The 278,569-nt window shown below is 36.7% G+C and overlaps 38 protein-coding genes and 1 long non-coding RNA gene across 66 annotated transcripts; 22 read left to right on the top strand and 17 right to left on the bottom strand.

The window, feature by feature from the left end:
* The first annotated feature begins 1,408 nt into the window (after window positions 1–1,408).
* LOC120003107 lies at window positions 1,409–2,427 on the top strand. Its single transcript, XR_005469264.1, has 2 exons — window positions 1,409–1,541; window positions 1,960–2,427. It is a non-coding gene; the product is annotated as an uncharacterized LOC120003107 (long non-coding RNA).
* A 371-nt stretch (window positions 2,428–2,798) lies between these two features.
* On the top strand, window positions 2,799–4,054 carry LOC120002752 (hyphally regulated cell wall protein 3-like). Its single transcript, XM_038851544.1, has 2 exons — window positions 2,799–3,007; window positions 3,089–4,054. The coding sequence occupies exons 1-2, from the start codon at window positions 2,881–2,883 to the stop codon at window positions 3,850–3,852; spliced, it is 891 nt and encodes a 296-aa protein (XP_038707472.1). The 5' UTR covers window positions 2,799–2,880; the 3' UTR covers window positions 3,853–4,054.
* Window positions 4,055–8,103: 4,049 nt separating this feature from the next.
* LOC120002931 (ABC transporter G family member 21-like) lies at window positions 8,104–11,691 on the bottom strand. Its single transcript, XM_038851788.1, has 5 exons — window positions 11,476–11,691; window positions 10,355–11,153; window positions 9,572–9,769; window positions 9,297–9,475; window positions 8,104–9,195 (listed from the first exon to the last, which is right to left on the bottom strand). The coding sequence occupies exons 1-5, from the start codon at window positions 11,644–11,646 to the stop codon at window positions 8,542–8,544; spliced, it is 2,001 nt and encodes a 666-aa protein (XP_038707716.1). The 5' UTR covers window positions 11,647–11,691; the 3' UTR covers window positions 8,104–8,541.
* An 11,391-nt stretch (window positions 11,692–23,082) lies between these two features.
* LOC120002766 (protein MIZU-KUSSEI 1) lies at window positions 23,083–26,098 on the top strand. 3 transcript variants are annotated; one of them, XM_038851572.1, is made up of 3 exons: window positions 23,083–23,283; window positions 24,317–24,679; window positions 24,769–26,098. In XM_038851572.1, the coding sequence occupies exon 3, from the start codon at window positions 25,203–25,205 to the stop codon at window positions 25,992–25,994; it is 792 nt and encodes a 263-aa protein (XP_038707500.1). In that variant the 5' UTR covers window positions 23,083–23,283; window positions 24,317–24,679; window positions 24,769–25,202; the 3' UTR covers window positions 25,995–26,098. The 3 variants fall into 3 exon arrangements, with proteins under 3 accessions (XP_038707500.1, XP_038707499.1, XP_038707501.1); XM_038851571.1 differs by lacking the exon at window positions 23,083–23,283 and adding an exon at window positions 23,556–24,222; XM_038851573.1 differs by lacking the exon at window positions 23,083–23,283 and adding an exon at window positions 23,556–24,222 and having other exon boundaries at window positions 24,311–24,679.
* A 10,867-nt stretch (window positions 26,099–36,965) lies between these two features.
* LOC120001890 (piriformospora indica-insensitive protein 2-like) lies at window positions 36,966–39,202 on the bottom strand. The gene is made up of 2 exons (XM_038850404.1): window positions 38,539–39,202; window positions 36,966–38,295 (listed from the first exon to the last, which is right to left on the bottom strand). The coding sequence occupies exons 1-2, from the start codon at window positions 38,758–38,760 to the stop codon at window positions 37,081–37,083; spliced, it is 1,437 nt and encodes a 478-aa protein (XP_038706332.1). The 5' UTR covers window positions 38,761–39,202; the 3' UTR covers window positions 36,966–37,080.
* Window positions 39,203–40,947: 1,745 nt separating this feature from the next.
* On the bottom strand, window positions 40,948–48,463 carry LOC120001935 (protein CROWDED NUCLEI 1-like). Of its 3 annotated transcripts, none has more exons than XM_038850460.1 (8): window positions 48,004–48,463; window positions 47,698–47,901; window positions 47,082–47,335; window positions 46,701–46,971; window positions 46,525–46,608; window positions 43,285–45,404; window positions 41,695–41,908; window positions 40,948–41,588 (listed from the first exon to the last, which is right to left on the bottom strand). In XM_038850460.1, the coding sequence occupies exons 1-8, from the start codon at window positions 48,313–48,315 to the stop codon at window positions 41,379–41,381; spliced, it is 3,669 nt and encodes a 1,222-aa protein (XP_038706388.1). In that variant the 5' UTR covers window positions 48,316–48,463; the 3' UTR covers window positions 40,948–41,378. The 3 variants fall into 3 exon arrangements, with proteins under 3 accessions (XP_038706388.1, XP_038706386.1, XP_038706387.1); XM_038850458.1 differs by having other exon boundaries at window positions 47,692–47,901; window positions 48,004–48,462; XM_038850459.1 differs by having other exon boundaries at window positions 41,695–41,902; window positions 47,692–47,901; window positions 48,004–48,460.
* A 1,163-nt stretch (window positions 48,464–49,626) lies between these two features.
* On the top strand, window positions 49,627–54,383 carry LOC120002674 (protein decapping 5-like). Its single transcript, XM_038851436.1, has 8 exons — window positions 49,627–49,987; window positions 50,805–50,905; window positions 51,588–51,659; window positions 51,747–52,718; window positions 53,373–53,438; window positions 53,630–53,830; window positions 53,932–54,042; window positions 54,122–54,383. Exons 1-8 carry the CDS (start codon window positions 49,819–49,821, stop codon window positions 54,257–54,259), a joined length of 1,830 nt encoding a protein of 609 aa, XP_038707364.1. The 5' UTR covers window positions 49,627–49,818; the 3' UTR covers window positions 54,260–54,383.
* A 1,107-nt stretch (window positions 54,384–55,490) lies between these two features.
* Window positions 55,491–60,185, top strand: LOC120001735. Its single transcript, XM_038850181.1, has 11 exons — window positions 55,491–55,744; window positions 55,850–55,939; window positions 56,186–56,365; window positions 56,930–57,018; window positions 57,462–57,550; window positions 57,659–57,762; window positions 57,843–57,942; window positions 58,021–58,096; window positions 58,220–58,334; window positions 58,755–59,286; window positions 59,870–60,185. The coding sequence occupies exons 1-10, from the start codon at window positions 55,567–55,569 to the stop codon at window positions 59,099–59,101; spliced, it is 1,368 nt and encodes a 455-aa protein (XP_038706109.1). The 5' UTR covers window positions 55,491–55,566; the 3' UTR covers window positions 59,102–59,286; window positions 59,870–60,185.
* A 316-nt stretch (window positions 60,186–60,501) lies between these two features.
* LOC120001238 (protein CHUP1, chloroplastic) lies at window positions 60,502–67,077 on the top strand. Of its 4 annotated transcripts, none has more exons than XM_038849460.1 (10): window positions 60,502–60,610; window positions 62,012–62,231; window positions 62,452–62,543; window positions 62,684–63,436; window positions 63,922–65,277; window positions 65,385–65,516; window positions 65,856–66,037; window positions 66,171–66,282; window positions 66,521–66,664; window positions 66,824–67,077. In XM_038849460.1, the coding sequence occupies exons 2-10, from the start codon at window positions 62,132–62,134 to the stop codon at window positions 66,920–66,922; spliced, it is 2,970 nt and encodes a 989-aa protein (XP_038705388.1). In that variant the 5' UTR covers window positions 60,502–60,610; window positions 62,012–62,131; the 3' UTR covers window positions 66,923–67,077. The 4 variants fall into 4 exon arrangements, with proteins under 4 accessions (XP_038705388.1, XP_038705387.1, XP_038705385.1 ...); XM_038849459.1 differs by having other exon boundaries at window positions 60,594–60,610; window positions 61,983–62,231; XM_038849457.1 differs by lacking the exon at window positions 60,502–60,610 and adding an exon at window positions 60,815–61,562 and having other exon boundaries at window positions 61,813–62,231.
* Window positions 67,078–102,210: 35,133 nt separating this feature from the next.
* Window positions 102,211–103,473, bottom strand: LOC120002513 (transcription factor TCP12-like). The gene has a single exon (XM_038851281.1). It carries the CDS (start codon window positions 103,471–103,473, stop codon window positions 102,211–102,213), a length of 1,263 nt encoding a protein of 420 aa, XP_038707209.1.
* A 2,640-nt stretch (window positions 103,474–106,113) lies between these two features.
* On the top strand, window positions 106,114–107,748 carry LOC120001997 (aspartyl protease family protein 2). The gene has a single exon (XM_038850528.1). It carries the CDS (start codon window positions 106,287–106,289, stop codon window positions 107,634–107,636), a length of 1,350 nt encoding a protein of 449 aa, XP_038706456.1. The 5' UTR covers window positions 106,114–106,286; the 3' UTR covers window positions 107,637–107,748.
* Window positions 107,749–112,633: 4,885 nt separating this feature from the next.
* LOC120001999 (transcription factor bHLH30-like) lies at window positions 112,634–114,510 on the top strand. Its single transcript, XM_038850530.1, has 2 exons — window positions 112,634–113,326; window positions 113,810–114,510. Exons 1-2 carry the CDS (start codon window positions 112,817–112,819, stop codon window positions 114,254–114,256), a joined length of 957 nt encoding a protein of 318 aa, XP_038706458.1. The 5' UTR covers window positions 112,634–112,816; the 3' UTR covers window positions 114,257–114,510.
* A 2,598-nt stretch (window positions 114,511–117,108) lies between these two features.
* Window positions 117,109–122,126, top strand: LOC120001996. 3 transcript variants are annotated; one of them, XM_038850527.1, is made up of 14 exons: window positions 117,109–117,439; window positions 117,891–117,981; window positions 118,103–118,187; window positions 118,484–118,553; window positions 119,059–119,128; window positions 119,442–119,511; window positions 119,882–119,927; window positions 120,025–120,274; window positions 120,368–120,573; window positions 120,652–120,726; window positions 120,985–121,045; window positions 121,261–121,341; window positions 121,450–121,529; window positions 121,700–122,126. In XM_038850527.1, exons 1-14 carry the CDS (start codon window positions 117,297–117,299, stop codon window positions 121,701–121,703), a joined length of 1,332 nt encoding a protein of 443 aa, XP_038706455.1. In that variant the 5' UTR covers window positions 117,109–117,296; the 3' UTR covers window positions 121,704–122,126. The 3 variants fall into 3 exon arrangements, 2 of the variants coding, with proteins under 2 accessions (XP_038706455.1, XP_038706453.1); XM_038850525.1 differs by having other exon boundaries at window positions 117,111–117,439; window positions 121,842–122,126; XR_005469080.1 differs by having other exon boundaries at window positions 121,261–121,529.
* Window positions 122,127–122,143: 17 nt separating this feature from the next.
* LOC120001998 (leucoanthocyanidin reductase-like) lies at window positions 122,144–124,073 on the bottom strand. The gene is made up of 5 exons (XM_038850529.1): window positions 123,758–124,073; window positions 123,536–123,676; window positions 123,212–123,449; window positions 122,706–122,909; window positions 122,144–122,604 (listed from the first exon to the last, which is right to left on the bottom strand). The coding sequence occupies exons 1-5, from the start codon at window positions 123,962–123,964 to the stop codon at window positions 122,342–122,344; spliced, it is 1,053 nt and encodes a 350-aa protein (XP_038706457.1). The 5' UTR covers window positions 123,965–124,073; the 3' UTR covers window positions 122,144–122,341.
* Window positions 124,074–134,131: 10,058 nt separating this feature from the next.
* LOC120003064 lies at window positions 134,132–134,684 on the bottom strand. Its single transcript, XM_038851963.1, has one exon. The coding sequence runs from the start codon at window positions 134,560–134,562 to the stop codon at window positions 134,416–134,418; it is 147 nt and encodes a 48-aa protein (XP_038707891.1). The 5' UTR covers window positions 134,563–134,684; the 3' UTR covers window positions 134,132–134,415.
* Window positions 134,685–135,829: 1,145 nt separating this feature from the next.
* LOC120003062 (serine/threonine-protein kinase STN7, chloroplastic-like) lies at window positions 135,830–140,132 on the bottom strand. Of its 10 annotated transcripts, XM_038851962.1 has the most exons (8): window positions 139,540–140,132; window positions 139,359–139,445; window positions 138,566–138,628; window positions 138,052–138,191; window positions 137,865–137,955; window positions 137,447–137,553; window positions 137,289–137,345; window positions 135,830–136,320 (listed from the first exon to the last, which is right to left on the bottom strand). In XM_038851962.1, the coding sequence occupies exons 1-5, from the start codon at window positions 139,726–139,728 to the stop codon at window positions 137,931–137,933; spliced, it is 504 nt and encodes a 167-aa protein (XP_038707890.1). In that variant the 5' UTR covers window positions 139,729–140,132; the 3' UTR covers window positions 135,830–136,320; window positions 137,289–137,345; window positions 137,447–137,553; window positions 137,865–137,930. The 10 variants fall into 10 exon arrangements, 2 of the variants coding, with proteins under 2 accessions (XP_038707890.1, XP_038707889.1); XR_005469244.1 differs by lacking the exon at window positions 135,830–136,320 and adding an exon at window positions 138,793–138,932 and having other exon boundaries at window positions 137,145–137,345; window positions 138,562–138,695; window positions 139,359–140,132; XR_005469243.1 differs by lacking the exon at window positions 135,830–136,320 and adding an exon at window positions 138,793–138,932 and having other exon boundaries at window positions 137,145–137,345; window positions 138,566–138,695; window positions 139,359–140,132.
* A 1,766-nt stretch (window positions 140,133–141,898) lies between these two features.
* Window positions 141,899–143,644, bottom strand: LOC120003061 (probable galacturonosyltransferase-like 3). The gene has a single exon (XM_038851960.1). The coding sequence runs from the start codon at window positions 143,488–143,490 to the stop codon at window positions 142,342–142,344; it is 1,149 nt and encodes a 382-aa protein (XP_038707888.1). The 5' UTR covers window positions 143,491–143,644; the 3' UTR covers window positions 141,899–142,341.
* Window positions 143,645–146,083: 2,439 nt separating this feature from the next.
* LOC120003060 (receptor-like protein 4) lies at window positions 146,084–152,631 on the top strand. Its single transcript, XM_038851959.1, has 9 exons — window positions 146,084–146,363; window positions 146,450–147,493; window positions 147,640–147,787; window positions 148,085–148,156; window positions 149,040–149,108; window positions 150,159–150,230; window positions 151,259–151,336; window positions 151,649–151,854; window positions 152,011–152,631. The coding sequence occupies exons 1-9, from the start codon at window positions 146,291–146,293 to the stop codon at window positions 152,115–152,117; spliced, it is 1,869 nt and encodes a 622-aa protein (XP_038707887.1). The 5' UTR covers window positions 146,084–146,290; the 3' UTR covers window positions 152,118–152,631.
* A 10,029-nt stretch (window positions 152,632–162,660) lies between these two features.
* Window positions 162,661–164,116, top strand: LOC120002812 (AP2/ERF and B3 domain-containing transcription factor RAV1-like). Its single transcript, XM_038851644.1, has one exon. It carries the CDS (start codon window positions 162,781–162,783, stop codon window positions 163,849–163,851), a length of 1,071 nt encoding a protein of 356 aa, XP_038707572.1. The 5' UTR covers window positions 162,661–162,780; the 3' UTR covers window positions 163,852–164,116.
* A 1,245-nt stretch (window positions 164,117–165,361) lies between these two features.
* LOC120001349 (methionine aminopeptidase 1B, chloroplastic-like) lies at window positions 165,362–172,884 on the top strand. Of its 3 annotated transcripts, XM_038849622.1 has the most exons (12): window positions 165,362–165,545; window positions 165,725–165,806; window positions 166,415–166,652; window positions 167,087–167,248; window positions 167,329–167,370; window positions 168,980–169,051; window positions 169,659–169,738; window positions 170,127–170,224; window positions 170,864–170,911; window positions 171,805–171,943; window positions 172,456–172,481; window positions 172,603–172,884. In XM_038849622.1, the coding sequence occupies exons 1-12, from the start codon at window positions 165,398–165,400 to the stop codon at window positions 172,653–172,655; spliced, it is 1,188 nt and encodes a 395-aa protein (XP_038705550.1). In that variant the 5' UTR covers window positions 165,362–165,397; the 3' UTR covers window positions 172,656–172,884. The 3 variants fall into 3 exon arrangements, with proteins under 3 accessions (XP_038705550.1, XP_038705553.1, XP_038705551.1); XM_038849623.1 differs by lacking the exons at window positions 172,456–172,481; window positions 172,603–172,884 and having other exon boundaries at window positions 165,364–165,545; window positions 171,805–172,287; XM_038849625.1 differs by lacking the exons at window positions 170,127–170,224; window positions 172,456–172,481; window positions 172,603–172,884 and having other exon boundaries at window positions 171,805–171,942.
* Window positions 172,885–174,829: 1,945 nt separating this feature from the next.
* Window positions 174,830–175,932, top strand: LOC120001774 (allene oxide cyclase, chloroplastic-like). Its single transcript, XM_038850232.1, has 2 exons — window positions 174,830–175,124; window positions 175,205–175,932. The coding sequence occupies exons 1-2, from the start codon at window positions 174,902–174,904 to the stop codon at window positions 175,726–175,728; spliced, it is 747 nt and encodes a 248-aa protein (XP_038706160.1). The 5' UTR covers window positions 174,830–174,901; the 3' UTR covers window positions 175,729–175,932.
* Window positions 175,933–178,165: 2,233 nt separating this feature from the next.
* On the bottom strand, window positions 178,166–179,096 carry LOC120002512 (zinc finger protein WIP6-like). Its single transcript, XM_038851280.1, has 2 exons — window positions 178,737–179,096; window positions 178,166–178,654 (listed from the first exon to the last, which is right to left on the bottom strand). Exons 1-2 carry the CDS (start codon window positions 179,094–179,096, stop codon window positions 178,166–178,168), a joined length of 849 nt encoding a protein of 282 aa, XP_038707208.1.
* Window positions 179,097–184,461: 5,365 nt separating this feature from the next.
* LOC120001645 (transcription factor HHO3-like) lies at window positions 184,462–186,772 on the top strand. The gene is made up of 5 exons (XM_038850059.1): window positions 184,462–185,001; window positions 185,125–185,393; window positions 185,468–185,762; window positions 185,859–185,935; window positions 186,166–186,772. The coding sequence occupies exons 1-5, from the start codon at window positions 184,878–184,880 to the stop codon at window positions 186,400–186,402; spliced, it is 1,002 nt and encodes a 333-aa protein (XP_038705987.1). The 5' UTR covers window positions 184,462–184,877; the 3' UTR covers window positions 186,403–186,772.
* A 3,261-nt stretch (window positions 186,773–190,033) lies between these two features.
* On the top strand, window positions 190,034–200,639 carry LOC120002282 (mediator of RNA polymerase II transcription subunit 25). Its single transcript, XM_038850973.1, has 15 exons — window positions 190,034–190,404; window positions 190,904–190,934; window positions 193,031–193,094; window positions 193,291–193,421; window positions 193,676–193,867; window positions 193,967–194,032; window positions 194,410–194,620; window positions 195,794–195,861; window positions 195,980–196,822; window positions 198,364–198,417; window positions 198,563–198,591; window positions 198,850–198,918; window positions 199,016–199,100; window positions 199,595–199,681; window positions 200,030–200,639. Exons 1-15 carry the CDS (start codon window positions 190,304–190,306, stop codon window positions 200,396–200,398), a joined length of 2,400 nt encoding a protein of 799 aa, XP_038706901.1. The 5' UTR covers window positions 190,034–190,303; the 3' UTR covers window positions 200,399–200,639.
* A 337-nt stretch (window positions 200,640–200,976) lies between these two features.
* On the top strand, window positions 200,977–203,648 carry LOC120002284 (ATP-dependent Clp protease adapter protein CLPS1, chloroplastic-like). Of its 2 annotated transcripts, none has more exons than XM_038850978.1 (4): window positions 200,977–201,530; window positions 201,713–201,822; window positions 202,738–202,888; window positions 203,213–203,648. In XM_038850978.1, the coding sequence occupies exons 2-4, from the start codon at window positions 201,759–201,761 to the stop codon at window positions 203,472–203,474; spliced, it is 477 nt and encodes a 158-aa protein (XP_038706906.1). In that variant the 5' UTR covers window positions 200,977–201,530; window positions 201,713–201,758; the 3' UTR covers window positions 203,475–203,648. The 2 variants fall into 2 exon arrangements, with proteins under 2 accessions (XP_038706906.1, XP_038706905.1); XM_038850977.1 differs by having other exon boundaries at window positions 200,978–201,574.
* Window positions 203,649–203,719: 71 nt separating this feature from the next.
* On the bottom strand, window positions 203,720–209,709 carry LOC120002283 (GDT1-like protein 4). Of its 4 annotated transcripts, none has more exons than XR_005469144.1 (13): window positions 209,243–209,332; window positions 208,337–208,396; window positions 208,191–208,238; window positions 206,300–206,388; window positions 206,160–206,196; window positions 206,032–206,079; window positions 205,270–205,338; window positions 205,142–205,186; window positions 204,982–205,043; window positions 204,776–204,848; window positions 204,583–204,674; window positions 204,155–204,301; window positions 203,720–204,029 (listed from the first exon to the last, which is right to left on the bottom strand). XR_005469144.1 is itself a non-coding variant. In XM_038850976.1 (13 exons), the coding sequence occupies exons 1-12, from the start codon at window positions 209,461–209,463 to the stop codon at window positions 204,603–204,605; spliced, it is 690 nt and encodes a 229-aa protein (XP_038706904.1). In that variant the 5' UTR covers window positions 209,464–209,709; the 3' UTR covers window positions 203,720–204,029; window positions 204,583–204,602. The 4 variants fall into 4 exon arrangements, 2 of the variants coding, with proteins under 2 accessions (XP_038706904.1, XP_038706903.1); XR_005469145.1 differs by having other exon boundaries at window positions 204,155–204,297; XM_038850976.1 differs by lacking the exon at window positions 204,155–204,301 and adding an exon at window positions 209,446–209,709 and having other exon boundaries at window positions 209,243–209,311.
* Window positions 209,710–214,249: 4,540 nt separating this feature from the next.
* Window positions 214,250–216,227, top strand: LOC120003137 (protein ASPARTIC PROTEASE IN GUARD CELL 1). The gene has a single exon (XM_038852053.1). It carries the CDS (start codon window positions 214,666–214,668, stop codon window positions 216,136–216,138), a length of 1,473 nt encoding a protein of 490 aa, XP_038707981.1. The 5' UTR covers window positions 214,250–214,665; the 3' UTR covers window positions 216,139–216,227.
* Window positions 216,228–218,107: 1,880 nt separating this feature from the next.
* Window positions 218,108–224,205, top strand: LOC120002878 (CTL-like protein DDB_G0274487). 2 transcript variants are annotated; one of them, XM_038851732.1, is made up of 8 exons: window positions 218,108–218,717; window positions 219,298–219,380; window positions 219,465–219,758; window positions 220,920–221,103; window positions 221,227–221,451; window positions 221,536–221,652; window positions 222,879–223,112; window positions 223,740–224,205. In XM_038851732.1, exons 1-8 carry the CDS (start codon window positions 218,649–218,651, stop codon window positions 223,953–223,955), a joined length of 1,422 nt encoding a protein of 473 aa, XP_038707660.1. In that variant the 5' UTR covers window positions 218,108–218,648; the 3' UTR covers window positions 223,956–224,205. The 2 variants fall into 2 exon arrangements, with proteins under 2 accessions (XP_038707660.1, XP_038707659.1); XM_038851731.1 differs by having other exon boundaries at window positions 218,109–218,717; window positions 219,298–219,758.
* Window positions 224,206–225,466: 1,261 nt separating this feature from the next.
* On the top strand, window positions 225,467–230,341 carry LOC120001651 (transcription factor HBP-1b(c38)). Of its 2 annotated transcripts, none has more exons than XM_038850068.1 (11): window positions 225,467–225,775; window positions 225,948–226,051; window positions 226,138–226,211; window positions 226,322–226,519; window positions 227,123–227,200; window positions 227,294–227,353; window positions 228,285–228,362; window positions 228,489–228,546; window positions 229,143–229,414; window positions 229,536–229,781; window positions 229,911–230,341. In XM_038850068.1, the coding sequence occupies exons 1-11, from the start codon at window positions 225,702–225,704 to the stop codon at window positions 230,055–230,057; spliced, it is 1,389 nt and encodes a 462-aa protein (XP_038705996.1). In that variant the 5' UTR covers window positions 225,467–225,701; the 3' UTR covers window positions 230,058–230,341. The 2 variants fall into 2 exon arrangements, with proteins under 2 accessions (XP_038705996.1, XP_038705995.1); XM_038850067.1 differs by having other exon boundaries at window positions 227,123–227,203.
* Window positions 230,342–232,960: 2,619 nt separating this feature from the next.
* Window positions 232,961–234,289, top strand: LOC120002165 (probable carboxylesterase 6). Its single transcript, XM_038850775.1, has one exon. It carries the CDS (start codon window positions 233,102–233,104, stop codon window positions 234,110–234,112), a length of 1,011 nt encoding a protein of 336 aa, XP_038706703.1. The 5' UTR covers window positions 232,961–233,101; the 3' UTR covers window positions 234,113–234,289.
* Window positions 234,290–234,422: 133 nt separating this feature from the next.
* Window positions 234,423–243,240, bottom strand: LOC120002164 (serine/threonine-protein phosphatase 2A 65 kDa regulatory subunit A beta isoform-like). 2 transcript variants are annotated; one of them, XM_038850773.1, is made up of 13 exons: window positions 243,088–243,240; window positions 242,050–242,468; window positions 241,353–241,599; window positions 239,455–239,567; window positions 238,314–238,393; window positions 237,882–238,023; window positions 237,668–237,748; window positions 236,804–236,908; window positions 236,226–236,408; window positions 235,607–235,699; window positions 235,124–235,263; window positions 234,932–234,998; window positions 234,423–234,825 (listed from the first exon to the last, which is right to left on the bottom strand). In XM_038850773.1, the coding sequence occupies exons 2-13, from the start codon at window positions 242,440–242,442 to the stop codon at window positions 234,706–234,708; spliced, it is 1,764 nt and encodes a 587-aa protein (XP_038706701.1). In that variant the 5' UTR covers window positions 242,443–242,468; window positions 243,088–243,240; the 3' UTR covers window positions 234,423–234,705. The 2 variants fall into 2 exon arrangements, with proteins under 2 accessions (XP_038706701.1, XP_038706702.1); XM_038850774.1 differs by lacking the exon at window positions 234,932–234,998.
* Window positions 243,241–243,392: 152 nt separating this feature from the next.
* Window positions 243,393–245,654, top strand: LOC120002166 (homologous-pairing protein 2 homolog). The gene is made up of 6 exons (XM_038850776.1): window positions 243,393–243,595; window positions 243,764–243,789; window positions 244,287–244,554; window positions 244,727–244,797; window positions 244,907–245,095; window positions 245,178–245,654. Exons 1-6 carry the CDS (start codon window positions 243,568–243,570, stop codon window positions 245,274–245,276), a joined length of 681 nt encoding a protein of 226 aa, XP_038706704.1. The 5' UTR covers window positions 243,393–243,567; the 3' UTR covers window positions 245,277–245,654.
* Window positions 245,655–246,324: 670 nt separating this feature from the next.
* LOC120003109 lies at window positions 246,325–249,206 on the bottom strand. Its single transcript, XM_038852027.1, has 5 exons — window positions 248,825–249,206; window positions 248,637–248,740; window positions 248,373–248,544; window positions 247,393–247,515; window positions 246,325–247,297 (listed from the first exon to the last, which is right to left on the bottom strand). Exons 1-5 carry the CDS (start codon window positions 249,008–249,010, stop codon window positions 246,524–246,526), a joined length of 1,359 nt encoding a protein of 452 aa, XP_038707955.1. The 5' UTR covers window positions 249,011–249,206; the 3' UTR covers window positions 246,325–246,523.
* A 1,038-nt stretch (window positions 249,207–250,244) lies between these two features.
* LOC120001224 (heavy metal-associated isoprenylated plant protein 25-like) lies at window positions 250,245–251,312 on the bottom strand. Its single transcript, XM_038849447.1, has 3 exons — window positions 250,873–251,312; window positions 250,666–250,747; window positions 250,245–250,581 (listed from the first exon to the last, which is right to left on the bottom strand). The coding sequence occupies exons 1-3, from the start codon at window positions 250,930–250,932 to the stop codon at window positions 250,421–250,423; spliced, it is 303 nt and encodes a 100-aa protein (XP_038705375.1). The 5' UTR covers window positions 250,933–251,312; the 3' UTR covers window positions 250,245–250,420.
* Window positions 251,313–251,457: 145 nt separating this feature from the next.
* LOC120001223 lies at window positions 251,458–252,992 on the bottom strand. The gene is made up of 3 exons (XM_038849446.1): window positions 252,599–252,992; window positions 252,411–252,492; window positions 251,458–251,738 (listed from the first exon to the last, which is right to left on the bottom strand). Exons 1-3 carry the CDS (start codon window positions 252,713–252,715, stop codon window positions 251,605–251,607), a joined length of 333 nt encoding a protein of 110 aa, XP_038705374.1. The 5' UTR covers window positions 252,716–252,992; the 3' UTR covers window positions 251,458–251,604.
* Window positions 252,993–253,402: 410 nt separating this feature from the next.
* On the bottom strand, window positions 253,403–258,075 carry LOC120002371. Its single transcript, XM_038851106.1, has 6 exons — window positions 257,690–258,075; window positions 256,175–256,251; window positions 255,897–256,019; window positions 255,082–255,816; window positions 254,693–254,909; window positions 253,403–254,251 (listed from the first exon to the last, which is right to left on the bottom strand). Exons 1-6 carry the CDS (start codon window positions 257,979–257,981, stop codon window positions 253,752–253,754), a joined length of 1,944 nt encoding a protein of 647 aa, XP_038707034.1. The 5' UTR covers window positions 257,982–258,075; the 3' UTR covers window positions 253,403–253,751.
* Window positions 258,076–261,031: 2,956 nt separating this feature from the next.
* On the top strand, window positions 261,032–265,783 carry LOC120002902 (dihydrolipoyllysine-residue acetyltransferase component 4 of pyruvate dehydrogenase complex, chloroplastic-like). The gene is made up of 6 exons (XM_038851759.1): window positions 261,032–262,187; window positions 262,284–262,475; window positions 262,610–262,697; window positions 262,795–262,865; window positions 262,977–263,060; window positions 265,323–265,783. The coding sequence occupies exons 1-6, from the start codon at window positions 261,429–261,431 to the stop codon at window positions 265,425–265,427; spliced, it is 1,299 nt and encodes a 432-aa protein (XP_038707687.1). The 5' UTR covers window positions 261,032–261,428; the 3' UTR covers window positions 265,428–265,783.
* Window positions 265,784–265,814: 31 nt separating this feature from the next.
* Window positions 265,815–269,242, bottom strand: LOC120002903 (ACD11 homolog protein-like). Its single transcript, XM_038851760.1, has 4 exons — window positions 268,764–269,242; window positions 267,844–268,016; window positions 266,596–266,741; window positions 265,815–266,067 (listed from the first exon to the last, which is right to left on the bottom strand). The coding sequence occupies exons 1-4, from the start codon at window positions 268,980–268,982 to the stop codon at window positions 265,961–265,963; spliced, it is 645 nt and encodes a 214-aa protein (XP_038707688.1). The 5' UTR covers window positions 268,983–269,242; the 3' UTR covers window positions 265,815–265,960.
* A 484-nt stretch (window positions 269,243–269,726) lies between these two features.
* On the bottom strand, window positions 269,727–273,143 carry LOC120001690 (protein NRT1/ PTR FAMILY 3.1-like). Its single transcript, XM_038850112.1, has 4 exons — window positions 273,012–273,143; window positions 272,683–272,900; window positions 272,014–272,570; window positions 269,727–270,807 (listed from the first exon to the last, which is right to left on the bottom strand). Exons 1-4 carry the CDS (start codon window positions 273,124–273,126, stop codon window positions 269,925–269,927), a joined length of 1,773 nt encoding a protein of 590 aa, XP_038706040.1. The 5' UTR covers window positions 273,127–273,143; the 3' UTR covers window positions 269,727–269,924.
* Window positions 273,144–278,569: the final 5,426 nt, after the last annotated feature.

Here is a 278,569-nt window from a genome sequence, read left to right as displayed (position 1 = left end):
TGGACATTTAAGTTAAAGAAAAAAATATTTTGTCATATAAATATCTCTTTTAAAAATTACATAATCTCACATTTGCCCTTTTTTTTAATAGGCATGAATCTAAAAAATACCAAGATCTAACACACCTACTATCCATCTCCACCACCGCCACCATCGTCCTCCACCACCATCGCACCTCCACATTCATCTTCTTCATTTTCTTATTCTTATTCTTCTTATTTTTATTAGTGTCCATCTTCATCTTGTTAGATCTGATATGTAATATGAGATCTGAGATCATAATCGAAGTTCAGAAATGAGATCATACAGATTTGAGATTCTTTAAAATAATTTATTTTATTTAAATTGCACTACAACAAATTAGCTCTTTAGCTGCGGTCAAAACCGCTGGACAAAATTTTACCTGCGGTACGTAAACCGCGGGGGGAGTAGGCGTCACAAAGACAATACCTGCGATTTATATGACCACAGGAAAATGAAAAAATGAACGCAAGACTAGTCGCTCAAATACACGCGGGTTGCAACCGCGGCTATAAATATAAAATTTCGCAGTTACATGTGCCCTTAGATGCATGCTCATATTCAATAATGCACAGGTATAATATTGATTTAACTGTAGGTGTAAGTTGTCATTTTTATTTTGCATCAATTTCATCCATCTGGCAAACTTCAAAGAAATTTAAGATAAAATAATTTCTATTTTGAAAATTTTCCACCGACTCAATCTCCTAAACAGTGCATACCTAACTATATACCGAAAGGAATTTAATCAAGATAAAAAAACATAGCGATTCAATGAATAGGAATCAAGTAGCAAATTCAATGAAGCGATATTTAACACACAACGAAAAATATCACAAAACATATACAGAACAAAGTATCGGGCACCAGATACCAATAAATGAGTAATCACTACATGCCATAAGAGGAAATCAAAATTCACAACACCACAACTAAGTTCCAAACGAATCTAATCAGAGACAATAGAAAACTAATAATTCTTAATGTAGATGACATTAAGAAATTTAGTGAGCAAACAAATACTCTTGCAGATGGCTCGGGAGAAAACCAAAATGATGATGATGACCATAGTAAGACCGGCTTCAGACGTAAGACAAATGACACCTCCATCTCCAAAATCTGCCATCGCGAACAACTGTGGCAATGGGAAGCAGACAGTTACCAACAATAGTCTAGGTGGGTCGGTCCAAATAGCGAATAACAAAGGCAAGGGGAATCAAAACGTTACAAATAACGGTAACGGTAGTCAAAAGCCGACAACAACGGTAATGGATCACAAACCATTACAAATAACGGTAACCGTGCAGCCTGATGTATCCAGTGATAGAAAATATATATAAATAACATAAATAAATAATAAAGTAGGGAGACCACAAGAGATAAAGTGATTCAATCTCATAAACCCTTTACACTAGATTTGCATCCGCTAAGATCTCATTTGGTTCTGTTACTTACTGTCAATAACACTGCTTCTGGATCTGCCAAAATAAATCCTTAGATTCTGCATGTGCGAGCGCATGGTATCATCATTGTGTTCTACATTTGTTAAGATATTTAGTTGTTATTTGTTTTAATAAGTTCAGTTTTTCTTAAGAAGTATGCTTGTTTTTATCTATTCCTTAGGAGTATGCCAGATTGTTAGTAATGGGATTGCAATGATGCTTTATTTTCTGCAGTTCGATCGATCGATTGTATTTCTATTTAAGCTAGAGTTGAAGTCAATAAAGGATATCATATGAATTTCTCACATATTATTCAGCAAATATACATTTCAGATTCCGACAACATTCTTGTTCACCTATTTCGTGTGTCATCTTTCATTAGATGATTCATTTGTTTCACATACTTGAATGTAAAGAAATATTAGGATCCTTTATTTTGTCTTTGGTGAATAACGATGAGCGTACATCTGTATTTGTTTTGTTTTCTGATCACTAGATGACCAATAGTTCAAATCTTTTGGGATCCTAGTAAAGCGAAGTTCGAATCCGGACCCAACCCAGAACCTCAATCTGGGCTCTCTATAGCCGTGGTTGTGGACGGCAAAATGACGCTTCTCGTCGGCGATTTGACCAAGGAAGCTTACTCGAAGAGCAAAGCGAAAAGGCCGGAGATAGATCAAGGTACTGTTCTACCGACTTCTACGAGGAGAACATTAATGAATTCTTAACCTATTAAACGGTGTCGTTTTCGAATGTGCTTACTGCTTAGTGGTCAACCTACTTAATGTTCTTATAAAAAAAAAAAAAATACCTACTTAATGTGCTATCTAAGAACAACCACAATGGTTGTAATTTGCTTGGGCAAATATAATGTATCCAGCTACTACACCTCTCCGTATGTCCCCCCATCTCTCTTTCTCATAAAGAATATTATATGAAACGAAGCACGCTTTTCTTTCTTCTCGATCATGACATGCATGCCGTGTAAAAACTTTTCATTTTTCTTTGCCGTGTAAAAACTTGTGGAAAAACAAAGACAAACTTTGCTGTTTACGCGGAAAAATCAGGAGTGAAGGAGAAGAAATGTTGAGGATTAACGCTTCTTCGAAACTGCTTGGAAGATTCAAACTTAGGCAGAGGCCATGCATAATGCATTAACACTAAATGAGTAGTATAGTGTGTTACATGTGCCAAGCCCAAAAGACCCCTGCCCCATGTCACACTCATCCACGAAGACCTGTATTTTATTATCCGCCGCGTTCGAAGTCAATCTTGCCCCAAGATTTAAGTCAAGAATACAAGTATAATTAAGGGGACTGACTCACAAGGCTCGATCAAGTCTTCAACTCATTATGAGGTTGGAAGTTTAACACAATAATCATAATACATTTGAATTTTGATCAGCCAGGCAGAGAAAATGTTGAAGATTAAGTCTTTTTCTAATTCCCTCATCATTTATTTCTTCTTTTTGATTATTACAGTCCTCCTCTCCATCCCCCATGGTGTCTCGTCCCGACTACTATCAACAAATTTCCCTCAAGACTGTAAGTAATCTCTCTCATCCTCTACATTCAATTCAAAATAATATAATATCATATTTAAGATAAATGCTATTGCATTTGCAGATGGTTGGGCAGGAAACCAAAATGAAGATGATGGCCATAGTAAAACCGATAAACAACGCAGCTACTCAGATCACGACGGTTCTGCAACCGGAGGAGACACTCCGCCTTCAGGCGTACCACGATTCACACCTCCATCTCCAAACTCCGCCGTCACACATCGCGAGGTGAGCAACACTGTCAATGGGACGCAGTCAGTTACCAGCAATGGTTCTGGTTTGTCTTTCCAAGTTGCGAATAACACAGGCAACGGGAATCAAAACGTTACAAATAGCGGTAACGGCAGTCAAGAAGCTTACAACAACGGCAATGGATCACAAACTGTTACTCACGACGGTTCTGCTCAATCTCCAAGCTCCGCCGTGACATATCAGTCGGCGAACAACACTGGCAATGGGGAGCAGACAGTTAACGACAATAGTCCTGGTGGGTCGGTCCAAATTGCGAATAACAATGGTAACGGGACTCAAAAGGTTACAAATAGCGGTAACGGTAATCAAAATGCTGTCAACAACGGTGATGGATCACAAACTGTTACTAACAGCGGTGATGGATCACAACAGGCTTCCAACAACGGTGGTGGAACTCAAACCGTTGTCAACAATGGTGGCAATGGAAATCAAAATGCTACTAATAATGGTGGGAATCAAAAACTTATAAATAATGGTTGTAGCGGGAATCAAAGTGCTTCCAGTAGTGGTGCCGGGAGTCGAGCTGTTAGTGTAATGACTTGTAATAATGAAACTATCCGCCATAATGGACCTTGATCGAGTTGGCTCGACTGGTTGTTCATGGCTCGTTTTTATGATTTCCTGCTGCAATTGAAATGTTAGTTTGGGTGTTTCTGAATCAATTACATATGAATTGAAATTGTAATCGATGTTCTACGTAAGTGAAAAAATGATGTTCTGGTTTGGCACATTGAGGTTCTGTATGTTGGCAATGTCTAGTGATTGTTGTTGCTTTTAACTTGGTGTTATAATGCCTAGTGTGTAAGCTATGTATGAATATTTTGTATCTCCTAAGTCCTAAATATCCAAATGAATTTTTGCAGAGCTTCTCTTATATGGATATTGGTAAACTTTAAAATTTAGCCTCTCATCTAAGCCATTGAATTTGATTAACGGTTGATGTCAAATATGATAAAATAAAAATTTTTTATTTTAATAGATCCATTCTAATTTGTTTTGGTCCATAAAATCTATAAATTTGTAAGATATATTCCATTGAGAATAAATAATTTAAAATATCTTTTTTAATGATGAAAATACTATCAACCCTCAAAACAATTTCTGTCTATTTGGCAGAGCAGGTGACTCAACGTGTCCGCTTAACGAAGTCTGGGAGCTTATTTGATCAGCGGATTACATAAAGGCGTGAGACCCATGCAAAAGGCATGGGACCCACGCCTTTATGTTACTTTTTATTTCTTTTAAAATTTTTTAATTGTGGGTTCCATGCCTTTTTGCACGAGACCCGCGCCTTTATAAACCTTTATGTATTTAAATATTATATATATATATTAAACATATTAATAAATTTATATATATTTATATTAATTTTAAATTTATTTATAGTGACATCAAATGTGGGTCTTATTTTTTCAATTAATATTTATTAATTAATAATTAAAATTCATTATAAAATTTTAATATGAAAATATTTATTAATTAATACTTAAATTTAATTTTAATTAAGAATTATATTTATTAGATTTATATTAACATAAAATTTAAAAAATCTAATATTATAATATTTTATTTCAACAGGTTTCAGCTAGCATCAACTTTTACTTCACCAAACACCTCATAACATATTTCACAGCTTTAAGCTCAGCATATTTCCCACAACATTTCCGTTTACATTAAAAATCTAACTTTCCACTCTACCAAACACAGCCTTTGTTTTGCTTGCATTGCATAGATATACACATTAATGCAAAGATGAGTCAACTCGAAAGTCTAATCACCAAAAGTAATTTATTTCAGGGGCTTCTATATACAGACGGGTGCCGGGGCTCTGCTGTAATAAAATTACAGCAGGCCCCGCTGTAATGACAGTTTGGGATAAAAAAAAATTTTATTTTATTTTGAAAAAATTATAGATGTGTAGTTTATGGTCTAACGAATCCAACGGTATATTTTTTATTCAAAACAAAAATCATATGCTACATGAAAAATGCTTAACAATTTTAGACCGTCGGATATAAACTCAAAACATTCGGTGTCTGGATCACGATGAATTTGATTTTTGTTTCGAACAAAAAATATACCGTTAGATTCGTTAGATCATAAATTACATATCTATAATTTTTTCAAAATAAAATAAAATTTTTTTTTGTCTAAAAATGTCATTACAGCAGGGCCTGCTGTAATTTTATTACAGCAAAGCCCTGCCACCCATATACAGACACATTAATTACTAAATAAAGACCCATTTATTTTTTATTGTTTTTTAATTAAGTCACATCATTGCTTTCTTTTCCCATTTGCTGGACCATTTTAATGTGCAACTTTTGATTTTTGTTCCAACATTTACATTTAATAATCTGCTTTACAAAAATTCATGTGAATGATTGAAAGTGGAGCTCCTATAATTTCCACGTGGGTGTCCCCTAAGTCTATATATGTTTAAATTAATTATGAAAATAAAAGTAAATATACTTTCGGTTATTAGACTTTGGAGCGAATTATCTTCAACAGCAACCAATCAATCATTCTTCACCAAAATTTTCAGATAAAAAAACAAGGATAGAAACAAATGGCAAACATATCTTCCACTTATTTTATTGTCACATGATTCTTCTGCTTGATCATAAGCCCACTCTTTTACCAACCCCTCATGAGAATAGCTAAAGTATCATTTAAAGGCTTTGGAGAGGCCTGAAGTGATAGAAAATCTCAATAATAAATGGGATCACAGTCATCCCAGTAAATGAGATGACGCTCTTTGGTTCAATCATCGGATTTTGTGGGTCTCTATACTTACATCAATCAAGAGACATGATCATTTATTAGGATGATTGGGATCCATATAGAGGTTTATAATTTGCTTTGTTTTCTGGATTATTAATTGTTGATGAAAAGCATATATGAGAAGATGAAAGAAGCTTCATCTTCTCATTTGGCTATATTTTGTGATACAAGTGAAGTTAAAGGTATGACACTTGACATCTAAACTTGTCACTTAATAGGCATGTTATTACATAAAGCAAATTTCAACAAGAAGCAGAACAACTACACCCATCCATATGATTCAAACAAACCATAGTAATATATATATATTAGTTCTTGATGGCACATCTAGCTGCTTTTTCATCCCATATCTTTTCTGCTTTGGTTATTTGTTAGTGCTTCCCTGCAGGCTTGCCTCGCTTTCCCTGTATATGCATACATGTAAACTAAGTCAATTTAAAGAATGACACAAACTTGAAGCAAATAGTATTAATCATACAGTTAAGGTTCAAGCCACATATACTTTCACTGAATTGGTCACTTAAGTATATCCGAATAGCTAGGGCGTAAATACCTTCTTCTTAGCTTCCTGAGGATTTTGTGAACCCTTCTTTGGAGCTGGCTTGGAACCTCCTGATTTGGAGGCACCATCACTAGCAGCAGCAGCCTTGGCAGGCTCTTTCTTGACCTGCCCAAATAGTTGAGTCCCCACTCCAGGTTTCTCCGCCTTCATTGATGCCATAGCCTTCAATAAGAAGCTAGAAATTTAATTCTGTTCTAGATTGCTGGTGTCTTTGATGCACTGTCTTCATACAAGAACAGTCTATTTATAGCAGAGTTGTGCAACTGTCAGTAGGGAATTAGGACAAAACTTAAAGATAAAAAGTTTATCATAGTGATGCAGCATATGGTGTTGGCAGAATGGCAGTTGATTAGAATGGAATAACTGATCACTTGGAGAGAACAACTTACAGGTTGTAGCATCAGATACTTTGCGTAGGATTGATTTATATTATCAATAACCAAATTAAAGGATATACGTACTGATGCGTGATGCCATATATGCATGATGAATGCTTGGCTTCAACCTCAAGAGCTACCAAATGAAATCCGTCCATGATTCGGATTTGACATGATTAGATTGTTTCAATTAAGCATCACCAATCAATTGAAATTTACATTAATCTAGCATCCTAGATATCCTGCTTAAGATTGAAGATTGATTAAGACTATCATGCGGAGAGATCCTGGATTCTGGAATTCAAAAAGGTGAAAAAATTTTCCAATCATATATGAAGGGATTGATGCCCAAGTTTTGGTACTATTAGCACAATGCAGCAAGCATCAAACGGGCCTAAATTTCGGGCTTTGCCCTTCCAAGTCCTAGCCCAGTCCAGTCCATCTAGCCGAAAAGACAATTTTATCACTAGGTGGGAGCAGTTTTATCATAAGCCCAAGGGCTTTTTAGACAATATCCTCTCTAGGTTCCAAACTTCCATCCTAAAAAAAACTATTTCTCAACTTTACAACTTTTCAGACCTAAAAAACCTATTTCTCAATTTTGGGGTTTAGTTTTTGATAATCAATCTCTTTCATGGCTGCCAAGAAGATCAAGGTTGATATCCCTGAAGAATTGTTGATTGAAATTGTTTCGTGGTTCCTATGATTTCGCTTATGCGATTTAGGTGTGTCTACAAAACTTGGTTTGGTCTTTTCAAAAACCCAGACTTCAGCACCCATCATTATCTCAGAAAAAAAAAAATCAATCTTAGACTATCCATAGCAACATCTGTAAAGTGATTGTCCTCCAAATTTGGAGTTTTATTTTGTCTTTTGGTGAAAAAAACCCCACATCAATTACTGTAAAAAAGACTGTACATGTTTGGTATTGTACAATAAAATGGGACACTACGGGTATGATTTTAGCATACCAAAGTCTTTTTTTGGATTAAAAAAAATACTACATGTTTCTGTGACCTCTCTCTCTCACCATATTCTCAAGAACCAACTCATAGTCAAGTATTTCATAGTCATACAACACAAAAATCACAAAATAGCCATATAATTCAACCACCACAAAATAACCACACAAATCAACCATCATATTTATAGTCACATAACCTAACAATCATTGGTGGCCACACAATTCAACTACTGCTACATTGTGGAGTTGCTTCGATTTATCTTCAGACACTTAAAAGTCTTCAATGGATTACTTGTTGTGATCCTTGAAAGAACGACGGGGCCGGAGAAAAGTGATGGACTGGTGCATTTATGGTGTTGTCTTTGATTTTCTTCTACTAGAATGTCTGGGATGCAAGTATTTTTTACTAGTTCAATTGATCCGAACTCTTCAGCTGATATGAATTACACCTCTTAAATGTAACAGAAGTTGGTTTTACGAAAATCCGGTCTGGTAAAATTTGCTTCTATTTGGCTACATGAGCCAACCAACCTACACCCTCTTGAATCACATTTACATGTGGGATTAATAGAATTCAATCAGTGATGTTTCCCCAATCTTATTAGAGCTACATAAGCCAAAAGTCTATATCCCACCAACATAATCAACAGAGCAAACACATCCATCCATTTACCATCAAGACCCAGATACTTGATTGCTGGAAAATCCATTACTCTGCAATGCATCCTCAGTCCACAATCATAAACCTCATCTGCTGAGTACTGTACTCCAATCAGAAGCTTATAGCAATAGTGACTAAATGAGATGTACTTCAACCAAGATATGAAGGGTGGAATGTGTTGGATGTAGTATCCTCCGGCGAGTAAGAACACAAGCATTGTCACAGATGCTAATGCCGTCGCCTGCTTTGCTTCCATCAGAATTGCCCCTAGTGCCAGGCCAAGCCCTTGAGAGACTAGCACATTGAAAAGAACGATTAAGAGGGTTAGTATAAATGTGACTAATGAAGGCTTGAGACCACCCATCCAGTAGGAGATTGTAACAAAGACTGTTGGAAGAACGAGCTCCATCGGTAAGTCACCGGCAGTTCTGGCAAAGTAGTATGAGGATAGACGATACATGCCCGAGGAACGTTCTTTTATTAGCATCGGGCGTTCTTGAGGGAACGCAAATATGGCGTTGAACATTGGATAGAAGCCCCAAAAGATTGAGAAAAAGAAAACAAGTCCAACCTGTTCAAAATTTTGGACATCAATTAGTATCAGACTAACTCTATAAGATGTACAATTTGAAGCAAACAGATGAGATAAGGGAGAATGCAGGGTCATTATACCTGATCTTGAATGTGGGAGGTATCAGAATGCCACCATAGAAGGCCTGACAGGATTGAAACAGACAACACTTGAAAAATTCGGAGACCCGAATAGGATTCATGTTTCCTCTCTCGTAAACCCCTTCTCAGCAGCACCTTGAACTGCAACCACCAGCTGCTAGTCCATTGATTCTCCCTGACTGCATACAACTCAAACCCAATCGATCAGTTCAAAATCTTTAAAACTATGCATTGCGCGGCAGAAAATTGTCTAGCTTGAGAGATATTTCACTTACATCTTACTGATGATGTTCCTGACTTGGAATGAATTGGATCCTGAGAAGTTCTTTGAATCTCAGCCTTCAATAGAGGATAGAGATTCTTCTTGTAAGATGATACCAATGACTGTTTGATTAAATTTTGATCATCATGATGATCTGATCTGCCATTAGCAGTTAAATCTAGTTGGTCATCCTGTTTGTCTGGTGCTATGCCTGCATTACACAAAACTTCTCAGTGACTATCTAAATCAATGGTGAATCATTCTAGAATGGCAAAAGCAAACCAAAAGATGGTAATTAGAGATGTATGGTATGAAATTCTCAGCAATCCCTATCGATTAAAGGCAAAGATACTCCTTTAGTCATTCAATAATCTCTGTTTATCTTTTTGACTTAATAACTCGTGATCTGTAAAAAGTTTCTCCAATTGAATGGTTAGAAGCAGGTGGGTCTAGTTGTGAGGTTGACAAAACATAGAAGCCTGGTTAACTTTGCATGCAGGACATGCTCTTACATCAATTAGAAAACATGAACAAACCAACTTTGTCAGCAATATTATATATATCTCGTGATCCACTTGACTTTACTCTCTCCAAATCAACAATATTGTAAAGTTAAGGCTATTAGAATTTCCTGATTAATTAACTAATCAAATCATTTCATTTCATTTCCTCATTTCACCAACCAACCAAACAACATCAAATTTCATTTTCCACCTTTTCCAACAACGTCATGGAAAAAAAAATATCCCAGAAACAAACAGATAATCGTAGAGAGGTGTAGATGATATTTACGTACCATTAGCTAGATCAAGCAGAAAATCAGCAGGGTTCATGAAATTGAACCCGGGTTCGAACCCAATGGAGCAGAAATAGTCCATGACCTGTCCCGCATAACCGCTATAAATGGGGCACCCGTCCGTTAGCAAAACCACCTTGTCAAACATCCTATATAACCTACTCGAAGGTTGATGGATCGTAACGACCACCGTCCTACCTCCCCTTACAAGGCCTCTCAGAGTGGCCACAATGCGTTGGGCTGTGGTGGAGTCCAGCCCAGAAGTGGGCTCGTCGAGCAACAGCAAACTCGGGTTCACCAGCATCTCCTGCCCAACACTAACCCGTTTACGTTCCCCGCCCGAGATTCCACGAAGCAGGGGCCCACCAACCACACTATTACGACACCGTGTTAGGCCGAGTTGCATAATGATCGACTCAGCTTGCTGAATTTTTTCTTCTCTACTGAGTTCCTTCGGGAGTCGTAAAAAGGCGGCGTAAGTTAGCGTCTCTAGCACTGTCAGATGGGGATATAACACGTCATCTTGGGTCACAAAACCCGTTTTCCGCTTCATGGAGCTGGAAAACGGTTGTCCATTATACGTTATCCGACCCGATACCTTTCCGGGTAGCCGACTCGCGATTGCAGTTAGGAGAGTAGTCTTTCCACTACCGGATGGGCCCAGCATCGCTAGTAGCTCACCGGGTAGTACAATTCCACTGACCCCATTTAGTATTGTGCGGGTCGGTTTTGGCTCTTGCGAAGCGAAGCACCCGCCTTTCCCGGGTGCCAAATTGACACTATACGTGACATCTTCAAACTACAAAATCCAAAATGTATATTATAAGTTGAATTAATTACTCAGCAATCATACTCATCCCAGTATTTTTTATCTTAACTATCTCAAATATTGAGATGGATGCACACATTTTATATGCATCATGTGAGACATGTGAAGCCCACAATTTCATATGAATCATGTGCGTTCATCACAACACTTAAGATAGATGAGACACAAAAACATTATTGAGATTCTTAACATTTTCGTTAATTAAGGGCAAACAATGTCGTGATATTTTAGGACCACTGAATATTTGAAATTAAACTAAGTATAAGCTATAAAGATGGCGAGAAAAGAGTACCTTGAGAGTCACAGGGTGTAAGGATTCACCAAGAATGGAGAATCTTGCGGCCTGTTGTTTGTGGGCTGGATCTTCCGAGCATGGGCTGACATTACTAGAGGAACTGGAAGGGATTGTGTTAGCAGGATTATTGCTGCCGGGAATAGTACTGGTTTCTTGCTGAGGGGGCATTATATCAGCTATGCAAATGAATACTAGTGGAGAAGAAGAGGAGGAGGAAGAAGAAGAAGAAGAGAGGGAGTAGTAGTAATGGTCACATGCAAGAAGAAGAGATGAATACTTGACTTTATATAAAGGGAGAGGAAAGGCACGAGAAGTGGGTCTTGGTTGTGATCCATGATATGTGTCTGTAAGTATAGTAGTATTACTGTTGGAACTTATTACCACAAATCTATATGAAGTATATGCCGATCTAGGGGAGATGTATTTAGTGATTATTGATCAAATAATAATTATGTCTTCTTTTTTTTTTTCCCTATCTATGTCTACGTGTTGGAATAGCAGTCACTAGGATATCTTGTTGTTCCACGTGGATTTGAAGAGTTTAATTTGGTAAGAAATATAATAAATCATGTGACTTTACTTCCATATTAGCAGATTATAATTTATATATATATATATATATATATATATATGCATATGTGAATGTCATTTCAAGTATTTTTTGGGTTCTATGAGAAATTTATTTCTCGTCGGTAACAAAGACTATTTCAACATCTCTTTCATTGGGTTTTATTTTTTACTCTTTTTTTCTTTCTTGTGCAAATGAAACCCGATTCTGTAAATTGATTATATTGTGCCCATGATTATTCATAATATTATTAGTTACTGTCAAAAATAGAAAAGGGAAAACAAAAAGAAAAAGAAGAAAGAGAAGTACGTGTTAGGTATGTTAAATTCAACAATTAAAGTAATTTTTGTTGAAATTAGTTACGTAAACTACACGTTAAGCTCTTCCGATTGTCCAATTACTATTTAAGGTTACACAATTGGTTAATGAACAATGCAACCATACCACTTATCCATACGCACCTAATTAATAGTGGAACTTATTTATTAAATATGCATGTTCATATAAAACTTACGAACTTGTTAAGAAATTCATCACAAACACTACAAATCAATATTGTTTGCTTTAGACTTGAGCTCGCAGAGCTTTGTGCGATCCATGAACAGGCGACTCATCAAACTAAACTCAACCTTCTTTTGAAGGAATTCCAAATGACTACCATAACATATTAACACCGATTCCTTTTGTTTCATGAGCGAAAAATTCCTTATGTGAGAGATAATGAATATTTATTTATAAATCGTTCGATTGAGTTTTGCCAATTTAACGTGAGATTTTTAGTCTTGACAAAACTAGCATGTTTTTAGATGACCATCCAATAGGGTATTTGAGATAGATGCAATTTGAATACCAAAAATATTATGCTCCAATTATATAAACAAATTAAACATGTATGTGCAAAAAAAGGTAGAATATACGTGTTTTAATGATGATATCAACTTTAATAATGTTTCAATAGATTAATTAATTAAGAAGCCACACACAAATATGTTTAGGTAAGAGGGTATTTTTCATCCCTCAACTATTGATCATGTTTCATTTTTGTCCCTTAACTTTTTTTTCTCCCCTTTTCGTCCCCCAATTATTGGAAAGTTCCCCGTTTGTCCCTCGAATAAATCCGACAACGGAAAAATCCAACATAACATCGTATTGTTCTTCATATCAGATTTCTCCGACGTGTCATATATATAGCTGCCACATAAGCATTTTTCGACCACAATCTTACTTGAAGGACGAAAATGGTACTTTCCAATAGTTGAGGAACAAAAATGGGATAAGAAAAGCTTAGGAACGAAAATAAAACTCGTCTCATAATTGAGGGACGAAAAGTACATTTTTGCCAATATGTTTATTCTATAGGTGTTGGACAGAAATGGAAATATATAGCATCTGCTTTTGCATTACCAAACATAAATTTGAAGTGTGACACATGCATGCATTTCTATATATAGAATATAAAACCTAGACCATTAATGTTGCCACCATGCCGTCATCTACAATACAAATGGAACTTCTTTCAAAGTCATCATATATAAACAAGCACTTAGATTCTCTAGTAGAAAAAAATGTCTTGTCAATTTTTCTTCCCATTAATTGAATGCTACGAAGCTTTTACTGTGTAAACACAATAAATGAGATTTTGCAGACATAGTTCGGCACCATGAATATCAGCCAAGTGTCCAATGCCTTCTTTTACTCTTTTATTCCTTTCCACTACTCGGAGATAATGCATCTTTTAGTGCGCTTTTCTTTTCTCTAAATCTTTCTTTTTTGGGTTTTTAATTAACTTTTTTGAGAAATAATACGTGAGATGTGATGCAAAAACATGATGTGATGGATTTAGTTTAAGAGATCCTTTACTGAAGTTGGAATTTTGTCAGATTAATTGCATTGAATATTGTTTACTGCATGCAACAAATATATATCGACCACGGACGAACATGATCTTTTGAATTAACTGTCCCTTTTACATGTTTTTACAAAACATATGTTAAAAAGTAACTATATTTTTCTTAAAAAACTATAAATTTCTCAAAAAATTTGATTTTTCTTCTAACGGAAAAAGGCTTAATCTTTTTGGTTGCTCGTCAAACTAGCTGCTAGCCATCCAAATAGTAGTACTGTGAAGTCTAATAAAGCCCTTGTTAACATTATACAATATATATATATACACTAACTAAAAAACATCGTTTGAGTTAAGCATATGTGTACCCAAGATTTAATTTTACTAAAAAACATATTTTCCAACGATAATTCAAAAAGAAAAACTAAGGAAAAAGAAAGAGAGAGTTGCTTTCATTATCCAATTACAGGAAATTTTTTATATTTTTCCAAAAGAAGCAAGTGAAAACTAAAGACAGATAAAGCTAGTCGATGTCTATCCAAAATCGGTGTGTGTATATATATATATATATCGCAATTGTGTTTCCACGTCCCAATTCAAACCAATCAAGAAAGGTGTAAAAATTCAGGAACAATATCTTGTTCAAAATCACAATTGATCCATTCTATAAACTCCATCTGTTATAGGTTAATAGGCATGCATGGATTCGTGGAGAAAAGCGTAAGAAAGGAAATAGACAAAGCAACCTTTCTTTTTCTTTATTGCATGATCAGCTGAACGTTATTTTCTCCAAACAGTTTGTTCTTTCTCCAAGATTTGAAAATTAAAAAAGCTCTTAAACACTTAACAGTCGTGCACGGTACCTTAAAGTTATGATGTATTAGACGACCAACCCATATCGAATATCAAAGAAGGGGAAACATGTGGAAAACACACCTGAGACAGCCACCAGAAAATGCACTATATATATTAAGAGGCCATTTTTGATGAAAATCTGCATTTGATCAGGCCACTAGCACCAAGTACGTACTACGACCAAATACCAATTCATTCCTTCATAATTCTCTCCTTTGAATCTTGCCTTTTTTTTGGTTGAGACCAACGACAAGAAAGGACAATAAGTGATACAAAACTTAGTAGCACCTATAATTGAATGCACACACAAGCTATCAATATCGTACCAAACATGTGCCAAGTGGTTTAAATAATTGAAAATTATTAGGGTTCTTACAAGCAAATATGTTTTGAGAAGATATTCATATATAAGATTTCCTCGTACGACATGTCATATGTTGATAATATTGTGTATGAAGACCAACATAATGATGTTAATTCATAGCTAGGTCGATAGTGACAATTCATGGGTGGTTGGAATGAAAACAGTTAGTTTACAATTTAAATGTAGAAAACTTTCCAAATTACCAGTTTATTGATATCTCCATATTGGTTTTCATACACCACATCATCGTATGACATGACGAGAGAGTATTAGGGTTTCGTATCGTATCCAAATTATAATAACAAAGGTTAATTACTCATGTCATATTAATTATAAGTAGACATGCATGCATGGCTACCACCTCGTAATTCAAAATTATATGATATAGATTATAGAAAGGGAAGAAAATCAAGTTGCTCAGTGACGTAACCAGGAGGACAGCATACGTGGACAGGATATATACGACAAAAGGACAAATTAAGATTGTGTGAGTCGTACGGGCCTAAAATACCATTAATTAATGTGAGGGTGTAAGAGCACTAGGAGAAGAGAATCACCATGCATCCACTAGTGTCTAGTGCAAATTGGCCACCTCCATTAACAAGCAGGATGCCAAACAATGCATTTTATATGTAGTTCGAAAGGGAAGCATCCCCGTAACTATGTATCGATCTTGTTGTGTTTGAGATTCAAGGTATCTTTCCAAGCATCTTATAGAATCATGTCCAAGTTCCATCAATATACACCCACAATTTAAGCGCACTACTACAACATATAATGCATATGTAATGACTGCCTTAGTGCACTAAATAAGGATGGAAAATGTGTATTCAAATTAATATATATATTCACTTATATTATATATAAGGAGGATTAATATATATATGTGTGTGTAAATATTCACTTTTATTTTATTCAAGGGCAATGTATGTCCACAAAAGGCAAAAAGTCTAAACCAAAAGACAAGGAGACATGGGAATAATCGCATTTTTATGTCCGGACCTAAACCTTGGCCAGGATCAATTCGTTAGATGATGACAATATGCACTACTTTTAGACAGTAATATATATATATATATATACTGCAATTAATATGCAGATGTCTTGCCGTTAATTATAGGGGTTTTGTTCGTTATGAATTATGATCTAATGCTTGATTTTCACATTTGGTTGGTAAGAAGTTTCAATCCTTTCAACCTAATTAACTATTTGATGGAGGAAAAGAGGGCATATTTGTAAGCCTAAACATTAGTTTAATTATGCATTAAAACAGGGATTTAACGACTTAAAGTGTTCATTAAGCAAAAGGTTTTGATTATGCATTAGTTTAAATTATACTTCCTATTCTATCATTAAAAAAATCACACCATAAGGTATATGTATATTAAAAAATTAATTAAATGAATGATAAATGTCCTCCAAGTCGGAAGGTTGAAATATTAGTTGGTCCTTTCAGATATAGAAAAGAAGTTTTTTTTTTTGTTTGAATACAGAGGAAGGGGATGGAGGAGACTCGATGAAATACTACACAAATAAGTGTCATTACAAACAGGGAAAATATTGTGTAGTTTTTTTTTTTTAAAATGGAAAGCCACGTGTTCTATGATCTTACATTCGATTTCTATTTACACGTTACTCATTCCTTTCTCTCACGTTTACCTGTTTAATTTAGAATTACAAGTTCAAGAATAAATAATTTATCAAATGAGAACTAAAAGAGCCACTAGGTAGACATGTCAATGAACCAGCATGGAATGAAACTATTTTTCTTTGCCCAAGAAGGATCATATAATTATGAACTACGAATTAATTGGATATTTGCATGGGGTTAGTCCAAATTGGTATTATTATATGATTTTGCACAAATTATGGAGGCAAACAAGTGCAATGTTCTCCATATGCATCCTATATATCAATGACACATCGATCTATGATATGTTCATATCATGATAATGTTTTACCTTTTTTTAATAATTACTTACTTTGGAGTTGACCTAGCCCTTCTTAATTAATCTCAAAATTATAACTTGCTTTCGGTGTCTTTTATAAGGTCAAATTGACTGTAGTGATTTGCTTTGCAATGCACAATTTGATGAGATAAAGTTGGATTTTCAATCGAAAGCAACTAAGGTTAATAAGGGAAAAAAAAATTACCATTAATGATCACGTTCAATTTACATAGAGATTTTGACTGATTGGATGGCCCCCTATGTGTCGACGGTTTGATCATAATTAATCGGCGGGGTGGTGGTCATTATCATGCATCGATCACTCGTGATCCTTAATATATATATATATTGTGTGTGTATATTATATAGTATGTAGATATGAATATATGAGTTTGGTCTATCTCACTAAACAAATTCATTATTTATTAATGCCCAAATAATTAATTAGAGTCAAAAGGCATGACTAATGTTTTCACTAGTATGATATCTAAATAGCACATGATTGTGCCTTTTCTTATTGATCGATAAGCAGCCTATATATCGTATTATACATTAATGCACCTTTAATCCAAATTAATTGTATAATTAGTTTTAAATGACATGGAGAAGTCAGCGAAATAATAAGTATAAAAGCTGACTCTAGGACTATGTAGTAATAAATTATATTTATTATGTCAAGAATTTGAAATAACAAAATTATTATTGAGGAATGACTCCAACTTCACTTGTTTCCATCCGTAAAAAAGAAAAGGCACCATCAATTCAATTTCCAATAATATCTACTGCTAGGAACAGACCAGCTTCAAACATATATATATATATATATAAGAATTCTCACATAAGGGTTAAGGGTATAATGTAAGAGTGTAAAATAAGGGTGTATGTCTATTGGTGTGGATGAATGAGATGACAAGTGAGGTACACTGCTTTGAGTCACACATATTTGAAATCAATGGTTTAAAACATACATCCGTATTTTACACTCTTACATTAAATCCTTATGTGAGAATTCTTATATCTATATATGTATGTATTATTACCACTCTCTGGATCTAGGTTTTTTGGCCATCCAACTTTATATCAAAACCAATTATATATATATACAAACCAATACTGTGTGTCATCTCAAATTTCAACGACTAAAATCGATCTCTATCTTCCACCAATTTGGCTCAATCTCAACCTTTCTTTAGAGCAATAATAATATTAGTTCTAGTTGGCATGCGCATGACTAGCTAGCTATTACATCACTCAATCGGTAACCAATATGTCAAAACACGTACTCCATGAATATATATTTATCATACACATATATAGGCTATATATATATATATATATATATGCACAGACGTAGACTTTGAAGTCGATGGTCTGCACTAATTGATGTGTAATAGGTTAATAGCTAGTATCTAGGGATACGACACTTTAGAGTTGATTAGTTTGAAGTGAATAACCAAAGCATGCATGCCTATCCACAGCAAAAGCTTTTACCAATTGAACTCAGTCACACCCCTAAACTTGTTCCATCATGATATATCATGTTCTCAAGCATGCAGCGAACGTGAAATTAGGGATTTTGATACTTTTATATTCCTCGAGAGAGAGACGTAACAAACAAACACAAAGTGTTTGCTTTATATATCATATGTTTTTTATTAACTGTGAAAGTAATATGTTAGAGCATCCACAATGGGAAGAATTTGAAGTACTTGAGATAATACTTTCTTGATAAGTTAAGTGCTAGATGTTCACAATGGGTATAATGGAGTGTATTTCAAGTACTTGAAATGTTACTTTTTTGATAAATATAGTGCTACATACACACAATGGGTGAAAAATTACACTTGAAAATTTAGTTGTGGAAAAAGGATACTTGAGAGTTGGAGTATGTATATAGTTGATGAATAGTGAAGAGAGAGGTGATGAATAGTGAAGAGAGAGGTGATGAAAATGAAGAGAGAGATGATAAAAAGGAAGAAAGAGAAGATGAAAAGAAGAGAGAGATATGAAAAAGAAGAGAGAGATGATAAAAAGGAAGAGAGAGAAAATAGAGAAAGTGAGTATGAAGTGTTGGAATGTATGGAGTGTTGATGAATAATGTATATTGTGGGATTCACTCATCCAATTAAATTGTGCCACGTAGGATAGATGAGAAGAGAAAGAATGATTTTGAAGTGCTGGATATTTGGTGCATCACTGTGGATGCTCTTAGGCAGGATATGTATTGTCATTGTGTTCAATCATGCGTCCACACCTGAATATGTATATATATATGGGTAATTCTCTTATGAGGTCATAAAATGAGGTCGTAACTTTTAGGGATCAAAACATTTTTTTTAAAAATTAGAAAAAAAATATATTTATATTTTGATTGGTTTTACGAACCCAACGGCATATTTTTTGTTCGAAACAAAAAATCAAATTCAACATGAAAAGTGTATGATAATTCTATATCGTTAGATATAAAACAAAAGACATTTCATACACTTTTTCAGGTTGCATTTGATTTTTGTTTCGAACAAAAAATATATCGTTGGATTCGTAAGACCGATCAAAACACAAATATATATTTTTTCAGATTTTTGAGAAATGTTTTGAACCTTAAAAGTGAATCTTAAAAATTAGGACCTCATTTTAGAATCTCATGAGAGAATTCCTTTATATATATATATATATATATATATATATATATATATATATATAGTTTAATGTTTTCCCAATTAAAATATATATATAATATTATATATAAACCCAACTTCTTAGTTGATGGAAGTCAGAATCCAAAGAAAGAAAATGGATATCTGACTTTCCCACTCATCAAAACCATCTTCAGACAGTCCAATACGAGCTTAGAGCTGCACATGCTTCACCATGAATTGCTATTGAATATATATCGAACTTGAATAATTGATTCTTGTCAAAGAAAGCTAGACAGCACCCATAAGAGAGAGGAAGAAAAAGCCTTGCGGAATCTACAAATTACATCACAAGATTTTTGGCAGACATGTTGATTGTACATCACTTTCCATGCATAAAAGGAAAGCCAATTATGCATGTCAAAGGGCATATAATTAATCTGACTTTAAAATCAATTTATTAGCCAATTAAAAGTACCAAGTAACTAAGTGATCAATAATACAATATAACAACAAACTTAAATTACATTCGTAAAATCTTTATATTTATATGTCCAAATTTAATGGATCAAGGCCTACGTCCAGTGCACATGTACCGGAAAATTAACCGGTGCATCAAACCATTATTTTTTTAATAAAAGTATAATACATTCAAAATGTAAATAATTTTAACCATTGGATTTTAAATTTATTATCTCATAAAAAAAATTTTTGTTACCAAACTCTTATCCTAGTACTGCTCACATTTGGTAAAAAACATTAGTAATTCTCAATCCATAATATTTATCTACCATTAGTTTTCCCTAGCTTTAAGCATTGAATTAAAAAAATTTCAATATTACAGTAATAAATGTGCAGCACAATTTCCCAACACTACCAATACCCAATGAGGGTACCTGCAGTGAAACTGCCTGAAATGGGCAGATCGGCCTGATAAGTCTAGACGTCGATGGCCCAGTTGACAAAGAATCAAAGCCCAAATATGATGGCCCAGTTGATGAAGAATCAAAGCCCAAAATTGCCATATTAATAAGCCCAACTGCAACCTCAGCAATTCAGCATAAGCCTTAGGCCCCCAACTCGGCTCTTCCTTAGTCCCTTCAAGATGAAGACTGATTGGGGTGGGGCTCAAAGAACCCGATTGATTGTCGCAGAAGGTTGGAGAAGACGATGAACGCAGTGGAGACTCTAGTCCCGGACTGTCGAACCCTAGACCGGAAGAAGAATATTGAGTAATGGGAGTATGGGACAGTGGCGCCGCCTCCAACGTCAAGACTAGGAGTGCATTGTTCGTGTTAAAGGGTAAATTGATGTTGTTGGTCATTATCTCTGTCTCTGTCTCTCAAATTGCACAAGATAGCCTTCTAATTCACTGAAAATTAATAGTGATGTCCTTATTAGGTTAGGGGTATAACAATTTGTGCTTTCGTTTTATTAATTTTGATGTAACTTTAATTGCATTACCTTTCCGGTCTACTTAATTTCGAAGACTTAGCTGATCAATTGGTTATCATTGTTTAAAGCTGGTGATCAATGGTGTTGTGAAGGAGCTAGCATGAATTTAATTGTCATATCATTTCTGGCTAGAAGGGAAATTAATTTTCCATGTCAAATCGAGCTTTGCTGTGTGTGAATTCTAGAACTGTACATATTTAATTACAGATTTTGGGTTTCTGAATTTCAGGGGAAAGCTTTGAGGAGTGTGCTGCCAGAGAATTGAAGGAGGAAACGGGCTTGGACATTGGGGAAACTGAGTTCTTGATGGCCACCATCCGTATTCTCGGAGGCACCAAAACCTTCACATTGCGTTACCATCTTTCTGCGGGGAGTTTTGGTGGATCCAGATCAAGTGCCTCGAACTCTTGAGCCTGAGAAGTGCTACGGATGGGATTGGCATGACTGGGCGGACCTCCCCAAGCCATTGTTTTGGCCATTGGTGAAAATGGTGAATAGTGGCTCTCATCCCTTCCCAACCCACTAGCTTTTGGCAGGGTTATTTTTCCTACTTTCAGTATGCTTAATTATGTTATATGTTGTGCTTTCTCTTAATATTGTTTTTCCAGTAAATACAGATTTACAGAAGTAATTAGGATATGACATTCCCCTGCCTCAACCCATGGGCTTTTGATCTGCTAATACATTGTGCCTGTTAGCCAATGTAATTCGTTAGCATTTGCATTTAGTATGAACTACAAACATAAATGGTTGTATTGACATGTTTGAACGATGAAGGAAACATACTGTATGATGTTTTTTTTTCACTTTGCTGCTACCTTTCAGTCTTCTTGATAATCAAAAAAATACCTAGTCTTTGGCACTGTTGTATCTGCTGCTGCCAAACTTTGTGCATATCACTATATGTGACTCTATAGCAGTATGGTCCTTTAACCGTAACCTGCATAAACCACCATTTGTATTACCGTTTATGGCGTCACTGCCACCAGTTTTGCTGAATTTTCACTTTTCAGGGTGTTTCTTAAACTCTTTAGCACTTCATCTAGCCATTAATTTACCATCCCTTAGATTGCAAGAGTGTGCTTACTCACCATGGATTACTTGAACTACCATAAATAAGAATTTTTGAAAATCTGATGGGCATATGATATGCTATCTTCATCTCTCTTCTTTTTTTTTTCTGTAATGTGACATTCTGAAATATGATGCTCTCAAAAATTGTATATTTGTCGTCTCTTCGTAACATTTCCATGATTATAAAATTGGATGAAGAGAGTGAGACTTGAGGAGCTTTGACACTGCTATATATTATGGTATGCTGAAGTTGGAAATTGGTTAATAACAGGATCTTCCAGTGATTCCTTTTTTGGCGTTGAGAAAACAAGTTAACAAGTTGGTGAATTCCTTGGCACCATGCACATATGGGGTCGTGAAAACATATTTAGGTAGGTATCAATGGATTTCTTCTAATTAGTTACATGTGCTTTTTTTGGCATTGCTGAGGTTAATGGCTAACATGGGCAAATTACTAAGTTGTCTTGTGTTGCACCAAGGGAAATCATAAAGAATTCAACTTTATTCTTCTAAAGTGGTTGTTGGGGACCTCAACTGACCAACGTTGTTTCTCCATATTCGCTGTGAATTTTCCACTTGCTTTTGAGGCATTTCAAATGGAATTAAACTAATAGTGGTTTCAAACAGCAGTAATTTGTAGGGATCTATATTTCTGGTCCTTGTATTCCTGATAAATATTTCTGAAATTCTAGCTATGAAATGTATGAGGTGCTAAATTATTAATCTTTTGACAGAAAAGTCTTGAATTTGGGGGAATTACCGCTTATTATTACTTTCACTACAGCCCTTTCATGAGCATTACCAATTACCATGTTCAGTTACTTGAGAGCGGCATTGACTTTGATTCTTGTATTCTAATGAAGCATCCCAGGTTGTCATCTATCAGTGCATCAACATCCTTTGTTCATTGATATTATAGTTTCTAGCCTTCTTATTTTTTTTCAAAACTTGAACTAGTTTCCCTGAATCATTGGCTGAAGCTGTTTGGTGATATCAGAAGTTTCATCATCTTTGTCTTCATGAACAACAGATTGATGTTATAGATGGCTCTGCTGATCAAAGTATATCCAGGGGCGGCCCTGGGGTGGGGCGACACGGGCAGTCGCCCCGGGCCTCCAAATCCTCAGGGCCCCAAATTTTTGAAAAAAATATTGATTTTATATTAATCTAAACACAAAAAACCAATTAAAAACTAACAATTCTTCATATATTTCAACTAAAAAACTAATAAAAGAAAATTTTTTTATTTTAAAATAAATAAAAAAGAAAACATGGGCCCCTTTTGTAGAGCTTGCCCGGGGCCCCTGTAAACTCAGGTACGCCACTGAGTATATCACTTAACTCTTTAAATCTGCTCGTACCATTATTTTGGGATTCAACTTTTATGAAAATATTTTGGAATTTGTATAAACTGTGATTCTGTGAATAATTGTGCCTGTTTTATCATTTGGGACGCATTCTTATACTGCTTAGGTTCTCAGTGGTTCTTAAGACATTCTATTTTTCTGTTATGTGGCTCTTTTGTAGTCTTGTACCACTCATTCTACGTTACGCCCTTATGGGGTTGCTTTGTATTCTGGCCTTTGATCACAAGTTATTATAGGTTTTTTACTTTAAGAGTTTCAACACCATTTCTGTACTTTATAGTAATTGCCGAAGATATCTTTGGAAATGATATATTAAATATTTTTGTTATAAGTGGGTACTCCGTTAATCTAATTCTGTTTTAGTTTTTGTTATGGTTGTTGCCTTGTTGGTTCTGGATGACCAGGGTTAGTTGACCTGTGGCCTTGGTTGGTCCCATGAAAGGAACCCTATAATGTTTGTCGTTCAGATTTGGTGCATATGAAGCGATCGATGGACCCATCATGCTCATCAAAATTCTGTACTAGTATTTTCCTAGGGATCTACCACGCCCAAAATTTCAACATAGCTGGATAATTATTGAAGCTACCCTGTGTAGCACATACTTGCAGTGGGTCTGCTTTTATTGGCTCAATGTATGATTGGATTACTTTTTTTGACATTGATATTACTTGTTTGTGGGAATTGTAATCATCATATGAGTTAGTTCTAAATTCGTCTTAGTGCCAGGTGCTGGATTCTTGTTGGGCCGTCCATAGACCAGAGCATGGGAACAAATCTGAATTTGTTTTGCAGATTGTATGAAGGGTAGAGGGTGTCAGTCATATTTACAACTGCTTAAATCTCACAGGCTAAAGGGAACTTTGGGATCCAGAGAACCTTCTGAATTATTCTCTCCACCCAAAAAGATAAAATATCAGTAGAGACTAGAGAGTAGTTTTAGGATGCAAAACACTATGGTGGCTCATGGGTTTGTTTGGATGGTTGCTTTGGCAGCTTTGGTGGGAGTTTAAAGAAGCATGAAATGACTTGGTGCAGCTTGGATTAGTCCTTGGTTGGTGTGGCTCAACTTGTTCTTTTACTGTTTCCAAGGTTAAGTCAGATTACTCTCTCCCTTTCTTTTTTTTTCTGGAACTCTCTCTCTCTCTCTCTCTAAACTACCTAACCCTCCTTATTTTCAGCTTACTTGGCCCGCGTTCGCTGTCACTTAGATAAAGAAATGGCACAACCTTTGTCTCCTTAGATTCTGTTTTAATCTCCATTATCATCCCGAATCTCTTCTATTGTCCATGTCCATGTCCATGTCCATCTACTGCTCTTGATTCAGTTTCTCTCTCCATAAGGTCTCTCAAGTTCTTGTTTTCTTGATAACGGGTTGGTGGGGCTGCTCAACTTCTTTTTGTCAGCATTTTCTGGCTAACTAGCCCCACAAGGCTGACAAAAAGGGGGACAGGACCCAAACAATACATTTTTAGTCACTGACTTGAGTACTATATAGAAGCAAACACAATCAAACTCGTGCAATCCCATTTCTTCACCACTTTCTCTGCTTAAGTACCCAAGCCTTTCTATAAAAGATTTGCATCTCTTTTTGTTTCTTATTTCAATTTCCCAGATGAAGACAATCATGGCTAAGACCCCGCATGACTCTTCTTTCTCTTTCTCTAGTAGATACTTCAACTGGAGGAAGAAAGTTGAGGATGAAGATGAGATGGAAGAGAACTTGACTTTCAGCTCCTCTTCACATTTCTCTTATGAGGATGACAGAGCAGATGAGTTTAGTATTCCAATGGCCACTAACATTCCTTCAGTACCAGCACCAAAGAAAAAACACCAACTCCTGACAGTTTCTAAGCTCCGATGGGCTCTTAATATCTTCAGCAGGAGCCGATCAGCCAGTCGATCCAGTGTAGGCACTCGAATGATTGGCACCCTTTTCGGGTATCGACGAGGTCATGTCCATCTTGCTTTTCAAGAGAATCCAAGGCTACCTCCAGCATTCTTGATTGAAATTGCAACACCAACTAGTGTACTTGTTAGAGAAATGGCCTCTGGGTTGGTGAGAATCGCATTGGAGTGCGAAAAGAAGTTGGAAAAGAAAGGATTGAAGCTGCTGGAGGAGCCAATCTGGAGGACTTACTGCAATGGCAAGAAATGTGGGTACGCGACCAGGCGCGAATGCGGGGCTACAGAGTGGAAGGTGTTGAAAGCAGTGGAGCCAATTTCAATGGGTGCCGGTGTTATACCAGGAAAAGAAGGGGATGGAGTAGGGTGTGAAGGGGAGGTCATGTACATGAGAGCCAGGTTTGAGAGAGTTGTTGGTTCTAAAGATTCAGAGGCCTTTTACATGATGAATCCTGATGGGTCTGGAGGTCCTGAACTTAGTGTTTATTTGCTTAGAGTTTAAAGCTTATGCTTTTCATTAATGTTTTTGGTGTTACTTTTTTTTAGCAAATGAATGGACTTAAGGGTCTAATTTCTCCCCTGTTTTTGAGTAATCAAGTTCCTTCATTTGGTGACTACTGGACTAGTTTAATCTCTTATATCATGCTTTGTTATGAAACGACAAGGGTAGAGAGAGCATGGTAGATGGTTAGTGGTGATGGTCGTAGTAGTTATACCGCTTGTATAGGTTCTTATCTCTTCTTTTCTTGTCGGGTGGAAGCAGAAACGGTTATGATAGGGATCCCAACGACTCGTATTTCAATTGTCTCAGTTGTCGAGTTGTAAGCACAAAATTTCATGTACGTTGTGTGAAACATACGGAATTCGCGAATTCATTTGAATCTTGTGCATCCAATGTTCTCAGCTGTTGGGATGTTTTTTATTTTCGAAGCAGAAATATTCAAATCAAATTCCCATGAAGTTTGCATTGCATTTCAAATTCTAATGGAAGAAATTATCACCACTATTGTCTGCACGTACATTTGATGCATTTTTCTTCGTCTCTTTCAATTGGGTTTATGTGGCTCTGTTGGTTTATGTTGTGTTACATGGATGAATCAAAAATAGGGGGTGTTCATCGGCCGGATCCCGAGTTATCGAACCGAGTTTGACCCTGACCCGAGATTTTTCAAGAATTAAGTCTTCAAATTTTGCTTAGAAAACAAGAAAATAAAATGATGAATATGGAAAAGAGGAGTCCGGGATTTGTGGCTCTGCTGGTTTATGTTGTGTTACACGGATAAATCAAGGATCCGTGATATTTGACGAATTGGGATAATGAGAGACAGAGGACACGTACATCATTATTGAACAACAATGGGTGAACCGACCGAACATGGTGGGTATGAATTATGAAATTAGTGGGTCAACACGTGGCCTTGACATTCATTACAACATGCTTGAAATGGAAGCGTGTTTGGAGAGCTCCGCAATGATGTGGGAATGCTTTCCATTTGTGTGGGAAATTCAATCCCAACAACGTTAAACATATTTTCTACTTCGAGTCACAAACTCGTATGAATTTATTTTTTTATGGACTATCGTTATTAATTTTTAGATTTAAAAATACATCTTTATTTACTTTAGATGTGGGAAATTGATCTTGACCATTTGGAATACTAGTATGAACACAATTGTCTTGCCGCTAAGATTGTTTGGTAAGCCACATAATTTGACATAATTCGAAAATACAATATAATTAGTCCCTAACTTTTTTTAGTACAAAAAAAAATCATTTATTTTTATGTGAGATATGTATAGTCCTACTTTTTCCACCATTTTTTTTCCTCTTAAGTTTCTTTGTTTTAGACTTTATTAAAAAATTTAAATTTTTTATTAAGTAAGTAAATAAAAAAAACTACATTGTATTATCATCTCTTTTTATATCGTAATACAAGTAATGATAATTTTATATCATAATATAATTAAATCTATTTTTTTTAAACCCAATACAAGCACAGCTAAGTGTCTAGAACCCCCACTTTTAGAGTGTGTTTGGATTGAGGGATTTGGAGGGAAGGGAAAGGAAGGGAAATAGAGTTTCCTTCCAATTCCCTTGTTTGGATAGTTTATTAAAAATTTAGTGGAGGGATTTGAGGGGATTTAGGAGGAATATTTCATTAAATTTTTGCTAAAATTATTTCTCTCCAAAATGGAGTCATTTGGAGGGAAGAGATTACTAATTAAGTCATTTGTAAGTTAAATATCTATTTTACCCTTATACATAATATTTTAACATAAAAATAAAAATAAATTAGTAAATTAAACAAATTTTCTTTCCCTCTTTTTTTTTATCTATCCAAACATGGGAGAGGGAAAAATAGTCCCCCTTCCCCTCCCTTCCATTCTCTCCCCCTCCCCTCCCTTCTCTTCCCTCCCTCCAAATCCCTCTATCCAAACACACTCTTAAAGGAGATTTTGCTCATCTTTAATGAAATAGTAAGACATAATGGGTAAATCTTATTACTTGCAAGACATAATTGCAACTTACTAAATTGACATTTAAGAATTAAAAAGTGAGTTAATCAAAATATCTAACAATTTATGCATAGCTAAAAACAAATTGGTTCTTGGGTTTTTTTCCCTTTTAAGAGAAAAAAAAAAGAAAAAAGAAAAGAAGAAGAAGAATTCAAAGATTGTGAGTTAATCAAATCAAGAAGCTGTGGGAAATTCTAGGAAGAAAGGTTTTCCTCCATTCAATAAAACAATTTCATATTGGTTTTTGAAATTACCAAAGATTGTTTGTTTTCAAGAGAAAATGCTTGAGTACGTTCAAATGGTCTTATTTGGTGTTACGCGATCGAATATTTTGAATAGAGAGAGAGAGACTCATTTCTCATTGAGCCAAGTTTATTCATGTAAAGTGGTGTATTTTCCAATGTTTTCAATCATTTTGGGCTTCAAACTTTTTGTTCATCAGAGCCTATTTAAGCCCATGAGACAGAGGAGACAGTGGGCCATACTTAAAATCTAAGCAACGGGTAGACTTTGGCCCACCAAACCCGAAGGTTGCATTTTAGGCCCAAAATAAATTTTGTGAAGAGTTTTCAGGGCATTTGGGCCCAAAAAGTAGTTTTTTTTTTAAAGGAAAAATGATATAAACATACATGATATGATATGGTATCATACAAATTTGTCAATAAATATGTTATTTCTTAGTTTATTAAATGGAGAATTGGCAAAGAAAATGTGAAATTCCGTACAAGCACATGTTTATTATATTTAAAAAATAAAAGTAGTTAGGAGATTGACTTGAGGAATTGGAGATGGTCAAAAGAGTGACAAAATATGCGGCAAATGAAAGCCTTGGATTATATAATATCCATGGTATTAAAATAGAAGGGTTTGGTGAGGAATTGCACATGATTGTTTAATAATTTATTTCTACTAAATTCACGCCTCTATTTCCATGCCTGATTTGACAACTTTATTTTATTTTTAACAAATATATATATATACTAAAATTCTACCTAAATTAAACTGTGAATCTATGTTTTTATTATTCATTTAAAATATGTGGGACCCAAAATTATAAGCTCCATTTATCATTTAATTCGTCCACAACCGTGTTCCGCATAGAAGAATCAAAGAAATAAATAAATAAATGAAGTCCATGGCCAACAATCAAAGTCGATCCAAATTGTTGCCCCTTTTTCTGAATGGTCACATTCAAAGTCAACAATGGACAAAGCAGCTCATTTTGACGGAAATCTGATATGAATAAGGTCTGCTTTTGCAATGTAAAGGTCAATATATAATCATATACAAACTTATATGCTAATATAATCTCATCAATAATTCAATAAAGCCTTTTAACCTAGAGCTACAAAAGTATATATATATAACTTCAAAAAATGAATACACCCTGTGTGTCAATAAATAATTAAATCTTCACTGTACAAATTATGAAAAGAAATAATCATCTTCTCATGACCCATCCATCTCTTGATGCTCCACATAGATCCGACCCAAAAAGATAATAAAGAGAAAAAAAAAAGTATCACGGATATGCCGTCAAATTTTGAGGAGTAGAGTCGACAACCGAATTGTGCGTCTTAGACGGAGCTGAAGGTGGTGTAGGGACTCCTTTAGGGAAGAAGTTGAAGAGCTGATCTTGATACCGAAAACCCGCCACGCGAGGCCCTACAATCATCGTCGCACCAGGCCTTGTCGCTGCGCAAGGACCGACAAGGAGGAGAATGAGGAGGAGGAGGTGGAGGTGGATAGGGATAGAAGAAATTGAAGCCATTATTAATTGTAGGAGAATGTTAAGCAGTTGGTGTAGGAAAATAGGGTTTAAGAAATATGTATATGATTGATTTAGTTATAGGGAGAGAGAGAGTTAGGTTTGTAACGATAATATATACAGCCAGTCTGGTGTTAGTAGAGAAGAAAGTTTGGCCAAAAAGGAGGCAAGTTGTAGGAAAAGTAAGGAGTAGTGACGAACACGCTAAAGACTAAATATATTCTCTTTCCCAAAATGGTCAACGGTTGGAATGTTATTTATACCAATATTTGGACATTTTCATTGCCGGCTCCGACTTCCTTGCGTTTTTTTCTTTTTTTTTGATGGATGAGAATTACCCTAGTTATTATCTTTCGGGTGTGCACTGAGTATCAACAACCACAATGGTAAAATTTTGTTTGATCAATAAAAATGTATTGAATTTTGTCTTTTTTTGTTGATGTGACTGTATTGGAAAACGTGTTTTGCTGATATAGTTGTATTGAGATTTCGTGTTTTGATGTAGTTTTGTTGGGGACAATATGGAGACATTGAATGTTGTTGGCATCCATGTTGAGTGGGAATGGATAATGTATAGGAATTTTTGTTTTACTGATGTGGTTGTATTAGGATATATGTTTTGTTGATGTGATTGTATTGGGATACGTGTTTGGCTTGACTTTTTGTGTAATAAGGGCACTTGCAATGGTAAAGTGTTATTGGACCAACAAAGATGTTGTCTTTTGCTGATGTGGTTGTATTGTAAAATGTGTTTTGCTTGTGTGGTTGTATTGGGATAAGTGTTTTGCTGATGTGGATGTATTGGTTTTTGGTGTTTTGGTGTAGTTTTGTTGTGGATAATATGAAGAAATGGAATGTTGTTGGCCTCCATATTGGGTGGGAAGAGAAATTGTATAGAAATTTGTGTTTTGTTGATGTGGTTGTATTGGAAGATGTGTTTTGCTGATGTGACGGTATTAGAATACGTGTTTGACTTGACTTTTTGTGTAATAGAGGTGGGGACCGGGTCAACATTTTTATTGGCCCAACAAATCTTAAACCATTGCAGTTGTCCTAAGAGGTGAGATTTTTGTTGGCCAAACAAAAATATACCTTTGCATTTGCTCTAATATCGTGAGCCCGCAAAATAGCTCAAAAGTTAAGTACAATATAGGATAATTTCATGTATGAATTCGGTAAGAATCGAATTCACAAACTGCAAAGAGTGAATGCTCTCTTCAGCTGTCCTAATCAGTTAGGTTAAGAGTTGATTCCTTCCAACTTTGTTAGTTTGCTTGATATATATTAATTCTCTCTTAATTAAGAGTCAACTACAAACATAGTATAAAAAAATGGGACAATCACTATCGTTAATTTAATGGGTTCTGTAATTGGACTAAAAAGCCGGCAAATTAAACTTGTCAAATGTTATTGCGATGATTTATTTATCTGTGGTCGCACGCAGCGAATTTGGGAGTTTATAGTCGGCAAGCATTAGACTTTTATCAAGAAAATTAAGGTGCCTAAGTTTTGAGATAATCTCCTGTCAACTTCATGTAGAAATGGAAAATAATGTATGGAGAAGTTTGGAAGTGTTATGGATCCTAGCAATTGGGATCCCAATAATTGAGATGCATGCACAGGATTCCAACATACTATATAAGCTAAATTAGTGGGAAAAATGAATCCACCTTCCAAAAATTTTGAACTTAGGTTTCATCATGGTTAAGTCCACAAACCATGCATACTAGATAAGCTAATTATTTTTCCTTCCTTAATTATATATATATAGGAATTCTCCTATAAATACACAAAATAAGGATATAAAATAAGTACACATGTTTTTACCATTGATTTAAAACATATAGGACCCAAAACAGTGGACCCCATTAGTCATTTCACTTAAATCAATGGTAAAAAAACTGTACTTATTTTATGTCCTTACTTTGTGTACTTATAGGAGAATTCCTATATATATATAATATCTGGTTAATTAGCAATTGCACCATGCATTTAGACAATTTAAAGAAGAATGAATTATATGGTGCTTCAAGTGGAAGGGGGCCGGAGATCTTTTGCGTGCCAAGGGTACGTAGTCCAGTAAGAAAACAAAAACAGGTTTTCATGGGGTCCCAGTGCCAGTCCCAGTCCCACTATTATACACAAACTCAAGTGAGTCGTAGATGATCAATAAGGTTTTAACAGCTTAGCATTTGGCCAAACTCAACTCATTTCAGCAACACTACATGCCACGTTTTGATTTATCAAGAGAGAGTTTGATAGAATTCATTATTATATGGTGCTTGAAGTGGAAGTGGAAGTGGAAGTGGCCGGAGGGAGATCTTTTGCGTGCGATTGAAGGTACCTAGTCCAGTAAGAAAACAAAACAGGTTTTCATGGGGTCCCACTCCCACTATTATATACAAACTCATCATGATATATATGTATAATACAACATTCAATCTGACATTGATTGGTAGACTAATATTTAAGGCATCAATCCTAAACTAAATTAAGAAACAAACTCTAATTAATTGATTTAAATAAGGATTCTTAAACTAATGAGGAATTTCCCCTTATTTTAATGTGACTCTAAGGGTGCGTTTGGTATGGGGGTAAAAATTTAGAGGTATAATTTGTTACCCATGTAAATGTTACAAGGGTAATAACAATTATGAAGAATAAGTGTTACTCTTGTTTGGTAAAGAAGGGTAAAATTTACCCAAGTATTCATTACTCTTGTTTGTTACGACTATACATTACTGGTGTAATACCATTACTCTTGTTTGTTATTATTGTAATGAACCAAACTAGAAAAAAGTGAGATTATGTTTTTTATTGTTACGACTATCATGTACCAAAATTTTAAAAATATAGATACATATGCATATATATACACACACAGCTAGACATATATATATATAACAACAATCGTTAACAATTTCAACAAAATAATTTGATAACAGTTAAATCCATGACAAAGACGTAACACAAGAGTAGGGATCACCATTTGACCCGCGGGCATAGGTCCGAGCCCGACCCTACCCAACCCCTTTGGCGGGCATGGGCTCCATTTTTTGGGTTAGCCCAACCCGAAACCCGACACCTCGGGCCAATTTTGGGCCAGCCCGAGCCCAACCCAAGCCCGATATTATTTATATATATATATATATATATATATATATAATATGCATATATTTATATTTATATAAAATATGTACACAGACAGTGCATATGCATAGATATATGTATATGTGTGTGTATATATATATATATATGTATATATATGTGTGTGTATGTATATGTGTGTGTGTGTATATATATATATATATATATATGTATGTATGTATGTATGTATGTATGTATGTATATATATACACAGACAGTGCATATGTATATATATATGTGTGTATGTATATGTGTGTGTATATATATATATATATATATATATATATATGTATATAATATATATACATAGACAGTGCATATGTATATATATGTGTATATATATAAATATATATATACACAGACGGTGCATATGTGTGTGTATATATATGTGTCTGGGTATATGTGTGTATATATATATATATATATATATATATGTATATATAACTTATGGGCTTTTAGAATTTTTGATTTAAAGGGGTAATAGGTTGGAGTCAAACTTCTCATTACTTTTTATTACCCAGGTCCCCCACTAATAAACTTTATGTGTAAAAAATAAGCTCAATTACTAAAATTTATTACAGGATTAAAAGTTATACTGACATAACAAACACAAGTAAACTTAAAATTTAATTAACCTTGTAACTATTACACCCCATTACCCTCGTACCAAACGCACCATAACTCTAAATTAAGAAATTGAATAACATTAATATACAATCAAATCCTTAATCTTTGTTAAGAACTTTGGGTTTTCGTTTCTTTTAAGAACACTTCGTAACTTACTTATGAAAACACTAAAAAATGTATGAAAACTAAATTCAAAGCACAACATGTAAGAGTACTTGCATCAGTATCGTTCTGTAAAATGATGCGAGTAGCTAAATTAAAGATCCAAAACATCATATTTTGCTAATAATTCTCTGCATCAGAATTTGCTATGGATATGAAAAATATAGACTTTTTCAAGAGAGTCGCTTTTTCTAAATATTCATTATCGCAACATTAAAAATAAAATATAATATTAGAATATTAGAATATACTTACTATATAATTTCTCCTTCAGTCTCTCTCGTCTCTCCAAAAAAGTGGTAGGCAAGCCATTTTAAAATTCTTTATTGTTTTAATGTTGTAGAGATTTATCTAGGAAATAATGATGATTAACATTATTTGCATCCCAAAATTTGTTAAGTACACTCTATTCTCATTACACCCCACTTAAGAATATAAAATTATGTAGTGCACCCCTTTTTTAATTTTTTAATAAAATACCAAATATGCCCCAATCCCAATCCCAAACCCTAAATCTACAACTCAACCATGGTTGCACCTCACAGCATCGCCTCCACCATCTCCAACAACAACAACTCGCTAATGAAAGCTTTCTTGGATAAACAATCAAACAACTCGCTAATTAAAGTAACAAATTTAACACAAGATCAGCTAAGACAATGAGACCAAAAAGCTTTCTTGCTTCTGCTCAGGTCCTGCACCACCGAATAACTTTCCATTTTTGGCCACAATCGACGGCAGAGGCTTGAAGACCCTCATAGCCGTTGGATCGAAGTCTGTCGCCAACATCCCCACTGTCGCACCGTCGGACTGGGAGTGGGCTTTTTGGCGAACAAAAGAATAAACAACAACCTGGGAAGAGGATATTTTCAAGTGGCGATACAATTGTAAGATCTTCAGTAGCGGTGGTGATGGATCTTCGCCGGTGGTTGTGATTACGAACACCGGACGGAGTAAGTCGCTAGTGACACTTGCTCCCAAATTGGGAATCTAGAGTTTCAGGGAAGAAGAAACATAATTGGGATTGAAAAATTATAAGGATTCTAGGGTGTTTTGAGAGTGGACTTTTTGATGAGAAATTGGGGTGTATTTAATAACTGGTGATGTGTAAATATTCCTACGTTGTTGTTGAATAAAGATGTTGTAAATTATAAGGCAATAGTGTTCGAGTATCTAACATACAAAATCTATTAAGAGACTATGATGGGACTACTTTTAAGACTACATACATACTTGGTCAGTTCCGCGAAATCGGGTGTGAAAAATAGTGGCCATGAATGTCCACCTCACGATGTATGACCATTTAAACATTAGAACGTACCGTTGTTGGACATGTGTCAAGTCATGGGTTGTTGGATTGGACTATTCTTCATCTCCCAAAAGTCAATGCGATCATTGTTAACGAGTGGGACCCAATTGATTTAGTCCAGATCCGTGGTTATTGTTGCTTCAGGTCCTATTTGTTTTTTTATTACGGCGACTTGAAAAAAAAATATATATAATTTAAGGTCTTGTTTGATATCCCTTCTAAAGATTATGAAAATAAAAACTAATATATATATATATATATATATATATATATATATATATATATATATATTTATATATATAAAATATAAAAATTTGTTGCGTACCTAAAATAGAAGTGAAATCATAAATTTGATTCAAGATGAGATCGTAATGCGAGAGATCATGAAGCTCTGCTCTTGATTCAAATATGAGTAGGGATCACCCAATGGCCCATGGACCCTCACAAATGGGCTATGTAACAAATAAGTTCTTCAAGTTCCAAACGTAACAATTAGGTTATTCGTCTTTGTAGATTGTAACTCGATCAGATTTGGGGCAAATCCAATTAGTCAATTTGTTGACCTGTCACGTTAACCAAAAATCAAATAATTAATAGATGAGCTGGCATATTGACCAAAACCCAGTAACCACAAGAAGGTTTGGCTTGAAGAAACGACTATGCGCCACCACTTGGCGACAGAGGGGGAAGGTTCAGTTGGTGAAGAAATTGATAGGATGAAGTCCTTGATGAGGAGCTGCTGAGGAGTAGACCATCGGTCGTACCATATAAGGTAAATGTTGATTGGAGAGGAAGAAAGGACGGGACCCATGTGGTATCTGAGGTCGACGAGGTTGGAGGAGCCGTCGAACTTCTTGTTGGAGGAGAGGGTTCTGGGCGGGAATTTTGGATTGAAGAAAGATTCAGGTTTTATGTTAAAGGTATGAGTTTTATTGGAGGAGATAGTTGTAGAAGAGGAGCTGGAGCTTATAATAAACGTCACAAGGAGTATTGATAGAAAATGAGGAACCAACATTGTGGCGGTAGAGGGTGGTGGTACTGGTGGTGATGGTGGTGGAGGGAGAGGGAGAGAGGGGAGTATATATAAAGGGAGGGTGGGGGAGATGGGCTGGAGACGGTTGTTAAGTATTGACGTCGGCTGCGCCGGTTTCGATGGGACTTCAATGGGCATGGCCTTGGTGGTAGAGGTGGCGCCTGTGTTGGGGAACAAGAAGCTTCTAAGGTTTTCTCAGATTCCATTCAGAGACCAATAGTTAAAGAAAATTTTCACATATGCAAATGTCAATTAAAAAAGGATTTTTAAAAACTTTTTGATGCCACGTCAGATGATTTTGACGGTATATGTTAGGTTAATGTGACAAGTCAGCAAATTAACTGATCGAATTTACCCCAAATCTGATCGAGTTACAGTCTACAAATGCCAATGACCGAATTGTAACGTTTGGAACGTGAGGGACTGAATCGTTACACAATCCATCTGTGAGAGATCAAAAGTATTCTTTACCCCATTAATAATATGTCAAATTTATCACTACCACTCAAACTTGTACATGACTGAAATAATCTATCAACTTTCAATGACCCAAGAATAAATGATAAATCTATCCCAAAAAGTAGAAACCCAGACAGGTGGGCAGCCTGCAAGGTTTAATACTCCTCTTTAAAACTCTAGGCACTTCCTTTTCAATGTATTCAAAATTTCATAACTGCGTTGCATTTATAACCCAACTGATCAAAACTCTCGCTAGCAAAAATTCTCAGCATTTATTGTTTAGTTGGGGTTTCTTTCTCAAATCTGTTCACCATTCACCAGAGGTCCAGAACTGAAAGGAAGGACACAATTGGTGGCCTAGGTTGAGACACAAAACAACAGTGTTACCAATCTCAATGTTTTTTTTCCCCAATAATTCTAAATGCTTAGCATTTTTGCCCACAAAAACTTCTATGCAATTTGAGTCTCACAATATATATTAAGAAAATTATTATACATAAACCACAAAATTAAACTTATTACAAAGCAAAGCTGTTAGATTCGTGTTAGGTGAGCCCTTTTTTTTTTCAAAGTAGGAGAAAATTCATCATCAACAGTTGTACTAGAGAAACCCACCAAAACCCATCAACAGCAAAGCTTGAGAATCCCAAAGAAGTAATGAAATGGGAATTTTGGTTCAAGTTGCTATCACCCAACTTGGAATTCAAATTGGGTTCAATCAGAGTGACTTCTTGCTTGCATGGTTTTACTCCATAAGGAGCATCACTTGTTGACATTAACCAACCCGGACAGCAAAGATTTGGGTTGCTCCGCGCCCCGAACCGACGACCCATTTTCCTGTAAAACTCTTGAGAGAATTTGAGTTCCCCTGTGAGATTGTTTCCACCAACATAGAGTGCACCAACACAAGGCAGACTTGCTAGCTTTGGTGAGAGACTGCCTGTAAGATTGTTGTCACTAAGACCCAAAAACCTCAGCCTCTTCAATTGAACAAAAGACATAGGTATTTCACCAAACAAACCCATATTTGAGAGGTCCAAAATGACCAAACTTTGTAGTTTATGCCATTCTATACTCTTAAGGTCTCCCCCTATTGAATTGCCAGATAACACCATCTCTTCTAAGGAATACATGTCTTGAAGTGACTTGGTCAACCCACCTGAAAACTTATTGTTTCTAATATCCAACAGTGTCAAATTCTTTAGATATCCAATCCCATTTGGCAGCTGCCCTTCTAATTGATTGTTACTCAAATCAAGCTTCAAGAGTGAGGTCAACCCTTCAATAGTCAATGGCAAAAGACCAGACAGTAAATTCCTACTCAAATCAAGAATCAGTAGGTCATTTAACTGACCAAAACTATCTGGTATTCTACCATTGAACCAGTTACCAGCAAGTACTAAGCTCTTCAAGCTGGTTAATTGTCCAATATTTCCCGGTATTTCGCCGGTTAAGCCGTTCTCTAATAGCACCAGAGAATGAAGGTTAATGAGGCTGCCAAAGCTAATAGGAACTTGTCCAATTAAACCCGGGTTTGATCGAAATTCCAGTGACTCCAAATTGTCAGCAAGTTTAGACCAATCTGTGCTAGGGAGGGTAACTGGGTGCTGGTGGGGTGAAAAGAAGCAATTGTAAAAGGAGAGTGATCTTAGATGCTTAAGCTCAAACAATTGTGGTCTGAATTCCACATTTGGGGCACAACTAAGAGAGTTGTCATGGATTGGTCCAATGCTCAAGCTAGTTACATACCAAAATCCATCAAAGATGTCACAAGAGATCCCCTGAAAAAGGTAAATTAAAACAACATTCATCAACCACACTTGTAGAATCTAGTCATTTAGACCAATATTGTTGAATGTGTATATTTGTTTCTCTAATGCTCATTGATTGTTTTCTTTTTTACTTTTGAGTAAAGAAACTGAACTGGACAAGACAAAATTCCAAGTAAACAGTAGAACGTAGGAGGTCATGTGGAGGACACACCCACTAGGCAATGAAACAGTTGTTAGGGTAAAAAGGAATACCTGAATAGGAGTCCAACCACAAGGATCTGGATAGAGATCTGAGCCATTCCACAAATTACCCACAAAACCCTGTATCGCAGAATAAAGAGCTGCTTGCTCTGCTTTCTCCATTGGAGCTCCATCATCACCACTGTCTGCTTCCCCAGTGCACAATCCACTCAAACTCAACATGCACAGCACCAGAATAACATGACTTCTGCTTCTTCTGATTAGATTCTTCATGGGTAATTTATCAAATCTTTTAACTTTTCAAGACTAAGAAGAACCAAAAGCACTCAACAGATTTAAGTAGAAACAGAGAGAAAACAGAGCATGTGAGGGTGAAGCTTGGCCTGAACTTGGATAACCATTTTTCTGGTGGTTCTTCTGAATCTCCAGTGAAGTTAACAAGAACCCAAAAGAAGTATAAAACTAAGGAATCAAACCCAAATAGTTTAGGTGCAAGGATCTTGAGAAGATGACAACAAGGTACCCTCTTGGAGGGCAGTGGTAGAGAGTATTTTGAGAGAAAGAGCCAAATACGAGTTGAATTAGAAAGAGAAACGAAGAGGAAAAGAGGAAGGGGAAGCAAAGTCCAGAACTTGCTTCCTTGTGTTTATAGGGAAAGCTAAGGAAGTATATTGCAGAGAGAATACAAGATCCAAGCACACTTACCAACGCATGAGCAAAGTAATAATAGTAATGACAATAAACAAGATCAGGCAAGGACTAGCAACTGAAAGGGTCTTAATTAGTGAAAGCGAAAGGAAACGTAGTGTCTTTATAGGCCTACTCTTTTGTGCTTGTTCCATCATATTATCAATAATAACTATTATTCCTTTTAATAAATTGGGTTACCATGTGTAGTTAAAGATTGGGTAGTTGGAGGATTTTAAAGTGTGGTTAAGAACATAGTAGAACTGGTTATTGATAGGGTTTAGGGTTTGAAGTATGGGGGACCATTGATGGAGAAGAGGTGCATGGAAATGCATGAAAGACAAAGTTGGGGTTTCAACTCTCTTGCCTTTGCCGTGTCTCTTTTTGAGCTATTGGGTTCTTAACTGTTTTGAGAGAGACATACTAAAAGGCTAAGGACTATTGAGGAGTGGGCTTAAAGTTGGTTTTAGCATTCATGGATTGGTAGCTGTAAGCCTGTAATTCGACAAAGACAAAAAGTGAAATTTTTTTTACTGACATGAGAAACAGAGGAAGAGTAAATTTTGCACCCACTTTTTCTTTTCTATAATAATTTTACTAATCTCAGTGTCACATATCAATCAAATATGAGATTGTCACATAGTGTCATTTTATGACGGTTCTAAGTTTTCAATTATTCGGAAGATCCTAGCCTAACCCTATTGATTTTTTTTTCTTGAAAGGTCCCAACCCTATTGATTTGTTTACATAGTTTCCAGAAAATTTACATGAAAAAAGGGTACCCATAAAACCATATTATCATGGAGATGAATGGAATGGAATAGCCCATGTTTTTCCTTTTGGTTATGTTTCTCTAGGGCACATTCTTCAGTAATTGTAGCTTTACAAAGGCAAGCGACAAGTCCATTTATTTGATTTTCCTACTAGGATAGCCCATTTATGAAAAACCAAGGTGCAAAAAGCAGCTATAATTGGTGATTTTGGAGGCGCACTGTGGTGCCAAACTGTCAAGGACGGACCACAATGCGAAGGATAAGAGGCTATGTGGGGCTAGCCCCTATCTGCCGCTTAATTGTTTTGGCAGGGCTATTAGTGGCTGATAAGTCCCTTTTCTGTCCATGCTTTTACAGTGTGGTTGCACCGCTTTAGAGGTAACAAGGGTTTGAGGGAGAGAGTTCGAGAGAGATTCTCAGGACACTTACAATTGTGTTATTTTGTCTGGGTCAACAAATATGTATGAGGTTTTGTGTTTTGTTGATCTGGTTGTATTGAGTTTTGTGTTTTGCTGACGAGGCTATATTGGGAGATGTGTTTTATATTGAAAGATTGTGTTTTGATGTAGTTTTATTGGGGAGAACATGGAGGGCATGAGAATTTGTTGGCCACCATGTTGGGTGAGAAGGAAAATGTATAGAAATTTGTGTTTTGTTGATGTGGTTATATTAGGGGATGTGTTTTGTTGATGTGGTTGTATTGAGAGATATGTTTAACTTGACTTTTTATGTAATAGAAGTGGGACCCAATATAAAATTTTGTTGACCCAGCAAATTATGACTACTACAATTGCTCTCACAACACAGAGCATGTAAACTCTTTTCTTTTTTTAAATACAAGATAAGGAATAGGGAGGCTCGACCTTGAAACATCTATGAAATACCATACACATGAATACCATCTAAGCTACTCGTGATTCTTGGGAATGTAAATGTCCTATTGGAAAAAATTTATATATGCTTTAGGCTTCTAGCATAAAATCAAATAACCTAGTTGCAATTCTCTAAAATTAGTTCATTCCAGAGGATCAATATATATGACAGAAAACTATCCACATTATTATCTGAACAATCAGAATTCCAAACGCCCACTGAAGCGCCATTAGGCCATATAAACCTGCAGAAATCTATAACCCAGCAATGTAACCCCTCAAAAAGTGTTACTAGAATTGCACCATCAATTTTACAATAAGTCAGTCACATGGTGCAGTCATCCTGATCTACATGCATCCAAGTCTAGAGCCGATGGCATTCAATGCCACAAACCACCATCAGCCTTGCATTACTTCCCCCGAAAATTTAAGCAGAATAACCCAAAAGGGAAAACAAGAAGAGCCAAGACTTTTCACCAGCTCTAAAGGTCACATTAACAAGCGTGGATTACCGTTGTGAGGTGGCTGAGCTAGCTCAACCAAACAAAATAGGCATCCATTATGTTGATAAGAACCTCCAGATCTTCTTTCTTATCGACTCTTCACCAGGATGATTTGATAGTTCATCGTCATAATCCTCATCAGCCTCATGAACCATACTTCCATTTTCATCTTCACTGCCATATTCTGAGGTACCATTAACCTCCTCACTCAACTGTTTTTCGATAAACTTTCCCGCGTTCTCATTTACATCGTCTGTCGTCTTAAACTGTAAAACAAAAATGTGTGAGGAAATGATTGTTAAAACAGTAAATAAATGCAGCAATAATAATAAAAGACTTGCCCAACATCGGCAAGGGGGAATATGATCTTACCCTAACAACCCTGTCCTTCTGGAACTCCATACTTTCCAAAGTTGTAACCTGCACCAGAGTAGATTTGCCATGGTCATCAGCAGCTTTCGGATGTAGCACAAAGGCGGTTTCAGAATCTGCTGCAACTTTTGTGGCACCACCAACATTATCCCCCTCCAACCCAGACTTCGTATCTGCTGGGGCTTGCGATGTGGTGGCTGAGCCTGCACTGATTCTTGTTGAGATGAACATTGTTAGAAACATTTGAATGATTAATATAAACTACCAATTTAATCATGGGAGTTAGAATTAAGCAATTGAAGCATATAGCACAGTTACCAAAGCAAATGTCTAAAACACATGAATTAACCTATTAAAGCTAAAACTAATTTCCAAATCCCAAAAGTAACAATTGATAATGTTAAACTAATGGTTACAAAATAGAAATAAAAATCCCACACTACTTAGATAGGAAAGTAATTTATTTTCCAGACTACAGAGCTGTTGATGCAGAAATTTCTTTGATTTCATGGTCAACAGTTTGCTTCTCAAATTTCCATTTAATTTAGTTTGCGAATATCTGGAAAAATTGGTAATGATCCTTAAACCTCAATCTTACTGATCGTATCACTTAAGTTGAGACACATGTGGCTTAAATTCCATACAGGTTCACTCTTCATACAGTGGACTTCGAGACCAGAAATGGGCAGTCAACCTCGATCATAATCTGCACTAAAGATTGATTGAACATGATTTTGAGCCTTTTCTTAAGGATAGTTTTCAAAGGAAAAAACTAAGAGGTAGATGATTGGATATTTGCAAATTAAGAGATAAGAGTATATAAGTCAACTAATAAGGAATCTACACAAAAAGGAATAACTTTCCACGGAGCAAATTTGGAAACAACAAGTCCCAACTAATGTAGCTTCTTCCCTTGTAAGACACGAAAGAGAATTTTGACTTTGACAACCATAAAAAGAGAAGAATCAATGTGGTAAACAGATGCTTTAAATGCAAATAAGATGGAGAAACGGTGATAACACAACTCTTAATAGCAAAAGGATTACTGAGCCTTGAGTTATTAATAGCCCTAGAGGATGAATTGTGTGATTGCTAATTCAGAACAAGAAGAATAAATGGCTCAAAAGCATTTGCAATGGTGCCAACCACGGAAAAACATAGTCTACAGTTTCCTGTCTGTTACTTCACCGTATTTTGGAAAGAACGCAAGGAAAGGGGAAAAAATAGCCTTTGTGGGAGAAGAAACTTCTTTTGATATCTTCAAGATAGATGAAATTCACTCTTTCTACTTCGTTCAGTGGCTATTGTAAGATGAATGAAAATCAGTTTTTCACATAAGCCCTGGTGGATGGCCTTTAGGACTGCATTTGGGTAGTATCCCCCTAGATGCCCTAAATTCAGTTTCCACTTTCCACGGTCCCAAAACAAAAGGCAACCTTGAAAAACAATCCCAACCTTTCCCCAAAAAGTCTTCCTATGAAAAGGCTTTTGACACAATCATGCCTGAACTATAAATATATTTCAGCTAAAACTCTCTCAATTAGCTGCCACCAGACCAAGTGACATCTCACACAGATAACTAGAACTTACGTCTTATGTCGCCTGAGATTGTAGCGCTTTTCTCCAACAGCTTGGATTGTTGAAGCCACTGTTTGTCGCCTCTTCCTGCGCCCACCAGCTGTGGTACTGTCAGAATGTCCTTCACTATCACCGATATCCTGTCTTATCTCATTGGTTTTAGAAGTGTGTGTTCCCTTTCTCTTCCTTACATTGCCAGCTGCTTTCCCAGTACGGGTGGAAATACCATAATTATCGTTTGCATCAAGCTTGCTATCATTCGGCTGCAAACTTGCATCCGCTTCCACTTCCCCGGGACTTCCACCAAGGAACACTTTAGCATCTTCAACCACCGCCTCCACGGAGTGTGTTCGATGCAATCCAGACTTGCGCCTCCCACGTTTAGGCCTAACACTCTTCAGCTCCAATTGCACAGAATCTTCTGGAAAATCTTGTGCTTTACTGTCTATATAGCTATCATCTCCAACAGACACTGAACAACCATCACTTGCCTCTCTAAAAGGGTTATCATATTGGAGCCGTTGGACATCAATGGCCTTCTTAGCCTTCCCAAGGGATTGTAGCCATTCATCTTCTGGAGCACCAGACCTCGTTGACACATCATTTACACACACACTAGACCCCTCAGCTTTTTTGTCCACATCATCCCTGATAGCTAACAGAGACGAATCCTCTCCCAATATTGAACCACAGACAGGCTCAACCTTTTTTGTTGGGGATATACTAAATATTTTTGAAGTGCACTTGTGGAGCCAAGACATGCTTCTCCCTGGCTCTCCATCAGATTTGTGGATAGCTTTAACATCAGAAGCAGCTTTGTCACCTTGAGAATTCCCCATAAATTTATTATCAAGCCTAGTTAAAAAAAGAGCATCTCTCTCTTCCATATCAGGTAGTTCGAGATCAGGAAGTACAAATTTCCTCGTGATTTCTCCACAACTCTTGCAATTACTATGCTTCTCAACAGAAGCAATGAAGATATTTCTTTCCTCCTTAAACTGCTCTCGCCAATACTGGATCTTCTGGCTAAGCTTAACCAGTTCATCAATGTCCTTGTGTAGTCCAAGTTCCTTTCCTTTTAGCAACTCCTTGTTCATTGCAATTTCTTGCTTTTCCCTTTCTATTCCACACCTTTCAGATTCAATGTCTTCCAGTTTCCTCTCAGCAACATCCTTCAAGCAATGAATATTGTTAAGTTCTTTCTCCCTTTCCTTCTCAAATGCTCCATCCTTTACCTGCAGAACTTTTTCCATTTCCTCCATCCTATTCATCATATCAATCTCAAGTTCCCTTTTCCGAGATTCAAAATCGTGAAGCATTTGACAATGATCATTTTGCGCCTTTTCAGACAAAATCCATCGCTCATTTTTAAGTGTTTCTTCTAACAATTCTTTCTTCTGCCTAACAGCTTCGAATTCTCGCTGAATAGTCTCCCGAGTTTCATTTTCCAATTGTTTCAACCTTTGCTCTTCAAAAGATTGCATTTTTTTAAAATTTTCTTTGTCTTCTACAATTTTCCTAAGCTCTTTGGTAACATTAGCTCTTTTCTCATCAAGCTCTTCCCACTGTCTCTCAAACTTCTCCCTTTCCTGTTTCAAATCTTCTCTTTCCTTCAAAAGCAACTCCCCTTGAAGTCTGCACTTCTCCAGTTCCTGTTTCAGTTCTAATTGCAAATGGAAGTATTCAGACCTCTCCTTTTCACTTATCTCAAGCATTTCGTTCTCCATAACAATCTGCTGCTCCTGCTGTGCAATATCAACCCTTATCTTCTCACACTCATCTTTGACAATCTGCACGCTTTGTTTATCATCAAGCAATTCTTGCCTTTCTAACTCCAACTTTTTCTGCTCAGCCTTCATAGACTTTTCTTTCTCCTTTACAATTATCATCCTCTGTTCGAAGTCCCTCTCGTTCACCTTCATTCTCTCTGACTTCATATCCAGAGCATGCACCTGTTTTGCAATCCTTTCTTCCTTATGTTTAATTTCAGCTTCCCGTGACTTCACTTCATCTACTCTGCTTCTTAGTTCCTCATCAAGAGCTTTCCTCCTTTCTTCAAAATCTGACTCAACCCCCCGCATTTTAGCATCAAGGCTAGTCCTATGTTCATCACGGATATTCTGTATCTCCATCTGTTAAAATATCCACAGAAACACATTATGTCGGTAATATTAAACAAAAAACTAAAATTCATCCAAGTTCAGTATGAAGAGGTGAACACCATAACAATCACTCCATATGCAACTGATCCCAGAAGACATATTAGATAATAGCCACCGCAACTAATATACGAGGTACCCCCGAATTACACCTATAACCCATCCCCAACAAACACAAACACAAACAGAGGTAAGAAAAGTTGAAATATAACTTGGAAATATAGATAGGACAATTTCTAAACAATCTTCCTGAGTGCTCATAATAACCAACTCTTTTAAAAACGCTTCAACACCAGATAAATTGAAATGCTATTTGACTTCAAGCTACGACATAAGAATGCCCCTCAAATGAGTCAAACCTATCAATAAATAATACAAACTTTATACCCTATTTTAGAAAATCACAACTTCAGCCTGCATCACTTAAGAAAATAAAAATCTTTAACTGTTGAAGAAAAACAAAACAAAACAAAAATAAATGCAAAGGGATCCCAGAATATTTTAAGCACACCATAGGAAGCTGTTAATATAAGTTGATCAGCCATTCAACCTACAAGTTAACTTGTTGGGTTGAGGCATTTCAAATCCTTTTTACATATTCTAACACTTCCCCTCACGTGTGGACTGGGTAATTCGATGGCCCAACACATGCACAACAAACGAGACCCAATACTAGGGCTACTCTCACAAAGGCTCACACTTGGGGCAACAATAAATTGGAAGTTTAATTTGCGGAAGCTAAGGTTCAAACCCAAGACTTCCCGCTCTGATACCATGTTAATATTAGTAAATCTATCATTCAAACAAATAAGTTAACTTGTTGGGTTGGGGCATTTCACATCCATTATACATATTCTAACAGCAACCATTGCTAAGAAACGGCTAACACATGTATCTTATACAGTATAGTTGGAAGAAAACAATTCACGAACAACACATATATGGGGTATGCCACATGTAATGTGCCATGATCCCAAAATTTATTTAAAATACAGTGAAAGCTATACAAAATCAATTCTCTATGTTGAGAAACAAAATAAAGAGTCATACATAATTAAAAAAGAAGAAAATTGAGGGTTTGGACTGGACTCACTCTTTCTCTAGCACTAAGCTTTTCTTCCAATGCAATCAGTTCCTTCTCTTTCATTTCTAAACTGCTTTTTATAGAATCAGCTTTCTGAAACAATACAACAGAGGTTAAGAATTACACACAAAATTCAACGGCAGACTTAAACTCAGATATGTGGCTCAGAGACCCAAGAAACCGACCTTCTCTTCTGCAGCTAAATCTGAGAGTCTAATATTTAAATCATCTTCTGTCCCTTTTATCTTTGAGCTGGATACATCAATCTTCTTTTGTCGTTCTTCAACGTTTGTCTCTTTCTGCTTAAGAGACCTCTCAATTTCATCTACACGTTCCTCTCTCTGGTTAAGGGCTCTTCTAAGATCAGAGAACCTCTCTTCTCCTTGTCGTAATCTACTCTCCCATTCTCGTAGGTCCTCCCTCTGCTTATAAAAAGATGCTTCATGTGCTTCTCTCCTAAGAGCAATGCAGTTGTATTTTATTTAAATATCGATTGCACACTATAGAAAATGTAAGAACGTGAAAGCATCAAAGAGACGTTATAAAATTTTAAGCAAAAATCATACTCAGTACTTAAAGAGAGGCGCTCGCTATGAAGCAAACTTTCCCGATTCTCCAACTCCTGCAATTTCATCTCCAACCCTGAACTCTTTCTGTTCACCTCGGCAATCTTGGCTTCGGCAGCAAACATTTTTTCTTTCACCTCAACAGATTTCTCTTCTATTGCACGAACCAAGGTATTAGCATCGGCCAACTTTGTCTCAGCATCAAGCTTGATCTTGTTATGTTCATGTTGCACATCATGCAAAGCCTTTTCAAGCTGCAACAATCAGATGCACGATGTCAAGAAAAATTAAAAATTTCCAATCACAATGCTACCTAAGAAAACATAAGGGGAACTTCAAAAGTAACAGAAGACTTAGAAAAGGTAAATATATGACAAATGCTACACTTGACAGACATTCGAAAGATGGAGTGAGATATACACCTGTTATCCATATCAGACTCCTTAAATATAGGCTAAACATCAACAGAGATTGATTGTCTTAAATTCTTAAAAAATGTCATTTAAATGATTTCACAGTCACTTATAGAATAATTATCATAACAATAAGCCAAACAAAACAGAAGTTCAATTCAAAATTATTTAAGTGAGAAAATAAATAAATAGCATACATCTACCACACAATGCTTCTCAGCTCCCAAGGCTCTATTTAGATTTTCCACCCGCTGCTCAGATTCAGACAATTCAATTAAATGAGCCGTCTGTTCGCGCTTGAGGATCTCATGAGCTTCCGCCAGTGCCTGCCTTAGCTCTTCATACTTTGAAGTCCACTCCTTTTTCTCGATGAGGAGAAGCCCCATATTATATTGATAATCAAAAACCTGTACCAATAAAATAGTTTCTCAAATAGTACAAGACAGATGCCGAAAATCCGGTTGCAAAAAAGTTCCTGAAAAACCTGAAGAAATCAAACCTCAACCAACCTCTCTTTCAAGCTTCGAAGCCTTTTCAAGGAGTGCCTCGCGGTCCCTCCTCTCCATGGCCGCTTCATCCAAGAGACCCACCTCCTTAAACTTCCTCCAATCCTCCACGTTTTCAGCGTCCAACCCTATCACTGCGTCGTTTTCGCTCAGTGAACCCACCGGTGAAGGCGGTGGTAGCGGAGGGTCGACGAAAGCCACCGCTCTGCCTTTCCCAACATTCTTGGGATTTGTAACCCTCCCAAAGCCGCCGCTTGTTCGGGCCTCACTCCGCGGCGTCTGCGGCTGCCACGCCTTTCTCTGTGGAGTGAACATGGCGCAATAATTTGAAGCAAATCAAGGAAAATAAACCGAATTCCTTGAAATCACAAACCCTAATTCGAAAGTACTCGGAAAATCTACGTAGTAGCTAGGATTTGATTTTCGCTTTCCTTGGTTGATGCTGCTAGTGCGATATTAGGATTTGATTTTACGCTTATACCCGTACTTCTTTTGTCGTGTAGTGTGCGGTATGTAAGGCAGTTAAAGCCTTGCAGGATTATTCTAATTTTTTATTATTCATTAACCAATTATTTTTAGTTGCCCCAAAAATTTCATACTTAAACAACAAATTATACAAAATACATTTTAATTATGTATATTTATTTTTATTAGAAGTAATAAATTTCATAAATTTGGTGAAAACTGAAAAAGACACAACCCATAACTCTTTCTTTTTTATCAAGACAAAGTGTCCACTAAGTACAAAAAAAATTTAAATTTATGATTGCTGAAAAATATGAATGAATTGATTTAAACAAAAATAAGTAATTTGTGAGTATTGCATCATCGTGTTTCATGTCAAAAAAGATGCATAAGTATAAGAGACAAAATATTATGAATTTTCTTCCACAATCATAAATTTAGTGTAAATAAAATCATCCACCCTATTTAGAATTTACCAATGATAATGTTGGCCTTGATGATAAAGTGCATACTAGTTATGCATTTTCTATCAGGGTTCAATCCTCTCCGAAGACATGAGTTCACTCATCAATTTTTCATAAATTTATTTGAGTAGTTTGTGATATGTAAATCTCATGTTTTCACCCAGCATACCCAAAATAATGACTGCGAATCCCATTGTGAAAAAAAAAAAAACGCTCTATCTAATACTTGCCAACTTTAGAAGATTTTCGTGTGATGCCGTGATGGTCCACAAATTTCAATTGACTAGTATAGATAGAGTTGTCCTATTTTTAATAGGAGATATAACTAACAAATATAAAATGGTGTATTATTTTCTTTAATATTTAGCAAGGAAAAGAAAAATAAAAGTATAAAAGCACCGGCTTTTGAGACAAAAAAATCCTGAAATTCTTACTTAAAAGACCAAAGAGTCCAAACCTGATGATGTGGCTACACTTTATTATAAGTATAAATACAATATACGATATATCATTAAATCAAGCCTTTGAAAATATAGGTGTCAAGAGGCTCTACGTAGTAAGCATAAATCAAGGCCATATAAGGACAGACTAAGCCCACACATCTCCTTATAAATATTTAGTAAAGGTGAGATTACAACACAAGACCTCTATCTTTAGTCAGCGACATACAAAATTATTGTCACTCAATAATGACTCATTTGCACACTTAGGCAGAAATACAAGATCTTTCATTCCGCAAACAGAAACCGATGATCACAACCCCCTACCCCAAATTTCCTAAACCCTAATTTCTGATTTTCTCTTTATCCTTTGACTTCAAGATTCTCTCTTTGGCGAGTTACAAACACATGCATGTACGTCGTCTGTGAATAGAGTGAAGAGATCGACTATGGCTACTGAGAATCCTAGTTCCGGTCCGGGTTCCGCAACAAGATCGAGTTCGGCGGCGGATTCTTACATTGGGAGCTTGATAAGCTTGACATCGAAGAGCGAGATCAGATATGAGGGTGTGCTTTATAATATCAACACCGAGGAGTCCAGCATTGGATTGAGAAACGGTATCGTTTTTCTTATACAGTCCAACATCATTCTTGTTATATTTTTTTGTTTCTTAATTTTGGTGGTTTTTTTCTGTGGGCTTAGCTCGTTATTTTGATGGGTTTGTGGATCTAGAGGTGTGGCTTTTAGATTTACTGTTACCTCACTGTGCTTTCTTTTTCTTAATTTCACTGTTGAAAGATCGTTGAATTCATGGTTTTTATTTATTTAATTAGCTGTACATATTTTAACTAATGTATATTAACCACGAATTAGTTTGCAAAAAAAGTCATGATTTGCTCCTTTGACTTGTTTTGTAATGAATTTTCTGAAGTTCATACACACTTGGGTGCTTAAATCACTTGTATTATCCTTTACTTGACTTGTTAACTTGGGTTTGTAAATTGAATTGCATATGTAATTTACCCTTTACTTTTTACTCCCTCATTTTGAGTATATGTTAGTGGGATGTATACACAAGGTATGCTCGAGGCCTTCATGCTTTCCCTATTCTTTTCGCTTGAAATTGATTAGTTAGAATCTCAATTGACATTTCATTCTGAAGATTTCCAAGATTTATGGTATTGTGGAATTTTTGACCTTAGTTTTAAGTTCTTAACTTACTTTGTTGTTTCATTGATTTCTTTTAAAGTTTTAATAATTTATTTTTTGGTAAGCACTTCATTTCTTATACGGTTGAATCTAGGTTGGAGATAATGTGGACTATATAGTGAATATTGATTTTGGATATAAGATTTCCTGTTTTTTACCGTTGTTACAATTTCATACTATTTTGAATTTTATGTCTGGTGCTCATTAGTAGTTTTATTATGGTAGTGAGATCATTTGGAACCGAGGGAAGGAAAAAGGACGGTCCACAGGTCCCGCCAAGTGACAAAGTTTATGAATACATATTGTTCCGTGGAAGTGACATCAAGGTATTTTATAAGCAGACATTTAGGATTTTTAACTGTTTCAGGAGTTGGCATCTGACAAGCGTTATGGTAGTTTTTGTCTGATGATTATTATCGGAAACAAACGGACAAAGCATAATGTATTCCATCCAGTGATGGTTAATATTTCAAAGCTTATGAGCAAGTGTTGGACAAGGAAATCTCCGTTATGATAGTTCTCATCTGATGATTATTATGTGTGACACAGGCAAAATCATATTCATCATACATAATAAATAGGTTACTACAAAAATAAAAAAGAGAAAAAGAGATTGAGAAGTTGGTTGTTTTAATCGAGTATGAGCTGGAGGTTATTATGTTGACATTTCTATTCAAATACAATGTATTTTTTAAGTTGTTTAATTATTGTGTTTTGAATGAAAAATGTATGATCTGCAAAGTGGTCATATATGCATAAACTAAACAGTTTGCTAATTTTTCTAGCATTATTATGTAGCTTATCAGCTTAGTCACTGAATGCACGGCGTGTTAGTGATTTTTTTTTTTTGAGTATTTAGTGCTCATAATGTTTAGATGTTGTTACTTGCAAAAGGAGCATGGTTTATTTTTTTGATGGTCATGTTCATAAATAGTTGTAGCTTCAATCGACAGAGCAACATGTTGTATTTAACAACCCTTGCCATCCTGTATTTGATTGCCTTTGCAGGATTTACAGGTGAAATCTTCTCCACCTGTTCAACCTACAACATCTATAAACAATGATCCAGCTATCATTCAGGTAACTAGAAGGAAGAGATATTTTAGTTGCATGATGCATCAAATCAAGTTATTGTCACTATGAATTAATTTTAAACCTCTTGTGCAGTCTCACTATCCTCGCCCAACATCTACAAGCGTGCCCTCTGCTGTTAGTGGGTCTTTGACCGATCTTAATGCACATAATCAACAAGTGGGACTACCAGGTACAAATTTCCAAGGTGGGCTGCCTTTATATCAACCTGGAGGGAATTTAGGTACATGGGGAGCCTCTCCTTCTCCTGCAAGTGCAACTGCTGGTGGGCTTGCCATGCCAATGTATTGGCAAGGGTATTATGGTCCTCCAAATGGGCTTCCACATTTGCACCAACAATCTATGCTACGACCTCCACCAGGACTGTCAATGCCTCCATCAATGCAACAGCCAATGCAATATCCGAATTTTAATACTTCTTTACCCACTGGAGTGCAAAACTTGCCAGTCTCAAATGTACACGCTTCAAAGTTGCAGGAAGTTTCTTCTCCTTTAATATCAACCAGCACAAGTTCCCTTAATTTGTTACCCACTTCCTTGCCTCCATCAGCTTTGCCGTCAACTTTACCTCCGGTACCATCTGCTACATTAGCATCTGAAACATTGCCGAGTTTGATGCCTAATAAGGCTCCTAATTCTGCCCTTCCTGCAGTCACACTAAGTGGAAGCTTACCATCGCAATCAATTTTGACAACTTCTGGTCCAGAATTAAATGCCGTCATGCCTCCCATCTCTAATAAGGCTAATCAAGTTACTGTTTCAACTTTGCCATATCAAGGCTCTTCCCAACCTATGTCTTCTATTGTTGGGATGTCTAATTCTATTCGCGCAGATACACCAACACCTGTGTTGATAACCCCAGGTCAACTTTTGCAATCTCGGTCTACTTCTGCACCTGCTTTATCTCAATCTGTGCAAGCAGTGCATAAAGATGTGGAAGTGGTTCAAGTGTCCTCATCATCACCATCAGAAACACCAGCACCTGTTGTGGCAGAACCTCAGCCTCCTATACTGCCTCTGCCACCAGCACAGCGGGCTAGTCAGAAGGTGCTCCCAGCATACACGTGTGCATATTGACATAACAGTTACCGTACAAGACATTCTTCATATGTGTATTGATGTGTTTGTAGGCTTTGCACAAGCGGTTACATGCACATTGATTGTGCATTGTTTGCAAGGTTAATTTTAAAATGCTCATCAGACATTGTTTTTTCAAATACTTACATGCAGTATTGTGAATGCTGTCAGTGATGACACCTGATATGCTGTCAATGTTGTCTACTTGTTGCTTAGCGGGATTGTAGAATGCTCCCTGTGAATAAATAATGATGTTCAGTTAAGGATTTGTATCTCGAGGGACTATCTTTTGGATTTTGTGGTCCCTGTACTTCTAACTGGCCCCCTTCAGTTTAGTGACCTTTGTTTGCATCAAAGAATTGTATGTTTCATTATTCCTTTTGTCTCAAATGATGGTTTTACTGTTAAGGAAATTGCTAAGGTCTGCAATCTTGCTTTTTAAGCTGGAGAATCATATGATTCATTGAATTCATTCTTTCAGGTGGGCAATAGACAAAGTGTTTTCTGCATTAGTTTAGGGAATGCAGTTTTGTGAGAGCCTTGTGCACAGTGTGTGTTTGCCTCTTTTATGGATCTTTTTAGAATATATTTTTTAAAGCTCTTTTCCTCTTATCTTTTCTCCAGCTGAATGGGGATCCTTTCCAAAATCGTCATGGTTACAGAGGGCGTGAACGAGGAAGAGGAACTGGGGTAAGTAGGATATTGTGTAATTTTATAATAATATGGAATTGATGGTGTAAATTTGTCTTTCTCGTGAGTTCTATATGAATGCTGAGAAAGTTTTCCGTTGACAAATTTTGTTTAGCACAATTATTTTCTGTTTGATGCAAACGATATTTAATAGGGGAGTTGACTAGTATACAATGATCATTTGTGTGCAGAGCTCGCGTCATGTCACAACATTCACTGAGGATTTTGATTTCACTGCAATGAATGAGAAATTCAAGAAGGATGAGGTATGGGGTCATCTTGGTAAGAGTAATAAATCGCCGTCAATGGACATAGGAGAAGATAAAAGAATTAGTTATGAAAATGATCCTCAGGACGAAGCAGATGGTGAAATACCTAAGACTGTGCTCAAGGTGATGTTATCTTGTTCACTCTTCTGTACTGTGGTAGAGATAAATTTCTGTTTCTTTCCCTTCCCTACTTAGTTGTTCTTAATTTTCTTTTTTTTCCACAGCCTGTTTATAATAAGGATGACTTCTTTGATTCTCTCTCAAGCAATGCACTTGATCGTGACACACAAAATGGAAGAATCAGATTCTCCGAGCAAATGAAGTTAGACAAAGAGGTTTTTTGTCTTTTTGGTTTTTCAGTTCCACAAGGTGGGGTAACTTTATTGATAATCATCGTCTGCTCTATGGATGCAGACTTTTGGCGACTTTTCAATGAATCGCGGTGGCCGTGGGCCTCTGCGTGGTGGCCGTTCTCGTGGATCATACTATGGAAGAGGCTATGGCTATATTGGAAGGGGTCGAGGTAGGGCCATGCCAAGTCGCGCGTCCTAGGTGGTGCAGTTATTTTGAAATGGATCTTAAGCGTGGCTGGCCACCCCTTTGCTGCAGATTTAGACTATAAGCTGTAGCTTTTCAGCTTTTTACTTCCGACTGTCCGGAAAATAAGGGTATCAAATCTTTAAGTCTTTACTTTTTTATAGCATGGAATGCATATTTTGGCTTTTCTGCCGGTAGATGTTCCAATTTTTAGAGTGATGAGTGATTTCGGTAACTATGGAGACCAGCAAAGGGTGATTGTACCTGTAGGCTGTAGCTGCTGCCATCTGAGTTATGAGGATGTGATGAATACCCGTCAGTCGTCACACGGGATGGAGGCTTAAGTTTAGCGTTACAAGTTTGGGTCTAACTCATTGAAAACTCATTTTAACAATATGAGATTTTTCTTCCCTTAAAAGGTAAACTCTAAACCCATCATCTTTTGATGTGAGATTTTCATCAATCATTTTCCTTTGGGAGCATGCACTACCTCGTGCATGACACTGGCTATATCATTTACTTTTTAATGACCTTATTTTTCTCTGTTTTTATGACATTTTTTCTTTTTTCTAATCTGCTCACAATGGACACGGTCCACTGTTTGCTAACCCAACTCCACAAAAGAATGAGTTATGGGGTAGACGCGCCTACGATAGTGCCCGTCTCCGAACCTGGACTCTCAATGAGAACATTAATGATGAAAATCTTGAACTTAACATAATTAAGAACAATAAAGTTGAGAGAAATCTCTTAGTTTTGAAAACAAGTATCGATTTTGTTTAATTTCTTTGATTGTTAAAAATAAATATAACTATATCAGCTTATATAGGCAAAGCAAATAATTCAAAATCTACTCAAACTATATAAAAAACTACATAGAAAACTACTTTATACCTTAATGGAAACTTAACTCCTTAGATATACTAATTAAAAGAAAATATCAATAAAAACATAAATATTAAACAAATATTAATTTGAAGTAAATACTAATAATGTAGGAAATTAAACTAACTAGGACTTGTCTTTTCTTGGTTCTCATCAAGACGATTGAGCATTGTGCTAGGAAGGTTGGGCTGAATTCAGGTTACATGTCTGGTTTGGAATTAAGGGGAAATTTTGTACATTGTCAAAGTATTTGATGAGATATTTTTGAGAGTGTCTGGTAATAACCACCGTCTTTGTATTTTTTTTTCCTTTGTTTTTCAGTTTTTTATTAGTTAATTTTTTTAAAAAAATCCTTGAGTTCAGACGAAGTATAGCGGGCACATTGATCGTATCAACAATCCCCAAAGCCGACACCAACTCCTGAGTAGCTCCATGAAATGTCATCTTCTTCATCGGCACCCAATTCTTCTCTCTTCTCCGTAGCCACGCACGGTACCCTCCTTCTCCGATGCCGTACGATCTCCGGATTCTCTTTTGGCCCCAATGCGACCGAGGATCACAACAGTTGGGCCTTTTCCGAAGCTTCTCTTCGGAGCAACCAAAGAGAGAAGAAAGGTAGTCCTGTTTATATCTTTTTTCCCCCAACTGTCGGTTATTGGATTATAGTACTTAATCTGTATATTGTACTCAAATTGGACCTGAAAATTTTTTCTCTGACAGTAGGGTTATCTACATTTGTGGTTGGGGGCATTGGGATTTCGATGGCTGTTCTACTTGCAGCAATTGCCTACTTCTCGCTATCAACGAAAGGTCATTCGATATTTTATCGCTCATAAATTCTTAATCGTTTTTCGTGAGTCAATTTTCCATTATATATTTGGCAGTGAAGGTCAATGTTCTTTGTTACTCATTTGAGCAATTATTGGTGCTCCACTAATGTTGTGTATCTGACTAGTGAATAATGTGCTATTTTATTCTTAAATATCTTTTAGTTTCATGGGGGTGACATCTACTGGATTGGAATTTAAGCATCATGCACTGGTTTTCTACTTTCAGGTTTTAGGCTTCGTTTTGGTAGCCCATTGAATAGTTTGTATCAAGTATTAAGTACAGACAAAGACAAATCTAGCCAGATAGAAACAAATGATTCTTGTGCGTCCGATGCATACACATCGGTGCCTCAGGCAAGGCCCGAGCCCATACATGAATTTACTGGAGAAACTGCTGCATCTTCAGGTATGCTCAATCCTAGTTCTCTTGCAATGCCTCTTTAGTTTATACCTTTTAGTTAAATTTGGCAATGATCTTTGGGATAGTTGTTGATTTAATTAGTATTATTTGAGTCCAGTCATTTGGTTTACTGTACAATTATGAGACCAATGCTCAATTTGCACCTTGAAGATGCGTATGTATAACTGATAAGTGGAAGTGAATGGATGTCCACCAAGTAAATATCGATGTTATATGGAATGATTTGTTTCTTGAACTACAACTTCCATGGTTGTACAGAGCTACACTTACAAGCAAAGTAAAGTACGTTTCAATTTAGAAATTGGCATCATTGACTCAGTGTCATCATCAAAGCTCCTCTTTTTGGCATTTATTTGCTAATTGGACATAAAATTTCAAAATTAATATTTGAAGCGCGCATATGCATGGGAGAAAATAAGCATATTAAACCGCTGCCTATGGTTAACCCATCCAGCTTTCAATCTTTTTCCTACACAAGAAAGTCTATGTAGTAAATCTATGCTCTTGTCTTCTTGATATTGGTCAATCCGACAAGTAATTTTACTTTAGTGTTCACGGAGAAGCTTGAACGTGTTGGATTGTCAGTTGCTGTGGATTCCACCCAACAGGAGGCTCTGTCCTTGTTGAAGAAATTGAAGGTTTGGCTTTTAAAAGTTTACTCTATTTTGCAAGAAATTTGTAATGAACATGTTGATGTTCTCGATACAACCTCAAACCCCATAACAGTATTGGTCCTTTCTGTGATTTTTATTTTCTTTCTTACAACAATTCCTAATTGATCCTACCATCCTGTTGTTTATGACTACTGTATGCATTTTAAAGAAATTTTTCTTGGTTTTCCTGTGGTGCCTTTATTGATATTTTTTTTTCTGTTCAAAATAATAATAAACAGTTTAATGGCACTATGCCTTAGAATTCTACTGCTTTGTCTCATCTTTTCATAATAAAATGATAATTAAAAAAATAACGGAAAATAAAGAGAAAGAAAAAGAAGATTATTTAGCCACAATATATACTGATGTTAATGGATTTTTGGTCCAATTCTGAGCATGAATACCTGAACTGTGATTGAGCTGTACAGATCATTGAGGATGATGTAAGAGCTGATGAATTATGTACTAGAAGGGAATATGCAAGATGGCTAGTACGTATAAACTCCCTGTTGGAAAGGTGTTAAGAGTTCTATGCACCTGATTTGAAGATAACTTGACTTTAATTATTCATGTGCCATAATTTCTTAGATGGTCTTGCTTAATGGTCTTCTTGCTTCATATATAGGAATCCAAAACATAAAATTGTCCCATCTGTATTACTCTCTGGGTCCGTAACTACTGCATTTGATGATATGGGTATCGATGACCCTGATTTTGAATCTATCCAGGGTAAGAACTGATCCTCATTTATGTGCTGTCAAGAATGTTCTTTTGATGTATATGAACTGACTTTAGCTTCTGGATTGCAGCTTTAGCAGAGGCTGGTGTCATTCCTAGTAAGTTATCAAAGAATGGTTCTGGTTTCGACAGTTCAGAAGGGCAAGGGTGCTCCTGTTTTTACCCTGGAAGGTATGACACACCAAGCAACTAGAATTTTGCTACATCTTTATAGCTTTTTTGACTTCATAAAATATCTATTGGGTGTAGGTATATCTCTCGACAGGATCTGATTAGCTGGAAAGCCCAATTGGAGTATGAATTTGTGTCAGGATTGAAGGAACAGGTATCATGAATCTGAAATATGTTATCGTATTCTATTGAGTCTGCAATCAACTAGAAAGATAGTTTAAACCAATTGTTTGTCAGTCTGTCATAGTTTTTAAAACCTGACATATGTGCAGTCCAGATATCAAGAACAAAAGTGTGTTACATGGATATGAAGGAGATTAGACTGGATGCAATGTCAGGGCTTTTTATGGACATGTTGGCTGAGGATATGAGCATAATCAGAAAAGTTTTTGGTAGCATAACTCCCTTTCTTTAACCCCATTTGCTATTATGTTACAGTTCTTTGCTGATTAAATAAATTAGTAGATATTGTAGGTGCTGTAAAACATATTATTTAGTGCCTGCAATCATATTTTTGCGTGTGTGTGCGCATAAAATCGAAGATAGGTGTTCTTTGATCTCAAGAAGACGTATGAACACTTTCACTTATCAATACCTTAAAATATTTAATATTAGAATTTAGGAATAAAACTGTGTTTACTGCCAGCAAACCCCATGGCTTTTTTTTTGGGGTGCCATGTGCATATGTGAGCCCATGATTTAAAGGCAAAAATAAAGTAGTTTTCATAGTCACACCATTATGAAAATATAGAAAAATGCAGTTCATACCTTAAACAGGTTGATCGACCCATGCTGAAAAGATACTTTTTCAGGAAAGAGCAGGTGGTTTCAACCATTCAGACCTTCGACAAAAGCACAAGCAGCTGTAGCATTGACAAGTGGGAGGATGTCAGACGCTGCTCATGCAGAATTATTAAGACTAGAAGCAGAGCTGTATTCAAGGCAAGCTGAGATGGAAGAGATCAGGACTGAGTTACTTGACAGAGGAGATGTAGAGGCTTTTTGGGACGAGAAGCTACAAGAGGTAAAAATCCATGGTTCTGAGGTTGAGAAGATTTATCTTGCTGCTGTTCATGATTTGGAGCAGGAGAAAATTGTCCAAGATAAGATTTTTGCTGAGTACTTAAAGGAGAATGCAGCCATGGACTGTCAGAGGTAGCTGCTTCTCCGTCTGAAAGAGGAGGTTGATGAGATGTCAAAAAGGCTTTCCTTGGAGAGGGCCATCTATGTGTTGGAGAAGTGTCATTTACTAGAGATGCTCACTGAATTGCAGACCAAGCAGGAAGGACTGCTTGATGCAAAATCTATATTGGAAGCTGAGAATGAAGCACTTCAGATTCTAAGGTAAACAATACACTTAAATCTTTGAGCAAAATTACATAGAGCAAAGTTAATCACTTGAACAGACGTATCATTGTTAATTGTGTAGCTATCGAAATTTTCCTTGTCCTTGTGCTTTTAGATTTAAGTTTATTTTGCTCTTATGTGATGCCATTTGTAAAGGACTGTATTTGTGTTCCATACCATGGCGTTTGTTTATAGGAGTAAGCAGTAAGTGAGAGTCATTCTCATCGAACATAGAAGAGGTAACAATGACGTGTGCCTTTACCTTTTCTACAACCATTGTATGCTTGGTTCTTGATCTTAATTGTGCCAGTTTGTTCGTGTGACAGTGGTAACAAAGTTTGCAAGAAAGGACACCAATACTTGTGGCCTTTCCTTAAAAATTGTTAACAAAGTTATAAAATCAAAGTTTATTCCTTTTCCTTTAACAATTTAATGGAACAGTTTACCAATAGCTTTAACATGTGTTTTATGTTTTTCTGGAGGGAATGCAGATGGTTATACTTCAGGACATTGCTTCCGTTAAATAAGTAAATGCTGGAATGTTACTTAATTGGGGGTTCCCTTTGTCATATGATTGCAGATCTTGGGTGGAGGATGAAGCAAGGAAAAGCCAAGCCTGTGCTAAGATTCTTGAGGAGGTTAGACGTAGATGGGAGTGGGATGATCAATCTTGAATATTTGATCCCGACGACAGAGCTAATCCGGTGATTGCTTCGGAAAGATTTAGTGTGGGCTGTATAAGATATTTTATTTATTTAGTTTTGCCATACGATAAATTTCAACTCCGAATGCTTGTTGATATCGGGATGGTGATTTTTAGGCTTGTGGTAAATTTGTGTTTGCATGTTTTCTCATATGTAAATAAACCAAGCAGCTGCAGAGCTGTTGTATGTGCATCCATTTTTCATTGAGCTTGTGCTGGCGAGTGACAATTAGAAACCATTTTTCTGTGTCATAAACTGGAGTGGGATTGGAGAGTAAGTTTGGAGGCTTGTAACAAGTAAATCGGACAAAATTTGTGTGTTTAGACTCAGATTTCGGGCGTATAATTTATGTTCAGTTTAATCCGGGTCTAATAAATTCAATCATTCGGACCGAACAAAGTTTTGCTAGCCCTATTTACATGTTTTTCACCCACATTGCCTATACAAAATAAAAGATGGATAAAACAGTAACTTCGTTGTGGGTACTTCGGACCAAGCACCATCGCATTCAAAAAAGTACTAGCTTTTGGCGCTGCAAATCTCCGGCCGTAGTTGCACACAAGATGTTGCGGTTCCTCTCCAAGCAGCCACATCGAGAGTATAGTTTTCGCCGTCAGGTATGCTCCACGCGGGTTTCTATTTACTTCTTAATATAATTTTGGTTTTATCTGCAATTTCAATTATTTACTCTGCAGCATCTCTGTAAATGGAGGTCTTAGATTCAATGATGTATTACGCGCCTCGTGTTTGTGTGATTATTATTGATTTCATTGTTTTGGTTTTCGGTCGCATCACGACGAACGCTAAGAAAATGAAGTCCCTTTTAAGAGAGCCCTTCTGAACCACTGGATGCTGTGGATAATAGTTTGGCTGCTATGGTAGTAGTGGAGCCCAATACCATTTTATGGTGTTAGTTTTGTTATTAAAAAAAAACTGAATCTATTCAACATTGAAAAGTTTACCCCAGCAAATTTCCCGGCCAATCAGTGAAGTCCGAATGTTCCATCCATTTTGTCTGTACCCACCTGCCATTTCTCCTCTTAGATAGATTGTTAGTGGTTCAACTTTCATTTTGTTTTAGGGTTTACTCCTAGTGATAATCTAAGTTAGCTCTTTCAATTGTATAGACTAACCATATCATAGCTTCCCATATATCTGCCATCCAGAAACCTCCAAGCAGAGTGGCAGGATGGTGGACCCAAAAGCATAAGAGAACTAAACTCTCGGAGAAAAGCCAAAAAGGGCTTATATGTGAATTGGCCGTCAATCACACAAAAAGCTTCGGCTTATCTACATTTGCTTGGCTATTTTTTGCACCTGTGCTTCTGTCCATTAAGCAAGTGGCTGGGAATTAAATTTTAGGCTTACCTTTTAAGCAAACTCATCTACCTTTCTTATCTTGTTTTATGGGTAGTTGGGTTATCCACCCTTTTGACTTACAATTTACTTAGCTAAAATGGGCAGATAATAGCTTATTTATGGGGCGGTGTAATGGTGTATATTATTTGTCCTCTTAAGTCTTGACCCATGATGGATATGGTCATTAAAGAGACGAAAAAAGGTGCTAAGGTACTTTCGGTCTTTTGCTCAAATTTACTGTGTCAAAAGTCCATTTCAGTTTCTTTGTTTTTGTCTTTGCTTGAAGTTCATATAACTGTAAGCCGAGAGTGGTAAGATGCAGGATACATCCATAAGTAAATTGTAGAGTCCTTTCTGGCGCAAAACGGGCCACTAGTTATTGGTGGTTGCTGTAGCTCTTAGCATGAGAGTTTGTGCTGGAATTCATAATTTCATATTATCATGAATTTGTTTGTTTCAGACCAAATATTCCTTGAAAGGTGTATAAACCAGATAAGATGGTCTTGCTGACTATGAGAAAATGTATATAGTTGGATGTGGCAATAAATTGGGATATAACTGCAAATTTTCCAACCTGGTCTTTCTTAGAGTTGCACCAGGATTGCCTTGCTCAGTTTTACACAATTACAGATTCTGGGTACCTGCCGTTGCATTTCCAGGACCCAGATGGATTGAACCCTCAGTTATGGGGGAAGGTAGAAACGGATGGATATTGTTTTGGAACTAGGCTGTGGATATAGTGGGCTGGAGGCAAAAGAATTCCAGTCAGCAATACATACATGATTCTAAGGTTAGGTTTCCTGGTTGCTGCTTCAATTGCAGCTTTTGTAGTTAAGCAGCAGAACGTCAAGGGTTCAAGGTTATCTACCAAGCCTACAGGTACCTAATTCTGTTTGCTCTTTTGTCGTCACTTTTTATTATTATTATTTTGATTTCCCTAGTTCTATTAGAAACAAGCTACAACTTTCTTCATTGGTTTCAGCTTTTTGGGAAAAAACTGGCATACCTTTATGTCAATTTGCTAAGCAGAATATGAACATTCCATCTTGCTATTGTCTTTGTCACTTAATTCCTTTGTACTGTTGAAACTGAAATCCAGAAAATGGTGAAGCACGCTTGCAACAGCATCATCTTGAACGGGAAGATAAAGAGCAGTTCACATGTTCTGATAAATGTATCAAAGAGAACGACGTGAGTATATATGACACCGTCAATAATTTTAGCATTTCCTTTTGCTATCTGTTGTAGTGGGCAATCTTTCGTATATTTCATAGATATCATAGACTATCCTTTATTTTCCACTTATTAGTGAAGTGTCTTATGTACTGTAGGGCATGGAAGAAGAGGAGGAAGAAGAGGTGAAACTGATCAGTAGCGTATTCAACCGGACTTATAGTGATCCACTTTTTACTGACGATGATGATATGCTACCTGAATTCGAAGATCTTTTATCTGGAGAAATTGAATATCCACTACCCAGTGATAAGTTCAATAATTTGGAGAAAGACAAAGTTTATGAAACTGAAATGGCTAACAATGCAAGTGAACTGGAGAGATTGCAGAACCTTGTAAAAGAATTGGAGGAGAGGGAGGTGAAGCTTGAAGGTGAACTGCTCGAGTACTATGGATTGAAAGAACAGGAGTCTGATATTGCCGAGTTGCAGAGGCAGGTCAAGATCAAGACAGTGGAGATTGACATGCTGAATATTACCATAAACTCCTTGCAGGCTGAGAGGAAGAAGCTTCAAGAAGAGATTGCTCAAGGAGCCTCTGCCAGGAAGGAGCTGGAAGTGGCAAGGAGCAAGATCAAGGAGCTTCAGAGACAAATTCAGCTTGATGCTAATCAGACTAAAGGCCAGCTATTGTTGCTCAAACAACAAGTTTCAAGTTTGCAGACGAAAGAAGAAGAAACCATCAAGAAAGATGCTGAGATTGAAAAGAAGCTGAAGGCTGTGAAGGAGTTAGAGGTTGAAGTGGTGGAGCTTAAAAGGAAAAATAAAGAGCTGCAACACGAAAAGAGGGAGTTGACCATCAAACTGGATGCTGCTGAATCTAAAATAGCAACCCTCGCCAATATGACAGAGGTAAAAGCTGGACTTACTTCTGTAGATATTTCTGTGAGTTTTCTTCTCCTTAAATTGAGGAGAGGTCTAGTGTCGTCATTTAACTCGCTCTCTAGTCTCTTTGCCATGCATTTTTTGTTTTTCTATGTACGGTTTTGTACAATACAAGAAATGCTCCCATGTTTTTGTTAGAATGAGTACAACAGCTGCATACTCATGAAGCCACCGGGGAAAACTATCAAGATCCTTTTAAGACAGAAAAACACTTTATGAATTTTATTTTGTGGCGACCACCTGTTTTATGTGCTTGCTGTATTGCTCAAGTAGCATGTTTCTGCATCATGAATCTTTGTAAGGCGGGATTTTTAAAAGAAATAATTTGGTGTGACTCTTAAATAGTGAAGTGATTATGAAATTTCATTCAACAAGTTTGTAAATTTTTAGGGGGCTAGAGTGCACTTATGCTTATTATTGTTCTCACTTTGCCTTAAATTGGATTGTGACAGACTGAAATGGTTGCTAAAGCTAGAGAAGAGGTTAATAATTTAAGGCATGCAAATGAAGACCTGTTAAAGCAAGTGGAAGGACTTCAAATGAACAGGTTCAGTGAAGTTGAAGAGCTAGTATACCTTCGTTGGGTCAATGCATGCTTGAGGTTTGAATCCCGGAACAACCAAACACCTGCTGGAAAAATTTCAGCCCGTGATCTCAACAAAAGTCGAAGCCCCAGATCCCAAGAGAGGGCTAAACAGCTCATGTTAGAGTATGCAGGATCAGAACGTGGGCAGGGAGACACGGATCTTGAAAGCAACTTCTCTCACCCATCCTCTCCGGGAAGTGAGGATTTTGACAATGCTTCGATTGATAGTTCCACTAGTAGATACAGTAGTCTCAGTAAGAAGCCTAGTTTAATCCAAAAGCTGAAGAAATGGGGCAGAAGCAAAGACGATTCCAGTGCCCTTTCATCTCCGGCCAGATCCTTTTCTGGAGGTTCTCCTAGCAGGACAAGCATAAGCCATAGGCCTAGGGGTCCATTAGAAGCCTTGATGCTAAGGAATACGAGTGATAGCGTAGGCATCACTTCTTTTGGGATCATGGAGCAAGATCCAACTGATTCTCCTGAAACGCCAAATCTTCCACCTATTAGGACACAAGTCTCACCTGGTGACTCACTGAATTCTGTTGCATCATCATTCAAACTGATGTCTAAATCAGTTGAAGGTGTTCTTGATGAAAAATATCCTGCATACAAAGACCGGCATAAGTTGGCCTTAGAGAGGGAGAAGCAGATAAAAGAAAAATCTGACCAAGCACGAGCAGCAAGGTTTGGTGACAATGCAAACTTCGAGTCTAGAGCAAAGTCAGACAGAGAGAAACCCATAACTTTGCCACCTAAACTTGCACTGATAAAAGAGAAGGCAGTTGTTTCTGGTGATTCAGGTGACCAATCTAGTGATGGGAAGGCTGTTGATTCTCAATCGATAAGCAAGATGAAACTTGCCTACATAGAGAAGAGGCCTCCTAGGGTCCCTAGGCCACCTCCGAATGCATCTGGAGATGCTTCTATTGGCTCAAATACCACCAATCCTTCAAGTGGGGCGCCACAGGCTCCACCCCCACCACCGCCACCACCACTTGGTGGGCCACCCCGTCCACCTCCTCCTCCTGGAAGCCTACTGAAAGGTGCAGGAAGTGGTGATAAAGTTCACCGCTCGCCTGAACTTGTTGAATTCTATCAGTCACTAATGAAACGTGAAGCCAAGAAGGATGCACCATCTTTGACTACTTCAACATCAAATGTTTCAGACATCAGGAGCAACATGATTGGGGAGATTGAGAACAGATCATCATTCCTCTTAGCTGTGCGTTAACATTTCTATTATTTCACTCCTTATGCTTACATTGGACGTACTTTGTAGGCGTTTATGACAGTAATCTAACAAATAGAAACTGGATGGACTTTGTGTAGGTGAAAGCTGATGTGGAAAGTCAAGGTGACTTTGTCCAGTCATTGGCTACTGAAGTTCGAGCTGCTTCCTTCACCAAAATAGAGGATCTAGTTGCTTTTGTAAGCTGGCTGGATGAGGAACTCTCTTTCTTGGTATGTAACTAAAATCTTCTCAAGTAGAAGACATACTCATGGTTCAAACTTGCCTTTCTACATAATCAAATGATCTAACTGGAAATTAAGAAAAATGGTCACCCTTAACAAAACCATGATGATTACCTTGTTGTTAACTGTCTTGTAATAACTCCAACCAGTGTACTTGAAATCTCACCTCACTCTAAGCTCCATTTAACTAATTCTATGGGAGCATATGTACAACACTTCATTAGCTATATAATTTTGCCTAGGGACTTTTTTAGTTGCTTGATATTTTTCTTCATTTCCTTAATAACTAATTCTAATTGGCTATCCTATTTGTCTGCATGTGATTAGGTCGATGAAAGGGCAGTTCTAAAACACTTTGATTGGCCTGAAGGAAAAGCTGATGCATTAAGAGAGGCAGCTTTTGAATATCAGGATTTGATGAAACTGGAGAAGCAAGTTTCGTCCTTTGTTGATGATCCCAATCTCCCATGTGAAGCTGCTTTGAAAAAGATGTACAAATTGCTCGAAAAGTATGTTCATTTTTCTCAGTCTCATGCAAGCTTAAGACTAGTATCTTTTGCACTTGTAGTTTGATGAACTCGCCAAAGCGTTAATTTTATTTAGTAGCTTGATTTGTTGCCTTATATTTCTCTCTTTGGCCAGAGTTGAACAGAGTGTCTATGCACTTTTACGTACAAGGGATATGGCTGTTTCACGTTATCGGGAGTTTGGGATCCCTGTTGATTGGTTATCAGATTCAGGCGTAGTTGGCAAGGTATGCTTCAAACCTTGAATAACCAGCCCTGTGGGACATTGGAATTACACTTTGAAAATTTGCAAGCAATTGTCGCAATGTCATAACAAGTTCCATCATGTTTGTGAAATCGGGGCAGTGATATTAGTCCTACCAAATGCCTCAGTAAAATGATTGGTCTATCTGATGTATAAAAATAAAAAAGGGAGAAACAGTGTATTCCGCTGTGAAGTGATCATATAACAATTTTGCGTTGCAGATCAAACTGTCATCAGTGCAACTGGCAAGGAAGTACATGAAACGTGTAGCATCGGAGCTTGATGCAGTGGATGGGCATGAAAAGGAACCCGACAGAGAGTTTTTGGTTCTGCAAGGAGTGCGCTTTGCTTTTCGCGTTCATCAGGTACATTACTACATTAGTCCTATATATATATATATATATATATATATATATATATATATTTATGTTGAAACCTCATGTGAGAAACAAAAGTGATGAAGTTCACTTTCATAAAAATATGGCCTTGCGAATCCTCAATAACATGGAATGAATGAATTTCAGTTTGCGGGAGGGTTTGACGCAGAAAGCATGAAGGCCTTTGAAGAACTAAGGAGTCGAGTTGGTTCACAAACAGGAGAAGACAATAAGCAGGAAGCATGAGTAATTTTGTGCACTTATATTTTTTCAATGTTTTTTATACCGTATTTTGTGTTCATACTTACATGATGCAAAATATGATATGATTGGGTATTGTACAATGGCAGTGGAGTTAAATCTTCTGTGAAAAAAATAAGAGGAAAAGGAGTTATAATACAGCTTAAATAACTGTGTATAGAAATAAACATGCGTCTCTTTACTTTTGGACAACAGTAGAGGACCAGACAGATACAACGAAATAAATTCAAGTAAAAGAACAATCAACCTAGGGTGAAAAATTACTACTTTTCCTGGTACACTCTCATAGAAGATCCTGCAGAAGATTGTATGTATCATACCCTTTAATGGTTGGTCAGGTTGCATACTTGCATGTCTAAGATTTTGAGGTTCAGGATTCTATTTTCATGGAAGGTTAGGATTTGGGTAGTTTTTATCCGTTGTAATAGTCTTCATACCCCTCATATATGACCTAGCGTCTGTGTGGTTTATGGGCTTTTAAAAACAAAAAAGGTAAAAAGAAACATATAAAACATACAAAAAACAAAGAAAGTAACAAATTGAAGGCATCACACTGACCATTTATCAACCTGAGGACTCATCATCAATGAATGGTGTCATTGGTGTGCAAAGCCAAAAAAACAAGTGAAATCCAATCAATGGTGCAATAGATTAGGCAAGAGGGGGGCGAGGCGCCGCCCGAGACGATAACGCGGATCAAGCTCAGGTTGCAGTTGTAGTTGTAGTTGATCCGGCGAACGTTTTGATGGCGTGAATGGCGGTGGCGCTTCTGTGATGGAGTGAAGTCAAATTCACTGGCTAAAATTTCCGTATTTTGTTGTTGTCGGTAAGTCGGTTTACTCCTCGGCCCTCTTATTTACGTCGGTCCCTGGGTTTTACGAGTTGGGTTTGCTTTGATCGTCTTGGTTCAACAATCCCAATTGAAAACTCGAAAGGAGTTGAAAAATAGAAACTCAAAAGGAATAGAAAATTCAATCGATTTTAATTTCGCTGAAGAATCGATTCGACATAGTTCCTACATCACGGGTTCACGATGGTATTGTGATTTTGCCTCTTAATTTCTATGTTAATATTCAACCTTTTGTTTCATCTGCTTGGCCGTCGATTCCCCTTTATGTTTCGATTATCATAGTTGAATGTTACGTCTGGGATGCTTAGGGTTTCAATTTAAACGAGGATTTTATTGTCTGTTAGTTCAATCTGTTGAACCAACAGTTGATCTTGGGGATTTAACGTTCATGTTGTTCTGGATTTTATTTGCGTGGAATCCAAAAGATAATCGAAATAAGGATATTGAAGTCCTGGGATGTAGAAACCCCATGATTGGAAAAGGAAATAGCTGGTTGTACTTATTTTAAGTTAGAACCAAGATTAAGCAAAATCGCCTCTTTTTTTGTTTTTCATATGCTGAAATTTGACGTTTGATCTAGGTTCTGTTGGACCTATGGTCCTATATGTCTAATTTTGATGATATTAAATCATTTATAAATGATAATGAAACATTAAAGCAATATTTGATTTATATGAATTGAATTTAAATGACTATATATTTTTGAGATAGTGCTGGAAATTAAGGTTTGAAAACAAACATACATGAACTAAGTTAGAGCATTAATTTTCCAATTATCATATCTTAACCAACTTAGGTCGAAATGACTTGAAACTTGAACCACATGCACATGAAGGCTTAATATATGTTCTAGGACTATAATCATGAGAAATTAAGTGCATCACATATATATTTGGTCATATGCTTAAATTCCGCCAAAACTAGGTTTTACCTAATTTTGTGCATATGTGTTCTTTGTGAACGTGGTGAACCAAATAAACTCCGATTTAAATGAAATTTCGTGTGCATCTTAGTTTCATCACTATGAACATATTTGATTTAGTAAAGTTCAAGAGAAAAGGCCATTTACACTGAGTTAGCAAAATGACTTTGAATTTACACTTAGAATTTATCGGTTTCACTATTAGTGATCAAATTGCTTGGTTGAGTGACCAAACGATTTCCGATTGTTATGAAATTTTACATGGACATTCTAATACATATAAAATGATTTATCATGCAGTAATATGAATTTTCTGGGTTGTTTTTCTAATATAATTAACCTATGCGCTCTATATGAAGCTCTTTGAGCTTACATGCAATTGGGGAGTTCTACCTCCTATTTCCTTGTAGGTTAATCATCATTGTGGTCTCATATGGCTCAGAATTCAGTATGTTCAAGAGTGGTCGAAGTCCAGTTTCTAAGAATGAGCTTGGAGCTCTAGGAAACTATGAAAAATCCTATATTTGCCAACTTTCCACTAAGGCACTTAATCAAGTTGAATGAATCAAACATTGAGGCTATTGGTTGTGGTCTTCATGGAGATACAACTCTTTTCAATCATATGAGACAAACCTTGTCCTCTCTATCATTAGTGATATATTCTTGTTTGACATTTTCACTCAAGACATGTGCTACCAAGAAAGTTAGGTTGGTGCAATCAAACAAGATCCTTGACATTTTCACTCAAGACATGTGCTACCAAGAAAGTTATGTTGGTGCAATCAAACAAGATCCTTGACATTTTCACTCAAGACATGTGCTACCAAGAAAGTTATGTTGGTGCAATCAAACAAGATCCTTGACTAAGGGATCACTTTTGAAGTCTTTAATTCAAAATGAAGGGACAAGATGACATAGTACAATCTACATCCATGGTTGATAATTAAAGAGAGTTTGAATGGTCAAGATTTGAAGACATACATTGATCAAATGGTTGTGCATAAGACAACTTTCTTGCTTGCAATTTTTGACTTAAAAAAAGGAGCATGTGCAACGTCTATATGCTCTATGGTGGAGATTTGTTTGCTCAAATCATCAATGACCAAGATTAGGAGCTGCAATGGATGGTAGAGATCAACTCTTGAAGTTTGATCCAATGGCTGCAAGCATAGGAGAGAATTGCCTTTAAAAGAGGATCTTCCCTTTCATACAACTTGGAGAAGCATTTACAATCAAGAGAGAACTTTGTTCAAAGCTTTCAAGCATTCAAGCATCCATTGTCTACTAAAATCCCAGCTTCTTCTTGAGCCACTACTCAAGGCCTTCTCACCATTTTGCTGCTGCAAAGAGAGGGTGCTTTCACTTAAGCTCAAGGTGTTATTTCTCCCAAAATCACCTCACCTTACCTACTTGAAAATCCTACCCGTGAGTGTGTGATTGTTGTTATTGAAAGTTCTTCACTTAAATAGCTTAGTGCTAGTTGTGAGAACCTTGGCTAAAAAACCCATTGAGAAAGTCCCTTTGTTAGGGCATATTACAAACATTGAAGTTTGAGGGAGTTCTTAGAAACCCTTGGTTGTAAAGTTTGAAGATTGTCTTGAAATCTTCAGTTTCAAGGGTGACCTAAAAACCCTTGTGAGTTTTGTGGAGCTCTTGAGAAAACCACATCCTTAGTGGAGGTTGAAAATCCTAGGTTGGTGAACCTAGGTAGTAGACGTAGGAGAAGGGTCTCCGAACTACTATAAATCGTTGTGTCAATTTTTGTTCATTGCATTGTTTGCATGTTGATTGACTAAGTGTTTAATTGTTTCCTAAACTATTTTGGTCATTGCAAGACCATGCATTAAAACTGATTTTCTGCCCTTGTGTGTTGATAATTTGCTTGAGGTTGATAATTGCATTAGTGGAGGTTTCTTTGTTAATTGTCATTAATTTGTTTAAATTGAAAAAGGGATTCCAATTGGAATTTGGGGACACAATTCACCCCCCCTCTTGTGTTAAACTCGATCCGTCAATTGGTATCAGAGCAGGTTAGCTAAAACTAGGAGTTATATCCTATTTGGCATATTTATGGCAAATATTAATTCTTATGGTGAGGCCGAAGGCCTATCCATGAATAGACCACCATTTTTCAATGGCTTGCAATACGGTTTTTGGAAAAATAGGATGAAAATTTTTATAAATTCCATTGATTATGATTTGTGGGAAGTTGTAGAGAATGGTCCTTATGTTCCTAGGAAACTTTTGGGTGATGAGATGGTAGATAAGGAAAAGAGTGAGTTTACTAAGGAAGATAAGAGATTACTTAGCCTAAATAATAAGGCAATCAACATTTTGCACATTGCACTTATTAGGAGTGAATTTGATTACATAGCTCAATGTAAGAGTGCAAAGGAGATTTGGGATATGTTAGAGTTGAAGCATGAAGGAACAAGTCAAGTGAAGGACTCTAAGATAAACATGCTAGTCACCGAGTTTGAGACCTTTAGAATGAAGAAGGGTGAGAGCATTAGGGAGATGTTTTCTAGACTTACTTGCATATGTAATGAATTAGAAGCTTTGAACAAACCATATGAGGAAGTTGATAAGGTCCAAAAGATCCTTAGGAGTTTACCTAGGATTTGGAAAGATAAGGTAGTAGCCATTAAAGAGGCTAAAGACCTTAGGAAGCTTAAGATAGAGGAATTAATAGGAAGTCTAATGACACATGAGTTGGAGATGTCAAGATTAGATGAGGAAGATGCACCACCTAAGAAAAATGGCTTAGCTCTTAGGATCAATAGTGACACTAGTTCGGATTCTAGTGATGATGATAGTGAAATAGGGGCAGCCCTATTAGCTAAGCATTTCAAGAAGTTCTTGAAGATGAACAAACGTGGAGGATTCAAGAATAGAAAGGCTTTTAAAGAAAAGAGAGAGGAGATAGAGAAAGAAAAGAGTACTTGCTTTAAGTGTGGCAAAGTAGGTCACTTTATGGCCGATTGCCCTAAGCTTCAAAAGAAGAAGCATAAGGAATATAGAGAGAAAGAGAAGAAGAAGGACAAAGGGAAGAAGGAGAAGAAGGCATTCAAGGCCACTTGGGATGATTCTTCATCATCATCTTCAAGTGATAGTGAAGAGGAACTCCAAGCCAACTTGTGTCTCATGGCAAATGAGGAAGAGGAAGTGTCCTCATCAAATTCGGATGAGATGGTAACATCTTCTAAACCTTCTTATGATGAGCTCTCTTGTGTTTATGATGAACTTTATATTGCTTATGAGAAATTGATGCATAAACACAAGCATGCTAAGAAAGAAGTTAGTAGACTTTCTAAAGTAGAAAAAATGCATCTAAATGAGTGTTGTGATTTGAAATCTAAATATGATGATGTATGTTTTTCACTTGATGCATTAGTTCAAGAAAATGAGGATTTAAAAAATCAATTGAAAACATGTGTTAATTCTAGTAACATTGCATCATCTAGCAATTCACATGACTTAGATGCTTTGCATGCTAGGATTCATGAGCTAGAAGGTGAGTTGGATACATGGGATGATCATGAGTGCATTATTATGCCTAACTCTTCTTCTCTACAAAAAGAGCTTGATATGGCCAATGAGAAATACAATATGCTTGAAAAACAATTTTCAAAATTTTCTATGAGTTCTTCTAAATTGGATGAACTTCTTGCATCTCAAAGACATTATCTTGACAAGAGTGGATTAGGATATGATCCTATGAAACTTAAGGACACCCTAGAGGCTAAGGAGGTCACGGTCAATGTGAACAAAAATGGTACCTACCCCAAGGGTAAGGCTAATGTTCCTAAGGGAACTACACCTAGGAAGAGAAAAATTTATGTGAAGAAGGTTTGGGTGCCTAAAGGGTTGAATGACTTTGAAAAGAAAGCATATGTGATGAGAACTTTCAAAATTGATGCATATGCATTTATTGCTACTAACCCCAAAGGATCCAAAGTTTGGATACCTAAGGTATATTAAACATGTGTTTATCTAGGTGTGCTTAAAATCCAAATCCGAATCATGCAAATGGTATTTGGATAGTGGTTGTTCTAGACACATGACGGGAGATGCTTCATTATTCACATCATTTGAAGCAAATAAGAATGGAGGATTTGTGACCTTTGGAGACAAGGTCAAAGGTAAGATCCTAGGCTTGGGATCCATAGGTAACTCTTCTTTCTCCCTTAGTGAAGTAAGATTGGTTGAAAATTTATCTTTTAATTTATTGAGTGTTAGTCATTTAGCCGATAAAGGCTTTGATATTCTTTTCAAAAATGATAAATGTTATGTGTTTGATGTTTATGGTAATGTTGTGAAATTAGGAAGTAGAAGTGGTGATATGTATGTAATGCATTTTGATGCTATGAAAAATTCTAAAATATCTTGCTTGCTTGCTAAGAATGATGATGCTTTGCATTGGCATAGAAGATTAGGTCATATCGGAATGTCTACATTGAAAAAGTTGTGTGCCAATGAACTTATTAGAGGATTGCCTAAGTTAAATTTCAATGTTGAGCATGTTTGTGATGTTTGTGTTAGGGGTAAACAAACTAAAGAGTCTTTTAAGCCTAAACTTGATATTAGTACTTCTAGGCCTCTAGAATTGTTACATATGGATTTATTTGGTCCTAGTAGAGTTAGGAGTCTAGGTGGAAAATACTATGCATTTGTTATTGTGGATGATTATACTAGATTTACATGGTGTTTGTTTCTTGTGCATAAAAGTGATGCATTGCATGCTTTTGAAAACTTACTTAGAAGATTGCAAAATGAGCATAACTTAAAAGTTTCAAAAATTAGAAGTGACCATGGAGGTGAATTTGAAAATGCTAATTTTGATTCTTTGTGTGCTTCTTTTGGTATTAAACACGAGTTTAGTGCTCCTAGGACACCTCAACAAAATGGGGTTGTAGAAAGGAAGAATAGAACTTTACAAGAACTAGGAAGAACCATGCTTTTAGAATATAATCTTCCTAAATATTTTTGGGCCGAAGCTACTAGTAATGCATGTTATGTGAGTAATAGACTTAGCATTAGAAAAGGATTAAAGAAAACTCCTTATGAACTCTTGTATGGCAAGAAACCTAAAGTAGATTATTTTAAGGTTTTTGGTGCTAAATGTTTTATTTTAAATACCAAAGACAATTTGGATAAATTTGATGCAAAGAGTGACATTGGAATATTTTTAGGATATTCATCATCATCTAAAGCATATAGAGTATTTAACTCTAGAACTAAAATTGTGGAAGAAAGTGTAAATGTTAAATTCGATGATATGACCACACTTGCTCCAAATGTGCGTGTAGAAAATGATTTTTCAGATTTGGAACATCCTTTGAAGCACAAAAATGAAGGTACACATGGAGTACAATTGCTAGAAGAAAATGAAGATGATGTCCCTTTGGTGGAGAACTTAAGGGAGATAAATATCTCAAATGAAGAAACACCACCAAATGAAGAAAGTGAAGGTGAACCCGAGGGAAATGAAGAACCAAAAGAAGCTGAAAATGCTATGGAACAACCGGGTGTTCACAAATACAAGGTGATGAAGTCTCATCCAAAAGAACTAATTATTGGAGACTTGCATCAAGGAAGGCAACTAAGAGCCAAAAGGGACTCTACGGTCAATTCTAATCCTTTAAACTCTTTTGCCATGCTTTCTTTAGTAGAGCCTAAAAATGTACGTGATGCTTTGCATGATGATGATTGGGTGTATGCCATGCAAGAGGAGTTAGAACAATTTGAGAGAAGTAAGGTTTGGACTCTTTGTCCTAAACCTAAAGACCACACCATTATAGGAACAAAATGGGTCTATAGGAATAAGATGGATGAAAATGGTAATGTAACTAGGAACAAAGCTAGATTAGTGGCCCAAGGATATTGCCAAGAAGAGGGCATTGACTTTGATGAAACCTTTGCACCGGTTGCAAGGTTAGAGGCTATTAGATTATTGCTTGCATTTGCATGTTACAAAAATATCAAACTTTTTCAAATGGATGTGAAAAGTGCATTTTTAAATGGTGTGATAAATGAGGAAGTTTATGTTAAACAACCTCCCGGATTTGAAAGTAAGAAATTTCCAAACCATGTTTACAAACTAGACAAGGCTTTATATGGTTTAAAACAAGCTCCTAGAGCTTGGTATGAAAGATTGTCTAAGTTCTTGCTTGAAAATGGTTTTCAATGTGGTAGTATTGATGATACTTTGTTTATTAAATACAAAGGTCTTGATATGCTAATTGTGCAAATATATGTTGATGATATTGTGTTTGGTGCTACATTAGAATCTATGTGTGAAGATTTTGCATTATGCATGAAGAATGAATTTGAAATGAGTATGATGGGTGAATTGACTTACTTTCTAGGTTTACAAATTAAACAAACCCCACTTGGCACTCACATTAGTCAAACTAAGTATACAAATGAGATATTAAAAAGGTTTGGCATGAATATTTCTAAAGGTTCATCCACACCTATGGGAGTGGGAACCAAATTAGAACCCGACCTAGATGGTAATGATGTTGATCAAAAGAGATATAGGTCAATGATTGGTAGTTTACTTTACTTGACCGCATCTAGGCCCGATATTATGTTTAGTGTTTGCATGTGTGCAAGATTTCAATCTAATCCTAAGCAAACACATCTCATGGCCATAAAGAAGATTCTTAGGTACTTAAAGGACACACCTTCCCTAGGGTTGTGGTATGATAAGAAATCTTCATTTGACTTGCATTCATTTGTAGATGCCGACTTTGCGGGTTGCAAAATAAATAGGAAAAGTACTAGTGGTACTTGTCAATACCTAGGAAATATGCTCATATCTTGGTTCTCCAAGAAGCAAACATGTGTTGCTTTGAGCACTACCGAAGCCGAATATATGGCTATTGGTAGTTGTACTTGCCAATTGCTTTGGATTAAACAACAAATGCTTGATTTTAATATGGAATTTTCAAACATTCCAATTCTTTGTGATAACATAAGTGCCATACATTTGTCTAAGAATCCTAGATATCATGGTAAAGCTAAGCATATAGACATTAGACATCATTTCATTAGAGATCATGTTGCTAAAAAGAACATTGTGCTTGAACATGTAGAAGGGGAACATAATATTGCCGATTTGTTCACTAAACCTTTAGCTAAAGATAGATTCATAAAACTAAGAAATGCATTGAGTTTGTGTGAAGCACCTTGAGAGCATATTTCTTGAATGCATATCCTTGTTTGATTGATATCCCAAGATTGAACTTGAATGCTTATTATATTTTCTTGGTGATATGTGCTTATAAGCTAAATGTATAAATTGGTATGCATGATTGAAGGGGGAGTAACCTAGTGTCATTAGGAGGCCATGGGTCACTTAGTGTGATAGGCTCCAAATTAGGTCACTTAGGTTCTATTAGTTCAATTGGTGTGTTGCCATGACTATTTGTTGATGAGAACTAGTTTTGATATTATTTGAAGTATGTTTATGGTCTTAAATCACTTTTGTGATAAAATCTCAAAAATGCTTATAAATCTTTTCCAAAACTTGCATCAACCCCTTAGTTCTCCACTTTTTGAATTATTACAAAAAGGGGGAGAGACATGATGATAAATTGCATTAAAATCATTTGCCAAAATGCATATATAGGCATAACTTAAGGGGGAGTGTATATGCCATGATTGGGAGAGAATAGATGTTAAAGTAAGGGGGAGCTAAGCTTACTTAACTAAAGTTGTATATGAGTTTCAAAATTGTTTTAAATTGATATCATTAAACTTTTTAATGCACTTTGAATTGATATTAAATTCAATTACAATCAAATAGACATTTATATCATGCATGTTTTGTAATCATCAAAAAGGGGGAGATTGTTGGACCTATGGTCCTATATGTCTAATTTTGATGATATTAAATCATTTATAAATGATAATGAAACATTAAAGCAATATTTGATTTATATGAATTGAATTTAAATGACTATATATTTTTGAGATAGTGCTGGAAATTAAGGTTTGAAAACAAACATACATGAACTAAGTTAGAGCATTAATTTTCCAATTATCATATCTTAACCAACTTAGGTCGAAATGACTTGAAACTTGAACCACATGCACATGAAGGCTTAATATATGTTCTAGGACTATAATCATGAGAAATTAAGTGCATCACATATATATTTGGTCATATGCTTAAATTCCGCCAAAACTAGGTTTTACCTAATTTTGTGCATATGTGTTCTTTGTGAACGTGGTGAACCAAATAAACTCCGATTTAAATGAAATTTCGTGTGCATCTTAGTTTCATCACTATGAACATATTTGATTTAGTAAAGTTCAAGAGAAAAGGCCATTTACACTGAGTTAGCAAAATGACTTTGAATTTACACTTAGAATTTATCGGTTTCACTATTAGTGATCAAATTGCTTGGTTGAGTGACCAAACGATTTCCGATTGTTATGAAATTTTACATGGACATTCTAATACATATAAAATGATTTATCATGCAGTAATATGAATTTTCTGGGTTGTTTTTCTAATATAATTAACCTATGCGCTCTATATGAAGCTCTTTGAGCTTACATGCAATTGGGGAGTTCTACCTCCTATTTCCTTGTAGGTTAATCATCATTGTGGTCTCATATGGCTCAGAATTCAGTATGTTCAAGAGTGGTCGAAGTCCAGTTTCTAAGAATGAGCTTGGAGCTCTAGGAAACTATGAAAAATCCTATATTTGCCAACTTTCCACTAAGGCACTTAATCAAGTTGAATGAATCAAACATTGAGGCTATTGGTTGTGGTCTTCATGGAGATACAACTCTTTTCAATCATATGAGACAAACTTTGTCCTCTCTATCATTAGTGATATATTCTTGTTTGACATTTTCACTCAAGACATGTGCTACCAAGAAAGTTAGGTTGGTGCAATCAAACAAGATCCTTGACATTTTCACTCAAGACATGTGCTACCAAGAAAGTTATGTTGGTGCAATCAAACAAGATCCTTGACATTTTCACTCAAGACATGTGCTACCAAGAAAGTTATGTTGGTGCAATCAAACAAGATCCTTGACTAAGGGATCACTTTTGAAGTCTTTGATTCAAAATGAAGGGACAAGATGACATAGTACAATCTACATCCATGGTTGATAATTAAAGAGAGTTTGAATGGTCAAGATTTGAAGACATACATTGATCAAATGGTTGTGCATAAGACAACTTTCTTGCTTGCAATTTTTGACTTAAAAAAAGGAGCATGTGCAACGTCTATATGCTCTATGGTGGAGATTTGTTTGCTCAAATCATCAATGACCAAGATTAGGAGCTGCAATGGATGGTAGAGATCAACTCTTGAAGTTTGATCCAATGGCTGCAAGCATAGGAGAGAATTGCCTTTAAAAGAGGATCTTCCCTTTCATACAACTTGGAGAAGCATTTACAATCAAGAGAGAACTTTGTTCAAAGCTTTCAAGCATTCAAGCATCCATTGTCTACTAAAATCCCAGCTTCTTCTTGAGCCACTACTCAAGGCCTTCTCACCATTTTGCTGCTGCAAAGAGAGGGTGCTTTCACTTAAGCTCAAGGTGTTATTTCTCCCAAAATCACCTCACCTTACCTACTTGAAAATCCTACCCGTGAGTGTGTGATTGTTGTTATTGAAAGTTCTTCACTTAAATAGCTTAGTGCTAGTTGTGAGAACCTTGGCTAAAAAACCCATTGAGAAAGTCCCTTTGTTAGGGCATATTACAAACATTGAAGTTTGAGGGAGTTCTTAGAAACCCTTGGTTGTAAAGTTTGAAGATTGTCTTGAAATCTTCAGTTTCAAGGGTGACCTAAAAACCCTTGTGAGTTTTGTGGAGCTCTTGAGAAAACCACATCCTTAGTGGAGGTTGAAAATCCTAGGTTGGTGAACCTAGGTAGTAGACGTAGGAGAAGGGTCTCCGAACTACTATAAATCGTTGTGTCAATTTTTGTTCATTGCATTGTTTGCATGTTGATTGACTAAGTGTTTAATTGTTTCCTAAACTATTTTGGTCATTGCAAGACCATGCATTAAAACTGATTTTCTGCCCTTGTGTGTTGATAATTTGCTTGAGGTTGATAATTGCATTAGTGGAGGTTTCTTTGTTAATTGTCATTAATTTGTTTAAATTGAAAAAGGGATTCCAATTGGAATTTGGGGACACAATTCACCCCCCCTCTTGTGTTAAACTCGATCCGTCAATTGGTATCAGAGCAGGTTAGCTAAAACTAGGAGTTATATCCTATTTGGCATATTTATGGCAAATATTAATTCTTATGGTGAGGCCGAAGGCCTATCCATGAATAGACCACCATTTTTCAATGGCTTGCAATACGGTTTTTGGAAAAATAGGATGAAAATTTTTATAAATTCCATTGATTATGATTTGTGGGAAGTTGTAGAGAATGGTCCTTATGTTCCTAGGAAACTTTTGGGTGATGAGATGGTAGATAAGGAAAAGAGTGAGTTTACTAAGGAAGATAAGAGATTACTTAGCCTAAATAATAAGGCAATCAACATTTTGCACATTGCACTTATTAGGAGTGAATTTGATTACATAGCTCAATGTAAGAGTGCAAAGGAGATTTGGGATATGTTAGAGTTGAAGCATGAAGGAACAAGTCAAGTGAAGGACTCTAAGATAAACATGCTAGTCACCGAGTTTGAGACCTTTAGAATGAAGAAGGGTGAGAGCATTAGGGAGATGTTTTCTAGACTTACTTGCATATGTAATGAATTAGAAGCTTTGAACAAACCATATGAGGAAGTTGATAAGGTCCAAAAGATCCTTAGGAGTTTACCTAGGATTTGGAAAGATAAGGTAGTAGCCATTAAAGAGGCTAAAGACCTTAGGAAGCTTAAGATAGAGGAATTAATAGGAAGTCTAATGACACATGAGTTGGAGATGTCAAGATTAGATGAGGAAGATGCACCACCTAAGAAAAATGGCTTAGCTCTTAGGATCAATAGTGACACTAGTTCGGATTCTAGTGATGATGATAGTGAAATAGGGGCAGCCCTATTAGCTAAGCATTTCAAGAAGTTCTTGAAGATGAACAAACGTGGAGGATTCAAGAATAGAAAGGCTTTTAAAGAAAAGAGAGAGGAGATAGAGAAAGAAAAGAGTACTTGCTTTAAGTGTGGCAAAGTAGGTCACTTTATGGCCGATTGCCCTAAGCTTCAAAAGAAGAAGCATAAGGAATATAGAGAGAAAGAGAAGAAGAAGGACAAAGGGAAGAAGGAGAAGAAGGCATTCAAGGCCACTTGGGATGATTCTTCATCATCATCTTCAAGTGATAGTGAAGAGGAACTCCAAGCCAACTTGTGTCTCATGGCAAATGAGGAAGAGGAAGTGTCCTCATCAAATTCGGATGAGATGGTAACATCTTCTAAACCTTCTTATGATGAGCTCTCTTGTGTTTATGATGAACTTTATATTGCTTATGAGAAATTGATGCATAAACACAAGCATGCTAAGAAAGAAGTTAGTAGACTTTCTAAAGTAGAAAAAATGCATCTAAATGAGTGTTGTGATTTGAAATCTAAATATGATGATGTATGTTTTTCACTTGATGCATTAGTTCAAGAAAATGAGGATTTAAAAAATCAATTGAAAACATGTGTTAATTCTAGTAACATTGCATCATCTAGCAATTCACATGACTTAGATGCTTTGCATGCTAGGATTCATGAGCTAGAAGGTGAGTTGGATACATGGGATGATCATGAGTGCATTATTATGCCTAACTCTTCTTCTCTACAAAAAGAGCTTGATATGGCCAATGAGAAATACAATATGCTTGAAAAACAATTTTCAAAATTTTCTATGAGTTCTTCTAAATTGGATGAACTTCTTGCATCTCAAAGACATTATCTTGACAAGAGTGGATTAGGATATGATCCTATGAAACTTAAGGACACCCTAGAGGCTAAGGAGGTCACGGTCAATGTGAACAAAAATGGTACCTACCCCAAGGGTAAGGCTAATGTTCCTAAGGGAACTACACCTAGGAAGAGAAAAATTTATGTGAAGAAGGTTTGGGTGCCTAAAGGGTTGAATGACTTTGAAAAGAAAGCATATGTGATGAGAACTTTCAAAATTGATGCATATGCCTTTATTGCTACTAACCCCAAAGGATCCAAAGTTTGGATACCTAAGGTATATTAAACATGTGTTTATCTAGGTGTGCTTAAAATCCAAATCCGAATCATGCAAATGGTATTTGGATAGTGGTTGTTCTAGACACATGACGGGAGATGCTTCATTATTCACATCATTTGAAGCAAATAAGAATGGAGGATTTGTGACCTTTGGAGACAAGGTCAAAGGTAAGATCCTAGGCTTGGGATCCATAGGTAACTCTTCTTTCTCCCTTAGTGAAGTAAGATTGGTTGAAAATTTATCTTTTAATTTATTGAGTGTTAGTCATTTAGCCGATAAAGGCTTTGATATTCTTTTCAAAAATGATAAATGTTATGTGTTTGATGTTTATGGTAATGTTGTGAAATTAGGAAGTAGAAGTGGTGATATGTATGTAATGCATTTTGATGCTATGAAAAATTCTAAAATATCTTGCTTGCTTGCTAAGAATGATGATGCTTTGCATTGGCATAGAAGATTAGGTCATATCGGAATGTCTACATTGAAAAAGTTGTGTGCCAATGAACTTATTAGAGGATTGCCTAAGTTAAATTTCAATGTTGAGCATGTTTGTGATGTTTGTGTTAGGGGTAAACAAACTAAAGAGTCTTTTAAGCCTAAACTTGATATTAGTACTTCTAGGCCTCTAGAATTGTTACATATGGATTTATTTGGTCCTAGTAGAGTTAGGAGTCTAGGTGGAAAATACTATGCATTTGTTATTGTGGATGATTATACTAGATTTACATGGTGTTTGTTTCTTGTGCATAAAAGTGATGCATTGCATGCTTTTGAAAACTTACTTAGAAGATTGCAAAATGAGCATAACTTAAAAGTTTCAAAAATTAGAAGTGACCATGGAGGTGAATTTGAAAATGCTAATTTTGATTCTTTGTGTGCTTCTTTTGGTATTAAACACGAGTTTAGTGCTCCTAGGACACCTCAACAAAATGGGGTTGTAGAAAGGAAGAATAGAACTTTACAAGAACTAGGAAGAACCATGCTTTTAGAATATAATCTTCCTAAATATTTTTGGGCCGAAGCTACTAGTAATGCATGTTATGTGAGTAATAGACTTAGCATTAGAAAAGGATTAAAGAAAACTCCTTATGAACTCTTGTATGGCAAGAAACCTAAAGTAGATTATTTTAAGGTTTTTGGTGCTAAATGTTTTATTTTAAATACCAAAGACAATTTGGATAAATTTGATGCAAAGAGTGACATTGGAATATTTTTAGGATATTCATCATCATCTAAAGCATATAGAGTATTTAACTCTAGAACTAAAATTGTGGAAGAAAGTGTAAATGTTAAATTCGATGATATGACCACACTTGCTCCAAATGTGCGTGTAGAAAATGATTTTTCAGATTTGGAACATCCTTTGAAGCACAAAAATGAAGGTACACATGGAGTACAATTGCTAGAAGAAAATGAAGATGATGTCCCTTTGGTGGAGAACTTAAGGGAGATAAATATCTCAAATAAAGAAACACCACCAAATGAAGAAAGTGAAGGTGAACCCGAGGGAAATGAAGAACCAAAAGAAGCTGAAAATGCTATGGAACAACCGGGTGTTCACAAATACAAGGTGATGAAGTCTCATCCAAAAGAACTAATTATTGGAGACTTGCATCAAGGAAGGCAACTAAGAGCCAAAAGGGACTCTACGGTCAATTCTAATCCTTTAAACTCTTTTGCCATGCTTTCTTTAGTAGAGCCTAAAAATGTACGTGATGCTTTGCATGATGATGATTGGGTGTATGCCATGCAAGAGGAGTTAGAACAATTTGAGAGAAGTAAGGTTTGGACTCTTTGTCCTAAACCTAAAGACCACACCATTATAGGAACAAAATGGGTCTATAGGAATAAGATGGATGAAAATGGTAATGTAACTAGGAACAAAGCTAGATTAGTGGCCCAAGGATATTGCCAAGAAGAGGGCATTGACTTTGATGAAACCTTTGCACCGGTTGCAAGGTTAGAGGCTATTAGATTATTGCTTGCATTTGCATGTTACAAAAATATCAAACTTTTTCAAATGGATGTGAAAAGTGCATTTTTAAATGGTGTGATAAATGAGGAAGTTTATGTTAAACAACCTCCCGGATTTGAAAGTAAGAAATTTCCAAACCATGTTTACAAACTAGACAAGGCTTTATATGGTTTAAAACAAGCTCCTAGAGCTTGGTATGAAAGATTGTCTAAGTTCTTGCTTGAAAATGGTTTTCAATGTGGTAGTATTGATGATACTTTGTTTATTAAATACAAAGGTCTTGATATGCTAATTGTGCAAATATATGTTGATGATATTGTGTTTGGTGCTACATTAGAATCTATGTGTGAAGATTTTGCATTATGCATGAAGAATGAATTTGAAATGAGTATGATGGGTGAATTGACTTACTTTCTAGGTTTACAAATTAAACAAACCCCACTTGGCACTCACATTAGTCAAACTAAGTATACAAATGAGATATTAAAAAGGTTTGGCATGAATATTTCTAAAGGTTCATCCACACCTATGGGAGTGGGAACCAAATTAGAACCCGACCTAGATGGTAATGATGTTGATCAAAAGAGATATAGGTCAATGATTGGTAGTTTACTTTACTTGACCGCATCTAGGCCCGATATTATGTTTAGTGTTTGCATGTGTGCAAGATTTCAATCTAATCCTAAGCAAACACATCTCATGGCCATAAAGAAGATTCTTAGGTACTTAAAGGACACACCTTCCCTAGGGTTGTGGTATGATAAGAAATCTTCATTTGACTTGCATTCATTTGTAGATGCCGACTTTGCGGGTTGCAAAATAAATAGGAAAAGTACTAGTGGTACTTGTCAATACCTAGGAAATATGCTCATATCTTGGTTCTCCAAGAAGCAAACATGTGTTGCTTTGAGCACTACCGAAGCCGAATATATGGCTATTGGTAGTTGTACTTGCCAATTGCTTTGGATTAAACAACAAATGCTTGATTTTAATATGGAATTTTCAAACATTCCAATTCTTTGTGATAACATAAGTGCCATACATTTGTCTAAGAATCCTAGATATCATGGTAAAGCTAAGCATATAGACATTAGACATCATTTCATTAGAGATCATGTTGCTAAAAAGAACATTGTGCTTGAACATGTAGAAGGGGAACATAATATTGCCGATTTGTTCACTAAACCTTTAGCTAAAGATAGATTCATAAAACTAAGAAATGCATTGAGTTTGTGTGAAGCACCTTGAGAGCATATTTCTTGAATGCATATCCTTGTTTGATTGATATCCCAAGATTGAACTTGAATGCTTATTATATTTTCTTGGTGATATGTGCTTATAAGCTAAATGTATAAATTGGTATGCATGATTGAAGGGGGAGTAACCTAGTGTCATTAGGAGGCCATGGGTCACTTAGTGTGATAGGCTCCAAATTAGGTCACTTAGGTTCTATTAGTTCAATTGGTGTGTTGCCATGACTATTTGTTGATGAGAACTAGTTTTGATATTATTTGAAGTATGTTTATGGTCTTAAATCACTTTTGTGATAAAATCTCAAAAATGCTTATAAATCTTTTCCAAAACTTGCATCAACCCCTTAGTTCTCCACTTTTTGAATTATTACAAAAAGGGGGAGAGACATGATGATAAATTGCATTAAAATCATTTGCCAAAATGCATATATAGGCATAACTTAAGGGGGAGTGTATATGCCATGATTGGGAGAGAATAGATGTTAAAGTAAGGGGGAGCTAAGCTTACTTAACTAAAGTTGTATATGAGTTTCAAAATTGTTTTAAATTGATATCATTAAACTTTTTAATGCACTTTGAATTGATATTAAATTCAATTACAATCAAATAGACATTTATATCATGCATGTTTTGTAATCATCAAAAAGGGGGAGATTGTTGGACCTATGGTCCTATATGTCTAATTTTGATGATATTAAATCATTTATAAATGATAATGAAACATTAAAGCAATATTTGATTTATATGAATTGAATTTAAATGACTATATATTTTTGAGATAGTGCTGGAAATTAAGGTTTGAAAACAAACATACATGAACTAAGTTAGAGCATTAATTTTCCAATTATCATATCTTAACCAACTTAGGTCGAAATGACTTGAAACTTGAACCACATGCACATGAAGGCTTAATATATGTTCTAGGACTATAATCATGAGAAATTAAGTGCATCACATATATATTTGGTCATATGCTTAAATTCCGCCAAAACTAGGTTTTACCTAATTTTGTGCATATGTGTTCTTTGTGAACGTGGTGAACCAAATAAACTCCGATTTAAATGAAATTTCGTGTGCATCTTAGTTTCATCACTATGAACATATTTGATTTAGTAAAGTTCAAGAGAAAAGGCCATTTACACTGAGTTAGCAAAATGACTTTGAATTTACACTTAGAATTTATCGGTTTCACTATTAGTGATCAAATTGCTTGGTTGAGTGACCAAACGATTTCCGATTGTTATGAAATTTTACATGGACATTCTAATACATATAAAATGATTTATCATGCAGTAATATGAATTTTCTGGGTTGTTTTTCTAATATAATTAACCTATGCGCTCTATATGAAGCTCTTTGAGCTTACATGCAATTGGGGAGTTCTACCTCCTATTTCCTTGTAGGTTAATCATCATTGTGGTCTCATATGGCTCAGAATTCAGTATGTTCAAGAGTGGTCGAAGTCCAGTTTCTAAGAATGAGCTTGGAGCTCTAGGAAACTATGAAAAATCCTATATTTGCCAACTTTCCACTAAGGCACTTAATCAAGTTGAATGAATCAAACATTGAGGCTATTGGTTGTGGTCTTCATGGAGATACAACTCTTTTCAATCATATGAGACAAACTTTGTCCTCTCTATCATTAGTGATATATTCTTGTTTGACATTTTCACTCAAGACATGTGCTACCAAGAAAGTTAGGTTGGTGCAATCAAACAAGATCCTTGACATTTTCACTCAAGACATGTGCTACCAAGAAAGTTATGTTGGTGCAATCAAACAAGATCCTTGACATTTTCACTCAAGACATGTGCTACCAAGAAAGTTATGTTGGTGCAATCAAACAAGATCCTTGACTAAGGGATCACTTTTGAAGTCTTTGATTCAAAATGAAGGGACAAGATGACATAGTACAATCTACATCCATGGTTGATAATTAAAGAGAGTTTGAATGGTCAAGATTTGAAGACATACATTGATCAAATGGTTGTGCATAAGACAACTTTCTTGCTTGCAATTTTTGACTTAAAAAAAGGAGCATGTGCAACGTCTATATGCTCTATGGTGGAGATTTGTTTGCTCAAATCATCAATGACCAAGATTAGGAGCTGCAATGGATGGTAGAGATCAACTCTTGAAGTTTGATCCAATGGCTGCAAGCATAGGAGAGAATTGCCTTTAAAAGAGGATCTTCCCTTTCATACAACTTGGAGAAGCATTTACAATCAAGAGAGAACTTTGTTCAAAGCTTTCAAGCATTCAAGCATCCATTGTCTACTAAAATCCCAGCTTCTTCTTGAGCCACTACTCAAGGCCTTCTCACCATTTTGCTGCTGCAAAGAGAGGGTGCTTTCACTTAAGCTCAAGGTGTTATTTCTCCCAAAATCACCTCACCTTACCTACTTGAAAATCCTACCCGTGAGTGTGTGATTGTTGTTATTGAAAGTTCTTCACTTAAATAGCTTAGTGCTAGTTGTGAGAACCTTGGCTAAAAAACCCATTGAGAAAGTCCCTTTGTTAGGGCATATTACAAACATTGAAGTTTGAGGGAGTTCTTAGAAACCCTTGGTTGTAAAGTTTGAAGATTGTCTTGAAATCTTCAGTTTCAAGGGTGACCTAAAAACCCTTGTGAGTTTTGTGGAGCTCTTGAGAAAACCACATCCTTAGTGGAGGTTGAAAATCCTAGGTTGGTGAACCTAGGTAGTAGACGTAGGAGAAGGGTCTCCGAACTACTATAAATCGTTGTGTCAATTTTTGTTCATTGCATTGTTTGCATGTTGATTGACTAAGTGTTTAATTGTTTCCTAAACTATTTTGGTCATTGCAAGACCATGCATTAAAACTGATTTTCTGCCCTTGTGTGTTGATAATTTGCTTGAGGTTGATAATTGCATTAGTGGAGGTTTCTTTGTTAATTGTCATTAATTTGTTTAAATTGAAAAAGGGATTCCAATTGGAATTTGGGGACACAATTCACCCCCCCTCTTGTGTTAAACTCGATCCGTCAATTGGTATCAGAGCAGGTTAGCTAAAACTAGGAGTTATATCCTATTTGGCATATTTATGGCAAATATTAATTCTTATGGTGAGGCCGAAGGCCTATCCATGAATAGACCACCATTTTTCAATGGCTTGCAATACGGTTTTTGGAAAAATAGGATGAAAATTTTTATAAATTCCATTGATTATGATTTGTGGGAAGTTGTAGAGAATGGTCCTTATGTTCCTAGGAAACTTTTGGGTGATGAGATGGTAGATAAGGAAAAGAGTGAGTTTACTAAGGAAGATAAGAGATTACTTAGCCTAAATAATAAGGCAATCAACATTTTGCACATTGCACTTATTAGGAGTGAATTTGATTACATAGCTCAATGTAAGAGTGCAAAGGAGATTTGGGATATGTTAGAGTTGAAGCATGAAGGAACAAGTCAAGTGAAGGACTCTAAGATAAACATGCTAGTCACCGAGTTTGAGACCTTTAGAATGAAGAAGGGTGAGAGCATTAGGGAGATGTTTTCTAGACTTACTTGCATATGTAATGAATTAGAAGCTTTGAACAAACCATATGAGGAAGTTGATAAGGTCCAAAAGATCCTTAGGAGTTTACCTAGGATTTGGAAAGATAAGGTAGTAGCCATTAAAGAGGCTAAAGACCTTAGGAAGCTTAAGATAGAGGAATTAATAGGAAGTCTAATGACACATGAGTTGGAGATGTCAAGATTAGATGAGGAAGATGCACCACCTAAGAAAAATGGCTTAGCTCTTAGGATCAATAGTGACACTAGTTCGGATTCTAGTGATGATGATAGTGAAATAGGGGCAGCCCTATTAGCTAAGCATTTCAAGAAGTTCTTGAAGATGAACAAACGTGGAGGATTCAAGAATAGAAAGGCTTTTAAAGAAAAGAGAGAGGAGATAGAGAAAGAAAAGAGTACTTGCTTTAAGTGTGGCAAAGTAGGTCACTTTATGGCCGATTGCCCTAAGCTTCAAAAGAAGAAGCATAAGGAATATAGAGAGAAAGAGAAGAAGAAGGACAAAGGGAAGAAGGAGAAGAAGGCATTCAAGGCCACTTGGGATGATTCTTCATCATCATCTTCAAGTGATAGTGAAGAGGAACTCCAAGCCAACTTGTGTCTCATGGCAAATGAGGAAGAGGAAGTGTCCTCATCAAATTCGGATGAGATGGTAACATCTTCTAAACCTTCTTATGATGAGCTCTCTTGTGTTTATGATGAACTTTATATTGCTTATGAGAAATTGATGCATAAACACAAGCATGCTAAGAAAGAAGTTAGTAGACTTTCTAAAGTAGAAAAAATGCATCTAAATGAGTGTTGTGATTTGAAATCTAAATATGATGATGTATGTTTTTCACTTGATGCATTAGTTCAAGAAAATGAGGATTTAAAAAATCAATTGAAAACATGTGTTAATTCTAGTAACATTGCATCATCTAGCAATTCACATGACTTAGATGCTTTGCATGCTAGGATTCATGAGCTAGAAGGTGAGTTGGATACATGGGATGATCATGAGTGCATTATTATGCCTAACTCTTCTTCTCTACAAAAAGAGCTTGATATGGCCAATGAGAAATACAATATGCTTGAAAAACAATTTTCAAAATTTTCTATGAGTTCTTCTAAATTGGATGAACTTCTTGCATCTCAAAGACATTATCTTGACAAGAGTGGATTAGGATATGATCCTATGAAACTTAAGGACACCCTAGAGGCTAAGGAGGTCACGGTCAATGTGAACAAAAATGGTACCTACCCCAAGGGTAAGGCTAATGTTCCTAAGGGAACTACACCTAGGAAGAGAAAAATTTATGTGAAGAAGGTTTGGGTGCCTAAAGGGTTGAATGACTTTGAAAAGAAAGCATATGTGATGAGAACTTTCAAAATTGATGCATATGCCTTTATTGCTACTAACCCCAAAGGATCCAAAGTTTGGATACCTAAGGTATATTAAACATGTGTTTATCTAGGTGTGCTTAAAATCCAAATCCGAATCATGCAAATGGTATTTGGATAGTGGTTGTTCTAGACACATGACGGGAGATGCTTCATTATTCACATCATTTGAAGCAAATAAGAATGGAGGATTTGTGACCTTTGGAGACAAGGTCAAAGGTAAGATCCTAGGCTTGGGATCCATAGGTAACTCTTCTTTCTCCCTTAGTGAAGTAAGATTGGTTGAAAATTTATCTTTTAATTTATTGAGTGTTAGTCATTTAGCCGATAAAGGCTTTGATATTCTTTTCAAAAATGATAAATGTTATGTGTTTGATGTTTATGGTAATGTTGTGAAATTAGGAAGTAGAAGTGGTGATATGTATGTAATGCATTTTGATGCTATGAAAAATTCTAAAATATCTTGCTTGCTTGCTAAGAATGATGATGCTTTGCATTGGCATAGAAGATTAGGTCATATCGGAATGTCTACATTGAAAAAGTTGTGTGCCAATGAACTTATTAGAGGATTGCCTAAGTTAAATTTCAATGTTGAGCATGTTTGTGATGTTTGTGTTAGGGGTAAACAAACTAAAGAGTCTTTTAAGCCTAAACTTGATATTAGTACTTCTAGGCCTCTAGAATTGTTACATATGGATTTATTTGGTCCTAGTAGAGTTAGGAGTCTAGGTGGAAAATACTATGCATTTGTTATTGTGGATGATTATACTAGATTTACATGGTGTTTGTTTCTTGTGCATAAAAGTGATGCATTGCATGCTTTTGAAAACTTACTTAGAAGATTGCAAAATGAGCATAACTTAAAAGTTTCAAAAATTAGAAGTGACCATGGAGGTGAATTTGAAAATGCTAATTTTGATTCTTTGTGTGCTTCTTTTGGTATTAAACACGAGTTTAGTGCTCCTAGGACACCTCAACAAAATGGGGTTGTAGAAAGGAAGAATAGAACTTTACAAGAACTAGGAAGAACCATGCTTTTAGAATATAATCTTCCTAAATATTTTTGGGCCGAAGCTACTAGTAATGCATGTTATGTGAGTAATAGACTTAGCATTAGAAAAGGATTAAAGAAAACTCCTTATGAACTCTTGTATGGCAAGAAACCTAAAGTAGATTATTTTAAGGTTTTTGGTGCTAAATGTTTTATTTTAAATACCAAAGACAATTTGGATAAATTTGATGCAAAGAGTGACATTGGAATATTTTTAGGATATTCATCATCATCTAAAGCATATAGAGTATTTAACTCTAGAACTAAAATTGTGGAAGAAAGTGTAAATGTTAAATTCGATGATATGACCACACTTGCTCCAAATGTGCGTGTAGAAAATGATTTTTCAGATTTGGAACATCCTTTGAAGCACAAAAATGAAGGTACACATGGAGTACAATTGCTAGAAGAAAATGAAGATGATGTCCCTTTGGTGGAGAACTTAAGGGAGATAAATATCTCAAATAAAGAAACACCACCAAATGAAGAAAGTGAAGGTGAACCCGAGGGAAATGAAGAACCAAAAGAAGCTGAAAATGCTATGGAACAACCGGGTGTTCACAAATACAAGGTGATGAAGTCTCATCCAAAAGAACTAATTATTGGAGACTTGCATCAAGGAAGGCAACTAAGAGCCAAAAGGGACTCTACGGTCAATTCTAATCCTTTAAACTCTTTTGCCATGCTTTCTTTAGTAGAGCCTAAAAATGTACGTGATGCTTTGCATGATGATGATTGGGTGTATGCCATGCAAGAGGAGTTAGAACAATTTGAGAGAAGTAAGGTTTGGACTCTTTGTCCTAAACCTAAAGACCACACCATTATAGGAACAAAATGGGTCTATAGGAATAAGATGGATGAAAATGGTAATGTAACTAGGAACAAAGCTAGATTAGTGGCCCAAGGATATTGCCAAGAAGAGGGCATTGACTTTGATGAAACCTTTGCACCGGTTGCAAGGTTAGAGGCTATTAGATTATTGCTTGCATTTGCATGTTACAAAAATATCAAACTTTTTCAAATGGATGTGAAAAGTGCATTTTTAAATGGTGTGATAAATGAGGAAGTTTATGTTAAACAACCTCCCGGATTTGAAAGTAAGAAATTTCCAAACCATGTTTACAAACTAGACAAGGCTTTATATGGTTTAAAACAAGCTCCTAGAGCTTGGTATGAAAGATTGTCTAAGTTCTTGCTTGAAAATGGTTTTCAATGTGGTAGTATTGATGATACTTTGTTTATTAAATACAAAGGTCTTGATATGCTAATTGTGCAAATATATGTTGATGATATTGTGTTTGGTGCTACATTAGAATCTATGTGTGAAGATTTTGCATTATGCATGAAGAATGAATTTGAAATGAGTATGATGGGTGAATTGACTTACTTTCTAGGTTTACAAATTAAACAAACCCCACTTGGCACTCACATTAGTCAAACTAAGTATACAAATGAGATATTAAAAAGGTTTGGCATGAATATTTCTAAAGGTTCATCCACACCTATGGGAGTGGGAACCAAATTAGAACCCGACCTAGATGGTAATGATGTTGATCAAAAGAGATATAGGTCAATGATTGGTAGTTTACTTTACTTGACCGCATCTAGGCCCGATATTATGTTTAGTGTTTGCATGTGTGCAAGATTTCAATCTAATCCTAAGCAAACACATCTCATGGCCATAAAGAAGATTCTTAGGTACTTAAAGGACACACCTTCCCTAGGGTTGTGGTATGATAAGAAATCTTCATTTGACTTGCATTCATTTGTAGATGCCGACTTTGCGGGTTGCAAAATAAATAGGAAAAGTACTAGTGGTACTTGTCAATACCTAGGAAATATGCTCATATCTTGGTTCTCCAAGAAGCAAACATGTGTTGCTTTGAGCACTACCGAAGCCGAATATATGGCTATTGGTAGTTGTACTTGCCAATTGCTTTGGATTAAACAACAAATGCTTGATTTTAATATGGAATTTTCAAACATTCCAATTCTTTGTGATAACATAAGTGCCATACATTTGTCTAAGAATCCTAGATATCATGGTAAAGCTAAGCATATAGACATTAGACATCATTTCATTAGAGATCATGTTGCTAAAAAGAACATTGTGCTTGAACATGTAGAAGGGGAACATAATATTGCCGATTTGTTCACTAAACCTTTAGCTAAAGATAGATTCATAAAACTAAGAAATGCATTGAGTTTGTGTGAAGCACCTTGAGAGCATATTTCTTGAATGCATATCCTTGTTTGATTGATATCCCAAGATTGAACTTGAATGCTTATTATATTTTCTTGGTGATATGTGCTTATAAGCTAAATGTATAAATTGGTATGCATGATTGAAGGGGGAGTAACCTAGTGTCATTAGGAGGCCATGGGTCACTTAGTGTGATAGGCTCCAAATTAGGTCACTTAGGTTCTATTAGTTCAATTGGTGTGTTGCCATGACTATTTGTTGATGAGAACTAGTTTTGATATTATTTGAAGTATGTTTATGGTCTTAAATCACTTTTGTGATAAAATCTCAAAAATGCTTATAAATCTTTTCCAAAACTTGCATCAACCCCTTAGTTCTCCACTTTTTGAATTATTACAAAAAGGGGGAGAGACATGATGATAAATTACATTAAAATCATTTGCCAAAATGCATATATAGGCATAACTTAAGGGGGAGTGTATATGCCATGATTGGGAGAGAATAGATGTTAAAGTAAGGGGGAGCTAAGCTTACTTAACTAAAGTTGTATATGAGTTTCAAAATTGTTTTAAATTGATATCATTAAACTTTTTAATGCACTTTGAATTGATATTAAATTCAATTACAATCAAATAGACATTTATATCATGCATGTTTTGTAATCATCAAAAAGGGGGAGATTGTTGGACCTATGGTCCTATATGTCTAATTTTGATGATATTAAATCATTTATAAATGATAATGAAACATTAAAGCAATATTTGATTTATATGAATTGAATTTAAATGACTATATATTTTTGAGATAGTGCTGGAAATTAAGGTTTGAAAACAAACATACATGAACTAAGTTAGAGCATTAATTTTCCAATTATCATATCTTAACCAACTTAGGTCGAAATGACTTGAAACTTGAACCACATGCACATGAAGGCTTAATATATGTTCTAGGACTATAATCATGAGAAATTAAGTGCATCACATATATATTTGGTCATATGCTTAAATTCCGCCAAAACTAGGTTTTACCTAATTTTGTGCATATGTGTTCTTTGTGAACGTGGTGAACCAAATAAACTCCGATTTAAATGAAATTTCGTGTGCATCTTAGTTTCATCACTATGAACATATTTGATTTAGTAAAGTTCAAGAGAAAAGGCCATTTACACTGAGTTAGCAAAATGACTTTGAATTTACACTTAGAATTTATCGGTTTCACTATTAGTGATCAAATTGCTTGGTTGAGTGACCAAACGATTTCCGATTGTTATGAAATTTTACATGGACATTCTAATACATATAAAATGATTTATCATGCAGTAATATGAATTTTCTGGGTTGTTTTTCTAATATAATTAACCTATGCGCTCTATATGAAGCTCTTTGAGCTTACATGCAATTGGGGAGTTCTACCTCCTATTTCCTTGTAGGTTAATCATCATTGTGGTCTCATATGGCTCAGAATTCAGTATGTTCAAGAGTGGTCGAAGTCCAGTTTCTAAGAATGAGCTTGGAGCTCTAGGAAACTATGAAAAATCCTATATTTGCCAACTTTCCACTAAGGCACTTAATCAAGTTGAATGAATCAAACATTGAGGCTATTGGTTGTGGTCTTCATGGAGATACAACTCTTTTCAATCATATGAGACAAACTTTGTCCTCTCTATCATTAGTGATATATTCTTGTTTGACATTTTCACTCAAGACATGTGCTACCAAGAAAGTTAGGTTGGTGCAATCAAACAAGATCCTTGACATTTTCACTCAAGACATGTGCTACCAAGAAAGTTATGTTGGTGCAATCAAACAAGATCCTTGACATTTTCACTCAAGACATGTGCTACCAAGAAAGTTATGTTGGTGCAATCAAACAAGATCCTTGACTAAGGGATCACTTTTGAAGTCTTTGATTCAAAATGAAGGGACAAGATGACATAGTACAATCTACATCCATGGTTGATAATTAAAGAGAGTTTGAATGGTCAAGATTTGAAGACATACATTGATCAAATGGTTGTGCATAAGACAACTTTCTTGCTTGCAATTTTTGACTTAAAAAAAGGAGCATGTGCAACGTCTATATGCTCTATGGTGGAGATTTGTTTGCTCAAATCATCAATGACCAAGATTAGGAGCTGCAATGGATGGTAGAGATCAACTCTTGAAGTTTGATCCAATGGCTGCAAGCATAGGAGAGAATTGCCTTTAAAAGAGGATCTTCCCTTTCATACAACTTGGAGAAGCATTTACAATCAAGAGAGAACTTTGTTCAAAGCTTTCAAGCATTCAAGCATCCATTGTCTACTAAAATCCCAGCTTCTTCTTGAGCCACTACTCAAGGCCTTCTCACCATTTTGCTGCTGCAAAGAGAGGGTGCTTTCACTTAAGCTCAAGGTGTTATTTCTCCCAAAATCACCTCACCTTACCTACTTGAAAATCCTACCCGTGAGTGTGTGATTGTTGTTATTGAAAGTTCTTCACTTAAATAGCTTAGTGCTAGTTGTGAGAACCTTGGCTAAAAAACCCATTGAGAAAGTCCCTTTGTTAGGGCATATTACAAACATTGAAGTTTGAGGGAGTTCTTAGAAACCCTTGGTTGTAAAGTTTGAAGATTGTCTTGAAATCTTCAGTTTCAAGGGTGACCTAAAAACCCTTGTGAGTTTTGTGGAGCTCTTGAGAAAACCACATCCTTAGTGGAGGTTGAAAATCCTAGGTTGGTGAACCTAGGTAGTAGACGTAGGAGAAGGGTCTCCGAACTACTATAAATCGTTGTGTCAATTTTTGTTCATTGCATTGTTTGCATGTTGATTGACTAAGTGTTTAATTGTTTCCTAAACTATTTTGGTCATTGCAAGACCATGCATTAAAACTGATTTTCTGCCCTTGTGTGTTGATAATTTGCTTGAGGTTGATAATTGCATTAGTGGAGGTTTCTTTGTTAATTGTCATTAATTTGTTTAAATTGAAAAAGGGATTCCAATTGGAATTTGGGGACACAATTCACCCCCCCTCTTGTGTTAAACTCGATCCGTCAGGTTCTCCCTTACATGTCTAAGAAGATCACTTCTCAAATTTTATCTTAATCAATAGCTTTGTGTATTTGGATAAGAAATGCAGAAACCAAGACATAGAGGAGATTTCGCAGAACGGAGTTGGGGAAGATGTAGTATTGGAAAGTAAACAACACGTTCTGGTCGTTGTGATAAGTTTTATCCGTGAGGGGTTAATGTATACTAATAAACAAATTCAGTGTTTGAATACAAAACAAAGTACATGTGTGATAAAATTTATCTGAGAAAGGCTAACATATATACCAACGAATGCATCAGTTTGCTGTTTGAATCTTGTTTGGTACAAGAACTATTTCATGTCTTGCAACAATGCCTTTCTTTTTAACTTGTCGCCGTCTCCTCTCTCTCTCTCTTGGAAATAGCCGCCATTAATACAAAGATACTGATTGTAATGTTTGGATGCATGCAGTCTTCACTTGCAGCTGCTAGAGCAGATAATTTTTACTACCCTCCAGAATGGACCCCGGATCAGGTATGTTTATATTGTTAACATGAATCATCACCACTTATTTCTGTTGTTGTTTATCAAGCCTCAGTATTATAACTTCTCATTTTGGTTTTCTTTCCCAGGGTTCTTTGAACGAATTCCATGGTCAACATGCTTTGAGGGAGAGAGCAAGAAAAATAGACCAGGGAATTTTGATAATAAGGTAATTAACTGTAGACCTTTTGCTATTTATTTTGTTGTGGTTTTACATTTGTACTCCGAATTTTTTATTTTTTTTGTGTGTGTGTGTGTGTGTAGTGGCCATCTATTGAGGGCTTATGCATGCCATGTTGCCACTTTGGTATTGATTTCTGTTTTTCTTCTCTTTGCCAACAAGAAGCAAGTGGAACTAGCATCCAAAAGAAGAAAAATCAGTGCAGCTGCTGCATCTAAGTAGCTTGTGGGGGGATTAAAGCCGCCATCATGGTCACAGAATGCTGTGGCAAAGAGAAGTTGATTGATATGATCATGAGTAGTGGTTTTTCTCCATGGTTAGATTTGGAACATCTCATGTTATATTATTTTCTTGTAACTCAGCTGGCCTAGGCAGTGTGTATATATACATATATCTACTAGTTGGGTTTGTAGTTGCATAGAACTTCCCCCCCTTTCTGTCATGATGTTAAAGCGTATGCAATGTTGAAAGCAAGAGCTGTTCAGGTAATGTAATGGAATGAATGTGTTGGTTAATTTATGTGTGTAAATCAGTATATGTTATCGATTCTACTATTATGAAAGATAAAAGTCATATTAATGAGCGCTACTGGCAGATGTTAATAGATTACCTACTCTTTGATTTGAGTGTGAGGCGTACGAACCCGGTTTCGTGGTGGGAGGAGCATGTCAGTCAGTCAGCGGTGTTGTGACATTTTCATGCCAGGATCGGTGACATGATGATCTCCCCCAACGTCTCTCCATGGCCTATAAATATATGTTCTTCATACTATATTTCTTTACGTATAAATGTTTTTATTTTACAGCCAAAATTTGTAAAAAAGGGAGGGATCTCCAGCTAAATCCCAATCCTCCTGTTCCCCTGAACCATAACTCAAGTAGCCGACTCTACAAGTGTTAGTTCAGAGTCTACGCCTATCGATCATCGGGAAAAACAGCGAATTACTGTTTTGTACGAGTAATATTATATAGGGCTAGCTGTACACTGATATAATACAACCTAACACAGCCATAAGATCACGCAACTGACCAAAAACAAGCAGGCAATCCATATATATAGGATATAACTAACCCTTTTATTTTATATATATATATATATAAATACACAGATCATGTAGTAGGAGTAGCAGGCCCTTCCACTGTGTACAGTGTAAGTCATCATCCATATATATATATCTAGGCTTCTTGTTGCTCACAAGTTTCAAAACTTCAAAAAAAACTCTCCGGTTTCCTGCTCTGTTTCTTAGACAGTGCAAGATCCATGATACCCGTATTCCTATCTCCTGAACACACTCTCTCTCTCTCTCTTCCTTCTACCTGTGAATTCTCTTGGACGACCAAATTTAGTTTCTTTTATATATCTTTCTTCCGCTCTTGTTTTCTCAGGTCTATTGCATCTGCTGCTGCTTGTGTACGTGAAGGTTTACAGACTTCATTGATTATATCATATAAGAGGAAGCATTTTCAGGTTAGTCAATGATAATTTTCTCTCTCTAACACACACATACACAGGTAGATAATCGTCTGAAACATATATGGGCTTTACTATTGACAGTAATTTTCCCACTTAACACATTTTTAACTTGTTACTAATCTAAGGAAGCATAAGGTGGAAAATTCTCTCTACTTGGTATATATGGTCACCACCAAAGTTTCACACTCTATATGATCTTTACATAAACTAATTAAACGCATTACCTCAAACTAAACCGCTTTCCCATGACCATGCACGTTAATACATGCCTTGTTTTTGTTTTGAAAAAAAAATAGTTTTGTACATAACAATAAAATCTATAGAAATATGAGGAGAGTGGTAAATTATTATACCTTGTCTACTTTTTGGAGTACTATCATTCATTAATTAAAGGGACCACTAAAGCAGTTCTCTATTAACCTAAATAGGCCTGCCACTACATGCACCATCTTTAACTTTTAACATTAATCTGGTGAACGCTACGTTTGACTTCATTAGTTACTCCTTGCTGCCCCCAATTGTTAAGATTAAATGTCCCACATGGTTTGGTGAAAGCCTACATGTGGGTTATAAATATAATTTGAGGGTCTTTCTAAAAGATAAATTCGTGCAGACCTTGAGTTCACAACGGACAATATTTCAAGTGGATTCAATTGGTGCAAGCCTTTCCATCTTCTTATATGCATCCCTCTCTATTTATTCAAGTTATAACATCAATATTGTTGGCTTTTCTTGGGTGGTGTCGATTTTTTATTATTTCCTTAATTAGTTGTTGTCCTATTTCCTCATTTTAAAAGATAAAATCTTGCGGATCTTCGGCCCGGAACAAACAATATCTCAAGTGGATTCAATTGAGTCAAATGGTCCCACATTTCCCTTCTCATCCTTCTCAATTTCTTCAAACTATAACATCAATATTGTTGACTTTGCTTGGGTGGTGTCTTTTTTTTTTTTTGTTATTTCCTTAATTAGTTGTTGTCCTATTTTTTTACGTATTTTCTGTCATCTTTTTCAATTTCTGATTCTGGGTATGACATATTTTCCAACATTGACCTATCAAGAAAAGAACTTATTTTACGGCCAAGAATTAATCGCAACCGTTGATGTTGTAAGTGTTGTATTACACTTGAAAAGTCAACACATGACCGTCAAGTATCACCGTTGAAAAGTCAAGGCCTCCCCCCACCCTTTCTTTTTCATCCCCTCTAAAAAAACCACACATACACACATACAATGTATATATATAACTAGCTAGTAGAGAATTATCTGCTAATCTTCATTAACCATTCTTATGATACGCGGGACATGCATGCGTACACAGAAGGCTTACTATTTTGAGTTTATTAATTAATTAGCTTCCTTAGATGATTTTTCATTGGTAATTAAGTAGTATTTTGGCACACATCTAGGTATGATTGAAACCAAGCCCTCATCTTTTAATGATCAAGAAGTACTATTACACAAGCTGTGAAGGTAGGTACCCAATGCTGCTTTCTAACTTACAACTTAATATATATATATATATAGTGATCATTGACTAACATTTTATTTTTCTGTACAATTCAATAAGTTTATTAATAATGAGATCTTATTTACAATAGCTATGGCATGATGTCGGCATTTCACTTCATTGAGAACCATATATAATCGAGGTTATCCAATAGCACTAGGGGTGTGTAGACGTTGAGAATCTATAAATAAATATAGCATAGACTGTATGGTACAAAAGAAAGCAATATATTAATCATGAAAAAGAGCTGCATCACTCGTATTGTAAGGGCAAATGCAATGGTAAAGTTTTATTGGGTTAATAAAGATGTTGTTTTTTGCTGATGTGACTGTATTATAAAATGTGTTTTGTTTATGTGGTTGTATTGGGATAAGTGTTTTACTGATGTGGATGTATTAATATTTGATGTTTTGGTGTAGTTTTGCTGTGGATAATATGGAGAAACGGAATGTTGTTGGCCTCCATGTTGGGTGGGAAGAGAAATTGTATAGAAATTTGTATTTTGTTGATGTGGTTGTATTGGAAGATGTGCTTTGCTGATGTGATTGTATTAGAATACGTGTTTAACTTAATTTTTTGTGTAATAGAGATGAGACCGGGTCAACATTTTTGTTAGTCCAATAAATAAAAAACCATTGCATTTGCCCTAAAGGACACCAACAATGTTGGCTTTTTTTAGTATGGAGAGCAAATACAGAGGCAGAACAGTTTTTAGAGTTATTAGATATATATGAGCAAAATATAAGCTTGCCTTTAAGAACTATACACTACTTCTTTCTTTTTTTTATATTTGAGGGAACTGATCATCAGCAAATAGTTGATGAGTACCTATATGAAACGAGTTTGGAAAAAAAAAATTAGAGTTCATTTGGTTTGTTTGTTTTTTATTTTCGATTTTCATTTTATGTTTTTCATTTTTCATTTTCTGTTTTCTATTTTCTAAGAAACAGAAAACATGTTTGGTTTGTAGTACCTAAAAATTGTTTTCTATTTTTTGTTTTCTATGTATCATGTGAGATAATTATTGATTATAAATATATATCCTACTTAATATCTAACATAATTTTTTGACATGAGATAATTGGGGGTCTTTAGGGGTCACAAAATGGGGGATGTCCAAAAACAAAAAAATTTCTCTGGCTTAAAATCAGGTTCGGGTCTAAATGCAAAAATCTTGCTCGATTTACTTGTCCGAACCATAACCCGGATTAAGTTTTTTTCAACTTACTTGTCCGGATTTAGCCAATTAAGTATGTCCGAAATCCAATCCGGATTAGGGTTCGGACATGTAACAAGTTGTTCGACCCATAACCGATTTTTTGTCACTCCTAACAATATCCAAGATGGCAACCCCAAATTGATTGATTTGTAGTCGGGGGTCATGATAAAGTTGAGGATAAATCAAAAAAGAAATGAAATCATCAAGTGCGTCTATGTGTGTGTATATATATATCAGAGTGTATATATATGTATATATGTGTGTGTGTATATATCGGAGTGTGTATGATGACTGCGTGTGTGTGTCTGTGTCTATGTATATATATATCAGAGTGTATATGTGTGTATATATATATATCAGAGTGTGTATGTATGTGTGTGTATGTATGTGTGTATATATATAGTGTAGTACAATCCAAATCTCTGTTATAGCTTGTATCTGCAGATTTTCACTTACGAAACTTTGGCGACGGAGCCACACAGCTCCGCGTTTTCAAGTGAAAACATGATTTTTGACGTTTTCTAAATTTTCCAGAAAATGAGTTTTCCTTTCCTGGAAAATGAAATTGAAAATGATTAACCAAACACCATTTTATATATTTTTAAAATTAAAAAAAAAATGTTTGCTGATGAGTACTTAAATCCAGAGAAACTTCTTTGAGCAATATGTCTATGTTCTTGGCCCTAAGAGTGTGTTTGGATTGAGGGATTTGAGGGGAAGGGAGAAGAAAAGAATGAAAAATACATTTCTCTCTCTCATATTTAGATAGATAAAAAAAAATAAAAAATAAAAGTAGTTTAATTTATTAGTTTATCCTTATTTTTTATGTTTAAGTGTTATGTTCAAGGGTAAAATAGGTTTTAAACTTATAAATAAGTTAATTAGTAATCTCTTCCCTCCAAATGACTCCATTTTGGGAGGAAAAAATTTTGACAAAAATTTAATGAAATCTTCCTCCCAAATCTCTCCCCTCAATTTTCTATAAATTATCCAAACAAAGGAATTGGAAGAAAACTCTCTTTCCCTTCTCTTCTATTTCCTCCAAATCCATCAATACAAACACACTCTAAATGGATAAGTGAAATGATAGGGCATATTTGAAACAAAAGTTCAATCCCGATCATTGGCATTGTTTTAGTTTTCCAATACTAGCATGAATACTTTCCAATGATGTCCAAACTATTCTTAACCATAAATAACTTGTATTAGCAGTACCTAATATCACATTATTTTGCATGTACATTTTCAAGTAAACAGTACGTCAGTACCCACATACATATTGCCTAAAATTAACACAATTATGCATGGGTGTCAAGAATTTAGAATTTAGTTAAATATTATAATTCTTAGAGTGCAATCTTGACCGTTAATTTTAATAAATTAACCTTCAATGAACATAAATTTTTCTTTCTTTTAATATATGCGTATTATTTTTAGTGAAAAAACAATATATAGTGATCAATACCATGCTTCTTCAATTCTGTTTCTGAATTTTACACATTCACGTAGATTTTTCTTTAATGATATCCATCGATTCCCACAAAAAAAAAACACATTTTTTGTGCGTGTCAATACAATTTTCCCCTGTTATACGAGAATTAGATGAGTTATATAATGTTATTACTAATTGATTGCAACCTTATCAGATAGAAAGGGAAAAAAAAAATGTGATGGGTCCTAGAAGAAAGTTAACAGCAGCTGCATACCTAATTAATTATTGAAGTGAGATTTGAGGAAGAATGAGGTGTAATTAATGAAAATATATATAGCACGCTCATTGAATCATCCATGACATATTGCCAGTATAAAATGTTTTACAATTTAATTGGTGCATGTTGAATACTGTCGGAATTTTTGATTTCTGGAGATGGTGAGAGTTCATGATCTTCATTCCACTACCGGTAACATGTTCATTGAAGAGAAATCAAAACCATCAAACCAAACTTTTGTTACCTCATTCTCTTCAGGGAAAAAAAGGGTTTTCTCTTCCTCATGATTCTAATATAAGCAGCCATATTTGCTGGGAAAATTAGAATTTCCGGAGAAGGGGTTTTCCTGCTGCAAGAATTGATGATCAGAATGCAAAACAATCTCTGATGAGGTGAGGCCGGGATAGTAACCTGCAGGGTTTTGTTCTGAGAAGGAGGGGTAAAGTACTGAATTAGGGTTTTGCATTGGAGAATTCAAATTAGGGTTTTGTTGTTGGCCATTTGGGTTGGTCATAAAAATTGCACTAGGGCTTTGTTCTTGATGATGATGATCAGCATTACCTGGTGAAGGTATTGTGCTTTTGAGTGCACAATAATATGAATCATTGTAGATGCCCCAATTTGCAGGAATCATCACATCCTTGGATTTAGTCCCAGCTGATCTTGAGATCCCAATGTTGTCAGTAGTACTGCAATTGAAAATTGAACCTGGATCAGTAGTAGTGCCCAAGAGTTTCTCCATTATGTTGACTGAAGCCATCTTATTCCCTAGGAACTCATCATGACTTGGTGCTTCATTCATTTTTTGGCCCAAATCCAGTTTGATCTTCATTTTCTCCATTGTCCTCTCCCTTGCTCTTGCCCTTGCCTTGTCCCTCGACTCTCTTGTGTGCAATAATTGTACCACCCCTTGTTTTAGTTTAGCCATTTTTTTGCTCTTCTTCTTCTTCTCTCCACCAATAACATTTCCACAAGACTCACCATCACCCACCTCCACCTCTCCATCATGAGTAGTACCACCACCACCAGCAGCTGCAGCAGCACAGGTAGTGAGATCCTTGATAGCAGCCTTTGATTTAGAGAAGAGCCACTCAATGGTTTTGCTTGCTTTGTCAAAACCCAAAATGTCTTGGAGATCAAAGAACTTCCTTGCAATTGGGAGTGACAGTCTCATTCTCCTATCTCTTTGTCCCTGAGCAGTGTAGATCTTGCTGTGCCTGTCCTTCTTCCCACTCCTCCTTTTACTACTAATTGACGTCTTCTTCCCAGCAGTACTACTTCTTGTGATTAAATTTGTGGCCACATCATCATGAACCTCCATTACTATCTCACCAGACTTTGACCCCTGCATCTGTTGTTGTTGTTGTGATAACAAGTGACTCAAATCACTCAAAGGAAAATGATCTTGATCATCATTAATGTCAAGAAATGGTGCGGTAAACTCCAAGAATGGTGCTGGGCTAATGTTAATTTCTTCATGTATGGAGGAGCTAGGGTTTCCATTAGTGTTCATGGATTGGTTGTATGAGAAGAAGCTGCTTGAAAGAAACATTGATACTGAGGATATACCTAATAATTAATGAAGATAGATATAAGGTCCTTTTCTTTGTCCTTTTTTTTAAAAGAAAAAATTAACCAAGTGTGTGGTGCAGCTTAGATAGATAGATATATATCTATATCTATATATATATATATAGAGAGAGAGAGAGAGAGATGAAAATGAAGGCATACAAATTCGAGGAGAACAAATATGAAAAAACCCTAGTGGTACTAGTACAGTTTGAGGACTATTTTTTTTCCCAACTTTGCGGTGACACAGATCACGTGGTGCAGTGCAGGGGGGTGGTTAATGGCTTGATGGTTGATAGCAACTCTCCCATAGTGTCCCATGCCCTTGGCATTGTGTGTGTCTAAGATGCTATGAGAGAGCCAGAAATTGGCCAACTCTAGCTATAAGAGAGACCTATATGTTTCGGAAGAAAGGACAATGATCAATTGTATATATATTCATTGAGAAACTTTGACTGGACGACTGAACTGTAGCTTTCACATCTCAGACTAAAGTTGATCACAAATCCTACGAGCTAGCTAGCTCTCTGTGCTTTTGCTTTCTTAAGCCTCTTCTTAGTTTCTTACCATAACAAGTTACCACACTAAGCACTAGTCTACTCCATTATTAAGTGCCTGGTCTGCACCTGCAATAGTTTAATGCACAGACGTCTACCATAGATAGTTCCTCTATAAACTAAAACATCAATTTTAGTTTTAGAAAATTAAAAAAATATTTGTAAAACGTATCTAACACCAATTCAATATCAATAAAATCGGTTGGATTGACACTATTCAACTTGATATTTTACGTTGAATCGTACCAATGAATGGTTTGTTATCTGATTGAACCAGTGCATTGATTCAAAGTACACGAAAAGAACGGGTTTGGAGGAAAAATCTATGTTCAATGCATTTGGTCGGACCAGGCTAGGCCCAATGGTTTGGATCGAGCTTCCTGCCCTAGACCGGCCGTATATAAATAATATTAAAAATATGCTTATAAATTATACATTCTCTTAGTTAGGGTTGGATCATAATTAAGGAGGACCACATGAATTAAATCAAGAAATTGAGAAGTCAGGAGATACATAGCAATGTCATTTTTTTCTAGCTAAAGAGCAATCCAAAACGGCTCTCATTAGTGTGTATCATCCTAGTGATAAGAGTTTGAATCACCCTTGTCTTGTTTAAAAAAAAAAACCCCGGCTCTTATTGATCGCGGGTTACATCCAGCGCAAAAGTGAAACAATTATTGAATTTGGTCTTCCTCTAGCCCGGCCCGTGCAGACAAGGGTTGCTACTTTCCAGGGCTGATGTTTACCTATATTGCTTTGCCACACTCTTTGGAAAAATAAAGTTGAATAGAAGATGAGTTTTTAGAATATTGTTCCAAGCTCAATCATATTTATCTAGATGTGTTTTTTTGCCAAATAGCCTTTCAAAGCCAAAAACATGATGCCACCTTATATTTATTCACTTGCACAGTTAATGGTTATTGCAGTGACTCTGTAAATAAACACACTTCCTTTAGCGATGAACTAAAATTTAATCTCTCCTAGACAGAAATCATCAAATAAAGCAAAGGAGAGGTAAGTTTTGTTTACATTTTGCTTGTCCCTAGTGTACGGGTGTTGTTTAACTTACCCGTTCATGGACAAAGCTCAAGTTTTTAAAAAATCATTCAAAGATTCTGGCACACCATGTCACATGTTGATTTGGTGCACCGAAATCAATAGGACAATGATAATTCACAAACAGTTGGTGACATTGCATGAGTAGTTGAGAATTAAGATATGTAGTTTGTAAATTTCAAAAAAGTATCAACCGCATGTTAATAATTGATGATGGCAATTCACTAACAATTGGTGACATTATATGAGTAGTTGAGAATAAAGATATGTAATTTACAATTCAAATTTCAAAACATTAAAGTATCAACTGCATGTTAATTGACACAGTCCTATTGATTTTGGTACAATACATCGTATGTGATGTGGTGTAGCAGAACCACTTAAAATATAACATTTTGTCCCTCAACTATACCCCTAGTTTCACTTTCGTCCTCAAACTTTTTTGCTCTTAACTTCGTCCTTCAACTGTTGAATGGTATCTATTTCGTCCTTCAAGTGAGAGAGTAGTCAGAAAAATCCAACATAACATCTATTTGACATATCAAAGTAATCCTAGTTGACAAACATGATCGATATTATCCATAAACTATTATTGTCTAGCACTTTTAGTGCTTAAACTATACAAAAAAATAGTTTGGGGATTTTGAAAAGTTAGGTATTTTGGGGATTTCGTGAGTTGACAGGTGTAAAATTTAAACCAAGTGGAATAATAGGTGTAAAAATTACCCCAATTGAGATGTCATGTATGATTTTTTTTATGTCGGAATCATTTGAGGGACTAACAGGGGTATCTTTGAATAATCGAGGGATGATTTTAAGAGCAAAAAAAGTTTAAGACAAAAATAAAATCAATGGTATAATTGAGGGATCAAATGTATATTTTTGTCCTAAATAATTACACAAGTTTTTAGACAAAACAAACGCACTTAATTATCGCGGACGTGGCGATGCCTTATTGGACGTTGCTATTTAGCATCTTTGGATGCGAAACTCAGCAAAAAGTATATATAATTATTGTATTCCCACAAATGCACAACCAACAAAACCCAACAGTGGCTCCTGTTAGATACGAATCGTATAGGGTCCATTAAATACGAACCCCCGAAGGATATACGCCATTAACGGGCCAGATAGCCGCCTCTATCTTCACGCCTCGTTGTTTCCTTTCTCTCTGACTATTGCAATGGCGTCCCTCTCTCTGTCTGCTCTCCCTTTCATTCTCTTCATTTTCACATTTACAGATCTCGGTCACTGTATTACCCAAAACACCAGCATAACCGAGTACCTTAAACTGCCTTTGCTCCACAAAACCCCTCCACCCTCCGCTCTCCACGCGCTCTCTCTCGACAATCACCGCCTCTCTCTCCTCCACTCTCACCGAGCCCTCAAGTCCCCCATTGTCTCCGGCGCCCCTTCTGGCGCTGGCCAGTACTTCGTCTCTCTCCGGCTAGGCTCCCCACCACAAACATTGCTCCTCGTTGTAGACACCGGCAGTGACCTCATCTGGGTCCAGTGCTCCGCCTGCAGGAACTGTTCCAATCGGGTACCCGGATCCGCATTCCTGGCTCGTCATTCGTCTACATTCTCCCCGACTCACTGTTTCGACTCGGCGTGCCAACTCGTTTCCCATCCCGAACACACTTCCTGCAACCACACGCGCCTCCACAGTCCCTGCCGCTATGAGTACTTATACGCTGATGGATCCTTAACAAGTGGATTCTTTTCCAGAGAAACAGCGACATTGAACACCAGCTCGAAACGAGAAGCCAGACACAAGGATCTCGCATTCGGTTGCGGGTTTCGAGTCTCAGGTCCGAGTGTTACCGGGTCGAGATTTAATGGTGCTCATGGGGTGTTGGGTCTGGGTAGAGGACCCATTTCTTTTCCTTCTCAGTTGGGTCGCCGTTTCGGTCACAAATTCTCTTACTGTCTCATGGACTACACTCTGTCTCCGCCTCCAACGAGTTATCTCATGATCGGCGATGCACAAAACGAGGTCATTTCGAATATGAACTTCACGCCTCTACTTAAAAACCCTCTCTCTCCCACATTTTACTACATTGGGATCAGGAGTGTCTTCGTCAATAATGTAAAATTACGGATCGATTCATCTGTTTGGTCCCTCGACGAGTCAGGTAATGGCGGCACGGTTATCGATTCTGGCACTACATTAACTTTTCTGGCAGCTCCGGCTTATCGTCTAATTTTAAAAGCATTTGATCGGCGAGTTAAGCTGCCTCGAGTAGCTGTGCCGGCTCCGGGTTTCGATCTCTGTATCAATGTCTCCAGCGAGTCGAAACCCAGGCTGCCCCGGATGAGTTTCAAACTATTGGGCGATTCGGTATTTTCACCACCACCGAGGAATTACTTCATTGACACTAGCGACGGAGTGAAATGCCTGGCGATTCAACCCGTTGACTCGGTGACAGGATTCTCTGTGATAGGGAATGTGATGCAGCAGGGATATTTGTTTGAGTTTGACATGAAGAGCTCGCGGCTCGGCTTTACACGTCGTGGCTGCGCCCATCCCTGACCCAAATGCCTCAGATTCGGAGCAACCCGTTTTTAAATTTGATTTTCTTAAGATTTAATTGTTGCTAATGTAATTAATTATTTTCTGGGGATTTATATAAAAAGAAAACCAACGAAAAGTTTTTGTTTTGTTTTGTTTTGTTTGTGGGTTTGTCTTGCTGTCTTCGTATACAGTTAATTTGGTCATTACGTGAATAAATGTGAGAAAAATTACTATAAACAGAATTTTCAGTACAGATGCGTTGTACATGGCCAAACAATCAAACATTAACCTTTCCCTTAAAATTTCCTGTTTTGTTGGATCGTAGCACATTAGCACTAGCAGTGGCAGTGTATTATTACTTTATTAGGGCGCTTGTGGGCCGGGCCATATGTCAGGGTTCTGACAATAATTTGTGACTTTCTTCGGCTTTATACAGATCATAAGGCGCCATCTACGTTTCACCTAGGTATGGACCATGTAGATACCATCACTGCACCAAGGCAATTCTCCTATTGAGCCCATCATTTTTTCGTTGGAAGATGATATGCCATTAAACTAGTCCAACTGGTCCTTCAGATCCCCTGATTTTATTCTTAACAATAACAGTCGATCGATCTGTGCTTTGTTACAATTGACGCAGGCGGAAACAACGAAGAAGATGAAACCAATGTTTAATCAATAATAGAACACTGGAATCCATCATATTTGAGAGAAAATTCTCTAGGAGTTTTTTCATTTTATTTCTCAAAATCAAAGTTAATGAACACTAGGGTTGAAAGATGAAAAATGTAAATACGTAAAATTACTTCAATACTCCTGAACACATAAAACGGTCCATTTAAGACCCCCTAAACGATGGAATTTTACAAAAAAAAAAAGATGCAACTAGAGGCATAACGCCTAGTCATGATCATCACGTCGATCTGAGTCATCCGGTAGAATTTTGTGCAATTCTGACAACGTGACGTAAATATAACAAAATCAGCCATATAACAATACCACCCACTGGATTCATTCGTCATATCCCTCAAATGTGTGCCTCTATGAAGCACTCGGTCTAATCACTCTCGGTTATGTTTGAGTCCAGTATTCCCCCTCCATTCATGTTGTTCTCATTTCTAATCCCATTTGATTAATGAAATTCCTTTCTTTCAAAAACAGATTATCGTAAAATTTATTGTGGGGGGTTAATAATTAATTTCATTTTGGAGACATTATTACATTGGGCAAGCCCATGGCTGTAAAACTCGAGTTCTCGGGGGCTGTTGTAGTAATAACTACAGCATCCCCTGCTGTAGCTCTTTTTGGATTTCAAAATATTTTTATTTTTATTTTAAAAAATTATATATGTGTAGTATTTGGAGTAACGATTCCAACGACATATTTTTTGTTCTAAACAAAAATCAAATTTAACGTGAAAAATGCATAACAATTCTGAACCGTTGAATATAAATTCAAAACATTCGATGTTTCGATCGCTATGAATTTGATTTTTGTTTCGAACAAAAAACATGCCGTTGGAATCGTTAGACCGAATACTACACATACATAATTTTTTAAAAATAAATAAAAAATATTTTAAAGCCCAAAAGGGCTACGGCAATAACTACAGCAGCCCCCGGGAACCCTGTAAAACTCAGCAGGTATATGATATATATTCCTATGGTTGTCTTCAATTTAATGTGATATCTGGGATGCTGCGAATAAATTCATCATCCAATTGGTATGACACTTTTTCTCCTTGCAACTTGCAACTTTTGGACAATAATAATCATAGACACGCATGGCTCACAATCACAGGCACGGCATTTAAAGGGGGAATGGGGGCTACTGCTACAAGAAAAAACTCTAAAGTAATGACATTTAATTACCAGCTGTCAAGATGAGTGCAATTCCCTCTCGGACTTCACTAAATTCTCTCACGTGTTACTCCAACGCATATGGACCCTCCCCTTCCCTAGATCCTCCCCATCAAGCACGTCTCCGCAATTGTCAAGAAGGAGTTTTAATTTGCATGAAATACAGCCTTGGGGATGGGGATGGGGATGGGGATGGGTTGGGCCTTAATTGACGTCTCTTGCTTGGCCTTGGTACCACAAAAATGATGGATTGTGGGCACCTAGTGTATTGACAGTATTATGAATATAAATAGTGTATTTCTTCTTTAAAAACACAATTAAATTCATCAAAAGAAATGTTAGTCCGTATCAAATATCAACCGTCGGATGAAATTTATATTTATCAGTTTTTTTAAAAAAAATTCTTTTGTAATTTTTAATATAAATATAAAATTTAACAGTTAAAATCACTTATATTTTATATTTGTCATTTTGTCCAAAATTTTAAGAAAAACAATGCTGCACCGGTTGGTAGTCCGGTGCTTACATACCCAAAGGTGGCCTTGGAGTTGGAAGGATGTAGAGTGGGCTAAGATTAATAATTGGGCTGGACTGTACAACTGCTGTCATGGACATCTAACCTGCTGGGCTTTTCTTTTTTCTTTTGTTTTTTTTTTGGAACAGATGGATGTCACTTTCGGCTCTGGAAATGATGATGATGGGAGCATTTTTTGGACTTGTGATTGAAAGAGACGCATGGAGAGGTGGATAATAATGTCTTAACTTTTGGGGGATACACTTTCTTTATAAAATTTTGGTTGGCTTTTTTGTTTTTGACTCGGACTCTTGCTCAACCTCCTCGCTCCTGGTAACTACTTAACCCGACAACAAAGTGGATTTACAGCAAATTATGATTCACTTACCATACCAGTAATTGCCCCCCACAAAGATAGGTGGAACTACAAATTGCGACTTTATGTCTCAAGATTAAAAATCTCACATCAGTATGACATAACTCAGTCAAGTGATTTATAAATAAATCTCAATTCCTCTCACATTGAAGACGCATTTTATGAGTCTTCAAAAAGACGACGGCTCATAAAGAAAAAAATTCGTGCGGGCTCATGGCATAAAACGGACAATATATTGTATGTATTTGGGTTAGAAATTTCAACATTACTTGTCGTAAAACTCCATCTTCTCTTGCTCAGGTTGTAGCAAATTAAATAGCCGCGATCATCCAATGGATCGGTTGTATTTCCATCAATGTATTTGATGTTTTAACTCAATTTGTCTATTTTTATCCAGATTATTAATTTGGTCAGTCATAGAGTAAGACTAAAATGAATGTCTGGAACCAAGTGTGTACAGTGTACTTATATATATATAGCCCTAACCTAAGAAGTAAGAACTAATGGGCCCTATGATAAGACACGTCATGCCAGAGTGGGATTGATGTCATCATTAACTACATACCAAGGCCCTTTCTTGAGGGCATGCAAATGTTGTTAGTGGTGCTGCAGCTATCATCAGAGATTTGAATAAGGTATTGAATTTGTAGTGTAAACTACACACACACACACCCACCCACCACCATATGTGTATATATATATATAAACAAAAGTGTACTCAAGATGAAAGGTACAAAGAATGGGGACCAAAGCAGCCATGCGTGACCACATTTACGGTCCAAAAAACACACATCAAATTAAACCATTCCTTAAGGCTTCTTTATTTGTTCAACCAAATAGACAAACTGCAAAACTAGTAAGAGTGGTGCCTTGTGAGCAATCTGAAGAGGTAAACATGATTCAATATTCTCAGTCAACTCGATCGTTAGTTACTTGCAGTGAGCCAGAGCCAGTGATTATGATATTTTGGATTTTATATAAATTTGAAAAATTGAGTCTAGGTAACTTCCTCTCTCAGTTTGGTCTAAACAATTATGGTGTTGTAAAGCGACGACACGAAAAGGTAAGTTGGTCAAATGATTTATGTTCGACTTTTTTCTAGCAAAACCTACTTACTTATTAACCATGTGTATTTACCAAGACCATGCATGCTGGTCGAATGCACTGAGCCTTGTTATTTTTTCACCACACACACACACACACATATATATATACTCATTTTTACCAAAGCACATGATGGTTAAAAAGAGTATTGGCAGCCTAAACGTGGTAGTACTTGATAAAAGAAAACAGTACTGATTAATTAGAAGCCCAAGGTCTTCTGAAACATCTATTATAACCATTGCTTCTTGGTCAGTTGGTCTTAAACTAACCATGCAACAACCCGGTAATGATATGTTATTATGTAATATGTATATGTGCGTGTGTTGTCCAGCTTTCTAACCTGAAGAGAAACCAAGGTTTAACCAAACAAGGCATGTACTCGCATGCTGTTGGAGAAAAAGAGGGGCCCGCTCTTCCACTACATGAGTTAAGTAGTGTATATACATGCTCCAAAATTCTCCTATACCTACCAAAACTTAAAAAAAGGGTCCAACAAGTTGCAAATGAGCCATGAATGTAACTGAAACTGAAACCAAGAAACTAAAAACTGGTGGCCAGAGACAGGGGGAGAGAGAGAAAGAGATGGAGTGTGTTTCAAGACACAATGATTACGTATATGGTCTTGGGGAGGCAGAAAGGCTGGCGTGGAAATAGCCCAAGAGCAAGGAAGAACGTGGGGTCTTGACCGAGCTTGTAAACAAAAAAAAGTCCTGTAAATTTATAATAACAAAACAGACAAAGAAAAAATAAATTTTTTAAAAAGAAAAGACAGAGAAAAAGGTTCAGCTAAGGCTTTTATCATGATGATGCTATCAGTCTTTTTGCATTCTATAATAAAAAATAATGACGCTCTTTATTTATATTAACATTTTAAGTTATTTTATGAGATTAAAATCAAGATGAATATTAATCGAAATATCATTTTAAAGAATTGTACAGTAGTAATATCCCTACAAAAATTTGCCCATGCATATCAAATTAAAGTCGTATTGTTTTAATATTAACCCACGTCAATATCATTTCCTTGGGTCCATAAATATCTCAAACCATTAGAAATGAATTGTGGAACACCTAGATCCCTCACACAACCCCTTCAGATAGTTAGTTTTACAAAAATAGCGATAAAAGAATGCCGTAAGGAGAAAGTAAAGTAGGAGCAACAGTACTCTCCCCTCACTACACACGCACGCAAGACTGTCTATATATTTAGAGTGGTACTGAACCGAATAGAGCAAAAAGATATCAAACAAAAAGGAAAGCTTAGTTTCAATCAATAAGGGATAAAAAGAGATAAGAGCACTCGAATGCCCATGTCAAAGAGAGCCCTGCCTTGAAGCCATCAGCTATGAAAGAGGAAGATCAAGGAGAATCTTCTCAGAATATCCAGAACCTTCAAGCCTACTATGGAGGTGGAGGAGGAGGATTGAATGGCATTGTTCCAGAAGTTTCTCCATTCCAGCTTCCATGGTCTCTACCTCCAGTCAACTCCTTCAACCCGGCCCACTACCAAGACCCGTTTCTACTCCATCATCCCCAACCTCCTCCGTCTTATTCTACTTTCTTCAATAGAGGACCTCCCGCGCTACAGTTTGCTTATGATCATGACACGTCAGCTGCTGATCATCACCATCATCTTCGGATCATATCAGACGCGCTTGGACCGGTGGCTGCCGCTGGTGGCTGCTCGGCTCCTTTCGGACTCCAAGCCGAGCTTAACAAATTGACCGCTCAAGAAATCATGGACGCCAAGGCTCTCGCGGCTTCCAAGAGCCACAGCGAAGCTGAGCGGAGAAGAAGGGAAAGAATCAACAACCATCTCGCTAGGTTACGCAGCTTGCTCCCCAGCACCACCAAAGTAAGTATAATAATAATAATAATTTAATTTCTATTGTTTTTGTACAAAATTTACATACAAAAAAATCAAAGATATCTATGTTATAATAGCTAGCTTTTAATTTAATAGTGTAGTTGTGACATTCTCTTTCGGTGTGGGAAGTTTGGTACCTGTTTCCGATAACAAAGGAGATTGAGGCGCTGACTTCTCTGCGTTTGCTACGATAAAGAGGAACCAAAATAAGTAAAAAAAGCTTCCATTGGAAATGTTTTGCCGGCTTTGTACGGATAACTCAATCGTCAAACTATGCCTTGTGATTTGAAAAGACACAAACCCTACTAATTAATTCCATCAACTGTTATCTCAGTTATCCCAAGTTGTACACACAGGACTCAGATTCTTATCATTTTCACTAATTTAATATCCCTCTTATCGTCTGTTGTCACATCCTCTACAACTTCTGTTTGACACTTATAGTACTATTTACCTTTTAATGTAATACAGACGGACAAGGCGTCATTGCTGGCTGAAGTGATACAGCATGTGAAGGAGCTGAAGAAGCATACTACGTTGATCGAGGAAACCAGTCCGGTGCCAACAGAAATGGATGAGTTAACGGTGGATGCAGCGGATGAGGATGGTAGGTTTGTGATAAAAGCGTCGTTGTGTTGTGAAGACAGGACTGATTTGTTGCCGGACATTATCAGGACATTGAAAGCATTACGGTTGAGGACATTGAAAGCAGATATTACAACGCTTGGTGGGCGTGTTAAGAATGTTCTTTTTATTACTGGAGATGAAGATTCTGAAAGTGAACAACAACAGGCGCAGTATTCAATAAGTTCAATACAAGAAGCGTTGAAGGCTGTGATGGAGAAGAATAGTACTGGTGATGATCAGTCTTCTTCAGGGAATGTTAAGAGACAAAGAACCAATATTAATATCCTTTGAACACAACTTCAACCTTGTTTTGGCTTTCATTTGTGTGGATTGGTTTTCTTTCTTTTTCTTCTTCACATTCTACCTCTCTTGTTTTTTGTTTTTTTGGGGGTGTGCTGACATGTGTGTATTTTTAGCAGTGAAGAAAACAGGTGATGATGGTGTGTTTTGTACTTGCATGACTAGTAGTATTCCATGACGACATAGGAAATGAATAGAGAGAGATATATCGATCTATAGAACATCAAGTGAGGTAGCGTTTTTGAGTTTGTCGTGTGTTTTTGTTTTGTTTTGAATGGTAGACTATGCCTGGATGGAGAGGGAGTCAGATCTGTCCCCGCCCCGTCCCGCCGCCATCCCTAGATATGAGCATTAACATACGTACTAGAAAACAAAACACTCTGACGACTATAGTAGTGTATGTTTGTGTCCAAACGAAATCAGCCGCAGAGAGGAACATAGTCCAAGTTTTCTATGTTAAGTCTTGATATAAGGTTTCTCATCCCACGAAAAAGATTCTTTACTCTTTCTGACCATATGTGGTGGTAGAATTTTGTATATGAATCTTCATCATTATAAGATATTGTTGCTTTTCTATTTTACTGTTCCATCACCATGGATCGCTACATTGTTCATTCCATATGGCTACAATGTTGTTTCAGGCTTCCCACCTCTATATCTTGTTTGCTGCCTATAAATGAGGGACCCAAAAGAACAAAGATGGGGAAACCCTAATGAGGCAAGTACGGATATGAGTGAAAGAAACATGGTTTGATTTGGAGAATGTAGATAAACTATTGGATTTTTATTTTGATGTACATGTTATCATCGGTTTGATTGAGGTTGCCAATTCAAGTTTATTATGCAATATGTTTTGCCAATATATAACCAGTACTTTGTACTATAGCCTAGTTGGTTATTTCTTCAGAGTTAGGATATATGATGCTCGAGATTTGGTGTTTGAACCAACCAGCCAACCGACCAGGATATTTCCTTGTGGAATCCTTGTTCCATGGGCATGTCCCATTTAATTTGTATTGACCCATTCTCAACAGTAGCCAACTTAATGTAGACTATTCCGACGACATGAGATTTACACCCATTCAATTATTCAAAGGACATAGTGGACTAGGTGGTTGCTTGCCGATATTATCCTTTTGAAATGGCAAAACTATATTTGTTTTGTTTGAAAGGTCTGCATGCACTAATTAGTGGCCTGTGTATGACACATTACAAGTTTCATGGCAATATTATTGTGATGGGAAGATGGTTGTATAATTGCTTCGAATGAAACATAGGAGACTTTTGTTGTCCCTTCTATATCCAACAAAATGGTAGTAACAAACGCTCCACGGGTATTATGATGTTGGTGGTGAAAGGCTCTGGACAATGATTTGTGTAATATTGGTGGTGTGGAGAGGTATAACAAGCTAGCCTGGACATTATTATGAAGGTCACATTTATATGTAATTGCATGCTTGGAGCATTACTTCTTTTTTATTTTATGAGGAAAGAAGATGAGAATATGTTTGAAGCCTTTTGTGGGCCGATCGAAATGCTTGTCTGGGCCGTAGAAATAAAAACTTGGGCCGAAGATTACTTGATAGAGGTTTTCTCTCCTCCTCATCCCATTCTCTCTGGGTTAATTATACTTTTCGTCATCGAAAAATAGACATCGTTCACTTTTAGAATCGAAAGATTTTTTTTGTTACAATTTCATCACCCATTGTTTCAAAATCTTTCGATACTAAGAGTGTGTTTGGATTGAGGGATTTGGGGGGAAGGGAAGGAAGGGAATGGAAGAGAATGGAAGGAAAAATACATTTCCTCTCTCATGTTTGGATAGATAAAAAAAAAAAGTAGTTTAATTTACTAGTTTACCCTTATTTTTTTTGTTTAAGTGTTATGTCCAAGGGTAAAATAGGTTTTAAACTTATAAGTAACTTAATTAGTAATATCTTCCCTCCAAATGACTCCATTTTGGGAGGAAATAATTTTGACAAAAATTTAATGAAATCTTCCTCCCAAATCCCCTCAAATCCCTCCCCTCAATTTTTTATAAACTATCCAAACAAGATAATTGGAAGGAAACTCTCTTTCCCTTCTCTTCCCTCCCCTCCCCTCCCCTCCAAATCGCTCAATCCAAACACACTCTAAAAATGAACGATGCCTATATTTCCGTTACGAAAAGTATAATTAACCATTTTTCCTTTCGATGATGTTTGCTTATATAAACAAAAGAAGATTTACATTTGTTAGAGTACAGAGTTGGACCATATTCAAAGTTTGGCGATAGTGGGTGCTCTTTAGATGGTTGTTAGGAAGCTTCCCTTTACAATAATTTATGGATGTAGACAAAATTAAATGGGGCATTATGATTAGGATAAAGGTGCAATACATATATACAACTAGTCGACTATCTAATGCAATCATGCATTGGATTTGATAACACCATTTCTAATGCATTCAATAGTCCAGACCAAACAATTCCTTCCCGTATACTATAATGCAAAGTCAAGTTGGTCTAATAATATTATTCCATTGGAATTATCAACCAATGAAGTACATTCAAACTCATTTGCCACGTGTACCACCATATCCACATTATGACTTAACACATAAATATCCACTAATCCAAAATAATGGTCAATTTTAATTTTAATTCATCTTTGACTTTTATGGGTAGAATATATATATATATATATATATATATATATATATATATATATATATATATATATATATATATAGTATAAATCTAAATCTATTCCCTCAACAACGATAAACGATAAACGATAAACGAAGGTCATTTTCGTCCGAAGGTTTTTTTTATAGGGAAAAAAATTAAGGAAAACTTTCCTTTTAAGATAAATAAAGGTAAAAGGTCTCCCTGTTTCAAATTTCCTTCTCTCTCGCTTTCTTCGATGTTCTTTCTCTTGTCAATTCCGTCTCTCTGCGAATCCTTTTGAAACATCTGCCGCAATTTGAATCGCAATCAGCACATCGAGGGACAAGTGTGAGAGAGGAGCGTTGTGTCGGTTCATTGTTGGGTATGCTGGTTCAGAGGAGAGTGATGATAAGCTGGAGGAGAGTGGGCAAGTCACTTCACGCACTTGCTGCCCATTCCTTGCTCTTCTCCTTCACGATTTTTCTTGCTCTCAAGCTACAACTCATCGCCAAGTTCTACTCCTGGTGGTTAGTTCTTGTTTTTTACTTCTTTTTCATCAACCCAGCAGCGCGTTGCATCTTCTCTCGGGTGATATATGATTGCATATTTGTAGAAATCTTGCTGGCAGATTCTGTGCGATTTGAATTCTCTGCTTACATGAGTTTAATTTAATCGGTGCCTTAAGTTTTCATTTTCATGTTTTGCCTTTGTCATGATGCTTTCAAAAATAACGAATATTTTCCAAGTATGAAGAGTTTCTAAATAAACGACGAGAATTTTCTTGGTAACAAGAAAATATTATGCATGTAAGTTTCAAGTTGATAACCCTTTATTCTTTTTTTTTTTAATTGGCCCAGAGGACTTTGGACATGTTAATCTGAAACATAGAAAAGCAATTAGTCCCAAAGTTTTCATATCTACATGGTCGTAAATTTTTTATTTATTCTCTTAATCTAATGATTCTATGTCATCTTTCAGGATTGTATTTGCACCATTATGGCTATTTCATGCGGTTGTGGCACGAAACAGATTTTCATTGCCTGCTCCAGCAATGCCTCATGGTCGCGAAGTACTATCTTCAACTTGTTTGGGATATAATCTTACTTGTGTTATATTCTTTTGGAACATCTAATTTTGATTTTCAAATCTATCATGGTAACAATATGTTAATCATCTCTTTCTCGTGGCAGTGGGCGCCATTTCACACTGTCATGGCAACACCGTTGTTTGTCGCTTTTGAACTACTCCTTTGTATACACCTTGAAAGACAATATGGTAAAGATACACCATCCTTAGTGTTATAATAAACTGTAGAAACTGTTGCCGCAAATATATACAGTCTTTCTTGCAAATTTTTATTTGTTGGGCTATTTCCTTTTAGTATGGTAGGAAAACTTGACTGATGACACTCTGTAAATATAAACACATGTATATCTTTGTGCGTATACTTGTTTGTAACATCATTGGTGGTTATCAGAAACTCTTTCATTGTTTAGAAAGTCTTCTTTTGATCATTCTTTCGTTATTCAGACATCGGAAACTTATTGTATATTTTCTTGAATGTATTACAGTTGTGAACTTGAAGATTGTGTTTGTGCCCATCTTGACATTTGAAACAGCCATATTGATTGATAATATCAGGTATGTGTCTATTCTAAAGCTTCTCATTGTCTTGAGAGTATCTGGTCATTGAGCATTAATTTGGATCAGTCTGTTTATGCTTTGTTTTTGGGTGATTATATATAAAAAAATTTGTTATTGTTCATCTGCTGTCCAACGGGGTGGAGTTCTCACAAACTTTGCTAGCATTCAAATTGTAACATAACTGCACAAAATTATCACATTTTACTTAGTGAGGATTGTGTTCTTTTTGTACCTTTTCTTTATGGCTACATGAGTCCTTGCCCCTTATTAAATTGGGACCTTTCCGATTATGGTATGAGGCCAGCCACAGAGTTAATTAGAAAGAGTAGGCAAAATAATTTCCTCATTAAATTATTGTTTTTGCTTCAACAAAGTTCCTGTGATTATAGCAAAGAACCAAAGGCATACGAGTTATTTGAAAGTGCGAATGGCCCTGAGTTTAAGTTTATATGGTATAAAAAATTTCCTTAGCCATGCTAACTAATGTGTGTGTTTTGCATAGGATGTGTCGGGCTTTGATCCCCGGAGATGATGAAAGAATGAGTGATGAAGCGATATGGGAGACCCTTCCTGTAAGTTTTAATATTCTATGGGTCCTATCCTTATTTTTATTTTTTTGGAATGGAAAAGAATTCTGTTAAGAAGGCATCAAGGTGCACAGAAAAATACAAAGAGGTCAGAAAAATGGCCTTAAAGAGAGATTGTTACAAGAATTCTGTTGTCACTCTGCTTAAATATAGTCATGATAATCGAGGTTGTTTTTTTATATATATAATCATGGTTGTTTCTTTTTTTGAAAAAACAATAGAATTGATAATCATGGTTGTTGTAGCTGATTCCTTTTTTATATAAGTTGCATGCTAAGTACCAATTTTTGGATTCCAGCACTTTTGGGTTGCAATTTCAATGGTCTTTTTCATAGCTGCAACAACATTCACTCTATTGAAGTTATGCGGTAAGTTGTTTATTTCTCTATTGAAATAATAACTGCTCCTCGAATTACTATTGAATACTTGAAAGAATGTTAAAGCTCTATGGTACGTATTGAAATCAATGGGTATTAGTCTTAGGAGTTGGAAGTGGATATGGTACACATCAAATAATGTTGGCAACTAAAATTGGTAAGCAATATAGTTATCACAGGAAAAATTCAGTGTGTGTTTCTGGTATACACAGAAAAGTAGATACCTCTTTTCTATGCAACATTTTGAAGTATTTGGCAAAACTATTCCTGACTTGATTCCAGGACATAGCACATGTAATGCTAGAGTAGTCATGCATTTTCTTTCTTCTCTTTCCCTTATTACCTTTACAATTTTTTGCAGGTGATGTTGCAGCTCTGGGTTGGTGGGACTTATTTATAAATTTTGGGTAAAGCAATGTCTATTTGCCGTAATGTTTGATGGCCGGTCCCCATTGTCTGTGACTTTACCCTGTTGCACTCATATTGTTGGATCTGCTTTGACAGTATTGCGGAGTGCTTTGCCTTCCTTGTTTGCACAAAATGGTACAATCCTGCTATTCATAGGCATTCACATATTGGAGAATCTAGCTCAAATTCAGTAACTATTCAATATCTTGATTGGAATAGAGGGTTAGTAGTTACTTCCGAAGAAGATCAGGACCAAAGCAGGATATGCAATTTGCAGGATATTGGTGGACATATCATGAAAATTCCTTTTATTATTTTTCAAATACTCCTTTTCATGCACCTAGAGGTATAATGATTGTGAAGCTTTTTATGGAAAGTTTCTCAAGAGTTTTTTGAGTTTGTATTGATATTGTTTACTTGTCGCTTCAAACTTTTTCAGGGAACACCACCTAGTGCTAGAGATATCTCATTTCCAGTTTTATTTGTTCCGCTTTTTCTGCTACAAGGAGCTGGCGTTCTGTTTGCTGCATATAGATTGGTGGAGAAATTTTTTCTTTTGGATAATATTGGAGCTTTTTCGGGAAGATACTTTGCTTTATCATCAAAGGCTATAGATTGCTTTGGGTTCTTGCACCATGGATCGAGGTAATGAAGGACATTAATAGAACTTCTGATAGTCCTACAAAGTAGCCGTTATTGCTGATGCTTTATCCCTGTCAACAGGTTACTGGGATGGTGGTCAATTGATGAAGGAAGTCGAGAAGAGCAGGCCAGACTTTATTGTACTGGAGTTTCTGGGTTTGTTTTTGTGTACACCAAATTTTATCTTTATGTAGGGTACTTTTCCATTGGTGCATCATGATGCCATTCATTTTTTGCCTCAGGCGCTATCTGATTGGAGTGTCTAGCAGTTTCTTGAAAATTCGACCTCTTAAATTTGTTCTCTCTTTTTAATGATACAATTGAAAGTTTATTACTGTTACTGTATGGTTGTTGAATTAATTTCTTGGATTAACTTTTTCTTCGCTGACATTTTCTTGGATCCTGGTTATTCAGGTACGATACTTTTGCACCTGATACTGTGAAGAAAATGCCTAAATCGGATCTTGTTGAGGAGGTAAATACAACAGCTATTTATAGGATGAACACTGAAGTTTTTGCTCATAATTTCGTGATTTTCTCCTTAAGCGCGCAGTGGTTGCGATGTTGTGTGCGCTCTGCATCAATACTTTGGAATTTGTCAACTTAACACACATTTGCGCTCTCTCTCTCTCTCTCTCTGTTTTTTTTTTTTTTTTTTTCCTTGTAATTTTAATTCATTTTTTTTTTCAGATTTGGAGACTACGGACTGCCCTTAGTGAGCAAACAACAATTACAATGTTTAGCCACCAGGAGTACGAAAGGCTACACAATGTAATATCAAGAAAAAGCTCAGCTTTGTTGTTTTCAATTCTTGCACTAAATCTTGTTTCAAAGAATCTATCAAACTTTATTAACCTCATTATCTAATAAATCTGTTAGGAAAAGATCCTGTGCAGAGTTTGCTTCGAAGAACATATCAATGTAGTCCTGCTTCCATGCAGACATCACGCCCTATGCAGGTATTTCCACCCAGCCTTATGGTCGTTCTTTCATATGGATTGTTTCCATGTGCTTTCTCTCAATGATTTAAGGTGTTCCAGCGTTTCCTTCCTTCCTTTTATGTTGTTATCAGTGATTGGTTATTTTACCTTTTTCCTTCCTTTTCCGTTTTCCCATATGTGGTGTCAAGATAAGAAGATGAGTCCCCGGCAACTTTAGTGAAATTTTACCCATTCCAGTGCTAGCATAAAGCATCTTCACTGCGATGAAGATGCTTCGCGAACTAATAATTAAGGTTTCTCTACTGACAAACCTTTTTGGTGGATGCGCAGCACTTGCTGCGAGAAGTGTAAGAAGTGCCCAATGTGCCGCATTCCCATTGAAGAAAGATTGGCTGTATACGATGTGTAGCTTCCCCTTTTATTGGAAAGTACAGGTATATATATTCTTCTCCTTCAAAATATTATTCAACCATTGCTTGTGATTTTTGGAAGCAAGCTCTGTGAAACTCTCTGTTATGGTAGCTCCCATCATTTAAGATGCAGTGTGGGCCCATTTGAACAACTGTAAATATCTTTCTGGATAATTTGAAGAACTGTAAATATATTTCTGCATAACTTAAAAGTTAAATAAGTTTTGCACCAAACAACACAACCATTTATTGATCGCTCAAAAATACTTGCACATAGAATAATATCCGTAGTTGTAAACCCATCGAGATCCAAATAAGCCACATAGAACAACAATTCGGGGTTTCCATGACAACCCACAGAAGAACAATAGTTGAATAAATAAAACAGACACATAACGACAACTACAATAATTTTCCATATCAAGCACAAGTTGCTGTGATAGCCAGCGACTCCACCACTGGATTGGTCTTGTTACTTTCATCTTCTTTAACCGACAGATCTTCCATCTTTGCTTTCACAAGGAAGTCTTCGAAACATTCGTCCAACGTACGGAACGATTCGTCCGGATACAGCTTACACACTTCCACATCGTCCGGACCATCCAAGGAAAAGTTTGATTGACAGCCCTTAATGAATATGTCGTGCGTGAACGACGCCACCACGCTTTGTGGTATGCAATTCTCTGTACAAATTTATTTATTCACAGTCCCAAATTTTCAATCCCGAATTATTGAAATTAAATAAAAAGGAAAGTAATTTAAAGGGTAGGAATTGAACGAAGACCTGCAGCTGCGGCTAGCAGGTCATCTTCAGTGATGGTGACTCGAGGGAGGGTCCGACCAATTTTTCTTTCCCACAGAGTTGCAAGCTCGTTCATGTTATAAAAATTGCAGCTTGGTTGGAAATGGACAGATTTGTTGAGAGTTCGAATGTCGTCCACAGTTTTCATTGTGAATTTTCCAATATCAGTCCCAGCAACAAAGTAAGCTGTGTAATAATAATAAAATAATAATAATATTGAAAAATCACTTGGACTTCCATTCCTGGAGATTTCTCTTTATGTAAAAAAAATGTATATAATGTTTTCCTTTTCTACGAAAATTGAAAGAAAAATTCCTAGGACAAATAAGGTTACACCTTTTTTAAGAAAATAAGAAATAAAGCAGGAAATACCTACCACACCTTTTATATGTTATCTTCTTCTTTTTTTTAATTTTTTTTTTATGTTCTTTATTTTGTCTTGTCTTTTTCCAATATAAAATTCAAGATCAGGACATATAATTAATTACCTTTGACTGTCCCATCACCGTAGATTTCGAACTGATCCAAGGGTGGAATGACCTCGGAAGGGTGTTTGTTGTTGTAGTAGGGCCAAGAAGCGATGGAGTTGCAACAGATGTAGGTGTAAGGAACATGGTACTTGTCGATCAAGCTCCTCACAAGGCGCTTTTCAGTGTACATGGTTAGCCCCGGCTCCACCGGATCAGCCCGGTCCAAATCATGCCCGAACTCCGATGGCAAAAATCTCTGCACCACAAACATAAAGTCCCACTAAATTCTTTCACAAATATGGTAAAAGGCCATTTATTGACTCACTATCTATCTAATATTACCTTGACAGTACCAGCAGCATTAATGGCCTCCACCAGAGGGAGCTGATCCAAAATTGCTTCACCGCCCACAGCAGAGATAACCACATCAATCTGGTGCTCCTTCAGTGTCTTCTCCATGAATTCCTTGTCATTGATTCTCCCCTGAAATCAACTCAAATGATCAAAAAAAAACACCTTTAATAGGAGTCTGGTTTGATATTATTCTGCTATCATATAACATACAAACAATATGATGGCGCCTCTGTCTTGGAAATATTTGATAGCTTTGGATTTAGAGGGGCAACCGGAACTTGATCGAAAAAGAACGTAAGTGGGTCGACCGGAGGCAAGGCTGGCTCCGGTGATGAACTGGCCAATGAAACCAGTTGGTCCGGCGATGAGGACCCGGCTAGTCTTGCCTGTGGAAACTGCTGCTGGAGGGATAGTCATGTTTTTTGTTTGAGCCTATTTGATGCGTTGCGTGCGTTGGTGTTATTACACGCTTATAGGACACAAACAAAGTGACACTAGGAATAGTCGAGGACTTTGAGACAACTTGCAATTGGATATTGGGGTGTATATATATACATATAGATCTATTATATAGGAGGAGGGGATGGTAAGGCTAATGTTGTCAAGCTAAAATTCTTCCCAAGCTACCAGTCAACATGTCTACTTTGGTATATTGGGGGAATATAATTAACAAAATGGCTAATTTCATGAATTTATTAAAAATACTACATATGTATATCAGTGGCGTACCTTGAGTCTTTTGGGTGCCCGATCGAATTTTAAAGGGGTTTTTTATCCATAAGGATAGAACTTAAAATATGTATTCCAACAAGGACAATCTAAAAAAACCTTTAGAAAAAAGGACAAAGCCTAACAACTTATCAAAATATCCTCCATCATTCTTCTTCCTCCTCTTTCTTCTTATTTCTCTTTCTTCTTCCTTGCGCCACCATGTCGGAAGTTGGTCGTCCAACCATCATTTTCGACGAATGAACTACCGAAATGAAGTTTTAGGTAAGCCCGATCAAAGCTCAGTCATCACCAACAGTCGAAAATCACTTGAGTTGCAGAAAAAGCTTCGTGAAATCACGGTCACCATTTGAAAAAGAGCTAGATTCGGCCAATACGGCCAACTCCGGCGACCATCAACACCTCCAATCAACTCCATAGACCAAGGCACATCACCTTTGAGGTTTTATTGCTTTTTCAAACTTTTTTTTTCATCTGAAATAGGATCTAAATCTGCAGATATTATATCTGTTTCGTATATGATATTATATCTGTTTTGTATCTGTCAATATTATATATGTTTTGTATCTATCAATATTCTTCTGAAATCGAATATGAATATGAAAATATTACATCTGTTTTCGATCTGTTATGATATGTTATCGATTTTGGTCCTTTTGGAACTTCAAACAGATAACATTTCATTAAGGACAGATAACATTTTAACAAAACATATAATATTATGACAAATATCAAATTAATCGAAACAGATAACATATCACCTGCAGTCTGCAGATCTCACATTAGAACCAAAAAACCACAAAAATCACCACAGAAACTGTCGAAAATAATGATGTGATAACAGATCGAAGGAAAACAACAAGATCTACAAGTCTCGTGGTGAGTATGAGTAGATCTAGTTCGAACACAACAAAAATCTGGTTGAAAAATCAATAAAAAATGTCATAGAACTCTCGAATAAGCCACGAGGGGCGAAAACAAAACTTTCGACAGCGTAGACAAAGCTTCCGACGGAGATCCAAGATGAATCATGTGTAGGAGGCATGTGCCATGTTTGAGGATGAAAATAAGGGTATTTTAGACAATAAAACCATATACTTTGACTTTTTGTCTTTCTTGGAATATTAGTTCAAACTATATAGATTTTATGGAATAAGACTTTTAAAAGTGTCTTTATTGGAACAAAACTTTCCAATGAGGGACTTATCCTTAATTTTCCCAATTTTAAAAATGAGCCCTCTTGAGAAAAAAAATAATTTAATGTCGTATATTACTTAAAAATATTAATCATTTTTGAAATGCAAAATCACTAATTATGTTTGTATAATCAACTTTTTTCGTCAATTCCCTTTCAATAGACAATATAACTAACTCATTTAACATTTCTTATAACACTATAGTATTAATGGTCTAGTGATTTTTCAAAAATATGGAGCTCTAAGAATTTAGGGGCCTCGGGCGACCACCAATCTTGTCCGTCCCCGGAACGCCTCTTTACATCTATCAATATATGTCATTTATTCATACGTTTTTTGAAAATAGTATGATAAGGTAAACCTTATTTATGTACGAATAATTTTCACCACTATATTTGTGATTTATTTCAACATATGTGTCATATCAAATACTGAAATACAATTAAGTTGTTAGAATTCATAGAAATGGAACGGAAAAGGTGTTGCCATAAAAATGTTTGACTCTTAGATCAATTTGAATCATAGGTCAGAAGCTCGTGCCAACCAACCGAGCATAAATCAATCATAGGTCTATTCCGAACAAATTGGAACTATTGAGGAAAAGGAAACAATTTATTAAAATAAAGTGAAGATTATTGGAGATATTTTAAGCAGTATTAACTTAAAATATTGCTAAGCATAGTGGGCTCCTAAATGGAGATCAAATTTTTTATTTTATGAAGATGATGTTAAGATCCTAGAGTCAATCCATATGTGTTGTGTCTGTTTTATATTTGTTGTTTAGTCGGTTTAAGTTTATCCCGAGACAATGTTAATCTCAATGTTGTCCGGTGTTTTTTTTTTTTTTTTCATTGTTCTAATTGAGTCCTGATATCTATTTTTTCTAGTTTTAAACGCTTATATCTTGCTACTAATGAGTAATGACTCTTCCCAAAAGATTTATTCCTCTCACTCACAATAAATACAATAATTTGTAGGCCAATAGAAGCTTGATATGCGTCCCACCCAATTAAGACTCGTAGGGTCGGCTAAGATGGGTGAGGTTGATACTACAACCAACTCTAATAAATGTAATGCAATGTTCAAACACTTCATTTCTGCACCAAAACATAATGGGCTTGTTTGGGAATGCTGTGAGGTGTGGTGTGGTGCTGTGAGTTATAAAACTGTAGTGCTGTGAGGTGAGTTGGAACGCAAAAAGCTGTTTGGCGCATCACTTTTAAAACTGCGGTGCGGTGCGGTGTGGTGCTGTGAGGTGCGTTTGGCGTATCTAAATTACGGTTATATTAGATGACTAATAATATTAATATAAAATAACTTAATGTTTATATTGTACATTAATCAAAAAAAAAATAATTTACCTAATTTGATTACGTAGGACAATTCAACATACATTGTAAGCGTTTGGGAGTGCTGTGAGATGTGGTGAGGTAAAAAGCTGTGGTGCTGTGAGGTGAGTTGAAACGCAAAAGCTGTTTGGCGTGTCACAAAAAACTGTGGTGCTGTGAGGTGTGTTGCAACTGAACGCAGTGCAAACGCACTGCCAAACACCCACAATAAATGGTTTTCCATAACAAAAGGCTTACCCATCAAAACAAAAGTAAGAAAATGGTTTTGTGTGCATTTTGTCAATCACTCATTATAAGAAGGTCATGAATTCAATTGTGATGGAAAACATGAGATGTCTCATAATTGAGATTCTTAAAGCCCAAAATAAATAATAATTTGATCAGGTTGGTAATTTGTTTGCGTGTGAATCTCCATGAATATATTGTCTGTTATGAGTCATGGGTCAGCACAAAGTTTTTCTTTATGGGTCGTCGCTATTAGTTCGTAGGCTCATGAAAACACGTTTTCAATGTGAGAGTAGCTGAGCTTTGCCTATAAAACCACTTGAATGGGTTATGCTAGATCGATGTGAGATTTTTTTTTAATATTGACGCTCCATCGTACTTATGGATTAGGTTATGTCAGACCTAACAAGTAGAGAAGTAAAGACTTGTCTAATTGGATTGAGACTTGCTTTGATAGTATGTTGAAATTCTCAACCCAAACACATTGAAGATATTATATGTTCAGGGCCACGAGCCCGCATTGATTTGTTCTTCATGAGTCGTCATCATTGATTCTTAGGCCACATGAAAACGCATTTAATGTGAGAGAATCTGGTCTTTGCTTATAAACCACTCAGTTGGGTTATGTCTGACCAATAGTAGATTTTTAATCTTGGCATGAAATAATACACATAAGTAGGTAGACCCAAAAATCTACAATCAATGAAATGTCGAACGAAATCTTTGACAACCTTACAAAGAACACACTAGGTAGACCGTGAAGCTTGACACCGGTGTGGTGCCGATTGGGGAAGGAATTAGTACCCAACAGTTCTAAATTGGGTAATTACTCAGTGTGTGGACAAGAATCAGGAGGGGAGAATTACTTCAATGACATTGCACAATTAAAGTAGTCATTTTACTGAAAATGACGAAACCTTACTCAATTTTTTATCCTACTTACCGAAATTTGTGATGCCAAAAATTACTAATTTGTTTCTTCTTTTTTTTTTATGCGGGTCCACTTAAATAATGTCGAGACCCATCTAAAAAAATCATCTCATCCCTTGTAGATAAAAGGACAATGTTAGAGACCCTCAAAATTTGACCCCCAAAAGTCCCCCAAATTTATGTGGTATTAAAATAACCATTGATTAAAAACATACATGTAGGGCCTACTTCACATTCAACTCTCCACATTAAATGGGGGTCTTTTGGAGGTTAAATTTTGAGGGTCTCAAGCATTATTCGTAGATAAAATCGACAAACTTTTTTCCAACACACATGCGATAAACTGAAAACAATTCCTTGGTGGCTTTAGCTTGGAAAGTTTAGTGGGTGGGCACTTGACGAAGCTTACAGGCACGACACATCACACATGTCTGTCGGCAGATTTTTTTTATTGCTTAGCTCGATTCATGTGGGAGTTCGTTGTGCGCGGTAGAGGAGCTGTAGTTTTCAACAAAGGTTATAGACACTAAAGACGATATTTTCGTTATTTGTGTTCGTGATAAGAGGAGTTGTAGTTCTCCCAAATCTAGGGCTTTCACTCTTGTATTTGTCATTGCCTAGTTATTTGCCTTTAGGAAAGAAAGAAAAAATCTTGAAAATCTTGACTTTGAGAACGTAAACGCAAACGTCATTGTAGGTAAACATGGACAAAAACTACATGTGCCCAAACTATAAAAAAAAAACACTATTGTTTATTGCACACGTAGGTTGATTCATTGAACAATAGGGTACAACAAGATGGTTCTTCACGTTAACCTATGTAGAAAGCATGGAAAAAAAAACAAAAACATAAAGAGGAGAAGTACATCACAATTGACGTTGATCTACTTGACAAGTCAAACTTAGTTACAGTATTTTTGCTAAAGTGTGTTTGGATTGAAATATTTGAGAAAGGGGAGAGAATAGAAATGTCAAATGAATTGCTTTCAAATTATCTTTTTTGGATCGTTTTCAAAGAAAAAATAAAGGTAGGGATTTCAGATTTGAAGAGAATAGAGAAAATATTTCTTTAAATTTTTATCAAAAAAACTTCCTCTTGAAAATGAAATCATTTGAAGAAAATGAGATTGAATTTTGTTATCTATAAGCTAAAAATATATTTTATCATTGTACATAATATTTTAATATAAAAATAATGATAAATTAATAAATTAAATTAAATTAAATTCTTTTCTTTTATGATAATTATCCAAACAAGAGAAATAACAAATCATTTTTTTTATTTATTCAAATATGAGAGAAATATTTTACCTTTCATTCTCTTCTTTAATGATTTTCCCTCCCCCTTCTTCAATCTAAAACACAATCTTATGGGTGGTTTGACTTTAAGTCTACTGCCCAAAGTGATCCCCATTTGGTCAATAAAAAAATAGGAAATGAAAAGTATGTTGGATGGATTTTTCGATCTTAGATATATATTATACAATTGCATCCAATGATTCCGAACATTTCAGATTTCTTATGTCTTTTTTCAATGAATTCATTTTTTCCGACAAAAGAGAATCATTGCACTCACAATTAATATATATATATATATATATAATTTTTTGTAATTAAAAAGTTTTTTATTGATCAAATGGGGATCACTTGGAGCTGACAGTGAATTACTAGCTACCGAACCCTTCATTCCCTTGTTGATTAAGATATATACTTAATTTGGATATATAGGATGCAGTTGTGGATGAGTATTAGTTCACAAATATATATATCAGTATTTAGACGTAGGAATTTGACAGAGACATCGATATCACTAGGGCTGTCTCACCAAATGTTATGGTGCAGGAACAGGGTTCGTGTATTCCAGGTTGGCGTAACTAATTAAAAATCATAAGATAAACACGTGATCTATAACTAACACAACTACCATTAAATTCCGTAGTGTGTTCAAACCTGCAGGCTCGCATACTTATTGTACCTTTGATTTTTTTTTTTCTAATCCCAAAATTATGTTGCTCAAAATATTGGTTACTCAAAGATAACTACGTTGAAAATCCCATATTCTACCTGTTCCGTAATTACATCAGATTCGCACGATTTTATTCTCATAGACCGCCTCACTTAATGGTACTTGAACTCACGAAAAAAACCTCTTATGTGTGGTAGGGCTAGGACATGCATATATACTATATGATTGGGTAGTACCCAACCGATATGATATTCTAACAGGTATCAAATCAACATCGAGAGCCACCTCTCGTTGGTTCTCAAATAATTAGTTAGTTGATTGGTTAATATGATGATTGCATTTTTTTTTTCTATTAAGTGAAATATAATTTGCATATGAACGTAGTTGTACTCATAACTCATGATTACTTTATTTGCCACTTGCATATTAATTATAAATGAATAATCGACAACTGAAGACAACTAATATTTCTTTTCACAAATAAAAGGAAAATGAAAGTTTATAATTTCATACAATGTCTTACACAACTTGTCATATACCACGTTAACACTTAAGAGGTGACAAAATCATCAACAAGAGTTGGCTTGGTTGACAATTGATTGGATTAGATATATGTGTGTTCAATGTTTGATTCCAATCATAATGCGTAATTGTTTGTGATATTTAAATAAAAAAAAATGTGACAGAAAGGGGCTGCTGATTTCTGACCCACTTTGGGCCCACATTATCTTTTGATGCACAACAAATAAGACACACACATATGTGTGAGTGTGTATATATATCTAACACCAAGTCATGAAATTATCTAGTCTCATATTATATGATATATACTTCACCGTCAATCGCTGTTGAAAACAATTTGATTTATGCACACGCGGATGTAAAGGAGAGGTCACTTTTGTAGGATGATTGGTTGTAAAATTTTTGGTGTATAAGAATATTTTCAGCATTAACCAATTCTCTATTTCATCTGCTCAAATATTATTTTTTACAACATCTTTACTCAACAACAACTACATGTTTTTATTCTAATATCTATAGCATTAAAATATTAAGTTTATTTTTTATTATTACTTATTTATATTATTTGATTTCAAATAAAATTAAATTATTTAAGAAATACTTTATAATTTTTATATAAGTAAAAATAATGAATACGGTGTATTAATTAATAATTTTGGTCCGTATACAGCTTAATATAATATATTAATTTTTATTATATTAAAATCTATTGTCATTATCATTTCGCCCGGTGTGAATTGGATTATTTTAGACAGTGACTTGAAATTGATCTCTCATTCTAATATTTTATCACAATAATTAAATTTTTTATACACGGAAAAATTAATTGTTTATGCATTTTTGAAGGACAAAAAGTCCATAGTTTTGCTAAATTTTTTTGATAAATAATATCAATTTATCACATCTTAGTATAGTTGAGTAAAACCTTAAGAGGTGGCTGTTAATGGTCGTACCATGCTTCAGAAATCTAAACCATATTATAGTTTGAGTAATATAAACCATAAATAGTTTTAGTATAGTTTTGCATTTATGGTGGTTTTGTTAAGTTTAGAAGCATGGGTTTGAAAGAGTCAAAGAGTTCTTCTGGAATATTTGCAGACCATGGTAGGTTGATGGTAATAAATTTCCCACAAAAATCAAGAGTGGGTCTGGGAAATGTAATCCTGAAGGAGTTAATTGGAAGAGCAACCCCATCGAGAGCCTGCCCAAACTGTCCGCAAGTTATCGACAATATATAGCGACGTATTTTGCTCAACTTTCCTGTGGATTCCAGTGGTCTCTTGTGATTTCATATTGATTATCTGCTATTGCAGAATTAATGTTTCGCTGACTAATTTGAACATGCAGCAATGGTTGCATGTAAGGATGGTGCCTACTGCCTAGTCCATGCATGAGTAGCATGACTGTATGTAAGGAAGCTGAGTGAAGAGGGCAGACCTGCCTTAGCTTTGATTGGCAACTCGGTATGTTGTGTGACTTCTGAGGATGTGCTTTGCTGGGCCGGGAAGTTTTTTGTGGGCCTAAACACGGTTAATGGGCCAGGCTGTGTTTGTAAATATCAAAAGGCCGAAGGATCATACTCTGACTCTCCCTCGGAATCAGTATGCATAAGAGCAGACAAATATGGGCCGTATTAAAGACAAATATAGTCCGTATAATGCTTTCTGGATTTTGAGGGGCTAAAGATAACAAGAGACCAGCGGTGCAAATGCATATGTAAAACAAGTGTTAACTAGCATCGGAGGAGGCTGTTCATTCACGAATGTACATGCTATATGGGCACAATAATTGAGAGACAACTCACAAGATTTGGCCCCCCACTAGGGTTTGTGATGGGGAAAGCATCATCGGACACATATGGTGCTGGACCTGCTGGTGGGGTTTACAAAAGTAGAGGTCCCTCGTGGGTTTGGCAAAAGCTGCCATTTTGACCAATCGCCTTCTGTCGGCTCTCTCTCTCTCTCTCTAATATCATATATGAATACCTAATAGTCCAATACGTGCATGTACATTATTTATGTATGAAGAAAGGAAAGTCGAGAAAGGCAAACCATATATTACTTCCTCGTGTGGCCGACCACAGGATATTAGGTTTAGGTTTACACAAGATCAGGTCCTATGCAACTGACAACTCTGCTCCACCCAAGAAATTTTGGGAGTGCCGCGTTTTTTCGGTCTTAACAATAAAAATATCATAAGGCGGCCGCTTGGATGTTGGTTCCTTTACTGGAGCTCTTTTCTGAAAAAATTTAACTAATGGTGATAAACAATATTGGTGCACAAGGTTCTCCTAATGGCTGTCGTTTTGACCAATCGTCTTATGTTAGAGACAGACAAAATGTACGTAGAATATGTGAAGATATTGTTTATAATAATTCACAATGTAACCCTTAAGTCGCATATCTATATAACTCAACCATTGGATCAGATATTCTTCTATAATGAAATGAATGGTAGTGCAATAAAATTTGCAAGGTACAAACAAAAGAAGGTATCACTTGATGGGTCGGGGACCATCTTTAACCTTATACGTGGCACGCGTTCATCTCAGTTGTAACCCCAATAATTCATGAGGTCCCACATACGTTAGATTTGACCACAAATGCACAAAAGGCCAGAAGAAGTTGATCCACAACCCCCAAGGGCCTTGATTGAGGCCTATGATATGCCAAAATCAAAATGACTCGATAAATACGTGGGAATGCTGTTTGGTTGCAGAGAACAGAATCAGAACAAGATTATGATTGAGAGACCCATCAGACGATGGAGATTTTAATCACATGAGTATATACGTATGGTTGATTTTATATTTTTGAAATTCATATGAATCTAAAAGTTTAAACTATTAGGTTTTGAAGGCATTCAGATATATTAGTCACTTAATTTTTTTTATATTTATTCAGTATAATATCCAATCACTTGTGAAGTCCCAACATAAGTAATTAATTAAGTATGGTTTCTAATCACAAACAATTCTCACTTCAAATGATTAATGGGCCTACATGATGTTTACTGACGTGGATCAGTGTGGATGTCTACGAATGGCCCTAAAACAAAACTTATAAGGCCAGTTTATCATGATATGTCAGTGCTTTAGTGGGCCAGGCTAGCTGCTAATAGCCCATTTAGTATAGTCATAAGCAAAAGATGAGGGCATCTTTTGGAATTAGTCAAACCTTATATATATGTGGATTAGTGGATAAGGAGAAGACAAAATCAGTATTTTAATTTGCTTAATCATCATATACACACTATATATATAGTGTGTGTGTGTGTGCGTGTGACCATTTATGTATTAAACATAACCAAGTCTTTGTTGCGTGTATTAATATAGCCAAAATTCTTAATGCTTAGAGGACAATTCATGCTTGCATCATTAACAAACAAGAATTATTAAGTCACGCCATGGCCTTTCACATCTAGATTAAAGGAAACTCCATTATGACTTGATGATGGGGCTCTCTAGCTCCCATGTCATTTCTTAAATTTGCATCTTCTTAATTTGTAAAATGATACGAATAGGAAGATAGATGTAAACTTCGTTCTAATAATGATCCTTTAATGAATTTCCATAACTCTCTTAAGATTTGCATCAAAGGTAGAAATAATCAAGTACTAATGAAGGATACAAAACAAGAATTAAAGAATATTTAATCACAACGTCAACTAATTAAAGATCTAATCAAGCTTAATTTTCTTTTCTTTTCAATTAACACTTTTTCCGATGTACATATGTAGTAGCTTCTAGCTAGTCCCCACATCTACAAGGCCAACTAGATCATACAAAAATTTTGTGTTATATTCTTCAACAAAATATTAAACTTCTCCCACTGCCATGGCTCTATGTACACTCCACCAAAACAGAAGAAGAAGAAGAAGAAAACCCAAAATTCCTCCATGAAGTAGCTGCCATGGATGGAAATCGATATTGAGAGTGGAAATTAGTGTCCACTAATCATGCCAGCAAAGTAGCATCACAACGCATCTCCTTATAATGTAAAGCCTGGCCCTTTGTTCTCTAAGTACCCCTCCAAGTCCTCTGCTTGAAGATAGCCTTCTCTTGGACCCTCCCATAGAAGTAGCACTGTTCATCTTCATGATCTTCTCTTAATTCTAATGACTTGGATTGCAAATAATAGGAAGAGAAAGCTTAGTTACTGTCTTACTGAATTGAAGCTCAAGTAGACTGCTTGCAGGGGAGGGTGAGTGGGGGAAGGGGTTCTTATATAGTGGAGAAAAATGTGGGTTTCCTTGTGGAAAAAAAAAAAAGAAAAGATGGGGCAAGGAAGGGCGTGCAATGCTCCCTAACCTACCAGACAATGCCCATCTGGGTCCTACTCACATACTTGGAATCCATACACCTTTATATCATAAAACAAAACCCAAAAACAAACACCATCTCTCTCTCTCGTGGCTTGTCATCCTAACTTATGCAGGGGTCACCACCCCAGCACAGTGGTTCTGCCATTAGAATTTGAATTTGTTTATTCTGATGATTAGTTTTGGTTGGATCCACCTAAACGGGCAATAAAAGGAGACCCCCCACACGAGAATGCATGTTCACTACCTTTAATTAAGCATAACTAGTGTTTTAGAGACTCATCATGATCTCATCTTCTACGCTCTTTTTTGGACGTACCTAATTATAGGACGAGTAATGCTTCAACCCCAAATATTATACTCCAATTCATGTGGCAAGTGAGATATTCATTTATTATGAACACATTTATAGCCCACACTGAATATTCAATATGTCGCATGATTGAGGGTTAAAATGAGAGTAAAAAATTAGGGGACAAAGCATTTTTCATATAACATTATTATCTAGTTGATGACAAAAAATAGTTGTACTAATGTATAGTATAATTTTTTGTTAATTAATTATTGTTAAGTTTATGTGAAATAGTCATTAATTATAAATACAAGTGTATAACTCACTTAACATTCAACACTCCATATTGATAAGGGGTAAAATGAGGATCATATTTTGAGAGTCTCAAATACTATTTTATCAGGAAAAAAACCACCCAAAATCCCAAGCTTTTATGTCCATAAAACGAGTTAGAATTGAGTGTCAATTAACAGACTTTTGGGTTCATAACCCAGATTCCACCATTAATATTTAATGCTCGAAACCCAATTTAAGTGATTGATTAGACTATATGTAATTCGATAATACTCAACAGCAAAGCAATCCAACCCACTTGCTTAGTCTCGTGTACCACCCATTTTATATTAAGAACGTTGATCGAGGGTGAATTCCTAGCACTCATCGGTGGCAGGTATCTAACAAGTTGATCAAACTATAGAGTCAAAAGTGGTTTACTAGATTAGAGTATGTTAGTCTCCTAAATAAAAAAAATGCACTGTAATCAAAGTGTTTACAGGCTTTGTTTTCAAGTGGCTTATGCTGTTAGTTGTCCTTGTTTGTACAAATGGGAATACTTAAAATAGCGAGCTAGATTGTACTGAACAAGAAGGCCAGACTTGCACGTGCAGGTCTCGTGATTTACAATGCCAGTGTTCTTTGTATTCTCAACATAATACATACTATAATTTGTCATAATATCTTACATATATATATATATATGAACTTTGCAACCCATAATATATTGGTCCGCTCCATCACACTATGTAGTATGTACTTGTTCTTGGAGCCTCTTTATTAGGCAGCTTGCTTCCCACACGTGGTGCTGGCATGACTTTCTTCTTCTTTGTTGGTTCCCAAAGTTAAATTTAAACTACGAATTATTCATGATGAGACCATAACTTAGCATGGACTGCAAGTGCATCTATCGAAATGTTCGTGTGGACAGAGTTTGATCAGCAATACACAGTTATCTTTTGCTTGTCAATCTGATTTTGACAGAGTTTGCATGACAGAGGATTAGGGGATCATGAATAACAGGCAAAAGAAAACTTTCGTCTATAAAACAGAACAGTCAATCACATATATATTCAGTATCTCTTTAGTTCTTACAGGCAAAACTAGTTTGGGGAAGGGGATTTGAAACTATGACCTCATAGTCATAGATATGGGTGTTCTTCCACTAGTTTCTCTTTTAGTTGCAGGATACATAAACACACCAGAACCAGATGCAGAATGAAAATTGATGGCTTTCAAAGAGATGGTTTTCATCAAGTAAAGGTTGAGCGAAGAGAGTTTTACAGTACAGGAAAGAATATAGAGAACTTAAGTCATTCACAAGCTGAAACCTACCGTTTGAATTCAAAAGTGAACAGATGCAAACTTTTGACAACAAACTGCATGCTTCAAGGAAGAACAAATGCCCATATTCCATCTGCTAGAGACAAGTTGCAGCACCCTAGGTTTATAGCCTTACAGGATGCTTATGGGGCAAAAGGTTTGGATTGGCATAAGCTAGAAGATGGAGAATTTGTTTGGTACAGCTGGTCTAATAACGTTTGGGTCTACTTGTTTTATTTTATGGACTCAGAAAAATGTAGCATGATAGCATTATCGATGGAAATAATGAAAACTAACAATCGTCAATGTTAAAAAACGTCAATAATCTTTCAACAAGTGGAATATAGTATCCAGCTATCTTAAAACCCTGTTTTAAACAAATTCAAACTTTTCCAGAGGGTCAATTGTAAGAATCTACCACACAGTTTGGAGTATTTCATTTTAATCAAAATCCAATTCAATTTGAGTCATGTTTGCAATCAGTAAATTCTGATTCACAGTAACTCTAAATCAGTTTGCATTGAGTAAGTCTTGATCAGTCAGAATCTCATTTATGAAATGATATTTTGCATCAATATTCTAACCCCTTAAAATGGATTGCATCAATATCACTCACCAGTTGCTAGAATTTGAGGCCAGCACTGTAGATATCAAGTCGATCTTGAAACATGAGCTGGTATGGGAGAAAAAGCGTAAGAACCAACAATGGAAAGCTTAATTGTCTTATGAAATGATGTAGCCATGTAATGATCAGTGATCAGATGGACATTACACCTGCCACAGGACTGGAGAAATTGCAGTTGCCCACTGGAGCTGAGGTGCAGATGGTGCAGATGGAGTTTGTGTGCTGATAATGTATTGTTCTGGTGCAGAATGCATATCTACAGAAAGGAGGACCAAACAATGTCATGAATGCCATATGGTAAGAAAATGAAAAAGAACAATTTCAAGTTGAGAAGATGATGCGCATTATCCTGGGTCACAGTTCTCGATCAAAATTAGAAGCATACCAAGAAAATTCAGAAAGACATGCCAATCTGACATTTATGTTTTTTCTCAAAGTATAAAGTTCGAAGACACAAATTTCTAGGGACAATAAGTTCAGAAGAAATGAATTTTGAATTTTGAGGGACATTTTTCTTCAGTCAGATGTATTACCAGCATATGTTACATGATGGGAAAGAAAATATACCTAGGATCCAAAAGAAAATCATTTGGAATGTAGATCCCCACTCTCAAATCTGCTGCTGCTCCAAGGTCAATTATCTTGAATGTGCGAGACTCTGATCGAGTTTAGATATTAAATGAAATTATCAATCTGAGATGGTTTGTGCTTTGTCAAACTGTTTGATATCAAAATGAATCGTTGCTATCATTACCTTCGGAGAAAACTACATTCTGTTGAGTGGAGACCATCCAATGCAAATAATAGATGTCTCATGATAGTTTGAATGATTATGTTTTTTCTTTCCAGATCCTTAGGCAAGTCCAGCACCTCTCCAAGAATCATGGTTTCTACCTGACAATACATGGTAACCATGACTAAGGTTGGTACCTTTTCAGTTAAATGACCAAATGATGTAGCAAGATGGCATTCAAGTCATAAAGATCACAAAACAACACCTATCCCAAAAATCAATGATGAATGTTGAGATATACAGAAAATAAAGGACCCTGCATCGGAAGTAAGTCTCAGAGAGAACTTTTAAAGCTCCAGAAGAGTAGAATACTAAAGAGGTCATTTAAGTCTCCAGTGCATTTTGTGATAATAAGCTTTTGAACTAACAAACCATATTTAGTAAAGAAACAATTCATAACCCAGTACCCAAAGAATATCCAAACAACTTTTTAAAAAAAATAAAATAAAGATAAGACTTGTGGGGAAGTACCAACATTAATAAAAGGAAACTCTTTGCACTGTATCCAGTCTGCTAGCGTGTCCTCCTCCCCTTCAAACTGCCAAATAAGCCAATATTCAACTCCTTTCTTTGAAGAACTCTAAAATTTTTTCATGATGATGATTCTAATCACACGGAGAACGTCAAAAAATTATACCCTTATGAGCTATAATTAGAAACCCTTTATATAGATAAAAAGCACTAGCAATAACAGAGAAACACCTCAAGGAATCCATACAAAAAATCAGCTCAGCTATTTGCACAAGCTCTTCGCGCGCACTCATTCATCTAAAAATTCCACTGCACCATATTCAGTAGCCTTTTTCAAGACCAAGTCACCATCCATCAAGTACAATGGAGAACTGTAAATTTAGGGAGCTGTTAATTAAAGTTATAATACCTTTAATAACTTAGAAGTTCACAGCACTCACAATTCACTTATTAGTGGACCTGTAAATTCATTGTCATAACCGAAAAAAAGAAGAAGAGAATAATGCAATATATACTGTTACGTGACTTATAATTCGTAGCCATTAAACTTCATTGAAAAGAGAACTTCATTTGGTGTAGAACAGGGAAAAACCCTCGACAGGGTGGAACAATTTTGATTTTTGAATAATGGATCAGCAATTCAACAAATTTGTAACAAAAACATAGTGAAATTTCATTGACATTTGACAGTAAGAGGCTAAGAGCTGATTCAAGTATTATCCAAAAGAGACATAACTGAATAAACTGGAAATTGACTGTAGATAATCCTTGTAGGACAACACTGAAAGACTTGATACCTTTGAAGAAAGCTTCTTAGCTAATGAAACTCGATACACTACTCCAAAAGCTCCATCACCCAACTTCTTCCCCAAAACAAAATCATCCCGTCACCACAAGCCAAAAACGCAAGTGCCACCATTTAGACTAAAACGGCATAAAATCTAACGAATAGAGCATCAATAGCCAAATTTCACAGACCTTTATGTAAGTGGGTCTAAATAGCCTCTCAATTACCAAGGCAAGAACAAACATATCAAAGAACCCTGGAGCCACACCAACCCAAAGGTACGAGAGAGCACCAACGGCCAAAAGTACACCAGGAGTGGTGAGTGTCAATCCATTGGACTTTGGTAGAGTGCTTATGTGTATGATATGGCCACACTCCATTACTGTACATGGCAGCCCAATCCCAACCCCCAAAAAGAGGTATGGTCGCGTACCACATCGAACAATTCGCTTCCTGATGCGCAAACTGTAAGGATTTTAGGGTTCGAAATGGAGTTCTGGGTCTCGATTGGCGGGGCTGGGGATTGATCAATCCTATACTAGCTCCTCCTGGCGCAGTTGTGGTCATGCTCATGATGATTGTGGTGGTCAGGTTCCGCAATTTGTGACGCTGAATCGAGTAACAGACTCTGCACTCATTCGAGTGTGCTTCCAATTGAGACCACGAATACGTATTCCCGCTTATAGTAACGGTATCGTAACTTGTGGATCTGGAGGAACGGATCGAGGAGGGCAAGACGAATACAAACCAAAAATAATACGTCGGTGCATAAAAGTTGAGCTGGGCCTGAAATCCAATGGGCATGAGGTGTCCTCTTTGGGCGTACGCAATCCTTTTAAATGATCTTTTGGGCCTCAACATGATCCACAGGATCTCCTTCGTTGCCTTCCTAACTGAATTTTATTGGTCGTTTGGTTCGTGAATTTTGATATAAAAATGGAAAGCATGTGTCAAATATTCTTTGTAAATATTTAGATCACACTGTTGTACAAATTTTTTGATATCATTAATTTTTTTGTCTATGGTTAGAGCGAAAATTACAATTATTTCATATTGTATAACATATTTAAGTTTAAAAAAATATTTTAATTTGAATATATGAACTAAAAACTAAAAAAAAAAATTTGTACTTTTTATGTGATCATATTTAATCAATAAGGAATGAAATAATATAAAATTGACATATTTAAAATATATAATTATGTGTTTTTCAAATTAAATATTAGGGAAAATTAAAGATTAGTCCCTTATTGAAGAGTTTTGTTCCAAGAAGTACACTCTTAAAAGTCTTATTCCATAAAGTTCATATAGTTTGAACAAATATTCCAAAAAAGACAAAAAGTTAAAATATATGGTTTTATTATCTAAAATACCCTCATCTTCATCCTCAAACATGACACATGGCTCATGTCTCTTGCACATAATTCATCTCTGACCTCTGTTGGAAGCTTCGTCTCCGCCGCCGGAAGCTTATTCTCCACTGCCGGAAGCTTCTTCTCCGCTCTTCATGGCTTATTCAAGAGTTCTATGCCCTTTTTTAGTGATTTTTCATCCCAATTTTTGTTGTATTCGAACTAAATCTACTCATAGTCACCACGGGACCTATAGATCTTGTTGATTTCCTTCGATTTGTCATCACATCATTATTTTCGACATTTTATGTGGTGATTTTCGTGGTTTTTTAGGATTTGCAGACTGTAGGTGATATGTTATATGTTTCAATTAATTTGATATTTGTCACAATGTTATCTGTCTTGCTAAATGTTATCTGTCTTGTTAAAATGTTATATGTCTTTAACGAAATGTTATCTGTTTGAAGTTTCGAAACAGATAACATATCAGAACATATCCGAAACAGATATTATATCTGCAGATTCATATATGATTTCAGAAGGGAAAAAAAAGAGTTTGAAAAAGCAATAAAACCTCATAGGTGATGTGTCTTGATCCTTGGAGTTGATAATCGTTGGCATTAAACATATTAGCCAGATCTAGCTCTTTTTCAAACGGTGACTGTGATTTCACGAAGCCTTTCCTACGACTCAAGTGATAATCGACTGTGAGTGATGGTTGGGCTTTGATCGGACTGACCTAGAGTTTCATATCGGTAGTTGGCTTGTTGAAAATGATGGATGGACGGTCGCCTTCTGATATGGTGGAGCAAGGAAGGAGGAGGAGGAGGAAGAAGAAAGAAGGAAGAATAAGGAGGGAGGGAGGGTACATTTATAAGTTGGTAGGTTTTGTTATTTTTTCTAAAGTTTTTTTTTAGGTTGTCCTTATTTGAATACAACTTTTAATTTTTATCCTTATGTCTTAATATTATAGATATTTAATTAAAAATAAGCAAAAATAAATGAGAATTCTTCATTTATAACGAACCCAATTTTTTTTGAAATTCTAGATTTCAAGAATTTTCACAAGTCAAATATAAGAATTATTGACAAAAAAAAAATCATATTTCTGAAAAAAGCTTGATTCCGCTAACCAAAGCACACCTCATAATCATACGTGCTTGGTAATTTATATGGCATATTCGGGCAGCCACCAAAATAGAGGCATCTCCTTCATGTTATTGTTCATGCATCTAAATCAACTAAAACATTCTTTCAAAAAGATCTCCATATGTTCCAACTTAAAATCAATAAAAAGTTAAAAACCGCACATTTACATTTATTTATCAAAAAGGAAACCAACAAGCAGTCGGCAAGAAAATCACATATACATATTCACCACGCAACCAGTCAACATCCCAAAGAGTCATCTTACTTTCCATTTCCCATCCTCAAATCGCAGCCGTTAATCACGAACTTTAGCGGCTCCTGTAACTCCCACACCAAGACTTCTTCCCGGACCAGACTAAATCCCGCATTAATCCCCGGCCTTTAACGTCCACTCTCCGCATTCTTTCTTTACACTACTTGTCCTCATTCGTCTTTACACATTCCACTATCGATTTACGATAAACCAGCCCCATTAATCACAGAGAACCGTCGTTAGGTGTCAGAGAATAAAGATGGATGTTTAAACAGATCATACGGGGTCCACAGGGAATCCAACGGACACGATCTTTTGGAGTCGATCCTTAGCCACGGCTTTCCCTTTCCGCTCCAGTGAAGCAAGCTCACCGGACCTGGATGCAGATTCCTACACCGACCTTCGAGATTGTCACCGCCAAGGCCGTGCTGGTTCCACCTGTGCTCAACACCTTCAACATTGCCAGCGAATACAAGCAAAAACGGAGGCAGAGACCCTAATTCGTAGATCCGGTACCGTTTTTGTATCCTCATCCAGTTCTCTAGTCTTTCAGTATACTTACCTTCTCTCCATTTCCACAGATCAATCACCATCACTCCGGTGTTGAAATAGCAAGGCTTCCTCCCTCTAAACGACCCCGCAAATGCCGTGTTTGACCAGAATCTCGAGGTAAAGTAGTTGGTAAAATTAGCGTGACAGTACTCGGGTGCACCCAGCACATGCCTCCCTAGATTGATATTCCACAATTTCGACACGTCATCCACCACGATGAGATCGGAATCGAAGTAAATTATGCGGCGCACGCTAACTGGCAAAAGATCAGCGAGGTAAATTCTAGCGTAATTCAGCGGTTGATCTAAGGCTCGACGAATCGACGATGAAATCTTTCCTTTGACCAAGTTCGTGTCGAAGTGGTAGACGTGGAAGTTGAGGTAAGGGAAAGTGTTGCTGATGATGCCCCGGAGCTCCAACGCTCGGCGGTTAGTGGCGATGAAGTGGAAGACGATGTTCTCCGGGCATTCGGCGTGTTGCAGCACGGACAAGACCCCGGCGACCGAGCCACGGAGGTAGGTGGCGTCGAGAGTCATGGCGATGTGGATGATTGCGGGATTGTGCGACTGTGCGACAGAGGACCACGCCGTTTTTTGGCACTCCCTGCCGTTTCGAAATGCTGGTGCTTCTCTGTACAATGGGAGGTCCCTATTGGCCAAACCATGACCCGAAATGATGAAGAAGAAAAACAAGAGCTTGTATTGCGCTTCCAACATAGTCGTAGCGCAGAGTCCGATGTTCTGTGTGTCGGTGAGTCTTGAAGAAGAAGATAAAGAGCACAAAGGGAAGGAAAGGACGGAGTGTTGATTGAGCGATGCTTGTGAGGATTGTTTCATTTGGTGTTACCGTAAATTGCTGGTTTTTTTAGAGGTGGGGCCAGAATGTGGTTTTTGCCAGGCTGGCATGAAAACGCGTCTAATTTCAGTGATGATCTGTAATATTATTAAAGTTGTGTAGGTGAAGGGAAGGAGGGGGTGGTTGCGCTGTATATGTTTAATGGTATCGCAAAATGAATTTTTTTTTTAAATGTCTTTGGAAAATTTGATTTTCTTTGAAATTAAACTTAAGGCACACATATACCTAATCAGATCAATTGTCAATCGAGCCATCTCTCATTTGTTGAATCATATTGTTTAAGCGCGATCTTGATTTGAGGCAATATAATGAGCCTATTTATGATGAGTTTTTTTAAGTGTGGTGAAGAGTCATACCTGGGACTTTTGGTGTTGTTCAAATATTTTGGGGCAAAAATGAAAACTATTAGATTGATTTTTTAAAATTAAACTACTCACATTTGGTACAAGACCTCAGTCCGATACTTATGTATCAAATGTTCTTCATCAACTTGGATATCACCAAATCGAGTAAATGGTAATTCATTTATCAACTTGGATATCACCAAATCGAGTAAATAATAATTCATTATTTGTAGTTTACTAACATGCATTAAGGTGGATTACGATATTAATTCACGGAATCGTGTCCTTAAATGGTGGTTAATGTTGTTAAATGCCATCAAGCCTTTATTTCTATAATTGTATTCTTTAGGATTTGGTCCATGATTCAAAATTTGCTTGACAATTAAGAAGACTTGAGTATTTAATTCAGTTTGAACTTTGAAGACACTTATTTTTTTTATTTATTGAGATTGAATATGTAAATGTACCTAGAAAAGCTAATATTTTTTTGGGACTGACCTAGTCAACCCACTGAAGTAGGTATATGGGCTTAGCCTATATTTATTGCATTATAATTATCCACAATTTCCCTGTCATAAATTTTATGGTCAATAAAATTTACTAATGTAATGTAAATGCTGGTTCAAAGGTGTTGGATTGAAATGTTTGACCATTTATTTAAATGCCGTGTTTGTTAGAGTTGGGGAACACTCAACATTAATACTCTTTGCGTAACAACTCAAAATGGTGTGCACAATGACAAATATTCAATACTTATCCTCCTTTTGTTTCATGAAAAATAAAGTTTTTGAAAAAATTGATTTAATTTCTATTTTTTGGAGTTATATTTTATGATTTTTATTTTTAAGTTTTCTAGAATGGTAATCAAATGTGTTTCAGAATGTTTGTCTTGTTTTTCATAAAATACATGGAAACACAATCATATCAAACACAATTTTTCAATGTTTGTTTTAAAGAATTTTACAAACATTTAGGTGAAAAAATTAGTTGGTGAATATCTCTAAGACCAATTTGCATGGACTTAGGAGGTATTGAATTTGATTCTTACTGAGAGCAATACCATTGTGATCATCTGTCGAATTTTAGTCCAACTTACCCTGTCGTCGTCTGAAAATTTCTGTGCACGTCAATTTGACGACTCGATTTAAGACACATATCGTATATCCCAAAAACAATCTTAAATGGTTATCAAAAAAAATTTATTTTACAAATTTTCATAAAACATATACCAAAAAATGAACTATTTTCTTTTACGAAAACTACAAATTTTGTTAAATTTGATAAAAATTTGGATTTTTCTCTTGACACAAATAGAATTTTGAAAATACATGAAAGTGAAACACCTCCCAACTCAAATTGAAGAAAACAAAAACCAATAAATGAACGTGTGTATGTCACGGGTTCGGATGTCAATAGGTACAAAATAGAATTATTGAATAATTATTTGTCCAATCTGGAATTACTCTTTTTAGTCTTTGTCCTTATCATACAATTTAGTTGTGTTTGATTACATCATATATTCCCTCATCATTTCCTTTAATTGTTTAATAAATAAACCAGTATTAATAAGTTTTTGGATTAGACCACAAATCTCGCTAATGGGCTCGAAAGCTAGCGAGCCTAAACTAGATTTAGAAGTTCTATTAGAGCCCAGCCCAACTCTTAAACAATCAATTTCCTACTTAAATGTTAAATGATCCTCCCCTGCATGGATGGCACGTTTAGGTGCGTACTGTGTAGGTCATTGTCTCAGCAATTTGAGCAGGTGACGTAAGAATTAGCTGTCAACCATTACCTTTGTTAGTGCTGTCCCCGCATAAAATAAAATTGACACTGCCTCCTCAACTCTTAAACACCGTCGGTCTGTAGGACTTCGCCGGAATCTAACTCCTAAAATTTACCAATCCAACTCTTCGAGTTGGCAAAACGCTATTCGATCTGAATAATCAAATTTGTCATATTCAAATTAAATAAAGTTTGAACATTAATGATATGTCTAAAATTTAGGTCCAAACTTTTTTTTTTTGTTTGATTTAAACTCAGATTCAAGTCTAAGTATACAAATTTTTTTCAGACCTCAATCCTGTTTAGATTTTGGTTCAATTTACTTGTTCAGATTTAAATCTAATCAATTAAATACGTTTGAAATTCATTCTAAATTAGGGTTTGGATATGAAAATATTTTACAAATACGTATGATTATCTGACCTGAAACCAACTCGGAATCGGTTTTTTTGGGCCATCCCTCTTGTGTCAATAGTCAAAAACTAGTTGAACTATCAACACTTTCTCTAACAAACACTCAAAATCACTCCCCGCTAATTTCGCATTCATCAGTCACACTCTCTCCCCTTCACAATTTACCAGAATTGAATTGAACTTCAAAAAACTCTGCTCTTTGTATGTCCAAACAAGGACCAGCTGATACAACACCACCATGTCTCGCTTCCTCCTCCTTTCCCTCTCCATCCTCTTCTCATCTTCCATCGCCATCCCCCCCTACCCCTTCGGTAAGCTTCTCTCTCTCTTTCTGGCATTAACTAATTTAACAGACATTTTCAACTGTCGCTCACAGTCAATTGACTCACATTAACAGATTTATCATACCACATTGATTGCGGCTCCCCCACCAACAGCACCGACCTCTACAACACCACTTGGCTCTCCGATCGCTTCTTCACGGGCGGTCTCACCTCTGTTGTCTCTGAGCCTCTTCACTTCCGCTTCCCTCATGAGAAGAATCTCCGCTTTTTCCCTCTTGCCTCTGGCAAAAAGAATTGCTATATCATTAACCTCCCAAAGGGACGTTACTTCTTCCGCACATTCACTGTCTATGACAACTACGACGGTAAATCTCACCCTCCTTCCTTCGATGCCGCCGTTGAAGGGACTTTGGTTTTCTCTTGGCGTTCTCCCTGGTTCGAGAATCTCGCTCGGGAAGGAGCTTACTCCGATCTATTCGCTTTTGTCAAAGATGGAGAGGCTGATGTCTGTTTTTACAGTATTGCCACTGATCCTCCGGTTATTGGCTCACTGGAGGTCATACAAGTTGATCCCTTGTCTTATGATTCAGCTACCATCGGCGACAACTATATTCTCGTCAATTACGGGCGCTTATCCTCTGGTTCCGATCAGTGGGGTCCTGGATTTAGCAACGACCCCGATTTCTTCGGTCGGTCATGGCAGTCAGACGCTGAGTTACGGTCGTCAAACGGAGTCGACAGAATCAATTCCATCTCGACCAGAGAGACCATAACAGGCACCGATCAGGGACCGAATTACTTCCCAATGAAGCTTTACCAGTCGGCGGTGACAACGAATGGCGCGTTTCAGTATGAGTTAGACGTTGATGCAAAGCTGGATTACTTGGTGTGGTTTCATTTCGCGGAGATTGATTCCAGCGTGAAAAAGGCAGGGCAGAGGGTATTCGATGTGGAGGTCAATCAGAAGAATATTGCGAGGATTGATATATTTAAAGAGGTTGGGGGTTTCGCTGCTTACAATTGGCATTACACCGTCAAGAATCTGAGCAACAACGTATTGAGCGTGAAGCTGTTGCCAGTTGTGGGTGCGCCGTTGCTTAGTGGGCTTGAAAATTACGCGTTGGTTCCCTCTGATCTCTCCACGGTGCCTGAGCAAGGTATGCGGAATTTTTATTGCTGAAGGGTTTTGTGGTCCTATTATCAATGTGCATTAGGTCTGAATTGCTGTCTACTGTTGAAGTCAGTGGTTTCATGAATTAGAATTTAGACAATAGACATGATCGACTCTGATTTGTTTTTGCAGTGATTGCTATGAGAGCCTTGAAAGACTCACTTCGTGTGCCTGATAGAATGGGTTGGAATGGTGATCCCTGTGCTCCTAGAAGTTGGGATGCTTGGGAAGGAGTTACATGCAGTCCCACCAAAAGCGGATCACTTGTGATATCTCAAATGTCAGTAACTAAGTATTGCCAGTAATCCTTTTTCATTTGATTTTTTGTTGTCTCTTCGTTATGATCATAGTGAACTTACATGCATCCATCTGTTCTATTTTATGTCATGTTTTTTCTTTACTGATGGGAATTGTTTCACACATATTATGTTTCTGGATCATATTGCATGGATAAAGCTATTTTGGTTTTTGGATAACTTTAACTGCTCTGAGAGCTTGATTAGCTGACAACCCCCCATTTTGGCTCTTTACTGGATGAATGGCATATCGTATTCATTTCCCATTCATGTAATCTCAGAGATCTTGGAAGTCAGGGCTTGAAAGGGTATATCAGCGACCAGATTAGTCTTCTGTCAAATTTGGTGAGCCTGTAAGTATTAGCTGCTAACTTCTTTTGATATGTTGCTAATACATGTACTGTTTGACTTGATCACCTATCTACTGTCTCTCTGAGGATATATCATATAAGATGTATCCATGTAGGTACCCTTGTTTTATCATTAAGGTTGTACTTTTTTTAAAAAATAGTATTCATTGTGCTTGTGGAGTGCCTAGCCAAAATGTATTGTCGCCTGTCGGTGTATCACTCCTAGCAGCCATAGTCCTTGCCTTCCACTGTTGTACAATTGAACAATTTCAATTGTTCTTTCTGCTTGGTCTTGTTGATTTAAATTTTGTTGATAGCTTTACCAGTCACTATCGTAGCTCTTATAGGATATATTCAGCCATCATGGCTTGTTGAGAAACCTTGGTGTGACTAATCATGGTTAGAACTTGTTTGTCTTCGTTCTGGCTGCTTTCATGCTAGTTGTAGCGTGTAGAACAATCATATGCATCTAAGTTGATGCTTGTTTCTCTCATGCACTGACGAAAATCCATTGTCTTTGAAGACGAACTTATTGGGATTCCAGGTTTTCATCATATTTTTGGAAAAAGATTTACGAGTGATATGATTTAATGAAATTATTTTTTGTTCTTTTAATGTTTCTTGATTATCAATAATCACCATATCTGAAAATGTTATGTTTCTTATTTTGTACATTGAATTTGATATTCTTGGTTCGCTTGTTTTTAGCTACCTTACACATGCTCAGTGTAAAAGTTTATTGTCTCAAATCTTGGGTGTCTGCAAGTTGTATACATGCAATTTTTAGAGCCTATGACTTTATTGGTGTACTTAAATGTGGTTATTCTTTCTTTCTTTTTTGCAACTATTGATAAGTTTTAAGATATGTTTATTTATTTTCTTGCAGAAACTTGAGTTCTAACGCATTGAGTCGCACTCTACCGTCAGGGCTAGGTCAAAAAACACTTGTACGGTTGTAAGTAGCTCTAAATTTTCATTACTGTTGCAGTTAGATTACTTTCATGTATTGTTTTTTGTTTTTTTGAGAAGCAACGTCCTTTTAATACACACACACATACTAATACATGTACATTCACACATATTCTGTAAATATGCACTCATGACTCATCAGGAAATTTTCTCTCATCGAATATGCCTTGATTGAACACTGGTAGAATATTGTTAAATGATTCAATTTGCACATTCTCATCAGCTTTAGGTTTTGTCATGATTGATTATTTAACATGAGATTGGAGGCAAGGTCCTTGGTTCAAATTTTCTTCAATACATTTGCTATTTCAATTAAAAATCATGCATGTTGGCTGGCCACAAGTATGAAGGGGACATCTGGCCCACGTGAAGAGGAAGTCTGTAATATGTTAAAATGGTTAAATTCACTCTTTCCCAATTAATTTTTTCTTATGGATCCTTGTGGCGACCCTATATTGTTTGGTATAAATAATTGGTGGTGATGAATCTCGGTAAGGCAGAGAAATGTAGGAGTTTTGAAGGAATTTTGTTGATGATGAAACTTAGCTGACCTGCTTGAGCTTTGAATTTTTCTGAATTAGAATGGTCTTAAGCTGGGAGTTCTCAGTCTCCAGCCCATTTTTTTTTTTCCTTGGGGGGGGGGGGGGGGGCCCTTATGGTGTGCATGTAGGTGTCATTTGGATATCCTCCTGTGTTTTTTCTAATGTAATAGATCTACTTTACCACAGCCAATTTGTTCTTCAAAAGAGGAGAATATATTTTGTTGTTAGATAGTTCTTCAATTAGTAGAAGTTTTCATTTACTCAATTTAATCCACCTGTGGTAACTTTCATGCCTCTGCTGAGGTAGCTGTAACTTGATAAATTATCTTGATCTTCTTCCTTTAACATTTAGCTAAAGAGGGCATTTTCCTTATTTTAGTTGTTTCTTAAATGTTTGATAGAATATCTTATCTTTCTTCTGCAAAGTGATAGCAGTGTGCAACTACTATCAGCATAAATGTCATCGTTTGATCCTTGCTATATCTGTTTTGAAGGGATCTGTCGACCAATCAATTTTCTGGCTCTATACCAGATAGTCTGACCACTTCTTCAAAGCTGCAGCTTGTGTAAGTCTTTTGCATTATGCCTTAATATAGTTTGCTACCAACAATTCATATTCCAGTACTTTTGGTGTATATTGATGAATATATTTTTCAAAAAATGTTTGAAGTATAAATCCAGCTTCAATTGGAATGGACTCTCTTTTATTATTCCAATTCTATTGCATCTCTGTTTCCTGACAACAACTCTGTTGCAGCTTGTGTTCAATTTCGTTCCACTGCATTATGACTTTGTTTTGCTAAAGTCGTTGTCATTTGTGGTGTTGTGCTTATTTCAGCAATCACTTTGTTGCCTATCTGAATGAACATTTTTTGGAAACTCCGTAACAGAGTGGGAATTTAGTTGTATGAGTTTTTTTGGTCTTTCAACTACTCAATGGAGTAAATGGTGTCGAATTTGCTGAATACCTTTCATTGTGAGAGTAGCTTTCATCAAAGAGAATATTGTCCCATAATACATGCCTAATTGTGTAGTACTTAAGAGCTATAACATATCCCTTAATATATGCCTGGTTGTATGCTAGTAACAGCTTCAATCTCTATGCCTGATTGTTTGCCACTAATAGCTACTATCTCTCTCTCTAAATATGGTAAGCTAGCTACTGTACTTATTATGCATATATGAACAGTTATTTACAGCATGTATGTCTGTTAGACTATTAAATAGTTGATATTAGTTTCAGACATTAGCAGCCAAATGTAAAAAGTTGTCAGCTTTTTAACCATGGGTTGGCTGTGGCCCAGTAAAATGAAAAGAAAGAGAAAAGAGAAAGAAACAGGGATGTACTTTTGTTAGAACTCGACTATATTTGTAAGATCCATCATGCTGGAAATTCTGAGGAAAGTTCAAATTACTTAGTTTCCCTATGGTGCAAAAGTCTTATTTTAATCGAGCCAGATCTGAAAAAACTTAAAACAAAGTCGCTGGATTTGGTTGAATTCTTACTATGTTCATTGATAACTCACTCCTATTCCCCCCACCCCCACCCCCACCCCCGGCTCTCCTTTTGGTACTTATTTGCTTTGCATTTCAGGCTGTTGAATGATAACTTATTAGAAGGGCAAGTACCAGAGGAGCTTTACTCAATTGGTGTTCATGGTGGAGCTATCGAGTATGTAATCAACGATAAGCTATAATAGCTATTCTTTACAGCCCTTGTACATTCTGGCCCCTATCTTCCTTTAGTTTACATGTCCCAGTTATTCATCCTATTGTGAAATCAGCTGGCGTGCTATGAGAGAGATGGTATTATCAACTTTTTTCAAATGTTATTTGCACTCATCACTTCTTTGCTAGTGATGCTCTGCCTGCAATTTCCACGTAGCAAATTTATCTTTATAACTTGCTTATTTAATTTCTGCTGTGGTGGTTTTTTTAATTCTTATTTATTTTCTTTCTGAATTGCTATAATGTCTCTTCGCAGTCTCTCCGGTAACAAAGGTTTATGTGGTGTTCCTTCTTTACCGGCATGTCCTATGTTTTGGGAAAATGGGAAGTTGTCCGTGGGTGGCAAAGTTGCGATAGCAATATCGTGTCTTGTATTTATTTGTCTGGTGGTGTTGGTTATATACATGTGGATCAGGAGGCGCAGAAATGACTATGACTTTGGTCTCCCCCAAGATTTGATGTGTGAGTATGACTTTTTTTGAAGTCTTCCAGTTTCAACTCAATGCACTTATCGGCTTGGGCATGTTATATTGGACCAATTAGTCTGCTCATTGTGTACTTGAAAATTTTCCTCAAAGTCTGTACTAACACTTCGTTTTGATGTAATCTTTTTTCCAGCATTGTCTGCAAAGAGAAATCGTTACCAGAGACAGAAGTCCTTGATGGTTCTTGAAATGGAGAGCCAGCATGCCAAGGCATTAACACCTTTTACTCCACAATCGTGAATAGTCTTCTTTGTAAACAGGACTATTTTTCCCCTCTCAAACGGGGTCATAAAGATTGGGACTGAACGTGATTACACAAAATACTTGAATACTACACAGGCTGCATACTGCAGCCCTCTGCTTTCTGAAGATGACTTCATGAGGCTTCCACCTTCAACTATTTGAACCGACATGGGGGTCGTACGAAGCCTTTCTCTAACGAATGCGCGCAATGCGTATTCATTGATGCACACTAATACGAAGGCATAATCCTGCTTATGTGAATAGCTGTTTTGCAGGGTCTATATTTAATATCAAGTGCTCTTGGTTAGACCGTAGACGATGACTTGTTTATTCATAGATCAGTTTTCAGATGCTGACTGGATTTATTTTTTTGTGGTAGCTGTGACACCATTATTACCTTGAGCTCCATCACTTGCTCTGTTTTCTTCATTAGTGTGTAGTTTGATGTTCATGAATTCTTTTTAATCCACAACATGCATGCAGAGATTATAAATAGATTTGGATTTTGCTACATTTGTTGTTGTCTTCTGAAATTTCTTTTTGAACTACGATGATCTTTTCGTTGGCCATATCAGTGGACTGTACATTAGCAGCTAATCTAGACTAATTTGGAACCAAGTCGCATCCCCATCGCTTGACAGGCCATTTGATGTTTGATTAGGAAAACCATGTTGGGGTAGATAGAGTTTGCTTTGCTAGACAATCACTCACATAGAGCTCCGAATCGAAGGTCAAAATTAGGGCTTCCCATTCTCCAATCAGAAAATGCAGCTACCAAACATGGACGTGAACATCGATTGAAGTGGTAGCCGTCGTAGCAGTAGCAGCATTGTCGTTTTAGCCCCATATGAATGAAAAGAACCTCTCATGTGTTGACATTTGATTGTACAAACTGCGATGTGTTATATTCAACTATATATCTATATACACACCGGTGAAAAAATGACCCACGTTAGTGTATTACTTGTTGCCATTCATCATGCTCATCAGCTCATGGTCGTTGTTTCTTGACCAATTCTACCTTTTGAAATGAATAGATATTTCATGAATAAGATAATTCATCAAAGTCCAAAGAATTTCTATATGTTTATTCTCATTTTCTTTAGAAATTTAGTGGTGTAAACAGTAGACAACTAGACATAAAGATAAAAAGTAGCACCAACTTGTTCTTAGTAATATCCATATGTACGTTGTTAGGGATTCAAGAAGGGTTTCCAATTGCCTGACCATCGTGACTCAAATAATGAGACAAGTATCAATCCATTCAAACCCAATTCCACCTACTGTACATTGGTCATTCTATTAATATTTCAATCAATTCACTCCCTTCCAGCTATTTTCGATTTAATTTGTCAACTAGTAGTGTAAAATATATAGTATTTGCCACTACACTAATACCAAATCACTTACAAAATCATACCGTGAATATGGTTGACTTCTGAAAATAGGGCGTTTAAGTCTTTTGCGATACAAGTCTACATATATATATTATAAGTTTATACGACTTAAGTGTCACCTTAGACACGAATATAAATAGTTGAAATTTGAATATTATGCACCCTTTTGACTGCAAAGTTTGATTCAAACAACAAAAATAAACCTCACAACAACAACATCGTTAATTAGTGACAATGAAGTCTACACCTCATGATGCATGTGATTAAGCATATTGAATTACTTTTGTAGAGTCTAAATGTATGAAGCCCAGGAAGGACACGTATCGCCTCTCAACATACCAAGAGTAAATTGTGGAAACAATTATATATATATATATATATATCTTCACGACATGGTGAATAGGTGAAGAGGAGTATAATATTACATATAGAATGCAGAAAATCACGTACACAGCAAAGTGTGTGTCCAGAATAATGTAGATTCCTGGAAAATTTGACTTTGTTATTTACTAAAATTCTTCATCTAATCTCGGGGTATTGAAGAGATGAGAGGTAATGTCAGAAAGCGTGTGAGATGGAGTAACTATGGACTGTGTGTGTATGGATTATGGAGTAGACTTGGTTGACTTGAATAATATGAATACCACAAAGCTACAAACGAGTCATTCTCAATGGAGCCATAATTTTCTTCACTCCCATTTCCATCGATCATCCAGTGCTGTCTTATTCAAACAATTCCAAGAAACCTTCTTTTTTTTTTTTTAATGTACAAATAAACTGCAACTAGTAGTGTGATTAGATTGGTTGCTAATATAAAATATTAATAATAAGAGATCAACAACGATTTTTCTTCCCTTCATAAGATCGATAACCATTTGAGTTTGAAAGATGAAAGATGAGTGCTTTATGTTTATATGCGAATTAAGACAAACAAACAAAAAAAATGATCATAATCATTCAAGCCTTTATTTTAATTGTTTGAGGTCACGTGGCTACATGAGTTTGCGAGAAAAATAACAGGAATCCAATAAGTGTATTCATTTCCGCCGTTCTTTTATTTATATGATCATAATACAATCAATTCATATATTTTCTCACTGCTTTTAAGTCGTCTATTTTTAGTTCTTCACGTTTCACTCCTACATTCTCCTATACAAATTCTCTCGATTCTTCTCACCATCGCACCATTATCTCTATACCATCTTAAACGGGTTTTTTCACAACTTTATATTCAATTTATGTTATTCATACCTTAGATCTAATAATTTCATTTCTTATTATATCATTCCTCGTGTGATCACGTATCTAACAAAACATTCGCATATCTGCTACATGCATTTTTTGATATGTTATCACTTAACTAATAGCCCAACACTCAAAACAATACAACGGATCATACATTCTAGATAAGTAAACAGTTAATATTTTTAACATTATCTCTCTCCTCTATAATGTCATTTATCTTATACAGTAAATATTTATCATTTGCAGTTGAAAAGCGAATCTTGAATATTATAAAATGATAAATATTAATTGCTTAAAAGATAAATGACATTATAGAGGAGAGAGATAACTGTTTCCTTATCTACAATGTATGTCTTTTTCATTTCCTACGTTCAAGGAATGAAAATGGAGGCAAGTCATTAATGAAAATGGATTTGGAGAATGACTTATAGAAGAATAATGCGGATAGAAAATCTATTTGGTGATGTTTTCCCTAAAATGTAGGGATGTGTAAAGGGATAGCCGGGGAAATAGATAGAGACATTGCTGCAAATACTCTAAAATTAAATGCCCCTATAATAATTATATTACTATGAATAATGGCACCTTTGTTTTATTTTTTAAACGGGAGAGAGGGATTCGAACCCTGATCACTAAGATCTATGGTGATACACATCATCATTTTCACTACAACTAATGACTCGAGTGCGATACTTTATTCTTGTATATCAACTTTCAATATCTTACCATATTGCTCGCCAACTACACACGGAGACACCCAATTCAATAGGCCTAATAATTTAATAATACAATTAATTTGACTAAGTTGGTAAAGTTTAAGTGTATAGGTGCCATGTCGGCAACATAAAACCCATACGTCTGCTTTAATTTAATCAGTGTTTCATCCTATAATATTAAAATTATTTAATCAATCAAAGGAAGCCATCAGGGTTGTTGAGAGATAAGGCTTAAATTAATCAATTAACTAATTACAATCTTATTGGAAAAAAAAATTTCATCATGTGTTTTATTGTCATTTTTATTGTTGAAGATATAAATTCTTGCAGTCGAGGAACAGAATTTCTGCAATTTGACTATAGTCGAAAGCTTCAATTCGATGTTTTAATAGTTCAAAAGTCTATAATTTCTTGATATATATAAAAAATATAACTGTTGAAATGAATGGTTTGCCATATATATTATACATATAAATATACTCAGGTACACCGTGTGGCAATCAAATGCAATTAATGAAGCTTCTTTGTAAAGCTGAAGATGTATTAGAATTTCTAGTCCAAATAAATCAATAATATTATCCGATTCTCGTGAATACATCACGTTGACATAGTTATACCTTCTTAAGAGGTCACCCATCACAATAGTGCTTTTGGTGAAGCACGCTTAACTTTGAAGTTATTAGGAAATATTATTTCAAGAAAAACGCATTGTTGTTGGTTATAAACTGAAATTATCAATATATTGACAAGATGCACCAAAACAGTTCAGAATGAAACCCTAATAATGATAATAAGAAAGCCCACTTGGTCTCACCAATTGGAAACTTCCACGAGGAACCCCAATATGCATTGATTGGAAGATGAAATTGCTTCATGCATTGCCACCGGTGATGAGCTTGCAGGTCAACTTGAACTTGAATGTGTCCCCATTGCCATTGATTTCAAAAATCCTTAATTACACTTTGTTTTATACCCTTTTTTAATACCTTATTTATTTGGAGTTTTCCACCAATCAAAAGTGTTGAAAGTCTAAATAAGAAACAGAACTGCCTTTGGACCAATGATAATAGTTATGTGGCATGGGTGGGTCCCAATTTGTGAGAAAAATAGTTTAACTACATGCCTCACAAAGTCAACAAAATCAACTGGCTAGTCCTAATCCAATAATTATATATTCCTTTACAGCCTTGCCTGCATCAAATTGTGCTCATTTTTCTTGGTTGCTAGAAAGTCGTAAACCCAGTCTTTCTTTTTCTTTGGGGTTGTCTGCTTCATTAGAATCTTTCAACCGACTCTCAAAATCCTAATAAACCACCCATTCTTGACCAACATTATTTGTTGGGTACAGTCCCTATATATTAATCAACAAATTAGGCCACGCTGATCAGTTTTATGAACTATCATTAATTGCTTAAGATTGTAATTAGCTTGTCATTCTAGTTACGTAGAGAGACTAATTAAGCATATGGTAATTAATTAAGTTAGTTAATCAAAAGAGAGAGATTACTTGGATTATGGTAAGTGGGGTGGTCTTGGTTTTGGCAAATATGCACAGCTAGATGCGATCACGTGGTTTGACCAGAAATGGTGGGTCAAGGTCCACGTCGGTTGTGAATCAAGGAATAGTCAAAGAAATCGCCACACTAGGGGTTTAGTTGGCTTTTTTTAAATATTATTTCATTTAATAATTCTTGCTTGCGTGTGAACGGGTTCAACAGAACAAGTTGGAGAATAAGCAGCAAAAGGAAAAATAAAATAAAATAACTAAAGCATGGGATTATCATATCATACTATTCGTGTTGTTGACGCGGCATGTAACTCCTCTACTTGTCCCATAAAGACAGATAAGATTTTCTTTATATTATTACTATTATATATATAGAAAAATCTTATATATATATATAGGATTACAATGGCTTACTTTTCAGACATATTTTATGTTGTTTTGACGAATCTCAAAAGAGTAAACATGCTCTTTTGTTTAGTTTAAGTAATCTGTATATGTATTTATCACGTACGCAAATGCACATAAAGGCAGGCATGATATATATATATATACAACTTGATGATGATGAAGATGATGACGATTTTCGTTTATCTTCAAAGATAATGTAATGATGTTTGTAATATTAAAAGCGCAAAACCTACCTTTTTTTAACTGCAGAAAACCTACCTTTTTTTAACTCCTGATTCTCTCTTTGTTTCACCACTTACCAGCCACTGTAAATTATATAGTTGGTGAATATTTGGGTGATAATTTAATTGATGTATTTTTAGGGCCAAATTGTATGGAATTGAGAGATCATGAGTTAGATTTCCATTACGAGCAATATCATTATGGTAACGCATTGAACTTCGGCCCAATTTATCATATCGTGAAGTGAGAAAGAACTTAACAACCCAAATTTAGACTCGTATCGAATATTGAACATATATTTACAATTATGTCTTTCTTTCCTTTTTGTTATATTTGGCTGCAGCCATTTTGGATAAATTGATGGCTCTACTATATTATTGCAATTAAAAAAACAAAACCTCTCGAAGCAACCAAAATGAAAGATTCCTCCACATAGGATGATATATTATCGTCACAAAACATGTAAAATTTGTTAATTATTTCCACTTTAAAAGTCTGACATGGCAAGGCGTCGGTGGGTGTGACGTGTGTAGGCGGATTAGGGGTGGAACCAGTGCACCTATCCACTAGTTCCTTTATCCGTGCAGTTTTAAATCGTTAGATCCTATTTACTTCACCCAACGGCTCTCCTATTTCTTCATCTCACATCTTTTTCACGGCTCTACTCTTCTTCTTTTTTTTTTTTTTCTTCCCACAGTAATATCATTGTCAATTTTTGCCAAAGAAATCCCCTCTCTTTATTAATCCATGTATGGGTCACAATACCCTTTCTCTTATTAACACAACCAAGTTTTGATCTTTCTCAAGACTAAAATCTGAATGATGGGGTAGGCATCCTTAAGTCCTATATTAAGTCATCTCCAGCTGAAAAGGAAGAATAGAATTAAAGCCATAGGGAGTCGGAAAGTTGGGAACTTGTCATGCTGATGCACAGTCATTAATCGTGTGATAATCGTGTGATAAAAGAAGGCAGGCACCACCACATGTAGATAAAACGCATGCTTTTGGCTTTTGAGGCATACGAAGCACTAATAAACCTAAAACTAAAATCAAATTCACGACATCATATAACCAATCGAATTTTGTTTGGTTGGTTTAAGACAAGAACGTGACCAATAGTTGCCAAAATAAATGAGGCTACACTTGGAATCAAATTAATTAATGGAACCTATATATATGTATATACTTATGTTAATGTTGAAACTTTGGAAAAGTGAAATTAAAGAGGCTTATCCAGGTGACCATGGATTAGATCATTAGATAAGAAGACAAAAAAAACCTGACATGACTAAAAAAAATGTGCATGAATAGAGGAAGATGAAGCATGATTGAGTAGACGAAAATAAGGATGAGTAGAGGTGCACCAAAGTCATTTATCTATTTACAGGGATTTTAATTGGCAGATTGTTCAGTGGGATCGGACAAGATTAGATAAGAAGAAGATAATTTATACTAATGTAATTTCCCAATTAATCTTAATTAATAGTAGATTATTAAAACGATTTAATTTAACGATGCTTGTTGCATGTTGTTCTTCGTGTCCCCAATACCATGTGACGTCATTCAAGACATCAGAGACTGCCAGTGATAGCCAAATGTAGGTCCCACAGCTGATTCTAATTTCTAAACGTGAAATGTTGGTAACTTTAGAGGATCAACATACAAAATATATCGAACTGGATCCTCTTTTAAGGGTGCGTTTGGTATGAGGGTAAGAATTTGGGGGTATAATTTGTTACCCAAGTAAATGTTACAAGGGTAATAATAATTATGGAGAATAAGTGTTACCCTTTTTTGATAAAGAAGGGTAAAATTTATCCAAGTATTCATTACTCTTGTTTGTTACAATTATACATTACTGGTGTAATAACATTACCCTTGCTTGTTATTATTGTAATGAACCAAACTAGAAAAAAGTGAGATTATGTTTTTTATTGTTACGACTATCATGTACCAAAATTTTAAAAATATAGATACATATGCATATATATATACACACACAGCCAGACATATATATATATATATAATAACAATTGTTAACAATTTCAACAAAATAATCTGATAATATTCAAATCCATGACAAAGACGTAACACAAGAGTAGGGGTCATCATTTGGCCTGCGGGCCTAGGTCCGAGCTCGGCCCTGCCCGACCCCTTGGGCGGGCATGGGCTCCATTTTTTGGGTCAGCCCAAGCCGAAGCCAGACACCTCTGGCCAATTTTGGCTTAGCCAGAGCCTGATCCAAGTCCAACATTATTTATTTTTATATATATATAATATGTATGTATATATATAATACACACACATACACAAACAATGCATGCACTGTCTGTGTATATGTATATATGTATGTGTATTATATATATATATATATACACACCGACAGTGCATATGTATATATTTATATGTGTGTGTATATGTATATGTGTGTGTGTATATGTCTATGTGTATATATATATGTGTGTGTATAGGGTTTATATATATATATCTGTGTGTGTGTATATATATATATATATATATGTATATATATACACATATATATAATATATAATATATATGTGTATATATAACTTATGGGCTTTTAGAATTTTTTATTTAAAGGGGTAATAGGTTGGAGTAAAACTTCTCATTATTTTTTATTACCCAGGTCCCCCCACTAGTAAACTTTATGTGTAAAAAATAAGCTCAATTACTAAAATTTATTACAGAAACTTTATGTGTAAAAAATAAGTTCAATTACTAAAATTTATTACAGGAGTAAAAGTTATACTGATATAACAAACACAAGTAAACTTAAAATTTAATTACCCTTGTAACTATTACACCCGATTACCCATGTACCAAACACACCATAAATATTAATCTGCAAGGAGAGAGGTTTTGTTAATCTGTGGATTACTTGCCCAGTTAGATATTTCCTTCTTATAAAAACTCAAAGTAATTAAGTGACTACTGGAGCCAAAAACTTAACCTAATTAGCCAAAAATACTTGTTACAGATTCTATTGTAGCCATCTTTCTTTTTACCAAGATCTGTATGGTAGAGTCTGTATTTTTTATCATTTGAGTCTGCATATGGATTCCTAGGACCGTCCAAAAAAAATCATGTCAAATCAAACCGATTGATCAATTATTGTTAAACATATGTTAGTGAGGACCGACGGAATAACGGAAAAAATCGATCAAATCGTCAATAATCGACCGATTGATCTGTTAAATTTATGTCAAAAAATATAAATTAAAAAAAAACCGATCGTGGAAACCCCTATAGACTTCAATGCAAGTGCCCCTAAATTTTGGATTTTTTGCTTTGCTCTAGATCTCCTCAAGTTGGTAAGAGTAAGGATGATTTCAAGGTTTATTTTTGAAATTAAATTGTCATTATATTATTCCTTTTGCTTACTAAATAGATCCAACCAATGTACAGCACCATTGATGTAATTCTCTTTTTTACAACATTATTTCAGCTGGCTAAATACGGTAATAACTCCATATGTTCTTTTTTGCCCCCCCTCTGAAACATGACTCGTAACTCTATTATTATGTTGGACAATTCTTCTGGATAGACGTTGAACAAAGAAAATAACCAACGGGTAAACCTACACCAGGTCAAATGGCCACCAAATTGGCCAAGTTGGATAACACGTGGAGTAATGGGCGGCTGAGATCACTGCGATCTCCAAATCTTTGCAAACAAAAGCCAGAGTGGGGGGTCCACCAGAAACAATGGACCTCAACTCCACCTCAATAATTCTTCTCTTTCAGTTCCAGACAAACTCAAACATCATATTCACACAGTTCCCACTTGTAAGGAGTGGGGGAGAGGAAGAGGATTAACATGAACACGAGACAGCTTTTCCGTATCGGAATATATACAACAATACCGTACACCTTACTTTTTTACCCCCGGCCCCTCTAATATTAATTATTAATCGAATAAAAACACCATTTATTTTAAACGTACCATCAATATACTATTTGGTATTTATCACTAATTTTCCTTCATCAAACAAAAATAATAAAAATAATTCCAATGGGTGGACCGACCCCACGAAAAACCAAAACCAGAGCCACAGCCACCGTCTTGATCGGGGCTAGGGGTTTTATCAACTTGCATGTGGACCTCACTCATCCGTACAAGATATTCCAATATATTATTATTGTTATTAGTACCATGGATTAGATATTTAGATTCTCTATTGCTTACCAAAAAAAGATTGATTAATTTAGGTGGGGTGGACATTGAACAATGAATGAAGAGGTAAAAGAAAGGAACCACTTGGGGAGCAGAAATTGTCTTCAAGTGTTTTGGTTATGATTTTTTAGGAGATACTAAGATGAACCTAGCCAATAAGACAAAGCCAGAGTTGGAAGTAGGGGAGATGGCGAATCAAATCAAACCAGGTAAGACTTTATTATGGGGGGAGAAGAATTCCTTTCTTCATGTCTATCCATCCCTCATTTAATCTTTTTAGGCCCACTACGTGGTACTACCCATTCTAGTGCCAAGTAAACTCTTTCTCAATTCAAGCTAATTGGAGCAATAAAAGCAAAAAACAACATCAAATAATAGACGATATTTTGGTGAAGTAGCAGTATCAGATAAGATTGCATAGATAAATGTATATGTTTTTTTTTAGAGAGAGAAAGAGAGGGAGGCCATGCCTTTGGGAGGAGGGGGGGTCAGCAGTAGCAGCAAAGCTCAGGGGGGATGAACTTCACTAAAACAAGGTCCACACAGTCATGTGAACCCCATCAACTTGGGACTTCAAGTGGGTCCCACTTCACCATACACAACCCACAACACATACTTGAATCTTCCTTCCTACTTCCCTCTCCTACCTTCCCCTCCCTCCCCTCTCTCTCTCTTTGGGGTTGACCCACCAATCCACCATACCCTCATCCCCATACCTCCCCACATATATACATTATTATTATTATTGTTATGAAATATGAAATAAAAAGAAAGAGAAATAAATGCTATTATATAATAATAGGTACTTATAGTACTTACACTTGGCCAAGCTCCTATATATATAGCCTAGTCCTCATACATCCCAATTTAGCAAACTATCCAATTCACACCTCTGTTTCTCTCTTGGTTGGTATAATACTCAAACACTACAGGTTCTCTCTCTTTTTTCTTGTCTGAAAAGAAACAGAAAAATGGATGCTAGTTCTATAGACGAAAGCACAACAACTGAGTCCACTTCCATTTCACCACCGCCGCCGCCGCCACTACCACCAACTCTCTCTCCTTTATCTAAACCACCGGAAAGTCTCTGCCGTGTCGGCAGCGGCGCAAGTGTTGTTTTGGATTCCGAGAGCGGAATCGAAGCTGAGTCACGAAAACTCCCCTCCTCTAAATACAAAGGCGTGGTCCCCCAACCGAATGGACGCTGGGGGGCCCAGATTTACGAGAAGCACCAGCGCGTCTGGCTGGGAACCTTCAACGAAGAGGACGAGGCCGCAAGAGCATACGACGTCGCAGCTCAGAGATTCCGCGGTCGTGACGCTGTAACTAACTTCAAGCTCCTAACCGAAGCTGAAGACGACGATGTGGAGATTGCGTTCTTGAATTCTCATTCCAAGGCGGAGATCGTTGACATGCTGCGTAAGCACACTTACATCGACGAACTCGAGCAGAGCAAACGGAACTACGGAATCAATGGCAAGGGGAATCACAGAATTGGAGAGAATGGAGTCGTTCCGTGGAGTTCGGATCGCGTCCCCAAAGCGCGTGAACAGCTCTTCGAGAAGGCCGTGACGCCTAGTGACGTAGGGAAGCTTAACCGTCTCGTGATACCGAAACAGCACGCAGAGAGGCACTTCCCCTTACAAAGCGGAAGCACATCGAAAGGCGTGTTGCTGAATTTCGAAGATGTGACCGGGAAGGTATGGAGGTTCCGGTACTCGTACTGGAACAGTAGCCAGAGCTACGTTCTGACCAAAGGTTGGAGCCGGTTCGTGAAGGAGAAGAATCTGAAAGCCGGCGACATTGTCAGTTTCCAGCGATCCACTGGTCCGGATAATCAGCTCTACATTGACTGGAAAGACAGGATCGGGGCGAGTGTGTTGAACCCGGTCCGAACCGTACAGCCGGTTCAGATGGTTCGGTTATTTGGAGTGAACATATTTGAAGTGCCTGTGAGTGGGTGTGGGGGTAAAAGGGTGAGGGAGGTGGAGATGTTGTCTTTGGATTGTAACAAGAAACAAAGGATGATAGGAGCTGTGTAACATTTTTCCCTTTCGTTTTTTAATTTCTCTTTACTGTTTTTTTTGTGTAACTTTTGGCATCTTTTGTGAATGTGAGGAAAAGGTTTAGGAAGGGAGGGGATGGATGGCGTTGTGTAGGTGCAAGTTGCAAAATGTGAATTCTAAATTACAAGACAAAAAAGCTGAAGAAAGCTTAAATTAGATGCAAAAGAAATTATAAGGAAAAAAAAGGGAGAATGGATAACTGTCAATTTGTGTAGTTTCCTTGTAGTCTTGACTTTTCAAATCTGTATAATTATTATATCTTTACGGGCATTTGGTTGGCATTTGAAGAGGAATGAAACGAGTCAATGCTGAAAATGACTCATTCTCCCGTTTGATTGGAATTTGAGAGAATGGAATCCTAAACTCGTCGCACCCTTATTCCCCCTTTATAGAGATTAGTCAAAACTCATTAAAATAGTGAGATTGATTAATATCCACAAGGGAGAATGAGTTTGATATTCAAAAGATTATTATATTTTTATTAAGAAATAATTATAATAATTAAATTAATCTATTCTTATTTTTATGTATAAAAAATTGGATAGTATGAAAATTGTATAATTAAAATTCTAACACTCATATTCACTCTTCATTTCATATCAAATATAATAATGTTCACATCAAACTCGTCTCACGCTCATTAGATTAGCAATCAAGTGCCGTTACTTTCTCAAAAGGCTCTCTGAGCCATGTTTGACAAACTATTCTTGATAAGAGAGAAGTGATAGTAGTTATGTTAAGACCAACTCTTTGTGGTAAATATCCCACATCATGTGAGGATGACCGATCTGTATAACACTTGGGACGCTTTTTAATAACGGACAAAATCATATGGACTTTGAATTCAGAATATATTACCTCGAGCGGATTGAATCAGGTCAAATTATAATACTTTGTCCCCGAAAAGGGGTTAGGCTAGTTGGTTTGATGGTACCGTTGATATTTTGTTGATATTGCTGGTTTGATGGAAGAAATTGTTTTGTGATTATTAATGAAATGTTTTGTGATTATTAATGAAATTGAATAATGAAGTATATTTTAGAAGATTTGGTTTGTGATTTATTCCATACTATAGCAAGTACATAGTACTCCTATTAGAGTACACAGTAGAGTATCAACTTGAAAAAGTGAACCTAGATAATTTTTTTTATTTTTTTTTAAAGGAGAGGGAATTCGAACCTTGGTCATCATAGTGATACATCATTCTTTATCACTTCAATTAGTGACTCGAGTGTGAACTTAGATACTTAAAATATAGACATTGGAGACACAGAGACCGATCTTATCATTTGGGATTGTTTTTGATAGATATGCATGTTAGCTCGGTCCATCTTTATGTTGCACAAGGCCTTGATCCAACCCGATTTTTGACATTATTATCACGTTAGCCCGGTCCATTAATCAAACAGGCCCATCGATCCACAACAAGACTCCTCTACTTCGTAGTTTGTGCTAAGCCCCAAATTTTTAAAAATCTGCAGATTCGTCTTCATTGTCATTTTTATTTTATTATCTGCGGTAAATGGGTTTCCCCGCCTTGCTGTTGCTGGCGGTGTATCCGCAACACATAACTCCGTTACATCGGGATCCGATAACACATTTGCTGTCTTCGCCAAATTCAACTGTTTTTGTTGGAACCCCTCTCTCTTCCTCTTCCTCCACATTTCCCGGTATGTGTGTATCACTCAATCGATTCGGTACCGCTGTCTCATCTCTCTTCCATGAAAATTTCGGGAAATAAAGCTACATAATCGAGTGACTTGTTGATAATAAGTTACTATTTAATACTTCTGGGAATTTGGTGTGTTTATAGCTTAATTTTGCGTTTTGCGTGTCTTTCCCGATTCAGGTAAGCAATTACGTTCTGGAAAGAAACTGGTTGTTATGGCCCGGAGGTTGTTTGGTCTAGAAGAAGCCATAAGGATTCAAAGGTTTGTCCAGCACATCAATGCTAGAAGTAGCTACAAGCTCTAGTTTGGTCTAATTTGATTTCTCTTTTTGTGCGTGACGACGAGCTAGCTTTCAGTAGGAGCTGCTGTCAACTAAATGAGACTTAAAGTATGTATCCGCTGGGTAGTGGATATGATTGTGCTAGTGTGGCTTTTGTGACTAGGGCGAAGTCTATTATTTGGGTTTCATACCCGGATTCTTGATGTCTTGAGATCAAGAAATAATTTTCCATGGGGTTTATTTTTCCTAATTTAGCATGTTTAGGTAGTGACTGTTTGTATGCTTGATGCTCACTTAATATATGGTCGTACTCGTATGCTAGTTTCAAGGTTAATGTGCTACATTTTGATAGTCCAGATTTCTATCTTTGGCTATTCCTTAATTGGGAATTGCACTAAGCTATAATAAAAATGCTCTTTCAAGTTTTGGGTCATTTTTCCTTGTATACCTGTTATCACTCTAATTGTTTCTCGTTGTGTTTCTGTTTTTGCAGTGCCTTATGTAAGATGCACGTGTGTGTATATTCATGTCTATATATAAGAATTGAGGTGATTGTTCATATGCTTACACTATTGATTTGTTGTTGAAGAGAACGTGAGCTTCAGCCTAAAATAAAGTATAGGAGAAAACAGCCTTTGAGGCCTGGAAGGGTATCACCATGTCTTCCTGTGCCTGATGAAATACCAAAGCCTCCTTATGTGAGCTCAAATTTGTTACCAAAACTTTCAAGTGAGCATCAGATCCACGATGCAGAAGGCATAGCTAAGATGAAGGCTGCTGGTGAACTTGCTGCTCGTGTACTGGATTATGCTGGAACATTAGTTAGGGTGAGAACATGCAATATCCATTTAGTCTCATTTTTAGATAGTTTGTCCTAGTTACTTTAGGATGTTCTTTCTCCTTGCTTTTCTGTTAGTAATCCCCTTCAGAGATGTAAACTAGTGTGCTCAAACATTTTGACTTTCATTTGGACACATTTTTTCTCAGCTTTGACAAATAAAAATGGTTGTCCACCCCACTTGCTGCACTTAAAGCAGTAGAGGTCCTTGTAGAACAACTCTTTTCTCTTCTTCTTCTTTTTTTTTTGTGAAAAACCATTTGACTTAATATGTCTTCTATCAGAACTATACTTCAGAGTAAAGCAATCACTTTGGTATTTGTAAGATAGGCCATGAATTCTTTCACTTTCAGTCTCAAACTCTGAACTTTTCAGCTTGATCTGTTATCTGACTTAATATCCCGTGTCTTTATGTCTTATTAGCCATCAGTGACAACGAATGAAATTGACAAAGCAGTGCACCAGATGATCATTGAGGCTGGTGCTTACCCTTCACCTCTTGGCTATGGAGGATTTCCCAAAAGTGTGTGTACATCTGTCAATGAGTGCATGTGTCATGGAATTCCTGATTCTCGTCAGCTACAGGTCTGGTGTACGTCATTGCTTCTTAAGTTATATATTAATATATATCTATGTTTCTTGACATATGTTTGTCTCATGTGCAGGATGGCGACATCATAAACATTGATGTAACAGTCTATTTAAATGTATGTTCCTAATCTATTTATCTTTTTCTTATTTTAGCTCTTCATATATGATTGACCTCAAGCATGGGTTGCCTATTGCATGAGACAATGTACTGTCTTGGTGGGTTGATGATTGATGGCTTTGATTGAACTTCACATCACAAACAAGTCTGCTTAGCCTTGTGGCCTGGCGCCTCATCACCTGGACGCTATCTCAGGGATTCAAGTCCCCTCACCCCACAAAGTTACTCCAAAAAGAAAAAAAAAACAGAGATATAACAAGATAAAAAAGGTAAACAATTCTCGTGCACAAGCCTCCCATAGCGGGTGTGGTCGGGGACACGTAGGATGTATGCAGACTTTACCCCCTACATAATATGTGTAGAGGTTGTTTCCAGGAGTTGAACCTGTGACCTCTAGATTGCACCACTACAACTGGGCCACATGTTTTCCTATCATAGATATAACAAACAAGCTCTTGTATCCATTTTTCACAATGTATATGCTTTTTTAATTCATGTATCATCAGTACCTCAGCTATTATGATTGACTTATATTTTGTATGCTTTGTCCTTATTTCTCTTATATTCAATTGTTGGAGGACGCATCATCGCATTTTATTCTTCTGGGTACTTTGGAGCTTCAACTTGACTTATGGCTTCTCATAGATAGTTACTATTAGTTGGGACCAAAATTTATGTTGTTGGATGATTTCCAAAACTTTTGGATGTTTCCCATAACGTATCTAGGATAGGGAGGGGAAAAAAATTAATAAAAGGTGAAACAAGTATCAAAGTCATTTTTCTTGAGAACGATATACAGTACATGTTACCGTCATCATCAAGTTCTTTCTGTAGGAAAAATTTGTTGTGGTTAATGGTTCCACTGATATGATAATAGACTCACAATATCACATTGAAACCTCCACATGTTCTAACTTCACTATCTTGAACTTTGGCTACAATCATGGGCGAGCTTTAATAGCTTGCTTCCTCGGCAATAATTGGTTCTTTAAATAATCAATGTCACATTTTGCGACAGCTGTATTGTGTTTTTGGTCTTGTGAAATTAGCTCATCATCATCATGAAGGCGCTTGCCCCAAACCTTGTCTGGTTCAGCTAAATGAATCCATATAAAAAATTAGCAAGACTCCATTAATGAGTCTTTGCCACTATTAAGTCCTATTAGAAGCCACCCTCGAAAATCTCTCATTTGGATTAATGATCATAAAGTTTGGCAAACTTTTATGTTGGCTTCCAACCTACCGCCAACATACATCACTGGTGACAAGTGAACATGCATTAAGCTGTGTTTGGGCATCTTTTGAATATGGTATCATTGTGGTAGAAGATTTATCAAATTGCAGATTGCATTGCTTTAAAATGTTTGCTTGTTTGCCGAAAGTTTTGTTTCATCCTCTCTCAATTGTTGCTCGTTTACTGAAAATTGTTTCATCCTCGGCATCATTAGTCTTTATCCCAAATGGTGTTCTTTCATCCTCTCTACAAAAGGAAATTGTTGGATACACACATGCACGTATTTTGAAATATAATCCTTTAGTATTCTCCTTAAATGAAATTCAACATTTGGCTGATTGCTTTCTAATGATATACTTACTTTGTTTCTCAGGGTTACCACGGAGACACATCAAAAACATTTTTTTGTGGAAATGTTAACCCAGCTCATAGGCATCTTGTGAAGGTGGATAGTCTTTTCTGTAAAAGGAGGAATATCAATAAAATCTATTTCCAATTCTTGTGAGTCTGTTAATATATGAAAATTTGATAAGCTATATGCGTAGATGTAATACCTCCGATGGGGTGATTATGTTTGGACTGGCAAATGCTGAGTCGTATTTCTTGTGTATTACAGTATTAGGTCGAACTAGCCTAACATCAGCGACTCTGTGTGATCCAGTTGTTACTACTTTTGACCAAATAATTAAGCCGGGAAATGTGTCTCGTGTCGATGACAATGCATCAGAGCCATGCTGGTATCTTATACCCATGATCATTCTGAGGGCTGTTACAGCCTTGTTTTAATTGGTTCAGACAAAGTTTGTTTGGACTTTGAGTGAGAGAAATCATGATATCCTATTAATTTTGATTAGAAGTGTGATTGTGGATGGTTAGCATGTGTTGAATCTTCCTTTGGTTTTTGTAACTTGTCAAATTAAATGATGCAAGCTATTTTAGGTGTGTTTTATGATCATTGTTAATTCTGTTTAACACATATTTCTATCTGAAACAATGATTTAGTTTTTCTGCTTGTGTTGTCGAAATTTGATTTCATTACCACGCGTTGGCAGGTAACTGAAGAATGCTTAGCAAGAGGCATAAACGTTTGCAGAGACGGTGCCAGTTTCAAGAAAATTGGAAAGCGAATTAGGTTTTGCTTCTCTTTACCCTATGTTTTGTTGGATTGAGAGAACTGCAACTTCTTCTTGAACGTCTTTTTGTTTCCAAGGATGGATGTTCCAGCTTTTTATTGTAGTGATTGATTTACTAAGTAGCATTTCAGATTGGCAAATGTTACTGAATCCGTTACAGTTTATGAACCTCATTTCTCATTTTTGTATTGCTAATCGATTATTAGTTTCATGATGACCAAAGATACTGTTACACAATAATCCTCTTCCCCCTGAATTTAAAATGGACTGTCTCAATTACTTTGTGGTTAGGACACAGTGACTTTATTTATTCAGTGTCGTATTTCTTGATAAACAGCTTCATTTTTTCCTGTTATTCTTAATGCATTCTACGCGTTACTGTCACAGTGAGTTTGCTGAAAAATATGGTTTTGGCGTGGTTGAGTGTTTTGTTGGGCATGGTGTAGGGACTGTATTTCATTCAGAACCTATAATATTACATCATCGTAAGTAATATCTTCATACTATTTATATTGCATTGTTTGTTTATCAATTTTTCTTTGCTAGAAAGAGTGGAGGTTGGAATTGCTTCTTTGTCCATTGCATTAGTTTAATCTCAGCTCAACAAGGATGATGGCCTTGAATATCCAGACGACACCCCTCTCCGTAACATTATAGGAGGGTGAGATTGTGAGTATGATTTTACTTGGATCCTTGGGATCGCATTTGGTAAACTGTTGATAGATAAATAGGTAGAGTTACCTCAGTCCAACTTCTTTGCTACATTATATGCATCCTCCCTATTCTCTGAACCACTTCATTCTTTTAATTGTCTTATCCTACATAGGACACAATTCAATCTTGCACACAATCGTCAATATTTAGGCATTCTTGATTAATTTGATGTTGGATTGATTGTCTTTGAAGGTCCATTGTAAATTGTAATGGCAATGGAGAATCAAACAATTAACAACTAACATATGGCATGTCTGAATGTTTTCGAACAGATTGCACCTTTTGTGACCATGAAGTTTTATGACTTACATGCTATATACATTTATTAATACTACAACATCATACTTGAATTCTATGCATCACAATTTCAAAACCTTTTCTAAGTACTACCATTCGTTAATGTTTGACAGGCAACGAAGAGACTGGTTTCATGGTTGAGGATCAAACATTTACCATTGGTAAGCATTTATTTCTTTGCCTGATAGATAAAGCTTTTTTTTGACAACATTGGCACCCATAATTTATTAAGATCTTAACTGTCAGCAGTTTCTCAAAATATGTATATGAATTATGAAACACATCAGATGTATTTTTTTCCCCTCAAAGTTGGATTATTATTTCTTTGTATGAAGCTAGCAGAGATATAACAATGTCAGCCTGTTGCAATTGAAAATGGATTTGTTCACTCTATCGACTCGAGAAAATAAGCTGTAGTTCTTATGCATTATCTAAAGGAATGTCCTTTCTTTACTATTAAGTCCAAGAACATCTGTTTATTTGATGGAAGTTTGAATTTGTAGTTTTTATACATCACAGGAGGTATACTGGAGTCTGTACCAATGAAAACACGAACAGATTAAAAGAAGCTGCATGGTTTTATTCATTGTATAATTCTGGAGCTAATTATCATAGGAAAGTTGTTATTTTCATTTCATTTACATTGTTCTCATGTTCTACATTATCATGCCATACAAACATTAAATTTGTAAGCGGCTTTTGTTTTTTCATAACTTGCGCATGGTTCTACAGTAGCCCTTCTTAATTGTTCCTTACCAAGGCAGGTTGTGTTGGTGTCATTATCACAGTTTCTAGAATTTCGGATTATAATTTTGAAAAAAACAATCATCTGCATCTTGTTTTGTCCAATGTCTAAATGTTTGTATACAAGATGTAGATGATTGAAGAAATTTCTTTTAGTTTTGTGGCTATTTATCTTCAAAGACATGCGTTTTTCATGTTTGACAAAGTAGTACATGCGGCCGAAAGTCCTGATGACTTTATTTACTTATGGTTACTGAAGTTGCTGGAAATATTTTACACCTATAATACATTTCCTCGTCTCTTGATGCAGAGCCAATTCTTACATTGGGAAGCACTAAGAGTATAACTTGGCCTGACAATTGGACAACCTTGACAGCTGATGGAAGTCCTGCTGCACAGTTTGAGCATACAATCTTAATTACTAAAACTGGTGCGGAAATCTTGACAAAGTATGAAGATAATCCTTCTTAATATTGTGCTGACCTGATATTTACGTTCTCATTTAATATTTCTTACCGTGAGCAGCAGTAAAGGCTGCAAATTGCCTTTCATTAGTATTGCTTCTTGTTTTGCTTAGAATTTTATGTGTTGATAAAAATGCCCTTGTTAAATTGGTAGGTGTAAATGATAATATGGTCAGGTTGATAGGTGTTATTTTCTTCGTATCTTTTTTGCGCGCAGCCAGGTTGGTTTAACCATTTCTGAGTTGGTGACAGACAGAATGTATATTTACCAAATTAGCCTGTATAGCACTTATACGTAAAGACGTATAAAAAAGAATTTGATTTGATGCGAGCACTTAGCCCTTTTGATTTGCAATCCTCTAATGTGACCTTGTTTGTTGCACCATGGTACAAAATTCTCTGTTGAAATTAATACTTAATTTGATCTTGTTTTATTATATTTGATAATTTGTTATATCTTAACCCATCTTGTCGCCATTCAACATGCGAAACTCCAGACCGCTGCAGAATACTGTTATACAAGTAAGTATACAACGAACTCTCTTCGACTCTTCCTGATATCTGCTGCTGGATTCCATCCTCGTCAATCTTTGGTGGTTGTCATATTTTTTCTACACGTATTTTGGATTGTCCGAGGTTATGACTATACAACCAACTCTCTTCGACTCTTCCTGATGTCTGTTGCTGGATTCCATAATCGTCAATCTTTGGTGGTTGTCATTTTTTTTCTTACTTTATTTTTGGATTGGCCAATATTTTGACTTTCGGGGCTGGATCTGTAATAGCGTGTCCATCCGCACGATTAAGCTTGCACTGTAGAGAGAAGCTTTTTACTAGTTAGGAAGTTTGCACTGCAAAGGCTCGTGGCTCTGTCCACTCGAGCCAAGTGTTGCATACTCTTATGTGGCATTTTTGGCCTGCAAAGACTTGTGGCTCTATCTACTCGAGCCAAGTGTTGCATACTCTCATGTGGCATTTTTGGATTGGCCAAGGTTATGACTTTTGGGGTTGGATCTGTAATAGCACGTCCATTATCGTCAATCTTTGGTGGTTGTCATATTTTTTCTTATATTTATTTTTGGATTGGCCAATGTTGTGACTTTTGGGGCTGGATCTGTAATAGCACGTCCATCCGCACCGTTAAACTTGCATCGTAGAAAGAAGCTTTTTACTAGTTACGAAGTTTGCACTCCAAAGACTTGTGGCTCTGCCCACATGAGCCAAGTGTTGCATACTCTCATGTGGCATTTCTGGATTGGCCAAGGTTATGACTTTTGGGATTGGATTTGTAGTAGCACATCCATCCGCACTATTAAGCTTTTTATTAGTTAGGAAGTTTGCACTGTAAAAGCCAAGTGTTGCATACTCTCATGTGGCTCACACGCCCACAGACCCTCGTGGGTGTCAAAACCTTAAATCATGGGGCCTCAACTTTGATGCCATCGGTAAAAATCCATCGCTCTGCACTAGTAGCACTTTGTCCACTTTGGTTAGCGTATATTGGCTCTCGCGGTTGTCTTTCTAGGCTCAACACCAAACCTATAGCCTAGTAAAAATGTTTGTTTCTAATTAAGAAGTTTTGCTTATTATATAGTGCACTTCATATATTTTTCTGAGCGATGTGGGATAAGAGAGTTATCCCCTTCATCACTCGGTAGTTTGGTCAACACCACCAAATTTACACCGCATAGAACTTATTACCTTGCCTACTCGGGTAGTTTGTTACAGGATATCTATTGTTGTTATTTTTTATTATCATTAATTATGTGCGTGTGTGAATTGTAAACGGGGTGCAGAATCCTCGACTTCTTACACGTGCTAGATGCTACAATTGGGGATTGAGGAAGTTGGTGGCGAATACTCGTACAGGAGAATGTCTTCCCCAATTTCCTAAGTTGACCCGTTAATTTAAATATAACGAGTTTCCCTCCCAAACAAACAAACAAACGAGGGTTTATTAAATCTTGTGTGAAACTTCTCTCTGTCAACAGATGGTCTAAACTAGAGATATTCAAAACTTCTCTCTGTTAGTCTCATGTACCAACCAACCATTTTCACACCTCCATGTTCCATTGTGTGGAAATTTGACAGTCGTTGCAAATTATTCAAATGTAAAATATATATATATATATATATATATATATATATATATATATATATATATATATAATTAAGATTCTCCTTGTAAGTCTCATGCACCAACCATTTTCACACCTCCGTGTTCCATGTTGTGTGGAAATTTGACAGTCGTTGCAAATTATTCAAACGTAAAAACTAAAAAAAAACATGATTAAGATTCATAAACAACAAGGTTAATGAAAATTTTCTAGGGTTATAATAAACTAGTAAACAAGTTGAAACATACACTAGACTTGTCTCCAGTACGAAATGGGAAGGGTTTCTATTCCAACTCCAATCCTTCTCAAAAAATCATGTTAAATCAAGATTTTTTTTTTTTGAAAATGACATATTTGAATTTAACAGTTAAACATTAGTATTAGGGTTTAATTTTTAGTGTTTAGAGTTTTCGATTTAGGATTTAATATTTAGGTTTTTCCCAAAATCTATTATATTGTAACATTGTGAACATCAAAATATTTAATCACATATTTTAATTGATAATTTAACATAGTTTTGAGAAAGGTTTGGAGTCGGAATTGGAGCCCCCAATCCCCTCAACTAAACTCTTTTACCAAGTTTTTATTTTCCTTAAAAAAAGTTCCCTCTACTCGTTGTCTTTGACGTATTGTCAAGTGTAACTTTCTTACGTACAAAATACAAATAAACCAGCCAATGGCTTTTATTCTCCTCAACTAATCTACTCGTAGCATTGAAAACCCCTTTGACCAAATTTTCGTCTATTTATTGCTTCAATAACTTACAGACTTTGCAATCATTCATAGTTTTTTCATCCCAGCAAGCTTTGGATCTCCACCACCATCAATGGCGTCCATCAGCTATCTCAAGCTCCCCGTCAAAACATCCATCTCATCATGTACCAAAACATCGAACCTATTGGGGTTCACTCACTCGCAGGCCTTCGCTAACCAACCAATGAATTTCTTGTCAATCAAGCAAATTTCCTCCACTGGAAGTAGCTCAAAGAGCACCACCACCGCACTCTTCTTCGACAAATCTAAGTCCCATCAAGAATCGCCCAGGCCGAGTAAGAATTAGTAACCTGATTAATAATTAATTTTGTTTTAAATTTGTTCTAATTTGGGAATCTTCTGGTTGTTCAAACAGCGAAAATTCAGGAACTAACCGTTTACGAGATCAACGAGCGAGACCGATCAAGTCCAGCTGTTCTCAAACTGAGTCAAAAACCCGTCAGCTCGCTCGGCGACCTTGTGCCTTTCACGAACAAGCTCTACAGCGGAGACTTGAAGAAGAGGTTGGGGATAACCGCAGGTCTCTGCGTCCTGATCAAGCAATTGCCGGAGAAGAAGGGGGACCATTACGAGGCCATCTACAGCTTCTACTTCGGCGATTACGGCCACATCTCGGTGCAGGGACCTTATCTGACTCACCAGGACACCTTTCTGTCCGTGACCGGAGGAACGAGGGTTTTCGAAGGGGTGTACGGACAAGTCAAATTGCAACCACTCGTGTTTCCTTTTAAGCTGTTCTACACTTTCTACTTGAAGGGAATACCTGATTTGCCAGCCGACCTTCTGTGGAAGCCGGTGCCTCCGTCACCGACCATCGAGCCATCGCCGGCTGCGAAGGCACTGGATCCTAGCTCCTGTATCCTCAACTTCACCGATTAATGCTCTGGCTGGCTGCGCCTCTCAGATCAGATGTGTGGAGATATTTTGTTCATCAGTGTTAAGCTAGTTAATCTTGTGAGATTTAATAATCTGAGAGATCATATAATTTCGTAGAGCTGTTGCGGATTCAATTGCTATGAATAAATAAACTCATCATCACTGGATGTATAAATAAATATGTGTGTGTTTATGCTACACTTCTGGGTTTTTTTTTTTAATGTATAATAGGCTTATAGCATTTATTTTTTGATGTATTTTTGTGTGTTGAAATTATTATAATTACGAGACCCCATGGCATCATAGGATTCTCCTGGGGAAATTGAAAAAGGTTGTCGATATCACATGTTAAGAACTTATGGTACATAGGCTCAAAACTCAGGTAGGTATGTAGGTGTCTTTATGATATAGAACTAGTGGTCATATTTACAATAAAATCAGTTGGGTAGGATTGAAAATTGTCATGTTATTAACTCCACCCTATTCTCATGAACGTTCATCGTCTAGAGTCTTAAATGGACCGTTTTATATTTCAAAGACATTGTTGTAATTTTATGTTTTTTTTTGAGTTTTTCATCATTTTATGGTTTAGTCAGTCCTAATAGTCATTATCTTCTAATTTAAAAATATATTGATACCTAGAGAGTTCTCTTTCTAATATAGTGAATTTCAATATTCTTTATTTCGACTAAACGTTGGTTTAATTTATTTTTTTACTGCCTCCGTCACTTCAAGACAAGTATCTTTTTGTTTTTTTAAGAATGGATGTTATTGCATGTCAAATCATTAAAAAAATGTACACAATGACAACAGTGAGTGAGTGACATTACAACAAGACAAATATATATAGACAGAGATATTTACTCATATACAGAGTTACAGACGCCAGCTTTGTGTAATAAGATATAAATTATTAAAAATAAGAAGGGACTTTGACCAGTATATATGTGTAGGCTTGGGGGCTACAACATTCAGTTGCTTGATTTGCTTGGAACACGCTCAATCTAGTTCCAAAATTTCTGCAGCATCAATCCTTCGCATATTTTTCATTGTTTTGTGCATATCGATCAGCGACGATATTTATGGTTTTTCTGGTAGATATTTCCAGCAACCATGGTGGTGATAGAGATTAGAGACACACAAACCACAAAGATGGAGAAATTGACGACCAAGATTACATCCTCGGAAAAAATTGATAAATATTCACAGTGATAATTATTTGTAAATGTAAGAGGTCGCAAGTTCAACTCTTACGCCTAACAGTATCAGCATTATTTCTTACAAGGGTTTCAGTCCAATATTTTATGTCGCCAACATGGAGACCCGAGTTTAGAACTGGTCTAACTATCAGGTGGACATGTTGGGTTGGAGAATTCTCGGTTACTAAAAAAAAATACGAAAATGACTTATATCCCTAACATTTTCGTCCATAATAGTATTACATTATCTAATTACATTGACTTTCGTTATTATGTTGTCTAATTATGTCATGACTGAATTTGTTAGAGATACGTAGTAGCGTTGTCGAAAAAAATATGATGAGGTGCCATATGATGTATTTAATGGATGAGATTAAAAGTATTCTAAAAATTGCACCAAAATAAAATCTTAGCCCCCAACACACACCTATATGCATGGCTGCGGGCACGCATGCATTAAAGAAAAAGACACAGAAAAGTGAAAGAAAAAAAAAAAGAGAAGATAACTATTCAACTAATTGATAGAAAGATCATGGATGTTGAACAAAGCAATACATTAAGAGGGGTGAGGGGTTTAAAGATGCAATGCATGCAAGCAAGAACAGTTGATATGAAAATGTATCGTAGAATCTGTTCTTAGTTATTCTGAAAAGGAAAAAGGCACATCTTTGGGTGAAACCCTAAAACCAGTAAGATTTCAGTGGTCCTTCGTTTTTTCTCCTCTTTCTCAGTACTGACAAAGTGGACTCCATCAAAGTGTTTTTAGTGGTAGTCCAACTGATGAGCCTCTCTCTCTCTCTAGTGTAAAACAGTAAAAGAGAAGTGAGAGTGAAAACTGCAAAGCTGTATGAACAGTAGTTATCTGTGACTCTACTGTACATGTCTGCATGTCTGGCTCTTATCTTCACCATCGCTAATACTGATTTTCACTTACTCGACCATCCTCTCTCTCTCTCACACACACACATATTTATTATTAGAACATGCAAAGTATCACAAAAAGGGACTTTAATTGGATAATTGAACTGCCACTCTTTGCAACATTTAATGCAATACAACCTTTGGCTTTCACAGTTTCACCATCCTTTTTGTCTTCATCCTCTCTCCCCCTCACTCTCTCTAGCACTATAAACCCTAATCATAAGTTGGCAATTCAAAAACATAACTACTAACTCTAATATTAATTAATAAATAAGTGGTGATGGGAAAAATAAAACTCTTAACATATATTATTTTCTTAATTAATGGAAGAAAACAGGATGACCTTGATGAATGTCGTTATAAACCTCATCTTCTTCTTCTTCTTCTTCTTCGTCTTCCTCTTCACATTCATCTCCAATCTCACAATTAGTCTCCAAAGTATGAGGAGCATGACCATCTCCAAATGAACGGACATGATCTTTCAAAGACCTCTTGTGCTTGAAATCAGAGCCGCAGATGCAAAACCAAAGCTTCCCACAATTCTTCTCATGTGTCCTCCAATCCCCTCTAACAGCAAAACGTTTGGCACATTTTCTACACCCAAATGGCTTGGCTCCGTGCTTTCGCTTGTAATGTATTTGGAGAGTCCTGAAATCCTTCAATGGCCTTGATCTTGGATGGTCAATGTTGTTCTTGCAACCCTCAGCACAACAATAACAAGGCAGTCTTAGCATTGATGACGATGGCTTTGTCCCTCTTAGTGACTCCGGACCCCTTCGATACTGCGATCCATGACCCCACATGTGCATCTAATAACACAAAATCAACCAAATGTGACATGTTTAAATACAATGAATATAATATACATTGAAGTAAAATGTAAGAATTAACCTGCATGTTATTGTAACGGTTGAATGCTTTGTTGCAGACAGTGCAAGAGAACTGTGTTGGACCAACAAGGATTTGTGAGGGAGTAGGAATCCAGTAATGTACTCCTTGAGCGAGCTCATGATCAGAACCATCATTAATGTCGTTGAGGTTCTGGGTGTTGAAGCTTGTTGTTGTGGGAGGAGCAATGCTCAGAGCAATTGTCACCGTACTGTTTTCATCGTTAGGGTTTTGATGCTTGTGATTTGGAGAGGGAATATGGGTTTTGTGTTGACCAGGAAGACCAAGAGATAGAATAATGGAATCTTCATTTTCTTGGTCATGATCAGTCGAGGATATGAAGGAGAAGAGGGGAGCTTGCATGGTGGGAATGATGATTTGGGTTTTGATGGATAAGACAAGCTAAGTGTTGGAGAAAAAGCAGCAATAAATAACAATTTGTGGTTTGTGTTTGTTTGGATTATATATGGGAATTAGAGAGTATTTGGTTATGAAAGGAGACAAGGAAGCGGCAAATGAGGAGATATATAGATGGAGGAAAAAGATACATAGAATGGCGTTCCAAACAACAGTAACACTAACACACAGAGAGAGACAATCGATCCCTCTCTATTTTGCTAGAAATACTCGATTTCCGAGCTGCTGATGGATGATCCTCTACTTCACTCTGCCTTCTCTCTTTTGGGTCGTCTTCTCTCTCTCTCTCTCTCTAACCAATTGTGATAGTGATATGATATGATGATTACAGCATGTAGACATGGAGGAACTAGGAAGTGTTAACTAGACTGGAAGGCATGAACCTCTCACTACCCACTTTTTTAATCATCGAGACGTAGGCATGTGGCATGCTACTTTCTATTAATTAACCTAGTCAATTAGTGGTCAAGTTGACCACGGCTGAATTGTTAACGTTTTGCTTGCTAATTATTTCCAATCCATAATAAATCTCTTCTTGTTGTGGTTCACAAGTCATTGAGGAGGTTTCAAGAGCATGTGAATGCAAGACTAGGTCAGCCATACATTTGATATATGAGAATGTCCCAAGCAGGGTAACATGGTTGGGTATCGTAAATCTTTCAGTCCATAAATGCACGCACAAGCACCATCACGCTACACTACATTAATGTGAAAACTCTCTACTGTGTATTAAAAAGTGAGTGAAAAATATGATGGATGTGTAGCCAACTCGATTGAACAAGAAATATGTATGTGCTCCGTCAACATGACTACCAAATTAATGCAATATGCTTCCCGGATATTCAGTTGTATAATGCATTAATTGTCACACACACATATATTTGATAATTGTCACATATCATCTGAATCACTCTCAAAATTTGAATAACTGAGATAAAAAAAATTCTTGCAAGTAGTGCTACGTCAACAAATGGGGCATAACAAAATGGTTAGTGGACCCATCTTTTTTATTAGACATGACCCAAAAACTCAGATGGATCGTTTGATGGATTGTTCCAACCATCACATCAACTTTAATTCTTAATTTCAAAGAGTCAACACAGACTCTGACTCAGCACTAGATTTGGCTTTGGTCTTAAATGCACTTCCTTTTTGCCACTCTTTCAAAAATTTCTCCATGCAATTAATTAAGGAACTGAATGCATTATTAGTGCTTGTACTGCACAAAGTGTACTCAAATCACATGTACAATGGAGAAAACATTCAAATAGTCCTGAAATATCTTTTTTTTTTAACCGATAACGATACTATATAAGTTTTTCTTTTGAATGTTCATATGATCTTAAACTCAAGCCATTAGGCCAGTATGCACAAAAATTTCTTATTTAGCAACAGGATAAGTTAGACCAAAGCCCTACATGTAACCACAGAGCTATTGTTTCAGGTGAGAATTGAACTCAGAACCGCACGAGTTCATACAACTTGACCCCAGAGAGATTGCTATCACCCAATTGGTTAAAATATCATATTAATTATCTGACGTTATACATCAATTAAGGAATTTGAATTAAAATTTCAAATGTCATGTATGTTCCGAAGTAAATTACTCCAACAGCAGTATCAGTGTATGTTTGGCTTGATGTGTGAAGATGTTGAACTGGGCATTAGATTCCCTATCATATCTTGAATGACATGAGCCAAGAGAAGTAGAAAAGAAAAAGAAAAAACTGTAGCAAAACGCACCGGAGATTTTGGTTTGTAGTTTTTGGGTACATTTATGAGATGAATGAGAGAAAGATAAAGGCAAAGATTGCCATTTTGTTTCTTCTTATATGAGAAAGGAAACTTGGAAGAGGCAACAGTGACCCATATGAGACTTCATGGCCGCCCCTCTTGATGTGTCACACACATACAGACACTAGTAGTTGTACTTTGGTACTCAACTGTGCCACTGCTATAACTGCCAAAACCCCATTTATTGATTCTTACCTACCTCTTCGTCTTATTTATAGTTCTTTTGCTTTGTGCTGGTCAAGATTACAGTCTGATTCTTGAATCTTGATCAGCTTTTCAATGACAATTCTTCGTTTACAGTTTTCTTTTGAACCCTATATTGGATCTACACAGAGCCCGGGCTCTCATAAATGATGATTGAAGTTGAATATCCTGTAATTCCTTAATGTGGGTGTTTCTCTAGCTTTTTCTCATTGTGTTCATTCTCTCTCTGCCCACTATAATAAAATTTAATTTGGGAGTTGTGGCAACAACGCGTTTTCTTCAAGAATAACATCTCGTAGTAACTTCGAAGTTAAACGTGCTTCTACGAGAGCACTATTGGGATGAATGACCTCCTCGAAAAGCAAAGCTGTGCGGGTTCGATATATCCATGTGAACCAGACAATTCAAAGTGGCCAATATTGAGATAATATGAGAGTTAAATGAACGTTTGATATATCTAGATAAATGAATTAAAGAAAACTTGTTTAATTTTGCATTTGGTAACTGAACTACTAATAGGCCTGATAGATGGGCTTTCAGTTGTAGGCCTGGCCCAAAATACATGTCCAGAGACTGAGCATTCATGGCTAAAAATCTCATTACCATAAGGCCCATGACACTTGTTAAAAAAACAAGGTCACCATTGGGTTTCGACTTTGAGGACTCTTTTTCAGCCCATTGAGAGTACCTGAACCCGTCAATTACCTGACTGGCTGACTGCCAGGTGTGTGGGACTCTCAGGCATTTTTAATATATTAAATGTGATTCTGCTTCAGCATAGAATAATCATGGAGAAGTCATTACTCACTAATCGAAATACAAATCCTGTTTTGCGTGTTTCGTGACTAAATCTTCACAGTCGTATGCAATTAATCATGTGATTGCTGACCGGTCAAGAGAAGGCATCCACCGTCCATATAGATTAGCCCAAGCAATTGCAGTGGTGTAAGGATCATTGAGGCAATTAGATTTTTTGAAAATTGTATTTTGGTGACGTGGCACAAAAGGATATGACAAGCAATATGTATGGACACGATGTTAAAAATATGATTGGTCGTGTTGTTTTGTGATGCATAATTGAAATTAAAAGAAGTGAGACCCAAATTACATAAAGGAAGCCAACATATAGAGGCCAACCAAAGTACGTACCCCCATGCTTGATCTAATAAAAATAAGCCAACAACTTGACATTGCTATAACACTCCATTCCTCCATGCACCGCCACAAAACATACACTATTCATGCATGTCCCAACAAACCTACACATACCATTGCAATTGCTATACAACAAGCCTTTCGGCAACACAATGTAGCATGAGAATTGTGCACTGCTCAATCCAAAAGTGAGCACTATTTGCACCATACTATTTTCAAACTACACTCTGACTTAGGTTCACTTAGTTTCAACCTCTCAGTTTTTTCTAGGTTTAGGATTTTCACACTCCACCCCTTCAATGAGAGACTTGCGAGCACGCCTTCCCCACCCTACATACATCGTGGATGATGCATGCATTCTTAAGGCATTCCTCATACTGCAACAAAAGATGGTAGACTCTAGATTTTTTTATTTTAGATATAATATTAGTTGCTTGAGATGGACCTGAGTCTGAATTCTGTTGGTTCAGGTGGAGAACCTGCCAATTCTTCTCGTCTAATTTGTACGTAAGATATGCAATTATACCCTCTAGATTATCTCTCGAACTGTTGGAAACTTTCTTTCAAACCGCTAAGCTCTGATTCAAGCTCGACAGACAACGACGCCCCATTTTCGTCATGCAATGACCTCAAACTATTCAATTCAGAAACAAAGTTCAACAGCTAGATTCCTCAAATTCTATTCTGTAAAGAAGTCTCGTTTGTCTTTAAGGTATATTTTGTGAGATTTTGGTTATTTATGATTAGATATATTGGAATGTAGTTGGAAAATAGTGAAGTGCAAATATACCACACCAAATTCAAATTCTTCAAAATGACTTTGAGCCCATGGGTTTCGATGTCTATCCACAACCATAAAATAACATTAAGAGTGTGTTTAGATTGAGGGATTTGGGGGGAGGGAAGAGAAGGGAAAGGGAAGGAAGAGAAGGGAAGCGAATGGAAGGGAAAATACATTTCCCTCTCCTATGTTTGGATAAATAAAAAAAAGAAAGGAAAGAAAAATAGTTTAATTTACTAGTTTATCCTTATTTTTTATGTTTAAGTGTTATGTTCAACGGTAAAATATGTTTTAAACTTCTAAGTAACTTAATTAGTAATCTCTTCCCTCCAAATGACTCCATTTTGGGAGGAAAGAATTTTGACAAAAAATTTAAAGAAATCTTCCTCCCAAATCCCCTCAAATCTCTCCCCTCAATTTTTTATAAACTATCCAAACAAGAGAATTGGAAGGAAACTCTCTTTCCCTTCCCTTCCCTCCAAATCCCTCAATCCAAACACACTCTAAGAGCATCCACAATGGATGCCCTTGATACACACTTGATATTGTCTCAAAATTTGTACACTCAATGTCTTTTGGAGTGTGTATTTCATAGACACCCACAATGGTACAAGCTTCACCATTTCTTGAGAATAACCAACGTTCACTTTTCCTCCATATCTCCTATAATAAAAATAAAAAAATCATTTCAACAAACTACCAACCTCCACTTTCCCTCTATCTTTCTTATAATAATAATGAAATTATTTTATATTAATTCATAAATTCTTATATGAACAAAATACTTCAAATTATTAAATAAATAATTTTGGTGGAGAGACAGCCCATATGTAGTTATTGTTGGAACAAAGGTCCATGCATATAATTAATTAACAGTAGCAATAACAATAACAAATTGCATGCATAAACAGTATTATTCATAAACAGTATCATTCCTAAACAGTATCATTCAAGGTAATGAGTAAACTAATAATTCAACAACCAAGGACAGGTGGCCCATTCTGATTGGCTTTCGGAAAAATTACTTCACGCTTGAGCTCTGAAGTGTTTCTAAAATTTTCATTGCACAGCATTATTTTTCAAGTATGCAAAAAGGTCTCATTGTGAGGATATAGTGCTAAACTTTTCTAAAAAGTAAGGTATCAAGTGTGAGATATAGTATCCACTGTGGGTGCTCTAACTGCTGTATAACATGGACACGGTAGTACTTGCCAGTTGCCAGGCTTCATTGGCTCGTGTGGACACGCGCAAGGAATGGCCGGTGAAGAAAATGATACAAAAAGCGTAAAACAAGGGAAGCTTGCAAATCATACGTCTGGCACGCTCACAAGATTCCTCGCTCCCTTTTGGCATATTCAATCCCCATTTACTCTCTCTCTCTTTCTTTATATATAACTCCAATTCTTTCCCTCTACCAAAAATGCAAAAACCACATTCAAGATTCGTTTTTATATGCGACGCCCCGACTTAGATCGGTTCTTACGCGCTCCTCCGATTTGCTTTATTCTCCATTCTCTCTCTTCAATTGTATACCTAATCCTCACCGGCTTATTCAGCAAACTTGGTTTGTTAATTTCTTGGCATCCAAGTTTATTCCTTTTCTTGATTCTGTTGAGATCCCATATTCCCCTTCATTATCCTCATCTCTCCCCTTCTATGTTCGGATCGGACATATCTATGCCTAGACCAGAAGTTGTCGTTTCTTCTCTTCCATATATACCTTCTTTTGCACATATCTCGTATAAATAAAACTCGATAAACATTATCATTTTCAGTATTGGAACACGAACAAAATGAATGATCATACAGAGAAGATGAAAAGATGCCATGATTACGTCGAAGCGTTAGAGAAAGAGGTTGGTAAGATCCGGGTCTTCGAACGGGAACTCCCGTTGAGCTTAGAGCTCGTCACGCAAGGTAAAATTATCCACACAGTCTTTTTTTTTTTTTTTTTTTTTCTTCTTCTTCTTCTTCTTCTTTTCTGGGTTTTTTTAGTATTCAGATTCTTGAGGTGATTTTTTTTTCTGTTTGTTTGAGCAGCGCTTGAAGCGTGTAAGAGGGAATTATCGGCGGCGACGACGGAGAGTAAGCCAAACCAATCGGAGGGTTCAGAGCAGACGACGAGCAGTAGCGGACCTGTATTAGAGGAATTCATGCCGATCAAGAGGGCTTCTTCCTCTTCTTCTGATAATGATGATCGGGAACAATCGCGTAACGAGGACAAGAACAGGACTAGTGACAAGAAGAAATTGGACTGGCTTAGATCCGTACAACTATGGAATCAATCGCCAGATCCATCATCCAAGGAGGTACCTAGAGAAAATGAAACAACAAAAAACCCACAATTTGTCAGAATAAAATGAGAATTTTTTTAAAATTGTAGGATGAGGAGAAAAGGGCATCTGCAGTGGAGGTGAAGAGCAATGGCTGTGCTTTTCTGCCTTTTCTCGGAGAGAAAAACCAAGGAAAAAGCATCCAATCTACAGTAAAAGCGCCTTCTTCGGTGTCGACCACAGCGACAAGTTCTACAACGGAGACAGTGAGCGCGACAAGTAGTGGAAGCGGTGCAAAAAGGGAAGACGGAGAAGGGAATGCTCATAGAAAGCAAAGGCGATGCTGGTCATCGGAGTTGCACAGGAGATTCTTACACGCCCTTCAAAAGCTTGGTGGATCACAAGGTATCCGTTTTTTGTTGTCAAAAGAACTTAATTTCGATTATTGATTCAATTAAGCTAGGTTTTAATATGTGGCCTTGATCAAATGTACCAATGCAGTTGCTACACCAAAGCAGATAAGAGAATTAATGAAGGTTGATGGGCTCACTAATGATGAGGTCAAGAGTCATTTACAGGTGTGCTTCCTGTATATATATATTCATAGCCTCATGTGATTATACTGATAGTAGTTCACAATTCTCATTTTGTTTTATTTACTTTACTGTTTTTGTTTGTTTGTTTGTTGGGTATTTGTATATAAGAATGAACTGTGGATTTCTCATTAGTAATTTTGAACAAGCTTTGGTTCTGGGATCGATCTGTACAAGGGGACAAAATTAAATTGATTCTCATATATTTGTTGCAGAAATATCGTCTGCATACAAGAAGACCGAGTCCGGCTGTCCACAACGACAGCAATCCTCAACCACCACAGTTTGTAGTAGTAGGAAGCATATGGGTGCCACCGCCCCAATATGCAGCAACATCAGCCCCAAGGGAAGCAGAGACTGTCCCTGCATCCAATAGAATTTATGAGCCAGTGGCTGCTCCACCAGCCAAAGGCTCACGAATGCCCGCATCTTTGATGCCACAGCCGCAGTAGACACAACACAATCCGAGCAATTACAAGCAGAAGGGAGGGGCTACAATAGCAATGGAGGCGTACGTTCGTTCTAGCTCCACAGCTATGTCTTCCTCAACTCATACCTCCATGGCTTCCCCTGTACGTGTGTTTTGATTTTTGAGTAAAGTTGAGAATGGTGTAAACAAATTTTGCGACAAAACTTGGATAGGAGAGTTACCATATATATCTTTTAGTTGTTAAGAATTCCTTGTTGGATGGTGATAGCTAGTCAGTCTTGAATAAGGATGCTCACAAGGTTCACAATGAATTGAAGTAAAGCAGTGAAATAAACGATAGTTTAAATTCCAATTAATCTTAATAGAGTTTGAACATTGTTTTGGTTGTGAAAGGACAAATTCTTTCATCGTAAACTTTTTAAATTTGTTTGTACATTTTCATTGCTGCGATCCAATGCTAGGATGCAATTGGTTAGTAGCATACGCCAATCCGACTATTGACAAAATGTCTTCAGATTTCCAACCACTGCAGTGATGAATGATTCCTCCTAATGAATTCGTCCCCAAGATAACTACAATGACGAGGATTGCCCCATGCGTAAGTATAATTGAGTTCTTTCTATAATGAGGAATATAAAAGATTGAGTGAAATACACTTCTTTCATTTCAGCATTCACACCTTTAAGACTTTGACAATGAATCAGCAGATAAGAATGTTGACGCAAGAGTAATCTTGTTGTCCAAAAAAAGCAAAGAAGATCACATGAAATCTTCTCTGTTGGGTCGTCGATGCCCATTTCCTAGAAACTATGGTTGCTTAAAGCCAGACCTTTTCCTCGACCATGACCTAGAAATTGTGAACTTTTTTTTGATGGTTGTAACATGATTGATGCTTGCATGGCGATCTGGACTTATTTAAAACGTGGCGGCTTGAGGAAGAATCTTAGTACAACGAAAGGCCATGAATATTGTCAATTTGTGTCGACAAAAAAACACTAGAGAACAAACATGCCTTGTTTGAGTTCACTTCTATCCCTATGTTTTTGTCATAAAATTAAACAAAATAATATTCTCATGAGACATGCATGAATGTACTCTCACTCTCACTATGTGGTCCGGCCACCACCGAATATTCCATATTCAAAGGCATATTTCACATTTGTATATATGTTGGATTGCTTTAATTCATTACTTTTATGCATAAATGAGTCACATCAGCTTAATAAACTATCATCTAATTATTATTCGAGAATATCCCCCCATTTTCCTTAACCTATCTTCTTCTAGTTCTGATCCTCGAATCCTTACATTGTCCATGATTCCATTTAAATTATGATTATTAATTAATCGAAAGAAATAAAGGATTTGGTACATCTAGGACCCACATAACATAATTGTGTCCAACTGAAAACGGCCCATAGCATGCCATACAAAAAGCAAATTAGCAAACTTGTTGAGTACTTGAGTTGATCCAGTTAATTCATGTTTGACTCAACACGTTAATGTTGCATTACACAACTCACTAAGACAGATGATACAAATATCTCGAGATATATGTAGATTTAATAAAGCATTTGATTCTAATGTGATTAAAAACAATCAAACAGGTTATAATTATTTGACTATGTCAAAATCAGGACTATTTTAATTTAGGCAATGTGGATGAGTATCCACAATTACTATAATGCATAATTCATATATCGTTGAAGGTAGAAATCGAACCGACAACCTCTTGAGACAACATTACCTCCTAATTCCTAAGCTAAAAAGTCCTAACCCTTTAGAGCAACTATAATGATGGTTTTTTGCCAAGGCATGGGTAATGTATAAAGATTTGTATGTTTGTTGATGTGATTATATTGGGGAATGTGTTTTGTTAATGTGGTTGAGTTAACAAAATGTATTGGTACAATGACGTAAATTTATTGATTTGATTTTTGTGTAATAAATGTGGGACCCAATATTGATTTAAAGGTAAAAATATAAATGTGTGTGAGATGTGGGTCCCATTTTTGAGCCAACATGGAGACATGCAGTGTTTCATCCCCTCATGTTGGGGCAATTAGAAAGAAACTTGTTCTCACCTCTATTACACAAAAAGTCAAGTTAAACACGTATTCTAATACAACCACATCAGCAAAACACATCTTCCAATACAACCACATCAACAAAACACAAATTTCTATACAATTTCTCTTCCCACCCAATATGGAGGCCAACAACATTCCATTCCTTCATATTATCCACAACAAAACTACACCAAAACATTAAATATCAATACATCCACATCAGCAAAACACTTATCCCAATATAGCCACATAAGCAAAACATATTTTACAATACAACCACATCAGTAAAAGACAACATCTTTGTTGGCCCAATAACACTTTACCATTGCATTTGCCCTTATATTTAATGAGTCATTGGAAATCAAAACACTACCATAATATTTAAAAGAAAAAGAAACCCGTTATAAGACTCATAGGTCGTACAAAGAGAGAGATATAGATCCCTGGATTGAGGAGCTCGCCATGGAATAATTAGGGGAGAGAGAGAGAATTTGTAAGAGCATCCACAGTGGTACTTGTAATATCAAGCACTTCAAAACCATTCTCTTTCTTCTCCTTTATCCTGCGTGGCACAATTTGATTGGATAAGTGAATCCCATAATATATACTATTCATCAACACTTCATATATTCTAACACTTCATACTCACTTTCTCTATTTTCTCTCTCTTCACTATTCATCAACTACATACATACTCCAACTCTCAAGTATTATTTTTCCATAACTAAATTTTCAAGTGTCATTTTTCATCCATTGTATGCATATAGCGCTATACTTATCAAAAAAGTAGCATTTCAAGTACTTGAAATACACTCCATTATATCCATTGTGGATGCTCTAAGAAAAGTGTCTCTTCAGTGAATCTAAGGCCAAGGAGCTTTTGTCCTAAAACTAATAATATTAAAAAAAAAAAAACATGACAGCATTAACAATGCAGAGAGCCAGAAACGACATAAAAGTCATTGCTTGGTGATTTGGAAATGTCAAAATATGCCCGTTACGGGAATATTCTTCTCAACTAACAAAATAATCATAAAGAATCCTTCAGTTTTCCTAGTTTTATTTTTTTGTACGGAATTTTTACTAATAATTTGTATTAAATTCAATTTTCCGTTTTATACAGTTTCTGTAGTTGACTTCAGTTTAGATCGGTAAAAGTTGACTTCCAGGTCATCTTCTGTTTTTTTAATTAAAATTCGCCCTTTTTGTTGGTGAAGTTGATGAACACTCATTCATTGCTATAGTGGGCTGGGTAAAAAGAATAAGTAAAAATATAGTTAAAAACTTAAAATCACTGAGATTAATCTTTAATATGTAATTTGGGCCACTGGGCCTCTAACGAATGAAACCTGCAACTGCAAGGCACCAAGGCCCAAAGGGCCCAACAAAAATATCCAATACTGCAAAACCATTAAATATAGTATTTACTCTAATAAAATTGAAAAACAAATGCAATTCCTCATTAAAAAAGAAATAAAAAATTCTCAGTCCAAAAGTCAATGCAAATGCAATTCCCCAAGCGGAAGCTCTTGGACAATTTTGCCCTTCTCAAATACATATAAAGAAATAAAATAGAAACAAATCTCCCGAACGCGTCCATCAAGTCAACAAACCAAATTTGGGGCTCAAGTTCCCCCGTCTCCCGGTCAATCCAAATCCGGGACTTTCCGTTCGAACACCGGGGGGAAAACGAGAGTTGATATAATGAATCTTTGCAAACAAAAATAGAAGCAGTTTCTACAATCATACCTCTTTCATATTCTCACTACAGAGCTCTCCGAAAACCATAAGAAAAACTACTGAGTGAATCTTCGGCACTAAAAGGCTCAGGTTGTCACCTACGCAGCACCAGCAATGGCGGAGATTAAGAAGTTGATCATCGCCGTTGAGGGCACAGGGGCCATGGGCCCCTTCTGGCGTACCATCCTCTCTGATTATCTTGAGAAGATTGTCAGGTTCATTGACTCGCTTTATATTTTCTCTCTTTCACGTACAATTTGATTCTATACTTGCGTCATGTAATCGAGGTTAAGGTTTTCTTTTTTATGACGGTATTTTTACCGTTTTACGGACTTAATTTGCGAGATTGAAGTTTGAAAATTCACAATTATGAGGTAAGTGTAACCAAAAGGTGCTGTATAATAACAAGCGTTTGATAATTGTCCGGTGATTTTAATAATTCAATCCTTCTGCTGTTTTAAAATTGTTCGTTTTGAAGTCTTAATGCTTTTGTTGTCCTTTAGTCCTTTAATTCGGCACTAGGTAAATTTCTTTGTTTCCCCGCAATATAATGTGGCCAAAAGCTGCCATATCAATCGGGTTGCAGTAGGATTTACTCTTTTATTGAGTTTGTATTGTGGCAGTATCGGAATGAAAACGCATTTGATGGGTGTTTGTGGCATTTGGAGGTTTGCTCTTGTAACGCACATATATTTAATACTCTATTTTCTGCAGGTCTCTCTGTGGTAACGAGATAGCAGGACAGGTATGGTTTTTATTTCTCCTTTTTTCATGAATAAGTTACCAAAATCTTTGTCTTGCCACTTGGTCCAAAATGTATTAAGAGCATTATAACTGTGATTAATAAGATGTAGGTCAGATCTCGTGGGTCATTTTTATGAAGTTCACCAACATCTTAAGGCTTTTGACTTTTTAGAGGAAAATACATAAATATTACGTTCAATTTTGTTAGTGTTATTCATAAAAAAAAAAGTTGGTTATTGTTAACTGATCTGGGAATATTTCTGGCTTTTAGTTTGTCATATTGTAATTCATGTGCATACTTCATCTATTACAGAACTGATTCGCTGTACATAGAAATGTCATGAAATTAAGCTTTAAGAGTCTCCTCTACTGATTCTCTTCGCAATTTCTTGACTGATTCTTCCCCATTTACGGAGTGAATGAGGGATTCTGATTTCTTTATTATTGTATTGAGTGACGAACACTGGAGCTGTGGTTTGAATATGTGGCTTTCCATGAAGTTATAATATTTTGAAAATTCCTTGGAACAAAAGAGCTGAAAAAAATTCAATTACATGGTGCTTTTTTGTTTGTGTTATACACATTGCTCAAAGAATGGCCTAGTCTTTATTTAGACAAAAGTAATCAGGAAGTGATTTCGTTTAAACAGAAACAAGTCTAAGCTATCCTCTGGATGACAAATATTAATTAACTTCCATAGCATATGCTACTTGTCTGTGGGTCATGCTCGATGCTTGTTGCGCTCCCAATTCACCTCAAAACGATATGCTCGAGATGTTTCTCTGTGTATATACCTTTCTTGTTCTGTTTTTTGCAAATAACTTCATTTGAAGGTCGAAACTGTGGCGTTGTGATTAAGTTGTTTTGCTGTGACCTTGGATTCATACATCGACCTTTTTTTTTCTTTTGCAGAAATAGTGTCACACACTTAGGTCCAATAATTTGTAGTTTACTTGTTTAGGGTCTTTGAGCTTAAATTGTAAAGTGTAAGTGTTCTTCGAAGTCAAGGGGTCGAAACACAGCTTTTTGGTGGTCTGTTGCCTGTGTTTTAAGTGAAGTTTAATGCGGTTTTGTTTCCTCAAGTTCTGGTTTGTTTAAGTCATGTTGGGCAGTTCGTGCAGTGAGCAGTGAGTGCTTAAAAAAATTAGTTAAGGCCCTTAATTGATTCACAGTCCAGGTTACTCAAGGAGAAGCATATAAAGTCGAATGAGGAAGAATTAGGGTTTATGCTGAAGAATTTGGTTCATTGTCCTTTCTAGCAATTTGGGAGAAGTATCCGATTTGTGCTGACATGATATAGATATATAGACCTGTTGCAATTGTGATATAGATATCTTTTCGATTTAGGCTTTGCTTGGATTGAAAAATGAAGAGTAGAGTAGAGTTAATGGAAGGAGAGTTATGGGAGGGGAGTTGGGAGTTAAGGGAAGAAGACTACATTGACTCACCCTTACTTGGATAGAGGGTAGAGTTAAGAAGAGTTAAGAGAAGTGAGGTACAAAAATACCCCTATTAAAAATGAAATGAGTGAAAAATTTGTATGGATGATTTTGGAAATGATAAACAAACTTTTCTCTCACCTCACAAACCCCCCAAATTGAGGGGTCATAAAATGTGGAGTTGGAGAGTTAAATGAGGGGGGAAATTTCCCCCTCCTTCACCCCACTTAACTCTCTATTCTACAATCCAAGCAAGGTGGAGTTACTCCTCCCTCCTTAACCCTCCCCACTTAACTCTCTAAAACACCAATCCAAGCAAGCCCTTAATTCTTTGGATCAAGAGAGCAACTGTACTCCATTGCTCTCTCTTTTTGTTAGTAATGGAATTTAGACCACATTCTGATAAAACCATCGTTTACCACTAGTTCTTTTTGGAGCTTTTTACCCTTTGCTTCTGCAATTGAAGTGCCCTTATAAGTCAAATTGGTATTCCATGGAATTATTTCAGATGAAATACTCTCTCTTAATACTTCTTAAACTTCATTAGTGAAGTTGAAACTCATTGACAGATACTGTTTTAAGATTTTCTCTATGTTAGCTTTCTGGCTTGCTAATCACTGATTTTGTTTGTGTTTATGTTCATATTGTCTCTCTACAGAAGCTCTCTGCTCCGATTGCTGAGTTCTCATTGGTCTCATTTAATACACATGGACCTTATTGTGGTATGCTTTTGTATCCCTTTTTCCATTTTTTACAAATTATTCTCTGTTAATCTCTTGTTGCATCATGATGGCGGAACTCCTTTTTATTTGATATTCTTATGAGGACAAAATGTGACCATGATTGACTAGTTTGGGGTCTCTATAATTCTTAAATAGCCCTCTTTTATTTTTGTAAAGTTAGATCTCTTTTATGCAGCTTGCTTAGTACAACGGAGTGGGTGGACAAGAAATGTTGATACCTTCTTACAATGGCTATCGGCGATACCCTTTAGTGGTGGTGGTTTTAATGACGCTGCAATTGCAGAGGGGCTTTCAGAAGCTCTAATGGTATGCAAAATTGATTTTGTAACATTTTTTTTTTGGAATTAAAATCCTTTGTTTTAAGATAAAGCCAGTTTTTTCCCTCTTCTTTAGTCCAGTAAATTTTTTTATATAAACCTTCTAATATTAACTGCCATATTATGCAAATTGCTATGGTTTTCTTCAGGTTTCCCTTGAAATACAATTTTCTTACACACAATGCTACGGTTTCCCTTACTGTTTCCTTCGCAAACTCTTATACTCATTTTCAACTGCTGTAGATGTTCCCTATTTCTCCAAGTGGAATTGAATGTCAAAGACATTGCATTCTTGTTGCTGCGAGTAACCCTTACCCATTGCCTACGCCAGTTTATAGGCCGCAATTGCAAAATTTGGAACGGGGTGAAAATATTGAAGCAGAAACAGAAAATCATTTATCTGATGCTGAGACACTTGCTAAATCATTTGCCCAGGTAACTTTGTACTGTTTTCTCTCTTGAGTTACTGATGTTGGCTCATCTTTAACATGGCTATTCATCAATGGCTGATTTGTCATGTGGTTTTTAATGCAGTGCTCTGTCTCACTTTCTATCATCTGCCCGAAACAGCTTCCAAAACTTAGAGCAATCTACAATGCAGTAAGGAAGATAGTTTTTTCGTGAAATTTATTTTCATTTTGTTATATTTTATTGACCTTTCCAAAGGTGTCTGTCTCGTAAAGCATTCTGCTTTAATATCTATTGAAGGGACTAAAAAACATTGGCTATATCATTTTTCCTTTTAAGATTTATAGATATGTGAGAAGAGCAAGGAAAGAAAGAGTAAGGAAATCGCACAATTGTGCCTTCAAACCTGTTATTACTTATTACGTAGTAGTTAGTATGCTTGACTATGCTCTCATCACTTACAGAATTAATGGAAATTCTTTTTCCTTGTCTTGTTGGAGGTGGTGAACATAAACCCGGCCGTATTTATTTATTTTTGGTTTTTTGACCATATAGATTTGTTGGTGTAGGGAAAGCGCAACCAACGCACTACAGATCCACCAGTTGACAGTGCTAAAAATCCTCATTTTCTAGTTCTAATATCAGAGAATTTCATGGAGGCTCGTGCTGCTTTAAGTCGTCCTGGAGTAACAAATTTGGCTTCTAACCAAAGTCCCGTGAAGATGGATATTGCTTCTGTCAATTTAGTAACAGGAGCACCTCCAACTTCAATTCCATCAGGTTTTTGATGTATTGTTTTTATATTTTTTTCAATTGGAGAACTTATTAAAGCACCCAAGAAGTGCAAGCAAGAACACTGTGTGAATAGGACACACTAACAGCCTCAAACAAATTTTGCAAGAGCCGGAGCAGCAAACTTTCAAATACTTAAAACAGACATTAAAAAAATATCTATAGAAGTCTCTGTGTTGTTGATGCTCTGCTGTTCCTCTGTTTTTGTATCAGCCACATCGTAATAACAGAGATGAAGTGAATGCTTGTTTTTTAATCGTAATAATAGGGATGAAGTTAATGCTTGTTTTTAAGTCATTGTTTGCTCTCATTCTTTCCCTTGCCCTGGATCTTCAGATGATTTTTTATTGTTAGGTGCGATTGACTAGTTTGTATAATTTTGTGGTTCTGCTGCCCTTAAATATCGTAATATGTTAGTCAACCTTTTTTGTTTGGAGGAAAGAAGTAATGAATCAAGTAACTTTTTGCAATCATGCTCTATTTTTAAATTCTAAACTAGGGTTTTGAGTTCTCTGTTTGTTTATTAGTTTGACTGGATTAGGAATGGCGATGTAATGGGAAATTCATTGACCTGCTTGACAGGGCAAGTGACCGGGGCATTTAATTGGTTTGCGCGGCAGGCCACTGTCAAATGGGGTATACCGTATACCCATTATGGGCATGGGTTTAGGTCACCCACCTTTCCCTGTATATTTGTATAAAGTAAGATCTGATTTGATATATGCTCTTTTTTTGAGAGAGTAATTTATGGTAAGAGCACTGAGGAGGTGCTAATAGCGAAACAGTCAGCAGTGCCCTTTTGCAATTTTGAGGTGGCATCTTGCCATGTTGTGTCTGTGGAAACTATTATTCTGTCATCTTGAGTTTTTAGAACTACTTGCTTCAAAGTACACATTTGTCCACAGCTCTAAGGATTTGTGACCAGTATAAATAACATTTAACGTAGATTTACTTTACTGTTGACACTTAATGAGGGACATTATCTGTCTAATTTTACTTATTGCTAAAGTGCGTCTTCTAATTAACATCTTTATACGTAGCCTTATATTTCGATTGCAACCTCTTCTAAATACATCAGATGTAATGCTATTATCTGCCACTAATAAACCTTACCTGATATTCTTAATTCCGGAGGACATACTTTTTCCTTTTAATTATCAGTGAACGGATCGGTCATAAACAGGCAACCAATTTCTGGTGGAAACCCTACTACTGCCACTGTTAAAGTTGTAAGGGACTCTCTTTCATTAGTCCATAACATTTAGTGTCTTCTAATAGACTAGTCTGTTTCTTTTGTAGTTTCACCGAAATCCTTATGTATGTTTTTATGGATTCATATTCTTTTAGGAGCCTAGCACTGTCACTTCGATGGGAAGCCAACCTACATTTCCACAAATTCCGACTGTTGCCCGCCCTGCTTCTCAAGGTGTCCCAAGCAGCTTGCAAACTTTGTCACCATCTTCTGCTTCTCAAGACATGATGACAAATGGCGAGAATGTGCAAGAAGTAAAACCCATTGTCAGTGGGATGCCACAGTCCCTTCGTCCTGTACATCCTGCTGCTGCAAATGTGAGCATTCTGAACAATCTCTCTCAAGCACGAGTGATGAACTCTGCAGCTCTAACTGGAGGCACTTCTATTGGACTCCCATCCATGGGTCAAACTCCTGTTGCCATGCATATGTCAAACATGATATCCAGTGGAATGACATCTTCCATGCCAGCTGCTCAAACTGCTTTTTCTTCTGGGCAATCTGCCCTCACTTCAGTAACAGGGACTCTTGCAGCAAATTCGCAAGTTCCACAGAACACAGGTCTTGGTTCATTAACTTCCACAACTTCTAATGTGCCCGGAAATTTAAACCCTGGGAGCACACTACCAATGGGAAATCTTCAAGGAGGCGTTAGTGTGGGACAGTCCGTACATGGCATGAGCCAAGGAAATCTTTCAGGGGGACAAATTGTGCAAAATGGGATTAACATGAATCAGAGCATGATGGCGGGTCTTCGTCCATCAAGTGTCTCTTCTGGAACTGGCATGATGATTCCTACACCGGGAATGACTCATCAAGGACAACCAGGGACCCAGCCTCTTGGTGCAAGCAACAATTCAGCAGTTAGTATGCCATTGTCACAACAGACATCAGGCGCCTTGCAGTCCGCACAATCAAAATATATTAAAGTCTGGGAGGTAAGTCTATCGTATATATGACTCTGTTTGGTTCCCTGGTAGTGCAATGGAAATGTCAATGCCACTTTGAGTTAAAAAAAGATTATTGCTTGGCACCAAGGTGGTGTCATACTGACAAAAAAAGTCAGCGAAAGAAGGCAAAACTAAGATACATCAACTCTAGTACATTGAAGTTCCTACTTCATGATGAACTGAGGCACAATTTCAAAGTGTTCAATCATTCATTCAAAGCCTTTCCTAGCTGAATCTCCGAGCCATCAAATATTCCCATATTTCTTTCCATCCAGATTTTCGATCATGTAACCACAGCAACCTTGGAGATTAGTTTTCTTTTTTGCTTGCTACTATGGAGTGCTGTCCAGGCCTTTTAGTTCATCCTCTAGGGTATTAGATATGACCCAATTAATGCCCATAAACTTCCAAGCCAGCTCCCAGAAAATTTTTGACCACTTGCTGTAGGGGAGGGGAGGTTTTCAATGGTCTTCAAATCTTTTTGCAAAGGAAAGATCTATTTGCCAAGTGTCATCCTTTTGCGCTCAAGTTGTCAAGAGTGTGAATCTTGCCTCCTGTGGCTTCCCAAATGAAAAGATTGCTTTGGTTGGAACTCTTGGGTTCCACTCACACTTTCAAGGGAAATCCTTGTTGCCACTCGAGCAAGTAATTGCACATAGAAACTTTTCACCGTGAAGACACGATTCTTGGATTCTTTCCTGGGAGGAAATCCTCTCTTCCGATGTGCTTGAAAACCATAGATAGCTTCCCAAAACATATTGAATCTGTTCAACTCACAATCCAATGTATTCTACTAAAGTTGATATTCGAAGATTGACGGTTGCGAAACAAACACGATCATTTTCGTTGCCTTCTTGTTGTTAGCAAATCCATAGAGATCCGTGGAACTTTCTGTAAGAGGAGTATGATCCGATCATTTCTTGTGCCAAAGAAAAAAAACACCATCACCATTCCCAACTATAAATGAGGTGCGCAAATGCCATAACAAGTTTCCGGCTATCCAAACCCTACCCCACTTCAAAGTCCATCCTCCATACTCAACACCATATGTGACTACACCACTTCAAAGATATTCCTGTCGCTATCAAACCTTTGAATGCCACTTACCTCAATGGAGAAGTCTAAAATGAGAGTCACCATGGGAAATCTATAATGAGAGTTCTAATTAGTGTGTAATTATTGAACCTATTAGAATTACTTGAGTCAACAATTAAATAAGCTTAATTTTAATAATTATCTTGTATATAACAATCAAATATCATTATTTTAATTATTCTTATAATTTCTGCATGACATTTACGCTCTAAATTCTTGAGCTTTTGGGTAGAAAACAAATTTAATCATTTAAATTTTCTCCGATGTCAAATTTCCATTTCACCACACAGGCTAACACTCCTACACTTGTGATTGTTTATTAAATTTGTTTTTGAATGTCCACAGAGATAAATGTGACTGTTAGATGGCCCTTTTATCACAGAATTTGGTCTTATGATAGACCCACTAATTTTCTATGATAAAATCACATGCAGGGAAACTTGTCTGGGCAGAGACAAGGGCAGCCAGTATTTATCACCAGACTTGAAGTATGTTTCTCAAATCCTGATTTATGTTAATTCCAATGGGGGAATTATGAAATGTTTTTATAAATATATTCGGTTAATATTTCATCCACTCTAGCTTATATTCCCCCACATGAAAGAACCTTATGCCCTATTCTTTTTGTGGCAGGGCTATAGAAGTTTCTCGGCTGCTGAGAAGTAAGTGTGGATACATATTACTTTTCCTTTAAAAACAAATTTCAATGGATTTTCTCTGCTATTCAGGAAAAGATAAATAAATAATAAAGGAGTTTTCTCCATTCATTAAAATGTTTTTCAATAAGTCTTTAGATTCCTTATATCTCATAAACCTGCATTTAGCTGGATTTCTTCTGTTCTCGACCACAAATTTTGGAATAGAGATGTATGAATATCGATTTGGGTTGTCCAGCTAGGTGAACTCTTTCTGTCATTCAGTCTTGCAGCTAACTGGCCACCGACGATGCAGATAGTTAGGCTCATATCTCAAGACCACATGAATAACAAGTACTGTTTGCTCACCTCAAGATATTCATCTTGGTTGTTCTTAGTTCGATGTTGTTATTTTTCTAATCATTTTGATTTCACTTCTATTTAATACTAGGCAATATGTCGGAAAGGCTGATTTTCTGGTATTTCGGGCATTGAATCAGCATGGGTTTCTTGCCCAGCTGCAAGAAAAGAAACTTGTAAGTTCCTTTGGTTACCTGTCTACATTTTTCACTCAATCATAAGCTGGCTGATTTTATAGGCGAACATGTGGTACAATGGTAGAATTGTAGGGGTGCAACCTAGAGTTCACATGTTCAATTCCTGAAAGCAGTCTCTTCACATATTTTGTGGGGTAAGGTTTGCGTACATCCTGTTTGTCCCTACACACTGCAGTAGTCTTGTGCACGATAGTTGTTTACCTTTTTTGTAAGCTAGCTGATTTTCTATTATTTCGTAGCTCTATATTAAAAGTATTGATCTTCACATTCCCGTGCTTAGAATCACATAAAAACTTGCAAATGAACCTTGTGACTGTAGTTAACTTGTTTCATCATATCTCCTGTCCTTAAAAGTGCTGCAGGGATATTTTTATTTCAATCACAACTATGTTCTTTAATCCTATGTACAGGTGAAATATGACTTATTATGTTATATGGCTCTGACGCTGAACTGTCCATCTTAATTTCTGTAGTGTGCAGTCATCCAATTACCATCACAAACGTTACTGCTTTCTGTTTCTGACAAAGCCTTCCGCTTGATTGGAATGCTCTTTCCTGGGGTGAGATTTTCTGCTTTTAATTCCTTTCTTCTACAACTGACAAGCTTTTGTACAGCTTAATAGCATCTCTGAGCTCTCTTGTCTATGAATCATTTTTCAAACCAAGCTCTCTTGTATATGAATCATTTTAAAACCCAATATAAAAGTGATAGCAACCTGCAAATTAAGTTTGTATTTCTGAATGTTCTTGTAGAACTTGAAGACCTTTGCTGCTTAAGCAATTTGTTTTAAGTTCTGTTGTGGTGACGGATCCCTGTAGCTAAAGGCTCCGGAACAAGGTTTTCAATTGCAAAGCTGATTTAACTCAGAATTTTGCATTCTGATTAACCTCAACTTTCCATGATGTAGGATATGGTTGTGTTTAAGCCACAGATACCCAGTCAGCAGCAACAATTGCAACAGCAGATGCAATCACAGCAGCATCCGCAGCTACAACAGCAACAGCTACAACAACTGCAACAACAGCAACAGCATTCTCAACCGCAACAGCAGCAACAGCTTACTCAAATGCCGCAACAACTTAACCAAATGCCGCAACAGCAACCACCGCTCCATCAATTGCAGCAACAGCAGCTTCCACAACAGCAACAAATGGTTGGGACAGGAATGGGTCAATCTTTTGTTCAAGGTTCAGGACGGTCACAATTGGTTTCCCAAGGACAAGTTTCATCACAAGGACCACCTAATAACGTGCCTGGAGGTGGGTTTATGAGTTGAAAAGACCTCCCTTCAATGGCAACACAATGTACTGCTGCACAAGGTAATAAGTTCTAGTCATATTGATGGTCACTGTAAGGCTTATCAGTGATCTTCGTGAGTCTCTTTCTAGAGGTGGTAATGGTATATTATAGACTTATAGAAACCTCTGGAACCCCGATGGTTGTTTTTTTTTCAGACCTCTTAAGAAAGTGAAGTGGTAATTTATAGAAATATCTGGATTATGAACTTTCTGGGAGTATATGCGTGCAACAACCATGTAAGTAACATTTAGAAGACCATAATCACTACGATAATATTAAGAGAATGATTAGCTAAAGGTGATTTTCATCTTATGCTTTCCGCCTCCAAAGGCCAAACCCAATACCAATAGGGACGCTTCACAAAAAATAAAACAAAAAAACAGAATGTGACCGACACCAACTTTGCCTCACAAGCAGCCCTCCTCGCTTTAATCGTAATGGTTTGAGAATCGATCCAACTCACCAAACATTAAAAAAAAAAAAAAAAAATTACAATTATTGGCTCCAGGTTAAGGAAAATCTAACATTCAACTCTCCCATTATTTGTCTTTCTCTTTTTCATTTAATTTCATCTATGAAATTGCTTAGGAATCCGAATCGACTCCATCATCGTTCATTCACTGCTATTAAGCATGGGATTATATTTGCACAAATAAAAAGCTAAAACGCACACTTTACAGATCGCAACATCCATAGCTGTTTGTTGTTCTGTACAAATCGGCAAGAATTCGGCCAAAATCAAAACCATGTGAAAATATCATAACTTGAAATGTTTCTTTGCTCAAGTCAAATGCGAGTGTCGATTCTCCCTGCTTCAGCCACCAATGATACTACAGACTCTTCGAACCTCTATCGGCGTTGGTTCCTAATCTTGCTAGGCTGTGGAGGATACGATACCAGGATCTGCGAACGCACGTAAGTCTCTTTAGGGTTTTGACGGGAAGCCGCAGCAGTCTGTCCAACACCACGTTCTAGGGGAGGTAATCGTTCCTCATCTAATCCTCTTCTTTTACACAGGAAAAGAAGCGAGTGGCCTTGCGAGAGTAGTTTTTAGGGAGAGAAATCGGATGCTAGTGACGAGATTGCTTTGCACACGACGAAGGTGGAAGGTAAAATCGAATTTACAGCGGACCCGATTGTGAAAGCCTGAAAGGTACTTTCTTTGCAGGAAAAGGAAAACGACGTCATGTTTTGGTTTTTTTTTCCCTCGCCTTAGGGCACTGACTGTGACTGAACACCGCCAGTTTATTATTTGTTTTTCTTTTTTTAAAAAAAATTATTTGGTCATCAGAAATGGAAAACAAGCAATAATCATTTCTCATCCTAGAGAGAGAAGCATGGAGACAGCTATTTGTGGGAGATTTGCTCTCTCGCCCAATCACGCTTTCAATCCCAAACCAGGTACTCCTTTTCATCTCACTTCTTCTTCTTCTTTGTGATCTTTTTAAGGTGGTGTTGATTGATTGATTGTAATTTTGATTATTTTCTTTATTATTTTTGAAATTCTCTTGTGCTTGCGCTTACCTTTTTCACTCGGGCATACTCAATTAAAAATGGAGAACAATATTTGATAATTTTTCTGTTACTTCATCCAGAGAAAGGAAGAATAAGTAGAAGAAATCTATCTGATGATTTTTTTCCATGTCGTTTTATTTTGTTTGCATAAAGTTGGGAGTTTTGGTATCCGAAATTTGATGGGTTGTCTTTGCTGGGCTGCAGCTACGATTCTCTCGTTGTATTTGATGCTGTTGTTAGTATCATGGTTGAATTGTTATTGTTATATTTGTAGTTTGTTATCATCTTCTTTTTGGAGTTTGTTTTATCTGTTCTTGCATGATTATACTTCAACTAGATAGAATCTTCACTTACTCTTATAAAGAATAAATTGTTCTTCCGAAACTTGAATCTATGATGTCTAGTCTCTGCTCTCTCATCCTCATCAATTGTGTGATTGCGTGTAAATTGTGTAAACTTGAAAATGTGCCTTCCGCGAGCTAATATTTGGCTCCAAACTTGTCCAGTTGATTTTCTGATGCAATATTAATGCATTGGTGAATTCATTCTTCCAAATTGTTTTTCGAAACCTGTTCTACAAAAAGAAAAGGAAGACTTTCTGTCTCAGGCTTCTTCTGTTATGCTGCAGCTTGTTCTGGTCTTTTATATGCCGTTCTCTGTTTTCAACTTGATCTTCTTCCCTTAGTCTGTTAACCTGATTCGTATGCATAGGAATTACTTCCAAGTCTTTTATATGTGTATCTATGTAAGTTCTATAGTTTACCATTCTGGCAGAGTGATCTTGTTCCATTATCATGACAGGGGACAAAAACCCTCTTTGTAAAGGGTCATGTGTCAATCATGGAACTCCCATGGTAGTTTCAGCAACAGTAGCAAGCAAAGGAGGTGGGGTATTAGATAGGCCAGTTATTGAAAGAACCACTCCTGGCCGTGAATCAGAATTTGATTTGAGGTATATCCATCAATATTTAGGCTGTTCCATTTATGGTGTTTTCACAGTTCAGTGTTCCAACCATTGTTTTGTATGTGAACTTTTTGCGTGTTGGACGTCTTTGATAGTATTTGCTAGAGAGTACTTGTTACTTCAACCTCAGGAGAAAATAGGAACCAACATCTAGTTGATCCGTAGTTGATGCATTGGATAACGATAATAGATCAGTTATTCCTTGAATACCTCTAGAAGGAATGTGCATTATTTACTTGGATGTGTTGGCTCGTTAATCAACCTGTTATAATTTTCTTTTTGGTGATCATGTCGTCGTTATGGATATGCCAGGAAATCCAGGAAAGTAGCTCCTCCTTATCGTGTTATACTGCATAATGACAACTTCAACAAACGAGAGTACGTCGTACAAGTTTTGATGAAGGTCATCCCAGGAATGACGCTTGACAATGCAGTTAACATAATGCAAGAGGCACATTACAACGGCTTGGCTGTGGTGATTATTTGTTCTCAGGCTGATGCTGAAGAACACTGCATGCAACTGAGGGGTAATGGACTAATGAGTTCGATAGAACCTGCTAGCGGTGGCTGCTGAAGATGGCGTATATTTAGATCCATATGAACCTGTAACTGTCGATATATCATTCTCAGAATTAGATAGTGTATATAACTCAGTAGTGCCATTGTGAATACTTGCTCATCCTATGATCAAGATGAGGACAAGGGATGGTTATAATTTTGAATAAAAGTGGTGTAAGTTTACTCTTTATTACTCAGGCATTGAAAACAGTTCTCGTAGGTAAATTCTTTGAAATGTCAAGTGTAAAAACATATAGGACATGCGAGAGAGAACACGCGAATAGAACTTTATTTTAACGAACTAACATACATATAGTAGCTTGAGATTCTCAAAATGGCAAGTCTAGACCTTGGACAATAGCAGAAAGAAAAGGAAACAGTACTATCAACCATGCTAAGAACACCAACAGTAGAACTTATCCCTGGCCTTCCGAAAAAATATCATAGCTTTGAATTGGTCAGTTCTGATGAGATCTCATCAGACTCCTTGAAAATGATAATCTCAATCAGCAATTGACAATTCAATTATTGTCTTAAGAGTTCCCAATTCACCAAAACCCGCTTTCACTCCCTGCACGAAAGGAGAAAGAATAAGGCAGTGTCACCGTTAAGAGCTTTGATGAAATGATCTGCAATAAGAAACACTTCTTTCTTTGAAAAAGCATCTGCAGTCACCCATTCATTTTAGCATCATACATCGTTGCGTCGGCAGAATTTCCTTTTTATGTAATTGATAGGACAACTAAGCTCCAAACTTAAAAGTAGCACCATCTTTTCCATTCAGTTCTGCTTTCGTGCTCTCTTAAACCCATTCAATGACATGCCTGTTTTCTTGGTACCTGTCTAAAACCCACATGTAATGTCGGTCTAAGGGAATTAATGAAAGGCGATACTGTTTGAGGCTCTGAGTGGGGGGAATAAAAAAGAGATTAGTCCTCATGCCAATATAAATTGGTTGAGACTTATTCAGGTTATATTATATGACCTAGTTCAAATCCACAAATTAGTAGGATCTTTCTCACTAACCGCACACATATTTCCTCCCACCAATCTATTTTAAGGTATATTTATATATCATCATATGTATATATATCATTGAAAGTATATCCGACACGATTGCTAACCATTAGCCAGATGATTGATACTAAGGCTCCGCCGTTGAAAGAAAGGACTGGATCCCAAAAACAAGGAAAAGAACTCCACCCGATAGTGCAACCTGCATTTAACCTTTAGCATTACAAACAGCTTTACAAAGCAAAATCATTATCTAAATCCCTAGTGCAACAAGAAAAGAAATAGAATTCAAGTGTATATTACTAATTTCTCCGATATTTGAGATGCCAAGCTCTTTCCTCCGAGGACTGCGGCTGTGGTACATAATGCCTGGCCCCTGAGAAAAGAAACAAGCAGCAACAATGAATATGTAGATGGCTATATGCATGCAATTGCAGTACCCTAAACTTCTAAAAAGGGAGAGAGAGAGAGAGAGAGAGAGAACACAAAGATCTTTAAATAAAACTTACAGAACTCCACCGAGAACCACCCCAAACGGATTCTCATCTGAGGCTAAACCAATGGTAGCGAGCTGAAATTGAAATCATCAGTGGAAAGCACCTGGGAAGAAATGGGCAATGATAAATGCACAAAGATAAGCAACGCCTGTGGTGATGCCGTGATGCTTACCTGGCTCTTGTCACCCCACTCGCCAAAGAAAGTGATGGAAAATGCCTACAAAAGTCACATGATGAAATTGGTTTAAGAAACATCACTTTGTAGACGCGTGAGAATTCATAGTTTAAATAAATTACAACCTTCAAAAATATGGGAGAGAAGAACTGTGAGAGAAATTGCCGCCTCTTCTTTTTCAAATCATCATCAGCCTGAGAATTCAAACTATAGATTAAAAAATACATAAATTAGTTGCCCAAAGCCCCAAACAATTCAATATTCATTCAATGGGTTAAGACGGGATTATACTGTGGCTTGTTCTCTAGTCAAGAAATGAGCATCCTGATTAGATTAGCATATGCAGGATTTGCTGACACTATTATGTTATCACTATAGGCCAGCTCTCTCCACAATTCTCTTACCATCATGGAAGAAGTTCAGAATAGCTTTAGCGGGATAACTCTACTTCTCAGAGAATTATCTTTTATGGGTAGTATTAACAGGTGCCCTAAGAGCACTTGTTAAGGATTTACAACAGCATATCTCAGTATGCCATGTATGATGAACACTATCTCTCCTATTTTTTTAAAACTTAAAATACATGTCTTTTTCAAGTTTCAATGCACTTTTTTCATCCTTATCTAGTGCCTTTAAGGCACTCATTAACGTTTCCCATCTTTTATTTAGCTAACATAAGTTCCTGCAAACCACAATTTTTATTGGTTTTGGGTCCAACTGACAAATTCATCGGACAGTTGTGTCAGTTAACTTCATAAGAAAAACAGGACCTTTTGGCAATGGGGAATCTAGAGCAGAGATCAAGCATACACTAGATATACGAAACTTGATGGTCAAAAAAAGGGCACATTGTTACTCTTCATCAAACTGAAGCAAGACTGCAATACCTTGCTGCTGACTTTTGTTGTTCCCTTATTAGCTTTCCATTCAGCATCCTGGTTATAAAACACAGTTCAAATTAAAAGTCTTTTTTCTTTTGTAATGCTTATTAAGTCTCACAACAAAGAAAACTAACCAATTTTGCCTCAACTTCAGCCAACTCTTCGGCCTCCCTATTGCATACAACCAAATGAGATTCCGTTACAAAGGGAATCCAAAAAATGAATTGGAATACAAGATTTAGCAAACAGAAAAATGATAAGGACAGATCATTACCCATCACCCCTGAATCCATCCCACAGTGACCACAACCCAAATCCAAAAAACAACAATGTTGTTATGTGATGAGTCCACTTACGAGAGATCTGCATAGTTCAACATCAGTTACAGGAGTAAATGAAAATTAATACAAGATACTGAGAGCTTGCGCTTATGGGCAACTGATGGTCAACTGGTCAAATAAAATTAAGTATTAACACTAACAGTAATGAATTGTCTGGAACAAAATATGAGATCAACACATTCAGAACAATATCACCAATAGTCAGAAGCAAGAAGCAAGAAGCACAGAAGAGTTAAACTACTTTGTACAATGCACCAGTGATTCCCGTAGAGGCTTTAATTCCTCATGATCGGCAAATAGGCAAACAGTAAGCCTTTGCCAAGCTAGTACTACAGTCAACTCATGGAGAAAAATCATTTAGTGCCTTCATTAAACTAATACCATTCATCTGCCAAAAATGCTCAAATAGTACTCACCAGAAAATCTTCAGCTGAAACAAGCAGTATTTAAGGTTTAGAGCAGATTTTAATATGGAGTATGGACTGATACATAATAATTAATAAACCATCCCTACTCACCTAAATCTTACAGAATACAATAATAACCTAATTTAACTGGGTCTAGAACCACAATCCCATGACATTTAAACTTTCAGAAACAGATCTGATAACCTTTAATCATTGTGATAAATCCTTGCTTAGACCTACTCCATTTTCAAGTTATGTACAGTATAACTCTATATTACTCTGTGTTCCCATAGACTGACTCAATTACAGTAAAAATTACGTTTGCAAGTAGTCATCTTCCAACAGATTCTGGCAGATAAATGCTCACAGAACATTACAGCTCACAGAATAGCAAACTTTAAAAAACTTTAAAGCATTCATCTCTTGAAGGACCAATATCTTGAAAGAGAGAACTATTGGTGGTAACAATCCCCAAAGGCCAAAGGTCAAAGGTGACCACCAGGAGAGGGCTCTCTTTCAAATTGAATATAAAATATTACTACTGCCATTAACTAGTAACTTCATGAACAAGTAAAACAACAAGCACTAACATCCTTCAGAGGTGATGCGGGAAGAATCCCACATCGATTGTGGATGACTCCAGGGTCCCACGCTTATGCGGGCCCGTGTCAGTCCATTGACTCCCCTTGGGCTTGACGCAGTTACGCTGCATCAAGAGGGCTCTATATTGTATCATTCAGACATAAACACACTGATGCAGAAACTGACATCATCTCAGCAGGAGGAAGATGCTGATGATATCGTGTTAAATTATAAAACAACAGTTTAGGCCACTTTTTTCCTTGCAATATTTCACAAGTCTTAAGACTATACCTAAATCTTCTACGTCAGTGACCCAGATTCAGTCAAACCAAGACAGAACTGACACCAACGATTTCTCATGATCATTCCCAAAAGAAAATATGCAGTATCAATTCCAGTAAGATGCATAATAAGTAGATGGTTTGTGCCGGATATTGTACCCAACAGTTTGTTCCTTTGCAATTCAGGATCCTAGTTCTGCCATGTATATCTCATAAATGTGTGTTTACTGAATCCGGAATCTTGGATCAGCATTGTGATACTCAAAAATCTTAGAGCAATAAGCAAACATATGAGTTGGATCCTAAATAACATGCCATACTAATTTCAGTTTATAGGAATAACCTAATGTATAGCCAAGAAAACTTAAGAAAAGCTTGCAATATCTACATCGGTGCCCAAGATCTGCTCCATAACATCTTTGGCAGAAGATGGATTAGTATTTAATCTATTGAAGATGAAGTTCATCAATATTATCACCGGGTTAGTCTCCTCAAAGCATCTACAAAGAAGGAAAAGAAAATAAGGAATTCCAGAGAGCAAATAAGGTACATACAAGATTTGGAGCAGACCAACCAACAAGGGCAGAAAGAATAGTCATCACCTAGAAAAAAAAACAAAAACTTCTGGTAATGGATACTCAATTTAGAAAGAACAGAATAGGATTGAAAACACAAAATATATTGGAAATAAGGAACTCACAATTAACGCCGCTAGGCAACCAGACAAAACAAATCTCCTTGGGTGACGCATTGCCAATATCTTGAAACAACAAATAATATGTCAAAAAAAGAAAGAAACTAGAAGCATATGGGATGATCTACTAACATCTATATCCTGGTTTCTCTCTCACAATATCATATCAATGGAAATTCAACCATACTGTGACCACTATGATTCTTTTTTGTCAGTTAAAAAATGAATAAAGGAAGAAATGACACAGCCATTTGTTGTATTGTGTTTCGCATTTAAGCTTCTCAATCAGATTAAGCCAATATTATTATCATGAAAGACCCAATCATGCTTGAGCCAATCTAAAAGTGCTTCTTTCGGATCATATGACTTTGCTCTCTTCTTCTTGTAATCCCAGTTTGTTTTGCTTCATATAGCTAATACTGCTACTGCTAAAATTCATCATAATTCATAACAATATCCAATTCCAGAAACAAACCAACAAAAGTGGGACGAGATCCACGATCACATATGTGGGGATTGTGGACTAATTTCCGTCCCACTTAAAGTACCGTGCGCTAAGGTCCGGGCAACTAGTAAGTGAGGGTACTCACTATCTCATCACAAAGAGGTCATGGTTTCAAGTGAGGGAGGCGCGTGATATTATCCAGAAATAAATACTGTGCGGGGCGGGGCGATGCCTTAGCGCACAATAACTTAAGTGGAATGGAAAATAGTCCTCACAACATACCTGAAACATGTTATATACTATCCGTTGTTTTTAATCAGTCATTATTATGCTCTCATCTTCTCTTAACCACCATGACTGCTTAATTAAATTCAAATCACTCTCCAATCAAATAACAGCTATCAACCGGGGCTATATTTCTAAATTGGAATAAATAAAATAAAAAAACAGAGACAAGAAACACACACCGCAGCGGCAAAAAACGTCTTGTCTCCGATCTCCGATAGCACAGTGATGGCGAGCGACTTCGTAAAACCCTTAATCAGTAAACCAAACATTATATTAGAGTAAAAAACCTGAAGGAAAAAAAAAGAGCTCGAAATCAAAAGAAAATAGTCCGAATCAAACGAAAAAAAAAATGGTTCATAGACCGAATCATTGAATCAATTACCTGTAACACTGAGCTCATTTTCGCTCCCTTGAAGATTTTGCAGAGATTGAGTATCAGAGACTCAAAAGGGTTGACTCTCGCGCTCTCTCTCTGCACGAAGAGGAGAGTCTATTCTTGTCTGTGGTCTCCGACTCCGCCAAGCAGCTGAAGGTCCCCCGTCTCCCAATAACAATAAACCAACTGAATCGGAGAAAGACGACAAAAAATAAAACTAAGGGGGCGCGTTTAAGTAGTGTGAGGACTTAGGAGCGTGGAGAGCAGTCGTCTGAGACTCCATGAAAAGGAAATATGCTTTGGAATTGCAAAATTCGTAGTTTGGTTTAGACAAGTACGCGTTTTGGGTAAGCTGAGGTCGTTGTGCAGACGCGTGGAATATGCCCCTTCTCACGCCAAATAAACAAAGATCGTGCAATTTGTTAATAATTAGAGAATTGAGACAATGCATTGCGGATGCATGATTAATGAATATGAATAACGTTAAAAGCAATTAGTTAATAGTGATGAACACCAGAGTCATTAATTGGAGTGATAATGATGATGTGTATCACCTTAGTTACAGGGGTTTAAACCCCTCTTTCCCCGTTTCTAGGGCTGTTACTGGTATGGTAAATTATTCATTGGTATACCATTACCGACGAATTGGTTACCGAAAATAGCAAAAGATTGGTATACCATTACCAATTGTTCGGTACGGTAAATTTACCGATGATTTCGGTAACGGTAACGGTAAGCATAGGTCAAAACCGGTAAATTTCCCGATTACCGACATATATATTAAATATATATTAATATTATTTTTAGTTTTAGTTTTATTTAATTATGACCATTAGATTGATTTAATTTAATCTAGACCATTGATTATTCTTAGGGTTATCATTTATATATCACTCGTAGTAATTTCATTAACTTTAAAACAGTGTTTGTTACATAACAAAATGCTTTGTTGGTATTGATTACATGCTTTTATTCTTCCTTTCCATTACGGTCTTTTATCTTTATTTATCTTGTTTCTTCTAGCTTTCCTGCTATGGAGTTTAGAACACTTCGGATACTAAAAATTTTAGAAATTAATGAAATGAAAGATTTTCCGTTATAGATTGTTGGAATAATGTTATGTGAATTCTCCTTTCTTTTTTTCTCCGATTGATAGGTATTTTCTCTTATTCAGATGTAGCACAATGATCCTTCTCATTAATCTATCATTTTTATTATTGGTATTGTAGGCAAGATGAAAGTGTTGTAGTCTCATACAATGACTATTAAGCACAATGCTACTTGATGCATTTTTTTCTTCTATTTTTTAAATAGGTTTTAAGAATTAGTAAATTTACCAATTACCGACTTACCATTACAGATCGATTGGTATACCGACTCTTCCGGTAACGGTAACGGTAACGGTAACGGTAACATTTTTTGAGTTACCGAAAGAATTGGTATGGTAACGGTATTCCGTGTTTGGTAATGGTAACCGTACCAATAACAGCCCTACCTGTTTCAAACAAAAAAATGTTGATAGCGATGAATATTTTTGAAGTCAAACCGAGGACTTAGAAAGTATTGAGCTCAAATTCTCACTAGGGCATTATATTGTGATCACGCGTTGCGTTTTAGTCAATTTATCATGTTGTTGATGAAAAATTTGTATGAATGTTCAAATGATAAATTTGTATAGTGTCATTTTTTTAAAAAAAAAAAATCCGGACAGAGTTAACTGACCTATTAACAAATTTTAAGTTTTCTAACTCCTAATAAAAAATAAAATTGTGTGAAATAGACTTGTAACATTTTATTTTATTTTTGCATGATTTACTCTAACCAAGTTGGTTATTACAATTCTAAATTTGGAATCAATCACTACGGCACTACAATTCTCATAATAACTACTCAAAGTGCAAATAATTGTCAAATTCTAGGTACGTCTATTGAATTTAAAATGAATGGAAGCTATATTGCAAATCGTAATATGTTATATATTGAATTAATGTAATTTTCTATTGTTCGTAGGTAGGATTTTACTAGATGTTAGACATGCACGTGCTCTGTGTAACATTGAGTAGTTGGACATTGTTTTATGTTATCTGATATAAATATGCATACATGTAATTTTTTATATATATAGGAATCAGCCGTTAATATTTTTTGGGTGTGCACTCAATAGATTCATGGGTCAGTGCAACATCCCACCAACAACATGTTTCAAAAAAAAGACATTAAACTTTTACGAAATGATAAATATTCCATCTAATCTAATGATATCGTAGTTGTTGAGTTAGACACACATTATTCAAGTGAATTCGTAAGCTTCACACGTCCCACATAATACACATTAAATTATTTATGTACAACTAAGAAATCCGGATAATAGGGTACAAACTGTTAGGATCCCATCATAACTGAAAATTTGTATGTTAGATAGAAATCAAATTTATAATATCCGGAATTATATTTTTTTTTCCCCATCTTAATTCGGTCCATTTGAATACTTGAGCATTTTGGATAGATTATACTTGATAGTTCATATTTAACTAGATATTTTTTTTTGTACATAATAAGAAAGTGTTTTGCTTCAATTTCAAATATCATCTCAATCGAAATTAGATATTTCGCAAGTGGGGATTTCGTAAAAGGGCTGTGACCTTGATGTAGATCCCGGCCCAAGCCCAGCAACAAGGGCCCTAACTAGCCACTAGAAAACCGGTTGTCCAATGTTTAAGTGGGGATTTCGTAAAAGGGCTGTGACCTTGATGTAGATCCCGGCCCAAGCCCAGCAACAAGGGGCCCTAATTAGCCACTAGAAAACCGGTTGTCCAATGTTAGGTTTGACCCACTTATATACTACAACTTGGAACCATAGACCACCGATGTGGTATTTCACATTCGATGTTCTACATCATTCACACCCCCTACGACACGCCGTTGCTACCCCTGGGCCGCTACCACGCCCAGTATAAGCCCCGCAGGGCCCGGCACATGGCACAGTAAACCAGATAGCCCCGGCTGGCACGTGTTTTCGAAACCTGCTTTGATGTAGATCCCGGCCCAAGCCCAGCAACAAGAAGCCGTAACTAGCCACTAGAAAACCGGTTGTCTAATGTTAGGTTTGACCCACTTATATATTACAACTTGGAACCACAGACCACCGATATGGTATTTCACATTCGATGTTCTACATCAGGCCTCCATGCTAAAACTCCCACACTTAAAAAATTCCTTCTTTTTGCCATAAATGATAAATGGTGTGTGTGTTTCAATACACCTAATTCTCATTATTATATATTTAATTTTTTTTGGATATATATATATATACTACTACTAAAGATTGAACCCAAGAAAGTTAGGTTGCGATGCCTACATTAAAAACAAGTATTTCTCATTGGATTTTTCACATACGTTGTAAGGACATTAGAAAATAATAATTATCGTGGAATAGGAATTCTCCCTTGGCCCCTAATGCATTGGGTTCTCGATATTGGGTCTTTCAATAGAATATAAGAGTCTTCTTCTCTTAAAAAAAGTTAGTAGATCCGGCGGACATGATGGTAACCGAGGACACTGATTTTCAATCTTATTTTTATAATTTAGAATTCATTTTTCTTACCTTGTGTAACCGTCCTCCTTCTTATAGCTCCCATTATCGGGATAAGGGGAGCTTCAATTCTTGCTAAAATTATCTATTAAAATCATATTAAATCATGAATTAAAATGTGTGATTGAATGTTTTGGTATTCATAATGTTATAATATAATATATTTTGAAAAAAAAAATCTAAGAACTAAATTTCAAACTATAAACCCTAAATCATATACTCTAAACCCCAAAAATTTTAAAATTAAACCTTTAACCCTAAACCTTAAACTCTAAACCCTTAACACTAATTCTTAACTCCTAAACTCTAATATGTCATTTTCAAAAAGAAAATTCATGATTTAACATAAGTTTTGGGAGGGAATTGGAGCCAAAATTAAAGCTAAGAATTGAATCCCCTCCCATCCCCATTATCTCATTGAATTCCGGGATTTTTTATATCCAATTACTTTTAATCGTGGGTATTATCCCGCAATTAGTGGGATGAGTGGTTAGACCGATTGGTTCTTCTAGCCAATCGGTCTATTCTGTCCATTCGGCCTATGTGGACGAACCGTAGCCCTCATCTGGCGTTAAAATATCTGATATCGTCCCCCCTTTACTCTGTGCTCAACACGTGTCATTGTTCCATTGGCATTTCAGTTGATTTTCTGATCACGGGTTTTATTCCCCTACAATTATATTTCTTTGTTGTTGAGGGTGAAAATGTTGTCTGCCGTATTGCAAGGCGATAAACTACCCCATACAAAGATTTCCTCATTCTTTCAAGAAATCCACTGTGAAAATAGAAAGCAATAACTTTTTTTTTTCCCTTCAAATTTAAGCAGTAACATTAATCGAGAGATTTAAAAATAAAAAAATGAGACACTAATATTGGTTAAGAATTTGTATTGCTCGTACTCATAGCAGGCCCCCCTCGTCTCATCCCCTCGTCTGGTGGACAGTGCATCACTCGTTCCTTTCGGTTTGCGAAAATGGGTCCACCTTTAGTGGTTGGGTCATTGGAGCTCCGTTAAATGATAACCCGGATTGTCAGGAATCAGGAATGTAACTATTTTATGCAACCCGAGCGGACATGTGGGTCATTACACAAATCCCAACACGGGATAAAGAAACGAGTTTCTTTGACCAATTGATGAAACTCCCACTAAACAACTACAATTGGGATGGGGGGCTGCAATCTACATTGCAATGGAGCTGCAATTATGAACACAAATCTCATGTGATCCATCATAAAGTCACGGATTTGCTTTAAGAAGCGATGATTACATGTCAAGCTGACCTTTTGACCCACACGCAAAAACCAATGAAACGCTTTCTTTCCGGAGACTTCATCCTACTTTTTCTCAGGTGGGTCCCCACAGGACTTGAGTGTACAGCTAATCCACAACAGTAAACAATTCACGAAAACACAAAGCTTACCCTCAAAAGGAAAATTAAATTTGTACTCAAATCTCGCATCTCCACCATCTTTTTCGCCCCCACCATTTTTCTCCTCTCATTGAAAGCTTCTCTCTTCTTTGCCTGCTTTTAATTATAATATTCGAACCAGACCCGTGTTGAGTCTCTGCAACGCCAACCGCTCTCTCCCTATATAACACGCCAAGACTCACGAGCATTATCATATTCTTCAAGATGGGTCGAAGTTTGATTCTATGTTGCATACTACTAGTCTTGTTTCATTCTTCTTCTTCTCCATTTGTTCACTGTCGAACGTTAAAACAGAGCTCCAAGACTACCACGACTCTGAATGTTGAAGCTTCTATACAGCAGACTCTAAATGTTCTTTCGTACAATCCCAAAGTGACGCCGTTTAACCAAGAAGAACGCACTTCCCTTTCTTCTTCCTCCATGACAATGCTGCTACACTCTAGAGCTTCTATTCAGAAAACTTCACACAGTGATTACAAATCACTTACTCTAGCTCGACTCGAGCGAGACTCTGCCCGAGTCAGATCACTCAACGCTCGGCTAGATCTGGCCATCAAGGGCATTTCCAAGACCGGTCTAGAATCGAGTGACGCCAGTGCAAACTTTGAAGATGAGGACATAAAGAGCCCCATCGTGTCAGGGATGAGTCAGGGAAGCGGAGAGTACTTCTCCCGTCTCGGAATCGGTAAACCACCGAGTCAGGTTTATATGGTGCTCGATAGCGGCAGTGACGTCAACTGGCTACAGTGCGCACCCTGCGCCGAATGCTACCAGCAAACTGACCCCATATTCGAGCCGACGTCCTCTTCTTCGTACTCGCCTCTCTCTTGCGATACAAGCCAATGCAAGTCTCTTGAAGATTCTGAGTGCCGCAACGGTACCTGTCTCTACCAGGTAACCTACGGTGACGGCTCCTACACCCTAGGCGATTTCGCGACGGAGACCATCACGCTTGGCTCGGCTTCTGTTGATAATGTAGCTATCGGATGTGGCCACACCAATGAAGGCTTGTTTATTGGAGCCGCTGGCTTGCTTGGACTCGGGGCTGGCTCACTCTCGTTCCCCTCTCAGATCAACGTCTCGACCTTCTCTTATTGCCTCGTGGACCGTGACTCAGACTCTGCTTCAACTCTCGAGTTCGGCTCGTCTCTGCCTCCTGACGCCGTTACAGCTCCATTACTCCGTAATAGCCAAATTGACACATTTTACTACCTAGGATTAACAGGCATCAGTGTAGGCGGGGATATGCTATCCATTCCCGAGTCCACATTTCGGATCGAAGAATCCGGAGATGGAGGAATCATCGTTGATTCAGGCACCGCCGTGACTCGGCTGCAAACGGATGCTTATAACATGCTCAGAGATGCGTTCGTTGCGGGCACCAAAGAATCATTGCCGTCAGCTAGTGGCCTGTCCTTGTTTGATACATGTTATAATCTTTCTTCCATAAGCAGCGTGGAGGTTCCAACGGTGTCGTTTCACTTCCCGGAAGGAAAAGTGTTACCGTTACCGGCGAGGAATTACCTGGTACCGGTTGACTCGGAAGGGACATTTTGTTTTGCTTTTGCGCCAACGTCATCCTCGTTGTCGATAATTGGTAACGTCCAACAGCAGGAGACACGTGTCGGTTTTGATTTGGATAAATATCTCGTTGGGTTTATTCCCAATAACTGTTAAAAAATCTATATCAAGTATCAATATTATTTTTCTTATGTTTTCATTTAGGGGCCACTGCTGTTGATATAGCCGTTAGATTGAAGTTGCAATGTTTTTTTTCTTCTATACAAAGTACTTATTTGGTCCAGATGCCGCTGGGCTCCTTTCAAAAAAAAGAAAAAGATGCCGTGGGCTTTACTGTTTTCACCTGCAGTCACCCCTGTGATTTGGCCCATTTGGGCAGCAATTATGGGTTTGAATGTACAACTCTTTAAATGGGCCCTAAATAGGTGATGTCCAATCAAGTAAATTTTCTAGTGGGTCCTAAATCGCATTGGCCCAATCTGATGTTAGCTATAAATGAGAATGCCCCAAGAATCCTAAGCTTTATCATTGTATCATGATTTTTTTTTTTGAAAGTGTCGATAAATATGTTTGCAGTTGAAATTGATCATTGAGTACATATATGTTTAATTCAATCGATTGCTAATCGAACCATCTTTTATTGGTGTAGGATGATCTAATTTGAGATCTTGGAATGGCCACTGTCAGTTTTTTTTTTGTTTTTTTTTTTTAAAATGAACAGCTTTCCTTGATACCTGTCATTGTTTATTTTGCCCATACAAAAGAGAATCTATTTAAACCTTTTCCTTTTGGAATCTACTTCAAACCATCTTTACAAAATGTTTAGAAATAAAATGGGAAATTATAATATTAGAAAGCAAATTAAATTAGTTCAGGCCGCCAGGGGCCCAATATTTGGGCAGCCTGCAAAATGATCACTTTTTAGAAGTTGTCATGGAACTATGGAAGGCTCTAACATGGGATGCACGTGTCTCTCTGCAACTTACAACTAGATTATAGTTGGAACTCGGAACCATAGTTGGTAACATCATTACCAACATTTCATGGATTAAAGCAAAGACTACTTCAACTCTCTTAAAAAAAATTAAACTCTCTGATAATACTTTAATACGCTTTCTTTTTCTTCTATAAGACAATCATATGATTAGAAGTTGGAACCTGACGATCGCAAACATTGGTCTGAAAACTCACTTCAATCCAATACAAAACACCCACTCAACGTCTTGATTGGGTCTGAGACATTTGATGCCATGGTTAACATGATATTTACAACCATGGTTATAGCCATGGTTTACGTCAGTTAATCCGGACGTCGACACTTGACAATGCACTTAACTAACCAGGGGACAATCAACCCTACTCAACATACATGGTTGTATCTTATTTGATGTCACACATCATACACAGAGCTTATCACTCACACTTATCTTACAATATTCATAAGACGACAAGACTGTTAGTCTTTTAAGGAAAGTAAAGTGCTTGCCTTTAAGGAGGTCATCTATGTTTTTGGATTCTTCTTGTCTTCCAATATGAGATAGTATCAAATATCTCAATCTAGTCAAACAAATAATCTCAGAAGAATTCATACTCTTCGAACTTCCCAAGAGACATTGGAAAACTTGGAAGAAATGATGCTCCACGTTTCGATCTTCTAAGATGTTTCATCACTCTTTTGGTGATAAACCTTGGAAGTTTCTCCGAAAACGCTCTAAAGGGAAGACCTATACTAAAAATTGGAGGCTTATTCAACCAGTTGACACCATATAAACGGATTGACCGATTCCATAAAAATTCTGTTTGAGTTATCAAAATAAAATAAATTTTAATTTTAGGTTTTTGACTTGAAACGTAATAAATATTGGAACACGGCCAATCTTGTGGTGGCTGAGAAGTTATATTAATCCATGAATGTTTTTTTTTTCTGGATGAGTAAAAACATATACGGTAATCATCTCATAAAAGAAAAAGAAAAACCCTTCTCGGTCTACTGCACTAGTCTATGGTAGCTTTATTTGCGTGGGATGTGGCTCATGATTCACTAGGCAGTGCCAGTCTGCCAGATGGAGTAGTTACACAGTGGAGAATCATCGTGGATAAGGTAGATTAGCTAAAAGTGGGCGAGAGTAATGGGGAAGCAAGAAAACCAGATAATTGGGATGCAATGTAATAAATACGGCTCACATTACTTGTCGGCCGTCTCGAGAAAGTTCTATGAATATACACAATACACTGTCATCCAACTCTTCCGTCAACCAACTGCACAGCGTTTGGAAGACACGCGGCTCTGCTTCTCTGGTTCAAGATTATTGCACGGCGGTCACGAGCGCGTCCTTCGCTCACCCAGCCAGAGATCTGATTTGCAAATCAGGACGCTCGCTCGCATCTCTGTCCCCGTCAATGCAAGAGATGGTTCATGGTTCTCTCTCATAACCGTTGAGTTTCAGTTTTCCTTTTCACACGTCTCTTTCCCTCTGTGTTTTTAAAAAAAAAACCCTAAATTTGACCATTCCCTCTGAAGTAAACCTTGCCTCTCACGTCTTTTCCTTCTCAGTCCACTCTCTATACCTCTGCCATGACTCACGATTTCGATGTATCTACCGAATTGACCCGAACAATGCTATGATATTTCGGTTCTATGATTAATCAATCCATCAATCAACACCATGAACGACTTCAATAGCGCCTCCTCTCCCTCCTCCTCAGATTCGGCCTCCACCGCCACCGTCGATCAGGTAATTTTTTTAAAATTTGCTTTCAGTTCAATTGTCCTTGTATACAACGTCTTCTTACTTCTTTATTTTGCTACTTCTTAACCTATGATTGCTTAATTTCATGTTGATTTTTCTCGGTTCTGTGCAATTCTACTTCAATTTGTCTCGCAATGACTCGGTCTTCTTAGTCGACTCATATAGATTGCTATCGATTGTGTCAAACTATAGACATTTTGATAATCGCAAGCATACTTTACGTTTAAGGATGTTGCGGAGTTCAGACCTCAAATCTATTTTGATTTCTTAACTACTGATGGCATTTGTTTTTCTATTGACTGGTATATTTTCAATAAATTTTGATGAATTCATATAAGCTGCTGCTGCTTATCTTCAATTTGTGCTATCTTCGAACTCTGATTATGATATTCTGTACTTGCATCTTTTTGAGGCATTTATATCCACTTTTTACTCTTTAATCTCATTAGTTTCAAATTTCACGGAATGGCTAAATTCGGATCAACCGGTGTTTCTGTCTCTTATCTTGGTTTTGTAAATGTCAAATAGCCTCATCTGTTTCATGTTTTCTTGATTTTGATTTTAGGCTGTAGTGAGGAGTCGAATAAGCGTTGATGCTGGTCAAACGCTGGCTATGGAGTCTCCACGCCATTGGCATGATGTTTTCTGGTCTGGATTATTTATAATTCATTTGGTTGGTTTAGGATTGGTTCTTGCAGTTCTTGGACTGAATAGGTATAAGATATCTGATAGGCTAAATATTGATAGATTTACGAATCGATTCCTGGAGAATCAGTCAGGATTAACGGAGACTTATTGGCCACTTTATGCACTTGCTGGTGGAGTTGGGACAGTTCTTTCATGGATTTGGTTGTTGTTACTTGGCTCTACTGCCAAGCAAATGATGAAGGTTTCGGTGCATATTTTGACCACATATCTTGCTGTGGTTAGTGTTTTGTGCTTCTGGTCTGAACAGTTTTTCTGGGGTGTCACATTTGCCATTGGTGCTGCATTACAGTTCTTGTATGTTATATCAGTTGTAGACAGGTAAGCCCTTGGAACATATCATGTCTTCAAAATTGGGTTGAAGTTGGTCTTTTGATATTTTAGTATTTAAATTATCTCTTGGAAACTATCATAGATAATTCTCCAGAAGCATGGATGTTTAGTACCCAATCAGTTTAATCTTATCAGTGGCTACTTATCATATTTCAATGATGGAAGAAAATTGGAGAAAATTGTATTTTTAGAACATTTGGTACATTTGAGTCCTTGCATTTGTGTCTCTCTAGTCGGTAGCCTAAATATCTTGCATTCGCTAATCGCTACCTTAGAATTTTTGATGGGGGTATGCTTCAAAATAGTATTCCGTGCATTATAGCGCTCTTTTTTGACCTTTTCGCTCATAGTTTTACTTTTAGACTTCTTTGAAATGGTAGGGGAATTTGATAAAAAGGAAATGGGAGCATTGGTTGTGAAACAATGCTGGCCCACTGTTAGAAAATTATGAGTGGCCCTTAAACTTTTGCTATATTCTTCGTTCGTCTGGTTAAAGAGAAAGGTTTTGACTCTTCTTTAATGGAGTTGAATAATTTATCATGTTTTGGAATCTAAGAAGCCCTTGCAATGAGAATATGATGGTATTATTCTGGCTTGGAATTATTTGTGCTTTGTGGAATTGTGGTTTACTTAAGTGACGAGACATTCTAAAGTAGGCAAATATGCGAAATTTGAATGCAACTGTACTAAGAAACTCCAATTTTAAGGATGTTGCAACATATGAACTGCAAAGGCTAGCTGTTGATTTAGTTGCGGCTAATGAAATATTTGAGATTTGATGTGGTTAATTAACAGTCTGTTTCTTTACTCTTTTGTTTCACACATGCATTTTTTGACTTTGTAGCGGCTTTCAATTCAATGCACTACTTGGCAACCTTTCCATTTAGAAACCATAGTGGTTAATTATGGAGGCCCAACAATGACATTCTAACACATGCATACAAAATTTGGATGATGTATACATTTTTCTATTTTATAGTTTTATCCAAATGGCAGTTGATTGGTCCCTTTCCCCCCCTCATTATAGCATCGTCTCTCTTTGGCTTTATATCATGCACTTGTGGTCATATATTATTATCATGTAGATTAGTTAGAATAGAAATGATCAGGTTCATATTCATTCACCGAACTTTTGTTGTTGTTCCATAGGCTGCCGTTTACCATGCTAGTTCTACAAAAAGGTGTGAAGATGGTATGGAGTCTTCCTGAAGCGAAGAGAGTTGTGTGTGCATTTATGCTAGCCATGCTTTTGTGGATGGGAATATGGTCTTTTGGAGCGGCTGGTGTAGTGGCTTCCAGCATGGGTGATGGTGGACGGTGGTGGCTTCTTATGGTGAGCTGGCAAGTTTTGCTTGATATTACATGTGTTGTTACGATACAAATGTAGTTAAGCTCCATTGCAACAAACCCAGCTAATTATTAGTGATCATAATTATCCTGTTGATTGCATGCTCAGGTTCTCTCAGTTAGCTTATTCTGGACAGGAGCAGTCCTGTGTAATACTGTACATGTTATAGTGTCTGGGATGGTTTTTCTTGTTCTTATTCATGATGGTCGTGAAGCAGCATCAATGCCTCGTAAATCGGTGCTGAAATCCCTAAGATATGCTCTGACAACATCGTTTGGAAGCATTTGCTATGGATCACTCTTTACAGCTGCAATTCGGACTCTGCGGTGGGAGGTGCATTCTCTGGCACTTGCTTTTCGTCAACTGCTTCATGCTTACATACTCATTTCATTATGATAACTGTAAAATACATTTCAGATCAGGGGTCTACGGTCAAAGATAGGCAAGAATGAGTGCTTGCTTTGCTGTGTTGATTTTCTCTTTAATCTTGTGGAGACTCTTGTTCGGTTTTTTAATAAGTATGCCTATGTCCAGGTAAATTCTCATTCTGTGTTTGTATGCTCTCTCATGTTCACTTGTGAGATAACTCGTTCTCAAATATCAGCATCATTGTGCTATATGTTTTTTTAACATGTGATGAGATAATGTACTTTTGGGGAGAAATCCTTTAAAGATGAGAATATTCTTAACTTAATCAATACATGGTTATGGCCTGTCTTTATTGGTCTCAAATTCTTAGGTTATCATGTTCTTTAATCTGAGTTTTCTCAAACGTTTAAGTTGTTTAGCATTTTACAAAAGCCTCGTGTTTCTGAAAGATGGTCCAATTTTGTGGCTGATTGACTCTGTGGACCAGAAAAACTCAGTTTGGATTCAAGAATTACGACATCTCAGTCTGAACTTGCTAGGTGATGGCATATAGAAGTCAGATTGGGCCCATGTAAGAATGCCTAACTAAAGATATGTTGGTGATTCTGTCATTTAAGATGCTCTGGATTGACTTCAACATGATACAGACTGAGTTATGTTGAGAAATGATGATGGCTCGATAATAATTACTGACAGAATTAATGACTCTTTACCAGGTTCTTGATACTTGTTGTACCAATAAAACTTTTGGAAACTGTCAGAAGTGCTTATTTGAATGGTTATATAATAAGATTAAGATTAGTTTCAACAGAAATGATTTTGTTTTGTGAAAAATTGAAATTAAATACTAGTTTTGCTATAACTCTGATGTGAGAAGTATAACTTTTACTGAGATGGATCTGCTTTTTAGTTTTGCTGTACCTTGTTCGAAGTAATTTTTGCATGTATTGGATTAGATTTAGAACTGTCTTTGAGTTAGCTCCTCGACTTTTAATGAGAGGAATCTGCTTTTAGTTTTGTCTACTGCTGATGCTATTATTTGCGATCTTTCTTGTACTATCACCTTATCTTTTCACTTAAGTTGTTGACATTAATTAATTAATACACTCAAACGTGGATATTTTAGCTTCTTTTACCGCATTGAAATATCTGATATCTCATATAGTCTTGGTTATGCCAATTAATTCCTTGAGACTAATTGGTTGTCTTTTACGTCTTAAATTTCCTCGGGATAACCCTGTTTCTCTTGAATTCATTCTTCAAATTTCTTATGAAATTCGATTGTTGAATTCTTGCTTATATTTTGTCAAATTTAGTATATTTGGACTGGCAAGGTTTAGTACCAGAAATTGTGTAACTGTAGCATGGCCTGCAACCTTTGTTTTCTTCAGATAGCTGTGTATGGCAAAAGTTTTAATCATTCAGCTAGAGATGCCTGGGAGTTGTTCCAGTCAACTGGAGTTGAAGCACTTGTTGCTTATGATTGTTCTGGTGCTGTGCTACTGATGGGCACGCTTTTTGGTGGACTTATCACGGGAACTTGCTCAGGTGTTTGGGCATGGTTTAAATGGAGTGATAGAATGCTTATGGTTGGATCCACTGCAATGTTGATGGGAATGGTTTTGGTAAGTTTTCTATTTTTAAACAGTTTGTATTCCTCTGCATGCCCAGTTGCTTGCTGGGCTTTCTTTTCAACTAGGAGGTCCTTATTATAAAATTTGCTGCATGATTGTGTTCTTGGCAACTTTTTTGTGGTGCTCAACTGTTGCGATGCATTAACTAGAAAAGTAGCGAATATATTCTGGAATCATTCTCTCATCAAAATCATGTGGTATTGCCAAATGCCTATACTCATGTTAACTTTGGCTAAAAGGGAATGATTTTATCCAGACCCTGTTCATCCTGTGCCAGGGTTGGGATGGGATACTGATGGAGAATAAAAACCAAAGAACTACAATTTTGCTGTCATATGGGACCATTCCATGACCCACCCCAATCGCGTCTCACCCCGATCCCACTGATTTCACAATCGTTGATTTTAACACAATTCATTGAGGTGTTAATACATTAATACCCCCTTCTATAAAAAAAATCGGGTGGGATTTGGAAAATTCCTGTCATATGATTCCAATTAAATCATTTCCTTGACTAGATTCTGTGCATGTTGAATGTGATGGTAACGCATCATGATAGGCATATATTCTATTTTAGTATTTCATTTGATCAACCAGTAAAATTGATGTTTGCTTCAGGTTGGAATGGCAATGGTCATCGTGGAAAGTGCTGTCACGTCTATCTATATCTGTTATGCTGAAGACCCCTTGTTGATTCATAGATGGGATCCTGAATTCTTCAACCAATTATCGGAGACACTACATCAACGTCTTCAATACAGGAGCTCTCGAGTAAGGGAAGTACTGACCCACAGCCGGCTTGATGGTCAAATGCAAGAAACCATTCCTATTTGAAATTTGCGTTTTGTTATCATAACAATAACGTTATACATTTTTGTCTCTAATTTATTCATCCAAGTGTTCATGCTCTCTACCAGGCGGGGATGTTGGATGCTGGTGAGAGTTAAGACTGTTGTTCTGCTCTCTCTGGAAAATTGTAAATAGATTTTGTTGATAAAAGAAAGTCTTGTAAAAGTTAAGGTGAATCTGTGAAAGTGAATATATTATATATCAGAGCCAAATGGCCCTTATTTTTGGGCTGCGATGCGATGTTGTCTGGATTTTATCTATGTGAACATTCTACTTTCTCTTTGTTCCTGTTCAATACAGAGTAAGAGAGAGCTTAACCCATGAATAATTTTTGTAAACTAAATACTTAACCCAATCCTATTCAGAGATCTCACGTGCCGGCCTCGTGGAGTTTGTAAATCTCAAAGGGGTAGGGGCTCAGTTCGTAAACCAACAAGGACATGTGACATCACAGCGAAACACCAAAATGCCAATCTTCTGTTGGAGTGGCAGAGTCCTCTCAGAGAAGAAGAGACACGTCATCAGATGTACGATTGGCAGTGTGCATCAATTGTAAACTTGGAATACAGCAACCATGGCGGGTACACAAATCAATTTTCTGCGACCTGCTACATAGTAGACTTGACCTTCTATGTAACTGCCTTTATTAGTCCTATAGGATGATCAAATTTGTTCAATTCGAATCAAACGAAATTTGAATATAAATAATATATGTAGAATCTGAATTCAAATATAAATTTTTTTCTCTGAACTCTAATTCAAATTAGGGGATTGTCTTATTTATTTGTCTAGATTTAAATCAATTCAAATTTGATCAATCAAGTACATTGGAAATTCAATCTAAATTAATATTTGAATATATAAATATTTCATAAACAAATATTATAATATAAATCGAAAGCGTCCCAGAAGGTTGTTTTTTTTTAATCCCTACTTAGTCCCCTCTATACTTCCTTTCCATATAGGCCTGGACCAGTTCTCCCTTTCAAGCAAAGCTTTAAATATAGTTTAGTTTTTCTCATTAAAACAAAATTAAACACAAAAACAACAAAAAATGTGGATTCTTCAATCTGCACTTTTATCATTTCATCACCATCACATCATCTTCCGCGCAGACACTCTTCCCCAAGCGCTCTCTCTCTCTCTCCTCCTGTCCATATTTAAAACTCGAGGTGTATGGTACAAACACAGAATCAGCCAAAGCTGAGAAACAGAGAGACAGTCTAGTCTAGAGAAAGAAACAAACAAGAATCAACGCCACAGAGTGAGAGAGAGTGTGAGAGAGAGAGACAGAGGGGAGAGAATCGTTGAACCCATTGAACCCACGTGCGTCATTTGGTGCGTGTGTTGCATTCGAGAAATCGAAGTGCCTCCCAAGCGAAGTGAAGTGGACGCTCTAATGGAGGAGAACTGTGAGGTTTTACGTGGAGGGTTATTGGGAAACTAAAATCCCAAGTCAGGACGCAATAATTAATAAAAGTCCTGATGGGGTCCTGATGGGGTTTTCGTTTTATCGATTTTTGTTTCTTAAATTTGGGTAAAAAGGAGCCGTACTGATTCGCTATCCTCTTCGTTACAAGATCATGCCAAAGATTTTCTCCACTTCTCCTTCTCCTCGAAAACACAGTCTATTCCTGCCACTCATTTTCCTACTTCACATTTCCTTCAATAAGAGAAGCCAGGAAACGTTTCTCTCCCTGAAATTATATCTATAAATGCAGAAAAGGACGTATGCATAGCTTCAAAACAACTCATGCTACTGTTCCTCATCACGCAATGTATTGCCAGCCTTCCTTCTTTTTCCGGTATTGCTTTGTGCCTCCTTTTCTCTTTTTGGGTTTTTATTTTGTTTGTGATTCTGATCGAAGAGGAGTGTCAAATGTGCTTTTGACGCGATTTCTATAACATGCATAGAATAAAAAAAAGTACTTTGATTGAATAATGTTGTTCATGGTCTCTTTGGTGGTTTGAAAACAGAGGAGAAGATGGTGTGCGCAACCAGAATCGTATTGTGGATCTTGGTGAGCTTGATCAATCAGCTTCTGCCTTCCGTCACGACGATGCGGTTGATTTAAGTCCAAGTATCCTCTTCTCTCTCTCTGCATATTGTATTTACCGGACTAAAATTCAGTTTCTCTAACTATCAATCTTTTTAAATTTGATTTAGGTTCCATGTTCAGTTTAAAATCCGGTAATGTCACTGTTGTTCCCAATCACTTTCACTATGCTGCCTTGAATACGGTTCACTTCCCTACCAACTCTCTCTAAACATCTATACTTGTATTAGATACAATGATATATGTGTTTTATTGGGTATTGATTGAGTCCTAAGAAGTTCATTGTTTATGCAGAGCATTATTGGGTCTGCAGAGATAAGTCCAAGAGGAGCAGGGTATTTGGACCCAGGGCAATTCATGTACCAGAAGGGGACTGGACTTGGTGCTTCGTTGGGAAACGGGCATATTGAGAACTGGGGAGACTCAGGCATGGCAGACAACAGCCAGCAGACTGACACTTCCACAGATGTTGATACTGATGAAAAATCCCAGGTCTTTGTGTCTCTATCTTTCTTGGGATGCATATATCGTTTGTTTTATTACGTGTTCTCTGTAGAATGGGAATCTTTGTTCGTAATTTATATTCCAGATTGATGGTGATGGGGCTTTTTTAGTTGATTGCTTGATATCGAATCTAAACTAGCCTGATTGAGATCATATATCTTGCTCTAGGTGGATTTTAATATGCTTTGTATGCATGCATATTGGTGATGTGAACAGATATTTTTAAAAGGGATGTAGTTGCTTGATTCTCCAACAAATTAAGCTTTAATAATAATTTGAAGCACTAATGACTACTTCACAAGGTGTAAAGGGAGGAGATTGTGGAATTGGTAGTTATAGTATCCTCAGTTTGCATCTGTAATAATAATTTTGGCTTGTTAGCACATTTGTTTTAAACTGAGTCTTCATTTGCTTTCCTATAACGTTATGCTGTCTCGTAAATTGTTCAAGTTGTGTGACCATGATGAGTAGTGTCTTTGATATGTGGGATTTGGGGACAGAGGCTTGATGATGGGGGATGATGTGGATTCTTGAGGTTCTGAATCTTTTTCCCCCTCCAATTTTGATCTTTGCCTTCCTTGCTAACTGTAGCACCATGGAGTTCAGCATGGATCCCTGGTGGTTGTGGATTCTGTGGATCAGTCCAACACCAAAGTTGGGGATCAGAAGGTTGTCAGTATCATACTTCTCTTAAAGGTTGTGGTTGGAGAAACAGTTTTGCATTTTACGACCTTTAAGGTTTTCGCATTTACTCTTGTACAGATGCTTCGCAGACTGGCTCAGAATCGAGAAGCTGCCAGGAAGAGCCGACTTAGAAAGAAAGTAAGGTGTCTGGTATACTTTATATCTGTTTGTATTTTTAATGGAGGTTGTTGATATCGATTTTGATTTCCCTGCCGTCTGGAATCTTATACAGTTCTCATCTTTAGTTGTTAAAATCAGAAATTTCCTAAGTTGGTCGAAGGGGGCAGGGGTGGGGGTCGGACAGGTAGTGGACGTTAATTATGATCTATTATCATATTTGCTTGTAAGACTACTACAGCAAACGTGAATTATCGTATGATGATGGACATGGTTTTGATTTTCTTAGGATCACTCTTTATTATTGTCATGTGTTGTAGAGATCCTCTAACAAGGGAAGTCAACGAACATCAGTTCAAGCACACCACAAAAGATAGGATTGTTGTCATTATTCAGCTTAGTGGGCATATAACTGAATCGGGGTTTGTCAAATTCTTCCTTCAAAGAGAATTCTATTATCTTTACGTCATTATAGAATGGGATAATCTATTGTTAGCGCCAGGTTTCTGAAGCAAGTGCCCAGTGAATTTAAACTTTAAAGTATTTATTTTAGTTTTTTTTTCCCTGGAAGTATAGAGCGAAGTAGTGGTAGCATTTGTTCAATTTCTAAGTATTCTATTCTAGATTTCCAGCCAAACTTGAGTCTAAAATATTTCTTCAAATATAAATTTTAGGTTTTAAGTCATCTGCAATTATGGAGCACAGTGCTTTATTATCTTTTTCAAGATAAAATAAGTCCTTAGTCTTTCTCTAATTGTGTGATTGTATGGGCCAGTCATGCCTTTCTTCTTCAAGTCCAGAGTATTATCCTCTTATGATTGAAATGAGATATGGGCTGACTAGTGCATAACATGGATTAGCATAATTCTGGTCCTCCATCTCTTAAAATGTGCATTCTTAAATTAATATATGAAACATATTTGGATCATTTATAGGTTTTGGTTTTGCATAGGCTTATGTCCAGCAGCTCGAGAACAGTCGAGTCAGGCTCATGCAATTAGAGCAAGAGCTTCAGCGAGCACGTCAGCAGGTGGAGACTATATCAGTTCTTGTGTTTTACTTTTTGTCAAGGGTTGTGTTGGGTTTTTTTTTTTTTTTGCCAGTTCACTGTTGGTGTATTTGCTTAAATTATTTTACGTGCTGGGGTTCTTTGCAGGGTATGTTTTTGCCAAATGGGTTATCAGGGGATCATGGCAATTCACAAGCTGGAAATGGTAAGGATTTTGTGATATTATTTTTGCTGTGTCCTAGCAATTATATTTTTGTTAGATCTTGCCGCAAATATTTTTGTGATGAAGTTTGAATGCTCTATTTATACAAGAGATAGATGCTGAATATTAAAATAATTCCAGATATCTTCGTGTGGGTTTCTATGTGAATTGCTTAAATCAGATCATAATGTACACAATGGTAAAAATGTTTACTTTATCGGCACAGAAAATAAATTGGAACCAGAGATTGTTCACTTCTTCACAACAAAAAAATGTTGTTGACCATGTCTTCCAATTTTATCATCTGAGATGTCCTTGCTCAAGGGGAATGAAAAGCAACCTTGCCATGCTTTTAACCCCCTTGTAAGACATAATTTTAAGTATGTGAAATGCAAAGCAAATTGGCTAAAAGTTTAGGCTGATTAAAAATAGTATCAATGGACGTTAACATTATGTTGTGAAAAATGTTTACTTTCCGCTTAAGTCAAGAATGAGGGGCATATAGGTTGATTCACTTGTGAGATGGTTGATTCGCACCGCATTTATTAGTTGTGTTTATAATGTATAGGGTTTGTTCTTTCTGTTTCATTATACTGCAGGGGCCCTAGCATTTGACATGGATTATGCACACTGGGTTGATGAACATCAACGGCTGATCAATGAACTTAGATTCGCTGTTAATTCTCAAATGGGTGATGATGAATTGCGTGCTCATGTTGATAGCATAATGTCACATTATGATGAAATATTCAGGCTAAAGAGCATTGGGACAAAGGCCGATGTATTTCACATGCTTTCTGGCATGTGGAAGACACCTGCTGAGAGATGTTTCATGTGGTTGGGTGGGTTCCGTTCGTCTGAACTCCTAAAGGTGATAGGCTGCCTGATAATTTGGGACTTTTGTATTGCTATTTTTGTTAGCTGGTGTTTACCTGATTGATGTGTGTGTTTTGATTACGTGACATTCTTCCTCCTTCATTCTGGATGTGTAGATACTTGGGAATCACCTTGAACCATTGACAGATCACCAGGTAATGGGCATTTGTAATCTACGGCAGTCCTCCCAGCAGGCTGAAGATGCATTATCTCAAGGAATGGAGGCTTTGCAACAATCGCTAGTAGACACTCTTTCTTCTGCTTCGTTGGGACCTAGTGGTACCGGAAATGTTGCTGACTACATGGGTCACATGGCAATTGCAATGGGCAAGCTTGCAACATTAGAGAACTTCATTCATCAGGTATAGAACTTATTTCACTAATAGGTTTAGTTGTACATAGACCCTATTGTTGATACTGCAAGTCTTGACACTTCTCTCGTAGTAGTTTCTAGTTTTTGGTTTGAAACTTATATATAATTCTCTTATTAGGCTGACCTTTTGAGGCATCAAACTTTGCAACAAATGCATCGGATATTGACGACACGCCAGGCTGCTCGTGCTCTTCTTGTTATCTGTGATTACACTTCGCGTCTCAGGGCACTCAGCTCATTGTGGTTAGCTCGTCCAAGGGAGTGAAAATCTAATGTTACAGCTCCAATTCTCCCTCCAACTGATGAAGCTGAAGCTAAGACTAGGAATCATACTTGATTTTTGTTACTGCACTTGTAATTGGCCCATGGTTCCAGGTAACTATATGCACCTTGCTTACATAACAAGGTTATTATTCACGGGAATCGTGTAAGCTAGTAAACCTGATTAGTTGTTACTATGCAATACTAACTTTAGTAGATAGGGATGATGCTTTGTAGCATAATTTAAGTGTAAGAACTAAATTTTCTGCTAATATGCCAGTAGTTTCGCTCTTTTTCTTTCTCCCAAATTCAGGGCTAATTGATACAGTACACCTTTATGCCCTAACTAGACAAGGGAAAGAAATTGTTGCAGAGAAATTATGTTTTAAATATGTTGCCATGAGCAATTGATATTACTGGTTATTTGACCTGGCTGGGACGATTGTTATGCGTGCCTACCCGTCCCTTCTCTTGCACCCCCTTCTCCCAAGTCTTTTCGTCCTTCCTGCCGGGGACGTTAGAGTATTAGTTATTAATGAATGAAATGCATTGAAAGCCGTTATGAAGTTGTGATACTTGTGAGTAGTTAAGCACCTACCAGGCCTATTATTTCTGGATCTGACAATTTGGGGGATGAACACCCCTGTTCCGCTGCTACTTGTCTGTAAGTTGAGAAGCCATGTTGGAACGGTATAACTGTTCCAACAACCCGGCCAGCTGAAATAGCTTCTGGATTGCAATGCAGGTAAAACTGAGTGAGCACAGGCTGCAGCTGTGACTGACGATACTTGATCGTTTGGTTTCTTGAAAATGTGCATCATCATCCTCTTCATCTGCTGTTAACTGCAAAATCTGCCTTTTGAGTTCAACAAAGAAAACATCATCTTCCTCCTTGCCACCTATGAGTGAAAGACTAAACCCAGTCCATTTTCTTGTTGGATTGTTTTTTCTTCATTCGGGTTCAGACAAATATATATAGGATGAATTTGAACAAGGTGCAGGAATGCTGATTCCCTAAAACGCTTCCAAATGGATCCAAGTTTACAAGAATGTCAGTATTTTTGTTTTAGAACGGCTGCTTCAATTCAATGATCTAATTATCTGTGGAGCTAACCAGGTGAGGTGAGAGCACTTGACTGTTACTTTTGCTATATGTTGATAGTTCCCACTTAAGGATTAGTAGAAGTTAGCAAATAGTATCAATTCAATTGATTGACTATCACAAATGGTATAGTTTATTAGTCTAGTGGTTAGACCATAGTTGTCAAATGATGGGATATACTATGTGGATGGTCAACCAATTCTGAGGAGATTGAAGATGCTTCCAAATGAAAGACTAAGACGTTCTTCTGATTAAAATAATTAAATCAGCAACCAATTACACCTAACAATTGGCGCCAAAATACAACCATCCAAAAATAATATGGGTGGTTGTATTTAGGCAGGATAACGGCATCCTTTATTACGTGTGTTTTTATTTAATTTCTTGGGAATATTTATGTCTTTGTTACTTATCTTTAGAATTTTCAGCTTAAGCCTAATTAAGCACTTTTAATTAGGATTTTTGGGGAGTTGTTGATTGTTGAATTTAAGATTAATAGACGACCGTTTTCGAGCAAGAGCTGAATTTTCTCATATTAATTCCCGAGTAATATAGGTTTGTGGAAGGCATTTTGTGTTGGAGATTCTTCTCCAAGATTCACCGCACTGCATCAAGGGGACATTATTTCTTGGAGGAAAGTCCATGCACTGATTGCTGCATTATTCTTGCTGTGAGGAGCGTTCATTGTGTTAAGAGCATACATAGATCAAGAATTGCGGCGTCAACATGTTCATCGGTGATTTTCCTCTCAACGATCAAGTCAGTACAGTAATAAAACTCATCTAGTGATAAATGAGAATGTTTGGCTTGAAGCTCTCTCTTTAGGTCTTCTCGACAAGGCCTCCTCGGTCAGATGTTGGTCTCCTCAGCCAAGTATTGTTCATCTCGACATCTCGGTGTCACGTGTCATTGCCTAGGGTAATTTTTGATGTCATCAGATGCTAGTATTGCTGTAAACTCAAATGTCTCACAATTTTATTCCGTGTCTAATTCATTACAATTTGAATCTATGGATATATATTGTCAAACTGTCATAATAAACTGCAAAAAATTCTACACAAACCCAAAAAAAAATCAACTACCTTTCAAGTATTGCGTCCAATAATGGTAGGAAGGATGCATGAAAGTCAAGGCCTTGGGTCTACTTTTTGTCTGATAAATATGCCAAGCATGTTCCAGGGCAGCCCTTAAAACGGGGAGGGGGGGGGGGGGGGGGGGGGGGGGGGGGGGGGGGGGGGGGGGGGGGGGGGGGGGGGGGGGGGGGGGGGGGGGGGGGGGGGGGGGGGGGGGGGGGGGGGGGGGGGCGCCATGTCCACAACGTATAACACACATCATTATTCTCTCTTTGAACTACTGACGAAAGAAAAAGGCATCTTTGAAAAGATGTTATTGGGGAGCAACCTAAAGTTAGGTACATGGGTGTGTCTCTGTTTTTTGACTCTTAATGTTTTTTCGATATTCAACAAGGTCAGAGAATATGGTGTGGGTCTTAATACGTCCAAATTCCATGCATGTATACTGAAAATGGCATGTTTCGTGTACACTTATTGGTGCAAGTCCTACCAAGCCCACTACGTTATGGAAGAGCAACATTATGTGTCCTGTGACCCCCACAATTTCTATTCCTTGTAAAGTAGTGTTGGATTATTACCCAATTCTCCACTTGTCAAGCCGACAATCGAGTTGACTCAACTGAATTTGTGGGCTCTACATGTCCTATATATTATACATAAAAACTTATACGCATAATTAAATAACTGAGATAATTGAGATACCAACTGCTAAGCTCCGTAACATTCCTGGATCACTTATTCCATCTTTATATTAAACTTTATTGTTATGTACATATCTATGCTTATATAAGGGGGGAAAGGGACTCCCAACTTTCAAGTCACAAGCACTAGTCAGCCTAAACAACATCAACCAATTTGCAGGAGAAGAAAAAAATGGCAACCGTTGCGTTAGATCCAAGTCCAAGAGTCCAAATTGGCAGAGACCAGCACCAGCATGGGCCAGTCATTGAAGAAATTGAAGGCCTGATTAAGGTCTACAAAGATGGGCATGTAGAGAGACCACAAATTATACCTTGTGTCACAACAGCACTGCCTCCCAAACTCAATGTTACTTCGGGAGACGTTCTCCTAGACATTTTCACAAACACTTGGTCTCGTTTTTACGTCCCGACATCATTTCAACCAAATAAGCTCCCTCTAATGGTCTATTTTCACGGCGGCGGGTTTTGCATAGGTTCCGCCGCTTGGAGTTGCTACCATGACTTCTTAGCACGGTTGTCGGCGAAAGCAGGGTGCGTAATCATGTCCGTTGACTATCGATTAGCTCCTGAAAACCCTCTCCCGACGGCTTACGAAGACGGAATAAAAGCTCTTATGTGGTTGAAACAACAAATTCTGTGCCGATCGGGTGAATGGTGGTCTAGACAATGCGATTTGTCTAGAGTTTTCGTCGCAGGTGATAGTGCCGGTGCCAATATAGCGCACAACGTGGTGACGCGACTTGGTTCGTGCGAGTCCAGGGCCTTAAATCTGAAAGGGACGATATTGATACAGCCGTTTTTCGGGGGAGAGACACGTACGCAGTCAGAAAAGTGTTCGGCACAGTCAACGCGGTCAGCTTTAAGCTTGGGGGCTTCTGATACGTATTGGAGACTGGCGTTGCCACGTGGGAGTAATCGTGACCATCCATGGTGCAATCCTATGGTGACAAAATTGGAGGAATTGAAGGTTTTGCCTACAATGGTTTGCATATCGGAGATGGATATATTGAAAGATAGGAACTTGGAGTTGTATGGAGCTTGGCGTAGAGCTGGTAAGAAAGTGGAGTGTGTGGTTTATAAAGGTGTAGGACATGCGTTTCAAATTCTAAACAAGTCTCAGCTCTCACAAATTCGAAGCCAGGAAATGATGTCTCATATCAAGACCTTTGTAAGTGGATTATGATGTCCATCATGAAAAACATACATCCAATTGGATCACGTCTCAATCGTACATAAGGACTAGGTATGTATCACCATGTAATATATGTCTATATTAGGGCAAAAGTCATGGACACCTCCTATGGTTGCAACCATTTCGACTTGCACCCCGTTCGATTCAAATTGAAAGAATTACACCCTTCTTCTCTGTTTTTGATGCACCACAAGTCCTCCAGAAACATTGAAGTTGTTTGACATTCATTACCGTAGTAGAAACTAAAAACCGCCTTCTCTTCCCATAAAGCTATACTTTCAAAGCACACTAGAAACATATATTCAGCATAATTTAAATGGAAATTTTAATTCAAAATACATAACAATGATGCTAATAGTATCCCGTGGTTAGTTAGTTAGTCTGCATGTTTCTCAATGATCAGAGAAAGTGACAGGGATAGGCAAAATCGCTTTACAAACCAGTTAAAATTGACAGACACAAATGTAGCACCATACAGTGTCAGGACTCGGGAGAAAGAAATAATATGATCAGAAGAAACTGAATACCAAGTGTTGCAACAGTGTCTTCAAAGCAATCCTACATTCACGAGGATTTCAATGTTGCTAGCTAGACATCATCACATGATCAATCGACTGCAGCGCTTGGTTGGCGAAAAAACGGACATCAACATCTGGATCCTCACTGAGCTCAATCAAGCAGGGTCGAATTGTCTTCTCTACCACCTTTTGCAATCATTTACAATCAGATAAGGGTAAAATTAATTTAAAAAAAAAGAAACAAAAACAGTTGTGCTACAAAATTATAAAGCTAAAACAAATAAGCACTCACAGACTGATCAACTATGTGAATCAAGGACTGCAGCACCTTTGCCACATTGAATTTGATGTTGGGTACTCTACAAATTTGAGATTAACACATGCAGTCATAAGCCTAAATATGGAATATAAAATTGCCATAATCATCAATGTAGAATATAAAACCCTTTATATTCGGGTCCATAAATTCCACTTATACAGATACCTGTCCTTCGATGCATTGACGACTGCTGGCAACAATTTAGAACATGTAATTTCTGGGCCCATAACAGGGGCAAGGAGAGAGATAGCATGTATAATAGTCATCCTATACAAATAATGTGAATCGTTTTTTATCTCCAGCACCTGAAAAGTCAAATGCCAACTTCAATGGCTTTACACGACAAAGAAAGAACTTCTAAATGAGAACACACAAAGAATTCATACGAGTTGGTGTGAAATTCAAGCATTCAAAAACTACTTCAGCACCTCATAAAATTATTTAACCCTTATAAACCATAATAAATATACAGACCGAGACAGACAATTAATTCACAAAGCCAAATTGGCTTTCTACAAGATCTAAGCACTTTTATGCTTGAAAGCAAGGTCGCAGATGGCAGCATTGAATTCAATATAGACGTTACATAATCCCAGAAAAACTGATGGGAAAGCTTTATAAATGGATAATCCAAGTCATTGAACAAACCTGAGGGATTATGTGCTGCATTGCCCACTCTGGACCAAATTCTTCAGCAAGGCGTTTTAAATTGTTAGCACCAGCATCTCGAATTGAGTAAACCTGCAATGGAAGCCAGGCAACATTTTCACAAAATTGGATAAAGCTCACTGCATGACCATGTGATACACAAATATGAGAAAGTCTTTGCATACCAAAAATTCAAATAAGGATGAGATATACAATAGGAAATTTTTGAAAGTACACAAGTCAAGCATAACCATAACTTGTTTTCTCCTTAAAGGATGCTAAGGTGTGGCATAATTTTTCTACTCCACATCTATACAGAAGGCAGCCAAACAATAATGACTTTGGAAAAAAAAACACACAAAATGCAAATACAACAGTCGCAACCAATCAGTGATTTCATGTAATGACAGTACATGCAACTTCTCTCATGCAAAAGTCATGGTCTTATCCAGTGCCTGTTCTCCACCAATGTCATACTACCATGAACAATCAATTGAGCATCAAACTACCATGAACAAAGATTTGATTAATTGAGCATTTCTTCAGAATGAAATCAGTCAAAGCAATATGGAAGTTTCTTAATACTAAACTGTGTCATACTAGACATGAGAAGACAGACCTTATCCTGCAGCCACTGCATGCAAAGGGAACCAAGTTTATCATTGAAAAACCCTACACCCAACTGGCTAGCCAACAAAGGAATATACTCGATAATTGCAAGGCGAACTCTCCAATGTCTATCCTCCGCAAGCTCAACAATAGCCGGTAGCAATGATTGGGACAATAAATCAATTCCAATAACCTGCATGAACATTTTTATTCAACATCTTCTGCAACAAATGAATAAAGAAAAACATATTTGAGCAAAAACTATTTGTGCAGAACATTGAGTAGGAAAAATTGCTTTGAATAGTGCAGAAATGCATTCAAGATAAGCGTAACAATATTATGAGTTCGGGAGTAAATCCTGAAACATAACCTATTGAGCTTAGTAGATTGCCAAATGATAAGTCTCAAATAACATTTCCATGATTCAGTGTCAAACTACAGTTGACAGGCGAACATGTGGCTAGTGGTAGAGTTGCATGGGTGCAACCTAGATGTCACATGTTCAATTCCTAGAAACAGGCAAACAACCTCTCGACATATTATGTAGGAATATCAGTATGGCTGAGTTTAGATCCCTTATCTACGAACCTGATTCACTTGATCAAGCTTGCTGATAATGTTGAGGCGTACATCAGGAAATTCATCTTTCAAAAGGGAGAGAAAAATTGGAAGAAGCTGCTCAATGGTTGCATCCTGCATTTAAAATAAATATTAAGTCTGAATATGCTTTGTGTGAAACTTCACCAAATGTGACTTTAGAACTGAGAGAGATACCCAGCAAAAACCACCGAAACCCCAAAACATACAAAAGATTCTGCATCTCAAATACCCAGAAACTCCATTGCAACTAGAATAAAAAAATTATAGGAAAAGAAAAGAATATGGTGTTTCGACCAAAAGGCCATGTTAATAATAATGCACAAAATGACATATAAAAGATACCATGATGAAATCTAAAAGGTGCAAATCTAAACAACTAAATTGCATTTAAATGATACCATCATGAAATTATATTGCTTTAACAAGGCTCCAAATTGTGTTTCTTTCCAGTCCACAAGGAAAAAATTTATAAGCATGACATAGGCTATCGGGCAACTGATTTTATTTTTCTACTAAAAAGGGAATAAACGCAATGTATACTTGTGTTTCGGAATTACAAAAATGCGAACTAAGCTACACACAAAAATCAGTATATTTGTAAGGAAAAGTAATTCTTCACACAATTCTACTCAATAATTAATAAACTTTGCACAATTACTCACAAATCTTAATCTCAATTTCATGAGATCAGAGTGGCACGCAAATATGGCTGCAGCAGCAGCACATGGCTATTAAACACCATATCCCCACTCCTAAATGAAAATAATGGCCAGAACTATACTCTATACTGAAATATTTTCCCATATTGCTGACCCAGATTTGACAGCAAAGTGCAATGCATGACAGACTTACCTTCCCCAACACAGGAGCCATTCCCATTATAACAAAGGCCAAAGAAGACCGCACATGCTGGGAAGAATCAGATGATAATTCCTGCCAAAAAAAACAGAGGTGCAAAGAATGAGAAAATAAATGCTTATATAACAAAATGCAATTTCTCCTCTAGCATTTAATGTCTCAGACAAGTGAAAAACTTCAATCCAATTATATATATGCATAAAAGCACCTTCACGCAGGGAAGTAGATGTTGGATTGCAAGATCGGGACTTAAAATCCGGCAAAACTTTGTCACTTTCCCAGCGGCTGCTATACGTACTTCAGCCTCATTGTCACGAAGTAACCGTACATATGCAGGGACCAAGTCCGCCCTTCAAAAACATTATACAAAACAGTGAGATTTTAAAAAATTAAAAAATAAATAACCTGATATATAGAAACTTTTTTTTTTTGGGGAATGGAAACCTCATATATACAAATCCATCAATATACACTAGCTTACAAGGTCACACAAGAGTATGCATTTGTCTATGTATAAATACTGAAGATGTTAATTATAATAAATGGCACACACTTTTAGGGAGTATACTTTGTCCAAGGCATGGTCATGACAGCTGTTTAAAATAAGCACAAGAGAACAGGAGGTTCAAATTGGATATACCTAGTAGGTTCAGGCCCTACAGCTTCACAAAGCTCACATAATTGATTTGCGACCATATAACGCACCCGCCATGATTTATCCTGTTTGAAAACAATAAAGTAAGTAAAGAAACATCATGATAAAATCATAATAATGGTTGGAGGCAGCTGGTGAGGAAAAAATTGTATGCATAAATTAAACAGTGATAAGAACTAAACTCTAGCAACTTAAGAAAAACATGTGCAACAATGTAGACTGGTAGTAAGCTAACTATAAAAGCACAAATCTGCAAATTGAGAGCAGTAAAAAACCCAGATTGGGTTGCCAACGCCATGCCACTAGTTGCATAGTTGTCACAAAACATGCCTTGATTTTCTGACTTTTTAACATCACGCCAAAACTTGTATTTTGTATAGTATAATTACAAGATAAGAAAAATAGCATATGAATATACAAATAGTTATGAAAATTACTAGACGCTTAAATTCTAGAATAGAAAAGCATTAGAGGAACATGTCTTTCAGCATAAGCATTGGAGTTTTCATAGAAGTCTACGAAGACAACGTCGTTTAGGTGATTATTTAAGCAAAAATGACACTTTTTAAGATATTTTATTGGATATATTTGAATTGATCATACTTGGTCAGAAACTTCTATGTTCGTCTTCAACTGTCACACTCTTGTCTACCGTGAGTCTGCTACAACAGGACCCCCCCCCCCCCCCCCCCACTTCCTTCCCTCTCCAGTTCATCATTATTTTCTCTCAAGTGCAAAGTGTTTACATTCTTTACTTATTGAGTTATTTCAGAAATGAAACATCAGTTTTTTATGTCATTGATCCCTAAATTCTCCTCCTCCCTATGCTGTCCACATGGCATGCCAAGAATTGATGTTGAAACTAATTTATAACAAAATAAACCAAATCACATTTCAAAGTAGCATATCACATGGCAAAGATCTTGAAAATTTACTCAAAAGATGGCACTAATGCATAGCTCAAATAAAAATTCCACCATAAAAGTAATTCTAAAGACCATGCATATAAATATGTCAAAATAACAAAAGCTAGACAAAACTTTGGCAAACAATATATAACCTTTTGTTTTAGAAGATATAAAACTTCTTGCCGATTTAACAAATTAAAATATCCAGCATAATATACCTGAGAGAAATTGACAATAACAGGGAGAATATGAGCAACACAATCCTGAGGTTCCAACAATTTGCCAAGAGCAGCACAACCCTCAACGGCCAATAACCGCACAGAATCTTGATCTGAGATAAATGTAAAAGAGCAGCACATGTAGTCGTACATTTACGTATACACCACAAACTTAATGCTAAAACTGAAAACCAGAAAAGTGTATCGATAATGCATATGCTTAGTCATAATAAAATGGTAGGACCATTATTTTACATAAATACACTTTCTATATAAATAGTGTAAGTTATTTATACACCGGATATGTAAAAAAATGAAACAAAAGTATGTATATACATATATATAAGTGAAAATGGAAACTTCCACAGTTCCACGAGGCAAAATCTCTCGCTGTTCCTCTACATTTAGGTTTTTGAATTGTGAACTCTCCAACTTAAACTCGCAGTTTTAAAAGTCTGAAGGATCCATGAAAAAAAATTAGGTGACAGTCCAGCTATCACTTTTCTAGGTTAAGTACAAAAGACGTCCAAATTCCAAATATATTCAGATAACAGTATGGATTCAACCATTCATGTAAGACATAATGGAGTTTTCATAGTTTGAAAAATAGCCAAAAAAATTATTTTGATGATAAGTGCAAAAGAGAGTCGGTAAAAAGTTCTATTCAATCATAAGAGTACTATAGTATGGGCAGTAAAACTGTCAGATAAAATATGCAGTGAATGTTTCAGATATCAGTCATTTCAGTAACATCGGGTATCATAAAATAATTCGCAAACATGATGAAGACAAGTAAATTTCATATCGATCTCAAGAAGCAAAATTATATGAGTGTGTGTGTGTGTTTTACTCTATAGAAATGGAATGCCAAAATATTATTTGGAAAAAAAGGGGAATGTCAATGAAGGGAAAGAGATTTACTCTATGTTATTGGTATATTATAAAACATTATAGGATGTATGTTGTTGTTGTACTTGAACCAACCACAACCCACTAAAAAAAAAACAGAATAAAGAATAAAGTGACGCAAACAGCTGTAGTATTAATGTCAAAGAAAACTAATCATCAGATAAGCTTATAATATACAAAATCACAGGAAAATGTTAACTAAGATATTAAAAGTATATGAATTATGAAGCGAAAATGTAAGGTCACAAGCCGACAAGCAAATTCAAGATTTACAATTGTGCCAAACAATGAAACTCGCAATCCATTCCAGAGTTATGAAACATAGATATGGCAAAAAGATGGGGAACCAAATAATACAAATATCATTTCAGACTTAGGAGCCCGGTCAAACATGACTACGTATAAAGGAAAAGTATACCAAGCTTAAGAAAAGGATTAAGGTTTGGGAAACTCTCTAGAATTTAGATAGGTTGCAATTCACCTGCTTAATATGCTCACTTAACTGCATCTTCGACACCCTTGCTAGCCCGGTAACCCAGATCACCAATTGAGGACTGTGTTAAATTTATGGCCTCCCCTCATTTCACATCCAATTAATATATGATTGAAATCTTATTCCTGCACTTTTGTGAGTTTGGCTAATAGTTCTTCCCGGATTTGCATTTACAATCCACTCAGCAATCTGATTAATGCTTGAATGATTTAAAATCCATAAATAACCATTGTCGGCATTCGGAAGTTCCAAGTACGACGATAATTTTTTTTGAATGGATCAAATTCAATGCGACAAATTATTTTCATATTTGTATAGGTTATTATAGAGATCATCACTTGCCTAATTAAAGGGACACTACATTAATGTGCAAGCACACTTCGTTCTACAAACAAGCAATGAGATAAGTTGGCATGATCCCTTGAATAATGACTTAAATACCTAAAAGAAATTAACAGGCACCATCAAAAATTTATGAAACACATAAGCTACTTACCATCCTGGGTAAGATCGTCAAATATCGACATGATTTCGGACTTCAAATGAGAAGGTTCAACTGTTGCAGCAAACATCTCCAGATTAGAAGCAGCAGACCTCCTAACCATTGGCATGTCATCCTGACACAGCTGCCCATATATTGATCGCAATTCTATCTTCACCATTTCTGAGGCACTTGGGTAAGCAATATGAAATAGACCACATGCAGAAACTCGAGCCGTAAACCATTCACCAGCTGCTAATCTCTGTAGATTATAAACCAAAGCTAAGAATTAAAGTATTTAAAAAGAAATATTATACCAAAAGAAATGAACACGAAAGATCTGCATTCCAAATCAAGCAACAGGATATCTACTAATGGCCTTCCTATTTTATGTTTCTCGCTTTCAAGTCTGCCTTTCCCAATGATATAACCCAAAAATCAAAACAATAAATGAAAAACTGCCATAAACAATATTGGTCAACCAACCAGCAAAAAAAATATATGTCACTCTCTCAATTGGTAAAGTAAGAGCCTTGACAACATAAACGAAACAATGAATTTCAGACAACTCAGAACACAATGACTTTCTAGAAAGATATAACCAACAAAAAAACATTTTTGCAGCTGTAACTAATACTAAAATGTCAAACTAAAAAGAAACAACATAAAACTGATAAAAGTCACACACATTTAGCATGGTTATTTGACTGACCTTGACTAGAGGAATAAAACAGTCAACCAAGTCATTCTCCCTCATCTGAGAACCTATTCTGCACAATGACTCCACAGCTTTGTCTCTCACACAGGTTTCCTCAACAGTGCAAAGGGTTTCCAGAGGTGAAAGTAAAACATGGGCATGTTCCAATCCCCCGACGTATGGAATAAACACACCCAACTCTCCCGCTATTGCAAGAAGCACCTCGTCATCATCATCATTGTTTTCACTTAAGAACGGTATGAGTTCCTTCCTCGTTCGTTCCTCACCAAGAGCACGTGCAATTGTCGACAGCTTACGGATTGAGTTCAATCGAAGCTGGATGTCATCATTTTTAAGCTCATCTATGAGAACAGCTATTGGATACAGTGGTTCATCAACCATAGCCATTTCACCTTAGCGCTTCTTGATATGCACTGTAACAGAACCCTAAGTTTCAACTTACAAATCATGGAAACCATAAATTAATTGTAAAGTAGATTGAGTAGACAATAAATGATGGAAATATTATAGTAACATCAGAATAATTTATTTGGAGGCAGTAAAAGTGTAAAACTGAAAGTATGTCGAGTATACTGAATAGAATCTTTTTTCCTTTCCGAGCCATAGAAACAGAAGTAATACAAGCAGATGCAACCAATTACTCGAACTCAACAATCATAGACATCCAATTAGACCTCTACACATAACAAGATTGTGAGATTTTAATTAATTTCATCATTCTGATACAGTTTTGGGGGATCAACTGAAGCGTAATTGAAAATTACAAGGAATTAAAAGCTACAAGATCTGAAGGTATAGTTTTATTGGTAATGATGTCGAAAGCATTCACTAGACTATATAAGTGAAACGGTAATAGCGGCCGCAACTGAGCCAACATTTTTGTACAATATAAAAATTGTAAGAACGCGAAATAAAAGTAACAATCATAAATTTTACGGTGTTAGTTTCTCGGTTTCTCCTATTCTCCCTAATTTTCTAGGCACCCAAACAGAAATTAAGAAATAACCTAATATTCAAAATTCTTAGAATAACCTGATGAAGGGGGAAAAACTAGAATTGATCTCAGCAGTCTAAATGCGTTCCCGCCGGCTCCTTCAGATGAGAGCGAGAGAGAGGGGAGGGGAGACTGGAAAGTGGGTGAAGAGAGAGAAATGAATTTATTTTCTTATAATTCTGGAAGAGATTTATAATAGAGGCCCGAATATGGCGCAAGCTGATCTACAGCCAAGAGGTCAATGACCGCTTTCGCTTGGGCGTCTTCGCAGCGGCACCGCTAGCGGGAAACGCTGGACAACGGCCACCTAGCGACGTACCAAACAGGCACTAAACGGCGTCGTTTGATATCGCAGTCTCTCTCCCCGTCTCGCGCAAGATTCTTTTTGTTTGCTAAACATAAAAGCCGGTTCATTCATTTCACTTGCTTGCTTTTATTTTACAATTTTGAAGAACCAAAAACCTCGAGAGGTCGCAACATTTCCCGCGCATTTTTCATCGTTCTTCGATCGGTTGCCGATGGCTCCCAAATCGGACAATACAGAAGGTGACAAGCCACCGCGGTCTATCTATCAATAATCTGATTTTCATTTTCTAGTATAGATGATTTTACATCTTAATTTCGATTTTGCATCACAGTGTCTTTTCACTGTGATTAATAAACTATAACTAACTGCGGTTCTTCGTCTATCTGGACTTGACTTGAACCTTGCAGCGATCGTGCTCAACTTCGTGAATGAGGTGAGCCAGCATTTTATTTTCGTTCTTTTGTTGGATTTCTACTGAATCGTTCCAGTTAGGTATTTGGGCTCCATTTGTTGAATGAAGGAGTAATCTAGCTCGTATTGCGCCAAAATTGAAGATAAAGAGAAAAAAAAAACCCTAAGATTTTCGTGTCAAGTTTGAGTGGGAGTCGTAGTAGATTTTTTCTTCTTATCAATATTCTATGTTTTATTTTGATTTCCTTGTAAAGAAAACGGTGCATATTGCCTCTCTTCTTGGCGTCTTAACTTAATGGTTTGGGAGCTGAGAAAACTGAATCTCCTTTCCAAACCACAGCTCCTGTATGTGGTTTTCAGTTCTCCTTTGGGTCAATGGACTCCAATATATGTTTTTTAGACTAACATTTGATTTGGAGAAGAAAGAGTATTACGAAAAGTATACGTCTATGAGTCTACTAACTTATTTTGTTGTTTTGAGTTGTATTAATCTAATATGTTGGTCATTTCCTTGTTCAGCAAAATAGGCCATTAAATTCTCAAAATGTGGCTGATTTTTTGCAAAAGTATAACCTCAAGAAGACGGCCATTCAAAAAACACTTGATAACCTCGCTGATAGCAAGAGAATTTCATTTAAAGAATATGGCAAACAGAAGATATACCTTGCTCGGCAAGACCAATTTGACATTCCAAACAATGAAGATCTGAGTAAAATGAAGGAAGAGAATTCCAAACTACAGCAGCAGCTACAAGACCAGAAGAGGACAATTAGTGAGGTCGAGGGAGGTATTTCCTTTGCATGGTTAATATATGTGCCACAGAAGTAAACTTGGTTCATTCTGGTTGATTGAAACTTCGTTGCCGCTTTAACATCAGTTAACACTTGAAGTTTTCATTAGAGAACTATAAAAGCATCTTCGCATCTAATGATATGGTGATTGATTTATGGCTGTTGCAGAAATTAAAACTTTGCAGTCAAATTTAACTCTGGAGCAGATAGTTGAGAAAAAAGCCGAACTGGGAAAAGAGGTAACTTACGTGGATACTTTTGAAATCCTCTTTTCTTATGCTGGTTAAAGATGATGTTCTTAGAAGAAGACATCTACAAATCTTGGGGGCTTTTGTTACTCCATATCAGGTTAAGGAAATGGAAGATAAACTGATGAAATTGCGAGGTGGAGTTACCTTGGTCAGGCCAGAAGATCGAAAGGCAGTTGAAGAAATATATTCAGAAAAAATTAGTCAGTGGCGGAAGCGCAAAAGGATGTTCAAGGATCTCTGGGATGCTATAACTGAGAATTCGCCCAAGGATATTAAAGAATTCAAGGTTCTCTATATGACATTTCTGTGCTGTAAGCATGGATCTTCTTTCCTTTGCATGTTTTTGACAGCCGTGTGTGCTGATGTAGGAGGAACTTGGGATTGAATATGATGAAGATGCAGGTGTGAGTTTGCAATCATATAGTGACCTGCTGCAACATGGTAAGAAGCGTGCCAGAGGACAGTAACATCATGGTGTTACATGATTAGTCCGGGATTTAGACATGAGTTATTGGCACCAAAGAGGTAAATCTATTTCAAAATATTTGTAGATTATGCTTCCTAGTACGATTCAGATTCATCTACTAAATCATCATGTAGTTACTTTTTTAAGAAGTATACTGTATACATGTAATTGTGCATGCCCAAGGATTTATATCTTCGGGATCCCAGTCTATTTACTTGCCAGTCCTTGTTATAGTGCACAGTTTGTGTTAACGTAATTGTCAAGAGTCTTGACTGAAGACCATAACATTGTCAAGATGCTGGCCCTGGGCAATATAAATCTTTTAATTGTTCTTTATGCAGAGCCAATTATGTTTGATAGGTTGGAACTATTTTGGATTTGGTTCTTTGTTTTGTGTACTTGGATAAATGATGGAATTTTGGTGTACTTAAAAGCGAATAGTAGGTTATGAGTATTGACTGCGAATGCACTTCGTCTTTTACATATCTGTACTTTTGTTTTGCATGGCTTCCTTGGGAAATACTGAAATAGTATATTTTCCTCTCCACCCCTACCAACTTATTGAGTAAAAATTTTACACACTTGTCGTCTTAATATTGTAAGTCTGGGTATGGAGGTCAGAGGTCTTGCTCTTAAGTAAAGCTTTGCTTACCTTATGTGAATACCACATTGTCAAATGTCCACAGTCCTATTGATATTCATGGTTTTACCATAATCTCCTCAAAATTTGAGTCTATTACTTTATGTTTATTCATAGTGGTAGCCTAGTTGTTGTTCGCGGGCTCTTATGAAGATGGTATTTGGAGTTCTAACTTTGGGTAGTTGGTCATCCCATGGAGGAATAGATGTTTAGTGTGGGAAGCTTAAGAAGGTTAGTTCTTAGGCAAAATTGAGTTTTTTTTTTCCATATTAATATCTCCATATTTCATTAATCCTATTGACGTCATTTATCAATTAGTCAAGGTTGAACCAATTTAGAAAAATATGAGGAATTAGGACACAATTGATATACTTTTGATGCTGCAAATATGACGGAGAACTAACCCAAGTTTAGAGAACCAAATTGTAACTTTTTTTCTATTATTTTCAAAGAATTTCAACAGCGAGCATGAAATGTACCTGGTTACATTTCTGAAAATCTGTTTTAGGAGAAATGAAGAAACAAACCTTTTGCATAAACTCAGCATATGCTTATTAGGCATAACCACAAAACTTTTGAAAGAAAAAACAAATAATGGTCTATAATTCTTAGTTCCTTGGAGTTTTTCTGGTCCTCAGGGAAAATGGTCGCTTCTCTTTGTTTGAGGGCTGTATATTCTTCATGCCTGAGTATTCAGTGGCATGTGATTGGTGTTGTCCTGCCTCTGATTCCACCATTTGAACAGCTTCAATGTTTGTAGGGTTTTGCTCATGAGATGGATGGTGGATTGTTGCACTGCTCTTGACTAAGCCACCTCCATCCTTTACTGAACTAGAATTTTTTGATTGTTGGACCTCATCATCACTCTCGTCAAACACTATCTCCTTTTCCAACAGTTTGGCTACAACATCAACCTCTGGTGACATAATGGTTTCTTTCACATTCTCTTGTGCTGAATCTGAACTTGACGTAGACATTGTCCTCTTCACTACTGCTGCTGGCTTGTCCTCCTGTCCTGCTTGATTTTTATTTTGGATTACCCCATTTTCCTGGTTAGATTCTACTCTGAAAGACTCATCTCTGTCAAATGCGTTCTTTCTCCGATTATTGGGGCTGTTCTGATCATCAGAATCATTGTCTGTTCGAGAGAGTTCTACTGCTGCTCTTGCAGCCTCTGCTGCATACGCTGCTGACTCAAAAGCTGCTTGAGCTGCATCTGCTACATCCCTGTATGTCTTCCTTGTCTTCATTGAGTCTGAGAATCCATCATTTAGTAGTGCTTCAGGTGAATTCTGCAAATCGTCACCTAACTTGCTGCTGCCTGAATTAGTTGATCTATATTTGTTAGGCCGGTTTTGATTCTTGTTTTCACCCAGTTTTTCCTGAATTATTGACATGACAAGTCATATTAGTAGTTGTCAGTGTTCTAATTTTAGAACTAGAAACTATTGCATCTTGTTATTGAAGAAATCCAAACCTCAGTGGACACAGACGAAGCTTCGTCTAACTGCAGGGTAATTCTCTTTTCAGAAGCAATTTCCTTCAGCAACATCATTCTGTTCTCCAAGCCTGGTTGCCTGGTTGACAGCTTTTGCATCATCTGCAGGAACCCAGATATTTCTTTAATTAAATACTGATAACTATAAATAAGGCAAGATGTTACGTACAAACTTGTTGAGGGTCAGAACATAACAATTTTTGTTCATTTAACATGATTGAAGCTTACTGAGGCCAAAAAAAAATACAGAAACATCCCTTCATGAGCTTTGTTTTTAACGTGGAACACATTATTGGTAAATCCTAAGCTATATGGAAGACTCTGCAATCCTCGTAGACCAGTTGACACTTGGGGTTCAGCAGATAATGCAGTGTGGTATTTGTATATGTTGGGCTGAGCAAATGCCCTTCATGAACTCGTTGCATGAGTTGAGTCAACTGATTTTTATGGTAGTCACATCCTTTTTGCTGTGTTATGCTACGAAGACACTTGTGAACTCATCGTATACCAACTTGCACTTAGATCACTGCAACTAAGCACCATATTGATATGTTCTCCTTTTTGTTTCCAGCTAAATTTTTTATGCTATGTTTGATTGCATCATTCTGGCTGGAACCGGAACGCTCGATTCCATTCCAAAACAAATTCTTGCGTTTGGTTATGCTTTTTACATCGGAATGGAACGGTGAATTCCATTCCTATCTGGAATTGAAGTTCCGGCCTTTTCCTAAGGAAACTTTGTATTCCGGTTGGAATTGGAATTGGTTTTGTAGTGTAATTACAATTTTACACCTTTGCTTGAGATAAAATGTGGCAGGATGTCTTTCATCTATTTTGATCTAAAGTTTCCTTAGGCGTTTTAGGAGAAGTACAGAAATTACATTTTGACAAATATTCACATTTCACAGTTGGTTGACGAAGTTCTCTTTTTGAAGAAACAAAGCTAGATGAAAACATACCTTAAGATTCACTCTGCAGTTATTGCGCAATTCAATGGCGCTATAAACAAACTCCTTGCCGTAGCGAGTGGTGAAAACTGCACGAAGTTCTTGAAGCTCTGGGAAATCCCCACATCTGGAAGATGCATAAAGCAAGCTAGCTATTGCCTCTTTGAGTTCATCAGGACATACTCTGCACCAAAAACAATTACATTAATCAAACCAAACTTTAAACTTCATCGAAGAAAACATACAATTGAATATCTAAATGACCAAGTGACCAACCTCTCTTGTTCAATGAGGCTCACCCTCTCAATCAAGAGACTGCAGTAGCTCTCCATCATTGTATACACATCCAACGTATTCCTCTCCTTGATCACCTGCTCAACCTGTTAAAGCAAAAGGTGGAATCAAATGAAATCAGACTGAAAATTCAATGAAAGAGAGAATTTACAATTTGTCCGGAATCTTACTCGAAGAAGAGCGCGTTCATGGTGGCCAATTTCGAGGAGCTTAACGACATCAGACCTGGCTTGATCGTACCGGACCTGGCGCTGGTTTTTCAAGACTGCAAGGCGTGAGAGAGCAAGATTGACAAGCGCATTGAATTTGTAGGCCTTGAATGATCTACCAAGTAGAGCATCGAGTTTCTTTCCCATGCCTAGGCTCTTCTCTCTGTTTGATGATGATCAAGCCTTGCGAGGACGCACACGCACAGAAGCAGGTGCTGATGAGATGTCACCAAACAGAGAGAGCCCTCGACAAAACAAACGAATCAATACCCGCTTCCTTGCTCTCCTCCTATATGTGTGAGAGAGAGCACGGTTGGCTTGGCTTGGCTTGGCTAATACGTGTCTGTGTGCCTTCCTTAACTGCTACGTCTCTTAATACTTAATAGTCTAATACAGAATCCAAATGGGCTAAATAGTAAATGGGGACTCGAAGAAAATAAGGAAACGCGGTTGCCGGTTGGTTTTCATTCGTCAATTTCGAAGAAATAGATTTCCTTGGGTCCACGTGGGCCCACGGACCCAAATATATACTTTTGTCAAACCCTTTTTTTCTTTTTTTTATATTGACAATGATATATTCTCATTCCGTGACTTTCAAAAAACTTTCAAATCTTTATGACATTAAAATAATCATTCATTGAAAACACACATGTGAGGTCACTTCACATCCAACACTCCATATTAAAATGGGGGTTTCAAGCATTATTGTTTTAAATATATATCGGAAGGGCTTCAGCCCAACAACCACTTTGTGACTCTTGGGTCAGTTTTAAACCAGATATGACTATCCTGTGCACATGGTGAGCCACCGATTTAATCTTGAGCCGAAAGCTAGTGCGTATGTAAGACTGGGTAGAGGCTCAAAATAGGGCTCTTAACCCCAATTATGTTCCACCGACTCGAACACCCGACCCGAAGAATCTTTCACCTCTAAACCCAATGATCTATCCACTATTCTAATGCCAAGTTCTTCAATGTTTGCTTCCCGATTTTGAAAATAGGACCAAGGGTTTTTTTTACTAGTCTTTTACATGTTTTGCAAGGAAGGTTGGAATTGTTGATCCAGTAATTGTCAAATAGGCTTTTGGGAGATATTAGAAACTTCTGGGAAAATCAGGCATCACACTCAATCTCTCTGTTTGGTCAAATTAGTTGGCGGCATGTTTTCATGGACCCATTAGTAAAGGGAAGCTTGACATATTCATAGTGTAATGCATCTGCAAATGATCCCGTTGACCTGGTCAATGGAAGAACGATACCACCAAGTATTACAACGAAACATTCTTAAAAAGAAAAATGTCATCCTATGTTCCAATAAAAACTACTGTTAAGAGATATGAAGAGAAACGATGACGTTTCTTATCTGGTTCACTGTCATGCCTAACATGCAACATCGTTTTATCCTCTATTTTTAAATATGTTCCTCAACAACATCGTTTTAACACAGTTTCTAGAGATTTTATACAATTCAGGCTCTAAATAATTGTATATATATATACATCTGTCAGTGAAGCTGTAAATGTGAACTTGGATCATTAGCCAGTAAACATGGGCTTTTTAGTCTACTTGTTCGTTGCTGCCCTCAAATTCTTGAATCTCCAGTATTTCAACCCTGCGGTTCATCTTCCTTTTCAGCTTTATTGCCACATCTGATGGTGCAAATCTCCCACAAACATAAACTTTACGTTGCTGCTTCTCAATCAAGTGTGTCTCTATCTCTGCAACACCAAAAATAAAAAGAGAAGATATCAATTAAGTTCAATACAGTACTCTTGGTAACTCTGGGTAAATCAGCCTCTCACCTTTCATGCTTAGGAGAATTCTCCGTATTTTCCTGCAACAACCGTTGCAGTCGACGTTAATTCTCATTACCATGCAGCAACTCTGCCGTTTTTACAAACAAAATAGAGTTAGAAATCAACCTACGATGACCAGGACAGTGAGCATTTTCCCTAAGAATGATTGATAGGAAATACAGAAGAAAAAACTGAATATGTTCCATCACTTGCCTTTGCCGGGATATAGCTATGGATGGACATACTTGGGGATGAATGATTTATGATTGGCATATACAACAGCTGAAAACCCCAAAAAAGAGAGACTAAAAAGTGAGAACTTGAAGATCAATTTCTTCTCCTTGGATAGTTCATTAGGGAACTCTTCGGCTTCATTTTGGAATCTGATTCTGGCTAGAATTAGAAAGGAGGTTTTTGTCTCTCATGTGTGGCTTATCATCCCTAACTTTAGTGGTAAGCTTTGTTCATCCCAGTTACAACAACAAGGACAGGCATCTCCTCCTCCTTGTCCTATGTTTTGTCTTATAGACTTTGCACCATTATGAAGCTGCTTATCATCCCTAACTTTAGTGGTAAGCTTTGTTCATCCCAATTACAATAACAAGGACAGGCATCTCTTCCTTCTTGTCCTATGTTTTGTCTTCTAGACTTTGCACCATTATGAAGCTTCCTTTTCTTGTTTGGAAAGCCCTTGTTTGTCCAAACTTTAAGCCATGACAAAACCAACAGGAGCTTATCTTCCCACATATGGATCCACCTATGTTCTCTTACAATCGCCATTCCAGTAAGAAAATAGCATGCTCAGGAATAGACAGTATCTATATTTCTTTCAATTGCACTACTGTCAATAAACAATTTTTTTACATGACTAATTATTTCTGCTAAACTAATTCTTATAGTAAGACATACATTTTAGCTCGTTGCACTCCAGATTTGTATTGTTAATCAACTGTGTGAAGAACGGAATATCCGTTTGACCATGGCGGCTTTGCCTACAGGCTTCTTGTACAAGGCAGCAGGATATCTACAAATGATTGTTACCTTCTTCTCCAACACATTTACTGATACAGAATCGGTTTCTGCAAAGAAAAAGTACAAGTTAGGTTCTCAATTGCCATTCCTGTACCAGGTTTGATGAAAATATTAGCAACCAACGTTAATAATGATTAAAAATTGATGGCAGAGTTAATGAAAACGTTAGCAATTTGCTCATCTTCTTCTCCAACACATTCACAAACTTGTAGTTACCCTATCAAATAGTACTGGGGGTTTTCCCTAGTTCAAAAAGAAAATGCACGCAAAACGTAGTAGCCACAGAGAAGCAGCTGTAAAACTTAAACCCTCAAAAAACGACTGCCGACCGCCTAATTGCATCTGAGAATCTGCACAATAGTTAACAGCTCGTTTGCCATGACCAGGTTCCCCAAGAAATGATAATGGCTTCCCAGTAAAAATAAAGTAAATCACTGCCGCACCAATCTTTTAGCAGGAATAATGAGAATCACTAAATCAGTTTGCAAGTCTCTTTTTTTTTCTTTTGGGCCTGTGTATATATGTATGTGCTAATGTGGGTAAGTTCTAGAACAGGCAATGAATTTCAGTCGATAAACTGGATGATCAAGGGAAGTTAGAAGATTATACTTTTGATAAAGCCCAAGTATTCACTTAATGTCGTTTATAAGCACAGGAAACTTCACCGAAGGTGCTCCCAATCATTGTAGCCATTAATGACAACCAAACAGAAATCTTACCTTTCATCCTCGACATTATCTCAGCTACTCTGTTTTGACACTGGACACATCGGATGTCTGCTGATAGAACCACTTCTTGAACCTGCTCTCAATAAGCATCACCCACCAAAACCCATAATCAATATATCAATGAGTTCATAACCTTTGACTAACAGCTACAAAAGGAGAGAGTGAAAGAGAGTACAAACAAGAGGCATGGACAAGGATTCAACTGAGGCGAGGCTGGGTCCGTGAAGCATCATGCTCTCTGGCTTTTCCAATTCAACTACAGGGACTTCCTTCTTAGATCGAACTGCAAGAACCATAACTATGTTTCAAGACTAATCAAGCACAGCCATCTATTCATACCAGCAGAAAGGCAAAAGGTTCAATCTCATCTTGGCTAGAGAAATCATCTAACAACGGCCTTCCCTACTGCACCAATAGAACAAAAGTCCATGCTTTTGGGATATATCTTGATTGTTGGAGAACCAAGGGAAAGAGACCCCATGGTAAAGTCTGAAAGGTCTTAATGCATAGTTTGACAAAGATGCTCCACTTTGCACACCCAGCCCCACATAAAGGCTATTTTTTTCCTAATTGTCGTCTCCACAATTATTCCTTGTATGTTGCTTATAAAACCCAACTATTGCACTAGTTTTAGTTTTAATTTAACCAGTCAATGTCATAGAGAGCGGCTTACAGCTACCGAAGAGCCGTTAGAGATAATACACAATACCTCATACTGGTCCTACCAAGCCAACGGCTTTTACAGCTGGCTCCAGTATAGGCCAAAAACAAGAGAAGAAATTGTACTTTAACCAGTCTGTCAAAATATGGATATGGTAGGTAAACAACTGAATACTTTATACCCAATCTGAATTCGATAATTTAGGTCCTAAAGCAACCTCTTCGTACACAGTGTAGTAGCCCAATGTACATCAGAGTCTTTAGGTCAGCAGACGTCAATCACCATAAATAGGCAAAAAAAATCCATATCCAATGCAAAAAACTTGGCACAACACAGAATGCAGATATCGAAATTTTATTGCCATAGGGACATATAAAGATTACATGAAGAAGAGTTGCTTCCTGCAAATAATGATACAAAGACTATGGGGGTGAGAATTAGGCTCTAATGTTACTCTACTCCCAAAATTGCCACTGGAATTTTAAACCCAGGCTCTATTATTTCCACCAGAAAAGCTATTGCTAAAATACATTTTCCAAGATAGGGGATCTACTTGGAAGCATCAAGTAGAAGAACATATATACGGATAGAAGGGAAACAAGGGAAGAACATACAAACTGCTAGAAAGAATGAACCATCAAGTCCTACAGATCCTAACTAAAAGAGACTCGTCACCTGGACATAACCAAGTTTGTTGAAGGCGGCACTACAGAAGTACTGAATAAAGAATCCCCCAAGTATTTGCAGTTCTCATGATCGACTTTCAAGGGCGTAGAGAAGAATCTTTCACAAGCATGAGATTCAATGACTTGCAAGTTACTTTTGTCATCAAATTCATCTCTATGCAACTTGCGGACAGAGCCCCCACTACCACGTCTCCTTTTTCTTGATGACTTCCACCTCAACTGGGAAAGTGAATCATCCTTCGCCAGATCAAAATTCACCTTCAACTCTTGCCCCTTCTTATTTCCAGAGTCAACGCTAGTTAGACTGCTATAACAAATCTCAACCGGGACATCACATGATACAACAGCCGGCAGCTTTTGTTCTGTTTCAGATAATAAATTAGACACTAGATCTGGCCTTTCTTTTAAAGTTGTCCACCCATTTCCCAACCATTCTCGAGAATGTCTCAAGTCCCCATGACCAAAAACTGATTCTTGCTTTTCTCCTGCAAACAAGGCATACATAATGTCAAAATCTAGAGGAATTGAAAAAAAGATTCTAGGGAAACAGAGGACACACTAGGTCACTCACAACAATGGATTTCCACGTGACATAACAAAAAAGGCTGTATGTGCCCTCAAAAAGGTAAAACAATGACTTGGGAACTCTTCAAGCAAAAATATACATTCCGCTCTTTGATTGGACACAAGCTAGACACCCCTTTTGTTTTCTTCAGATATTTCAGATGATGAAAATAATGTTCACAAGTTTGATCGTGGAAAGTAAATGCACAATACACACATCCTACAAGGCTGCAATCTGATAATAATAAGGGACGGAAGATTACAATACACACATCCTAGTATCCTACATAGCTTGCAGTCTAATAATAATAAGGAATGGAATACTTTTTCATAATAAGGAACAGAATATTTTAAGAACAAACCTGGGAAATAGACGTGAATTCTATCTTCAGAGTCATTTTGAACCACAAAGCCTTCCCACCAGCCATCATGCAACCATGCATCCACTGCGGTACCAACACTCACAAGCCATGAAACTCCACCTTTAATAGACTGAGGGGATGGACGAATTATACTCCTACCAGAAATCCGAATGCCCAATATGTCAGGATCAGCAATCCTTGATGCTAAAATCCATTCCTACATAAACACAATATTATTGAGAAATTTTAATAAAATGAGTCAAACTACAACACCAAAGTACTAACCATCAATTGAAAACTTCCATGTAGTCCAAATCTTTATGTACTTTTCTATTTGTAAATATTTTACGGAAACATTGAATATTGCAATGTAGAGGATGTATACATACCTCTAGTTTTTTAACTTCATCCACAGCATCTTGAACATCCTCATATCTAACCTTCACTTTATTTTTTTGCTTCTTAATTATCAAAGCTCTAAACCAACATCCTCTCATTCCGCTGTCCTGGCAGAGTACCTCAACATGAGAGCCGACATTAAGATAATGAGGATTTACATCTTGAATACTCAAAACCGCAGCATTCATGGAATTTTTACTGTCGCAAACCTCGTCATCCTTCGATGGATGGCACCTTTTCTTAGGTGTGATCCCATATGTGTCATTGACAATTCCATCAACTCTATGGCCCCTATCAGCCAGCCGAAAATTTTCATGGCTGTTTCTAGAAGAAAGGTTGTACATATATCTAAGTATCTCTTGTTTCCAGTAACCTTTTAGTTTAGTTATGTCAAATGGCTGGACATCATCGTTGTCGAACTGCTTGCTGCAAACAAATGGTTCCAACAGAGTATGTGCAGCATCATTGACAAATTCTTCAAAATGCTGGGGACTAAGGACAGTAGCCAATCCATCTATGCATTCAATGCACAGATCTTGAAGACAAAGAGAAGAGAAAATCTCTCTGTCATTAAAGTTGCGAGGCAAAAGAATACCAACCTCGTCAATTTTGTGAAACCACCGTACCACAACCATTTTGTTTCCTTTAGAGTCCTCATACAAATCTTCCAAGTAGGCAACAAGTAGTTTATCCTCCTCAACCAAAACATACACAAAGTCATAAACCTACATATGATTTAAATGAGAGGGAGGTTAGATGACATCAAAAACTAAAAACTAAATAAGAATAGCACAGAAACACTCACAGAAATTTTAACACCATTTCGACGGAAAGATGGATAATGCTTACGCCTTTTCCTGCATGTCCATGGTGTACCTAGCCACAAAAATTCTTTGGTACAGCGACCAAGCTTCCGCAATTGGGTATCCTAGAGAAAAAAAAAACATGCAAAAGGGTTAAAAAGGTAAAAGGATAAATGATTACCAGATCAAAAATTCCCAAAAAAAAACCTTTTTCATTTAATAGGATGAGAGAAATGGAAATTAATATTGCAGAAAACCCAAGTGCATAACGATAGCATACCTTAAAGCTTAAAGCATCTAGATTGGCATTATCATAATGGACGCCAGATAGGAAGGATGATTTATGAGGTTCGAAATCTGGAGAGAGAAAAAAAAAAGAAAAAGAAAATTAAAGATTTCTAACCAAAGAAAATACGAAACAAAAGAAAGCTCAACAAAATACAAAATTACAAATATCAAAATGATATGCTGATTTGCGTAAAAAGAAAAAAAAAACAGTCTGAACAAGAGGCACAAGGTCAAAAAGATACAAAACCATTTAAAGAAACAAGAGTTTGGGCGGAGCACTAAAACTGGTAAGTTATTACATAAGTAATGAACCTTGCCATGAAATAAATTAACCTAAAAACTTTCGGGGACATAAAACTCCGATGCTCTCAAACAGCTCTTTTAAAAGTGAAATATGATTCCAGCAGCCCAGATAACAATCAGTTCATAGTAGCGGGAACACCAGAATTACTTAGATTATGTATATCATAGGGAAATTGATTAAAACTCAAAAGGCGAATAAATCAAACCAGAGATAGCACAAAATTTCATTGAAAACATCAAGAGAGCCTCCCATCAAGGCGATAAGTATTGTTAAGAAGGAACTGAAATGTTGAACTAGGAAACAATTGGAGATAAGACGGATGTTCAAAATTGTTAAAGAGATGATTACTCAATGAAAGGTGGAAATCAAATTATTACCAGAGAGGTGGCAATCAAATGACTCCGAAAAGGAAAATAAAAACACCATAGGGTGAAAGAAATGGATATAATTGATGCTTTATAGAGAAGAAAGGGTAACCAACATAGAGTCAAAAATTTTGAAACCAAGGAAAAAAGTCATCACAAAATAAAATGGAATATTACAATTTATTGAGAATTGGGAAAAACACAGAGTCTAGACCAAAATCACCGGGAAACTATTAGGCAACAGAGGACCCAAATAGAAATTTTGCTACAAAAACAGACCGGACAAAAATAACGAACACTAAATCATTCATCTATATCATTTAGAATCGCGCTATTTTTGCTGTGCATAAACTCCTAGCAAAGCAGGCACCTCCAGATTAAAATCTACAAGACAAAAACCTAAAAGATAATAAAAAGTGAACGAAAAAAAAACCTAGTCCCTTCACGGATAAAATATTCTCTACAGCACCAAAATAACACTTGATGACAAAAAAAAAACCCGAGGGCAGAGATCAAATCTTGAGTTCTATGAGCGAAAAATAATTCGGGTGGGTTTCTTGACAAAAAAGTTCACGAGGAAGGGTTAAAGAGAAGAAGCCATTAGATGTAATTTCGGGAATCCATGCAGAATTGAATGAAATCGGACTCAATTATAACCAAACCTTTTGCAACGCCACAGATCTAAGAGAAGCACCAGAAGATCCAACAAAAACGAAAAATTCAGCAAAATCAATTACACAATCATAAAACGCGAGGCCAAAGTTCCGAAATTCCAAAAAGCAAAACGTACTTTGAAAAACAAAGAGAGATGGGCCAATAAACGAGTGCTTTAATCTACCTGAAACAATATAGTTGAGCCAATCAATCACCTCACGGCGAGACTTGAGCTTCAGTAAGGGCGCCTTCGACAGATACGAGCTATTCCGCATGGCATAGTGATAGGACATGTGCCTCAAACTCTTCTCTTTCCCTATGATAGCCAGATCTGATACCCCGTCTCTTCTCTTCAGATAATAATGGACCTCTCTCTTCCCTTTGTCCCTTGAAACCGCCACCTCCTCCCACCTCACGTAAACCCCTTTCCACGCCGCCGCCGCTTCAGGTGAAACCGCCGACACCCATTCCCCCATCGGCGTATTCAAAACAGAGAAAAACCCCAACCAAGATGTCTCTCGCGTTAGAATTCCCTGTGAAAGTGCAACCGGCTTGGTTCTCTGCAACGTCTGTTTCTCTCGTTGTACGTTAATACGGGACTTTTTTTAATAGAATTTTGAAACTCTAGGGTTTCGAGATGGGAAAACAGAGCGGGATTGTGATGGACGGCTGTGGTTGCGTACACGAGTGCAACTCGTGACACGGAGGAAACTAGAAAGAAATTGCGGGGATCTCTATGGAGATCTGAATTACCTAAAATGCCCATAGATATTATTGGAATTATCCTTTTTTCTTTATTTTAAATCTTTTTTTTCTCTTATCCTTCACAACTTGTGAGGAGAGAAAAGCAGGGGAGTGGGGCCCGTAATTGCCGGTGTGTCTGGGAAGAAGCTCGCTCAGTCCACTTGCCTGCCAGCTGTCAATACGGATCAACTTCTTTTTTTGGCGCTAAATTGACTGCCAAAAATCTGTTTTTGTCAGCTGGCGTGTAACTAAATAACTGAAAAGAAAATATATTATGAAAATTAATTCACACCCAATTCAACTTTGTTAACAAAATAATTACATCCGAGTAAATAATTAGAATAATAAAGATAATATGTATTATCCTGATGATCAAGGTTCGAATCTTCTTTCCATTTAAAAAAAAACACTATAATAACAAATAATTACTATGCTTCCAAAGAGAAAAAGAAATCAATTCCCACAATCAACTGAATCATCCCATAATATTTTGGATAAAATTTCAATAGCGATAATGTTGAGAAATGTGGATTTTCAGTTTTCCCCATGAGAAAATTATTAAGAGGATTTACTCTTTTCGTGCTCTCTTTTTAAAAAAAAAATCGATAATGACGCCATATTAATTTCGCATTTGAACATTTGATATGAGCCTCATTAAATCTTCGTGCACGTAAATTTTCCACATAACGACATAGTAAGTTGGTCAAAACTCAATGCATAATAATAATGGTATTGTTCCTAGTAAAAAATCAAATCATGACTTTCCAATTTCATACGTTTTGATCTCAAATAGATCCAACATTGAATTATCGCCAAAGTGGTTAAGCATTACTTCTTCCTCTATTCTCACAACACCTACTTAGAAGCCATCACGTTCTTCAACAAGCATGACATGTTTTTTTTTCTCCATAAGCAACGAACATAACATGTTGTCGTGTTGGTTGCTCAAGTTTTATAAGGGTGGATTGCAAATGTTTGGATGAACACAATTTCACGAATAATATCAAACTTGGTCAAACAACATAATATAATATGTTCAATTAGGTTAGTCTTTTGAATACAAGGGAAAGAGATGTGGGATGCTCGAATTCGAGACTCTCACTAGATACCACACAATGAATGTCATCTGAACTACTTGTGATTATCTTCAATCAGGTTAGTCTTATTCATATATCCAAGTATATCATTGTGTTACTAATGAAGTTTGAATTTTATTATTTTTTTGAAGAAAGTTTGATGTTGGCAACATGTATATTTATTTTTAGTTTCAAAGCTTATAAACTAATGAATTAATTATATAAAATCAATAGAAAGACAAAACATATTGATATTGATGAGGTATCGTATAAAGAGGCAAACAATGTGACGTAAGCCATTTAGCCGGCCCCAAAAACGGGGCATTATGATGTTGGTTAATGCTTCGAGACATTCTAAAGGTGATCCTCAAAACATCTCAATTTAATGTGGAGTGTTGGATATGAAGTGGGTTTTATATATGTTTTTAATTAATGATTATTTTAATGTTACATAGTTTTGAGAGACTTTTGGGGTCTCTAGCATGAATAATGCTTGAGACCCTCAAAAGACTCCCATTTAATGTGAAGGGTTGAATGTGAAGTGGACCCTACGTATGTGTTTTTAATCAATGCCTATTTTAATGTCGGATAATGCTAGAGACCCCCCAATCTATGTGACATTAAAATATCTATTGATGAATAGGACCCACTTCACATCCAACACTCCACATCTAATGGAGGTATTTTGTGGGTCATTTTTTTGGAGTCTCAAACATTATCCTTTAATGTCACATAAATTTAGAAAACTTTTAGGGATCAAATTTTGGGGATCTCTATCATTGTCGTATGATATTCTTTGGAGGCGGGAGAAAGAGACGGGATCTTTGTTTTACGTGGACAAACCTGGCCGGTCGCCTAGTTCAATTGCAACCGGCTTTAACCGGTAACCGGGATGACTCTCACGTGCATCTTGTGTTATGAATTTATGGTGTGCTCTTGGGGGCCATCGGGGAAATCCCTATAATTCACTCATTTTTCTCATTTATTAGACATTTAATGAGCCATTATTTAGATCTATCAATGTGTTCGGATGGATTCAATTTGTTATTATTAAACTCTTATAAACCTACACGGATCATCCTCTCTCTGGTTTTTTTTTTCCTCCAATTACTATGAATATAAAATAAACAGGATTTGAACATAATGTACATTAATTAAATTTCAACTTGCCACCTTCGGAGACAAATTGACACGATTAATTAGAGGTAAACAAGAGAGCAATTGCAATGGTGTTATTCTATGGAGATAGATAGTACGTGTGTATATCTTTTAGATTTATGTCTATTGAAGAATAACAGTGAATGTGAAATTATATAATTATTAATTTTTAAAAGAGGTATTTATATGAAAAAAGGTACTTGTAGTCGTGTATGAAAAAGAGAATTTTTATTTGATTATGTGTTCAACATTTGTTAAGTGGGTATTAAAATGACATTTTTCGAAATATGAACTATAAAGACCTTTAACTATAGGACAATATTAAAGACTCTTAAAATATGATCCCAAAAATTTTCAATATCTATATGACATTAAAATAATCGTTAATTAAAAAAAAATATATAAGACCCAGTTTATATCCAACCATACATATTAAATAATAATTTTTTTGAATAATTTTTTGGATCTCAAACATAATTATCTTTTACTACAGAAATAGAAAAAGCCGAAACATTCATTTCTTAGTCCTCTTGTTTGCTCCAGAAGGAGCTTTAATCTCTTATGTTGGCGAAAATGAGAGGAAAAAAAAAAAAAAAGGACTAGCCAGCGATGTAATCAGAGCCGGGTAGCTCGAAGCCGCCAACCCACTCGACCTCGTCTTCTCCGCCCAATTACCGTGACATCTCCTTCTCCAACTACATCCCTCTACGCTCTCCCACGCATATACACAATTTGTCTCTTCGTCTCCTCTCTCAATTTGCAGTTATGGCTTCTCCATTTCTCTATAGAGTTCCCCTCTCTAAACCCACCAGCACCAGCACCAGCACCTCCTTCTCCTCTTCCTCCTAAATATCCCCTTCCCTTCCATTTCGCTCCCCTGCATTTCCGGAGAAATCCCGCCGGAGGGGGATTTTGACTGTCCGATCGAAGATCCGCGAGATATTCATGCCGGCACTCAGCTCCACCATGACCGAGGGCAGGATCGTATCGTGGATCAAGTCCGAAGGGGACAAGCTGAAGAGAGGTGAGAGCGTTGTTGTCGTCGAGTCCGACAAGGCGGACATGGACGTGGAGACCTTCTATAACGGAATTCTTGCTGCCATTGTTGTTCCCGAGGGCGAGTCTGCTCCCGTTGGTGCTGCCATTGGTATTCTCGCCGAGAATGAGGTGGAACTCGATGAGGCTAAAGCGCAAGCTGCCTCTATTTCAGCAACGTCTTCTTCTTTTTCTTCGTCATCTACCACTCAAGCAGTTGTTACGCCCACACCTCCTCCTGCTACTTCCACTCCCGCTCCGGCACTTGCGCAGCCACCAACAGCTCCTGCCGCTGTGGCCAGTGGGCCCATGAAGATCGTGGCAACGCCGTTCGCGAAAAAGCTGGCGAAACAGCACAAGGTGGATGTCAATTCAGTTGTGGGAACTGGGCCATATGGCAGGATCACCGCTGCTGACGTGGAATCAGCTGCAGGAATTGCGCCTTCGAAGAAGAGTGCAGGTCCCGCTGTGCCTGCTGCAGAGCCTGTAGCGGCTCCACCGAAGGCTGCTGCTCCGGCGTTGCCTCCTCCACTTCCTGGATCTACTGTTGTGCCATTTACGACAATGCAGTCTGCGGTGTCGAAGAACATGTTAGAAAGTATGTCAGTACCAACTTTTCGTGTTGGGTACCCTGTATCTACTGACGCACTTGACGCACTATATGAGAAGGTACACTGATTGAATTCTTTAATTTGATCAAGGTAACTGTTATTGCTGTACTGATTGATTGACATCTTAGCTACAATTCTTTGACAAATCTCGCAGGTGAAGCCCAAAGGTGTTACCATGACCGCGCTGTTAGCAAAGGCTGCCGCGATGGCACTTGTTCAGCACCCAGTAGTGAATGCAACCTATAAAGATGGGAAGAGTTTCACTTACAATAGCAGCATAAACATTGCAGTTGCCGTGGCAATAAATGGTGGCTTGATAACCCCCGTTCTTCAGGATGCGGATAAGGTTATTCATTCATACATTGTTTTAGACTTTTGTTTCGTTTCTATTTTGTCCATGGGTAGTGTACTATCATTAATTTCTAGCTCATAATCAACTAAAGACAGTTCCTTGTCGTTATTTTTAATTTCGTGGCCCAGTTGGATCTGTACTTGTTATCTCAAAAATGGAAAGAATTAGTTGAAAAGGCCCGAGGGAAACAACTTCAGCCTCATGAGTACAATTCTGGTGTGACTTCTAATCTAATTCCGTTTCTCAACATGCTTGTCCAGGTGCTTCAGTTTGGGAATTCCAATTAATTATACTCTATTTGTGTTGCATGCAGGGACTTTCACCGTGTCCAACCTGGGAATGTTTGGAGTGGACAGGTTTGATGCCATTCTTCCTCCTGGCCAGGTGAGAAATGGATATATGGCTTTTTCACTTCCTTTAGTTGTCATGTTTCTTCTGCTCCTTACTCCTTAGGATTGCGGAGGGGCATTTGCTGAATTTTTAGAACGTGTTCAGGGGGCTATCATGGCTGTTGGAGCATCAAAGCCCACTGTGGTTGCCAATGCTGATGGATTCTTCAGTGTGAAGAGTAAAATGCTGGTGAGTTCAATTTCAATTTTTTTTCTGTATCTTAAAATATGTTGTATGAACGACATCAGAGAACAAACGATAGTATGACAGAAAATTTTAGATAAAACTGATCAGAGCTCTATCTAATCCTATTGCTTTCAACCTACCCCTGCAATCTTCTGTGCAAATTATACGTTCATTTAGTATATTGATTTTTCATTTTGTGTCCCAACACAAAAATTGTACTTTTACTTTTTTTTGAAACTAATGAAATTTCGCCGAACTTGTGTTCACTTTGGTAGAAAAGTTACCTAGTAAGTATTACTTTAGTGTTCCAGCAATCTTAATTATTTCCATTTTCATGAGATTTGTGGATATTATAGAACTTTTTAGAATGCCATTTGAGATAAAGGAAGGCCAAACTAAATAAAGCAAGGATAAGGCCACACCATAGACGTCAGCTTTTGTAAGGGTAAGTTGTGCGAGTTTAATCAGCAACCTAGTGATCTCAATGGCATAATAGGATAAATCTTGACCACTAACTTTTAGCGCTCAAACCCATGTTTGTGATGGTCCAGGCCCTCCAGGGGTTATAATATGTTTTTAGATTTATCCAACAATGACAGGGATTGAGTTTCTGGGCTGAGTGGAGGGTAATTTTAAAGTAATGGTATAGTGGTTGATATTTCGATGATGGTTATTAGCTGACCAATAGTAATTTGTTTTTGCGTTTAGTCTGTAATAGTAAAGTCTCTAGGGCTTCTATGTGATATTATGGACCTTTGCATCAGAAGGAAACAGCTTTGTAGAAATTAATTTTGCGGCATACTGTTTGTAGTTTGCTGTCGGTTGTAATACGCAAGCTGTTTAACTTGCCAAATCCTCGTGGATTTGCTAAATATGATGAGATAGGTGGAGAAAAGTATACAGTTAAACTGGCCTTATGACCAGTATTTGGGTTTAAGGATGAACCAAAAGAATTTAGACTATTTAGTTGGACAAGAGTTAGGAAGAGGTGGTGCTAACAATGTTTTTGTTAAATTTCTGAGCAGAGTGAGAAAAAATATCGCTAGTGGATTCTAAATCGCTCATATCTTTCTTCCCTTTTTTTTTTTCCAATCCAATGAAATTGGATTAGGATATTGTACATGTTTCTTTGACACTTACGAAAAATAGGACCGTTGGTAATTAGAATTTTGGGTTACTTAATAACCGTCAAATATCATTATCTGATCAAATTGATAACCTTATACCTCTCTGATAGTCAAAGGAGGATGTTTTGACTAGTCTCTACTGTCACATATAGATGGATGCAGTATCATTTTCTGTGAGGTATTGGCTCATTTTCTTTCAAATTTTTTTTCCTGGAGAAGGGAATTTGATCCTTTGTGAAAGTAACTTGGCTTGTGGTACTCGAAAAGGAGTATTTTTGTCTATGTGTTTGTGTGATTTATTGTTTTTCGTTAGTCTTTTTAGCTACTCTGTCAAGAATGAATTGCCGGACTATAATTCTCTTTCTGATGGCGGGATTGAATAATACCTCAAATAGGGGGGATAAGCATGACTGCTTGGTTCATGTTTCGTGTGTCATGCTCAACACTCTGGACAAGACTGGTCCAGCCTGTTGCTCATCCGAGGCTTCAAACATGCCTGAAAGTGCAATTTTATTCTTTGGGATGCATATCATTTGTTGCATTGCTGATACGTCTACAGCGAGTTTTGATATTAAATTTTCCCGTGTGATGATATTTCTGTTGATTCATCTCCCCCCCCCCCCCCCCCCCCCCGCCCCCCCAAGTTATTAGCTCTATTGAACATATACCCGCAATTTATTATTTACTTTGATCATTTGTATTTGTCAACGTAGGTCGATATTAGCATGTTAAGTCATTTTTATTCGTTATGTAATTTCATCGGGCATAAATTTCTCTTTTCATCCAAATTGATAAGTCCTGTATGTCATTAAAGTTCTTATATTTGGGTCATTCAAATTTATATTAGAGGACGTTGAAAATCCTTCTCCTGCACGGTTTGGGTCATGATGCATACATGAAATTATCAAGGAAATCAATGCTGGACCATTTGCCATTTTCTTCAAATTCACCTAATCGCTGGATTAAATTTTTAGTCAGGTGCAAAGACAGAAAACATGAGCAATACGACTTGGCAAATTATACTGAAAATAGCTGTTGAATCCCTAAGCATGTCTATTTCTTTATTTATCTTACTTTGAATTTTGTTAAACTTATTTCTTTCTGCTTTCTGTGAGTTGTTAGAATTGCCCTTTTTCAGGTGAATGTGACTGCTGATCACAGAATTATCTATGGTGCTGACTTGGCTGCCTTCCTTCAGACCTTTGCAAAGATTGTAGAGAACCCAGAAAGCCTTGCACTATAGATGGCATTATGGAATTCCTTCGAATGCATCCTGTTGGCTGAGCCTTAATTATTTGTTGGCTGAGAGGAAATTCCAATGCTTCTGTTGGACAGAGTACCCAATAGAGGAAACCAGGTTTTGCAGCTTGCTGGCTCAGGTATCATCTTAAAAACTGCTGAGAGATTTTGATAGAAATATATTCGAAGTTTTTTTTTTAATTTTAATAAACGCGTTTAGAAATTGTTTCTTAGGAGGACCTATAGTGTTATCCCAAATTATTGCTGGGTATTATTAGATGTTAAACTTGGCTGTATATTTTTTCTTTACATCACTAGAAAAGGTTGGAAAGTAATCCAAGAAATAAATGTTATTCTCAATTCCTCATAAACTTCCACAAATGACTACTGATTAGTCATCGAATTGGTTAGAAACATGCATAAAAAATATTATGGTCTACATATGTTTATCTACAAACCACCATTCTTGTATTCTCTTAATGAAAAGGCTAAATCATAAACAGAGTTAATTCTCAACTTTCCAACAGACTACAAAACTCACCAGTCCAAGGTGATGTTTCGAGTTATGTAGAGCTTATCAATATAATCTATAACTGGAAGTGAAGCCTTGATATACCTTCTCATCCTTTTCTCGACTGACTCATCTGCAACACAGAAATTTGAAGCTGGGAATGTATCCTTGGGATTTCAGAAATAATAGAAACAAAATAAAATGATGGGAGCTATGACAATATGACTAATCTGCTGAGGGTTGAAAATGAAATTTTAGGTAGTGAAATATTGATTTGGCTGAGAACTAACCCAAAGAGAGTAGCAAATTGAATATTTATGAGGAAGTAGACCAAAATATCAATACTTATATGCAGTTAAGAAGCCACTGTCTCTTTAGAAGACATATTTTGAAATGAAATCAAGCTTTTAACTGCGCATTGCCAATTAGTGTTCGACGATGAAAATAGTGTATTATTTGAACTAAACTACCCATCATATATAGGCATGCTGATTTTTCTAATGCTTATATTACTAGGACCGGCTATACACAGGACGTAGGTTGTCCAAGCCATGACTCAATACTTTTATTTTAAATTATGAAATGCCGCAATGAATTTATTGTGATTCCATGCCAGGAGTGTCATGCATCAATTTGATGAACAAAATTCATTTAAACTCACCAGTTTCATTGAGCTTTAGGACAAGTTGCTCTCTTGTTGGAAGAGCATACATTCCAGCAGATACGGCAGTCCTCACCGCCCAAGTGTGGTATGGTGCGCAAACTTTGGCATAGGCTGTTGAAGCTGATTCCCTTAAAGAGTAATCACTAGAAAGACAAAATCAAAATGTTCAGAAGTCGGGTGTAAAAACTAAACAAAGTTCAAAGCTTATAAACATAACCACCTGTATTTTTATGTTTTACATTGCTCCTAGTTCACTAATACTGGAAAAACTTCCAACTCAACCCTTGATTTGGTTGTTAAATAGTTATTTGCCTCTGATGAAATGTCTAACAAGATGGTCTAATCCATTAAAAACATGTATACAACAAAATGCTACTTATTAAAAAAATACAACACAACACTATTCAGTTTTGACCATATTACTCAGTCGTATGATAGCATATGCCATTACATTCAAGTTTCATGATCTGTAGTACAAGCATGCAAATCATGCAATCAGCATCCAAGAATAGCCAAGTCAATTCAAGTAAAAAACATTAAGCCAACTAAAAAGTTAATCTCATTCATCCTTCTATTATGTTATAAGATAAGAATAATTTAAATATAAACCTACAATTAGCAAATAAGAACTAGATTCAACAATGTAAAGTAGTCAAGCACATAAATTTTTCAGGAAATGAGATGGGGAAATCATAGCCATAGGTGCGAGGATATATGTCTTAACACAATCCAGAATGTAAAATCATGTTTTCTTAAATATCTCGTGTTTGCTTTGATTTCAGTAAGTGACAAATCTGTTGTTCAGACAAAGAAAAGCTTAAGCATAAACAATAAGATTGGCAATCAAAACTTTCCTACCATTGTTGCCCATTTCCTACCATTCTTGCCATATCATTGCAAACCAATCACATCCCCGAAAGCTGATGGTATATGCACTGGAATAAAAAATCTTGCTTTACGTTTAATTGATTTTTCACCTTAGCTTACATGAAAAAACAAACAGAGCCCTAATCAATTGCTCTGACTAAAATTGGCTTGATTGCGTAATGCACTAGGAAGGATAAAAACATAAATTGAAATGCGACCATGACATGCCATTAATGTCCAAACATATTATCCACATTATTTTGCATCAACACAAGTACTACAAGTCTACAACAAACACAAAATATCAAAGAACCCAGGAGCATATTTGCAGATTGCAGTGGTGGGGGGAATGAAATTATTTAGGGGCAGTAAACATACTCAGTGGACAAAAATTGCTCAAACAAAGCTCTGATAAGGTCAAGGCCCTGCCTAACTCGACGAAGATTCCGTGAATGGCTTCCATGAGTTCTCACCGTACCATTTGCAACATCGAGGTCAACGATGTTTTGTAAAGTGTCAAATCTCTCTGATGCCTCCACAAGATCACGTACCTGAGAACAAATCAACCAGTGGCATTAGAACCAGGTATTTAAACTAAACGAAAAAAATAAAGAATTTACAGAATACAGTTTAATATGGATATCACACATCAATCGTATCAGAATCAACTAGTTGCAAGGCAGACAAGATTTCAAAAGTCAAAAGGCCAAGTGACAATGAAACCAAAATCGGATACTGAAAAGCCAACTGCAGAAGGAAAGACATCAAGATGATATGTTTTTTAAGATCCAAATACACAGATCTTTTTTCACATAAGGTGTGTTGTTTCTGTTCCCCCTTTACTTCGAAAAGTAATAATATAACAACGTGAATTATCGAAGAAGAAAAGCAATTGATAACTGTTGAGTATTGACCTACATTGGCTCCTTTTTAAGTTAGGTCTGAAACCGTTATAGCCAGGTAATGCAAAAAATCGACATAGAGACTGCAATGTATCTTCTTTCAGCATCCATAAATTATGGAAGACATACATGATTATCAATAAAATTGTGGTTGTTAATTTACCACCATTATACTCCAGCTAAACACAGAAGCTGATCCAGAAGGGCAAAATCAAACAAATCTCTACAAATCCCATAAATAAAAAAATAACAGAAGCAAAACAATTTAAGCAATTCATGATTAAGATTTTTGCAATTCAAGAAAAAGATCTATATCGTCTCCATCCAAACGCGACAGAACACTAAACCCTAACTAAACAATGAAAAAGGAAGGAGAGTGCAAAAGCAACAAAGAACCTTGGCGACGTACTCCAACTCGGCAAATTTGAAAGCGATGCCAAGGCAATTGAACAGGACAGAGACAAGAGAACAGGCATCACAGAACTTATTCAATCGAAGCTCTCCTTGAGCACCACTGTACTTGAGAATCGTCTCAAGCTCCTCAAATGCCTCCGCGATCGAAGATAGGGGAGTCCCCCTTATGGTCGGCATATTGTTGGATTCCCCTCCACCCATCGCGATGGTGTTTCCGCCGTCGGTCTTTGGCGTAATATAAATCCTTGACCATGATTTGATTTTCTCCAGTTTCGTAATCTTTCCTTGAACGAATGAGTTTCGAAGAAAATAGGGAAAGCAAATTGTGCATGACCTCGCTCGTTGCTTCTGCGTGTTTTAGATATTTGAGACGTGAGGGGTTTGAAGCTTTTGAAGGTTCGCTACGATTGCGGATTGTGTACGCAACAAATTTAGCTCGCCGACTAGTCAAACCTCTGGTCGGCGGAGGTTTCGATCTCTACTTTCGCGCGATCTCCTGTAAAAAGACAAATTCAATTGGGCACTTCTGCGTCAATTTCAGACTGAGTGGGCCTAAAACTCAAGCCCACCCTTATAAGAGATGGAACTTCTTTGGGCTTGGTATGGCAACAACACTCGGCCCATAAAGGTTTTTTTTTTATATAAAAATGGACACTTCATTGAATTGGTAAATGAGAATATTAATACAATCTAGATATTCCTCGAGCAAAACCTGAAGAGCACTCCAGCTTTTGGATTTTCTAGCCATCTGGTGAGCTATTTTATTACAATTCCTAGAGGTTTAATCAAAATATTCCAGGCTCAGAGATTTAACCGGTAAATTTACTATATCAATTATATGACTAAACCCAAAAAAATGTATGTTTTGTGGACTTGATAACCGAAATCACAATGGATGATGAATGAGAAAACTATACTGACTCATTTAAATATCTAAATCATTAATGCAAACGGTATCTAAATTATTTCATAATAGAGATTTGAGATTTGTGTAACAAGATGCCATCTCTCATTATTTCTAGTACACTAATTATACATTCAAAGTACAAGCTCTCCTACAATGAACATACCCCTATACAGGCTCAATCACTTGAAGTAATGACCACATCAGTAAAGCAGGATGTCTTAGTGTTCTCCAACTAATTAAACTTTGTTGGCAAGTTCTACCACACTATCCTTAGATTCCTCTGCTTCTCTACTGTGTATCTGGATAGGCTTGAAAGTGTAAATCTTCACGCACCATAAGTAATAGATAAGATTAACAGCTTGCAACAACGTAAGCAACCAATAAAAGTACTCCAATTTCCCCTTGTTCAAGTTATCATCCGGTAGCCAATTCGATCCATTAGGCCCTGCAGTGTACTTGTGCACCATTGTAACCAGGAATGTGCTCACATAATTCCCAACTGAAATTGCAGTCCAGAAAACTGCAGTGGCAGTACTCCTCATGCTCTCCGGTGCCTGGTCATAGAAGAACTCCAAGTGCCCAATTGACATAAATGCTTCTGCCATACCATGTAGACTATATTGCGGCACTAGCCATAAAGCTGAAATGGGGATTGTTTGATGAGAATTCATGAGTCCATGATCCAATGCAGCATGTTTTCTCTTCACTTCGACGAATCCGGCAACTAAGGTGGCTAGGATTGATATGACAAACCCGATTCCCATTCGGTGTAAAAACGTTATGCCACGATCGAGTCCAGTGAATTTCCGGGCCATAGGAACGAAGACGCGATCGTAGAACACTATAGTGCCAAGCATTGAACACATGGTGAAGACGGACATGGAGCCGGCGGGGATAGCAAAGGACTTGGTTAAGTGCCTGTCCATTGATTTTGCTTGTTGAAGGGAGAATGTGCTCTGTTGGGCATACGCTGTGATTAGGAGAATCCCGGCAGCCCATATCGGTCCCATTCGGATTATACATTTCAGCTCTTCCACTCGATGAATTGTGTTTAATCTCCAAAGATTTGGTGATTTGACGTTGTCTTCTTCTGTCACAATTGCTGCCTTGTCAAGAAATCTGCATTTCCATTACATTAGTTAAAAGAACTAGGCAATAGGCATGCTCATATATATGTATCATATGCAATGGATATAACATGGGCTGGTTTCTGGGCCTCTTGGGCCGCAGAAAGGCCTTGTTGTTAATCAAGTTGGGGATAAGGCTGACGTGGTCAACAGATGTTCACATATGCTAAAGTGGGGGAAAAAGTCACGACAAGACAGTGCGACGACGTACGAGCATTTTGTTTTTTCTGGTTACAAAAGCAGATGCAATCGAGAATTCGAGATCGAACCGCAGTAATCACTATAATCCAAACAGATATTGGGGCTTTTTAGGCCCAATACACCCAAAAATAGTACACTCGTCAGAGATAATAATACATGAATGGGCCTCACCGGGCCCACCCCGTAAAAGATGATGGTTTTGTGACTTTTGTCCTGCGCCGAAAATATGGAAGACGAACTCCGCAAATCCCTCCTATTATTTTCTAACGGTGAAGAATGAATTTGGCAGAGAAAACATAAGAGTGTTGTGGAAAATACATCATAAGCTTGGTATGCGAGTGTAAAACATTCTTTTCAATATAATTTCAACGGTAATATTAGGTAGCTCATATAGTGGTAGTCTAAATCTTTTAAACGAAATTTTAAAACATTTTTAACTCTCAAAATATATGTTAAATTTTAAAAAAAATTACATATTCAGAATCAACACATAAAACTCTTTCTAACAAGATTCATTGTCGAAGCGTTTTATCGAGTGGATCTTAATTTCATTGTTCTTTTCAATGGAAGTTCAAAAACAATTGATTCAGAACTAAAACAATGAATATTATACTGTGTTTTAAAAAACAATGGAATCTAACAATAAATTTTGGACAATAAATTCTGGGATAAAAGAGTTGAATAACTAGATTAACTTTCGAAGTGTCATGTACTTACATTTTTTGCAACTAGTGTAATTTCAAAGAGTGATTTTGTAACAAGTGAGCCGTTGGTTGAACAACAATCACCTTACATGTAAGGGATCGACCTATCTATTAGGGCATGGGTTCGAGTCCTACCCCCTTCCTAAACCCCTGATTTCAAAATAAAAGAGTGATTTTGTAACTAGATTAAATTTCAAAGTGCCATGTACTTATATTTTTGCAACCATGAGATATTTCAAGATATTTGGTGTTGTATATTACAAAAAAATAAAAAAAATAGGAGAGAGACTTACGTCATTTCTTCAGAGTGAATAAGCTTTCCATCTATGCAAATAGAGGCATCAAGCTCATCATTCTGATATAAAACCTTCGGGTCGGAAATTGATAGATTTCTTTTCTTGAATGCGGACACGGATACTTGAACCAACCGGGTAAACGGACTCCCAGCCGGATCCAAGTTTCGATAAAGCCGGTAACCAAGAATGAATGGAACTACTGAGATAAACATTGCCACGGTCGGAATTCCAAGTCCCCATCCCCATCCAATATTATCTTGAATATAAACAAGAACAGTCACAGCAAGCAAGATTGCCACCCCCATAACAAAATAATACCAATTGAAATACTTCCATGTCTTGGTGGTCTGATTAGGATCCTTTTCATCGAATTGCTCCGCCCCGAATGCAGCGACACAGGGTCGGATACCACCCGAACCTAGGGCTCCGAGTATGAGAGATATGTATAGAATTGCCAACTGACCAGTACCAGCTTCTTGGCACACTTCATCACCCTTACATGGTGGTGGCCTTAGTTGGGGAAGTATTGCTGACAAAGTTAGGATCGTCATTCCCTACAATTACACGACAAAAATATAAAATAGTCAATACTTGTGCCATTAAATTCCTCATACCAACAATTTAATACGTTTAGTGGATATATTGTACGTCGGAGAGACTACTTACGATGAGATATATGAGTGAACCGGCTGTTATAGTCCAGAACTTTCCGGCATAAGCATCGGCGAGGAAGGCACCGAGCAAAGGTGTCATGCCTGAAGTTCCTCCAAAGTTTGTGAGGGTATTAGCGGCTTTGGTTAATGGCATATGAAGCTGAGTAGTTAAGTAGCTAATCATGTTAGCATTAAATCCCACCACAGCCAGCTTCTCACAAACCTCATTTGCTACACAGAAGCGAAGAAAACCAACGTACAACATAGGATTAATCAAATGTTATGGGAAAAAAAAACATAAATCTCAATATCTTAGACAAAGAAACTGCGAAAAAAAGGTACCAAAAATAAAGGGCATTGTAATAAGCCCTCCCTTTTGTTTTTCAACATTATTATTGCTCTTTTTCTCCTCCATGTTTTCCATATTCTTTGAAGAAGTATTAGTGTCGCTTTGCATATCAATGAGACCCCCAAAGACTTATTTATAGGCCTCTATCGAAGTTGTGTTGTTTTTTCACAGCCAGTAATTTGTACAGAGTGAAAATTATGGCCACAAAAAAAAAGAAAAAGAGAGAGAGTACGTAGTTGAATGACATGAAGATAAATTAATCTGAAAATAATCATAGACTACAGTTGTGGTTATGATTCCATTAAGTGATGTTTGGCTGGCGGATAAGGAGTATGGACAGAAAAGTTTTGTTATCTTCATCTTTTTTTCTGATTGAGCTCATGAGCTGTATTATTGTACTACCCAATTTTGGATTTTCTTGATTCTGTTAATGCCAAGGAGACTGATCGACTTTTCTAGGAAACTCTCTCTGTTAAGTGTATGTATAAGATTGAAGATAATAACACAATTCATCGGTTGGCTAGATACAAAGCTTTTTTCAATATATGTGTGAAAGCAATTAATCCTAATTAATTACTAGGAGTGTTGATGGTAGTTTTCAGTCTTTTTTTTTTGGTTTTTTTAGAAAAAAATGGGTGCCGGGGTCTATTGTAATTTTTTTTACAGCAAACCTCACCTTAATAAATAGGAGGTGTCTAAAATTTTTTTAAAAATATAATAAAATTACGGATGTTTTTTGATCGTATTTATGAATTTAACGGTATAATTTTTATCCCAAACAAAAATCAAATTCATCATAAGATAGACATATAATGTTACGGGTTTATATTCAACGGTGCACAATTTTCATCTCTATTTTATGTTCAATTTGATTTTTGTATAGGATAAAAAATATACCGTTTCACTAGTAAACCCGATCAAAACGCATCCATAATTTTTAAAAAATAAAATAACTTTTTTTAATGGCCGTAGAGTCATTACAGCAGGAGGTCCCAGCCACCCAAAAAAAATAACCGACCAATCAGTTGGTTATTGACAACTTAGTATGTTTTTTCGAGTTTTTCGGTCAGCCCTCGTTAAAATGTATTTGACAATAACCTACCAATTTGGTTTTTTTGACACGGTTTTTTCGGACAGCCCTACTAATTACAACCGATTAGAAGCTAAACTTTTTGCTATTGATACGCCATGAGTGTTTTGAGCTTCTAAAGATGATGATTTATTTATGAGAAATGATAATGAGTGTCCTTAAAACACTAGATAATGATGAAAAAGATTCACTGAAAACTAAAAAATACAATGTATTTTAAGTTTAAAAAATTAGGTAAAATAGTGTTTATCACACATGACATATTCTGATATGTTGTAACCAATTCTTAACAAGTGTGCTTAGGGCACCATCAACAATACCCTTTATTTATTTATGTATTAACAAAAATGGTGGGTGTGGGGGGCAGATATTTTTTTTGATCAAGTTTAAGATGAGGAAAAGGTGTTGGGATATGATTTATTAAGCTCCCATGATTATGACGTAAAAGTTCCAAGTAATTTGATTGGTCTTTTACTCCTTAATTACACTAAGATAATGCTGAGTCCACTTGCCACACTTGCGCACAGCACTATGGGTATGGGATTTGAAAGAGAAGACATCTCTATATGCAAGCATGGTTACATATATAGGTTTTGGGGATATATATATATATAATTAGTGGATAAGCCACTTCTTCACTGATCAAGCCATGTAATTGTTGACTTAGTGAATAATGATCGTAGTTAGGTTTTTGAAGCAATAATATTGTTTCTGAAAATAAAAGGCATTTGATGAAGCATGGGAGCTATCGCAGGTTTATTTTGATTGAGGATGCATACAATTAGTGGATTACTACGTTCAAGTGCTCAACTAGCAAACTCATGGAAAGTTGTGAAAGTAAGGAGAGATGAGAATTCATGGGCCACGCTGCAACCAATAAAACACTATACAAATGTGACCTTAGACATTTGATATGAGCATCAACTCGGGCCGTTAAACTCTCATATAAAGAAATTTCTCACTTGACGACAATGTAATTACACAACGCGTTTGCTAAGCGATGGATTTTTTTTCATGATGAAGTTTTTTTTTTCCTTTTTTTATGATGAATAATAATGCTATGCGTATAGTAAGTGATGGGTTTTTTATTAAAATAGGAAGAGGGAGAAGATTGCAACGCATATTAGTTTGTTGTGTAACTAGGCAAATCAATCATTTTTGGATGATTGATATTATAGCGGTTGTTGATCCCATATATATATGTAATGATACGATGAAATGAAATAATCCAATGAAAATATGATTCAATGTTTGTCCACACAATTTTGGAGGTGCGTGCCTAGAGATTTTGTACATAATAGCATACACATGGTTTTTAGGTCAAAAAAGATGGATTCTAGAAGTTGGCATTATTGGAATGATAAAGCTCATGATTGAATTCGAATATAACAATAATATGGATATGTTTTCTTTTCAAATTCTTGAAGTCGATATTATAAAATTGAATTTACATGCACCGCATATGGTCAAAACAATCGGAATTACAATTTTTTTCTCCTCTAATTGCTTTATTGATACTCAAATCAAGAAAGTCACAAAAGTTTTTTATCGTTTAACTATTCCCACTAGAAGTAGGGTGACAAAATTCTGTCCAATTTGGATGACCGAATTTGTCCTACCTGAATTAAATCAAATTTAGACATAAGTTATATGTCTGAAATCTGGGTTAAAACAATTAATTTTTCTGGTTTAAAACTGGGTCATGCCGTCCTGGTCCAAACACATTAGTTTACTTGTCTGGAAACTAACCCGGATTAGTTTGTTGTCCGATTTACTTGACGGATTTAAACCAATATGGGTTTGATTAATTAGGTACATTCGAAATCCAATCTATGTTAGAATCCGGACATGTAAATATTTCATAAATACGTAATGTTGTTTGATCCGAAATTGATTTTTTGTCACCCCTACTTAGAAGAGGGAAAAGTAGAATGATTGTATGTGATATATATCCTAACAATTGGAACAAAAATCTTTGAAGTTACATACCTATCGACTATCGTGTAAAGGCACATTTGCCTACCTAAGTCTAAAGTGGAGCTCATTACCTTCTTTCATTTTTGCACTTGCACAATAATGAGATAAGCAAACTTGTGCTCCTATCATAAAAGCTCAGATTATGTTGCGTGACAGGCTTTAGATCGAGCCAACCATGCATATATATTAATAGTGGACTAATGAACTCATATCCAAATCAATCACCCAATTATACGATCTAGGTCTTTATGGGATTATTGTAAAAACTATCACATCAATAGATATTGAACTAATATATAAGAGTGGCTCACATCCTTAACATACAACAATTGGTTTTCCAAGTAAACCTTATAATAATTTTTGAAACCTTGTTATTGTATCAACTTGACGCGAGAGATGATGCAATCAAAGGAAGCTAAAATGGAATTGGCAACCAGAAAATACAATCGGAGGAGGACGAGATTTTGATTTGTCTTGATCTTAGTCACAAGAATCTTTTTGTCTCCTTACCAGGAAAATCATGACCAGTTAGCATGGACGGTATATGATAAATCCACTTGTCGCAATCTCAACTTCGTCCTCTGTGATTAAGGTGGGTCAATGTGAACTCTGGAAGCGAAAATGATTTTCGTTGTTGGACAATTCGATTGCATTTTCTCTGGTCACAACCATGTGTGCGCAGGTCTCGCTCGCTTTTTGTGGTAGTGGAGGAGGGCCGGACCACGTGGGGCCCTATAATTGACTAAATGGTCCAAGCTAAGTGGTCCATGTACGGGTTCAGATTGTGAAATTAAGACCGAGCCCAGACCTAACAGAAGATTTGATTTTAGGCACCGGTGGCCCAGATTCACTTTGGGATTTGTCAGGGCACATTGAGGCCTAATGCCTGCCTGCCTGCATGCGTGCTTGGTGAACATGGGCGGTGAGAGAGAGAGAATGAGAATGAATGATAAATACCTTGAAACCTTAGTTCTTGTCCTTCTCAATGTGTTCTCTGCATCTCAAGATTTGTAATCCTGCGAGGAATATTGTTGCGAAATTTTTCCAAGTCCTTGTCAGATATTGAAATCGAAATTGAGAATAACAACAATCGCAACACAATAATTTACGTGGAAAATTCTAAAACTATAGAGAAAAATCATAAATCGAAATCGAAATTGAGAATAACAACAATCGCAACACAATAATTTACGAGGAAAATTCTAAAACTATATATAGGGAAAAATCATGGTGGTTGTCGGAGACAACTATAAATATTTTCATCATATGACAAATTGTTAAAACTATATTCTCAAAAACATTTCTATCTAAAAAACCAAGAATAATCAACGGATTATCATAAGCCTCACTCTAACTCATACTCTCTAAGACTCTACATCTTGGAATCTCTCACAATCCTACACTTAGAACCCAAAGAGATTTCCTACAAAGTTTTCCCTATCTTGCACTCTCTCTCTCATTAGGTCTGAGAGTTTCTCTAACCACTAGACAAACAAAATAATATGAACTTGGTTTACAACCCTAGAAAACAAGTTTCTTATTTATAGGGGGAAAAAACTACAATCTTGACTAGTAATAACCATTCGGACGGCTACTTAACTCACCTGGACGACAAGTCCTTTAGACGTGTTTTTCAACATACCCGCCAGGAAAATTCTTCAAACTTCCTCAATCCATATATCTAGTAAGAACCTTCTGCCACTTCATGCAACTATAAGCCATCATCTGGAGGGCAACTCCAAAAACAATATTCCAAGAACAGAACTTGCCTACAAGCAATCCAAACCGAGTCAATCGACACCACTTTAGTGATAATCCTAACAAGAATGCTATTGTGATTTGATTGTAGTGTCCTTTAGAAAGAGTGTAATCTTCTTCGATGTGAAATTCTTATTTGCAGATCTGCTTTTGCCTTAGCAAGATAGACATTGTTCTCATTTCTTTTTTATTTTCTTCTCTCTTTTTTTCACGTAAAACTAAAAGAAGAAATATATGTGAAAAATGAGGAAGAAGGACAAGTGTTCGATCTTTAGGTTATTCTTGCGATTTAATTCCAACATCATCTACAATTTTGTATAACCAATAACAACAACATATAAACTTATCTTTTGGACATTTGAGATCATATGTGTTAATGTAGAACCAATTATAGTGTCGATTAAGACGCTCAATTCTATGATCATGAATATATTTGATTACATGGTCATCGACAAATGAACTCCTTCGAACAAACAAAAAAACCTCAATATCCTCGTTCACAAATTATACAGAATCATCCATCAGGTGGAAAAAAAAAATATATCACACAAATCGCTTGGTGAAAGTAAGGGGAGGAAAACCAAACTAATATCTTTATCCTGCCTACAAAATAATTAAGGAGCCCATGTGGAAGAGTTTTGAGTATGAAATAGAAGATATTGGGCCTGACGTCAAAGGAGCCCATTGAGTACGACAACTTACTAACTTAGTGGCCTGGTAAGTGGG

Source organism: Tripterygium wilfordii, chromosome 7 (genome assembly GCF_013401445.1).
Source record: "Tripterygium wilfordii isolate XIE 37 chromosome 7, ASM1340144v1, whole genome shotgun sequence".
Lineage (NCBI taxonomy): Eukaryota > Viridiplantae > Streptophyta > Magnoliopsida > Celastrales > Celastraceae > Tripterygium > Tripterygium wilfordii.
This window is presented reverse-complemented; position numbering and strand designations above follow the sequence as displayed.

Bases quoted from the DNA above. Each gene is read 5' to 3' on its own strand.
- LOC120002752 (XM_038851544.1), top strand. From the start codon at position 2,881: ATGTTGAAGATTAAGTCTTTTTCTAATTCCCTCATCATTTATTTCTTC. The intron at 3,008-3,088 runs GTAAGTAATCTC...TTGCATTTGCAG, and splicing joins AACAAATTTCCCTCAAGACT to ATGGTTGGGCAGGAAACCAA.
- LOC120002931 (XM_038851788.1), bottom strand. From the start codon at position 11,646: ATGCCCCCTCAGCAAGAAACCAGTACTATTCCCGGCAGCAATAATCCT. The intron at 9,476-9,571 runs GTAAGTGAAATA...AGTTGTATGCAG, and splicing joins AGGAACATCATCAGTAAGAT to TCAGGGAGAATCAATGGACT. The intron at 9,196-9,296 runs GTATAATGACCC...AATTTTGAACAG, and splicing joins CCTCCCACATTCAAGATCAG to GTTGGACTTGTTTTCTTTTT.
- LOC120002766 (XM_038851572.1), top strand. From the start codon at position 25,203: ATGAAGACAATCATGGCTAAGACCCCGCATGACTCTTCTTTCTCTTTC.
- LOC120001890 (XM_038850404.1), bottom strand. From the start codon at position 38,760: ATGAAGAATCTAATCAGAAGAAGCAGAAGTCATGTTATTCTGGTGCTG. The intron at 38,296-38,538 runs GTATTCCTTTTT...TACCTTTTTCAG, and splicing joins GTGGTTGGACTCCTATTCAG to GGGATCTCTTGTGACATCTT.
- LOC120001935 (XM_038850458.1), bottom strand. From the start codon at position 48,315: ATGTTCACTCCACAGAGAAAGGCGTGGCAGCCGCAGACGCCGCGGAGT. The intron at 47,336-47,691 runs GTATGCTATTTA...TGATTGTTGCAG, and splicing joins AGAAGCATTGTGTGGTAGAT to CTTGAAAAGGCTTTGCATGA. The intron at 46,972-47,081 runs GTATGATTTTTG...CATTGCTCTTAG, and splicing joins CGCCTCTCTTTAAGTACTGA to GAGAGAAGCACATGAAGCAT.
- LOC120002674 (XM_038851436.1), top strand. From the start codon at position 49,819: ATGGCTACTGAGAATCCTAGTTCCGGTCCGGGTTCCGCAACAAGATCG. The intron at 49,988-50,804 runs GTATCGTTTTTC...TTATTATGGTAG, and splicing joins CAGCATTGGATTGAGAAACG to TGAGATCATTTGGAACCGAG. The intron at 53,439-53,629 runs GTAAGTAGGATA...ATTTGTGTGCAG, and splicing joins AACGAGGAAGAGGAACTGGG to AGCTCGCGTCATGTCACAAC.
- LOC120001735 (XM_038850181.1), top strand. From the start codon at position 55,567: ATGTCATCTTCTTCATCGGCACCCAATTCTTCTCTCTTCTCCGTAGCC. The intron at 56,366-56,929 runs GTATGCTCAATC...ATTTTACTTTAG, and splicing joins AGAAACTGCTGCATCTTCAG to TGTTCACGGAGAAGCTTGAA. The intron at 57,019-57,461 runs GTTTGGCTTTTA...TGAGCTGTACAG, and splicing joins CCTTGTTGAAGAAATTGAAG to ATCATTGAGGATGATGTAAG.
- LOC120001238 (XM_038849460.1), top strand. From the start codon at position 62,132: ATGATTCTAAGGTTAGGTTTCCTGGTTGCTGCTTCAATTGCAGCTTTT. The intron at 62,544-62,683 runs GTGAGTATATAT...TATGTACTGTAG, and splicing joins AATGTATCAAAGAGAACGAC to GGCATGGAAGAAGAGGAGGA. The intron at 66,665-66,823 runs GTACATTACTAC...AATGAATTTCAG, and splicing joins TTGCTTTTCGCGTTCATCAG to TTTGCGGGAGGGTTTGACGC.
- LOC120002513 (XM_038851281.1), bottom strand. From the start codon at position 103,473: ATGTTTCTTTCAAGCAGCTTCTTCTCATACAACCAATCCATGAACACT.
- LOC120001997 (XM_038850528.1), top strand. From the start codon at position 106,287: ATGGCGTCCCTCTCTCTGTCTGCTCTCCCTTTCATTCTCTTCATTTTC.
- LOC120001999 (XM_038850530.1), top strand. From the start codon at position 112,817: ATGAAAGAGGAAGATCAAGGAGAATCTTCTCAGAATATCCAGAACCTT. The intron at 113,327-113,809 runs GTAAGTATAATA...AATGTAATACAG, and splicing joins TGCTCCCCAGCACCACCAAA to ACGGACAAGGCGTCATTGCT.
- LOC120001996 (XM_038850525.1), top strand. From the start codon at position 117,297: ATGCTGGTTCAGAGGAGAGTGATGATAAGCTGGAGGAGAGTGGGCAAG. The intron at 118,188-118,483 runs GTAAAGATACAC...AATGTATTACAG, and splicing joins ACACCTTGAAAGACAATATG to TTGTGAACTTGAAGATTGTG. The intron at 121,530-121,841 runs GTATTTCCACCC...GTGGATGCGCAG, and splicing joins AGACATCACGCCCTATGCAG to CACTTGCTGCGAGAAGTGTA.
- LOC120001998 (XM_038850529.1), bottom strand. From the start codon at position 123,964: ATGACTATCCCTCCAGCAGCAGTTTCCACAGGCAAGACTAGCCGGGTC. The intron at 123,450-123,535 runs GTAATATTAGAT...TTTGTGGTGCAG, and splicing joins ATGCTGCTGGTACTGTCAAG to AGATTTTTGCCATCGGAGTT. The intron at 122,910-123,211 runs GTAATTAATTAT...ATTATTACACAG, and splicing joins CGGTGATGGGACAGTCAAAG to CTTACTTTGTTGCTGGGACT.
- LOC120003064 (XM_038851963.1), bottom strand. From the start codon at position 134,562: ATGAAGATGAACAGTGCTACTTCTATGGGAGGGTCCAAGAGAAGGCTA.
- LOC120003062 (XM_038851962.1), bottom strand. From the start codon at position 139,728: ATGGAGTGTGGCCATATCATACACATAAGCACTCTACCAAAGTCCAAT. The intron at 138,629-139,358 runs GTATCAAGTCTT...CTTATTTGGCAG, and splicing joins CTAAGAAGCTTTCTTCAAAG to TTTGAAGGGGAGGAGGACAC. The intron at 138,192-138,565 runs GTTGGTACTTCC...ATGTATTGTCAG, and splicing joins AAGAGTTTCCTTTTATTAAT to GTAGAAACCATGATTCTTGG.
- LOC120003061 (XM_038851960.1), bottom strand. From the start codon at position 143,490: ATGAAACAATCCTCACAAGCATCGCTCAATCAACACTCCGTCCTTTCC.
- LOC120003060 (XM_038851959.1), top strand. From the start codon at position 146,291: ATGTCTCGCTTCCTCCTCCTTTCCCTCTCCATCCTCTTCTCATCTTCC. The intron at 147,788-148,084 runs GTCAGTAACTAA...ATGTAATCTCAG, and splicing joins TCACTTGTGATATCTCAAAT to AGATCTTGGAAGTCAGGGCT. The intron at 149,109-150,158 runs GTAAGTAGCTCT...TCTGTTTTGAAG, and splicing joins CAAAAAACACTTGTACGGTT to GGATCTGTCGACCAATCAAT.
- LOC120002812 (XM_038851644.1), top strand. From the start codon at position 162,781: ATGGATGCTAGTTCTATAGACGAAAGCACAACAACTGAGTCCACTTCC.
- LOC120001349 (XM_038849622.1), top strand. From the start codon at position 165,398: ATGGGTTTCCCCGCCTTGCTGTTGCTGGCGGTGTATCCGCAACACATA. The intron at 165,807-166,414 runs GTTTGTCCAGCA...TTGTTGTTGAAG, and splicing joins GAAGCCATAAGGATTCAAAG to AGAACGTGAGCTTCAGCCTA. The intron at 166,653-167,086 runs GTGAGAACATGC...ATGTCTTATTAG, and splicing joins ATGCTGGAACATTAGTTAGG to CCATCAGTGACAACGAATGA.
- LOC120001774 (XM_038850232.1), top strand. From the start codon at position 174,902: ATGGCGTCCATCAGCTATCTCAAGCTCCCCGTCAAAACATCCATCTCA. The intron at 175,125-175,204 runs GTAAGAATTAGT...TTGTTCAAACAG, and splicing joins TCAAGAATCGCCCAGGCCGA to CGAAAATTCAGGAACTAACC.
- LOC120002512 (XM_038851280.1), bottom strand. From the start codon at position 179,096: ATGCAAGCTCCCCTCTTCTCCTTCATATCCTCGACTGATCATGACCAA. The intron at 178,655-178,736 runs GTTAATTCTTAC...TTGTGTTATTAG, and splicing joins ACCGTTACAATAACATGCAG to ATGCACATGTGGGGTCATGG.
- LOC120001645 (XM_038850059.1), top strand. From the start codon at position 184,878: ATGAATGATCATACAGAGAAGATGAAAAGATGCCATGATTACGTCGAA. The intron at 185,763-185,858 runs GTATCCGTTTTT...GTACCAATGCAG, and splicing joins AAAGCTTGGTGGATCACAAG to TTGCTACACCAAAGCAGATA. The intron at 185,936-186,165 runs GTGTGCTTCCTG...TATTTGTTGCAG, and splicing joins AGGTCAAGAGTCATTTACAG to AAATATCGTCTGCATACAAG.
- LOC120002282 (XM_038850973.1), top strand. From the start codon at position 190,304: ATGGCGGAGATTAAGAAGTTGATCATCGCCGTTGAGGGCACAGGGGCC. The intron at 194,621-195,793 runs GTTTTTGATGTA...TTTAATTATCAG, and splicing joins TCCAACTTCAATTCCATCAG to TGAACGGATCGGTCATAAAC. The intron at 198,592-198,849 runs GTAAGTGTGGAT...TCTGTCATTCAG, and splicing joins AGTTTCTCGGCTGCTGAGAA to TCTTGCAGCTAACTGGCCAC.
- LOC120002284 (XM_038850978.1), top strand. From the start codon at position 201,759: ATGGAGACAGCTATTTGTGGGAGATTTGCTCTCTCGCCCAATCACGCT. The intron at 201,823-202,737 runs GTACTCCTTTTC...TTATCATGACAG, and splicing joins CGCTTTCAATCCCAAACCAG to GGGACAAAAACCCTCTTTGT. The intron at 202,889-203,212 runs GTATATCCATCA...TGGATATGCCAG, and splicing joins GAATCAGAATTTGATTTGAG to GAAATCCAGGAAAGTAGCTC.
- LOC120002283 (XM_038850975.1), bottom strand. From the start codon at position 209,332: ATGTTTGGTTTACTGATTAAGGGTTTTACGAAGTCGCTCGCCATCACT. The intron at 208,397-209,242 runs GTGTGTGTTTCT...TGTTGTTTCAAG, and splicing joins AGACGTTTTTTGCCGCTGCG to ATATTGGCAATGCGTCACCC. The intron at 205,044-205,141 runs GTAAGCATCACG...TTTCAATTTCAG, and splicing joins AGTGGGGTGACAAGAGCCAG to CTCGCTACCATTGGTTTAGC.
- LOC120003137 (XM_038852053.1), top strand. From the start codon at position 214,666: ATGGGTCGAAGTTTGATTCTATGTTGCATACTACTAGTCTTGTTTCAT.
- LOC120002878 (XM_038851731.1), top strand. From the start codon at position 218,649: ATGAACGACTTCAATAGCGCCTCCTCTCCCTCCTCCTCAGATTCGGCC. The intron at 221,104-221,226 runs GTGAGCTGGCAA...TTGCATGCTCAG, and splicing joins GACGGTGGTGGCTTCTTATG to GTTCTCTCAGTTAGCTTATT. The intron at 223,113-223,739 runs GTAAGTTTTCTA...TGTTTGCTTCAG, and splicing joins TGTTGATGGGAATGGTTTTG to GTTGGAATGGCAATGGTCAT.
- LOC120001651 (XM_038850067.1), top strand. From the start codon at position 225,702: ATGCATAGCTTCAAAACAACTCATGCTACTGTTCCTCATCACGCAATG. The intron at 226,212-226,321 runs GTTCACTTCCCT...TTGTTTATGCAG, and splicing joins ACTATGCTGCCTTGAATACG to AGCATTATTGGGTCTGCAGA. The intron at 229,782-229,910 runs GTATAGAACTTA...TTCTCTTATTAG, and splicing joins TAGAGAACTTCATTCATCAG to GCTGACCTTTTGAGGCATCA.
- LOC120002165 (XM_038850775.1), top strand. From the start codon at position 233,102: ATGGCAACCGTTGCGTTAGATCCAAGTCCAAGAGTCCAAATTGGCAGA.
- LOC120002164 (XM_038850773.1), bottom strand. From the start codon at position 242,442: ATGGCTATGGTTGATGAACCACTGTATCCAATAGCTGTTCTCATAGAT. The intron at 238,394-239,454 runs GTATATTATGCT...GTTTTCAAACAG, and splicing joins TTATTGTCAATTTCTCTCAG to GATAAATCATGGCGGGTGCG. The intron at 237,749-237,881 runs GTGCTTTTATGC...TTTTTTTGGCAG, and splicing joins ATCTACTTCCCTGCGTGAAG to GAATTATCATCTGATTCTTC.
- LOC120002166 (XM_038850776.1), top strand. From the start codon at position 243,568: ATGGCTCCCAAATCGGACAATACAGAAG. The intron at 243,790-244,286 runs GTGAGCCAGCAT...TTCCTTGTTCAG, and splicing joins TGCTCAACTTCGTGAATGAG to CAAAATAGGCCATTAAATTC. The intron at 244,798-244,906 runs GTAACTTACGTG...ACTCCATATCAG, and splicing joins AAGCCGAACTGGGAAAAGAG to GTTAAGGAAATGGAAGATAA.
- LOC120003109 (XM_038852027.1), bottom strand. From the start codon at position 249,010: ATGGGAAAGAAACTCGATGCTCTACTTGGTAGATCATTCAAGGCCTAC. The intron at 248,741-248,824 runs GTAAGATTCCGG...TTGCTTTAACAG, and splicing joins ATGAACGCGCTCTTCTTCGA to GTTGAGCAGGTGATCAAGGA. The intron at 247,298-247,392 runs GTTTGGATTTCT...TCAATAATTCAG, and splicing joins CTTCGTCTGTGTCCACTGAG to GAAAAACTGGGTGAAAACAA.
- LOC120001224 (XM_038849447.1), bottom strand. From the start codon at position 250,932: ATGCCAATCATAAATCATTCATCCCCAAGTATGTCCATCCATAGCTAT. The intron at 250,748-250,872 runs GCAAGTGATGGA...TAAAAACGGCAG, and splicing joins ATAGCTATATCCCGGCAAAG to AGTTGCTGCATGGTAATGAG. The intron at 250,582-250,665 runs GTGAGAGGCTGA...TTGGTGTTGCAG, and splicing joins AATTCTCCTAAGCATGAAAG to AGATAGAGACACACTTGATT.
- LOC120001223 (XM_038849446.1), bottom strand. From the start codon at position 252,715: ATGGTTCTTGCAGTTCGATCTAAGAAGGAAGTCCCTGTAGTTGAATTG. The intron at 252,493-252,598 runs GTTTGTACTCTC...TATTGAGAGCAG, and splicing joins AATCCTTGTCCATGCCTCTT to GTTCAAGAAGTGGTTCTATC. The intron at 251,739-252,410 runs GTAAGATTTCTG...TTTTCTTTGCAG, and splicing joins GATAATGTCGAGGATGAAAG to AAACCGATTCTGTATCAGTA.
- LOC120002371 (XM_038851106.1), bottom strand. From the start codon at position 257,981: ATGGGGGAATGGGTGTCGGCGGTTTCACCTGAAGCGGCGGCGGCGTGG. The intron at 256,252-257,689 runs GTAGATTAAAGC...TTCTCTCTCCAG, and splicing joins GCTCAACTATATTGTTTCAG to ATTTCGAACCTCATAAATCA. The intron at 254,910-255,081 runs GTATGTATACAT...GTGTTTATGTAG, and splicing joins ATGAAGTTAAAAAACTAGAG to GAATGGATTTTAGCATCAAG.
- LOC120002902 (XM_038851759.1), top strand. From the start codon at position 261,429: ATGCCGGCACTCAGCTCCACCATGACCGAGGGCAGGATCGTATCGTGG. The intron at 262,698-262,794 runs GTGTGACTTCTA...TGTTGCATGCAG, and splicing joins GCCTCATGAGTACAATTCTG to GGACTTTCACCGTGTCCAAC. The intron at 262,866-262,976 runs GTGAGAAATGGA...GAACGTGTTCAG, and splicing joins CCATTCTTCCTCCTGGCCAG to GGGGCTATCATGGCTGTTGG.
- LOC120002903 (XM_038851760.1), bottom strand. From the start codon at position 268,982: ATGGGTGGAGGGGAATCCAACAATATGCCGACCATAAGGGGGACTCCC. The intron at 266,742-267,843 runs GTATGTTTACTG...TTGTCTTTCTAG, and splicing joins GAGCAATTTTTGTCCACTGA to TGATTACTCTTTAAGGGAAT. The intron at 266,068-266,595 runs GTGAGTTTAAAT...TCTGTGTTGCAG, and splicing joins CCTAAAGCTCAATGAAACTG to ATGAGTCAGTCGAGAAAAGG.
- LOC120001690 (XM_038850112.1), bottom strand. From the start codon at position 273,126: ATGCAAAGCGACACTAATACTTCTTCAAAGAATATGGAAAACATGGAG. The intron at 272,901-273,011 runs GTACCTTTTTTT...GCTTCTGTGTAG, and splicing joins TACAATGCCCTTTATTTTTG to CAAATGAGGTTTGTGAGAAG. The intron at 270,808-272,013 runs GTAAGTCTCTCT...ATGGAAATGCAG, and splicing joins ATTCACTCTGAAGAAATGAC to ATTTCTTGACAAGGCAGCAA.